Source organism: Artibeus jamaicensis, unplaced genomic scaffold, assembly GCF_021234435.1.
Source record: "Artibeus jamaicensis isolate MK-2021 breed Jamaican fruit bat unplaced genomic scaffold, CSHL_Jam_final contig_484, whole genome shotgun sequence".
NCBI classification, from domain to species: Eukaryota; Metazoa; Chordata; class Mammalia; order Chiroptera; family Phyllostomidae; genus Artibeus; species Artibeus jamaicensis.
In genome coordinates, this window is record NW_026521859.1 from 12,004,889 (window position 1) to 12,284,285 (window position 279,397).

General features: G+C 47.8%; 4 protein-coding genes, 1 non-coding gene and 1 pseudogene across 18 annotated transcripts; 4 read left to right on the forward strand and 2 right to left on the reverse strand.

Annotated features, from left to right (window-relative positions):
• Positions 1-826: 826 nt before the first annotated feature.
• LOC128627925 (ATP synthase subunit ATP5MJ, mitochondrial-like) lies at positions 827-990 on the reverse strand (annotated as a pseudogene).
• Positions 991-32,683: 31,693 nt separating this feature from the next.
• On the forward strand, positions 32,684-235,437 carry TRERF1 (transcriptional regulating factor 1). 12 transcript variants are annotated; one of them, XM_037154756.2, is made up of 18 exons: positions 32,684-32,782; positions 33,642-33,723; positions 115,638-115,720; positions 170,251-170,365; positions 196,704-198,382; positions 199,783-199,829; positions 200,703-200,853; positions 201,879-202,172; positions 205,439-205,826; positions 206,500-206,566; positions 207,770-207,909; positions 208,027-208,130; positions 209,560-209,635; positions 216,978-217,066; positions 218,880-218,993; positions 225,767-225,970; positions 228,422-228,669; positions 231,780-235,437. In XM_037154756.2, exons 5-18 carry the CDS (start codon positions 196,961-196,963, stop codon positions 232,102-232,104), a joined length of 3,669 nt encoding a protein of 1,222 aa, XP_037010651.2. In that variant the 5' UTR covers positions 32,684-32,782; positions 33,642-33,723; positions 115,638-115,720; positions 170,251-170,365; positions 196,704-196,960; the 3' UTR covers positions 232,105-235,437. The 12 variants fall into 12 exon arrangements, with proteins under 12 accessions (XP_037010651.2, XP_037010635.2, XP_053524319.1 ...); XM_037154740.2 differs by lacking the exon at positions 32,684-32,782 and adding an exon at positions 32,925-33,010; XM_037154732.2 differs by lacking the exon at positions 32,684-32,782 and adding an exon at positions 33,017-33,216.
• On the forward strand, positions 220,330-220,463 carry LOC119056838 (small nucleolar RNA SNORA42/SNORA80 family). The gene has a single exon (XR_005083956.2). It is a non-coding gene; the product is annotated as a small nucleolar RNA SNORA42/SNORA80 family (small nucleolar RNA).
• A 4,378-nt stretch (positions 235,438-239,815) lies between the features above and the next one.
• On the forward strand, positions 239,816-249,155 carry MRPS10 (mitochondrial ribosomal protein S10). Of its 3 annotated transcripts, none has more exons than XM_037154844.2 (7): positions 239,816-239,889; positions 243,584-243,648; positions 243,738-243,810; positions 245,659-245,795; positions 246,725-246,833; positions 247,929-248,018; positions 248,877-249,155. In XM_037154844.2, exons 1-7 carry the CDS (start codon positions 239,842-239,844, stop codon positions 248,958-248,960), a joined length of 606 nt encoding a protein of 201 aa, XP_037010739.2. In that variant the 5' UTR covers positions 239,816-239,841; the 3' UTR covers positions 248,961-249,155. The 3 variants fall into 3 exon arrangements, with proteins under 3 accessions (XP_037010739.2, XP_037010748.2, XP_037010755.2); XM_037154853.2 differs by having other exon boundaries at positions 243,741-243,810; XM_037154860.2 differs by lacking the exon at positions 248,877-249,155 and adding an exon at positions 247,233-247,360.
• An 8,800-nt stretch (positions 249,156-257,955) lies between these two features.
• GUCA1B (guanylate cyclase activator 1B) lies at positions 257,956-268,063 on the forward strand. The gene is made up of 4 exons (XM_037154869.2): positions 257,956-258,376; positions 264,797-264,946; positions 266,560-266,680; positions 267,297-268,063. The coding sequence occupies exons 1-4, from the start codon at positions 258,170-258,172 to the stop codon at positions 267,422-267,424; spliced, it is 606 nt and encodes a 201-aa protein (XP_037010764.2). The 5' UTR covers positions 257,956-258,169; the 3' UTR covers positions 267,425-268,063.
• Positions 268,064-269,866: 1,803 nt separating this feature from the next.
• Positions 269,867-276,427, reverse strand: GUCA1A (guanylate cyclase activator 1A). The gene is made up of 5 exons (XM_037154833.2): positions 276,412-276,427; positions 275,829-276,321; positions 271,354-271,503; positions 270,858-270,951; positions 269,867-270,591 (listed from the first exon to the last, which is right to left on the reverse strand). Exons 2-5 carry the CDS (start codon positions 276,027-276,029, stop codon positions 270,428-270,430), a joined length of 609 nt encoding a protein of 202 aa, XP_037010728.1. The 5' UTR covers positions 276,030-276,321; positions 276,412-276,427; the 3' UTR covers positions 269,867-270,427.
• Between the last annotated feature and the right edge of the window lie 2,970 nt (positions 276,428-279,397).

A 279,397-nucleotide genomic window follows, 5' to 3' on the forward strand; every position in this document is an offset into this window, starting at 1 on the left:
TTATTGGCATCACCAGGAAAACAGCCTGTGACTGTCAAACCAAAGGCAATGAAAAAGAAAGCATCCACCATTATCTTTCTTTCCGAAGAAGCCCTAGATCTCAGCTTTCTTTTCTGGAGTGTTTTCATCATCTGGAAAGTGCTTCACATCCTCAGGATTGATCACTTTGAAAATTGTCCTGGGCCCTGGCAGATTATATGGTGTTTCCAAGGCCATGCAGCTAGTAGGTGGCATAACTGGGACTGGAATCTGTAACTTCTGACTCCAAGGCTAGTGACCTTGTGATCTGCTGGCTTCTGATTTCTTGATCAAGCTCCAACTGATACACTGAACCACATGTTTCAAAATCTACTGGAGGACTTCCTCCTGCTAGATGACTGGATTCCATATTATAGGTCACAGATATTGATTCAAGAAGTCAGTACTAGAAGGTCAAGAAAATGAAAGAAGATGTGACTACAGAGAATTGTACAGGCATACAAGCACCTTTTCTCTCCTTTACCTAAAATGGGGCAAAATTAGTCAGATCAAATTAAACCCACCAAGGCACCTCTCATCCTGTGGGCTCTTGTGGATCATAGGGTAACTTTCCTCATTCAACTTGTGGGGGTAGACCTCATAATGACCTTCTCCCTCTTTTTCTTGTTATCTATCCTCTCTCTTTTCTTTCTTTTCTTTTCATCGTATAAATATATCTATTCATGCCATAAAGACAATGGCACATCTACAAGTACACAGAGATGTTCCATGTTCCCACCTGAGACATCTTGCTGAAATTTACAGCCACTCTGACATCACATCTGATGTGCACTCTAAGTAAAGCTGGTTAGTGATGGCCAGGACGAGGTGCAAAGCTTTCAAAGCTTTACTTCTTTTATCAGTACTCTTGATTTTATAAACAGTGGAATCTATCAAGCTCATTCCTACCCAGATTTCCTGGTAAACCTGGGTATTATAGGGCTTCGTGGGGATCCAAACATTTATTTATTTTAATATATTTTATTGATTATGCTATTACAGTTGTCCCATTTTTTTGCCTTTATTCTCCACCACCCTGCACATCCCCTCCCACCTACATTCCCCTCCTTTTGTTCATGTCCATGGGTCATACATAAGTTCTTTGGCTCTTACATTTCCTATACTATTCTTAACCTCCCCCGTCTATTTTCTGCCTATCATTTGTGCTACTTATTCTCTACACCGTTTTCCCCTCCCACTCCCCCACTCATAACCCTCCATGAGATCTCCATTTCTGTGATTCTATTCCTGTTCTAGTTGTTTGCTTAGTTTGTTTTTTTTTAAGGTTCAGTGTTAATAGCTGTGAGTTTGTTGTCATTTTAGTGTTCATATTTTTGTCTTATTTTTCTTAGATAAGTCCCTTTAACAGTTAATATAATAAGGGTTTAGTGATGATGAACTCCTTTAACTTGACCTTATCTGAGAAGCACTTTATCTGCCCTTCCATTCTAAATGATAGCTTTGCTGGATCGAGTAATCTTGGATGTAGGTCCTTGACTTTCATGACTTCAAATACTTCTTTCCAGCCCCTTCTTGCCTGCCAGGTTTCTTTTGAGAAATCAGCTGACAGTCTGATGGGAACTCCTTTGTAGGTAATTGTCTCCTTATCTCTTGCTGCTTCTAGGATTCTCTGCTTCATTTTAATCTTGGCTAATGTAATTATGATGTGCCTTGGTGTGTTCCTCCTTAGGCCCAACTTGTTTGGGACTCTGGCTTCCTGGACTTCCTGAAAGTCTATTTCCTTTGCCAGATTGGGGAAGTTCTTCTTTATTATTTGTTCAAATAACTTTTCCACTTGTTGCTCTTCCTCTTCTCCTTCTGGTACCCCTATAATTTGGATGTTGGAACATTTAAAGATGTTCTGGAAGTTCCTAAGCCTCTACTCATTTTTTTTTTTTTTGAATTCTTGTTTCTTCATTCTGTTTGGGTTGAGTGTTTCTTTCTGCCTTCTGCTCCAAACCATTGATTTGAGTCCTGGTTTCCTTCCTGTCATTGTTGGTTCCCTGTAGATTTTTCTTTATTTCACATAATGCAATCTTCACTGCTGCCTGGGTCTTTTTTATGCTGTTAAAGTACCCAGAGAGTTCCTGGAACATCCTGATAACCAGTGTTTTGAACTGTGTATCTGACAGGTTGGCTATCTCTTCATTGCTTAGTTGTATTTTTTCTGGAGTTTTGAACTGTTCTTTCATTTGGGCCATTTTTGTTTGTCTCAGTGTACCTGTTACATAGTGAGGAGTAGAGCCTTAGGTGTTCACTAGGGCCAGGCAAGTCACTGGTTGTGATGCTGCATGTGGGGGAGGAGTTTAAAAGGGAACAATGCTGCTTGCTCTGCTCTCTGCTGGTTTTCAGTCACTTCTCCTCCTACCCTCAATCAAATTGGGCCCTTCTGGTACTGATTCCTGGGTGGGTAGGCTTGTGTATGTTTTAGGACTCTGTGGGTCTCTCCAACAAACTCTCCTGTAAGGCTGGGAGTTTCTCCCACTGCCATCTCAACCCCCTCAGGTGTTTTCAGTCAGAACTTTGAGGCTTTATTTCCCTGCACTGGAGCCCTGTGTTGCGAGGTCTGTCTTGTTCCCCAGTTGTTCCTCCCAGTTTATCTGCATGTGAATGTTGGACTGCCCAGTCTGCAATCCACTGCCTCACCTTGTCCACCAGCCACAGCCTTGCCCACCCCAGTCCTCTAGCCACGACCTTACTTCAAGTCCTCTCCGCACCTCCTACCAATCTGGGTGAATGCTTCTTCTTGAACTCCTTGGTTGTCAGACTTCCATACAGTTTGATTTTCTGTCAGTTCTGGTTGTTTTTTGCCTTAAAATTGTTGTTGTCCTTCTTTGGTTGTGCAAGGAGGCACAACGTGTTTACCATCTTGGCTTCCATCTGGCTGGAAGTCAGGATCCAAACATTTAAATAAGTCTTTGGAGCATCTAAGCCTAGGATCAATGACCAATGGTTGCCTGTAACCCATGTGACTGACTTAGGAAAGTGTTTCTTAAATAATGACTTTACCTCTAAGGGTAAAAACTATGCAGTGGAAACAATATTAACTTTTGGAATCAGAACAAAAGATCAATGAGCATGATTTTAAAGAGAGCAGTTCTAATATTAATGAGGGTGAGAACTGTTGTGGGTCAGAAGGGAGATATTTTCAAGCTGCAGCAAAGAGCCCATCAGAATTTATCATTGTTGGGTCAAGCACTGCTGGAGGCACAATGGTTCCAAAGCTGATCTGCCTTTAAGAAGCTGGACTGGACCAGAAGTGGATTTGATTAGATAAAACAATAATGGCTTAACCACAAAAGGGTTTATTCTTTTCCAGAAAAGAAGTCCAGGTAAGATAATCCAGGAATGAAATAATGGTTTCAAAAAGTCACTAGACACTGGGCTCCTTCTGTTTTTTCATTCTGTTATCCTGTCCTGGTGGCTTCAATCTTGAAGGTCACTTCAGGAGTCAAGGTGGCTTTTTCAGCGCTCGCCATCCTCTCTTCACCTCAGGCAGCAGGAAAGTGGAAGGAAGAAGTGACAAAAGGCCCAACATTCTACCTGAATCTGTTCTCCTTAAGTAGTCTTCCTGTAAGTTCTGGAAAACATGTGTCCTTACACCTCATGCAACAGAATTTAGGCACGTGCCCATACTTGGCAAGGGAGGCTGGGGAGGGTGATTTCTATGTGGGTTTATTGCCACCCTGATTAATGGGGCCCTGTAGCTAAAAGGTGGGGGAGAATGGATATTGATGGTGACTTATAATTTCTGCCTAGATAAGAAATTTCTACCTGAGGAAACAGGAAACTGTAGGCTGGAAAAGGCAATTCACAGCACATTGGGAAGGGCCACACAATGGGTTGCTGCAATTTGAAGGGCAGAGGGAAGGTGTTAGGCAGTCTGGGGAAGCTTTTTGGAAGAACTTTTTGGATGGGAAGGATTCAGTGGGCACCAAGGACTGAGGAGGGCAGCCCAGCAGGAGGCACCGACCTGAGCAGGGGCCTAGAAGCTGGACAGTGCAGATCAACTTTGGGCAGGAGCGACACAGACCAGACATCAAGCTGGGATGTAAGGGAGTGTTTGGTTGGAAGGGAAGGAATCCTGACTGATTTTTAAAAACCTAGGGCAAAAGTATTCCCAGACCACTTTGTCAGGATAGAATGTGAATACTGGATCTGCTCTCCTGTTACTGGAATTGACACTACTGTATTCTGCACGTGCCTCACACCAGCAGAAATGATCACTTTATTTACCCCAATGAGTCCCCCTAATTTCAAAGAGTGTACTAAGTGGATATATGACACAGTAATCAAAATAAATACACAGGATGCCCGAAGACCATAGCCCAAGGCTACTATTCATTAAATCAGGGAGAAAAAAGCCTACCAATGAGGGTTCTGGACCCTGCCCCTAAATATTAATTGTTTATTTCATGATTCTTTTCTGCTCTAAACAGACCTTAAACTGTCCCTTCCTAATATACTCCCATAAAGGATTATAAACTAGAGACGAGGTTGGTTTAAACAAAGTAATCAGAAAGTAAGCAATCTTCTCTTTCTCTCTGGCTGGAAGTTTGTTTTGTCTGTTAGGGAACTTTTCTCCTCAGTGCACAGACCTCAAGGTCAAACAGAGGTCACTCTTCTGCTTTTTGAGGGATGGGCGCTTTCACGTTATTTGCTCATTTTTATTGCTGAGAATAACCATCCATTTGCCCACATAACTGGAGCCTCCACAGCACAAAGACTTGAGGGTGGGCACTGGCAGGGGAGTTAATCCCATTCCGCACAAAGCAAACAAGTTCAAATCTCATTAAATATTGGACTTTGCAGCAAGAACACAAACATTTCCTATTTAGCAAGGGAAGATAGAAATGTGACAAAAAGTATTCTAATCATTTAGTGGAATAAATCGTACCAACATGGTACTAAAACTGTCAACTTGGTGGAAAGAGGAGGATAAAACTCCATTAATAATACAACAGCGATGCTTAGTTTTTCACACAAGGAAAATTCCATTACAACAAACAGCCCGGGGCTCTCAAATTGCTTTTGTTCTAGATCAGTGGAATATTGTTATAAAGAATATATTTCTAGCCATGATCGTTAGGACCGAAGATGAAGCCGTGCTGGTTTTTCAGATTGCGCCAGCGGAGGTGGCTGCGGCTGTGCGCGGCGTAGGGCAGGCTGCAGTTCAGCTGCCTGGCCCCTGGGCCAGAGCACAGCTGCACGGCCTCTTGCAGAGGCCCTGGTTGCACAAGATTGTTCTTTTAAGTCCTATTTATGAGTTGACTCTGTGAAGTGTTTTTGTTAAGTCTACCCCAGGACAGGCCTCACTCGATGCAGCATTTTTAGTGAGAAGATCCTCTGTGATAGAATTTCCCATTTCGGGATTTGGACAAATTTTTTCCCCAAGTTCAGAAGCACTTTAGATTCATCTCACAAGGGTCTTTTGAGCCTCACCCCTTCCCTCCCCCTCAGAAACAATGCCATGTGGCAAAATAAACTATGGGCCCAGGTCTGCCAGTGGCCTTGCCAATACAACCAGAATTCTCAGCTGACATGTGATCTCCAAGGGTCCTGTCTTGGCTTGAGTTCCCTTAAAAGCAGCTGCTACTGCTGCATGGCAACTGGGGCCCAACCCCACTGGGGACCCTCTGAAAGGCTATAAATTACATCTTAGAATTGTGCCACTGAATGCAAGGACACTGAAGTATTTGTCCACTAACTCCCACCCGGGTTGATTAGGGATTGTTCCAGGAGTGTGGACAACATGGACCTGTGGCCAGAGAAGGGTCAGAGCCAGCAGAATCAGGTGCTTGGGATATGAAGCTGTGGGTGCACACAGGAACTCCCACCCGAGCTGCGCGTGGCCTCCTGGGTGGGATGAAGGGTTATGGAGCATCAGGGAGCACGGACAAAGTCTCCCTCCAAGGCCCTGACTCTCACATCAAATCTCCATAAGGCCCCTGGCAGGGCCCAGGAGTTCTGCCCTCCTTAGATATACTGGGGCAGAAAAAGCTTGAACATCATTTGTATGCTGAGTGGCCTTTTTAGACCTCACTCATACTCTTAAACTATGGTTCTTTCTCCACCTTAATTCTCTAAACCAGTGCCTTCTGATTTTTTAAAAATATTTTTTAAAATTTATTCTTAAAGAGAGGGAAAGGGAGGGAGAAAGAGAGGGAAACATCAATGTGTGGTTGCCTCTTGCACGCCCCCTACTGGCGAACCTGGCCCACAACCCAGGCATGTGCCCTGATGGGAATCAAACCCATGACCCTTTGGTTCACAGGCTGGAGCTCAATCCACTTAATCACACCAGCCAGGGTGTACCTTCTAATTTTTTGCTTGTAATTGAACACATAGAAAAGGTTCTACTTATGTATCATATTGATTTCCTCAAGTTTTGCTTGCAGAGCAATAGAAATTAAGATGCTGCTCCTCTGGAGATGCCAACAGGAGTAAACATGTTTTGTAACCTTGAGGGCAAAGAGACTTTCTACCCCCATCCCTTTGCCTGTCCCTGCACACCAGTGTTGGATTGGGAAGTTCTTTGTCTGCATCCTCTTGCTCATCAAGTCCTGCTGACATTCCTTTAAACCAGCAGTTTCCTTTGAGAATCAAATGAAAACCATGGACTTGGTTCCTAGAAAAATGTGCAAATATACACACAGCGACATAATAATGTGCATATAGTTTCAGGGGCTCCACATAACCCCCAAAGCACATCCTGGGGCATTCTAACAATTGAACTATGGTAATGCTTGCGTGTGTCCATTTCCCTCCATTTCTATAGGCCAGTTGCCTCTGTTGGGTTTGCCTAGCTTCCTGACCCTGTCTTTGACATGATATAGAGAAGTGATAAACAGTCAGAGAGCCAGCTACCATCTTAGCTGTGCTATACATTAGCCCTATCACTTTCAGCAGATCTCTTAACACCTCTGTGCACTGGTTTCCTCATCTGTACAATGAGGACCATGATAGTACCTACTTCGGAGGGCTGTTGTGAATTTGAGGGTCAGAGAGCCAGTAAAGGCAGAACACCTAGGGACAATGTTTGGTGCACAGCATGTGCCATGTCAGTGTCAGCTACTGTTATTATTGTTGATTGATAGAGGCATGGCTTTGGAAGGCAGAGTGACTTAGAGGAAGGAGTCTAGGTTTCATATCCATCAAGAATAAATGTAAATGTTGCTCAACTAACAACTGCATCATCTTAGGGTAAGTGAGGGTTTTTTTCTCTCTCTCATTCTAAATTTTCTTATTAAGAAACTATTAGTGCCCTGGCCAAGTGGCTCAGTTGGTTGGTGCATCATCCCATACACCAAAAGGGTGCAGGTTCGATCTCTGGACAGGGCACATACCTGGGTTTGGGGTTTGATCTCCAGTTGGGGTGCATATGGGAGACAACTGATGTTTCTCTCTCACATAGATGTCTCTCTCTCTCCCTTTTCCTCTCTCTAAAATCAATGAACATATTCTTGGGTGAGGTTTAAAAAAACTATTAGTTCAGTAGTTCTCCATAAACTATTAGTTCAGTAGTTCTCCATTAAAAATCATAAATATTTTATGATTTTTGTACCAGAATGAAAGTCATAGGTAATATGATCATTCCTACATAGAAAATTAAAAAATAATGATAATACCCAAATATAACAGTGAAACAAAAGAAGAGCTGAGGGAAGGGAACAGAACTCCATGACAATTGTCCAGGGCCAGCCCTGGAAATGACCTTAAAGAAGGTAAATGGTATCTCATTGTCATTTTAATTTGCATCTCTCTGATAGCTAGACATTGAGCATCTTTTCAGGTGTGTCTGGATCCTCTGTATGTCCTACTTGGAGAAGTGTCTGTTCAAGTCCTTTGCTCACTTTTTAATTAGGTTGCTTATCTTCTTAGGGTGGAGTCATGTATATTTTGGAGATTAAACCCTTGTCTGACGTATTATTGGTGAATATGTTTTCCCATACAGTCGGTTTCTTTTTATTTTAATACTGTTTTCTTTAGCCGTGCAGAAGCTTTTTATTTTGATGAGATCCCCAGTCAGAATGACCATCATAAACAAAGCAACAAACAATAAGTGTTGGAGAGGTTGTGGAGAAAAGAGGACCCTAGTTCACTGTTGGTGGGGTTGCGGACTGGTACAACCACTATGGATAACAGTATGAAATTTTCTCAGAAAACTACAAATGAAACTGCCTTTTGACCCAGCAATTCCACTACTAGGATTGTATCCTAAGAACACTAAAATACCAATCCAAAAGAATCTATGCACCCCAATATTCATAGCAGCACAATTTACAATAGCCAAGTGTTGGAAGCAACCTAGGTACCCATCAGTAAATGAATGAATCAAAAAACTATGGTACATTTACACAATGGAATTCTACGCAGTAGAAAGAAAGAAGGAGCTCCTACCCTTTGCAACAGCATGGATGGAACTGGAAAGCATTATACTGAATGAAATAAGATAGGTGGTGAAAGACAAATACCATATGATCTCACCTTTAATAGGAACCTAAACAACAAAACAAACAAGCGAGCAAAATATAACCAGAGACATTGAAATAGAGAACAGGCTGACAGGGACCAGAGGGAAGAGGGGAGGAAATTTCAGGGGAAAAGGGGAAGAGTTTACAGGAACAAGTATAAAGGACTCATGGACACAAACTAAGGGGAGTGGAAATGGGAAGGAGATGGGGAGCACTGGGGGGGGGGGGCTGGGATGGGAGTAAAAGACAGAAAACTGTACTTGAACAACAATTAAAATAAAAAAAATCATAAAAAAGAAGGTAAATGGTACTTGTAGCTTCTCACTTCATCTCCTCTCTTCTCGGCAGGACTTTTTCCACTTTCTCCTCCCTCTCAGGCTTTCTCCCTATGAACACTCTCTTTTAGAAGTAGAGATAATCTCAGGCATTTATATCTTGGTGTAAATATGTGTTAATTTTGTATCTCTCAAATCCAAATAGCCTATGAATACATAAAAAGATGCTCAGTCTCACTAGAAATTAAGGTAATGAAAAATTTATAATAATGATGAAGTACTATTTCATACTCACCAAATGGGAAAAATCTAAAAGTTCACCAATACTAAATGTTGGAAAAGACGAAAAGAAATTGGTACAACCATTTTGAGGAATAATTGGATACTATCTGTGCAGATTGGAAATGCTCACATCCCTATATTCCAAGAAATCTACTCTTAGGTCTATATCTTAGATGAACTCCATTTGGTTACCCTAGAAGATATATGTTTGTGACAGCATTACTTTTAACAGTGAAAAATGAAATCAAGTGGAACTATTTAAATATCATTAATAGAAGATCAGATTTGTATATCATCATGTACTCATACAAGGGACTATTATGCGGCAATTACAATGATGGATCACAGCTCTGCGTCTGCACAATGATAAATCTTAAAAACAATGCAGAAAATCTAATTTCAGGGTGTGCAGAGTGTGACACCATTTAAACAGTTTAAAAAACAGCAGAACTGTACCATACTCATACATTGTTTACGGAAACATGAATCTATAGTAAAAGCATAAAATATGTACTAGAATGATTAATGCAAACTTCATGATCATACTTATTTCTGGAGAAAAAGAAAGAAGAATGAGATTGTGAAAAGGATACACAGAAAGCTTTCAGTACTATCGGTAACGTTTTTGTTCTCTAGAAAAAGCAGAAGGTAAGCCCTTGCTGGTGTGGCTCAGTGGGTTGAGCACCAGCTTGTAAACCAAAGGGTTGCTGGTTCAATTCCCAGTCAGGGCACATGCCTGGGTTGCAGGTCAGGTTCGCATGCACAGTTGGGGGGGGGGGGTCACGTCAGAGGCAACCACACATTGGTGTTTCTCTCTCTTCCCCTCTCTCTAAAAATAAATAAATAAAATCTTTTTTAAAAATCTGAAGGAAACATGGCAAACTGTTAAGATTTAATTTGCTCCAGATAGTGCTGGATATACTTGTATTCATTATGTTTTTACATATTTCTATGAGAAATGTGCCATATTAAAAATAATTTTAAAAACTAATGCATCTCTAAGGGGTATTTGCATTCTTTATTTAATGAATTCTTTTCAACCTTCTAGGCACCAGGTGCTGAGACAGAGAACTCAACAGTGAACGAGATACAATCCCAGTTTTTAACAGTGATTCTCAAACTTTATTGTGCATCAGAATCACCTGGAGGAATTCTTAAAACACAGGCCAAAAGAAAGATAACAACTAATTTAAAAACAATAAATAACCAGAACTAGCAAACTGCGTGGAACAACTCCTATGACAACAAAGGAGTTAAACTCATGAAAGGCAAGGACCTACACCCAAGATTACCCTATCCAGCAAAGCTATCATTTAGAATGGGAGGGCAGATAAAATACCTCCCAGATAAGGTTAAGTTAAACGAGTTCATCATCACCAAGCCCTTATCATATGAAATGTTAAAAGGACTTATCTAAGAAATAGAAGAAGATCAAAAACTATGAATAATAAAATGAAAACCAACTCATAACTATCAACAACTGAACCTAATAAACAAAAACAGAAACTAAGCAAACAACTAGAACAGGAACAGAACCACAGAAATGGAGATCACATGGAGGGTTATCAACTGGGGAGTGGGAGAAGGAGAGAGGGGGAGAAGGTACAGAGAAAAAGTAGCATAGATGGTAGGCATGAAATAGACAGGGGGAGGTTAAGAACAGTATAGGAGCTAGAGAAATCGAAGAACTTATATGTACAGCCCATGGACATGAAACAGGGGGAGGGGAATGATGGAGGGTGGGGACAGGTACAGGGCAAGGGGTATAAAAGAGAGAAAAAAATTGGGACAACAGTAATGGCATAATCAATAAAAGATTCTTTAAATATACTGCTAAGCAGAGGTGAATAAACAATGAAAAATGCTTCCATTCTATTTAATTGAACAGTTAATTTCCCCCCTCTTATCACATTTGTTATTACTGTAAAGCACAGGTAGATGTACTGTGAAGCTAATGAAGTTAAAGCTTCTTACCCTCACTTCCAGAGATTTTTCCAAAGTCCTGTACCTAATTTTCCATTTGCAATTGTTTTCTTTTTAAAAGAGAGGCTCCAGAACTTCCGGCCAAGATGGAGGCGTAGGTAGACACACTGTGCTTCCTCACACAACCAAAAGAAGGACAACAACAATTTAGAAACAAAAAACAACCAGTACTGACAGAAAACTGAACTGTACGGGAGTCCAACAACCAAGGAGTTAAAGTAGACACATTCATCCAGACTGGTAGGATGAGTGGAGTCAGGCGGCCAGGCAGAGAGGGGTTGAGGCAAAAAAAAAAAGCGATGGCTGGTGGACCCCAGGCGTGGGGTGGCATCGGGCAAATTCAGCAAGGCTGTGGGTTGTGGACGGGCCTGGCGTGCAAGGTGGCGGACCAGGTGGTCCCACATTCGGCACAGATAAACCAGGTGAAACTGGGGAGAGAGACAGATTGAGCAAACCAGGGTCCCAGCGGGGATATAAAGCCTCAAAACACCGAGGAAGGGCAACAAGTGGAAAAGTTACTTGAACAAATAATAAAGGAGAACTTCCCGAATCTGGCAAAGGAAATAGACTTTCAGGAAGTCCAGGAAGCTCAGAGAGTCCCAAAGAAGTTGGGCCCAAGGAGGAACACACCAAGGCACATCATAATTATATTAGCCAAGATTAAAATGAAAGAGAGAATCCTAGAAGCAGCAAGAGATAAGGAGACAGTTATCTACTTAACTGTAGGAAGTAGGAGTTCCCTACAGTTAAGTAGGGAGTTCCCATCAGACTATCAGCTGATTTCTCAAAAGAGACCTTGCAGGCAAGAAGGGGCTGGAAAGAAGTATTTGAAGTCATGAAAGTCAAGGACCTACATTCAAGATTGCTCTATCCAGCAAAGCTATCATTTAGAATGGAAGGGCAGATAAAGTGTTTCCCAGATAAGGGCAAATTCCAGGATTTCATCATCAACAAGCCCTTACTATATGAACTGTTAAAGGGACTTATCTAAGAAAAAGAAGATAAAAAACATGTATAGTAAAATGACAGCAAACTCACAATTATTAACAACCACACCTAAAACAAAAACAAACTAAGCAAACAACTAGAACAGGAACAGAACCACAGAAATGGAGATCACATGGAGGATTAGCAACAGGGGAGTGGGAGGAGGAGAGAGGGGGGAAAAGGTACAGAGAATAAGTAGCATAGATGGTAGGTAGAAAGTAGACAGGGGAAGGGCAAGAATAGTATGGGAAGTATAGAAGCTAAAGAACTTATAAGTATGACAATGGGAACTAAAGCCAGGGAATGTCAGTGGGAGAGGGTGTGCAGGGTGGAGGGGAGTGAAGGGGGAAAATGGGACAACTGTAATAGCATAATTAATAAAATATATTTTTAAAAGGGCTCCAATTGTATAAGATTTGGGCTCCACGAAACACAGATACAACCCACTGTTAAAAGCAGACAAAGAGTGCTATGTGAGCAAATTGTTCCCATTGCTATTGCAGACAGGACTCAAGAACCCAAGGAACTTTAGGACTATAGTTGCTCTGCTTAGACTTAGAGCATCATTCTTTCCCTGGGTAAGCCTTCGTGGACTTGGCAAAAGCAGGTGAGGAGCTGTGAATAATATTTAAGACTTTCTTGCTTTCTCTGTCAACAACTGCTCTGTCTGTCTGGAGGGACTGGGGCGTGAAGGAGAAAAATGGTCCAATAAGTACAATGCATTTTCAGCAGCTCATGAGTGTTCATTTCCTGCCTCCTTCAACAGCAATCCGGAGTTGAGTGAACGATGTAATATAGGAGAGCTGTGCCTCAGGTGCTCTCTGTGACCAAGCCTTGGCTCTTTCAGTTCCAACACCTTGAGAGAAGGGGTCTTGAAATGATCATGGCAGTGGGGTATTTTACTACATGTGGGCCACATTTCACACTCTTCTGAGTAAAATACTTTAGCTCTTCCTCTGCTTTTCAGATCTCATCAGTCCCTCAGTAGAAGCTCAGAGCCCTCCTCCTGTAAATGCCTTCCCAGTGTTATTCAGTCCAGAGTGAGATCTCCTTCCCTTGACACAGCACTAAGACATGTACCATTCTTCTTTTCTTTTTTTGCAAAATATTTCATTTCATTTTTTAAGTATTTTTATTGATTATGCTATTACAATTTCCCCCCTTTATGCCCCCTCCACTCTACCCCTCAACCTTCCAGCATCCCCCCACCTTAGTTCATGTCCATAGGTTGCACAAGATATGTGCCATTCTTGAAGCTCTTAGGAGTTTAAGCTTCAAGTCCTATAACATGTGGTCTTGAGTAAGTGATAACTTTTCTGAGCCTAGAATTCCCCAATAATAATTCATTTTTCCACACTAATATGTATTAATTTTATAATTAAAATATTTTCTGATGGAAATAATAATTCCTACTGATTCCTAGAGTTGGCGTGAAGCTTAACTAGGACAATATATGTAAACATCTTTGGAAACTATTAAATGCTATACAAATATAAGGTACAGGCAGAGGTGATATTCCAAATATTTAATGACTGGTAAGCAATGGCCTTGACCAATCAGAATAGTATTTAACCACAGTTCTGGAATTGGGTCCAGTAGATTTCCTGCTGGGCTAAACATTAATTCTAGTTGCTGGATTAAAAGAAGGTTTGGGGTTTCCTGAAGAAGAAGCTGAGGTAAGGGTGGGTTGGGGGGGTAGTGGAAAGAGACTGAGGGACTGAGACTCAGATATCAAAAATATTTTAATATTTAACAAGTATTTTAACATGCATATCAGTACACCCTATTATGGCTTTAAAAAGCAATACTCTTACTCATTTGCTAAAAAGCAACAGAGTTCGAAACAAACCTTTATGTACATATTCAGTGTATGTTTTTTCAAAAACCATGCCCAATCCTCTTTTTATTGCACTGGTTTGTAATATTACGGAACTCAGTTAAGCCTGAAAGGCTTAACAAATCCTGATTTTTGAGGCCTCTGTATTTATGCTTGGAAATGTCCAAATACAATCCAACATTGATCAGCAGACAAAGGAGCTGGAAAATCCCAACTAGGAAGGGGAAAAACAGTCAACAGACACCAACCCCAAGAAGACACAAATGTAGTTATGAGATGAAGACATTTAAACAGCCATTAGAGCCATGCTCAAAGAAGTGCCAATGGACACCCTTGCAACAAATGGAAATACAGAAAGTCTCAGTGAGGAAAGAGAAGATACAAAGAACTGAATGGAACATTTTTTTAACTCAAATAAAAAATTCACTGGATGAGCTTAGTAGCAGAATGGAGAAGACAGAAAAAAGACTCTATGAACTTAAAGATACATCAACAGAAATGATTTGAGTTTAACAATAGGGAGAAAAAAGATGGAAAAAATGAGCACATCCTCAGAGACCCATGAAACCACACCTAAAGTTCCAACATACACTTCATCAGATATTTAGATAATCCAAAAGAAATAAGGAAAAAAGAAATACAGGGGAAAAGCCCAGAAAACAAATACTAAAAAGATAAGTATAAGCCAAATAAACCATAAATTACATGCAGTGCAAATGGTGAAACACAACAGTTAACAGACAAGAACTGTTAGAATTGTTTTCTTTAAAAAATAACCCAAAGATATGCTGTCTATAAGAAGCCAAGTTTAATTATAATAGCATAAGTAACATAAATCAGAGAATTTAAAAAGATATGCTATGCAAAAGGTAAGTGAAAGAAAGCTGGAATGGTTATATTAATATCAGACAAAGTAGACTTCAAAGCAAGAAAAATTAACTAGCACAGAGGGACATTACATAAAAATAAATAGGTTAATTCATCAAGACATGATAGTCTTAATGTATATGCACCACACCACTGAGCTTTCAGATATGTGAAGCAAAAAGATAGACAAATTCATAGCTGTAACTGGAGATTTCAATACTCCTCTCATTAATAAATGGAACAGTCAGGCAGAAATTCAGCAAGGATGTAGAAGAGCTGAACAACACCATCAAACAACTGGATTAACATACATTTGTAAAAAATTCCTGCAATAATTCTTTCAAAATACACAGGGACCCTACATCAGTACAGACCACATCCGAGGCAATAGAACAAACTTCAACAAATTTAAAGGAATTGAAATCCTATAAAGTATGTTCTCTGACCATAAAGCAATTGAACTAGAAATCAAAGAAAAAGATAACTGGTAAATCTCCACACCCTTGGAAATTAAACACATATCTAAATAATCTAGGGGCCAAAGAGAAAGTACCAAATATATTTTAAAATATTTCTGAACAAAAATTAAAACAATACATATGGGAAAGCAGTACTTCAAAGGAAATTTACAGTGTTAAAATGCTTATATCTGAAAAGAAGAAAGATCTCAAATCAACAAACAAAGCTTTCATCTTAAGAAACTAAGAACAAAATAAATACAAGGTCAGCAGAAGAAAGGAAATAATAAAAAGCAGAATTCAATGATGCTAAAAACAGAAAAACAATAGAGAAAATCAATGAAATCCAATAGCTGGTTTTATAAATAGATCAATGAAATTAATAAACTCTAGCCATACTGACAAGTAAAAAAAGAGAAAAGACACGAACTGCCAATATTAGTAATGGAGGAGGGAATAATATTACTACAAACCCCACAGTTATTAAAAAAAATACTGTTAACACCTCTACATACATAAATTCAATAACTCAGATGAAATGAATCAGTTCCTTAAAAATCACAAACCTCTAAAACTCACACAAGAAGAAATAGCTAACATACATGTTAAAGAAATTAAATCCCCAGGTAAAAACTTAAAAAAAAAACTTCCCCAAAACTCCAGGCCCAGATGTTTTCACTGGTGATTTCTATCAAACTTTTAAAGAACAAGTAGCACCAATTCCATACAATCTCTTCCAGAAAATATAAGAAAAGGAAACACTTTCTTATTATTCATTTTATGAGGTTTTTGATATAAAAATTAAGCCAAGACAATACAAGAAAGAAAACTGTAGAGCAATATCCCTATAACTAATGCACAAAAATCCTTATCAAAAATTAGGAAATTGAATACAGGAATATATAAAAAAGATAATACTTCACAGCTAAGCAGGGTTTATCTTAGCAATGCAAGACTGGTTTCAAATTAAAAAATCAGTCAATGTAATTCACCATATTAAAAAATACTAAAGAGACAACAAGCTCACAACTATCAACAACCGAGCCTAAAAAACAAAAACAAACTGAGCAAATAACTAGAACAGGAACAGAACCACAGAAATGGAGATCACATGGAGGGTTACCAGTGGGGAGGTGGAGGAGGGAAGAATGGGGGAAAAGGTACAGGGAATAAGAAGCATAAATGGTAGGTACAAAATAGACAGGGAGAGGTTAAGAATAGTCTGGGAAATGGAGAAGCCAGAGAACTTATATGTATGACCCATGGACATGAACTAAGGGGGAGGGTTGCTAGTGGGAGGGGGGTACAGGGTAGAGGGGAATAAAGGTGAGAAAAAATGGGACAACTGTAATAGAATAATCAATTAAATATATTTAAAAAATAAAAAAGTAAATAGGAAAAATGACAAGAGCACATCAAACAACGTAGAAAAAGCATTTGGAAATACGCATTCATTCATGATTTTAAAAAAAACTTCCAGCAATCTAGAAACAGATGGAATTTTCTTAACTTGATAAAAGGCATTTACAAAATACCAATGGTTAACATCATGCTTAACAGTGTTAAGACTAAACGTGTTCCCTTAAGACCGGGCACAAAGCCGAGGCCCTCTCATCATTCCCATTCTGTGTAGCACGAGCAACCCCAATCAGAGCAATAAGGCAGGGAAAGAAAGGAAAAGGAAAACAGTTTAGAATGAAAGAATAGTGTGCCTATTTGCAGGTGACATGGTTTTCTATATAGAAAATCCCAAGGAATCCAAAAAAAACATGTTCTAAATTAATGAGTTTTGCACAACCACAGAATATAAGCTTAACTCACAAAAAAATGCATCATATTTTTATATTCTTATAACAAACAACTTGGGAACCAAAATTAAGAAAATATTTTAAAAATTTAAAATACCCAAGTAAATTCAATAATAAATAAATAAACATTATGTTTTTACAAAAATAGAAATACTTGGGTATAAATCTAAAAAAGGTTCTGTACGCTGTGTATGCCAATAACTATAACATCGAGGAAAGAAATAAAAAAATATGAATAAATGGGGAGATGTACTGTGTTCATGGACTGTGAGACTCAATTTAGTTAGACATGTCAATTTTCTTCAAATAAATCTACAGATTTAACTCAGTTCCAACAGGATTTTTGCTGAGATAGACAAGCCTATTCTAAAATGTATTTGGAAAGGCAAAGGGAACAGAATAGCCTAGATGGTTTTGAAAAAGAAGTATAAAAGTGGGAGGAATCTGTCTAACCAGTTTCAAGACTTCCTATAAAGCAGCATTAATCAAGACGGTGTAGTGTTGGTGGAGGATTGAAAAACTCTCGATTCAATAACAAGAAAACAGACGGCCCAATGAAAAATGAGGGAAACATTTTGTTAAAGCAAAGATACTCATCATAATAGTAAACAATGGCCAATGACTTCTGTTTGTTTATTTCCACTGCTTTTAAAAAATATAGTGCTTCCTGGGTAATTTACATTATGGTAAATGAGAACAAAAGTAATTTAGCTTTAAATTTTAATTCCGCTTAATATTATGGGGAGATACAAGATAAGCACTTTATTCACTGCAGTTTAATTCAAGTGATCGGCTCTTCCAGAAAGCTTTCTTTCACCCGTCAGTCTGATTTCAGTGTTTCTCCGCTGTGCTTCTCCAGGTTCTGTGCGCGCCTTTACCACAACCCCTTCCTTATCTTACAGTTTTAACCTGTCTGTCTTAAAAGTGGTACTTACGTTATTCCTAAACTCTAGCATAGTTACTGTCACATAGTTACCACTCAGTGTGTTTGTTAAACAATTAGAGACTCGTAAAGGTTAAGTGTGAATTATTGATAAAAATAATTATATGGCAACAAAAAAACAATAAGTGCAATGCTTTTAGAATGGTGCCTGACACGTACTCAGTAAATGTCAGTTCATTCATTCAGTAAATAGTTTGATTATGTGAAGTACTATTACAGGTGATAGGGTATTTTAAGTAAGTTACAAGCATTTTAGGTTCTGGCTGTTAAAGTAATGACTGGTACAGACCAAAATCTCTGCTCTGTGGAACTCACATTTTTATAGGGGAGACAGACAATAAGTAAAATAAATAGATGAGCCCTGGCTGGCGTGGCTCACTGCACTGAGTGCCAGCCCCATAACCACAGGGTTCCTGGTTCAATTCCCAGTCAGGGCACATGCCTGGGTTCCAAGCCAGATCCCCAGTAGGGGGCGTGCGAGAGGCAACCACACATTGATGTTTCCCTTCCTCTCTTGTTTCCTCCCTTCCTCTCTCTTTAAAAATAAATAAATAAGATCTTTTTTTTAAAGAAAGAAACCAGTTTTTTTAAAAGGAGAAATGGTCATCATGTTCTTTCCATGGAACCAAAAAATAAAACTTAAAAAAATAAATGAAATAAGTAGGTGATTTTTTTTCAGGTAAGGGGAAAAAACACTTAAATATCTAGACACTTCACTGAAGTGAGAATGTAGGCAGAAAATAAACACATAAAAAGACACTGTACATGATTAGCCATTAGGGAAACAAATTAACACCATGATGAGATACTACTACACAACAACTAAAACTGAGAAAAATAAAGGCACGGCAGTACCTACTTATGACATACTGGAACTCTCTCATTCATCGCTGGTGGAAATATAGAACAGTACTAAGGAAAACAGTTTGCTTGTTTCTTATAAAGTTACACGCATACTTACCATATGACCTAGCCAGCCCCCTCCTATTTATTTTACAGAAACAAATCTTATGTTCACCCCAAAACCTGCATATGAATGTTTATATAAGCTTTATTTGTAATCATCACCAAACACTGGAGACAACCCGAATGTCCTTCAATGGGTGAGTAAAGTGGCTACATTACTGCTATTTAGTGTTAGAATACTATTTAGCAATAAATACTCTTGCTAGTATAATATGAATACTATTCATTCATATGAATGCTAAGTATATAAATACTTAGCAATAAAAAGAAATGGACTATTATTATATGCAGCAATATGAATGTGTCTCAATGCCATTGTATGGAGTGAAGAAGCATCTCAAAAGGTTATATGCTGTATGATTCCATTTAGATGACATTCAGGGAAAAGGCAAAGTAAAGGAGTGATAGAGAACAGACCAGTGGTTGCTAGGCATTAGGGAGAGTGTGACTTTTTAAAGGGCTAGTGCAAGGGATTTGGGGTAGGTGAAAGAGCTGTCTGTATCCTGTTTCTGACGAGGTTCACACATAGGACTACACACACACACACGTGTCAATTTTATTATACATTTATTTTAAAAAGAAAGAAAAGAAAACCTACACCTAGGCAGGGCCTCTGAATCCACCTGAAAGATACCAGTTGCCACAATTTTGTGTTCCCTGCACAATTCCAAAGGAGAAAACAAATATTCTTAAGTCAAAAATGGACTTTTAAAAACCATCAAGAAAAAACAAACCCAAAACGTACTTTCTATACATAGGCTCAGTAACACAGTATCAGAGTTGATTCACTAGGTAAAGATTATTCTACACAACAATACAAACATGCTTCAAATTAGTACAGCCACGGTCTGAAGTAAAAAACCAGGTTGGACGCTTTCTGATGTGAAATTGTTACCATTCAGAGCCTATGTTGGTACAGAGCCCAACTGTGTTGTTTTTCTTCATTGACAATTTTATTTTATATTTCAGGGTGAATCTATTGATAAGGACCCTAGGGCTCTTTTTATTTAAAAAAAAAAAGTACCTGTGAAAGGGTTCACAGTGGTTTATATGTGATCTGTGTTTTCTTTTTGCCTGTATTAATTTTATAAAGAAATAATTAAATAAATGATAGGAACTCAAGTCAATTGCTAACTAGAGTATCTTTCACATAATAACTTTTTTAGGCCCTGGCTGATGTGGCTCAGTGGGTTGAGCACAGGCCTGCAAACCAAAGGGTCGCTGGTTCCTAGTCAGGGCACATGTCTGGGTTGCAGGTCAGGTCCCCAGTAGGGGGCATGCAGGAGACAAACACTCATTGACGTTTCTCTCCCTTCCCCTCTCTCTAAAAATAAATAAATAAAATATTTTAAAAATTTAATTTTTGGACTGTTTTATTTTGTAGGAAAGAATGGACTAAATTATCCTAGCTACGAAACAAGTGATTGTAAATGAGTGCTTCTGAAAGGATTAGAAAGTGTGAGTTCTCTTAAAAAGATTAATGTAAAAAATTTGGCAGTTCCTCAAAAAGTTAAACACAGAATTATCGTATGCCCCAACAATTCTACCTCTATGTGTATATACCCAAAAGAACTGAAAACACGTGTTCCAATAGGTACACGTGCACTCATGTTCACAGCAGCATTATTTCTATGTGCAAAAAGGTGGGAACAACCCAGATATCCATCATCTGGTGAACTGATAAAGAAAACGTGTATCCACACAATGGAATATAACCCAGCCATAAAAAGGAATGAAGGACTGACACACGCTATACAGTATGCATGAACCTTAAAAACATTATGCTAGCCCTGGCTGGTGTGGCTCAGTAGATAGAGTGTCAGCCTTCGAACCAGAGGGTTGCTGGTTCAATTCCCAGTCAGGGCACATGCCTGGGTTGCAGGCCAGGTCCCTGGTGGGGGATGTGTAAGAGGCAACCACACATTGATGTTTCTCTCCCTCTCTTTCTCCCTCCCTTTTCCTCTGTCTAAAAATGAATAAAAAAAAAAACAAACATTATGCTAGCCCTGGACATGTAGCTCAGTTGGTTATTGTTCTAATACACCAAGGATTCAGGTTTCATCCCTGGTCAGGGCACATAAAGGAATCAACCAATGAATATATAAATAAGTGGAACGATAAATTGATTTCTCTTTCTCTCTCTCTTCCCCCCTCTCTCTAAAATTAATAAATAAAAAATTTAAAGGTGTTGTTTAATAAAACAACAACAAAACACCATGTTAAGTGAAAGAAGCCAAACAGAAAAGGTCCCTTATTGTGTGAGTCCATTTATATGAAATATCCAGAAGAGGTAAATCGATAGTCAGAAGGCTGATTAGTGGTTGCCAGGGGTTTGGGGGAGGGGAGAATGGGAAATGACTGCTTAACGGGTATGGGGTTTCCCTTGGGTGCAATAAAAATGTTTTGGAACTAAATAGAGGCAATGGATATACAATGTTGTGAATATATTAAATGTCGCTGAATTGTACACTTTAAAATAATTAGCTTTGATTTCTGGCAAAGAATGGGGGAGCAGGTGGACATGCTTCGCCTCCTTACAGAGCCATAAGAAGAATCACAACTAACCCTAAAACAAAAAATACCCAGAACTGCCAGAAAATAGCAGTCTGACCAGCAAGGATTTAAAGAAGCCACATTTGTCCAGACAGGTAGGAGGGACAGGGACTGAGAGCCAGGGTAGAGAGGATGCTGTGTGGTGGTGGCCAGGCCGTGGTGGCGAGGCAATGGCAGCGGCAGCTGGTGGGATAGGTGGTCCCACATTCACAAGTGGTGGACGAATATCAGGAGGGACACCTTGGGAGCCAGCAATACCAGCCCCAACACAGACGGCACAGCCCAGGGCTCCAACACTGGGAAATAAAGCCTCATAACTTCTGGCTGTAAAAATCAGTGGGGGTTGGGATGGTGGAAGAAATGACCAGTCTCTCTGGAGAGTCCATTTAAAGGTCCCACACATTCTTGGAACATATGCCAACCTACCCACTCTGGGAACCACCACCTGGGCAGCAGGTAGAAGGGTTCCAGTCAAATACGGGAAGGGGGTGAAGTGACTGGAAATGGGGTGAGTGCCGAGCAAGCCTACAGCAGCCAGGCAGCAGCACTGTGTCCTCTCCAACAGCTCCCCCACATAGAGAGGCATAAAGCAGTGAAGTGCGCTGCCCTGCCCTGGAGAATACCTAAGGTTCCACCCCATGCAATTTAACAGGTGTGCTAAGACAGGGAGGTGAAGCAGCTCTACCCAATACGCAAAGACAAATGTAGGGAGGCCGCCCAGTCGAGTAGATAAAGAAATACGGCCCAAATGAAAGAACAGAACAAAACCCTAGAAAAATAACTAAACAAAATTGAGAGCCAATCTATCAGATACAGAGTTCAAGGATGCTCAGAGAACTCACTGAATATGGCAACAACATAAAGGAAGAAGAAAAAGCTACACTAAGTGAAATAAAGAAAAATCCACAGATTTTCCTGTGAACTAACAGTAAAATCGGTTCTGTGAAGCAACCAATGTTGCTTCAGTGAACCAACATTGAGGGGAAGGAAGCCAGGGTTCAAATCAATGATTTGGGACATAAGGAAGAAAAAAGAATTCAATCAAAATAGCAAGAAGAAACAAGAATTTAAACAAACAAAGGTAGTATAAGAAGATTCTGGGACATCTCCAAATGTGCGAACATTCAAATCATAGGGATGCCGGAAGGAGAGGAGGGAGAGCATGAAATTGAAAACTTTTTGAAAAATAATGAAAGAAAACTTCCCTAATTAGATGAAAGAAATAGACGTGCAAGGCCAGGAAGCCCAAACAAGTGGGACCCAAAGAGGACCACACCAAGACACACCATAATTAAAATAGCAAAGGTAAAAGATAAAGAGAGAATCTTAATAGCAGAGTTACCTACAAAGGTGTTCCCTTAGACTATCAGCTGATTTCTCAAAAGAAACTTTGCAGGCAGGAAGGGACTGGCAAGAAATAAAGTGATGAAATGCAAAGACCTACAACCAAGGTTAGTTTAGCGAACACAGTTATCGTTTAGAATTGAAAGGCCGATAAAGTGCTTCCCAGATGAGGTGAAGCCAAAGGAGTTCAGCATCACCAAGCTGTTATTATATGAAATGTTAAAGGGACTTATTCAAGAAAAAGATGATCAAAACTATGAACATTAAAATGACAACAAACTCACAACTATCAACAACTGACTCTAAAAAACAAAAGCAAAAATAAGAACAAACTAAGCAAACAACTAGAACAGGAACAGAATCATAGATACAGAGATCAGGTGGAGGGTTATCAGTAGGGAGGGGGAAGGGGAAGAGAGGGGGGAAAAGGTACAGAGAATAGGAAGCATAAATGGTAGGTACAGAATAGACAGGGGAAGGTTAAGAATAGTGTAGGAAATGGAGAAACCAAGGAACTTATGTGTACGACCCATGGACGTGAACTAAGGGGAGGACCTGCTGGAGGGAAGGGGTGTCCTGAACAGAGTGGGGCAAAGTGGGAATAATGGGGACAACGGTAACAGCATGGTCAATAATACATACCAAAAAAATAAATAAAATGGTTAATTTGTGTTCTGTGACTTTTACGGATGAAGTGTGTCTCTGCAATCTCACTCACATTTGTATTATGTATCCAATTTTTTTTCAAGGAAATTACAAAGGATTCATTTAGTGTAGCTCAAATCTGAGTGAAATGCAAATTAATCAGTGATACGTAAATTTTAAAAGTGATCTGAGTATAGTAGCCCTCGATTATCCAAGAGGGATATTTTAAGACCCCCCAGTGGATGTGTGAAACCGCAGATAGAAGCAAACCACATATATACTGTTTTTTATACGTAGCTATCATAAAATTTAATCTATAAATTAGGTACAATAAGAGAGTAACAACGATAACTAATAATAAAATAGAATAATCACAATATACTATAACAAAAGTTATATGAGTGTGATATGATTAAGTCAAATAAGAATTACTTGAAGAAAGAAAATGAAGAAAAAAGAAAGGTGAATTACTTGAACCCAAGAACTTCGATCCCACGACAGCCAATCCGATAACCCAGCTGCTTACTGAGTGACTGACGGGTGGGCGGTGCCTCAGTGTGGGTGCTCTGGACAAATGGATGATTCATAGCCTCAGTGGAACGGCGCAGCGTGGCACAAAATTTCACCATGCTACTCAGAACAGCACACAATTTAAAACATGAATAATTTATTTCTGGAACCTTCCACTTAATATTTTTGGAACTTTCTTGCCCACAGGCAACTTGAAACCACTGCAAGTGAAACTGCGGATGGAAGAGGACCACTATCAGCTAAAGTGTTCAGAGGAATTGAGAAGCTGGAATGGTTACAAATCGTCGTAGTAAACGCCCTCTGTCAGAGCTTTCCAATGCTCCTACAAAAATTTAATCATCCCAAAAGGTATCTACGAATATTTAATTATACCAAAAACCTCTGTTGGAACATGGTCTATTCAGTGGCCACTGCCCTGGTGGCCCTTGCAATCCCTGGGACACCGTGCCTGTCACACGCCCTTTTTGTGTGATCTTGGCCCGAGAGTGAGAGGAGGAAAATGTGGAGAATGGGGTGTTGTTGTGAAATTTCGCTTTGGGGCCCGGAATGTTTCTAAACTTTCCAAATCTGAGGCTTCTCTCCTCACCAACGATGGCTCTTTCTAATACCCAAGCTTCTTTTCATGGGAATTTTCAGAACATCTTGTTTTTCCTTTGAAAGTGTATAAAGCTTGTGCATGATGCATACTAAATGAACATCCTGTTGTAGCCCTGGCTGGTGTGGCGCAGTGGATTGAGCACTGGCCTTCGAACAGAAGGTCGTGGGTTCCATTCCTGGTCAGTGCACATACCTTAGTTGCAGGCCAGGTCCCCAGCTAGGGGCGAGTAAGAGACAAAACCAACTGATGTTTCTGTAGCACATCCATGTTTCATTTCCCTCTCTTTCTCCTTCCCTTCCCCTCGCTCTATAAATAAATAAATAAATAAATAACCAACCAACCAAATAAATAAATCTTTAAAAAGAAAAAAAATCATCAGGCAGCCCTTTACTGAAATTCATTGTTTGTGATATTTTTATTTTATTTATTCTGAACCCTGCCTGACCCTGACCTTGAAATACAAAATTTCAAGTAAATTTCAAGTGAAAGTCCTGAGCTCAGTATTCTCTGCTCTTTCCAGACTCACTGCACCCTATACCCTGGCAGGCTGATCTCAACTGCTCTCATCAATGGGCTCCCAGATGCTCTAGGTCCTATTTGGGTCATCAGTAGGAGGCGCATGCAGGTCAGAGGGCAGGGGCAGAGAGAAGTTAGGGTATTTATCACCTGCCGCCCTCTCTACAGGCTGTGGGTTGACTATGGCTGTGTTCTACAGGAGGCCACCACTTCTGTTGTGCGACTTGCTTACAGCCAGCTGCAGCCATAGCCGCACTTCAGCAACAGCTTGCTCTCCATTCCAGGTATGTCTCTTCCTAGCTCTTTCTCACGTAGGGGCGAAGTTTTCAGTCTTCACCAATGCTTTTAGTCTTCACAATGCTTAGAGTCTTTTGGTGCTATACCATCCTTTATATAGTACATAACATGGAACATGGGGCCGATGACATAATTTGTGGCACTGAGTGCCAAGTGAAAATGCAGTAACCTTTGTTCAAAAATTACTAAGAATTTCAAGATGGCAACCACCAGGCATTAAGCTGAGTGTGGGACCTGTGTGACGTCACAGGCTGCACATCCACGAAGCCCGCCCTGCTTACCGAACATGCTCCTCAGTTACCCGGTGAGTGTGCCGCCTATTTCCTGCCAGGATCCTTCCTGAGGTTCCATTAGGGGAGGGGCGTCACACTCTTTTTCACTGGGGGCCACATCAGCCTGACATTTGCCTTCCAAAGGCCCAGTGTAATTTCAGCTCCTTAACAGTTAAGGAGTAGTTACACTTATACAGTCCTAAAATTATTTGGAGCCTTTGAAGGCAACTGTGAGGCTGATGTAGCCTCTGTGAAAATGAGTTTGACACCTCTGCAGTAGGGGCTCTAGAAAAGTACTTGTCTACACTTACATTTAAACGTTGTGCAGTGGAAAATTATGAAAAGATTTGCATCTGCAGTAGAAAATTCACTTAATTTCTCTCTTCCTCACCCGCACAGCTGACAAAGCCACTCATTTGGGAGCCACTCTGGGCTGCCACAGCCCTGGAGCACCAGCTACCATGTATTCATCCCACAGCTGGAGAAGTGCGTGAGCTCCAGGCATAACTTCTGGGCAGGTGCAGGAAGTTTTAGCAGTGATTCCAACCAGTTAGTTGCTTTTCATTTTTTGTATTGGCTACAGGATCTACTACATATTCTAGCTTTTTTGTGTCCTGGAAATATGACTTTAACTGAGCACCTTCTCATAGCCTGGAACCTATTTTCTCTCTCTCTCCGGCTAGACACTTGCCTGAGATAGCGATCGCTTAGGATTACTAAACAAACACCAGTTAGACCTCTTGTCTTGAGTAAGGCCTGCTCTCTCAACGCTCCCTTAACAGACTTAAGAGTTGAGGTGACTACCCGGAATGATGCTTATTGGTTTTAAAAGGGGAGTCCTATAAGCCCTTCTGTGCCATTGTGTTTTACTTGCATTGCTTTGGTTGTAACTGATTCAAGGATAGCAAAGAAACTAGAGTTTGAGAAACACCCCGCAACCACATTGTTTCATCGCCTGAACTTGCAGTAGACTCATGTGCTCTGGGTCGCAGAGCCTTCAACAACTGCCTTACGTACATCACTATTCATTTTGGAAACACACACTTGATTTCTTCCATCCTCATGGTCTCTGTTGCCTCTCAGTGCCTTCATCCTGTAGCCTTGGAGGAAGCAAAAAGCACAGGTGGTGTTTTCGTTCCCAATTCCAAGTCTTCAGCTTTGAAAGATCTCTCTTGAAGAGCCACCTTTAATATAAAGGGAAGTATTATACAGAAGTGTTCATTTCTTTGAAGAGTTTCCAAATACACTGTCTTATCTTTTCTCTGAAACACAAATTTTCTCTCCAAGAGGGCAAACTTTCATTTCAAATCAGGGTCATACATAAAAATAATTCCCGCTCTTTAAATCCAGATTATAGAACGATTACTCCTAGAATGATACACGAATGCTCCCTGGGCCTAAAATTTTATGTGGTTATGAATTGGCTACATTTTCATTTCCATTTGGCTCTGACCTGTTCTTGAGATAGGCAAATAACCAGTGTGGCCTCAGGAACAATCCTTCTCTTGTGAAAGCCAACAGCATTTCTTAGACTTCCAGTCTGAAGAGCTGGAAGGGACCGCAGTGGTCTTGCACCCGAATGACAAACGAGGGATCTCAGAGCTACAGTTCTGGACTGGGTGACAGAACCAGTGAGCAGAGTTGAGAATTTTGCTGAGTGCACCTGATCCCCAAGCCGTGCAATTTTGAAGTGACCGTGGAGATGTACATTTTCGGGGACAATGTGCCCCTCAATTTTACGTTGCCTGTTTCTGTCACCCAGTACTCCTGCCACTTGCCCTCCCGTACATTGTCCTCTGTGTGGTTGTAGGAGTCTGCAACAACCAGCTGTCCACCTTGCTCTCTGCAGTGTTCAGTGCCCTCCACGGCCACCCCACCCCCCCGCTTCCCTGCCCGCTGCAGGTGCCGCTCGCAGTGTCTCCCATTTAACGAATTTGCCGTTTTTGCATGCCTACTGATAAGCCAGCAAGTTTACTTAAAAATTTCATAACTATAACAATGTACAATAATTAAATAAACTTGATAGTTAAAATTGTTAATGCTTTAGAATAGTTATTTTATTTTTAAATTATTTCAAATTTATTTGAAACATTTCAAGCATTCAATAGAAGTAGGGAGAACAGTACAATGAACAGCTTCTACAATTAGCCATACTTTGCTAACCTTGTTTTATTTATGTCATGGTTTTCTTGGGAGGGGGCTGAAGTATTTGACGAATAAATCCTAGACATTCTTTCACCTCAGCTTTCTCCTTATGTATCTCTAACAGATAAGAACTGAAGAGAAAAACATAATCCCAATGCTGTTGCCACACCTAATAAAATTAATTTCTTTTTAAAAAAGCTTTTATTTATTTATTTTTAGAGAGAGGGAAAGAAGGAAGAAAGAGATATGTGAGTGAAACATCAATTACATGCACCCAGCTGGGGACCTGGCCCACAACTAGGGCATGTGCTGTGATGGGGAACTGAACCGGCGACCTTTCAGTTCTCAGGCCGGCACTCAGTCCTCTGAGCCACACCAGCTAAGGCAAAAATAATTTTAAAAAACTTTTTTATACTCACCTAGGGACATTTTTCCTTCATCGCTTTGAGAAAGACAGAGAAATACTGATGTGAGAGAGAAGCATCTATTGGTTGCCTCTCCCACGCCCCATGAGCAGGGACTGAACCCACAGCCTAGGTATGTGCGCTGACAGGGAATTGAACTTGCAAGCTTTCGGTGTACGAGATGATGCTCCAACCCACCAAGCCACACTGGCCAGGCAAAAATTAATCATTTAAAAAAGATAATTTTTTAACATGTATATCAAGTCTACATTTATTCCCCAATGTCTTTTAGCACTGGTTTATTTGAACCAGAGCCATGCAATATCTAAACATTACATTTGGTTTACTAGGCATTTTAAAAATCTTTATTTACATGCACTTGACCTTTACATCAAGCCAATGAAAAATGTAGGGTCCCGGTTAACAGGTGGGCGAATTGGAATTTAGAGAGGTTAAGAAATTTCCCCAAGGTCTCCTTGCTGGTCAGGGCCAGGCCCAGAATTTGAATTCAGATCTGTCCAAGTTTAAAGACTCCATTTTACTCCTTCCTTTCAGGTTCCCAGAAATTTTCCTGTGTTGCAGAGGCAAGAGGGCTAATGGTTAAGACAGAGGGTTTGGGTTCAGGTTGGCCTGGATTGAAATTGGAGCAAGTTACATAATCTGTCTGATAGTGTACTTCTGTCTGCCATCTGTAAAATCAGAATACGGTAATAATGATGGTTTGGGGTTAATTATATAGGATAATGCATATCTAGTATTTACTACAGTGATTTGACACATAGAAAGCACTAGATAAACTTTAGCTTAGGAAACAGTTGTACATCCTTGTTAATACAACCTGTTTAGGATTGAGGCTGAAGGGTTAGGGAAGGGCAGGATTAGGGTGATGATTTTGCGTGGGTTGGAGAAGGAGCCCTGGACATAAAGTGTTAAATAGGCTCCAAGGAGTTCCGGAGGCCTCAGCTGGAACAGTTAAGCATGTCTTCAGAAGGCTAACCCTCCTTGCCCCTACAGAAGGAAAACTGGTGGGCAACAGAGAGGATGGGAGGGAGACTTCTCAATGTTTATTTGAATTTGGAATCATGTGGATGCATTAAACCTACTCCGAAAAATGAACTGCATTAAAAAAACCCTTTTATCATGGGGATAAGTGCTGCAAATGGGAAGGCTACGATTGAATAATGATGATGATGATAACAACAATAATAATTCCCTTATATTTTTGCAGCCCTAGGAGGGTTTTGCTCATACAAGGCAGTACATACTTGCACCAGGACTGGGACTATTTCAGCTTGCTTGGGATTTCAAAGACCCAAGGTAATATTTTAATTTCAGCTATCCTCCTTCTGACACTCATTTTAAGAGTTTACAACCAGTAGTCACAGATTTGGGATTGTTCACCCCTTGGATGGTCTTGAAGCATCTGCATTGTCCAGGGCTGAATCTGTTGGCTAAATAAGGTCTTTACATGGATTGCCTGTGCATTTCCCAGGTTTTTCGGGCCATTTTTGATGCTTAAAGCAGTTAAGACTCTGGAGACCTACTTTTCTAGAGTCCCTGGGAAAGGGCAATAACCCCAGTCACAAACAATCAAGAGCTTGCCTAGACACTGTCCTAAGGTCTTTACATTTTTAACACAAACCTCATAGCACCACAATGTAGGTACCATTATACTGACTTTACAATCAAAGAAACAGAACCAAGTAAGATTAAGTATTTTCCCCAAGGTCAGAGGCTGCACAACTAACCATTATGCAAACTACCTCTCTGTTGGCAGTGGACCAATCATGTAGGGGGTCCTATGAAGGCGACACAAGCATCCTTAATTGTGTAGCGGCTATCACTTGAGTCCCAAATCTCAAATCCTTCCTTCACTGCAGCTTCAGGTTTAGGAGCAGGAAAGACCAGGGTGTGAATTTCTGTCTTGACCTCGGGGCACTTTACTTACTCCCTTGCTACTTCAGGTTCTTCATCTGTGCGAGGGAGGAACTTTAGATTAAAAGCTCTCTCCTGGCATTACGGGTGTGGGTGTGTGCTGGGGGTGGGAGGTGGAGGGGTTGAGGTTTCTGGGCGGCGCGCTGCTCTTTCCAGGTCTCTTGAGGAAACAGGGTGTTTTGAGGTTCCATCCCGGCCGATTCCTTCGCAGGAGGTCAGGCCCCCAAGCAGTGATGGCGCTCCAGCTGGGCTATTCCTCCTTTGCTCGGAAAAGGGCTGCCCCTGAGGCCAGCTCCGACCACAGCGGGGAGGTCTAGGGTGGGTTTTTTTCGCTGAGGGAGTTAGAGATGATTGTATCTTGAGGAAGGCTTCTTGGAGGTAATGACAGTTGAGTCGAGTCCAGAAGGTCCAGCAGGAGTTAGTACAATAAAAAGAGGTGGAGGGAGAAGGGTTAGCGTCCCCTACCCCACCCCCAGCCACAGAACAAAGAAGCACGACCGGCTTACAGTAAAGGAGGAGGAGCTGTGAGAGTGGAGAGGTCTGTAGAAGCGAAATCAAACCGGGGCTTCGGGGCTTGGCTTTATTCTAAGAGCAGTTGGGAGGGGTTTGGAGGAATGTAGTTAGGAGTTTTAGAAAGACTCCCGTAGCCACTCTGGAAGAATGGGTCACAGGGGGCCAGGAGGCTATCGCAGAAAGCTGTTCGGTTTAGAAGATGACCGGCGACTGAGTAAAGGGGGGCGGGGATCCAGCATCTGAGACTTTTTCAGTCCCCGAGACACAGTGCACTGTCCCTCGACTTTCTTTGCTTATGTGGAAGGGCCCCAAAGGGGGCTGGGCGCAGGCCAAACTCTCAATTAGCAAAATAGCCCAGAGCCCTCTCCTCTTTCGAGGACTCTCTGGTCCAGGTGCTCCAGAATTGGTAGGGTTACGCAGAAGAACTCATCACTGCTGAAGATGGAGAACGGTTACCCCTCAAAATACACAAAAACCTCCGCCTCTTTTGGCAGCAGCCTCCTCCGTCCATGACCTCATGCTTTAAGCTCCAATATAGCCTTCCCCTGCCCTGTCCACACCCAGCGCCGAGTGGGGGTAGGGTGGGGGACAGTGGTGAAGGTCTGGGTAGCGGCAGCCTCTTATTTATCCTGCGTGACATTTGGTGGAAAGGGCGCAACGATCTTCTCTTACTGCAAAAAAACATGGTTTAACTTTCTCTAGAGCAAAAAAGACTCGCTGTCGTGTGCCCTCGATGGGATTGATATTCGAACCGTCTCGAGGTGGTCTGTAGAGCCGAACCATCTTTGGTTCACATTTCCTCGGACCATGAAAGACGCCTGGAAATGCTGGGGTCCTGGGCTGGACCAACAGGCGGCCGCGCCTTCGCGGGACCTGAGGGCTGCCCTGTTCCCGCCCTCTTGGCGCTGCAGAGGTTTGAACCCCAGGTTCGCTTTTCAGCCCGCGCCCTGCCCCCTGCTCGCAGCTGCTCTCGGTTTGGGTGCAGCGGTTTCCCCCGCAGAGGAGGAGGAGCAGGCAGCGCGAGGAGCGACTCCGGGTTCGGGTTTCTGCACCAATGCCGAGCAGCCCCGGGCGGCCTCCAGCGGCCGTCCCTCCTCCCCGGCACCACGTTCCATAGTTATGGCGCGCGAGGAGGGGCGAGTGCGTTCTGCGACAGCACCCGCGCCCCCTCCCCTCCGCTGCCCAGCCCGGCCCTTCTCCTAGGCAACCACCCTCCTCGGCCTGCTGCGCCGCAGAGGTGGAGACCCCTCCCCTGAGAGCTGCATTTCCAGAGCCGCCTGCTGCACTGGCTCCCCGCCCCCATCGGGGCGGAGAGATGGAGTCGCGCGCTGCGCGAACCTCCAGCCCCTTCCCCGGAGTCCCGGCCTCTCACCCTGCCCCACAGAGGCCGGGGAGGAGGAGGGTGCAGACCGTCTACCCCCAGCCCACCTAGACTTTGGCATCTTTGCAACCGCTTTAACAAATAAACCCCACACCCAAATCGTTAGATTGCAAAGCGCGTTACAATAACCGGGATGGTTACGCAGGAAGCACTCCTGGTCTGGTCCGGGTTTAAGGCGGCAGCTTCCCGGCCACGCTGCCCTCTCCTGGGCCCCGATTTTCCGGCCACGGCGCAGAGTTTGCCACACCTCTGCTAGCTGACAGGTCCTACTCGGGGCTGCAACTCGGTCCGCGCCCCCCGCCCCATCCTCGTCCAGAGTCTCGCCAGCCTACAAAAGGTGAAACATCACGCACATGCAGAGCAAACAAATAAGGCCGGCAGCGCAACGCCGGGAAGACTGCGAACAATGCGTCGGGCGGCCAGCGCCAGCCAAAGCGAGGGGCCCCGTGGGACACCCGGCGCGGGCGGGGGCAGAGGCGTAGCACCCGCCGGCCGCGGCTCTGGACACCTTACTTCCTGCTTCCCCGCCCGCGGCCAGACCCGGCTCTGCGGAGGGATATCTCTCCCCTCTTCTGTCCCCCTCTCTCCCTCCCCCGCCTTCCCCCCTTTTTTGCTTTTGCTCCCCCCCCCCTCCGCCTTTCTCCTTTAGCAAGAAAATTATTTGACAGTCGATTTGCTGACAGGGGAGGAATTTGCATCCTGGATTAAAAAAAAAAAAGACCGAGAGGAGCTTGGGAACGGTTGCTAGGGGTGGGTAAAGGGTGAAAAAAAGGAGGGGGGCGTCGGGGAGCGGATAAGGAGGGTTAAGGGAGGGGCGAGGATGGGGAGCAATGCAAAAGGTAAGGCCAGGTTACCGCGGCTCGGCCCCGAGTGGGCTGCGGCCGGGGGAGGGGCGAGAGATACATATGTATTTCTGTCTCCTTAGCACACCCCCTTCCCTCTAAGCGATGGCTGAGAGGCGGTGCATGCAGATGGGGAGTAAGTTTCCTGAAGGGGAGGGTGGATGCACGCGCGCGGCCCCGCGCTGCAATTTCCACCGGGGAGGGAGAGTGGCTGGATGCGGAGAGTTTGGAGTTGCTTGTGGCGGAGGGCAGGAAGGGTAGCAGGGCCGGGAAGGGGGCTGGCGGGCACTATATCTGGGAGTAAGTTTCCAGGATCGGGAGAGCCTGCACGCTTGTTCGCTAGTAAGTTTCTGACCGGGGAGGGCGCGTGGGGAGGAGGAGAGGGAGGGGTGCATGTATATAGAAGCGGGGGAGGGGGGAGCAGATTTCCTGCGGGGAGGCTGAATGCATATGGAGAGTAGATTTCCTGAACGGAGGGTGGAGGCTAGACGGACGGAGTAAGTTTCTTGCTAGGGTGGTGGCGGAGGTGGTGGGTTAGTGCTCTGGGAGCCCTGAGCTTCCTACTGGCGTTGGGGGAGCACGCTGTTGGGTGGGGGTGGGGTGGGGGGCGAAGGGCCAGCTTCCCTGCTGGGGAGAGGGGCTTGCATCTGGGGAGTATGTTTCCTGGCGGAGCGATATTTGTTTACAGGCTGATGGCAGTACTGTAAGTGAGTAGCGCTTCAAGGAGGCGGCTGTGATATAAATTAATATTGAAATTACTCCATCAGCTCTGCTTGCCCCTCATCTCACCCCCCAAGCGGAGACTGGTCTTGTTGGATTGCCCATGCACTTGTTGCAGAAACAGCCAAGGTAGGCAAAAACCTTATTAAGTTTCATTTTAAAAAAATTAGTTGGGTGATGCTCCGTGAGAAGTCATGGGGTGGGGGGGAGGGGAAGGGACAAAGTGGGGGGGTGCAAAAAGGAAAAATGTTCCTCCACTTCTTTACTTTCACTATATAACTAGGGCCTTCTCTCTGCTTCCCTTCACTCTTCCCTCTTGGAGCTCCACGGCATCCCAGCAAAGGGGGAGGGGTGTGATGGGCGCTAAAATTGTCAGACCCGGCTTAAAGGGTGGTGGTGGGGCTTGCAATTGAAGGTTGCGATGTTATAAAGCCTTCATTCTTCCAGCCAAGAAACCGCAGGACCCTAGGGATGTGCCTTTTGGGGTTTTTGACATGATGCATATGTGTCTGTATATGCGCCTGTAAGGCTCTTTGGGGGGCTGGGTACCCCCCAGAAGTTAAAGTGGCCACCCAGATGGGAGAGTATGTGAGAGGGTATACCTGTTCCTCCAGTCTCAACTTCAGTTTGGAAGAGTGGGAAGTTGCTGGCGGTCTGAAGAAATAGATATTAGAAAACAACACAAAACCACCCATTCACTGGCTGAGGCCGAGAGCACCTGGCGGGCAGCGTCTGGTCAGCACTGGGTTGGAGCATGTGCGCCTGCCATCCTTAGGTTAAAAGAAAATGACTTCTGGTTCCTCCGTGTGCTTTCGACTGGCCTGCTAGAGTCAGCTTTGTGGAAACTCTTCCCAGACTAGACGCGGCTTTGGCAAGTGAACGTTAAGTGTTGAAGTCGGTTGCTAACATGGCTTGGGCTGCCTTGTGAAGTGTATGGAAGTGATGCTTAGGAATGACGGTCCAGGGGTGGCTGAAGAGTTCTTTAAAAAAATGCCTTCTGAAAGCCTACCGGGTACACTTTTTTAGCAGGCCTTGGAGCAGAGCTTTAAAAAAGGAGTTTCCAGTTGTCCCACTTGGTACCAACCTTCTGCATCATTAGCTGTTTCAAGAAAGCAGTCTGGTCACAGATGATGTGGTTTTGTGCCCACTGGAAGGATAACAAGCAGAAGTACTCCGTGGTTAACTAGTTAACCAGCAGTCTTTGCTTCTCCCTGCCTGTTTTCCTGGTCCTCAGCTTGCTGGTTTCTGCAGATGGGTTGTAAGTTTTGGCTGTCAGGTATCTGGATTATGCTGAGTTTTTTAACTTTGCCAGGATAATTTTAGCACTGGAGGTTTAAACCTAGATGTGTTTTAGTATGGGCAGGGAGTAAACACTAGGCAGTGCGGTTCACTGAAGTTGGTTAAGCTTTCTGCAGTTCTGTAGCCAGGCTCAAATCTAGTAAGGAAAAAATGGGTTTAAAAATATTTCTCTACACATTACTGATCTTTCTTTCCTTCCTGTCATCAGATTTCCAGATTGAGAATTTGATATTTGGTAGCTTGAGAGTTGAGTTAGTTGGGAATTAAATATTATTGCCACTTATCAAATGTTCCTACCTAGACATTGGTTAAACAAATTAGCTATTATTTTTTCCCTGCTTGAAATCTGTGCCTGGTTGTGGTATGTGCTGGGAAGGTAAACAGAATCTGTATGCGTGTTTATCCTAGGATAGTGGGATTATTGACATGCTCACCTCGGAGCCAAGAGCAGTCATTCAGGTTTTTTTTTTTCCTTATATTTATGAGATTTATTTTATTGTCTTGCTTTGGCCATTAATCAAGCCAGCAGCTTTTTTTCTCTTCTGCTGGGATGTTCTTGTGGTAATAAAGGTTTGAAGGCCCATGAATCATAATTCATTCTTTTAAACGTGTTGTGGTGACTGCCAGGGTTTGATTTATAGGAATTGATACTGGGAACGACACACCTCTTTGGGCCCCGCCCTTTTGGGCATGTCCATTTTTGCCAAAGATTTGTGGAGAAGCCAGCCTGACTTCTCAAAAAAGAGCATTTCCCGTCTGCTTTATGGGCATGAGAAGATTAATTTTACAGGTTCCATAGTAAACATGAGTCTTTTCACAGCTTGGTAAGCAGGCTTCCACATCGCAGGCATGTGTTAATATCACATAGCATTTATGTGAGCTTGCTGTGAAAACAGTTGTTCTATGAACTGTGTGGAAAGTGCTCAGTTTTGCTTCCTTTAACCTGCTTGGGCCTGTGGTTTTTGTTGGGGTAGGAGCATTAATTATAAATGAGGGGACTGCTGCTTATATAATAAAATGTGTGGTTACAAAAACAAAGCTTATTTATCATATTCATTTTCTCAACCTTTGATCGTTGGGCTGGTCACAGTAATCAAAAGCATTATTTTGGGGGGGGGAAGTATAAGGATTCTCCATAAAGTTGATTAATCAGAAAGTGTAAACATTGTTTTGCATTCAGTAGTTGGCTCAAATTTACAGTATCTGTAAAGTGACAGAACTTTTCAAGGTGGTTTGATGGTCAAACCAAGGGGAAAATGTCACTGAGAAATGGGGAGGGTACCAGTTTCTAGCATTTATGGGCTCTGGATTTTTTTTTTAAATTAAAAACTCATGGTTTGATCCATGAGTTCCATCCATGTCTGATATCCTGTGACTCGGTCTTGTGGAGAGAGGTCTCCAGAGGTCTCCAGAGGTCTCGACAGTGTCTTCCTGGGCCAACGGCCAAATTGCTTCACAGACTTGGGCAAGTTGATTAACTTCTGTTTTTGTCTTCTTACGGAGAGCGTGGATTGGTACCTTGGCATTCCAAAAAAGGCTTTGAATGACCAGGGAATCTTGACCATCACGGCAAGGAGATACTTATGAAAGCCTGCCATAGTCTTGGGGAAAAAAGTGCATGGTTGAAACCCAATTATATGTGCTAACAGAGAGTGGCCCATAATCCCAGGCACCAGAAATAATTTCAGTTCATCTCGGAGTTTCCTCCGCAGCCAGCTGGTTTACCTGTCTAATTATGCTTGGTCAAGTCTAAGGTTCATTGAGCAGTACCAGAAAGCCTAGTGGGGCTTTACCTATTTTCTCTGAAAAAAAAAAAAAAATCACACGTGGGTAATTGGAATTTACTTGTATATTTGCCATTGTGTTAATGGTAATGATATTGTATTATCGTTGTCTCTAGGACATTCCGTATTTCACTGTGGGCATTTTTGGGGAAAAAGCTCTTGGTGTTTGTACTGACTTTGAACCGTGACATGTAAAGTAAGGACCCAGACAAGTGGCCCAGACCCCACGCAGGATAAACCTGTGTTGATTGTCCTGCTCTAAGAGCAGTTGGATTCAGCTCATTTTATTTCTGACTTCATAAAACTGTATAATTTAGGGAAGAGAGAGGATTAGGATCTTGCAGATCAGTAGTTATATTTCTGAATTTGCATGTTTAAGGCGAACCAATAAAATAAAGGGGAAATTAAACAGTTGCTTTCTCTTGTGGGGAGAGGGTGAGGAGAGCCGCTGGCTCTTGTTCTGGGAAGGCTTTTCAATGCGGGTGCCGTGGCTTTTTGAGGAGTAATGTCGGCTCCATAGCATGAATTTGATTCCAGGGCTCTCTTAATCTTTTTTTTCCCCTGGGTTAAATAAAATACACAGGAAAAGCCCTGTGATATTTTATAAGAATTTTCAAGTTCTCTGGGCATCTGTTTATAGGGTCTGCTGGTTAATTTGGGTTTACTGAAGAAGTGGATGGGTTTTGCCTTTTCCTCGTGGAAGACAACAAGCTGAGAACGGGCGGGATGTGCTGAGCTATTGGGCCTTTGGTTTGGCAGTATTAACACTTTTTTTTTAATGGGGGGGGGGAAACTTGTGTGCCTAAATGGCAGTGATAACTCTAACCTCATAGCTGCTAACAGTTACTTTCATGCTGTGACTGGCCCTGGTTTATTCACTTGTGCATTCAGCAGCTGCTTGTCGGTCACCCCCTGTTTGCTAGGCACTGAGGTTGGGCCCTGGGAATATGTTGATAATTCAAACAGACATAATCTCCCTCTTCCTATCCCCCACCCAGACCTAGTTTACAGTCCAGAGGGGAGGTTGACACGTAAAGAAATATATGTTGCAAATTGCGATAAGTGCTCTGATGAAATCCTAGGGAGCAGTGACCTGGACTGACTTAGCTAAATCGGCCTAGAGAATCCTGTCTGGGCTTGGGGCAGGGGAGACAGAGGGCACCAGGCAGAGGAGAGTCGTGATGGAAGCACTTTGGCTTTGGGGGCACCTGAAAAGAGGCAAAGGTGGAGAACAGGGAGGGAGAGGGCACAGGAGATGGTTGATCATGTGGGACTCTGGGGGCCTTGAAAAGGTTTGGGTTTCATTTGAAGTGTAGTGGGAAACCATTGAAACTTGCAGTGAGAAGTGACAGCCTCTAATGTATTAATGGTGGAGAGGGGCAGGTGGAACTGGGGAGCACAGTAATGTGGCAGTGGAACTGGCCAGGTGAGGAGGTGACAGAAGGTGAATGGAGAGAAGCAGGTAGGTGTGAGACCAGCGTTAGAGGTAGAAAGGGTCGGGCTTGGTGATGGATTGGTGGGGGGGTAGGGAGGGGGACTCTAAGATAACAGGTTTCTGGCTTGAGAAGTTGAGTAGGTGCGTAGTGCTCTCTGCTGAGATGGGAGGAGGGAGGGCAGAGGGAGCAGGATTACAGTCACACTTTCAGTTTGGGCTCCTTTGAATTTGGGGTGCCTGTTCGACTCAACCTGGAGATGTTAGGCAAGCAGTCTGATGTAGCATCTGGCATTCGGTGCCAGAGGACTGGTGAGCAATGGATGAAAATGTATGTGGGAATGGTTGGCCAGGGGGTGGCATTTCAATCCAGGAGACTGGAAGGCATGTCCTAAGGAGCCTGGAGGGAAAAGGCAGTGTGTATGTGGGTGCGTGTGATGAGGCCAGGAAAATCACCAATGGATTTGGCAAAATTGAAGCCACTGGCAACTTGGGAAGAAACTGTCTCAGCGGAGCAATCAATGGATGGGGTAGGAGCAGGACTGGAGGGTGTTGGCGGGGGAACAGGACGTAAGGAACCGGTAGTAGCATATGTAGACAGCTTTTGGGCAAAGCCTGGCCGAGAAGGGGGGCTGAGGAATGGAACAGGAGCTGGAAGGACATGTAAAGGGGAGGGTTTGGGAGGAGCTGTGGGTATATCTGTGTGCTGGTGCGAAAGGTCAGTGGAGAGGGAGTGGTTGACAAGAGCGGTGTTGGGCTGCCTGCGTAAAAGCTCTAGAGGTCTGTGGGGGAAGAACTGGCCTTCCCGGAGGAAGGACACGTCTTCCTTGTGTCCAGAGTGCAGGTGCAGGTGAGGGGAAGGTGAGGGAGCCAGGCCTGGGCTCTGAGGTGCTCTGCCTCTGTAGGCTGAGGCCACACACCCTCCTTGGGAAGCACTTTGGACTCAGTATTTGACTCCAACTGGAGCCTGCAAGGGTTAAGACTGCATCAGAAAATTGTACTGCATTTTTTTGAACATTTGACTGCATTACTGAGCAGTACAGAGGAAAGAGCAGATTCTTTTGCTTGGGAAGGAGTCGTCAGATAAAGTCATTTGGGCTTTACATTAGATTTATTTGAAAACTATGATTGGAAAAAGACATCTGTGATTTTCAACCTTGTTCAAAAGTTGGTGGGCACTGTGTCATATGTTTGGAACAAGAACCTCAAAAAAAAAAAGAAGAAGAAGAAGGCAAAGATCTGCCTCTCCTTCGGGCTGCCCTTCACAAAAAGGTGCTGTGGACTGCCAGCCTGCATGGCCAGCCTTGGGGTTTGCATGGGAGGTGGGTGGGTGAGGAGAGAGACAGAAAACCTGGGTTGCGGTCCAGCTCTGTCTTTGGCTCTGGACAGGTCAGCCTCTGAGCCTGTCTTCACATGTGCAAAAAGAGGGTGAAGCCATCTGTTGCCTCTCCTCTCAGGCTTGTGAGGATGGAATCAGATAATGCACGAAAAGTGCTTTGTAAACTGTAAAGGCGGCAGCCAGGTGAATTGATCTTCAGCCAGATCTTATTTTCAGATATAAAAACCTGACAACCAGTGAAACACTTCCCTTAATTTTCCAAAGCTTCTACTAAAAACTGTTCACCGTGTCCATTCCCACTGATGTGCACTCCTTGAAGCCACTTGGGGTTTCCAAGTCCTCTGTGATCCCTTTGGGGAGACTGGTCTTCCTGTTGGAAGGCAGGCATCAGAATGCTGGCTGTGAAATGCTAGGTAGTTGAGGTTCAAGCTCTGATTCCATATTTAGGATTTGAGAACGGTCTACCCAAAGGGCCAAAGTAACTTGATTTGTGAAGTGGGTACAGGAGAACCTTGAACCTACCCAAGATTTGTTGTCAAATCCTGCCCCCCCCCCCCAACTCCCCAGTCATCTTAACAGTCTTCGTTTGCATTTAGCATTTGTTTTGCAAATGAAGACTTGTGTAGAATGGAGTCTATTGAGAGACAGTTCTTTAGCCCTTGGTCTTACTGTGTGTGCTGGCAAGTCATTTCCAGTTTTAAAAAATATCCCATGATTTTCACTAATCGGACCCTGGCATCTGCTGAGTGGAGTGAGGCTCTTTTTCTTTCTTTCTACATTAATTTTTAGGATTAAAAAAAATCTTTAAACATACATTAAAAAGCAGGCAGAACGGTATAACGAACCCCCTTGTACCCCTTGCCTAGATTAATTAAGCGGTTAGTCAGATTTTGCACACCTGTGGATAATGAGGCTTCTTGTATTTGTGGAATAAATACAAGTCGTCAGTTTGAGAGATCGGTGGAACTGATACCAACCTGGTTTCATAGAGAGGGGAAAATAATCAACGAAAAATCAGAGAGGGAGGAAATGGAGGCCGTCATTAAAATAACTAGTGTTTACCTAGCATTTTTTTGGTCCAAAGCCTCTTTGGCTTGTCCTGTTTTATTTGTGTCTTGCAACAACCATAGGAGGTTGGTATTCTCATTTTACAGCTGGGGAAAATGAGGCTCCAGACGTAAAATCGAAGAAAAATACTAATGAGTTATTAACCTGGAGTCACATGACTAGCCAGCACTCAAAGCTCCAGTTTAATGCCAGAATCTGAATGGTCTGCACATTTTGTCGCCCTTTCAAATGGATAATACTGCACAGTATTAGATAAGAACGTGAATGCAAAAGATCATGGAAACCAAGACATGCATCCGGGAATTTCAGGCTTATAATTCCAGTGACCTTAGTTGGAAATACTCAGATGATTTAAGCATGTTTGGGGCATTACATTTGTAAAAACTTGAGTCGTCTGGCTCATTCTGGAGCACACAGCTTTAAGCCTGACTCATAATTAAAGCCAAAACCTGACTTTAACAAATCACAGGGCTGTTCTCCATCAGCCTCCTGCTCTCAACCCCGTCCCTCTGCGGGGCCCCTCGGTGTGGTGGAACCAGGGTAATCTGTGGGCATTTCTGGATAGTGTGGTCCTTCGTGTGCGGACTCAGGCTTGGACAGAACTGGGCTTGGGCATTTGGCTACCTCGGAAAGCTGCCCGAGGGTCCCGGGGGTCTTTGTCAAAACAAAGGCTGCTCTGGGCGCCTCTCCTCATCATTGGGAGATTGCCTGCAACCTAACATCATTGAAAGCTGTTTTAAAAGGAAGAGGGAGAGAAAGATGGATTTGGTGCCAGGGAGTTTTAATTCCCTCTGTTGTCATCACAATGGGAGCTACCAAGCTCCCTTAAAATTTAACTGAAGGATCCTAGGAATTGAGGCCGGTGGTCAAGTACTGGGACTTGTTCACTTCCCTTTTTTAATTGGGCGAACACGTACTAGCCAAGGGGTTTTCACGGGGAGCCACGGTAGGTAGGACGTTGAGGGGCCTCTTGAAGCATCTGAGCTGCTTTAGAAACCAGTGTGGAATTCAAACAGTCTCCCGCGCCCACACTCATCCCCGAAGTCCTTCTTGAATGCGCTGTGTGCCTGGCTGTGGGTCGGGACTGGGGTGGGCTGCAGGGGTGCAGCTGGGCTCCTGCAGCCCACGGTGCTGTTGTCGGAGTTAGCACTGGGCGTGTCTTCCACCCCTTCCAGACTGCCCTGGGGAGAGCAGAACTGGATCATTCATTCTGTGCCCCCAGTCCCCAGAACAAGCCTGGCAGTAGTTAGTACAGTGTAGATGCTTACTTATTTAAGAATCAGCTGTTGTTTGTTTTTGTTTTGCCTTTGGTTTTCTCTCTACCGGGTCTTGTCGGAGGAGAAATCCAGGCCTCTCCGCCACCAGAGTCAGTTCCTGCAGCCGCTGAAGGAGACCAGACGAGAGAAATGTTTCCTTCCTTCTTGCTTTCTTGGCCTCGCTGCCTTTAGCTGGGTTGGTTTAACTGAGCTCTCAAATGCAAATGCAGCCCCATCCCCCATCCCTTTTAATAAGTGACATTTTGTTAAATCAGTTATTCAAGACCTTATCTATATTTCTGTCTGTGCTGGCTTAGTCAAAATAGGAAAGAGAGTGAATATTAGATTTCTTCGCCCGCCCCCTCCTGCCTCCCCTTTGAGCAACTCTACATAAGATTTCTGATAGGGGAGGGGTGCTGTGTCCTTGAAGAAGTAAATGCTGCGTGCAGAAAAAATGTGGAGGGCTTTGACTTGTAGCGAATGCTGTTTTTCAGCAGCTGTGATTTTTCCATTTTTCTTTTTCTTTCTGTTTTGATTAGTGGAACTCATTGTGCTCCAGGGTTGGGAATTGCGTTGGGGGAGGGCGCGGGGAGAACAGCTTTTACTGGGAGAGCTCGAGTTGGGGAGGAGGAAGGGGAGAAGGGATTTATTGAAAATATATGTCTACTTCTGCTATGATAAAGCGGAGGGCATGTAAAAATGCAAGGGGGAAATCATTATTGTGGTAATGTAGGCAGAGCACCGCTTTCTCATTAACGGAGCTTAGCCCACGTGGAGGAGGCGGCTGCCTGGCCGCTTTGAGAGTTGGGGTATTCAATAATGGCAGAAACTCAGGGGATTGTCTCCATCCCCCCTGCTCACCCCCTCCAGCTGCCTCCTCCTTTCTTTCTCCCATCAGTTTGTAGCCTTTTCATAGCTGCTTGTTGGATTTTTATGGACTCCTTCCTCACCCCTTGCCACCCCACAATGCTGGAAGGACTGTTTAATTTTTAAAGTTAGAAGGAAAGAAAATAAATTTTCTCCTGGGAGCTCGAGAAGAATTTTGGCAACACAGGGTGAGTCAGAGATTGGATTATATACCCTGCATCCAGAGAGCACCAAGAAGCGGCTATTTAGGGGCTCAGGAATTTGCATATGCTATACGGGTATCCAAATGAGGGTTTCACATCTCTTACTACTGTTTACAGAGAGCTTGTTGGGTGCCTGGCCCTGTGCAGATGTGTCAGTCATTCAGCCTCCCGACAATTGTTAAGAGGCAGATGTGATGCCCACTTTGCACTGGAGAAAACTGGCTCAGGGCATTTCAGCAGCCAGCTGAAGAACATGCAGGTGCTGAGCTGCGGAGCTGGTCCCCAGACCCAGGACTAACTCTACAGGCTGGCTCCTGATCATGAGCCTACGCTGCCTTTAAAAACTGGCTAGTTACCTCTGCTGTTCACGCCTCTAGATTCTAGGAACCTGAGGAAAACAGAGCAACTAACTGCAAGGCCTGCTGGGGATAGTTATAGGCAGAGTGCTCGGGGTGTTCATGGGGACTCATCCTGAGCTGTTGTTCTAAGGAAGGTCAAGGTTAGGGACTTGCACCTTTGTTAGAAGAGGTGAGTGTCCCGCCCCCATCTCCCCCCAAGTCAGGCTCCTCTGACAAGTTGTTCATCAAGCATTTATTGAGTGCCTCCCATGTGCCAAGATTGTTCAGTGGCTGGAAATACCAGGACAGATAAGACACAGAACTCAGAGGCTAGTGGAAGATGGTTATGAGAACATAGAAATATGATACATGGTGATGTCTGCCTAGAAAAAGACATTTCAGAAGCAGTAAGGGCAAGAGGCTGTGTAGAGCAGCCAGGGGGGTCCTCGCAGTGAGGCCTTCATGGAGAGGTGGGACCCGGTGGCCTTGTGCCGGTACAGGGGAGGCTTGCCAGGTAGACGTGGGGAGGGAGCAGTGGATGGCACGGCGAGTCCAGGAAGCCACGTGCAGCCTGGCCTGACCGAAATGTCACTTTGAAGCTTACCTGTTTAACTTCATTTCCTATCACCTTTGGTTTAATGCTCTAGAACTGTGCTGTCCACTATGGGAGCCGTTAGCTATGCATGGCTATTTAAGTGGAAATTAATTAGAAATTAAATAGCATGGGCAGTTAAGCTCCCCAGTTGCACTCACCACATGTCAAGTGCTCAGTAGCCACATGTGGCTAGTGACTACCCTGTTGTAAAGCACATAAAACATTTCCACTTGTGCAGAAAGTACTGTTAGCTCGTGCTGCCAACAGACTTTGCTCCCGGGGGAGGGGGGACTGGGATGGGAGTAAAAGGCAGAAAACTATACTTAAACAACAATTAAAAAACCAAAAAACAAAAAAACCCACCCAGCCCTGGCTGGTGTAGGTCAGTAGATTGAGCACAGGCCTGCGAACCAAAGAATTGCGGTTCAATTCACAGTCAGGGCACATGCCTGGGTTGCAGGCCAGTTCCCAGCAGGGGACGCACAAGAGGCAACCATACATTGATATTTCTCTCTCTCTCCTTCTCTTCCCCTCTAAAGATAAAACAAACAAACAAACAAAAAACCCCTTTGCTCCTAGGTTTCTTCTGCATGGAGTGTTTCCTCCTTTGCCCCTCACCTGGCTTGCTTCCCCTTCCCCCAGAGCCTTGCCCTAACACCCCAGCCTGGGCTTCCTTCCCACTGTCCATCTGCATTGCAACAGTCCCTGTCTGCATCTGTCTCCCCAACAGGACTTTTAGCTTCTTAAGGGTATAAGTAAGGTCTTGTTCATCCCTGTGCTGTGTCCTCTTTATCACTGTGTCCCCGGTACCCAGCTGGGGCTTGGCACATGGGAAGTTCTCAGTGACAGTTACAGGTGATGGGGCTGGAGAGGTAAGCAGGGGTTGGGCAGGGAGGACCTGGTGCCGCGTTATGGAGCTTGGTCTTGACCCTGCAGGCAGTGGGAGTCGCTGAAGGGTTTTAGTGAGGAAGGGTGTGTGGGGGAATGGGGTCAAGTCAGGTTTATATATTGGCAAGATTACTTCTAGAGGTGTGGAGGGCAGGCTAGAGGGGCTGAGCTTGTAGGTCAGGTTAGGAAAGTGCAAGCAACACAGGGGAAAGAGGGTCTGGATGCTTAGGATGCGGCAGTGATGCTGAAGAGTAATGTGACCGTCTTGCCAGTCAGGAGCTCCTTCCATTTCTCTCCATTTTGGATGCTCTTTGAGGCTTCTAAGGGCAGCTGTGGAAAGAATTCTCTTTCATTTCTTCTGCGTCCTTCAGCCTCTTTGCTCTTTCAGACCCCAGGCCAGTGCTCGGCGACCATCCGTTTCCGCTCTTTGCCAGCACGCAGCCTTCTTGCCCCCACCCTCTGTACGTTCCTGTGCTTTTCCCTTCAGGGTACGTCTCACTCCATGTCGCCCCATCTCTAACCCTTACGATGGAATCAGAGCAGAGGCGGGAGTTCGGCCCTTTGTCTTTGTCACCCTGTGCCAGGTTCTTCTCTGAGGACACTTTCAGGGGCTTAAAGTTAAGAAGCTTGTAGAATCTTGAAGAGGAGTCTGGGAAGTAATGCGATCAGTCTAGACTCTTTGAGATAGCTAAGAGGGAACCAGGATGGCAACGTTTAGAGAAGCCTAAGAGGATGGTCTTCTTCAGGGAGGCGAGGCGGGTGCGCTGGCCCTTGTGCATCTTTGAGGGTAAAACACATTTCAAAATATAACAGCTACTACCAAGTACAGAGAGAGGTGTGCCATCGTTTCACACACAGGGGTAGGTTAATAATAATAAATAGTGCAATAATCAATTAGTAAATAATACAAGAATAAACTCTGTTTTGCATACTCACAACTGTAAACTTACTTTTGCCCACCCCTGTATTTTACCTAATTTAATCCTGAAAGCAAGTCCATGAATAAGGCGATATTGCCCCCATTGTACAGCTGAGGGTGAAGAGGGTTACTCAAGATCTCGTGGCTAGGAAATCGCAGAGCAGGGATTTAAACCCAGGAACTGGCCCTGGGTGACCGTAAAAGCAGGTGCTTTTCCTTCTTTCTTATCCTGCCTCCCATCTAGCCCGGGCAGTCAGCATGGCCTGAATTTTGTTCAGAAATACGACTCTTACAATACGGTTCAAGAGGACCAGACTGACCCTCTGAGGGTGTTACTAGGCAGCGGTCGAATTCTCAGAGCTTCTTCTTCCCTACCCTCAGTTCCTTTGCTTTCTTTACTGGCTAAAAAACTTTTTCTTGAGAGAGGAGATAAAAGATGCAAAAGTGCTTTTGAGAACTTTAAAGCCATATTCTTTACTCTTCTGCATAATTGTTTTCTGAAGGGGCAAAGTTCTGTGAGGGCTGGGTCCCGGTGCTGTATTTGCATTTTGGGCAGGATGTGTGTGCGAGTCATTACAAGAGCCATTGTTCGAGTCCAGAAGTGCTCGGGCCTGAACCTGCTCTCGGCTCCAGCCCAGTTGTTCCGCATGGTTTGGAGGAATGGTTGGAGGCTGGACCGAATGGTGGACAGGCCTCTGGCCAGAGCTGGAGTACCCTGCGTGACCTTGGGAAAGTCACTTCACCTCCCTAAACCTCTCCTTCCTGAAACGGTCACATGTACGAGGATAGGTCATTGGGAAGATTAGTGGCAGAATATCCCTAAGAATCAGCACTTTGTGAGCCAGATGGTGGCATGGGTTTGCGGACTGGAAGTCATGGGCACTCCGTGGTCTGTTGAGCAGACTCTCGGTCCATCCCCTGTCCCTGGTCGGAAGGCATGGCTCAGATTTACAGTCTTCTCTCCTGCTTTTAAGGCCTGGAGGAGATGTGATTCAAGGCTTCATTAGAGCTAAGACTTTTTTCCACTGAAATTATGTAAATGGTAAGTGAGAGTAGTTTATAAGACCTTTTTTGGGGGAGGGAGACTACAAACAGTACACAGTAATTATAGAGAATTTGGAAAATACTGACAGGTATAAGGAAGAAAATAAAAATAGTCTTTCATTCCTTCCTGTTAATATTTTAATAATTTCCTTCCAGAACTTTTTCTAGGCAGTATAGTCTGGGGTCAGGCTGTTGGGGTTCGCATCCAGGAGCCTTCACTCCCTGGAAACCCTGACACTGACCTTTGGTGCTGGGGGGGAGGAGGGCCGAGGCCGGTGAGACAGTTGGGGTGCACCTGTCGGGTAGTAAGAAACATTTGCTATAATATTCTGCTTTAAAATCATATTAGGATTATTCTGAGTGTGCTTTAATATAGTGCTCATGACATGTTCCCTAGAAACTATTTTTCTTAAATAGTTGTTTAACGTCCTCTCAAATAGATTCTGTGTTTAATGAGTATTTGTGGAGCACCTACTATGTACCAGTTACTGCATCCTGTCATATTTTGGAAACTTATTATTGAAATTTAGCTTATCATTTTTGACTATTATAAATAATGCTTTGATGAATGTTCAGGTACATAAATCTTTGGTCATATCTCAGATTATTTTCTTAAGATAAATTCCTGGAAAGGAGGATTGCTATATTAAAGAGAGGAGGCATTTTTAAGGTTCTCGATAATATTTCCTAATTGTTCCTTACACAGTTTAAAAATTAATTTGTGTTTGCACTAGGAGCATTTGAGAGTACTTATTACGTCACTTCATCGGCCCTAATATCATTGTTTCTTTAAAATAGTAATTCTTTCGTCATATGGATTACCTTCTAAACAAGACACATTAGCCCTGGCTGGTGTGGCTCGGTTGGCAAACTGAAGGGTCACAGGTTTGATTCCCATTCGGGGTGTGTGCAAGAGGGGATTGATGAGTATTTCCCTCCCTCTCTCTCCCCTCCTTCCCCTCTCTGGAGAATCAATAAAAATTTTTTTAAAAAGTCACATTACTTCTCTGGGCCTCCATCTTTTCTCACTGCAAGGTGGAGTGCACACACCTCTTGCATGATGACGGTCATTTGTTAATTTAGCAAGGTCTTTGGATTTCTGTTATGGGAAGACTGTGCAGATGGCCAGAATTACTATCAGAAGTGATTCTTTCTGCCGAGTGAGGATTTCCTCCTGTTTATGGACAGAGGACGTCAGGAGAGCCTCGCTCACACCACGCACAGAGTGAGCGAGCCTCCCGTCTTGGCCGGGGCGCACAGGCCGTGCCTGCCGCCCGGCCTGTCTGTGTTGGCCGACAGAAGCATTCTTCTTGCAGGCGAACAAATGTTGCCTATAATTGGCTGCAGAATTAGAGGTTCTCTGTCCAATTTTCTAGGAATTTGTTCATTTTGAAACTTTATAAGAAAATAAAGGCTACTTTTAGGTCCCTCAAGTATAAGAAAACACGGTCATAGATTTTTTTTTTTTAAAGACTTCATGTATTCATTTTCAGAGAGGGACAGGGAGGGGGAAAGAAAGGGAGAGAAACATCAATGCGTGGTTGCCTTTCAAGTGCCCTCCACTGGGTGCATGGCCTGCAAGCCAGGCATGTGCCCTGACTAGGAATCAAACCGGCGACCCTTTGGTTCACAGGCTGGCATTCAATCCACTGAGCCACACCAGCCAGGGCTGGTCATAGTTTTATATGAATTTAAGTACTGAGAAAAAGTTGTTCTACTGAAAATGCTGAGGAGTATAAAGAAAATTAATACCAGTCACCACTTCATCTGCTTTACAAAGTGGTGTGTTTCTTTCTAGTATTTAAAATACATATATATATATATATATATATATATTTGCATAGTTGGATGATTCTATATTTTGTTTTTTAGAGCCTACCTTAAATCAATACTTTAACCATTTCCTGGACAATGCAAGCTTCTCACAACATTTAGACAGATTTTATGTCCTAATGCCTTTTGAAGTCTTGGATTTTAATTCTCTCTCTCTGTACAGGGTGGGGCAAAAGTAGGTTTACAGTTGTGAGTGCATAGTTTATTCTTGTGTTATCGTATTATTTTCCATACAAACAACTGTAAACCCACTTTTGCCCCACCCTGTTTATTAAATCCCACAAGACAGTGCTTTAAAAAATCACTAGTAACTTAGATTAATCCATGTAGTTACTCTCTTTGACGTTCTTTGTTTCTTCCCGAGGAACTGAGCTCAGCTCTTCTGTCAGATGGATTACCTTCTGCCTGGAACTCCATTTGGTTGTGTGTGTGTGTGTGTGTGTGTGTGTCCCCCTGTGTTGTGGAGGCGTCTACTGTGGTCACAGTTCATTCAGCTTTTGTCTGAACACCTTCTATATGCAGGGTATTTTCACTGGGTAGAGAGTTCTAGTTTGTCTTTCTTTTTTATTTAACCCTTTAAAGATATTCCACAGTCTTCTGGCTTCCTTTGTGTCTATTAAAAAGTCACCTGTCAGTTTTGTTGTGGTTCCTTTGGCAGGAATATATTTGTTCTGTTTAGTTTTGTGTTTTAGTAGTTTTACTATGATGTGCCTAAGTGTGGTTCTCTTTGTATGTATTCTCCAGGGACTTCAGAGAGCTTCCAGAATGCATGGCTTGATTTTTTTTGGTTACTTTTAGAAAATTCTGGGGTAATTTTCTTCAAATACCGCTTTTGCCCCATAATTCCCTCCTCTTCTCAGATTCCTACTCATATTGGACTCTTTCATGGTATCCTGCATGTCTCTGAAGCTCATTTTTGTATTTTCTGTGCTTCAGTATGAGTTTTTTCTGCTGACCTGTCTTCTAGTTCACCAGTCATCTCTTCTATTGTTTTTTTGTCAAACTCATGTATTGGGTTCTTTTTATTTTTTATTTGTTTTTATTTTTGAACAGTTTTAAAAAAATATATATTTTATTGATTACGCCATTACAGTTGTCCCATTTCCCCCCTTCACTCCCCTCCACCCTGCACACCCCCTCCCACCCAACATCCCCCCCTTTAGTTCATGTCCATGGGTCATACATATAAATCCTTTGGCTTCTACATTTCCCATACTGTTCTTGCCCTCCCCCCTGTCTATTTTCTGCCCACCATCTATGCTACTTATTCTCTGTACATTTTTCTCTTCTCTTCCCCTCCCAATCCTCTGTTGATAACTGTTTCTGTGATCTCCGTTTCTGTGGTTCTGTTCCTGTTCTAGTTGTTTGCTTAGTTTTTGTTTTTGTTTTAGGTGTGGTTGTTAATAATTGTGAGTTTGCTGTCATTTTACTGTACATACTTTTTATCTTCTTTTTCTTAGATAAGTCCCTTTAACATTTCATATAATAAGGGCTTGGTGATGATGAACTCCTTTAACTTGACCTTATCTGGAAAGCACTCTATCTGTCCTTCCATTCTAAATGATAGAGTTGCTGGATAGAGCAATCTTGAATGTAGGTCCTTGCCTTTCAGGACTTCAAACACTTCCTTCCAGCCCCTTCTTGCCTATAAGGTCTCTTTGGAGAAATCAGCTGATAGACTGATGGGAACTCCTTTGTAGATAACTATCTCCTTTTCTCTTGCTGCTTATAGAATTTTGTCTTTATCTTTAATCTTGGGTAACTTAATGATGATGTGCCTTGGTGTGTTCCTCTTTGGGTCTAACTTTTTTGGGACTCTCTGAGCTTCCTGGATTTCCTGGAAGTCTATTTCCTTTGTCAGAATGGGGAAGTTCTCCTTTATTATTTGTTCAAATAACTTTTCCACTTGTTGCTCTTCCTCTTCCCCTCTGGTACCCCTGTAATTTGGATGTTGGAATGTTCAAAGATGTCCTAGAGGTTCCTAAGCCTCTCCTGATTTTTTTTGAATTCTTGTTTTCATTCTTTTCTGTTTGGTTGTTTCTTTCTTCTGAGCCACACTGTTCATTTGAGTCCCGGTTTCCTTCCCAGCACTAGTGGTTCCCTATACATTTTCCTTTATCTCATTTAGCGTAGCCTTCACTTTTTCATCTAATTTGCAACCAAATTCAACCAATTCTGTGAGCATCCTGATCACCAGTGCTTTGAACTGTGCATCTGATAGGTTTTATTTTTTCTGAAGCTTTGATCTGTTATTTCGTTTGGGCCATTTTTTGGGGGGGTGTCTTTGCCTGTTATGTGGTGAGTGGTGGGGCCTTAGGTGTTACCAGGGTGGGGCAACTCAGTCGGTGGGTTGTGACGCTGTATGTGGGGCAGGGGTCCGAGAGGGAACAGTGGTGCTTGTTGCACTCTCTGCCAGATTTCAGTCACTTCCCCTGCTTCCCACAAGCAAACTGGGCCCTTCTGGTGCTGATTCCCATGTGGGTGGGCTTGTGTAGGTTCTAGGACCCTGTGGGTCTCTCCAATGAACTCTCCTGTGAGGCTGGGAGTTTCTCTTGCTGCTGCCTCAGCCCCCACAGGTGTTTTCAATCAATGGTTTGGGTCTTTATTTTCCCGTGCTAGGACCCTGGGTTGTGTGGTCTGTCCCACTCCCCCTTTGTTTCTCCTGGTTTATCTGCATGCGAATGTGGGACCACCCAGTTCGCCAGCTGCAGCTTTGCTTTGCGCACCCTGTTCCATAATCCGTGGCCTTGCTGGGTCCGCCAGCCACCGTCTTGCTGCAAGTTCTCTCCACCCGGCTGCCCATGTCTGTTCCTCTTACCAGTCTGGGTGAATGTGTCTTCTTTAACTCCTTGGTTCTTGGACTTTCATGCAGTTCGATTTTTCATCAGTTCCAGTTGTTTTTTGTTTTTTAAATGGTTGTTGTCCTTCTTTTGGTTGTGTGAGGAGGCTCAGTGTGAAAAGTTTTAAAAATTAATTTATTTCAGAGAAAGGGGAAGGGAGGGAAAAAGAGAGAGAGGGAAACATCAATTCGTGAGAGTCCATTGGTTGCCACTCACATGCCCCCAACTGGGAACCTGTCTGCAACTCTGGCATGGGCCCTGACAGGGCATCGAACTGGTGACCGTCCAGTTTGCAGGCTGGCACTCAGTCCATTGAGCCATGCCAGCCAGGGCTTACTTTTTAAATTTTTTATAAGAGATTTTATTTATTTTTAGAGAAAAGGAAAAGAAGGGAGAAAAAGAGGGAGAGAAACTTCAATTTGTGAGAGAAACATCAGTTGCTTCTCGCACGCCCCCAGTGGGGGCCCTGGCTTTGTACAACCCAATCGTGTGCCCTGACTGGGAGCCAGACCGGTGACCTTTTGCTTTGAGGGCTGACACCCAACCCACTGAGCCAAGCTGGTGAGGCCTATGTATTCAATTTGTAATTAAAAAATTGTAAATATTTTATTATATAAATAATATGTAATAATGTTTATACATTTAAAACAAAATTTTTATATATTTACATAATAAAATTTTTGAGCGGATGGATTTTTTTGAGTTTTTTTTATTTAACTTAAAAAAATTATTGTGGACATGCAACACTCTATTAGTTTCAGGTGTGCAACATAGTGATTAGACATTTGTGTAACTTACAAAGTGAGCACCGTGATAAGTCTAGCACAGATCTGGCACCTCACACAGTACAGTATTACTGACTATACTCTCTATGTCAAACTTTTCTCCCCCATGACTAATTTTGTAACTGCTGTTTGTATTTAGTCTCCTTTACCATTTTTGCAGTCTTCCCAGCCCTTCCCATCTGGCAGCTATCAATTTGTTCTCTGTATTTACGAGTTTATTATTTTTTCATTTATTTTGTTTTTTTAGATTCCTAAATGAAACAATATGCTATTTGTCTTTCTGCCTGATGAGTTTCACTTAGCGTAATACCCTCTAGGTCCATCCGTATCACAAAGGGTGAGATTTCGTTCGTTCTTATGGCTGAGTAATATTTCATTATATATCTGTACCACGTTTTATTTATCCATCCTTCTATCAAGGGGATTGCTTTTCCTGATTGCGTTTTTCTCAGTGTTCCTTTCTACCCATTTGCTGGTATACTTGCTCATTTTTTTTTTTTAAAGAATGAGGGGATCTGGAGTTTTTTAAAGAGAGAGGGGAAGGAAGGGAGAAAGACAGGGAGAGAAACATCAATGTGCAGGAGGAACACTGATCAGCTGCCTCTTGCATGCCCCCAACTGGGGACCTGGCCTGCAACCCTGGCGTGTGCCCCCACTGGGAATCAAACCTGCCATCTTTCAATTTGTGGGACAACACCCAGCCCACTGATCAACACCAGTCATGGCATATTTGGTCATTTTTGTTTGAATGCTGGGCATTTTACGTGGAAAAAGTAGAGGCTCAAGATGGTGCATCACCTGGATTCAGTGAGGGCTGATCTGTTTCTGATTCACTCTTGTAGAGTGGGTGTTTGTTAGGGCCTTCCTATTTGGTAGGCTGGGATAACCAAGTTTCGTTTCTCTGCTGCTGAAACTCCCATCTCTGCATAACATTTTATTTAGTCTTTTAACAGCCTCTTTCTGCTTGGATGCCAGAGTCCAGCCCTCTGCACATGGCATGTCAGCAAATGCCTGGCGGGGAAACCTCAGGGCACTGGACTCCCCTCAGAGCTGTCCACGTTTCTCTGGTATCGTGGCCTGCCAAATCTTGGATGTTTGTGTAGCCCTGAACCCCAGTTTTTAATTTTCTCAGTCCAGGAAGAAAGCTGCTGCAAGCTTTAATTTGCTCCTATATTCTACCAGATAGGAACATGTCCTGAGGGGAAACACTAGCCTCTGACATTGCCTCTCTGAGCTTCCTTTCCTCACAGGGTGTGAAACTCATTTTCACAGGGGGCCACATCAGCCTTCCGGTTGCCTTCAAAGGGCCGAATGCAGTTTTAGAACTGTGTAAACGTAACCACTCCTTAACTAGGGGCAGGGACCCAGGTGGAGCGGCCTGGGGGCCTTGTGTTTGCCACCTGTGCTCTGGTAGCCTGTCCCTCGCCTCCTAGCTGCCTTGCTGTCCTCCCACACCTTCCCATGGTTGCTGTTTTCATTACTGTTTTGTATTTCTTCGCCTTTTATTGTTGTTCTTTATAGAGGTCCAGTTAGTTTAAAAGCTGTTGTGTCGTAATAGCTGAAAGTCTTTTATTATTTGACTCATAGGCATTTTTCATGTCTTTAAAATTTCTTTATTAGGTGATTTTTAATATCTGCACAAAACCCCTTCTTATGACTTTCATAATCTACTCAACCATTCTTTTATTGTCAGATTTTTAGGTCATTTCCCATAACTTACTTTTATAAATAATGCAGTAAGTGTCTTTGTGCGAAGCATTTTATTAATATTTTAAAAGGATAGAATAGGACTTTCAGAGTTGGAAATATTAATCAGTAGTGATTGTTTCCATGCATATGTCGTGCCCATAAATAAAGCTGTGGACCTTTTCTCAGATGTTTCAGAAAGAAGCTTTCCTTTTTAAAAAGTGTTTTTCTCTCTTTGAAAAATGTGTGTAATGCTTACTATGTCCGACAATCTTTTTTCTCTTTTAAAGATTTTATTTATTTATTGTTAGAGAGAAGGGAAGGGAAGGGAAGGAGAAAGAGAGGGAGAGAAACATCAATGTGTGGTTTCCTCCCAAGTGCCCCCCAATTGGAACCTGGCCTGCAACCCAAGCCCTGACTGGGAATCAAACTGGCGACCCTTTGGTTCACAGGCCCGTGCTCAGTTCACTGGGCCACACCAGCCAGGGCCCAGACATTCTTCTATGTGCTTTAATTCTGCAAACTTTAATTCTCCTAAGAGCCCTGGGACACAGGTACTAATGATGATCCTGGTTTTAAGGATGAAGAATCTGTGGCATAAGAGGGTAGATAACTGGTCCAAAGTCAGATGGGTAATTGTCCAAGGTCACACACTTGTCGTCATGCAGAGAGTGCCTTGCATTCTGGCTGTAGAGCCCAAGGTTTTAGCTACTACAGTGTACCACCTTGAGCTAATTGTTTTAGGTTATGCCAATTTTCTAGTAGTTTATTCCAGGGCTTTCCCGGTCTCTCCTTATTTGGGTGTCATTTTTCTCCTCTGCTGTGTGATTGCTGGGGGGGTGAGTGTGAGTTTGGGGGCAGTTTGGGGTCAGAGGTGCCAGGGACAGAAGTTGCAGTTGGGACTGGGGCTGTGTGGTGGCAGCTTACTTTATAGATTGACCAGGTAAGGTTACCTGGTGGCATGTAGTGAGTCTGTTGGTGATCCCTGATACAGATTTCATGACAAGGGACTTTCTGCTTCCATCGCTGATTTGAGCAGTTAATGTTAGCTGAGCCCCTGACTTTGCAGTTTAGAGAGTAAGAGCAAAGTAATAATTTGCTTCCCATTTCCACTTAACATTAGATATAAAGAGAGAGGACCCAGCTGCCAGTTGGACTGTCAGGCCAGCCACAGGGCAGTGGGGTTGAAGAGATTAAGTGCTGGCACTGCGGACCTAGTAAGTCGTAGGGCGTGGACCAGGGGCCTGCTGTGCCATTCCGTGTGTGTCCATGTGCCTCTCCGTCAGTTTTCCTTGTACCCATTCTTCTCTTCATCTTCCCACCCACCTTCCTTTTTGGGTCCAGCATTTTTCTGGGATGGAATTAGGTGTGAGAATTGGCTGTTTTTCTTTGGGTTGTTTGAGTTTAGAAATTGCAGTGAGTTATCAGAGAGGGCTTTGCAGGAGAGACGGCTTCGAGCTGTATTTATTAAATAATGTCAAAAGAGGTCACCCGGAACAATGACAGTATGGCAGAGAATTGAAGGAGAACCCATCCCTTCCCTGCCTGCAACACTTTAGTGACCCCTCTCAGTAGTCATTGAAAGCCAGAGTCCTTACAGTGGTCTGGGGACACCTTGTCCCCCCACTCCACGTGTCTGTGACACTATCTTCCTTTCCACCGTCTCCACCTTGCTGGCTCTGCTCCAGCCGCACTGGCCTCCTGGCTATTCCTTAAACATACCGGGCATGTTCTTGCCTCAGGGCCTTCATGCAGGCCATCCTCTCTGCGTGGATGGCTCTTCCAGAACCTACATACCCTTGTGCATTGCTCACTCTCTCTCCTTCTTCGAGTCTTTGCTCAGATGTCTCTCTCTAGCTCATTGAGGCTTTTCTCACTGCTGCATTTAATGCTGCGCCCTGCCTTCTGCCCGATGTTCCCATCCCCTTTGTCTGCTCTACCCCTCTCCCCACCCCAAACACTTTAATCTCTCACATTCCGTGTAGTTTACTTGTTCATTATCTTTACTGTCTCCTCCTTCCTCGAATATGGGCCCCAAGAAGCCAGGGATATTTGTGTGCTTGTTCACTGCAGTGTCCTGAGCACCCAGAATCATGACGGGCACCTAGCAGGCGCGCAGTAAATGTATGTTGAATGCTGTGTCCTTGGGGACTCTGTAGGGCCCCCAGCTCAAAAGACTTTTATCACATCTTAAAGTCTGTAAAATCTCTTTGCTGGTCGGAATTTTTCAAATTAAAATTTTTATCATTGTCATCCCCTTCCCCCTTCCAGTTCACTGAAGACTGTTATGAAACAAAACTCATTATGCTTCAAACTCTGACAGAGCTGAGGCCCCGGGGAAGGTGAGAGGAGGTAGCAGCGGCGGGTGCTTCCTGCCATTCCCCCTCCTTGGTTTTCTCATCTGGTTGGTTCACGTAGGAGGGCCTGGACCCCGCTGGGTGGAGCTGAGCAGGACTCCCTGACCTCCCAGGGTACATCTGAGGGAGGGGTCTGCTGTCAGCCGGAGAGCAGAAGGCCACGTCCTGTAGTCCTGCAGTGAAGGGCTTCTCCAGTGACCAGTACTGGCGATGGCAGGAAAAAGGAGGCAGGCTGGAGAGTGGAGAGGAGAGAGGAGATGGGGGCGTTTCCTGTGGCTCCATTGGAGGAATAATGTCTCAAGGAGAAGTTAGGAGTCTGGTCTTCCTTGAGTGTGACTTAGTTTTCACTTAAAGGGAGTGGATTTCATTCATTTTTCCTGTGTGTGTGGTACAGACAGGCTTGCAGGATCTGTGGGCCTGAGACGGAAGCCAGAGCTCCCCTCACTCCTCCTTCTGCTGAAGGAGGAACACTACCAGGGGACCTGGGGTGTAACCCAATGGCTCAGAGCCCGGATGCTGAACTGCTCCTGGATCTCTGGGTTCCTGGGAAGTAGGAAAGCCTGCTGGGAATAATTAATGTGTGTAGAAGGGAGGGAGGAGGCTGTGTCTATGAGGAAGTGGCTTAGACTCCTCCCAGCATTCTTTTCGAAACATTTCCCTAAGTGAGTCCATGCCCAGGCTTTTCAGAGTCAGGGCAGACCTTTCCTCCCACTTCTGACAGGCTAAGGGTTTGTTCCCGGCCTCAGAGCTTCAGCTCTGAGTCTCCTTTGGACTTCTGTTTTTTTCTTATGAACAAAGGAAGAGAGCTTAGAGAATAATATTCTTGGATCATTACAGGAACAGGCCAGGATCCCGAAGTTATTGATAAACTGATAATGTGCAGTGGTGTCAGATGTGGAGGTCTGAGGGTGGAGGCCCGAGGGGAGCCCTGCCTCTCCAGACCTGAGGTTTCACCCTCCACCACCCACTGCACCCCATTCTCGGTTTCTCATCTGCTAGTCAAGTAGCAATACGGACCGATTTGACTTTCACCTTCTTTCATTTCCTTGCTCCTGTCATCTGGTTCTGGGGCCACAGTGAGCTTCAAAAAGCCACCAGCCAAATGATCAGCTTCTGAAAAATCGAATGTGCAGAACTAAAAATATGCAGTTGCATTATAATGCAGATGCACTGATAAATTAAGGGGAAAAATAATTGAGCTTACAGTTGTTTACTGCTGTGTTGTCCTTACCAGAAGTTACATAGGAAGCAAATGGTTTCACCCTGGTTGGTCCTGGGCCTGTAGCTTAGTTGTTTGGAATATGAGGCCAGGGAGGCCAAGATCCTGCTTTGAGCCCCACTTAGGTATTACTACAGCATCTTGATTGTTCAGACTTGACTCCTACCTGCCCAGATGGCCTTCTAAGCCCACACCTGCTGTTTCTCACTGCAGCTCGGGAGCGCACTCGGCTTCGAGCGAGGCCTCTGTGCCGTGGAGGAAGGCAGCGCTCTAGGCGGACCTCCTTCTGAGGACACCAGGAGTCCCGTTTTAGAAAATAGAAAAGAGAGCTTATCTCCTATTTGCTAGGCACTTGTTGTTATAAGGCCTGGGTAAATAAGGTCTTTGTTCTTATGTATTAGCTAGATTTGGGCTCATTTGAAATAATTAATAAATATTGAATTCTCACTATATGCAAAATACTAGGCTAAGCGTTAGATCAAAGTTTGGCAAACTTTAATAAAAGGTTAGAGAGTACATATTGCCAACTTGTGGGCCCTGTTTCCATCATCAATACTTAACTCTGCCATGGTATTGTACAAGCAGCTGTAGATGACCCATGAAGGGATGAGTTCTAATCAAACTACTTTCAAAACCAGGAGGCCAGAATTAGCAGGCAGGCCTCAGTCACTGACTCCTTCAACCCCTGCGCTCCTTAGAGATACAGCTGTGGACAAAACAGGTGGGATCGTGACCCTCAGGGAGCTTTCATTTTCGTTGGGAATATTTCTTTGCTACTATTAGTAGCATTGCTTTGAAAACAGACTTGTTAAAAATAGTGGGCAAGTAGCTGTGTGGGGGGGAGCATTGGAAACCTAAGTCACTTTACTAAAGAAGGTTTTAGCAAACACTCAGTCATAGGTGTGGGGGGCACTGTGTGTACTTATTTTGGCATGTAGATGCTAGTTCTGAGTTGCTGCCCCCTCACTTAACATAATTTCATGTGCATATTTACATGCATTGGCCTAAGGTTGTGTAATTTTAATGGCTACATTGTATTTCTTGCTGAGTGAAGGCATATCATGTGCCCCAAGTATGGTAGGTACTTGTTAGATGTTTGTTTCCAGTTGCAGTAAAAACCCCCTCAAAGTGGAAAGGGAGCTGGTTTCTGCAGAACCTCCACTGGGAGGGACTGTTGACTTGGGAGAACTCTAGAGCCAGGTAGGTGATGTCCTTGTGCCACCCCCCCGGGTGACACGCAACATTTTGCAGCCCGGGATCTGACAGGTAAGTGTGTTGTCAGTGCAAATGTTTAAGAGACAAGCTGAAAAGCATCCATGGGCTGTGGAGCAAAACTTGGAGTGTGAGGAGCTTTGTGGGGGAAAATGGGGAGGAAAGGCAACCCCCTGCAGAGAAGACAACCCCCCCCCCCCCAGGGGATGGAGTTGGTACAGCTGTGTGGGAAAGGCATAGATTCCGGGGAGAGACTGACCTGGATTTGACTGTGACCGTGGGTTTGCCCCTTATGTGCTCTAACTAGGCACTTCCTTAGACTCTCTGAGCCTCAGTTGTTTTTGCTGCAAAATGGGACTATCATACCAATTCCATAGAGATGTGGAGAAGATCGGGTGAATAATCTAGTAACAGTGCTTGGCATGTGTTAAGCACACTCTATAAGTTGGTATGAGATGTGTTGCCCATGCTAGGCTCACAATTCACAACAGTAGTGGTTTTGCAGTTAATTTGTGTTGAGGAGGTGCTTCAAACTGCCCCGGACTAAGGCTGTGTTCTGTGGGCCTTTCGCTTCAGTCCAGGTTTGGAGGTACCACCTCATCACCTCTACATCCCCTCGCCCCTTTAGGACTCAAGCTGGGGAGATCAGACCTGACTCATGAGCCCAGGCTTTTAGTGAAATCGCGTTAGCGCCTGGTAGTCTCTCATTCATTCATTCATTCATTCACTCACTCACTCATTCACTCAGCATGCACACTGAGCCCCTACTTTGTGCCAGTGGTGCAGTGTGCTGTGGTGAAGAAGACAGGTGTGTTGATCATGGGATTAATCAATCCCACAAATGGTTAATTATGGACTCTGATAAGAGCTGTGAAAGAAAAATACAGGGCATTAGGTTGGGAGACATACTCTTTGTATGAGACACAGTTCCATCAGTAATCAGGGAATGCAAGTCATAGCGAGATGCCACTTTGTCCCCACTTGATTGACAGGAGCTGTGTAATGAATGACAGGCATGGGAGAGGACATACAAGGCTTCTCCACGCTGCTGTTTGGAGGGTAAACTGACGTCTGCACTTTGGGAAACAATTATCTTGTAAAGTTATATGTGCACATACTGCATGACCTGGCATTTCCACTCCTAGTTACAAACTGATCATGGAATGCTCACTCATGTGGGCGCCAGGAGCTGTGCACTGAGGACGTCCCTAGTAGCACTGTCGATTATGGCAAAAACCTGGAAGCTTAGATGCTCATCAGCTGGAGGATGAGTTTTATTTTATTTATTTTTTAAAGATTTTACTTATTTACTTTGGACAAAGAGGAGGGGGAGGGAGGAAGAGAGGGAGAGAAACATCAGTGTGTGGTTGCCTCTCATGCACCCCCAACCAGAGACCTGGCTCACAACCCAGGATATGCCCTGACTGGGAATTGAACTGGTGACCTTTTGGTTCATAGGCCAGCACTCAGTCCACTGAGCCACACCAGCCAGGGCTGAAGGTTAAATTTTAAAATCCAAGACTGACTGTTCCATATAGCATAATACCTTATGAGTAAATTTTCAAATCAACAAAAAAATTAAGACCCACTGCTCAGGGATGCAGATATGTGTAATAAAATCACAAATGTTGGGTGGTGGGTGTGCGAAGTGTCCTTCTGCAGGACTTGGGGGTGCGTTCATGAAGAGATCCCCAAGTGTAGCCATCAAGGTTGGAGTGGGGAGGAACCGGCTTGTGTTTTGAAGCCATAGTAGACATTCTTGATTTTGCTTTGGAAACTTTTTCTTTTTAACTCAAATTACAAAATGTCATACATCAAAGTAGTGACACTAGGGGCATGTGTGTGCATCTTTACTTTTTTATGAACACGAATGCATTTTGTGATGACCCCAGATGCAGATAGAATATGGGAAACCGTGGCTGTATTTGATATCTCTTGTTTCCTGCACATGCAAGGTGGTGCTGGGAGATCTCAGCTCTGGAGGGGCTGTGTTTGCAGCCGGGTGTGAGATTCCCTGTCACAGGGCCGCTTTCACAGTGAAGGGACAGATGTGGCTGAGTGATGAGGCCTCTCGGTTTGGTTCCAGGCAGAGCTAGTTGAGAGATGAGTAAGGAGGGAGCACTTTCTGGTGGTAGGTTTGGGCTCAGGCATACATAGTGAAACTCTTCCTTACGTTTGCCCTTCTCACTGTTGGGCCCGAGGCACACCACCTCGCTTGTGGAAGGCCAGAGTAGGAGCCAGAGGGGACACCTGGGAGTGAGAAAACCAGATAGAAATTGGGAGGGGCTAGAAGAAACCAAGATGAGCTGCTCTGGGGATGAAGTGCACCTGATGGGAAGGTTCAAAAACATGCCCGCGTTTGGTTGCTTGACCTGAGGTGACGTAGAAGCCACCAGAGTTGCAGAGCCACCAACCGGTTAGGTGAGCATGGCCCTCTGGGGCAGCAGTGAGTAAAGGAGGAAAGGTTGCAGACTAAGGAAGGAGTCCAGAGGAGGTGATGTGGACAAAGTAAGAGTGGGGAGCCAGGTCACCTACAATGACTGACTGCTGGAGAGAACAAGCAATGCTCCAGACACTAGAGAGTTTAATTAACATGTGGGATGCAGAGCGGAGTTCCGTGTGGCTCCAGAAGGTGAACCTAGAATTGAAAGGTGGAGCATCTTGGTATAAATCACTGTTTTTCAAACTGCAATCCATTTGCAGACCATTCGTGGGTCATACAGTCAACTTAGTGGTCAAGACCAGCAATTTAAAAAAATGAAATAGAAAGGAAACAATAGAATAGGGAAAGAAATCCTGAGTGGGTCAGGTGTGTATGGGTCACCATTGTTTCTTGAAAATACCGTTTAAAGCCCTGCCTGGCTTAGCTCAGTGGATTGAGCGTGGGCTGCGAACCAGAGGGTCGCAGGTTTGATTCCTAATCAGGGCACTTGCCTGGGTTGCAGGCCAGGTCCCCAGTGGGGGCCACACAAGAGGCAACCATACACTGATCGTTCTCTCCCTTTCTACCTCCCTTGCCCTCTCTAAAAATAAATAAATAAAATGTTTTAAAAAATAAAATAAAATATTGTTTGGTTATATATGTACATGTATGTGTGTATATGTATTTATTTATTTTTAGAGAGAGGGGAAGGGAGAAAGAGATACATCAATGTGTGGTTGCCTCTTGCGCGCCCCCTACTGGGGATCTGCCCTGCAACCTGGATATGTGCTCTAACTGGCAATTGAACCAGCCACCCTTTGGTTCTCAGGCCTGTGCTCAATCCACTGAGCCACACCAGTCAGGGCCAGTTTATATATTTGTATGGGTATATATTTTATGTGTTGAGTCACGATATAATTTCTTTGTAGGGGTAAAGTGGAAAAAGTTAGAAAATCATTGTTATGAGCTACCATTTATAATTCTACTTACAACTAAAAATTTTTTTTACTGTAATCTTTTTTAAGTATATTTTATTGATTATGCTATTACGGTTGTTTCTTTTTTTTCTCTCCTTTCTCCCCTTCTGCCCTGCAACCCCTTCCCTCCAGGATTTCCCCCCTGCCTTAGTTCATCTCCATGGGTCATACATATGAGTTCTTTGGCTTCTACATTTCCCATACTATTCTTAACCTCCCCCTGTCTATTTTGTGCCTACCATTTATGCTTCTTATTCCCTGTACCTTTTCCTCTCATCCCCCCCACCCAGTAATCCTCCATGTGATCTCCATTTCTGTGATTCTGTTCCTGTTCTGGTTGTTTGCTTAGGTTGTTTTTTGTTTAGGTTTAGTTGTTGATAGTTGTGTTTGTTGTCATTTTACTGTTCATATTTTGATCTTCCATTTCTTAGCCAAGTCCCATTGAACCCAGGTCCAGGTATCTCATGAGCCTCTGCATATAATGACTATCGTCTACTGGAGGAACAGCTCTGGCTGCCTGCAAAAGGGCTAAACGTAAGAAGAGTTCAAGCAGAGGCAAGTGGCCACCTGTTGGGGAGAGTGGAGATAGGGGAATTGGACTGTATCATTACTGTAGATCCCTGACTATTCCCATTGAAATTATATGCAAAGCCTAGAATGCAACCTGTATGTCTCCAAGGTCAGTTCCAACTCTTGGGTTTCTTTGATTTTCAGTTTAATGGACAAACAAATTAGATTTGTTTACAATTATTTTTAAAAATAATTTCTGATTTTTCTGCAATGCACATTTATTTTATGATTTTGTTTTTTGATAAGTTAATTTTATGATTTAAAAAGTCATTAAAAAGACTATAATACTGCAGTGCAATGAACTTTAATTAAGAATTCTCTCTGGCAAGTTTGCAAAGACAGATGGCAGCTTGCTGTTTCTCCTCTTCTGTGGGCTGGGTCAGCTCTGTGTGGAGCATGGAAGCTGATGGGGGGACAGGTTCTTTGTGTACTGCAGCTTCTTATCAGTTGACTGCACTGGTCCATCCTTGTGCAGAGCAGCGTGGTGCAGGGGCCACGGCTTGGGGAGCCTCTATTTTCTTCTAACTACAAGTTGAAACTTCTATTGATTCTGTTTAAGCTGGAAACGATCTTAGAAGTCATTTTCCCTAACCTCTTCAAGTCCTGAAGAGGGGAAGTGACCGCTTTGTCCTCCATCTATCTCATGGGGAGCAAACTGAACCAACTTTCCAGATGGTTTAGTTAAACTGTGTTGTTTCCCCAAGGGAAAGAGAGCCCTGAAGGCTGATTGAGGTGAGGCGGGGATAAAGAACAAATTGGCCAACTTTCTTATTTAATTAATTTAATTGTTAATTTATTTTTCGAGAGAGGGGAAGGGAAGGAGAAAGAGCGGGAGAGAAATATCAATGTATGGTTGCCTCTCATGCATCCCCTGCTGGGAACTGGCCTGCAACCCAGGCATGTGCCCTGACTGGGAATCGAACCGCGATACTCTGGTTCACAGGCCCACGCTCAATCCACTGAGCTATGCCAGCCAGGGCCCAACTTTCTGATTTCATAGGGGGGTTCCAAAGTGGAGGTAAGGGGAGGGTGATTTAGTTGAAAGAGTCTTGATCTGGGAGTTGAGGAAGTAAACTCTGTTCCCAGCTTTATAACTCACAGTGAATCTTGGGTGAGTCCTTTGCCCATGGCCCTTGGAGGACAGATTAATTCTTGTTCCTCAGATATTGCTTAGTCAACTCACTTCAGCAGAATGTGTCCTCAGGTTTATTTCCTTTCAGAGCCAAGAATCAAATTTTCCAGATTTGGGCTTTTTTTTGATTCTCAGTTGGCATGTGATTTAATTAACAAAAAGAATTAGATTTATTTACAATTGGGATCTTCTTTTAATAAGTTCTGATTTTTCTGCAATGATGTGCATTTATTTTATGGTTTTAAAATTTCTGGCTGGTGCGTACCAGGCATTGGAGAACTTAAAGTAAGGTTGCTGCAAGATGATGGGACACTGTAGCTCTTCAACCAACTCTCAAATTCAGGGATTGTTTCTAAGTCCCCACAGTATACTGCAGGGTGTTGAGGTTCTGCACATGTTAGACACCTGATTCACTGAACTGATGGGTGTGTGTGTGCAGTTTGTGGGTCACAGGGGCATGGGGGCAAGTCTACCCTTGAACAATCTCTATTGCTTGACCACCTGTCTCATTTCCAACCAGGAGAGGCATGTAGCTTGAAACACTGGCCATCTGATTTTAGAAGTGAGCCATATGGAGGAGCTCTGTGGTTTGCGATGAGGTTGATTTGAAGGGTGTCATGCTGTGCCTGAGTAGGTGACCTGAGGGGTGGGGAACTCAGCAGATCATGGGAAGGGAAACAGAAGTTTCTTCCAGGTATCCAAGTTCCCCAAGAGAGGGACAGTAGAGAAGTTGATAGGACTGCCCTGACTTGTGTGGCTCAGTTGGTTGGGCATTGCCTTAGAAAGTGAAACGTCGGTGGTTCTGTTTCCTATCAGGGCACATGCCTGGGTTGTGGGCCAGGCCCCCCGTTGGGGTACATGAGAGACAACCAATCCATGCTTTTCTCCATCTCTTTCTTCCCCCGCTTCCCCTTTTTCTAAAAACAAATAAATAATCTGAAAAAATAAAGAAGTTGCTAGGGTTGTGGAAAATGGTGATCAGTTTCCAGAATCTTCTCAGAGGATCATAGAAGAACTGATAAATTTCTCTTGCCTGGCCCATGGTAGACAGGAGGTTCGCACTGGTTAAATGTGTTTTCCCTTGACCTGGGATGGGAGGAAATGCAAATGTTAGCCTGACTGATGGCTTCAGCTGGGAGGAAAGGCAAAGGGGGTTGTTGTTGAGTTTGTTTTACACTCTGTTATCAAGGCTAATAATATGACACTGTAAGGCTTTATGACTTAATTAGTGGCATCAGCACTTGAAGGAGCTGGCTTCAGGCTGCTGAAAGGTTATAGGGAGAGTAATTAGACCCTAGTTGTGAAATGCTGGGTGGTTACATTTACTAATGGCTTCCAGGGAGCTGGAGGGAGCCGCCTGTTACCGAACCCCTGTGGTGAACTTTTTTAATAGAAAATGAGTTGGTTAGTTTGGGCGCTCTGCTGCAGACCTCAGACAGCCCTGAGCTTCCCTCTGCCTGTAATTAGTGCCTATAATCTGCTGCCTGGGAGCTCACTGGAGGCCCACTGTCATCTAGTCTTTCGCTGCTCAGAGCGTGGTCCCTGGCCCAGTGGCACCCTGCATCACCTGGGAGCTTCTTAGATATGAGTGCAGAACCCACAGTTGAAGAATAAGGGTCTGCATTTTAAACAAGATCCTCAGGTAATTCAGGTACACTATAACGTGAGAAGAGATGTCCCCGGAAGTTAGAGACTTGTGCCAATATTGTTTTTATTGTGCAGTACAATATACTATTTAAACCCTAGTGCTACGGCATGATTTCCAGCTCGGTGTCTTTAATTAGAACTGGCTTTGTGTGTTTGTGTGTGTGTGCGCGCACGCTTGTCACTTGTGGCATCAGCTTAGGGTTGTGGTTTATGGCCTTCCCCCACAGCTCACCGAGTTCTTGGTACAGATAGTCATTTCTTTGAATGCAAGTCTGGCAACATAGAATGTGGGGGGTGTGACCAAAACACCACTTTTTTCCTGTTACTGCCCCACAGGAGCCCATGGTGGCTCCCATTGCCTGCTGTGTCATGACCAAGCATGTCACTGGGGCTCCCAGTGCCATTGGGCCTGGGATTACCTGCCTCCTTCCTTGTGAGGCATCCCCGCCCCCCATACCATCAGCTCACTGGGCTGATCCTCCCTCCTTTGGCCTGGTTATGGGTGGCTTGCTTGAACTGTCTTCTCCATTGCCTTCCTGGTGATAGAGTTCTCTGTCCTCCGCACTCTCGGTTTGTTCTGCTGCACTATTTTGTACTTAGTCATTCTGGGCCTTGTTGTTACTTGTGGGCAGGTCTTCACCTATCACTTAGATAACGTGGTTTTAGAGGGCAGGTGCCCCAGGCCTCTGGCAGGTGCCTGGTGATGAATACCTGTGGATTCCTTGATGATGTGTCTCCATCAGGACGCTGAGGGTTTTGTGTGAGTGAGGTGAGGTGGGCTGTTGACCTCAGAGATGGGTAGGGTTGGGGAGGGCTCTGAAAAGAATCTTGGAGCTGGGATGGACTCCATTGAGGGAGGTGGAGGGAGCTGGGGCTTTTGTGCACAGTCCTTGCCTGATGTGAGTAGCGCTTCTCGGAGGAGGAGCGCTAGTGTGTTTCTGGTTTATTGTAAATTGGTCCATTCTCTTTGTACATGAGTCTGATGGTGAGAAAAGGTGAGGCTTCAAGAGGAGCACGGAGGATGGGTGCAGAGATTAGGAACCAGGCCGTTTGGTGTGGGAGCTATATTTACTTCTTAGGGTGATGCTGGTGGGATCTTTTTTAAAGTTAGAAATATTTTATATAATATGAAAGTATGTGTTCTTTAAAAATTAAAACAAAAACCAAAAAAAACCTGACACCGGAATAGAATAAAATTTAAATAGACCAATTACCATAGAAGAAATTAAGAAAGTTATTAAAGAGCTGTTTCTTAAAATAGCTGTAGGACCAGATGGTTTCACAGTAAATCTTTTCAAATATTGGAGGTACAGGTGATTCTAGTGCTCTTTAGGTTGTTCTAGAGCAAAGAAAGAAGGAACACTTAAATTCTTTTGATGCAGCTAGTATAACAAAATGTGACAAAAGAGCAGTATGTGCACCTACAAAACTACAGAATGATCTCAGTTTTGAATATTGATGCCAAAACTTAATATCATAATTAGAGCAAATAGAATCCAGCAGCCCAATGAAAGAGCTCTATAGGCAGGTGAATTTCAGAACAGGAATGTGAGGATAGGTTGCTTTTAGGATTTCTTTTAATAATATTCACCATGTTAAAAGCTCGAATGAGAAAATAAGATGCTGAAAAGTTTTATGAAAAATTAAACGCATCTGTTTCTAATAAGAACTCATAATGTAGGAATAATTAGATACCTCCTCATTGTGAGAAAATACAATTTCGTCAAGCTAGTAGTCAAATTTGGCTTAGCAGTGGAATGGTGAACATTAGATGCCTTCCCATTGAAATCATGATTAAGCACCATAATTGTAAGACATTGTTATGGAGGGATAAGCTGGCATAATTAGATAACAGAAAGACATACGGGATATAAAAACTAGAAGAGGGCAAAGCTAACAGACAGTTAAAGAATACAGTGAGGTGGTTGGGTACATAAATAATGCACAAAAATCAGTACCATTCCCAAATTAACAGTATCCAACTAGAAAGCATGATGGAAGAAAAATTTCATTTATGTAAACAACACAAGAGATAAAATATCTGGTTATAAGCTTAATAAAAATTATATTTCTATGTAACTTCAGTGCTATAAACGGGCATAAAGGAAACAAAAAGATAATATAGTCCTGGCTAGAAAGAGTTAGTATTATAAAAATATCATTTCTCCTATAAATGTAAAATGTGATTACAATCAAATTACCAGTAAAATACTATTTTCTACTGTTTTCGTAGTAGAAAAGCTGATTCTAGACAAATGGCCTATCTTAACTCATGCTACAGACTTTCCTACAGTCTCTCAAAATTTCACAAACCCCGAACAAGCAGCATCTGGCTTTGGCAAGCCCCGTACCTCTCACGGTAAAGCCCCAAACCCAACATTTGTGGCAGCCAACTTCAGTTTGCAGCTTAGCCTCTCCCAGGCACCTCCAAGCCCAGCAGAAGTGGCAGCTCTATCTGAAGATCACTTTGTAGCTTGTATGAGGTGGCCCTGGGCAGAGCAAAGGCAGCAGTTGACCTTGGCCTGCACTAGAGCTCCTCCCAAGAGTTCCTAGAACCAACATACCTGATGGCCAGTGTCAGACCACACTAGAGCACTATCCAATCACCTCTACAAATTCTGACACATCTCAGGGGTGGACTTGGCAGATGCCAGAGCCCCACTACAGCAAATCCTATTCCATGGGGTCAGCCCAGCACAATAGCTCTTCCACTATAGTCATGGCCAGTCTTCACAGCCAATCAGTCTGAGGGGCAGTCCTTCTCACTGACATGCCAACAGCAATCAAGGCTCAACTACAGTAGGAGAGCATGCACAACCCACACAAGGGACACACACCTGGAGCACAGGCTCAGGTGATCAGGGAGGCTGTTCCACTGGCCCCACCCAAATGGACACCTCCTGCATAAGGCCACTCCCCCAAGTTCAGGAGATGTAGCAGCTCTACCAAGCACATAGAAACAAACACAGGGAGTCAGTCAAAATGAGGAGACAAACATGTCCCATGTAAAAGAACAGGACAAAACTCCAGAAAAGGAAGTAAACAAAGTGGAGACAAGCAATCTACCAGAGTTCAAAGCACTGGTTATAAAGATGCTCAATAAACTCAGTGAAAACTGTAACAGAGAGATAAGAAACATGGAAAAAGGAGACACTAAACATAAAAAAGAACCAGTCAGAAATTGAGAATATTTCTGACAATATTCAGAAGTGAATATTATAGTAACTGAAGTGAAGAATACATTGGAGGGAATCAACAGTAGCTTAGATGAAGCAGAGGATCAAATCAGTGATTTGGAAGATGAGGTAGCAGAAAACATCCAGTTAGGGCAGCAAAAAGAAAAAATAATTTAAAAATAAGTGAGGATAGTTTATGGGGCTTTTGGAACAACATCAAGTATACCAACATTCACATCATAGGGGTACCAGAAGAAGACAGAGAGCAAGGAATTGAACACCTATTTGAAGAAATAATGGTAGAAAACTTCCCTAACCTGGGAAAGGAAATAGACATACAAATCTGGGAAGCTCAGAGAATCACAAACAAGATGAACCCATGGAGACCCACACCAAAACACATCATAATTAAAATGCCAAAGGTTACAAACAAAGAGATGACCTTGAAAGCAGCAAGAGAAAAGCCATGACATTCCTACAAGGGGACTCCCATAAGACTGTCAGCTGACTTCTCAACAGAAACTTTGCAGGCCAGAAGGGATTGGCAAGAAATATTCAAGGCGATGAAAAGCAAGGGCCTTTAATCAAGATTACTCTATTTAGCAAAGACATTATTTAGAATTAAAGGACAGATAAAGATCTTTTCAGGAAAAAAAAAACCACAAAACCTGGCAGTTTGTTATCTCCAGACCAGTATTACAAGCAATGTTAAAATGGCAGTAACTACGTACTTATCAATAGTTACTTTAAATGTAAATGGATGAAGTCCTCCCATCAAAAGGCAGAGTGGCTGAATGGGCGAGAAAACAAACCTGTATATATGCTGCCTACAAGAGACTCACTTCAGATCCAAAGATATTTCATTTTTATCCTTTGGAAAAAGATATTTCATGGAAATGAAAAACAAACAAAAAAAGATGAGGGAGCAGTACGTACACCAGACAGAACAGATTTTAAAACACAGGCTGTAAGAGACAAAGAAGGATCCAGCCACTCCACTTTAGGTATCTGTCCAGAGAAACCCAAAACACTAATTCAAAAAGACATACACATTCATTGCAGCAACTTAAATGTCCACTGACAGACAAATGGATAAAGAAGAGGTGTGTATATTCATAGAATGTTACTCAGTCATAAAAAAGAATGAAATCTTACCATCTGAAGCAACATGGATGGACCTAGAAAGTATTATGCTCAGTGAAATAAGTCAGAGGAAGACAGGTACCTTATGATTTCACTTATATGTGGAATCTGAAAAACAAAATAAATGAACAAACAAAGCAATTTTATAGATACAGAGAACATTTTGATGGTTGCCAGATGGGAGAGGGGTTGGGCAGATGGGTGAAAGGGGGAAGGGATTAAGACATGAAAATTGCCAGTTATGAAAACAGTCACAGAGATGTAAAGTACAGCAGAGGGAATATAGTCAATGGTATTGTAATAACTGTGTATGGATTAACTATGTGTGTAGGTCTGTAATAGCTATAGGCTTACTGGGGCAGTCACTTCATGAGTTACACAAATGTCTAATCACTATATTGTATACTTGAAACTGATATAATAATATAGTATGTCAACTGTAATTGAAAAAAACATAGAAAATCTCATTCTAGGTTCATATGAAAAAGAAATAGGAGAGTCAGACTCTAACAGATGTTAAGTATTTTAAAAGCTACAGTGATTGAGAAAATTTGATACTGAATCTTCAGACTGAACAAGTGATGGGACAGAACAGAGAGCCCCAAATGAATGGGGGGGGGGGTGACGTGTAATTTGTGAAAAAGGCAATATTTCAAATTTATGGGAAAAGATAGTATCTTCACAACTAGACAGCAGGAGTCCTACTTTGTGCCTTAGATCAGAGTAGGTACCAAAGATAGATCAAAGATTTCTTTGAACAAAAGTATTTATTTATCTATTTATAGAGACAGGAGAAGGTGGGAGAAAGAAAGGGAGAGAAACATTGCTGTGTGAAACATAGACTGGTTGCTTCTCCCACGCCCCCAACTGGGGACCTGGTCTGCAACCCAGGCATGTGCCCTGACTGGGAATTGAACTGGCAGCCTTTTGGTTCATAGGCTGACATTCAATCCACTGAGCCACACCAGCCAGGGCAATCCAAGATTTCAATAAAGAATAAAAATGTGAAAGTACTAGAAGAATTGTTCTACAGTCTTGGAGAGACCTTCTTAAGTTTGACACAAATTTCGAAAGACATAAAATAAAAGATTGATAAACCTAACAGTATAAAAAGGAGACCTTCTGCATGAGAAAAACACCATAAACAAAGTGAAAAAGATAGGTGATGATCTGAGGAAAAAGTATTTGCAATATATATGATAAAAGGAGCTAATTTTTGTAATATACAAAGAGCTTAGAAATAAAGGTTCATTGACTTGAAGAATGGGCAAAAGACAGGGACAGAAATTCGCAGGAAAGGAAGGGTAAATGACTCGTAAAAAGAAAAGATGCACAAACACTCTAAAATAAAATATGCAAATCAGAAGCACAGTAAAATGGCGTTTGTAACCTATCAGACTGGAAAAGATCAAAATGTTTGATCACATACTGAGTTGGTGTGGGTGTAAAGCAAACACATTTTTGTACATTTTGCTGGTGAGAGTAAATGGAGGCAGCAGCTTTCGGAGGCAATTTGTGATATTCAAATCATAAATGCCGCATCTTAGGGCCCCGTGGTTCCATTCCTGGGGTCTACCCTAGAGAAGCCTCACACCATGCACAGTGTTCGCTGAACATTGTGTTAATAGTGGGAAACTGAAGTCAACATGTAAATATTCATCAGTAGAATAAATATTTGTTTATTTAGTGAGGGCTAAATAAAACTTGGACTGTTAAGACCATTAGTGGGTCAGTAGATCAACTTAGTGGTCTGTGACACAGTGTGAAACAAAGAATAGAAAATAACACAGTGCATTGTACACAGTGATGGTAAATATTGGGTGAGGTTTTTGTTTCATTTTTGCACATTGTAAGTGTGAACTGGGTCACAATATAAAATGTATTTCTTGCTGCAGGACCCAGTCAAAAAAGTTGGAAGAACACTGCCATCGTGGCTAAAAGGAATATATTAATTAGACTGATACATTGTGATAAGAAACGGTCTCAGAAATGTCATGTTGAGTGATAAAAGCAAATTGCAGAATGACATGTATAACGTGATGCCATTTTTGAAAAAGAAAATGGTGTCATATTTTTGGCGGAATCCTGCGTTCGTACAAAACAGCCCTGAAATATGTGCCCCAGACTCAGCGGAGGTGCCTTTGGGGACTGGAGTGGTGTTTAGAGAGGCCTCTGCCTCAAATTGCATGTTTTAATTTGTAAAAAGGAAACTACCAGTGCTTTACAGAAATGTTTCAGTGATGAAAAAATGTGTGCACGTTACAGGAAGATTTTCCAGGGAACGCGCTAAACACAGGTGTGCTTTTCCCTCGGTTGTTTCTGCCTTTTTAAAATTCATCGTCTGTTACTGATCAGTTCAAGTCTTTCCTTTTGCTTTGAGTATCTTGTAAGTTTTTAAGTATCATCTTAAGTTTGTTTTTTCAGTTATGAGTTTAAGGCGGCACACGAAATCCCTTGATCAGTTGATCAGTGGCTCACTTGTTGAGTCTTGTCGTTGTTTCCTTTCTGTCTTTTCTTGTTTATTCTTTTGAAATTAATTGGGCTCATGATTTAGTAATTTCATTCTTTTTTCTAAAAGGGAACTTTAGGCTTTTGTTCTCCTCTGGGCATTTGCTCACGTTCTTATTTATTAACTGTTTTTCCTCTTAACTTTTCTTTTATCCTTAATTTTTCAATATCATGAATGTACATCTGCAGAAGTCCAGCAGTGCTTCTTAAACTTGAAGGTGCCTGCAAATCACCTGGATCTGGAACCATTGGGTGGGGCCCATCCTGATCCAGTGGGGGGCGGGGGGAGGCCCCAGACTGTGCGTTTCCAACTGGCTCTGTGTTAAGATGATGCTTCTATCTAGTGCTATGAAATCCATACTGTTCTCCTTCGAAGTCGTGAAGATGGGATGCCCTGACCCACCCAGTCTCTTTCTGTGGCTTCATTAATGACCGCACACTTTCCAGATGATCTGAGGGTAGAAAGAAGTTCACGGCTAAGGAATGTCTTTGGGCACATTTGGTTGGTTGAGCTGACTGCCTGGGCTCAGCACCACTCTCCAGCCGCCTCCGTTGGTTTAGCTGACTTTTTCAGTACACTGGGGTTTGTTGCTTTGCACCTTTTTATCCATGGAGCCCCTTGGGAATATGCTGGAAGCTATGACTGCCTCTCCAGAAATACATCCACCCCCATCCATGCACACTGAAAACCCCTATTTTTTTTTTTTTGCTTTTATGAGCTTCAAGTGTCATAGAGTCTGTGTATAGATTGTAGGACCCCTGACTTAAAGGGTGCTGCCAAGGCAAAGACTCCCAAGATGGGCACCGGAATTCCTAGGCCCTGCAGAGGTCATCTGGTCCAGCTCTGTCAACTTGGCAGAGAAGGAAGCCGAAGGCCAGGATTTTTCAAGCATTTATTCAAAGTCCAGTTCTCCACATTCCACTAGCTCCCATTCTCAGCGCAGGCGGTGTTGCCCGAGGCAGTGGCAGGGGTGCTGGGCTGTGCGCTGGTTTTGTGGGGCCGAGAAGAGCATACCCACCCAGACGCAGCCTGCATCCTCCCGGGAGGCCAACACCACCAGTTGCTTCCTGCAGCTCAGCCCTGCCCTCAGCTTTTAGAATCACGTCTGGTCTGAGGAAGCGGAGACTCAGATCCCTTCCTGCCGGGATTCTGGGCTCAGACACTTATCTGGCTTTGACATTGCAGGGCCTCCTGCCTTGTTCCTGTGTCCTGTTTCCTTCTCAAAGTCTCAGTTCTTCTAAGAGGCTTCTCAGTTGGTTCCTGTTCTGCTAACGTGACTGATACTAGGTCTTGTGTGGGGACCAAGCCCCTTGCCCAGCCATTTGCTAGACACAGCAAGTTGTGGTGGGAAGACATGAATCCAAATCCCAGTTCACCCACGTACTGACCGTGGGACTCTGGGTAAATTGTATATATAACCTAAATGGTTGTAGTTTCTCAAGGTGTGTGATGGCAACTATAGCATATGCCTTAAACAGGGTGTTTGGGAAGATAATTGTGTAAGGCGTCTGTGGATAACCAGTGATTAGCCTGACTAGTCCTCCTCCCAGGAGTTGGAGTCTTGCCTCATCTAGCTGGCTGGGGCCTTGGTAACCTTTTGCGAGTGTCCCACTGCCTGTGTTACAGAGCCTCACGTGTCCTGCCTCCCCCATCGTGCGGGGCTTTGCCCCTTTTCTGGGACTGTTCATAACTTCGCCTCATGCTCTCTGTCCCCTTTCCTGAAGTCACTGTGAGCCCAACCTCTAACTAGGGAGCTTCAGTGTCTCCTCGGGCCAGGGTCTGCCCAAAGGACCACAGAGGAGCTATGTGTACGGAATCAGCTGGCTTGTCCGTGTCCTGCTGATCCCAAGGATTGTACAGATCAATTTCACTTAAAAATACAGCCATAAAAGCCATCAGTGAAATAAATTAATAGATGAATAACCTAACTACTTTGGTAAGTATTTAATGAGCAACTCCATCCACCAGTCGTGGAGCCGGGCACTGCTGGTCCACCGCACGTCTGTCTGCAGGGCAGTGGTGGGGTCCGGGGCTGGGGCCTGGACACGTGGCCATGGATTGGGGTGCGGTCCCTGAGATAAATGTGGTGATGGGGCAGGGGAGGACTGTGGGAGCCAGAGGAAGGAGCTGAGAACTCTGCTTCAGGAAAGTGAGGGCTGGGAAGGCTTCTTGGAGCAGGCGACGTTTGAACTGGTTCTTGGAGGTTGTTAGCACAATATTCTTGTCTATTAGTGTTTCCAGATACATTTTATAGTCACTGAGGCTCATGAAAAATGAGTCTTGAAAAATTACCAAGCAGGGTTCCTTTCAGGAAAATATGTCTAGTTCAATACAAAGAGACTAATCTGAGCAGAAATAAACCATCAAAAATAGAACAGTCAGTATTCAGCACAGTGCCTGGAATATAAATTAATGCTCAACAAATATTTGATGAAGGAAGGAAGTTGGCCTCAGCCGATGTGGAAGAATGATGGAAATAGTTAAACATGTCTTATAAAGCATCATAAAACTAAAAGTAGGGTGTGTGGGGGGTTGACAGAGCCTGCTTCTGTGCAGTCCTGTACCCCGCCTTCCCCGGGCCGGCAGGCACCGACTGCAGAATGCTAGCAGCCTGCCCCCCAAAACAGGAACTAAAACAAAATGTCCCTTATCGCGACTCTTATTTAACATAGTCTAACAGACGCTTGCCATAACAATATAGGAGCAAAAAGAAACTAAACAGATTGGTATAGGGAAGGAAGAGATGAAAATACACTGTTTGCAGATGACACAATTTCTATTCAAAGAAAATCCTCCATATCCGCTTCTGATCAGAAGTTAGAGCATTGAGGATCAGTATCTTGAGGTTTCTGCCTGGATTTCATGCCTGGCAGTTAAAATGCCAAGGAAATATTTTATAAAACATGAAAAATGATAATCATAATCGGGGAACATTGGTAGACAAACCTACTGAAAAGATCTGAGGATCTTTCAGCAGCAGCTCCTCTAAGCAAACTAGGCAGGTAAATGGTAATTATTAACACTGTGTAGTATTAGTACAAAAGGGAGACTTGGGAGATATTGGTGCAATAAAATAGATCTAAATAAATGGCAGGCATTCATATATGGCAGATTGGGAAAGGCAAACTGTAGTGAAAGAAATGTTTTTAAAGTAAATGCCTCTTTGGAAAAACTAGATACGAATATGGAGAAAATGAACTTAGATTTATGCCTCATGTTATAAATTCTAGATGTATTAAAAACTTAGTTTTAAAACTCAGAGAAGACAGATGAATATTTCTCTTTGCTGCAGAGAGCAAATGTGTTGGTGAAAAATCTGTCAAAATGATCACTGATGAAATGATGTGTGTTCAATTATAAGGGACTAAAATCTGTAACATAAAAATGCTGTAATACCATGTACTTAGTGATGTCCTCATGGACTCTGTGGCCTGGGGGTGGGGCTCCCGCAGTGACATGTTCACAGCTGGGTGTGAATCAGTAAAGTGGCTTTTAAATAGTAATAATAATAATTGTACTAAAGGTGAAGTAGTAGAAGAGGGAAACATTTGTGATAAATCGATGGCTAAGAACATGTCAGAACTGATAAAGAACTTCAAGGCAAATGAATATTCAGACCATTGGTAAAAACAACAAGCCATAGGAAAAGATCATTTCTTCTGCACGAAGCGGAGATAATAAACTGACACGTGCACGAGTGTTCAGGTGCCTGCACACGGAAGACGCGCACGTTAGAGCAGCCCTGAGGCGGGGCTTCGGCCGGCCGGTGTTGTTGGCGGCAGGGATGGCCTGTACAAAGCCCGCTGTGAGGCCCTGGGAAGGAGAACAGGTGCCACTTGTGTCACTGAAAAGTGGAGCCGTGTTTCTGGAGAGCTGGTGGTGTGGGGCAGCGGCGGCGGAATGCATGCTTTCTGATCAGCCTTCTCGCTTCTGGGAGTCCCGCAGGAATAGCCCTGCAGAGGCAGAAAACCAGTTTGTCCACAGAGGAGGGAAAATGAGAAATAATCCAAATGTAGGCAGTTAGGGAACGGTTAGGTAAGCCCTGCGGCAACCATACCCACATATCGCTACAGGGAGGGCAGCTCAGTGGAGCAGAAGGGACGCGGGTGGCCTCCCTGGACCGACGGCGAGCGGGCACAAATCCACGCACACATGCCTATAGCAATCTGGAAAGGTGCAGCGCTTATTTGATGAGTTGTTTTTTTTGTTTTTTTTTTTCAAATTAAATTTATCGTGGTGATAAGGGTTCGTAGGGGATCATTCTATGTGTTTTTGTTCGGGTTATTTTCCCCCCTGTCAAATTGTTAATATGTAATGCAGGTTTTTAAAAGAAGAAAGGAAGGGGGAAATTCTGGTAGTAAAAAGAGGAAACGTGGGCAGCGTGTTGTGGTGGAGAGACGGCAGTGGGCAAGGCATCCACAGGGGCTGGGTTTGAGTCACCACGTTGCCCTGTGGTTTGGGGCAAGTCACGTATCTTTCCCATCTCCCTTGTCTCCACCCAAGAAGGAGGTAATGGTGACGCCCACAAATTAGGCTCCGGGAGTTCTTGGCTTCTGAGCAGTTACTCTTTTCATTAACTGCTTGGCACGGTGCTGGGGGCCCTGTCCTGCTCTCCCCTATTGCTTCCCCATCTCTGCAGAATTCTAGTCTGGTGGCAGGTCTGCTTTGAGTGGGGCAGCAGAGAAGGGGAGGCAGACAAACGTACCCCCAGATAAGCAGCCTACAGAGCTGTTGGAGATAATCCCGAGAAGGCACTGCAGCCCCCAGGAATCATGAAACAAAGAGACATTTGCCCCTTCCTTTCGGAACAGGAGATGCGGCCCGAGAGGGAAGGACAGACTTAAAGAGACCATTTGGTGATCAGATTCGCTTATACCATGCTGTTGAACTTTTTATGAAAACTTGCCTGTGGACAAGGCAGGCAGAGAAGGAGGCTGGCTGCTTCTCTGGTGTGCTTCGGGCACTTTGGGGCCCAACTAGTAAGTTCTCGCTGGGTTCTCTTCAGAGGAGCTGGGTGACCTTGGACTTCATAACCCGAGTCCCAGTTTCCTCATTGTGAGGAAATTCACCATCTCCGTAGCTTGTTGGGAGAATGACTTTGTGCTTAAACATTCTCTGCTTTCAGTTACTGCTTGTTAAGGTGTTCCTTGAATGCCTGGCAAAGAAGGCACAGGCTGGGTCCTGTAGGGAATATGGGACCATCTGGATTGTGTCCCTGCCTGTGGGGAACTGGCACAGCCCAGAGGGAGTGGTTACCCAAATCCCTACAAAGGTAAATCACAAGGAGGCAGCAAGGTCAGTGATGGTGTTTTTTAGGATGAGGGAAATTGGGGCCATTCAAGGCAAGGTGATAGTGACCAGTGAAGAGGTCAAGTGTGAGGGTGCTTGAGAAAGAGGCGGTATTTGCGGGGGAAGGTTCCAGAAGGCGTCAGGTCGGTTTGCATAGCCCTTTAGGGTGTACTGAACACATCCGTGTCTGTTACCTCATGGGAGCCTTCTAGCAACCTGGGAGGGGAAGGCACTAAGCTTTGCAGGGATTGATGGAAGGGCTCTGAGCTCCGTCCCGGGCTGACTCGGGCCCTGCACAGACCTCTTGTTTCTTCCCCGGTGTGCCTCCTTCTCTACCGCACACCCTCTCCAGGAGATGAGTCGTGGACATGGGTGAGACTTGAGCTTCTCCCTCCCAGTGAGGAGCGGGGTGGGGGAGAAGAGGATGAAGGAGGGCAGGAAATACTTTGAGGTGGAGAAGAAGGAAGGTGAAGGTCATCGGAGGGCCTGACTGGTTTCCCTGGGGCAGTGATTAGGATATGGGGTTGGGAGTCGGTCACCTGTGGGTGGGCCTCAGCTTTACAGCCACCAGCCTCCGTGACCGTGACCGAGAGCAGGCTGATCAACCTTTCTGAGCTTGTTTCCCCCTCTGAATGAGAAGAAACTGACCTTCTCTGGGTGCGGGAGGACTAACTCATTCAGAATTGTATACAGAAAGTGTTTGGCACTTAGTAAGTCTCCCCTGCAGTTTAAAGCAACTAACCTTTACTAAGCACCTGTATCTGTCATCTTCTGTAACTTTAAAGATTTTATTTATTTAGTTTTAGAAAGAAGGGAAGAGAAGGAGAAAGGGAGGCAGGGAAACAGTGATGTGTGATGTTGATTGTTTGCCCCTGGCACGCCCCACAACTGGGGACCTGGCCCGCAGTCCAGGCGTGTGCCCTGACCGGGAATTGAACCAGCGAACTTTCAGTTTCTCAGGCTGGCACTCAATCCACTGGGCCATGCCAGCCAGGACTTGTTCTCTCATTTTACATATGTTATCTCATTTAAATCCTCCCAATGAAGCCCTGGCTGGTGTAGCTCAGTGGATTGAGCACAGGCCTGCAAACCAGAGGATCCTGGTTCGATTCCCAGTCAGGGCATATTCCTGGGTTGCAGACTGGTTCCCTGCAGGCCAGTTCCCAGCAGGGGATGCACGAAAGGCAACCATACATTGATGTTTCTCTCCCTCTCTCCTTCCCCTCTAAAGATAAATAAATAAATAAAATCTAAAAAAAAAAAAAATCCTCCCAATGATTCTTTGAGGTGAGGCTAATTGTTTTTGTTTTTGAGACAGAAATGGACATTGAGGCTTAGAGAGACCCACAGGAGCTCCGCACCTGGTCTGGACCCTGAGCAAACACGGGGTGAGCTCCGTGTGCAGGGCCTGGTCTCGTGGGGCCGGGGAGCCTGATCTCTTGCCCCTTGCCCCTCAGTGAACTGGGACATCTGGGGTAGTTCTTTATTGCTGCCTTTTTCCTTTGAAACTGTGAGACCTTGAGTCAAGGTCCTTAACCCCTGGAAGCCTCAGTGCGCTGTCTGAGAAGTGGCAGAGATAACGGCACTTAACTAACTGGTAGGGTCCTTGTGAAGCTCAAGAGCACAGCTGTGAGTGGCAGCTACAATCTCAGGCACTTATGCATCCTCGGGAAAGAGGCCTCTAGCCTGGGGAATGGGTATATTGGCCCGACTAAATGCAAACGCTTTAGTGACCCTCTGCACCTCCTGTTTGTGCCCGCAGGCAAGGGGAGTTCTCTGAACGCTGTAGGTGTGAGCTCAGCTCCACTTTTGATGAATACAAAGGAGACACAGTGTGAGAGTGCCTAGTAAGAGCAAGCCGGCAGTCTTAACGTGGGACTGACTTCTCCAGGCGGTGTTGCTGAGCTAGGACAGGAAGGGGGAATTAGCCCACAGAAGTTAGAGGGGAGGATCCAGAGGCCCGCGGGAGGATCTGGCGGGGCGGGGAGGATAGGGAAATGAGGTTGGGTGGGGCTTCTGACTGAGAAAAGGCCTGGGAATCCGCCGGAGGCCTTCAGGCTGGGTGTCCTGGGGCCAGGTTTTCTAAGCGCTGTGCTTGACTGTGCTATCCAGGGCGGCCAGATTGGGGTGGGAGTGGAGAAGATAGGGGAGCCCTCCTAGTGGAATGAAAACCTGTGACCCAGCCCCAGAGAAATCCAGTGGGAAAGTGGGCGTGGAATGGGCCCAGGCCCGACTCCCTGGATGTAGAGGTGTGCACAAGGTCTTGACCGGGGCAGCCCCAGTTTCAGGGCGATGACTGGGTGTCTACAGTACCACCAACAGAGGTGGGAAGGAACCCAGCAGAAACAAGGTGGAGGGGAAGATGTGGAGCTGAGCTCACATGGGGATGTGTTGAGTTTCAGAAGTCTGTGAGCACTGCACGTGGAGCTGTCTGGTCCAAAGAGTGTCTTGGCTAAAGTTGGGGGCTATCTGCGAACAAACTCTGGTACTTAGAGTTGCAGGTGTGGCTGAGGCCAGCAGGCAGTGTCGTGGGCAGAAGCAGGTGGCTGGGGGAGTCCTAGGGGGCACTAGAGGTATGGGTCTGGAGGCCACATGTTTGAAGGGCATAAGCTCCAGAGTAATTTTCATAAAACATCTCATCCTGAACATGCCTCACTCTGTGGCTGAAAAATCTGCCTCGCAGGCTGCAGGGTGGCGTCCAAATGCCTTAATCCAATGTATCAGGTCTGACCAGGGTAGGCCTTGTATTAGCCTCCTAGGTTGCGTAACAAAGTCCCGCAAGCCGGGTGACTTAAAACAACAGAAATGTGTTTTCTCATAGTTCTGGAGGCTAGAAGTTCAAACTCAAGGTGTTGACAGAGTTGGTTCCCTCCAGAGATTCTGAGGGAGGGTCTGTTCCAGGCCTCTCTCCTGGCGTTTGGCGGCTGCAGGCAGTCCAGCAATCCCTGGGGTTCCTTGGCTTGTGGACACATCACTCCGATAGGCCTCTGATGTCACATGGCCTCCCCCCCCCCACCCCCGTGTGCGTCTGTGTCTGTTTTCTCTCCTCGTAAGTGATTGGGTTTGGGTGGGCTTGAGAAAAGTATGGCCTTATCTTAACTAATTATATCTGCAAAGATCCTGTTTCTTTTCTTTTTTTCATTTAATTGAAAGTATTCTTCTTTTACATTTAGTATTGTTTTATATTCATTCTAGGTGCACAGTATTGTGGTTAAATAATCACCTGCATGCGTTACAGAGTGTCCCTCCGACGGGTCCAGTGCCCGCCAGGCACCACACGCAGTTGTTATAGTGTTACTGACTGCTGCTGTTTTGTAGCTGCCCATCTGTACTTCCCCACCCCTTTGCCTTTTTCACCCAGGCCCCCAAGCCCCTCCCCTCTGGCAACCAACCATCAGTCTGTTCTCTGTATCCGTGAGTCTTTCTATTTTGTTTGTTTATATTGTTCTTTATTTCACTTAGCATTAATACCCTGTAGGTCCATTCGTGCTGTCTAAAGTGCCAAGATTGCATTCTTTTTATGGCCAAGTAGTATTTTATTGTATATATGTGCCACAGCTTTTTTTAATTCACCCACAAAGACCCTATTGTTTAAAATAACTTTTTTAATCCTCACCTGAGGATATGTTTATTGATTTGAGACAGAGAGAGAGACACACACACACACACACAGACACCGATCACTTGCCTCCGCGCATGCCCCGACTGGGAATTGGACCCGGAACCCTTCAGAAATACAGGACAACGTTCCAACCAACCGAGCCACCTGGCCAGGGCACGACCCTGTATCTTAATGAGATCCTATTCTGAGGTTCCTGGTGGTCATGAATTTGGGGGGAATGCCACTCAACCTCAGTATAGGTAGGCCTCCCTTCTGTCTGCACTTTTAGCCTTATTCCCGCCTCCCCCACCGCGGCTCCGTTAGGAAGATACTCAGAATATACTCCAGCCGAGGTTCCATGTCTGAGTGTGAGCCACTCCCTCTGTGAGCACGGCAGCACCCTCTTGAGTGCGTGTGTCCCCACAAGGCTCGAGCCCCTCCAGACGCAGCCAGACCTTGCCTGCTTTTCCTTCCTGCAGGGTGACGCTGGGTTCGAGAGCCCAGCCCCGGAGCACCGCGGAAGAGGATTGGAGTCCTAGCTCTCCGCCCAACCTACCACACGGCCCTGCTCCAACCTCTCAGCCTCAGTTTCCCCATCTGTTAATGAGCTATTAAATGGGGATTTTACCAGTTAAATGAGAAACAGTGTGTAAAGCAGCCAGTGCAGGACTCAGGACGTCGGAGAGGGCCCTTGCCGTGTTTGCATGTTAGCCATGGTGCGTCAGGCGGGCCCTGGGTGGGTGCCCCGTGAGTGTTCTTTGAATAAGTGGTGGCATCAGGAGACTTCACTTTTTGAGCAGTGGCATGTCTGTGTTTATGGATGTGACCCTTCCTTAGAAACCCCCCTTCTTCCTGCCCTCAAGAGGCTGGGTAATTGCAGTTTGAGTTTCAGCCGAGTTCTGACGGTGAGTGGTGGTGAGCAGGGGTCGCAGTTTGAGTCAGGCTTGCAGCCCTGCACCCGGCATTTCTCTTTCATGTGGATGGAACAAACTCGGGCCTGTTACATTCGCGGTGCCTATGGTGGCTGCAGTAGATGAGTCACCATTTACTGTAAAGCTTTCAGATGCCCGGCAGACACATGCCAGTCGGTAGAGAACGGCCTTCTGCGATCTGGCAACCCAGCCACGAGTGTCTAAAAGGGACATACATACTTGTGGTTCCGGCAGTGGGAAGGCCTTGGGTGAGAGTCCACGGCCTTAGGCTTCCTCCTTCTCGTGTTTCCTCCAGGAGTTTTATTTTGATCTATAAAACAGTGGCAGGCATATTTTGAAGTCAGGGAAATGTCTGTGCAAATTTTGTTTGCTTATTTCTGAACTAGAGGTTTATGCTTGTCTGGTTTTGGTTTTTTTGCGGAATATTTAAAAAAATGCTTAAGGGACCTATATTGTTTCTTGATGATCACCACTGAGAACAGTGCTTCAAAGCCTGAGACCTTTTTTGTTTTGAAGTAGAAACGTCTTCATCTTCTCTGCCTGCAGGTGATGGGGTTTTTTTTTTTCCTTTCAAGAGGTGACCCTGAGAAATTCCATTTGGTGGCCAATGGCAGATAGGGCTTGGGGCATTTCAGTCTTTGAGGATGAACTCGGTGATGAAGAAGTGAACAGTCTGTTGAAAAGACTGGCAGGTGTGCTCTTTCTTGCAGGGGGGGCTGGGTTGGGCAGGCTGTGGGGAGTGTGAGTGACTAGAGGGCCCCCCCCCACCTCCCACCCAATCCCCTGTTCATGTCCTGCACCATTCCAAGAATCCGGTTCCCTGCAGTTGGGCTGTGAGGCAGAGCCTGGGCTATCGTGGAATTTAAAATCTGATTGGATGGATAAAATGTTTTTGTCCTTATCTGTGCCATGGGGACTTGGCAAATCATGTAACTTCTCAGCCTCAGTTTTTCATCTGTGAAATGGGTCTGCTGACACGTTAATCAGATGGTTTGAAGAATTTGATGAGACACTTAAGGCACCCAGTCCAGGACTGGTCCATAGTAAAGCTCAGAAAGTGGTAGTTGTAATTACGATAAGTGCTCTGAATCTTTTGTTTTGAGAGCGGGGATAGTAGAGGGAGACCTTTGGTGGGAAGAGGAGAGTTAAGTTGTTCCTTCTAGGTAATTAGTGGTCAACATCCTGGTTGTTTATGGAAATTAAGTTGGCCTCTGTGTTCATTTGACTGGTGTCCCCTCCTCCTGGGCCCATCTGCTCCTCTTGGGCCTCTCTCACGACTGGCAGGACCGTGCTCTGTGCTGTGTTTAGACGATGGCCGTGAGGCCCGCAGTGTGGTTCACACCTTCCCACGGTGCTCTGGCCAGTCAGGCAGAGGAGCTGATCCCAGGCCCCAGGCAGGCCCTGGGTCTCCCAGAGATTTTTGTGCCTCCCCTGGAAACAAGAGGCTGACGAGGACGTCTGTTTGGGATTCTGAAATTTGGGGCTGTCTGGGACACAGCCAAGGTATCTGGGGGCCGTGGTGACGGGCTATTTGCGGTTGGAACTTTGGGGCCCTTCGGAACAGTGGTCGCCATAGTTGGATGTTACATCCAGTGAAGGGTGGTGGAGTTAAAGGGCCGTCCTCCCTTCTCCCAACCCCCGGGCATCCCCTCCATAAGGCAGCTTTTGGAGGTGGAAGTTATTTACCTAGAGCAGAGCACCCTGGCTTCTTGAATTTGCCAGTCTCGCAGTGACATTGCTGCTGCTCCACACTGATGTTGAGCACCTCCAGAAGGTACAGTCCTGGGTGGGGGGCCTCTGAGTCTTGTTTGCCGCAGCACCCCCAGGGCACTCCCTTGGGCAGCCGGTGTTGAGAGAGGGAGTGAATGAATGAAGGGCCAAGAGCAAGCTCCTCGCAATGACAAAAAATTCAGACATGGTGAAATCGCTGCTCCCCACCGCACAAGAAGGGGGAGTTACAAAACGTTATTCTCTCTTCTTCGTAGATATTGGTGTGCTGGGCTGTGGAGCTGTCATTTCAGTTGCACCACACTGAGCCCTAGAGATCCCTTTGCTTGGTTTCCCTAGGGCAGGAGTGGTGTGGCCTTAGGGTGTGGCTGGCTGGGGTGACGGGGATTGTCTGTGCCTGGGACCAGGAGTATTGTCCTTGCACGGCAGACGTGGTTCCTGTGACCTCTGTTTCATGAAGGCTGCCCCAACGGGGGAAGAAAGCCCACCGTGTTGGGTGGGCAAGGGAGGTTGAGAGGCCCCTTGCGTGTAATAATCAGAATTCTAACGTGGTTCTGACTCCAAAGATAGTGTTCCTTCTGCAGCGTCACACTGACGCCTGGAGTACCAGAATGCTTGACTGTTGGGATTCAGCACACCCCGGGGCCCGCGGATCCTGCTTGGAGAACAGAAAAAACGTGAATAGTCGTCACCACACTGATTGTCCCTGTTCACTGCCACGTGACCGAGGATCTGACCTCGTGAGAGGTGGGGCTCAGAGAAGCCGGCCTCCATTCCCAGAGCCCGCAGTGCCTGGGGAATGGACCTCTGGCCCCTTTGTGGATTTCTGGTTCCTTCGCATCAGCGTTGGGCCTGGCACTGTCTACAGCAGCGATTTTCATCCTTTTTCATCTCACGGCACACATAAACTAATTACTAAAATTCTACAGCACGGCAAAAAAATATGTTTTCGGTCAATCTGTCAAAAAAAAAAGTATAATTTTGACTCGTTCACACCAGACTGCTTTTGTGTTGGCTGTTTTTTATTTGACAGTCTAAAGGAAAGAGGTCAGTGTGACTAAATGGTCAGGTATAGCATGTTTTAAAAATTCTTGCGACACGCTGGTTGAAACATTGCTGGTCTACGGCAGTGCTCATTCCCTTTCTGAAGACTCCTGTGTGCAAAAAGTGTCCCGTCCTAGTGTTTTTGATGTAAAGCAACACCACGAACGCATTTGCCGGCGCCGGGGCCCCTCAGAAGGTGTGGGTCCGTTTCCGGCTGAACGTTGGCCCTTGAGCATCAGCTCCCTCTCAGCAGCCTCTTTTCGTGCAAGCAGGTACCTGCGGAGTCCCAGGGCCCCAGGTGGGAATTAGGGGAGAGAAGAGCTCACTGTCTAAGGACCTCTGGGGGCGGGACCTAGCTGCAGTGGGGCCTCTGCTTTCTCTTTGATCGTCACAGGTTTAATATGCTCTCATCTGTAATGGAAACCATAACACAAACTGATTACTAAAACTCGACTATTGGTTTAATGAGAAACCTGTGAGAGGGACCCACTTCCTCTTGATTTTTGCTTTATTTTTAAAAATTCTCTGCAGTCTGTTTCATCTCTCTTCCTCCGGACTTTTCTTTTAGAAGAGTCACAAACAACATACTGTAAAAACCAAAACCATTTAGAAATAACACTAAACCCTGGGGAATACACAGCACTTTTCCTCTAGGGCACCTTCCTTCCTGCCATCTGGTTGTGGCTCTGCGTGTACGTAACGGGGTAGCAGGTAGACGCGGACATAGAGAAACCGAGGCCCACAGCGGGGTCGGGGGTTGACTGAAGTCCGCCCAGAGTAAGACTGGAGTCAGGTGTGTGCTGCTGAGGTTTCCGGCCCGGGCTTCTGCTTCTCCCTGGGGTGCTGGTGTTGCCCGTGGGACATTCTCCCTGTTGGTGTGTATCAGCCTTTCCCTGCTGTGGTTCCATTGGCTCACTTCACCTGAGCTCTCTCCAGAGTGTTGTTATGTTGTTACAATGGTGCATTTTACGTGGTATAGGGCAGTCTTAATGGAGTTCTCCCTCAGTCACCCATTCATGGGAAATAGTTCTTGACCTGCGCCCACAAGGCAGTGTGTGTGCCGGGCCCAGGCGGGTGAGGGTGACAGAGACACAGCCCAGCTTTGGAAGAACCTTTCCTATGGACTTGGGGGACAGGACCATAATACCACTCTGGTATGAAACAGAACAAAATCAGTACTATAATAAGCATACATGCAAAGTGGAACAGTGAAAGGAGAGAGAGAGGGGCATGCCCTTCCAAATTTTTGTAGAGAGACACGCTGGAGCTGTGTTTTGAAGGATGAATGGGATTTTTGTGTATAAAAGGCACCCGTGGGGATGAGGACCAAGGGCATGCCATGGCCGCACTCCCTTCCTTAATATCACAGATTCCCAGGTGATCTGGTCTTCGGTGCAAGTGGTACTTGCCCCATGGTGGTTTTGCACAATGCTTAGGCCTTCTTTACTTTGGGGTTATGGCTGGAGATGGAAGTTAGCACAGGGCTCGTATTTATTGAGTGTTACTTACATTTATCAAATTGGCATACATCATCCACTCGAGAGCACACAGATAGCAAGTGCTGGAGCAGGGACTGAACTCGGAGCTCGGACTGCAGGCCCCCAGATCTTCCCTTACTGGTGCCTCATCACCTGGGAAGTGGCTGGTGCTCACCAGTTTCCCAAAGAGGAGGATTCGGGTTGCAAAGCAGAGTGGCTTCTGACTGGTGGGAATGCTTGTGAAAATATTTTGCTGACTCAGCTCACTTCATTCAGACTCTCTGTTGTTAGCGGAAGGAATGTTCTTGGTGTGGTCATGCTTCTCAGAGGCCCGCCCGCGGCCACCCTTGGCATGTGCTGTTTGACTGGTGTATCGGATGATTGCCACGTGTGTGATTTTTTTGAGGAGCAGGTATTTTCTGACCCATGACCTGCCCAGACAAGCAAGGCACGTTCTGTGCTTGAATGGGTTGTTAATGCATTCCTCATGGGGACAAGCTTTTGAGCTGGCAAAATAGGCTCGATATCCTTCTGTTTGGTGTGGTGAAGTTTTATTGGACAAACGGATGCTGTCCCACGAAATTTAAAAAGAGGAACAAAAGTGAGTGCGTGAGGAACAGTGGCTGGGTGGGGGTGGCAGTTCCTGGGGCAGTGGCAGCAGCCTGGGTGCTGGGGAGTTCAGACCCGTTCTCTGCAGCCATGTCTTGAGCCATGAGGGGCGTGTCAGGTGGGCGGTTCTCTTTCTGGAAGAAGGGTGGATGTTTGCATCTCAGTAAATATTTGGCCACAAGGAAATAATGCCGTAACTCTGGAGTGTATCTCAGTGGTGCCTCTGCTTGTCATTTTGGGCCCCTTCGAGGGGTTGCTGCAGGGGTTTGTGTAGCCAGTGGTGCCTGAGGAAGGCGCCTGAGGCTTGTGGGTCTTGTCACAGCGAGGGGCCGTCCCCACTGCAGGTCCCAGTTGTGTTGCACAGCTAATTTCTGGTGTCCTCTCTGTTGCCTCCTTCTGCCGCCTTCCTCTCCTTCCTTCCCTTCTTTCTCCATTACACTACACTTTTAGTTTGCAAGATTTTTCCCGGGCTGCAGGTCAGTTAATCTTAGAATCTGCTTCTCCAAGAACATCTTGCCCTTTATCTTTATTCTCTGTATTGGCATCTGGGATTCTGCTGCTGATACAATTTGGAAAGCCAGGTGTCTAGAGCATTTCTGCCACGCTCATTGTCTGCAAGGGTGGCCCAGGGGGTTTGCGTGTGAGGGCCACGCCTCCTGCTGCAGGTACCTGTACTGAGGGGTGGGGGCGTCTGGTCAGGGCCTGACCCAGGTACCTGCCCTGTTGCTCTTACTCTGCTTCCAGAATTTGAGTCTTTCTAGTTCTTGGGGGACTCATCATAACTCTCCTTCTTTCATTTCAGCCTGCCGAGGAGAACAACTTGTGTGTTAATAAGTTCCAAGTTATATATACTTCTCTCTCCTACGATACTCATTTCATAGACCAGGGAGCTCAGAGGGGTTGAGTGAAAAGGCCTAGATTTGATTCCAGATCTGATTCTGAAATTCATGATTTTTACTACTACAGTCAAAAATATTTTATTATTCTCCATCATTCCCCCCCCCCTCGTGGGCTGGATACGTTTAGCACTGTGTGAAGTAGTGTAATGTGCATACCTCACTGTTATTCACCTTGAAAGTCCTGCTTTTGGGTGGTCAGGCATCCTGGGCTTTGATGACCGGTCGAACGAGGAGGGTTGAGGGCTCAGACTTGGGTTCCTCATTGCAGTGAAAGTCGGGGTGTGGGGAGCAGCCCCCAGGGGCTTATCTCCCACATCCTGAAGCAGGAGAGGAAAGTCACACATCAGGGCTTCAAAGCACCGAGGCCATTGGTTGTCCTCTTCTTTCTCTTAATCTTTCTTTTTACCCTTCTACTGGGTTTCTGACGGAGTCCTTAGAGGGTGGCTCAGCAGATGAGGACCTGGGCAGTCTGCTTGGGCGGGTCCAGAGCGAGGGGGCTGGGCCTGCGGAGGACTGGACTCGAGCGTGTGTGGGATGGAGAGCTGGATGGCTTGGCCATTGACTGCAGAGGCTGGGGGCTCAGTTGGGTTAGTCCGTGTGTTCAACCCACAGGTTTCAAAGAGAGCACGGGGCTGATTACTGGTGCCTCCAAAGGGGAGCCGTGAGTTACGCTCTGGTAAGGCAGTACATCTCCTTGAGTTGGGAAAATTAATTTGATTCCCCTTTTTCCAGGGTGCCCCATACCTCTGAGAGAGTGGGTACAGGCCTACACATACATTTAATGAAACTCCGGAAGCAACCTTGAAAAGAAATCCAGTGCATTAGGTTGTTGGAAGGAGAGTCCTGCTAGCCTGTCGGTCCCCAAAGCCTCGGAATCACACAGTAAACCCAGAGAGAGTGTTTCATTAGTAACTCCCTTGCTCTGGCCAGATCTCGTTTAAAAAGTCAGGTGTGGCCCCGGCTGGTGGCTCAGTTAGTTGAAGGATTGTCCCATGTACCAAAAGGTCGCAGGTTGGTTTCCCCATCAGGGCACATACCTAGGTCACAGGTTTGATCCCCGGTCAGGGCCCATCCCTGAGTTGTGGGTTCAATCCCTGGTCAGAGCATGTATGGGAGGCAATCAACTAACTGATCAGTGTTTCTTTCTCTCCCTACCCCCCCTTCCTCTCTCTGAAATCAATAAACATATCCACAAGTGAGGAATGAAGAAAAAAAGGTCAAGCGTGAGGAGAAGGGATCAAGGACTCTTGAGTTTGTTGAGACCCAGTGGGCGGAATCCTTGCTGGCATTACCTAGGTGGGGCCAGAGGGTGACTGGCCACACAGCCCTCCGAACTGAAGCCTTTCTTGTAGCTCAGCCGTCTGTCTCCAAACTTGAGAACTTACTACTCCGAAGCTGGTGCTGAAGAACTCCAGCTCCAGGTCCGGCCAACTCATTTAGCCCCAGTCACCCACATCTTGGGTCCCTGGTCATTCATTCTCTGGCTGTCGGGAGGTGGGATGAGATGTTCAGGCTTTGCCTGGCGGGCTGCCCTGTGCAGGGCCGGGTCCTGGGAGTCATACTGTACATTGGGGTAGGCTTTTCGGATCCCTTTGGTCAGCCCACCCCTGATTTTGTGAAGTGGTGGCTGAAGCCCAGAGAGGGGGAGCCACAAGGTCACACAACGCCAGGCAGAGAGCCAGCTCACAGAACCAGCTCTTCGCAGAGGGGTCTTCTGAGGCGCGGCCAGAGACCCCACCACGATGCCAGCCCCACCTGCCCCGCCCATTTTCCGTGAAACCTGTGAGAACTTCATGACTTCATATCAGATAATGCAGTCGGGTACAGTTTGGCTGGTGGTTGCCTAAATTTAAACGGAGTGGGCTGGGGTGGGTGGTAGTGAGGATTGGTTTGGTGCTTTCATTAAAGCACAGTGTGTTGGGGGAAGTTTCGATTTTTATTTTTACTTCACTGAATGAGGGATGAGCACAGAGCTGAGGTTCCCTCCCCACTTTTCTTCCTTTTTTAAATTATTAATTACCTGTACAGTCTCAAGTCGGGACTGGTGGTACATTCATTCCACTTTCAGCCTCAGTATAGACTTAATGTAGGTTGAACTTCGATATTTTGCATTTCCTGATTAAGTACAGTTGCTGGGCAAGCTGCTTAAACATCTATAGACCAATTCTGGTTAGACTTGGGTTTCATTTCCATTTCTGGGTGCTCGTGGGCTGTGTGACCCTGGATATCATTTGTGAACTAAACTTTCCTCCTCCGTAAAATGTTGGTAGGAATACCGACGTTCTAGAATTGCTGCGTATTGGAATTCACCTGTGTGAGGCTCTTGGCATGCTGCGTGGCGCGTGGAGGGCGCTCACGAGCGATTACTGGTTGTCCATCCCCCAGTGTGCCTTCCACGGCTTGCCCCCCACCAGGTTGCAAATGGGTCAGGGGATGAGGTTGAGAGGAGGGGCAAGGGGGTGGCATGGAGGCTTGTGCGCTTGTGCTCGGGGTGTCTGTGCATGAGGGGGCGGGGTTTGTGGGGGGGTCTGGCTTGACTCTTTGAGGGGTGTGAGGAAAGTGTCAGGGGCCTGAGCCCCTGGACTTCCGCCGCAGCAGAATGTCTTCCTGGGGGTTTACCTCACTGATTTTTTGCAGTTTGGCTTTGCAGCCTGTGAAAATCCCAATTTAAAAATATGGTCCATTTATTGTTTTTCTGATTATTATAAGAGCAACATGCGAGAGAAAACTTGAAGCATACAGAGAAGAAAATAAAAGTCATCCATAATCCCACTCTTCTGGAAGAAACCAATGTGAGGATTTTGAAGTCTTTTTTTTTTGCATGTATACATAGGATGTGCTTGCCTGCTTGTTCATTTTCATAAAACTGGAATCATACTGCACATATTATTATGTAAAGTGCTTTCAAAACAATATTCTGCTAGAATCTCCTAGTTGTAAGCTGTTCTTTACATGGCTTTGGGCGGTGGCACAACATTCTGTTAGTGCGGATGTTCCCGAGCTCATTCAGCCAGCCCCCTGTTTTTCATCATCGACATTGCTTGCTGTTTCGTTTGTCCCTTCATCCCTGCTGCAGTGAAGTCTGGAGTGCAGGCTGAATAGTTGCATCACCGTTTTAGGAAAGCAGTTCCCTGGTGAGGCATGCTGAACCAAGCGGTTTCATCAGTTTCAAGTTTCTTCGTGCCTTGCACGCTCCCTAGGTCTTTGGGCTGTAAGTGTATTTCCCATCCGGGTGAGCACTGGGCCTCTCCTGCATTCATTTCCTCCTCGTTCTTCCCCCTGCAACCACCCGTCCCCCAGGAAGTCTTAGTTGTCAGGGGTGACAGTACCCTGAGAATTTGTGGCTACCACGGAGACTCTGGTTGGAGCCTTGACAGTGTCATTCCCTAGCAGAATGGTCCTGAAAAAAGTTTGTGCTTTTTGACACTGTTTCCTTATACGGAAAACAAGGGGAACATCTTTCTGACCAGATGGGTGAGGGCGAAGTACAATCACGGCCTCTGGTGTGCTTCGTAACCTGAAATACCGTGAAAATGTTAGTTGTTAGCGCCCATGGCCCTCAACCTGGAGGAGCAGAACCTTGAGGTCCTGTGCTGTAGCTGGCTCACGGCAGCTCATGGGAGTTGACTGTGCACGTCTCCTCCCAGCTCCCCGTCCACTGGCCCTCACGTTGGTAGCTTGAGCTTGGCTCTAGAGAGTATTTACACCCTGGAAAGTGACGTGCGCTGAAATCAAGACTTTTTTTTTGAGAGCTGGTCGTTCAGCATTTACCAGCACTTGGCAGCCCTGGTCTCCAGTGTGCTTATTTGACATTTGATATTTGTTGTTTGAATTTGAGTTTGTAGTTCTTCTTTCGCATAGAGACATGCCTCAGAGACACTGTGGGTTCGGTTCCAGACCACGGCAGTGAAGTGAGTATCACAATAAAGTGAGCCATAATCCTTTTGCTGGTGGAGGATCTTGTCCTCAGTTTATAAAAAATACAGCGTCTGTTAAGTGCAGCAAAGCAAAGCACAATGAAATGAGGTATGCCTGTATTAAGGTCTCATTTTCCCCAGCGGAACTTATAAGCTCTTGAGGGCAGGAATTAGATATTTTAAGACTCTAAATTGCTTGGATGATGGCTGTGATAGGGACTCGCACAGCAGCATTTACACACACAAGCTCATGGCTTTAAACTACGGGAAAACGTTTTTCATTGGGACTTTAGCTGTGAAGGATCCATAGCATCTGCTTGGGACCATGGCCCAGTCCTCTCTTAATGATCCTTTATAGATGGGTATTTCATACACAGAATCTTAGTTATTTAGCCTAAAAACTGCCCAGGGTACAATAAAGAGTCTTTATTTCCCTGCATTCCCATCAGTGACTATAATAATCATGGTTAACAAGTAATAGCCAACGTTTATTGATTGTTTGCTGTGTGCCAGGTATATTCTAAATGCTGTTACAATAATTTTCTTGTTTAATCCTCACTCCTGTCACATAAAGAACACATTAATATTACCCTTGTTTTAGAAATGAGGAAAATGTAAAACTTAAGCGACGTTAAATAACCTGGCAATAGTTGAGGAAGATTCGGCCCTTCATCCACTCACTCGGCATCTGACTCCTGCACTGGCTGCCAGGATGAGCAAAACCAGCCCCTGCCCTCGTGGGACATTTCTGCTAATGAGCAGGGCAGACAACAAAGAAACATATACACATATGCCGCCGTGCAGGGTGTCGCCAGGGCCTGGGGAGAAAATCGGTCAGGAAGGAGGTAGAGACTGACAGGCAGGGCTGGGGTTTGGCCCCGTACGCTCCAACCCTGGCTGAGCACCCTGTGCACGGTAGCCCCTCGCCACATTTTTATTGGCTGGATGATTGGGAACAAAGTCTTAGTTGTGGGGATGACACAGGAAGGCACAGTGAGAACTGGAAAGCTCAAATTGGGTCAGTGCACACAGGACCCTCCAGTGTACTGCTGTGCGTGCTGAGGGTCCCCTAGTGTGCTGGGCAGGTGGGGCGGGAGGAAGGGCTGAGCAGAGAAGGTGGGAAAAGAGAAGGAGCTCTTTGGCGGTCTGGGGGCTGGAACGGTTCCACAGCTTTAGAATTAGAGCACCCCAGGGTGTAGCACCTCAGAGGTCAAGGTTTTCATGCCACACAGGGACAGAGGGAGACCCCAAGAGCAGGATGACCCCTAGGCCATCCTGTGTTCACTGGGGGTGGAGCCCAGTTTTCCACGCCTAGTCCTGTGCCTTGCACAGCACCGTCTCCCAGATTTTATATTTTAATCCCCAGCTGGGGAATAGTGGCAGATGGGTGCAGTGAGTCAGTTTAGGGATCTGTGGAAGGGCAACTCCTAACTTATGGTATTCAGGGGCCAGAGTGGGTTATGAGGACAGGCTATTCTACCCCCAACCCCCACAAATGTACTTCTAGAAGTTGGGACCTTCTCCTGTAAAGTATTTCAAGGTCACCCTCCACACCCCCACACATTATGACCAGCCAGCATCCAGTACAGCTGGGCCCATGGGCTGAGTGTCCCAGCTGTGTTCATTTGATGTGCGTTACTTCCTCCGCCGTAACCCCAGGTGGGGGGGGGTCGGGGGGAGAGCCAAATGGCCTCTGGTGTCCCTTTTTGTCTGACCTTTATTCTAAGCTGGCGATTAGACAAGGTCCCACGCACAAAGCATTTAGGTCTTTCAGTTTCTGTTCCCAGTGGCCATTGCTCCCTGGAGCGCAGCGTTTGGGGAAGGGCTCAGGGCTGGAAGGTGTGTCTCCTTCTGGGAATTTCTTGGTCTGTGGGTGCTGAGTATTTTCCGGCCTGGTTCCCAGTTCTAAGCCACCTGGTATTCGCTAGTGGTTAGGTGGCCATTGCCCACACAGGACGTCCCCGCAAAGAGAAGCTCGCCCACAAACGTTTTCCTAGCACACCCACTGTCGACCGGAGGGGTAAAATTTTGGGTGTACTTTCCTGATGGTCGGGCGGGTGTGATTTCGTGTCTCGGAACGGTGTGGTCTTCGTCCCAGTGCCCCACGGCCTCCCACTGAAACCTTACAGTGATACCAGAGCAGACGCCTGGGCTGCAGAACTGAACAGTGATGCGGCGCCGAGGCAACAGGAAGTGGGGAAGCGAGCAGAACAAAGCTGAGACGTGTGCTCAGAACGCCGTTGACCTTTTTTGTCTTTTTTAAAATCATATAGTTCTCTTAAATGGTTGAGGTAGAAGTTCATGTTTGTTTTAAAAGGTTCAGCCCCTTAAGAGGCCTGTGGAGAGAGCCTGCGTGGTGGCTGCGACCAGTTTAGGGAAGAGGCAGACCCCCCTCCCCCGTGCTTGGCGGAGGTATGCAAATTCATGTCTGCGAGTGTTCTCGCCGCGTTCGAGCCTTTCTCTCCACTTTTCTTTGCTAAGAGCTGGGGAAAGTTATTTAAATTGCTCCTCTTTTAGGTCTTGCTTTGAAGGACTCCATTTAGCTCTTGTACTGAGTCGTGGGGAAAGTGGAATTCTGCCCCCACACTTTCTCTGCCTCTGCCGTCGCTTCTCATTTCCTACCAGTGACTTACAAAGGAGAGAGGGCAGATTCAGTCATTAGTGTCTGGCATTTCGAGTGCCAACGTATGTGGACTTCAACGAACCCCCGGCACAGCCTTGCAAGGACTGTCACTCTAAGATGCCTCCCTCCCCCAGGGACAGCACAGGCGCATGTCACACATTCAGGGTCATATTTCACATGGAATGGGGGTTGGGGGTCGATGGCTAGCAGGAAGGTGAGAGGGATTGTTAGTTTAGACAAACAGCTCTTCATGTGAAGAACAAATATGGTCCTGAGGATCGAAGCTGCCAGTCGTGGTCCCTGTTTGTATATTGTAAGCAGATGAAGTTGGAAGGGAAGATATTATAATTGGTGATGGCGGGATAATAGTAATAATGAAATGATGGAAGCAGGAATGGTAAGCCGGCACTTACTGGATACACTCTTGGAGTCCAAAGGCTGGGTGCTAGGTCACAGGTGTGATCTTATTGAATACTGAGGGGACTCCATTGACCAGACGGGCAGCAGAGGCCTGCCACAATAAGCTCAGTGACCCGGAATGATGGTGCAGGTGTCTTGGCTGTTAGTGCACTTGTGCCACAACTTGAGTCCCTTCGTCACCTTCTGTGTTCACTGGCACTTGTTTCTGAGATGGCTGGGTTTGGGGTGTGGTCTGTGGCCTAGCAATAGAATGTCTCTCTGGGGGAAGCTCACTGGACCAGGGGACGTCCCGACCTTGACTCCACTAGCTTTGCTGATGTACAGGCAGCCTCATCACTGAGACACAGGTGCACCTCGCCACCTGCCGCAGCCTTGCAGATCTGTGACGACTGTATTCCACTGGAAATGCACCAGGACGGACTATTTCAAGGAAAAGCTAGTTTTGTTTTGCTTTTAGAGACACTTTCCTCATTTCTGTTTTATGTCTGTGGCATTTTGGCTTTGCCATGATCAGATCATACGCAAGGCCTGCTCTGAGTGTTTGAGTTCAAGTCTTTTCTCCTATGAGGCTGGCACGCATGACTTGGGCACTTTCCTACCTTCTTGCGGTTAATGTCCATTTTGTTTGTTTCTTTAATCTTGTTAGGCTACAGGGATGGAGAGTACAGTGAGCTGGATGGTCAGCCAATTTAGCAAACTTGTACACAGTGAGCAGAATGAATAGGGCATGAGACTTAAACAGTTTTAAATAAACCTGAGCAGGTTGGTCTCCAAGGGGAATTTGGCATTTGTGGGGCAACTTGGGGCATTCTAAACACCTTGCTAGTGGAGTCCTACCTTCTGAAGAGCCCAAGCACAGGCATCTCTTACTCTGGCGATGCCACCAAGCTATCGATGGTCGATGGTGGTGACAGCGGGCATTTTTCAAGTGGATGTAAGACAGAGCTTCCAGGCAAATCTCTCGGCAGGCTGGTTTTCAGCTCTTTATGGCTCACACTTGCAGAAAGGTGGTTTTGCATGATTGGAACCCGTCCCACTTGAATGTGGTCAGTGGCCACAGTGCAGCCCTGATGGGAGGCCACCTGGCCCCAAGCCCGAGGCCACATCGGTGGACCCAGCCCCCGTGGCTCCCGTTCCTCCGCCCTCACATCAGGGTTGGGCACCTTCTAACTGATGGATGCAGATGAAAAACCATTCTAAACTTACGGTCCAGTTTCATTTTAATATTTCCCATCCTGTTCCAATACAACCTTCATAAAGTTGCCTTTTAAAAAAACTCCAAAATGGAATCAAAGACGAGATGGTTGACAGCATTTTTCTGAGTTCGGCCCAGGTGCCGTCATCTACCAGTTGCTTTTCGAGCCCCGAGAGCAAGACGGCTCCCTGGGGGAAGCCTGCAAGCTGCAGTGTGCCGTCTTGGTCTGTTGATTATAAAATTCTTGTGGGAAATGTGGCCTGGAATATGGACATATGAACGGGCCTTTTTTTTTTTTTTTTTTTAACTAAAAGGTGGTTCTCTATCTTTGTTTGATTATTTAAGTTCTGTGAGGGGTTCAGTGTTCAGCGCTGGGGAGGGATTGCCTCCTCCTCTTGCCCGTGAATAGGGAGAGTGAATTTGAAAAGTTTTCAAATTAATAGTGTTTGCGGCTTAGAAACCCACCTTGTCATTAACCACAGTGAATGCCAGCCTGAAACGTGTTCTTGTGCCAGAGTAAACCACAAGGTTGTGGAAAAACGTAGAGGAAATAGAGGGTAAGTTAGAAGTAAAAGGTGAAGACGGGTGGGTGGGGGGCGTGTGGAAGTGGGGTGCAGGGAGGGAGGGGAAGGACGGCAGAACCGGGTTAGGTGCTCTCCGCCTGTAGGCGGGTTTGGACCTTGCTGGTGAGAGAAGGTTAACAGTGTGCTAACTAAATATTGGTGTTCTGATTTTTGCATTTCCTCAGATTTGTATTTTGAAATTCAGAGGAAAAGTACCGTGAAGGAAAATTACGTTTGTCAGAGTGGATTTGTCTCCTTCCACCCACCTTCATCAAGTTAGACCTGATTTCATCCAGGACAGTGGTTCTCAGCTGGGGGTGGTTTTGTCCCCCGGGGACATTGGCAATGTCTGGGGACAGTGCAGGTTGTCACCACTGTTTGGGGGCCGTGTTACTGGCAACTGATGGGTAGAGGCCTAGGCCATTGCTAAATATCCTCCCCTGCACAGGACAAGCCCACCACAGAGAATTACTGGCCCAGAGTGTCCTCAGTGCCGAGGCTGAGAAGCCTTGGTCTCCGGGCGTGGTTGCTGTTCCTTGCCGACCGGGCGGAACGCTGTCCTTCCCGCCCTGCTGTGGGAAGTACATACTTCTGCTGAAGTGGGACCTCTAGGTCCGGAAAGCTTACTGCTCCAGAGATCCGAGAAGGCCCTGGAGCTGGCACCCTGGCCCAGCTGTCGCAGTTGTGCAGCTCAGAGTCGCAGCTCACCCGTTCCTGCTGCTCCATGGACCCGCCTGTGCCCAGTGTGAATCCTCTAACTTGGTGTGTTTTGCCTCCGCCCGTACAGAATGCTGTACTTTTCATTTTTCTTGCTTTTCTATTCAAACCAACCGTCTTAAGGCTGTTTGGACGAGACATTGGTCCTCTTTGGGGAATCTGCTTTTTGCTGCCCTCAAACAGGTTAGTGATCAGGATGATGGGTTCTACCACTTGGGATGTATGTCCATGGTGCCTCCCTTCCCCAGGAGTTAAAAACATGAACTATTTAATAAACCGTGGACTTACCACCAGTCAGCTATAAAACACAGGCCTCTTTCAGGCCACTTTTTGACAAGTTTCAGGTAAGAGTGATAGCATATTAAATTATTAGGCAGTTTTATGTCTTTGCATGGATGATTTACCCTTTGATGAATAAATATTGCTGTAGCCCAATTTAGAACTTGACAAATGCTGATTTACAACTTAAAGTGTACATAAGGGCTACTTTGTGATGAAGTGGAGTGGGAGTGGGGTAGGTTTAAAAGTGATGGCAGTGGCACCTTTGGGTCACATGCCATTAAAATACTGCTGCGGGCAGAGCTGCAGGGAAGGCTCTCCATGCCGCTGGGAGTGCCAGCCACTCCCAATGGGAATGAGTGTCTGGGTCGCTTTGTCACGCACGGTCCCACCTGACAGTGCTTTGAGGCCCTGTTAACAGCAGGGGTGCCTGAGCCCCAGCAGCTGATCTGCTGTGCATGTTTAGGGGACCCCGCTTGCCTGCATTTGGGACTTCAGGGTGGCGGTGGTCCAGGGTTAGTGATTGCATGTTTTTCAGATAAGGCGGGCAGTTTTGAGGATGAATACTTTCAAAATCTAACTGAGGAGGGAAAGCTTGGTGAGTTTCTTTTGTGTTCTGGGTGTGGTGTGGTGATCATCCTACTTTTGCATCAGAAAAAAAAAAGACTAAAAAACCTGGGGGTTTGAACTGAGAATCATGGATACTTATAGAAGCAGAGAATGTATAATGGAAAGTGACCTGTCACACCTGGTTCACGCACACAGGCAGAGCGGTGGAGAGCCAGATCAGCCGCAGTCTTTCCTACTGATTGGTTGAATAGTTAACGTGTGCGTGTGGTGTAGAAGTTGGGAGTTAACAAAGAGTCTAAAGTGGTGTATAGTAACTCTCCCTCCCCTTCCCGCCCCTGGTCTCCCAGCTGCCTTCCCTAAGGGTAACCAGTTATTAGCTTTTTGGTTATCTTTTCCAAAGGAAATCTGTGCGTCTAAATGCACATATGAACACACACCATTTCGACACCTGCCAGCACACCGTTCAGGTTGTGCTGCGCCTCACGCGCACCGCCTAACGGTGTCCAGGGAAAATGCTTCCGTACTGTGACGTGGAGGACACCCGCACTGCCCTCCGCAGCTGCATGGCGTTCCGCCGTATGGGTGAACCGTGACTTCTTAAAGCGGTGCCTTCACACTGGCTGTGGAGGCTGGCTCCAGTTTTCTGTCATCACAAATCGCACTGCCGTGAGTGTCACTGTATACATGCCATTTGGCACATGTGGGAGTGTGTCTGCAGAGTAAATTCCTAGAAGGGGAATTGCTGGTACAGCAGATACACAGCTGTGATCCTTTAAGGAGGTTGTAGCGACTCTCGCCGACACCCGCAGTGACTGAGACGGCTTCGCCGACACAGCGAGTCGTCAGGCTTCTTGGTCTTTGCCAGCCTGATAGATGAAAGTTGGTATCTCAGTTAGTTTTCATTTGCATTTCTTTCATGAGTGCGGTTGAGCATTTTTTCCACAAGATCCACTTGTATTAACTTTCCTTTCGGCTCATATTCTGTGCCCGTGTTTCTGTCAGGTTGTCTCTTTCACGGTCCTCTCAGTCCGGGTCTCTGGGGCCCGTTTCCAGGTTTGGTGTCGCTCACTCCTGGGGACAGACTGTGTACCGAGGCCCCGGAGAGTGTGGTGAGTGGACAGTGCTGTTCGGGAGAGTGGTCCATTTCCTTGGGTGGCCGTCGCTGCCTCTGAGGCTGTGGAGCCCCCAAGCCTGGTGGTCTCTCTCTGGTCTCTCCCCTGCAGGTTCCTCCAGAGGTGGCAGCACTTGGAGCGAGTGCCCACTGGTGTGTCGAGCACATGGGGATGGATTGGTTTGGGGGGGACATGAATGAGACTGAGGAAGCCAAGGTCGGGAGGAGGGGCTGACCGTGGACACCCGCGGTGCCGAGTATTTGCATTTAGGCAGATTCTCGGGACAGAGGCATGGCAGCTACACTGGGAAATTTGAAATACCCGATGACTGCGAAGTCAGGCAGAATAGGGTGGTTGTTTTTAAGCAGCGTGTCAGTTACGTTTTCAGTGTTGTGTAGGATGTGTTTTCCCCCGTCCCTTGGACACCTCTCCACAGAAGGCTGTCCCGCCACACGGCAGGGCCTCGCAACCGAGATCAAGCCCCTCATCTTGCCCTGCCTCCGCGGTGTGTCTGCAGACCCGTTTTTTGCTTGTCACACTCGGGGTGGAAAGGGAGGGGAGGACCCCTGGCATGGAGGGGGTAGAGGCCAGATGCTGCCAGACACGCTGCGTCGTCCAGTGCTGCCCACAGCGGAGAATGTGAGCCCGAAATGCCCGCAGTGTCAGGACATGAAACACCCTCACACGAAGGAGGGGGTCCGCTGTTCACCTGCAAACGAAACACAGCGGACCTGCTCTTCCCTTCCGGTTCCAGACGGTTCGGACCCTCCGTAGTGGCACGTTGGGACTCCCTGCCTCATGACGTTGAGACAGACCTGACCTGCAAAGGTGTGGAGGTTGAGGAACCACACTTTGGAAATATACCTAGCGCACTGTTTAAAAATCAGTCTGTCCCATGTCCTCTGAGTTTTCAGACAGCCCGCGGGCTTCGCTGGGAGCTGAGTCCTGGTGGCACTGCCACTTGGCCCTCCTTGCCGCTTTCACTCTCTCCGTGGATACGCCAGGTACAGACAGGGTAGAGGTTTTTAACCCGAGACTCTGAAAGGAGTGAGTCATCAGTGCCAGCAGGGTGACATTTTCAGGCCATCAGGCTCTCAGCACAGTGGGGGAGCAGCGCTCTGACCCTACTGGGCTCTGTCTGAGCTGGCACTCCAGTTTCCTCAGCCCTCAGGATGCTTGTTGCCAGGTGGCCTTCAGCCCCAGAAGTTCAGAGGAACCGACAGAAATGCCCTAGGATTTTCCCCTTTGTTTTCAGGGGAGGTGGCTAGAGTGCGTGTTGGGGACCCAGACTGCCCACTTGAAACCTGTATCCCTTACGTAAACATGGCTTTGGGTGGGCCTCAGTTGCCTCAGCTGTAAGCAGGGTGTGCTAGTAGTCTCATGATGAAGATTAACTGAGTTAGTGTATGGAAAGGACTTAGCACAGTACCTGTAAAGGTTAGCTATTATTATTATTATTATTATTAAAACAACACCACTACTACTACTGCTGTTACTGTTATTGGCATCAGCCTTTGGAAGTCCTTGCCCCTCTGCGGCAATTCTGTGGGAACCCTTTGCCGAGGTGAGCCGGCGCACCCGATTCCGGGGGCCTGTGGTGGCTTCCCTAAGTCTGAGTGCACACAGGTGCCCTCCCTAGGCCTGGGGTGGGCTCTACTTCTCCCGGAGGCTCCAGGGGCCGGTGCTGAGCCGCAGTGCGCTCTGCCCCATCTCCGCCCACCACGCCGACCTCCTCCATTCTAACCAGGCCGGTGCGGGCCTGCCTCTCTGAGATGGGGCTCCTCCTCATTCCTCTCCTCTGAATTTCGTTCCCACAGCCACTTGTCCATTTCCCACCACATCACTTGGTGTGACTGCCTTGGAAAAGCTCAAGTTGGAAACTGGGGGGCTGTGTCTGGGCTGTGGCCACCCTCCCTTGTAGGAGGTCAGGCCAGGCCAGCGGGCTCCCTGCTGTTCGTCTTCAAGGTGCTTTCAGCCACAGTCACCAACAATGTACCAAAAAGTCATTCGGTGAAGACAACTTTTAATTTTATTTTCATTCACCTTGGAGGTTCATATTCAGATAGTTTTGGGTTATTTAATGGCTGGGGATCACAGGGTTTTGTGCCTGGGTGGGTGGTTCAGTGTGAGTGCTTCACTCAGCGCCCTGTTTTACGAAGTCACTAAATACACAGAAGTCTGTAGGATGGGCTGAGGTGATGGAGGGAAAGGGGCAGATGAACGCTGTCCGAGGTGGGAAGCATAGCCTTGACATCTGGTGCTTTCTCTCGGTGTGAAGAGATGCAGCCCCAGCCCTCATAGAGCCCCCAGTCTGATGGAGGAGGCATAGGATCCGTTCCCAGTCTGATGGGGAGAGACAAACTCTGCCCATTCACTCTGACGGAGGAGACCTGAGTCTTGCTTTCTGACCCAGTTTGATGATGTGTGTGCAGACAGAACCCTCAGGGATGTGATGGGATGGAGCAGTTCTGAACACCATCACTTTCTTTCTCCTCCGTGTTGGAAGGAGGGGAGGTAGGAGATACGGGTGGCCCGGCAGGAGCCGATTCAGCAGTGCCCTTTGATTCCCTGGTAGCCGCAGCTTTGGGTGGCCGAGCCCCACCCTGCAACAGTGTGGAGGTTGTGCTATCTTTAGTGGCTACCCTGCGTAATCTTCAGAGGACGTTGGTGACGTGGCTGCTTCCTGGGCTGGACCTTTCTCCCTAGAGAGCTGTGCCTTGGCAGGGGAGAATTTGGTGTGGGGCAGAGCAGGCAGTGGGGAGGGGTTGGGGCTGCTGACTTTTGGCTGCTGTTCCTTGACTTTTCCCAAATCAACGGGTGAGACTCTTAGACCCTTTGGGCAGTTTGTCTCAGGGTCAGAAAATAAGAATATCGTAGAAAAGGACCTTAGACATCATCTAGTCTTATCTTCCCATTTTGCAGAGGAGGCTGTGGAGACCCACAGAAGGGAAGTGTTTTTCTCACTGCTCCTTAGAGGTTGTGCTGGGTCTGGCTTCTGGATGTGGTCCCCTAGCGCAGGTGGCCTGGTAACAACGGGATCAGGGTGGTTCTGGTAAATCCTGTGTCCCAATAGCTACTCCCTGGCTCAGAGCCCACAGGCTGCCACCCCACTGGGAGTTCCACCAAAGGCCTTGCCCTCAGGGCTGGCATGACTTGGCGCCCACCTCCCCCGCCTGCACCTCTCTAGCCCAGCACTCTCCTTGTCGTTCCTTGAATGCACCAGGGCATTCCCACCTCGGGGCCTTTGCACTTGCTCATCCCATTGCTTGGCATATCCTCCCCAGGTCCCTGTGTGGCTCAGTCCTTCTCCTTCAGAGAGCTCCCACCTGGCCATTCTAGATAAAATGCCTTTCTTCCTGGCCATTTTTTATTCTTATCCTGCTATGTTTCTTTCCAGGGAATTTTTACCATCTTACATGGTGTGTATTCATTTATTAACTCCCTTCCTCCCTTCCTTCCTTCCTTCCTTCCTTCCTTCCTTCCTTCCTTCCTTCCTTCCTTTCCTCCTTCCCTCCCTCCCTCCCTCCCTCCCTTGTTTTGTTTACAGCTATATCCCCAGCAACCAAAACATTCCTGGCACACAGGAAGTGCTCAGTATCTTTTTGTTCATAGAGGGGGAGGAAGAAAGTAGAGAGGAAGGAAAGGAAGAATAAAAGAGGGAGGGAGGGAGGATGAAACACAGATTGAAATCGGAGGAATCCGGGTGCTCGGTGGTAGGGACGGCTCAGTTTGCTTTGCCCGCGCTGTAGAACAGCACAGGCTTGGTGGGGTGGCCGAGTCCCACCCCTGTCCAGTGGCCACCTGGACCCATCTCTGTGGTGCGGTGGTCTGGGAGTACTTCCGGTGGGCCCCTGAGCTCTGTCCACCCTGCGTTCCCCTTGTACCTGCGACTGGGAAAAACTCAGACTTCACTCTTCCCAGAAAAACTGTTTAATAAATGCCCTGGATATAGGAAAGCTCTGAACGTGGAGCTCTCTGGCCCTTCGCCAAATGATGGGATAAAGATCCTACTGTGAAAAGAAGCTGCATCTTCTTCGTTCAGGTTTATGTATCTTCACAGTCTGACTCTCTCTTCCCAGGGACAAGTACTAGAAGATGCGGGTTGAGGATCCAGGAGAAAATTGGTGGTGGTGGTGGGGACATGCACCAAGTGTGTGGATTTTGGTTGGACTCACGAACTTGGGAGGTGGGAAGGGGAAGCTGCAAGCCCCCAGGTTCTGGTCCTGCCCCTTTTTGTGGCGGCCAAGCGGGTTACTTCCCCTCTCACAGCAGAGCTTCCGCATCTGCAAAATGAAAATTGGACTGAACCTGGGCAGGGCTGTGTAGTGGGATTGAGGTTCTGGGGGTCCTTGTCCGTGGGTTGTTCCTAAGGACCCTTCTAGAACTGGCATCAGCATAGACAACCGCATTTTAAGCTCACCCCTCTCTTTCGATCAAATACCAGATTTTTGGAGACAACCATGACTTCCTTGATATGCTGGAAACAAAGGCGACAGTTTAAAAAAATAAATATTTAAAAAGTTTTCTCAGTGCCAGTTACTTCAGTAAGTTTTTTTTTTTTTTTTTTTTAAATTTTCTTTCTTCTTCTTGGTCTTAACCTGTAAGCCATTACAAGATCAAACAAGTTTCAGTTTGAGTCCCCCCTGCTTTACAGTCTGAGCCTATTGACTTACCATGTTTACTTTCAACTACTCTGGCTGTTCCTGGGAGGCCTTATCAGCCAACTGTTAGCCCTCGGGGTAGGAAGCCGGGGTCTGGGCCACGTGGAAGCTGGGTCCTCAGCATCACTGTGGACCTGGCCCCTCTCCTGCACCTGGGCCTCACCTGGTCAGGAACAGTGTCAAGTTCCCACCCTTTCCCAAACCCTTGCCTCTTGCTCAGGACCAGCTACACTATTTGCTGGGCCTAGTACAAAATGAAAATGCAGGGCCCCTTGTTTGAAAATTAATAAGACTTTCAGGACGGCAGCAGCAGTGCATGAAACCAAGCGCGGGGCCCTGTGAGCCCCAACAGGCTGCATCCCTGTGACACCGGCCTGCTTTTTCATCTGTCATTACCAAGACCATGGAGGTTGATAAAGCACGTTTTAAGAATCATTACAACTTCCCTCAGAAGAAATTTGAGTTGTTTCGGTCATGGCCTGGTGACTCGGGGCTGCCCACCTGAGCCACTGTATGCTGGGAAAATCTCGCCAAGCCCACAGGGAGGGTTTGGATGGTGTCTGTCGAGCTGGTGGGAGGAGCAGAGAAGGAAATTTGCAAATGGTTGCACTGTCCAAGCAGCCGCTTGGATATTGGAGGCTCCTCTCTGCGGGAGTATCATGTGTTTTGTACTTTAAAATGTGGTCTGTCCATACTGTGGAACATTGTCCAGCTGTAAGAAAGGAATGAAGTACTGATGCATGCATGTTCTGACATGGGCGAGCCTTGCAAACATGCCAGGTGAAAGGAGCCAGGCACAAAGGCCACATACTGTATTGTATGTTTCCATTTCTTTGAAATGTCCAGAATGGGCAAGGTCATAGAGAGAACGTGGTTGCCAGGGAAAGATGGGGATGGAGAGCAACTGCTGAGGGGTGTTGAGTTTCTCTGGGGACTACGAAAATAATCCGAAATTAGACAGTAGTGAAATTAGATTGGATAGTAGTCGTACAACCTTGTGAACATGTTAAAAACCACTAGATTGTGCAGTTTAAAGGGTAAACTTCATGGGTTGTGCCTTACATCTCAATTTAAAAACAACCAGTGAGAAAGTTTTTTGAAGGCTCAGCATTTAACTCTCTACCCCTGTGCCCTTGGTGGGTGTTGCTGGTTTACTGCAACACCCCCTTCTCTCCTTCCTGCCTCCCCCTCAGTCACAGATAATCTCCTGAGCATCCTTTATGCAAAGCTTGTTTTCCAGGGAGGATCTGGAAGCATTCATGCTAAGCTGATGTGTGGCTGCTAAGACTTAGCCTCTCCCAGGACATTTGCATATTAGCTTATAAAGGGAGAGAGCTTTTAGGTGAGAGGAATGAATGCTTAATTTTTAATTTTAGAATTTCAAGTAAGAGCAAGCATGTGTGAAAGTTTTCTATTTTTCGTGGGGTTGGTGTGCTCTCACTGGCTCTGGATCGAGGGGTGGCCAGGCAGGGCCAGGCAGGTGGTGAGTGACAGGCTGAGAAAAAGCCGTCAGGACGAGCACCTTTGCCCCAGACTTCTTTAGCCAGGCTTCCTTCAACATTTTCCAGAGGGGACGTTTTGACTTTGGAGGCTGCTGGAAGGAAATATCTTTCTGGTTAGGTGTCATTTCTGCTGTTAATGTGCTTGGTTTTTGAATCAGTCCCAATTTAAGACAGACCCCCCTCCTGGGCTCTTTTCTGCCCTGGTCTCTGTGCATTCAGTCCGTCTGGTCGTTGTCCCTGTTCTTCCACCTCCCCCCTGCCTCTTCACCTCTCCTGCTGCCTTCCCTCCCTCCTCACTGTCACAGCCCCTCCCTTCGACACCTACTGGGAATCCACTTGGCCAGTAGCCAGCCTTTGTTGGTGGTGGTGTCGTTCTTCTTGTTCTTTACTTCTCCTCCTCCTCCTTCTCCTTGTTCCTCCTTCTTTCTCATTCTTATTCTCCTTCCTTCTCCTTCCTTCTCCTCCTTCTTCTTCCTCTTAGATCCTGATACCTTTATCTTAATCATCTTTGGATCTCCAGGGTGTGGCCTGCTACTTGTGCACAGTAAACATTTATTAAATGCTTTTGAATTGCACTGAGCCAGGGATGAGTTTGGCCCTTGTGAGGGACTAGGAGTAGTAAAGGCAGCAAGAGAGAAGTAGTGAAACTGTAACCTTTAGGAATTACTTGATAAGAGACAAGGAAATAGCATTTGTGACTGAAGGCCTGGAATCTGAACTGCTGATTTGGACATAAAGGACGGCATCTTGGTGCTTTGTGTCCTGGGAGAGGTTGGGCACTGGGCGTGTCAGAGTAGCTATTTTAATGGAGCACCTTTTCCTGACGGGTTTCTTGGAGTTCAGCTCCCACCCTTAGCCAGAAGGACTGCATCAGCCAGTCCTTACTGAGTACTTCCCACGTACCCAGCACTGATCTAGGTTCTGTTGGTTTGCAGGAACTCCATTAGGTGATGGACTCGAAGGAGCACAGGGCCTTTGAATGTGCCCTGCCTGGGCTGGGAGAGTTATGTCCAGATTCCTTAAGGATGTTAAATTCCCACGTAATTGATTGCTGTTGGGTAAAACGCATTGGTGTTCATATCTTAAACACTACCATTCGCGCCACCTCTGAGGGGAGGAAGACAGGGCTGCCCTTCATTCAGTCCTGTGCATCTGATGGGCATGTGCTAGGGTTTAACTGGAGAGGTGTTAGTGAAGGAGAGTATTTATAGAAGTGTGGGCAGGTTGGAGAAACCAAAGGATAGCCAGGCACCCCGGGGCTGGCAACACTGGGACACTGGTACCTGCCCTAGGCCAGGAGGAGGGAGCTCCGGAGTTGGGAGAAGGGACCCACAGCAGTGGTCATGATGCAGAGAGGACACAACCATTGCCACACTGTGGAGAGGTGAGAGGAAGGGGAAATAAACGTAACTACAAGGAAGTCGGTGGTCCAAGGAGAGCCGTGTGTGTGTGTGCGCGTGCGTGCGTGTGTGTGTGTGTGTGTGTGTGTGTGCGCAGTGGAGAACACCCACACTGGCTGCCTGGCATTCTGATGTTCAGTTGTCTCTTACACTTCTTAGGTTCCTCGGCGTGTGAGCAGTCAGCCAGAGTTCCCATCTTCCCAGCACCTCGGTTGTTGTAAAGAACACAGGGTCTGGTCTGCATCCGCGGGTGGGCACTGGGTAGTTACGACTGTAACGTTCACTATGGCAGGCCCTGACCGTCCTTTATGTGCATCTGCTCATCAGGTTTCCAATAACCCCAGCAGGTAGGCACCCTTATTAAACTCACCTTCCTCATGTTGCTGATGAAGAAGGTGGGACTGGGGTAAGTTGCCCAGACATATAGAGAACAGGAGGCAGAGCTGGGATGGAAGCGAGTCTGCCTGACTTTTAATGCAAACTCATAACCTCCCACTGCCTCATGGTCTCGTTCCCCTGCAGTGGGGCCCTCCTCACCATGAGGTCAGCCCCACGTGGGGGCTGGTCCACTGCCTGGGATGGTCTTCCCACTTCCTCTCCACTTGACCCAATTGAACCCTTTTGTCAAGACCCAACTCAGATCTCACTTCCTCTCTGAGACCTTCTCCAACCATTCCAGCCCCTTCCTCCCCCCACACATACCTTTCCTTTAGCAGGAGGAGACACATAACTGGCCGCCGTACCCAGCGGGTGTTACCGGCTGTTTTGAGTGTGTACATCACCTCAGTCTCTAAGACTCCCAACTTAATAAGAGCCAATGAATTTAATGATTGGGTTTCTCCTTGGTTAGTAAATGCCTGCTGAAAACCAACAAGGAATATTTTTTTAAAAGAGAAGCAGCCAGAGCTGAGCCCAGTAGGAGCTCACAGTGTGGCTGAGTGTTAGGGGGAGAGACGATGGGCACATGCCGCTACCTAAACAGCACGACACTGTTCCTGAATAGCATTTCCCTGGACAGGTGAAACGGGCCATTAACCGAGCAGTCGGGCCCAATGGAGGTGGACAGCTGAGGAGCTGACCTGGTCGACGCCTTACGCCTTACAGGACAGGAGGTGATGCTGGTCTAGTGCCCTCCAGTGGGGTTACCTCAAAGCCCCACAGGACACAGAGGCTTCTGGGTGGAACATGGCCAGTCAGTTTTGGCAGTTTAGAAGTTCCACAGTTCTTTAGAAATGTCTCTTGAGGGACCTGGAAGTTTGGATTATTGACAGACATCCTTCCTGTTTGGGGCTGGCATCAAGGGGAGAGCTGAGCACCTGTGCCCCACACCCCCTGAGTAGCCACCCAAGGTCACTTTGGTTGCACTGGGAGGACCTCAGCCTGCCTCAGTTTGGTGTTGCTTAATCTCATTTCTTTTTTCTCTGTTCCTATTTTTCCACCCACTCTCATTAGCCTTGACCCAGCTAGGGACTGAGAAGGGTAGAGTGAACGGTGGGGAAGCAGTTGGAAGGATGAGTATTAGGTGAAAGGTTGAGAACCCTTTGCTCGGGCCTCTCTCTGTTGGCCCCTGTAAATATTGCTGTTGAGTTACTTTGGATTTTTCTCTCTGCTGGGCCTTGGGCATGGCAAACATCTTTTTGTTCTGAACACATTACATACCCTCTGACCTCCAGGCCTTTGAGTCTGTGGCTCTTAATGCCAGGAAGACTATTAACCCCTCTTCATTGCCCTGTTAGACATTAGGGAGTAGTGAGGACTGTGGAGAATTCCATAGTTTACACTCCACAGAAAGCGTTTCTTGGCTTCTGGTCTACAGGTTGTAGGTTTGAATGTTACTTGGAGTAGGGGTGGCTCTTTGCCTTGGTGAAGACCTAGGAAGGAAACAAGTAGGGGAGGGTGACATGTGACACAGCCTGGGTAGGGACTGAGAGACAGGAACCAGAGGAGATACTTGGGAGAGGACAGCTGACATGTGCAGCAGAAACTCAGGGGGCATGGGGAGGTGAGGCTGAGGAGGTGTGGCAGCCGTCCTAGGGCATCTGTTCTGCATCCATTCTTGGGGACTGTTGGGGCCTGGAGGTGGCTTGGGTCAGTCTTAGAGGTAGACTTGTCCCTACGCAGAGTGTAGAAGCCAGGGCTGGGCTGAGTAGAAATCTTTCACTTTTATGAAAAGGAGATGTTCCCATACGCCAGAGTGGGACCTGCTGTGACACCTTTTCTTCTCAATACTAGGTAGGTGTCAGAGATTAGATAATGGTTTGGTTCAGGTTTTTAATGACCATTGTTTCTTTATTATGTAAGTAAAACGTAATAAAGATAAAGAGGAAAGGGAAGTGAAATGAATGTTACCCATAATCCCTCCACTCAGATATCATTTACATACAGAACTTGGGTATGAATACCTCCCAGATGATTTTCCGGATCTACAAAGTGGAAGCAAACCATAGACGTACTTTGTGACCTGCTCTGTGTGTGTGTTTGTGGGTTTGTCCCATTGAAAAAGTGCATGTTCCCCAAATTCAAACTGAAGGAAGGGTGGAAGGGGAGCCTCCTTGGCCTCCTCCCTCCCTTACCCCCAATTTTATTCCTCAGAGGTAGCCCTCCTTAAAAACGTCCAGTGGATCCTTGATTCTTGAGAAATTTAGATGGGATCATGCGTGTGGAGTGGCAGACCATAACTACCCGTGGTTGTGACTGGTGCAGATATTAGCTGTCACATGTCAGTCAGGAGGGAGGTGCGGGGTGGACTTGGCAGGACCAGGAAGTAGTTTGTGGTTGGTGCAGGGACTTTCAGAAATAGATACTGTGTAGTTGGGGAAAGGATTAGATGGTGAATGTTTGAGGAGCAGGGTGGGTAGAGGTGAGTGAGACTGTGGACCGGGGCCTGGATTGTCAGACCTTACCTCCTGGGCTTGGGGTGGAGAGCATGGCGGCCATGCAAATGAGCAAGAGACCAATTAGGAAGCAGTGATGGTAATTGGTGGGTATTTATAACAATACCTTGCTTGACAAAACAAAATGTCAGCCACTCTGTGTTAGTCTCCCCACTTTAAAACGGAAAGATCTGAACAAACCGGTGGACACTAGAGCCGTGAATGGTGCTGCAGAACTGCCCAGGGGCTGCAAATGTTGGGTTTGGTTCTGGTTTTGCAACTGGCTGAGCAGTTTGGGACTGAACCTTAATTTCTTCAGATCCTAATTTTCTTAACTGCACTATATCAGTAGTTCTCAACCCTGGGTGCCCATTAAAAAGTACTGGGAAAACTTAAAAAACCAAAAACCAAAACCAACCCAATGCCAGAGCCCCACTCTGGTCTTCATGTTCCCAAATCTCTGGGAGTAAGGCCTGAGAATTGTATTTAATGCAGCCAACATTGAGAACCCTTAGATTATCTTGACTGCTCATTGGACCCCTAAAATGTTAGGATTGTATGTATTATACAATTTTTCCCCTTTCAAATACTGTGCACAAATGTAAACTTCTTACATAGCTAGATGTCTTGCTATGTATGAAAAATCCTATAATCCTCATTATGCCAGTGAGGTGATGCCAACATTTTTTTCTCTAATATGTTAGAAGCGTACATGTAATGGTAAGTCATTAAACAAGTAATTTTTAACCCAGGGGTTTAGCACAGACTTTAATTTCTTGTTCCTTCACTTTGAAAAAGCGACTGACCGGAGGCCAGAGGCCACCTGTGTTTGTAAAGAAGACCCTGAAAAGTTCAGAGAAGACATTACTGGAAATGTTTTTGCTAGGAGAATTGTGTACATTGTAAGTTCCAATGAGGAGGTCCAGTCTGGGGAGGCTTTATCAGATCTAAATTCTGCATGGAGTAGGAGGTGTTAAAAGAGACGGTGCTGTTTTATCTTCACCATTGAAGTTTTGGGTTTTGTCTTCCTAAATGAGTCATTTTTTTTTTTTCAAAGCAACCTAACTCGGGGAGGTGGGGAGACCACTGAGAGAGCTGCAGAGAGCTGGGGGCGGGGTGGGAGAGCAGAAATGACACTGATGTTGTTTATTCATTTACCAGTTATTTTCTGGTGCACAGCCACCAAAGATCTGGCCTAGTAGCCAGCTCGATCCACAGGTGCTGACAGATTGTGACAAGGGACAAGGAACCACCTAGTTTTTACTCTGGCGGTGGAGATGGCACACAGATCGTGGAGGTCAGGTGTGTCCATCTCTGCCTGCCCCTACCAATAAATGAACTGAAATTACCGTGCCCCACACCCGTGTGAAGAGCACACATGCAAATAGTGGCGTCAGACAGGGTTTTGGAGGAGGGAAACCTGGCAGCCTGAAGACCCCCGGCAGGGCGCTAGGGGGCCTGCAAACACGCACTGGCCAGGCGACCAGGTGGAGAGCCAAGAGCTCTGTGGGACCCCAGCACCCACTTCCTCTTTCTGTGCCGTGTTCTTCCAGCCAAAAACTGGTCGTGCACACCTAAGTCCCCCAGGTCCCGATCACTGTTCTGAGGGCTCACTGTACCCGATGCAGTGAGGTGCAGTGAGCCCAGGGGCGGGGAACCCTGGCTTGAAAAATCAAGAGCAGCTCCATGTGATTCAGCCAGTGCTCAGAGTGAGGAGCTCCATAGCACCCAGGAAAAGATTCGTGCATTTGACCCATCAGCCAGGCACACGCCTTTTATTCCACGCAGACGCCCCGCCCCGTACCCACCCACCCACCAAGTGCCGGTTTTCATCTTTTCTGAGTGGTGTGCAAGCTCCTGCATTTGTGTGTGCACATTTGCTAAGTTTGTCACAAACTTCCTGTTTGGTTTCGGTCTGAAGCGTGAAGCTTTGTGTGTTCTGAAACCGGGCGTTCACAGAAGTCCAGTGCTTCTCTTCTGGAGGCCATGGGGCGGCCTGTTTGTTGTCCTTCCTTTTGCTGCCTTTTGCCGTCCTCGGCAGTCCTTCTGCCTGCGAAATGCTCGGTAGCTCCTGTACCTGTTCCTGTTCATGAGGGTTGAGAGCTTTGAGATCTGGGAGCTGGAAGGAAAGAGGGAAACAACATCTGTTGGGCTCCTTACATAGTGCCAGGCACTATGCTAGATGTTTTATGTATTTCTTACTTTACGTAGGCCCTGCATTAGCGTGCACAGAGCCAGGTGCAGAGAGATGAAGTGGCCGGCCCAAAGGTGGACAGCCACTGGGTGACATGGTCAGGATTTGGTCCCGGCCTGACCCGGAGCTCCTGCTGTTTCAGCCCTGTTGTGAGGCCCACCTGCGCCTTTGGTCCCCCTGACTGGGGGTCTTGCAAGACAGCACCGCTGTGATGCCCAGACTCTTATTGTTCAGGCTTTGCCCATTCTGTCTGTGTGGGGTGTGATTTGACAGCCCCTGAGGGCTTTCCTGACTTCCATTTAGCCCAACCACCCTCCTCTGGTGCGGTCTGTGCTGTTGATCAAAGTGGGTTAAGGCCAACTCCCAATTCCCCAGAGATAGTGTATGGAAAAAGGCTCCCAGCACTGACCATTCTGCTGGTCTCCATGAGCTCCCCTTAGCCAGCTTTCTGGCATTTCAAGCTCTTTCCTTAAAGAGGGAAAAAGACAGGATCTCTGTCTATGAAAGTATATGAAGCGGCAGAGAAGGAAGAATACCAAGACCTGGAGTGTGCAGAGGCAGGAAGAGGAGCGAAGACCTAAATCCAGGCACCCTCCTCCTTACTAGAACTGCTGTTCCAGGGCGCCAGACTCCGGGTGCCCCTGCGGAGGAAGAACAGCTGCGCTTCTGCTCCGAGAAGACCATGTGCCCCTCCCCTTGCTTATCTCAGTCAGATCTCTTATACTTCCTGGAAGACTTCTGGAAGTACAATTCTGAACTTCATCAGAATTGTTCTGTGGGTCAAGTGGCATTTACCCTGGTTGAGCAATGGGCAATTCCAAGCGTTTTCAACATAAAATGTTACCTTCCAGGGGTTCGTGGTCTATGCGGGCAAACAGGACACTTGGCAAGAGAGACTAAAAACACTGAGCACAGAAGAGCAGGAAGAGCTTGGTGGGCTGAGATGCTGCTGCCTGCTCCAGGGACCACAGGAGAGCAGGGCAGTCAGAGGCCTGGGGCTGCAGGGGAGGAGCGTGCATACCGGGTGGGGTGGAGCAGGGGGTGCTTGAGATCGAAGAAGGGGCTGTACCTCGTCTTCTGAAGGACCCTAAGGGATGGCTACAGAGTTTGTAGTTCTTCCTGCACTGGGGAGCGACCAAAGCCAGTCGGATAGGACAGGGACGAGTAAACAGAGCACTGGCAAAGGTCCACCTGGATTTGTGCACTGTGAATGGGGGCGCTGGGAGGCGAGTTAGGTGACATGTATCGTGTTGAATTTTAGGAATGAAACGTGGAGGGCTTGGACTCGGGTGGTGACGTGGATATGGAAAAGGAGATGGACGGATGGAAGGTTGCAAACCGCAGCGTCGTCACTTGCTGCCCGTGGGGCCTTGAGCACATCGCTTCATCTCTTGAATCTCGGTTTCTTCTGTAAATAGAAGCGGAAAGCACTTCACGGAACTGTTGTGTGGGGATCCTAACCTCTGTTGCACCCTGCACATAGGAGGTGCTCAACCAGAAAGGGTTCCTCTCTGTGCAGGAGGCAGTTTGTGATTGGTTGGGGGGAGAGTGGAGGAGTGGAGAGGGAGGACTCCAAGGGGCCTCCGCAGGCTGGACGGGGGAGCCTGGGAGAATGAGGCAAGCCTGACCGGAACAGACAGATCTATTTGGGATCCCCCACTTTAGTCTTAGGAAGTCTGTCCTCCTAAATGCAGGCTGCTGAGGGCCTGTCCCGAGACCCCACAGTCTGGGGATACTGCCTCTAGGAAACCATGGCCTCTCGTTCAGCTGGTCGTTCAGTGGCTGGCTGCTGGCCAGCTCACTCTCCAGTCAGGTGTCTGGGTCTGCACCGGGTGAGGTCAGTGAGGCACCCAGGGCACAGAATGGAAGGGGCACTCATTTTCAGGGCCCACCCTGCACTTGCACACTTCTCCCACCTCAGTGAGCCCACTCAGCTTATTGCCACCCCTTCCAGGTGGTTATTGGCATCTGGGCTCATCCCAACCTGCTTTCCTTCCACTCAGAGAAGGACATGCTCCCTCCCACTAGCCAGAGAACCTTCTTCCAGTAGGTTTTGTGGGTCCCTCTGTATCCTGTAGCTCCTGAGGCCTCAGTGCCTTCGGTCATTCAGCAATAAATTCTTTCCTCAAACTCTTAGCCCCCCTCTATTTTGCCTTTCCTCTTTTTTTCCTCCCCTCATGGACAGAAACTCGGAAAAGGTCTGCCCTCGTGTTTTGCTCCTTGGCTGACACAGCCGTCTCAGGCTGGCTTCTGCCAGTGGGAGGGGTGCCTAGCACAGGGCAGGGGCCCCGTGGATTTGCTGCAGAGAGCTCCCGTCTTCCACAGGAACTGTCCTCTCTTAGGTCACCTGTGGCTCCCATGTGACCACAGCCAACGGACAGTTCAGTCCTTATCTTTTTGGACTCTGCTACTTTTGACATTGTGGACAGCTTCCTCTTTTCAGTAACTCTCTTTTCTCTTGTTTTCTTTCATTCCACAAATCTTCCAACAACTATTTCTTGAGCAACTACTGTGTGCTGGGCTCTGGAGCATACCATAAGACGATACCCTGACTCTCAGGGAGTTTGTAGTTTAGTGTGTGAGAAGAGGGATAAAAATATACACAAATGCCAGGTAGTGATAAAGCTACAAAGAAAAATTTTACAGAGCATGGGATAGAAAGAGTGCAATAGTGGTGGTTTCTCAGTGAAAGCCTCACTGAGACAGTGACATTTGAGCAGAAACACAGAGGAATTAAAAGATACTCAGTGGAGGAGTGTTCTGGGCAGAGGGAGAAGCAAGTGCAAAGGCCCTGAGGCAGAAGCCTGGCTGGGATGTTTGAGGAAGCCACGTGGCTGGAGGAAACTGAGAAAGAACAGAGTAGGAGAAGAAGAGGTCAGGGAAGAGGCTGGGCCAGGACACGTGGGCCTTGTATGTCATTTCAAGGACTTTGTCTTTTACTTTGAGAGAGATGAAACACTATAGAAGTGCTCTGAGTAGGAGAGTGATTTTTAAGTGATCCCTCAGGTTGCTGTGGGGAGTGTGGTGTAACTGTTTGCTAGTGCCGTAATAACGAAGCACCACAAAGTGGATGGCTTGAACATCAGACACGTGCTGGCTTACACTTCCAGGGGTTAGCAGTCTGAGATCAAGGTGCTGGCAAGGCCACGCTCCCTCGGAAGGTGCTGAGGAAGGATCTGGCCTCTCTCCTAGCTTCTGGTAGCTTGTTGGCTTTTGGCAGTATAACACTAATCTCGTGATGCTCTCCCTGTGTGGGTGTTGATGTCCAAATTTCCCCTTTTTGTAAGAACACCAGTCATAATAAAGGACCCACCCAATTCCAGGATGACCTCATCTTAGTAGCTAATTACATCCACAACGCCCCTATTTTCAAATAAGGTCATATTCTGAGATACCGGGCATTAGGACTTCAACATAGGGGTTTGTGGGGAGACACAATTTAATCTAGAACAGTGCAACCCACATTACACATGGACTGTAGAAGGGTGGGGGCGGATGCAGGGAGGCCTGTTAGGAGGTCACTCCAGTGACCTAGTGAGGGAAGCGGCTGCCTTGGACCAAAATGGTAGCAGTGGAGGCGGTGAGAGTCTGCATCTATCTTGAAGATAAAGTTGACATTATTTGCTGATGGCTTGGATGTGGGGTTTGGGAGAAAGACGGGAGAAACACTTGACTCTTGGGTTTTGGGCATAAGGATGGAGTTGTGAATCTTTGTCTCCTAAATCCCCTCCTCCCTCAGGGACCCGCTCAGCAGGTCTTGCTCTTTGGACAGGTCCATCACCTGCTGGGGTTTTCAGGGCTCCATCCTTGGCTGCTTCTGCCTCTCCCTGGTGGACATGACCTGCTCCCGTGTTAAAGCCATGTAACCTGAATGTGCTGTTTGCGTCGCTCCTACAGGCCCTGGCTCCAGAGGATGCTGAAGGAGGAAGACACGAAAGCAGGACAGCCCTGAAAGATTAAGCCTCTTAATCCTGAAACAGGTAGCTTCTCTGAAAATCTTGGTGTCTGAATGATTTGTGAGGGGGTCATAAGATCATTTCTTGGACCCCTGTGGTGTGAAAAATGGCTCTAAGAAAGAGAGGAGGGCTGCTCTGGACCTGGATAACCACAGATTTCTGGAAAACTCTGCCCAGGAAATGATCAGTGATCAGGGAGTCATGTATTAGAATTTAGTGGCCCTTGGAATGGGGCCAAGGGTGTCCTGTCTTGCCTCTCTTCACTTTGCAGATTTGTGAATGGTAAAGGATCTAAGGCTGTTCCTGAATGGTAACTCTAGAAGTGTTAAGAGGGAACTAGACATTTCTGGAGAAGGGTATTACAGAAGGCCACTCTGAGAAACTCCACAGAGCCTGTCCAAAGCAGATTCCTGGACCAATGAGCCTTTGAGCTGGCCCTGGGCATTTCTAGTGTCCCCCCCCCCCGCACCAGCTCTGGCCCTGTGGTCTCTTCCAGGCTCAGTTTGTCCATCTAGAAAATGGACACAGAGCTGTAATTCCTCTGCCAGGTTCCACACAGAAGCTGTCTGAAGGGTCAGTACACTTGTGTATAAACAGATTGGTTTTTTTGAGGTTAAAACCCTGGTCTAGCAAGAGATGGCTATTTTCCGAAAAAGCTCAGTGACAGAGGGAAAGGAGGGTACTGGTGTCTGATTTGATTCTCTTGGTGTGTGGGTTTTTTTTTTTTATCTCAGTAAGTGCCAAACTTTCCTTCTCTCTGATGTGAAACTGAGTGGATTGTTCCTGTTTCTTTTTTGTTGTGGCTGATTTTGATTTCACTTTTAAGCCATTGTGTTTTGGGGTTGCAATAGGAGACAGATGATTCACTCAAGTGGAGTACTCTGGGACCCCACTGATGGGACTCCGAGACCCCACTGATGGGACCATTCCTAGCGCCTTAGGCAGGATAAGGGAAACCAGCGTGGGATAGTGAAGCATCTCAGGGCTGGGATGTCAGGGAGCTGTTGCCATGCCTAGGCCTGAAAGGAAGAGGTGGGGAGGCGGGGGGATTGGTTATTGGAACTGGAAAGAGAAGCCGGATAGAAAGGCTATCTCTGGTGGGAGGATGCAGTCAACCTACACCAACATGGTTGGGGCAGAGCCCAGAGAATGAATATCCTCACCGAACTCTCCTTGGTTGTCTGTCCCCTGGTGGTGCCTTCCATTAGGCACACGAAGCCAGAAGTCAGAAGGCAGGGAGCCATGTTGATGCTGTCCGTGGAGATCAGGGCCTCCGGGGTCACAGAGCTGAGTGGAGAAGGGCGGAGGGATGGATGTGGAGGTGCAAATGGAAAATAGCTGACCCAGCAAGAGAGGCTGATTGCTTGGATTATATATTTCAGAAGTAAAACCATCGGCTGTGAGGGCTATAAGGAACAATAGAGATCCTGAATCAAACTTAGATTTTTTTTTATAGTTGAAAAAACCCAGGGAAGTCAAGTGACTTGCCCAAGGCCGTTCAGTAGTTTGTGAAAGTGTTTCTTGAAAGCTCATTACCTTTTCTTGAGAAGAACACTTAAAGCAGTTAAGAAACAGTGTAAAGCAAAATCTGAACAAGTACTAGGAAAAAGCTGTTGTGCATTAGTGCTCATTTCTCATTTATCAGTTTAGATTCTTTGGGGTTGTAAATATCAGAAAACCAAAAGCAGAGGGGCTCCCACAGCACAGGGGACTAATTAATAGGCTCATGGCTGGACTGCAGGGTGGGTGTGAAATAGCAGCTCAGAGGCCATCCAGTTTCTTTCCCTATCTCGACTCACTCTTTCATGGCACCATTTCATCCTCAGGTTGGCTTATCTCCTGGAGGTGGAATGGCTGCAAAGGTCTTGGACTCATTGATACACATCCCTGTGGCTGGAAATACAGAAACATTCTTTCTTATAAGTACTCTTAATTACTCTTTGAAAAATCTGAGAAAGTATCTTTTCCAGAAGTCCCTCCTCAGCAAACCAACTCTGGCATTTCATTGGCCTGAGTCAAGTCATGTGCTTATTCCTTAGCCAATCCCAAGGGCTAGGTGAATGCCCTCTTTTGATTGGTGGGGATGGGAGGTTTTTTTTTTTTTTTCTTCTTCTGATTTTTCTACCCCACTACCTAAGAAAGTATGTCCGCTTTCTCCAAAGCACCACTAGGGGATGGGGAGCCCCCAAGTAAGCAGATCTCTGGGCACTGTTCACAGAGGAAAATGGATCCTGGGAGAGTGGCAAGCTAACATCCACCATGTTTTATTGTCTATAGAAATCTTACTAATTTGGACTAATTGTTGGGGGTAGTAAAATTCTGAATTTTAAAGTCTTTTAACACAGTGTAGTTTCAGGAGGAATCTTCCCAAGCAGTTTCTGCTGGAGTGCTTGTAATTAGCATCTGCTTTTCAGTATTTCTTAAAACCTAGGACTTTGTAGTAGGTTAAATATGCCTTCTACAATTCTGTTTAATTTCTAATTAAACACTGTTTATTCGGTCTATTTATAGCCAGAGTAAACACTGAACTCAGATTTCGGGTCAGTGAAGATTAAGTTACAGTAATGAGGTTCCTCATTTATAACCTCATCTGTAAAGTGGGAATAAGAATAGCACCTACTTTTATAAGCTTGTTGTGAGGATTAACTGAGGTAATTTAAGTAATGTGCCCAGTGGCCCAGTGGCTGGCCCAATAAATGTTACCTTTATTACTGTCATATATCTCAAAATATTGTCACATTTACATGTTTAATGCATATTTAATCTAGGAAATTAACTCTCTTCACAATACATATATTATCTGTTACTGGTTAGCTCTCTGTTAGAGACGAAGTAAATAAAGGTATTAAAAATGTATTGTTTATGGCTGTTTAAAACTGAAGTGGGGTTGTTTTTAGAATATATTTTGGAGGAAACTTAAATAAAGAAAAGTGTAGGTAGCATACAGTTAAGTTACAGACAGGTGTAAAATCCCTGGGAAAATAGGGATTTTTAATTTTACTCTAAAGTATCAGTGTATTGTTAGTTGAAAAATCTTTTAAATAGTTGATGGCCTGTCATGACCTATCCTCGCTGATTTTCTTGCCTCTGTTCTCAGTTTGGAGGTCTGGAGGGGCACGTACCCTCCTGGGCTTTGGTTTCCTACAGCAGTGGCACCATCGGGCTTTGCCGAGTGGGTGGACTTTAGCATCCCCTTGGACTGGTGAGATCGCCGGAAGCTGTCTTGAGCATTATGTCAGTGGAATTTCAGCTGACAAAACACCGTGACTCATTCTCTAGAAGCTTTGACACCATAAGGCTGACCTCTCAGAATCCTGGGAGACTGTAGTGTCTTGATTTGGGGTTTCCAGATTAGTGGTGTGTTCTTACAGAACCCCCAAACTCTCAGAGATGGCTTTGAGATGGGCTACAGAGATGGGTCATGGGTGGATAGGGTGCAGCAAGGGGCCCGTGGATAGAGGGAAAAGTTCTAGAGCAACCATTTTTCATCCCCCCTGTTTCCCAAGTATTGATTAAATTAGCCTTAAATTTTCTGTGGGTTGTTTGTTGCCCTTCAGGCCGGTCACCACTATGAGAACTAGATGAGACCTAGTGATAACTACATGATCGACCCGAAATTCCACGGTTCGGAGGGTACTGTAGACAAGTGGTTCTGCACGCAGATCACCTGGGCCAAGAAACTACCAAAATAAAAAGATCTGGAGGGTTTTTCCAAGGGATGATGTTTTTAAAAACCTAACAGCCACCACCACAGTTTCGTAATGGAAAGGACTGTCTTGATGCTAAAATATAAGGAAGGAAATAATTTAAGAATAAAACATGAATCTTTACATGGAAAACAATCAGCTCTAGGAGGAATTTATTACATTGTTCTTCTTTGGCTGACATCACCTGTGAAAATTCCATCAAGGATGGATATGCTCTGCCATCCGTCTGGCGAGTACTGGGGACACGAGGGGTCATCTACCTAAGGTGCAACTATAGGCGGAGAAGACATGCTTTTCGAAGCCTCTAAAGTCATGTCTTTATTTGATTTAAAGGGATGGGAGAAACTCACTTGAACACAAGTCTCGATGAATCCAATTCATTTTATAAGGAAGGAACTGTTTACTCTGAAGACATTAACTTAGAATTGCTAGTTTACTCTATTTTGCTGTGTATAATGGGCATTGTTTTTGGCCTAAACTTTCAGGAAAAATGTCTTTCGTTTTAATTTTTAATTCAATTATTTATTTATATTTAGAAACAAAACCAATTATTGTATTCCAGTGCATTTTGCATACCGATATCGTCATTGCTTTCTCAAGTTAGACTTTTAACACATAAGCATAACTAAAATAATTAAAACCATTTATATAGATACAGGATTAGCACTCTCCATGTATAATGCGCATCCTTATTTTTTCCTCAAAAATTTGGGCAAAAAAGTGTGCATTATACACAGCAAAATATGGTAATTTTCCATCAATAGGAAGAAAATCTTGTAATACCTACGTTGTTCGAATTAAGGGTATGTCAACAGGGTTTTTTTGTTGTGGGTTTTTTTGTTTTCTGTGTGTGGGTTGTTTTTTTTAATTTAACTCTAAGAAACAAAATATCTGTTCAGCTTGATTTGGCGTTCAGCTGTGGCAGGCCTCTGTGCATGGGAACGTGCGGTTGTGTGCGTGCACACACACAAACTCAGTTTGGTCTGAAAAGTCCCTGAGAGAAAAGGGTGTTTTTGAGAAAAGCAGTGTGTACATCAGCCAGTCACTGGTAAGTGTTAGTACATGTCGCAACAATGGCATCTTGGAGCTGCCAAAAAAGTATGACTTTTTAAGAGGTCTTTTGGAGTCATTAAAAAGCCCCAAACATCCGAAACAGTAATAAAAATGTTCCTCACTCTCTTTCACTTCGCATGCCTGCTTGGCTTTGCCACGAACATTTTGCCTTGCGGCCAGGGATTAAGCTTCTGTGTGAGGCCATGACAGATGTGAAAGCAACTTCCCTGCCCTGGTAGAGGGGGGGAGAGAGACTGCTTGCGTGCCTGTGTGAAATCCTAGATGGAATCGTGGAATCCTTGAGCCTAAGAGGGTTTTGAGGTTCCTGCCCTCCCTCTAGGTTATCCTAATGCTCATCACCTCAACGGTCCTCATCCTGACTTTTCACTGAGCTCTAATGTTTTATGGTTTCCCCGTGAACTAAGCTGTGTCTTTCTCATGCTATGGCACACTCATCTGCAGTCATTACCCTGCTCACAGCTTCATTCCTGGGCATGGCGTCCTGCTTATTTTCTCCCGGGTGCTCACTCATATGGCACAGTCCTTGCATGTTCTAGTGGACACTCCATCTTAATTTGTTGAGACTCCTCGCTGCTTGTTTCTCCCAAGGAGCCTCTCACTCTACAGCGGGCTCTGTGATCTGCAGAGCGATGGCTCAGAGTTCCTTCGGACAGGCATTATCACAACCCTCTTGTCTTAGTCAGCTTGGGCTGCCATAACACATACCTTAGACTGGGTGGCGTAGACAGTATAATTTATTTCTCACAGTTCTGGAGACCAGGAAGTCTAACATCATGGTGCTAGCAAAGTACGTTTCATTCTGAGACCTCTACTCATGGCCACCATCTTGCTGGGTGTCCATGTGACCACTGCTCTGTGTGCTGGGGAGAGAGGAAGCACTGCGTCTCCTCCCCCTCTTCCTAGGGCACTAACCCATTGTGGGGGCCCACCCTCATGACTCATCTTAACCCAACTCCCCAAGACTCCCATCCTAATAGCATCAGATTGGGGCCTAGGACCTCAACCTATGAATTTGGGGGTGCAGGGGCAACATCAACATTCAGTTGGTAACATCCTCAGTCTTCTCGTGTGGCTCTTCGAAGTGCTCACGATGTCATCAGCCCAGGAGCCCTGCAGCAAGTACAGAAAGCCTTAGAGTTTCAAACTTTTTTTGCTGTGGGAAAAGTATAGTGTCCTACATCTGGAGAAGAAGGTCTGGTGGGCCAAAATTTACCCAGACCTTTACCCAGAACTAGAGGTGACCTTCAGTGGACTGATCTGTTTGTCCTTGCAGATTGAAGGGTTCCTAGTTCCATGGTCAGTGACGAGGTGTGGCTGCTAAGCTCAGTCAGCCTCGATGACATTTGGATGGTCCAGTATTCACGACGTCCTTACCACCTTCTGCAGGCTCCTTCATGGGCCTCTGAAAAGGAGGCTCTTTGGAACCCGTGCCTGGGAAAACGCTTTTTCTTTTTAAGCGCTTCCTTATCTTTGACATTGACTCCCTTTTCATGGAGGAAGAAAGGCATTAAATTATGATAAAACTGTCTCCTGTTCCGTTAGAGATCAGTATCTTAGAGTGTCATTTTAAATGTGTACCAACACGGTGATGCACACACACATACACACACCTGTGCCAGGTGGAATATTTTAAACTATAAAAAGGCCTTTGAAAATCCTTTTAAACTTTAAAGGAATGGATAATTCCTGTGCTACATAAACTGCTCCAGGATTTATAAAAATGATGGAAAACTTCCAGGTCCTCTGCTGAGCAAACATGGCCCTGTCAACACGTTTGGCCAACCCCACAGGGAGGCTCTACACCAGTCTTGTTTCAGAATGTACAGATTGTAGATAAAATTCTAGTGAGTAGATTTCAACAATAGAGCATGTGACTATTTCATCCACCCAAACAGGTATTCCTGGAACGCCGAATTGGCTTTGCATGCGTACATGTTCACAGGGTTCACTGTGTAATAATCTCATTCATCCAAAAGCACATTCAGTCAATTCAGCCTTTAATTTTTACAAACTACTTACAAAGAAATATATAAAATGACCATTTGTTAACATGGTAAGGAAGACGGAAGTCATACATTCACTGGTATCGTACTTATTGGGCCCTCAAAAAAGGTATCAAGTTATAAAATAGAAATTTAAAGAATAAATGGTATAAAGAAGGGGTTAAGTTATCACTCACTACAGAGTGCTTGGTTGTAGGCCAATGAGGTTTAAAGAGTTTAACTAAAAACCCTATTTCTAGATGGTGAGATTAAAAGGAAAGGGTTGGATATTTCTGAGATTAGTTCATGAGTCTGATGCCATTCCTCTCAAAGTCCCATCAGGACTTTTTAAATTTCACCGACTGGTTTGAAGACCATTTGGAAAACTTAGTAGATGAGAAGAACCGTAGAGGGAATTCTGAAAATGGTTTCAGGGGAAGGGAGTTAGATTTATTGGCCGTTAAAATATATAGCACTACCGGATAGTAAAATGCATTGTGGAGCCTTTGTAGTAAAACACCGTGGGACTGGCACCAGAGGAGGACGCAGGGAAGAGAACTAGGATGGTTCAGGAATAAACCCTCGCATAAATAATTTAATAAAAGAGAAAGAAGTCATCACCAGTCATTGGGGGAGGGAAATTATACAATACATAATTTTGATATCCGGTTAGCAACTTAAAAAAATCATTTTGACTTCCCCAAAGTGCATTACAGATGGATTAAACAATTAAGTACAAAATGTAGATGTGTAAGGAATCTACAGAATTGAATATTGCTTAGGGACAAAATAAAAACATTCAAGAAGGAAAAGAAGAGTCAATCAAACAATGGAAACAATAGATGGGAAGATTTGCAGTAATATGGCAGAATTAATGTTTTTATTATGTGAAATGCTCAAGCAAATTAAAAAGAAAGGTACTAAAACCACGGTAGAGCACTTGCATAGATGACTAAATATAACACTAAACAAATACATGGAAAATGTTTGATTTTGTAATGAGATATGTAAAATAAAATAGCAGTAGAGTACTATTTTAATATATTAGCCAGAAAAAATATTTTCATGATTATTCCCAGTTCTGGTGCTATTACAATATTGTGAAACAATTTTACAGTGTATTAAAGAGCCACATTAATTCATACATTTTGACCCAGTGATGCCACTTCTGTGGTCCGTCTTCCCACATTCTCCCGTGAAGGAATTAATACAAAATATTTAATAAGCTATTTAGACAAAGATGCTCCCTGATGCATTTTTCAAAGCAAACACACACACACACATAATTATGTCAGTTGGGTAACTATAAAATAAAATAGTTTTCTCTCAGCATAATACTCTATAATTAATAATTACTTTGAAGATATGTAGTAATGTGACAAGATATTTACAATACAATATAATTTTATGTGCAGAAATTGCAGTATGAATTGTGGCATAGTTCCACGGTGGAATAGAGTTGTATCTGTGCTGCTGCAGTGAATGAACCAGGGCTGCATACGTGACAGCCCAGGAGAACCGCAGGAGTCATGCATCGAATAAAAAAGTAAATTGCAGACTAGCTACTGCACGATTCCAATGGAATAAAGTTCAGGTGCATGCAAAACTAACGATACAATGTTTGACATCTGTGTGCGTGTAGCAAGACTTACAAGACCAAATGAACACAGACAAAATTTCAGGATGGTGGTGAGAGCAGAGGATAAGATGAGGGAGGGGCACATGGGGGCTACCCAGGGGATTGGTCAAGTTCCCTGCCTCAAGCTGAGGTGTGGGGTATATTATTGCTATTTTTCATATCCTTCACATAAGCTGCAGGAATTTTAAATGTTTTTGATGGTAACTAAAGGAATATGAAAACCTATTATTCACAGATTACAATTAGGCACAAAATGCATGTCCCTAATAGAGATGCTAAGGAAGTATGTAGGCAGGTAACAAACAGTGATTGTTCCCAAGGAGTGACCTTATGGGTGACTTGTTCTTTCATTTTCTCTCATTTCCAAAATTTCAATTATGTGCTCACCTTACATCTTTTTTAAAAGAAAAGAATGTTAAAGACAACTACAGTCATGGGGGGGACCTTGGCGGCTAGTGGAGGGAGTGCCGTGGCTGCAGTGGGAGTGTGTTGGGGAAACCAGCCCGTCCCTGAGTGGGTCACTGAGCATCTTTGTGGTGTGAGGGAGCACTGGCCTAACCTGTGTTCAGAAAAAAGCTTGTGGGCCCTGAGTTTTCATGAATTGCTGAAATGGATCACCTGGCAAGGTCGGCATGTTTTGGGGTTTCCTTAAACTTTTTTTTAGCTTTATTGTTTTGTCTCCTTATAAAAATAATGTAATTGATTTGAAATATTCTTATAGAAAAATAATAGACCCTGAAGTTGACTAGGCAATCGAAGTTAAACTTAGCTGAAAGGAAATCCAGGGAATATAGGAACATGTTAAAAGACACCAATAGGATGCAGTCAGGAAGTCCTTGGGACATATGTCCAACAGATCAAGTGGTGTGGGAAAGTGGGGAGGTCACTATGTAATGTGTCCGAAAACCTCGAGAGAGAGCCAAATGCGAATGTAAATCTTTTTTGAATCCTGATTTAAACAAACCAACTATAAAAAGGCATTAAGGGGTAATTGAGGGAATTGGGGAACTAGATTATTTGATACTGAGACATTGTTAATTTTTAGGTGTGATGTTGTTACTATGGTTATATTGTAAAGATACATGCTAAAGTAGAGAGTTTGAGTATTTAAACATAAAAAGTCCTTAACGGAGTGGACGAATGATAATTCCGAATTTATGTTAAAATAATGCGGGGGAGGGGGGAGGGCAGAGAGGAGAGCAGACGAACCAAGGTCAGCCGGGAATGGCAGGTAGAGCTGGGCAGTGGGTACGGTACTTTTGCTGCTGTTGTGTATGATTGTAATTTCCACAATAAAACAAAAAAATAAGTAGTATGTTCATAGTTGAAAATGTATAAAATATAGAAAAGTATAAAGAAGGAAAAGAGTCATGCATAATACCATCCCATTGGACATAACTACGATCAACATTTTGATAAAACTCTATCCTTTTCTTATGCATTTACAATACATATTCTTTACATATACACAATCAAGAATTACTATCTGTATTGTTTTGTACCCTGCCTTTTAACACTGTGAGCACCGTTTTGCTTTAGTGCATTTAGATCATCACAATTTAAAATTATGGCTGTATATTATCCTAGTAGGTGAACACACACACATAGGCCATACTTCATTTTTCTTACCATCCCTTACAGATGAGTATCTGAGTTGTTGCCTTTTTTTTTCTGTTCATTTTGTCTGCATACTTGTTTATTTCTTTTGACAAAGATGTGGGACGTCAAATGGTTTTTCAGGCTTTTTTTCCTGCTATGCCAAACCGCTTGTTGGAAGTGTGACAGCGTGCTGACCTCCCTCCTCTAGTGTTTACGTATTACCCAGTTTTTCATAATCTTAGCAACGCTGGATGCCATCGTCACTGTGTTTTAAATGTTTGCCAGTCTGATGGGAAGATAAAGGATATCTTATTTTAATTTGCATTTTTATTAGTAGTGAGCTTAAAAAATCTTTTCATAAGTGTATAAATATAGTATTTCTTATTAGGTATTTATTTCCTTCCCCCAGTTTTTGTATTTGTCCCTCACTGATGCATTAGGGCTCTTTACATAGTAAAGGCTACCCATATTGCACCCAGTGCATAAATTGCAACTTCCCCCCTACTCTGTTATTTGGTGTTTAATCTTAGGTCATTTTTGAACAATGTCTTGTCTGAAATTGTATTAGATTTTTAAAGGTAGTAAAACTGCACCCCCCTCATTTAAACCTTTGTAATTCCCTACATTTTTATTTTGTAACCTTATTCAGTATTTTACCAAGACATTTCATTATAGCCCTGACCAGTGTGGCTCAGTTGGTTGGACATTATCCTGCAAAATGAAAGGTCGCCAGTTTGATTCCTGGTCTAGGCACGTGCCTGGGTTGCAGGTTTGGTCTCGGTCAGGGCACAAGTGAGAGGCAAGTGATAGATGTTTCTTTTCATGTTGATGTTTCTCTCCCTCTTTCCCCCTCCCTTCCTCTCTCTCTCTAAAAATAAATAAATAAATAAATAAATAAATAAATAAATAAATAAATTTTAAAGATTTTGCTTATTTATCTTTAGAGGGGGAGAGGAGAGAGAGAGAGAGAAATATCAATGTATGGTTGCCTCTTGTGCGTCCCCTGCTGGGAACTGGCCTGCAACCCAGGCATGTGCCCTGACTGGGAATCGAACTGCAATCGTCTGGTTTGCAGGCCCGCACTCAATCCACTGAGCTATACCAGCCAGGGCTAAAATATTTTTTTAATTAAAAAAATTTTCATTATATAGCATTGCCCTCTTAAAATTTACTTTTTTATTTCAAAAATTGTACTGGTTATCAAATAAGACATGTTTGTGGTAGGAAAGAATACATTTTAAAAATTTGCCAATATCCCAGACTGGCATGGCTCAGTTGGGTGGACATCATCCCACAAAGCAAAAGGTTGTTGGTTCAATTCCCGGTCAGGGCACATGCCTGGGTTGTGGGTTCATTCAGTCCCCAGGTAGGGGCCCATGCGAGAGGCAACTTATCAATGTTTGTCTCCCTCCCCTTCCCCCACCCTTAAAACATTTTTTGACTATCCTATACTGTATTGGATAAAATTTGGTAGTTTACCCAAACAATTTTTCTGTATGTATATATTAGTAAGTGTAACACTTGCTGAAGAAACAACTAAAACCCCAAATTACAACTTCAGAGATTTATTTCGTTCTTACTCAGTCCCCCATTGGTGCTCCTGCTTGAGAGTTCCCTAATGAATGATTTGAGTGACCCAGTCTTCAATTTTCTGTTCCCTCAGTCTTCAGGGTCCTCTGCATCTATATGCAGATGGAGGAAGACAGCCTGGAGAAGACATGCCACTTTCTAACCACATCAGCCTAAAGTGCCTCACATCACTTCCTTCTGTATTCCACGGGTGGGAATGGTCACATGGTACCACCTGGACACATGGAATGCTGGGAAATGTAGTCCGGGCAGCTGCCTCCCAGTGAAAATTACATTCTGGAAAGGGCATGAATATTTCTTGTACTTTTAGCTAAATCTGCCACCAGTTATTAGTTATAACATATATGATATATATTTTCTTTACAAAATGCAAACATCCTATTAAGAGTTTTGGATTTTAGCATCATTTTGTGAGCATTCCCTGTGTCTTTAAATCTTTTTCAGAAACGTGAGATTTGACGTCTACATATTATTCCTTGCATTGATATATCACCATTCATTTTTCTGTTAGGGTTTTCTGGATTTTTATTATTATGAATAGTGCTGCTATAAATGTGCTTGTACATAAATCTTTTGAGTATTACTCTGATTATTTCCTCAGGGGAAATTCTTGGGAATGGACTTGCTCAGAATTAAGGCTGATACATGTCACTAAATGGCCCATCCCAAGTGTGGACTAATTTACGGTTTCCTCAGTAGCATCTGAGGATTCTTATTTCCGAGTATCCTTGACTGTCCTAGGCATTACAGTTGTTTTGGGTTTTGCCAATTTGTTGAAAACCATATTGCATTGTTTTTATTTGTAAGCTTTCCTTAGTAATAGTTTCAACATTATTTCATGAGGCCATCAGTAATCTTTATTGTGTGTGTGAATCGCCTCATTGGGTCGTTTCTCATTTTTATTTTTTAGTGCTCCACCTTTTTTCATTTATAAGAGGTTTTTATGCAGTATATGGTATTAACATGTCATATGTTGTAACTATTTTTGTCTAGCTGTTTTGGATTAAACTCTACGGTTGGAACTTTAATGTGTGATATCACACCCCTGGATCTGCCTGGTTAGCAGGACTCCTGAGATTAGTACCATTTTAAAAAGCAAAGTAGATTCTTTTTTCTGACCCATTATGTGGTTTGAATGTTCTTAATGTGAATTTGGGTTATCTAGGGGTGAGGAAGTTTCAAAGCAGTCATCAAGAAAATGGGCTTGGCAAGAATTTGGGGCACTTGTCTGAGTTGCTCATGGAGACGGTGAAATTGACTCTGCCTTCCCAGGATGTGGAAGGAGATAGGACGTAGACGTGTCTGAGGACTTCATGGCTTTAACTAAGTGAGTAGCAGCAGGGACTCAGAGGCCCTCTGGCTGTTTTTCTTGTTAGATCTCATTAAAAACATAATGTGGTGGAGTGGCTGGGACCCAAACCAGGGGTCAGGGAGCTGAGTCAGGGGTCTCAGCTGTGCCACTGACTGTGACCCTGAGCAAGTTACTCGGCCACTTGATTCCTCAGTTTACTCATCAACAAAACTCAGGGGCTGCTGTAGGTGTTGTGCTGAATGCGTGAATTCCAGGGCTGTGCGGTGGTGTTCTCCACGAGGCCTCTTTTACACGGGCCTCTGACCTGTGTCAGGCAGTTGAGCAGGGGGGGGAGCAGGGGGTACGGCGGGGGTTAGTCCCTTTGGTCTTCCAAGTGATGCATGAAAGAAATCAATCCAGTATATATCTGTTGTAGATATAATGTGATCTAAATGTGATATTCACCTAATAAGATTAGATGAATCTAATATGGTTTTCCTCTAAAACACAAATACTACACCACTTTGAATTGTAGTAGCCAAATTAAATTACTCATCCCAAATTAGATTTCCAGCAAACTTAATTTGAACATGAGCTCAGCGCTGCAGGCCCTGAGTAATTTTTTAAGATATAAAAATAAATCGGTGGAATACTGGTATGGTTCCTGCAGGCCCTTCACTGGTTACTGTAAAAGAGAACAGGTGGACATCTGGTTGAAACATGTGGAAGTTGAGCCGAGGCAAGAAACTCGGATTCTTCAGCTTATCGTTTAGGGTTGTTTTTCCCCCTTTCATTACTTACGTCTTACTGCTTATGATTGCCTTTCCTCTCTTTGTCCTTGATTGAGCTCCATAAGGTCTCTTCCGCCTCAGTGGGGCACTAGGTATGAAACGGCTCCCCAGGTAGTTCATGGAGCCACAGGGATTGGGTGAGGGACTGGAGAGGTTTCTAGCATTGTATTAGCTTTGTTTTCTCTCATTTTATATTAGGTAACAGATGAACTGAAAACCAACCCTAACTGGTGTGAGCAAAACCAGAAAACATATTGGCTTATGTGACCAAGCAACCCAGGAGTAGGTCCTGGCATCAGGTGTAACTGTCCACGGCCCAAGTGACATGCCCAGGACCCAGTTTTTCTCCCTCAATGTCGGTTCCATTCTCAGGGATGGTCTCCCCTTCTGGCCCCAAGGTGGCAGCCCATGGCTCCTGGGTTGGCTTCTTTTTCTTTTTTCTTCTCTTCTCTTTTCTTCTTTCTTTTTTTCTTTCTTTCTTGGTTTTACTTATTTACTTTTAGAGAGAGAGGAAGGGAGGGAGAAAGAGAGGGAAAGAAACATTGATACAAGAGAGAAACATCCATCAGCTGCCTCCTGCATGGGCCCTGACCCAACTAGGGACCTAACCCGCAACCCAGGCATGTGCCCTGACCAGGAATCCAACTGGTGACCTTTTGATTTGCATGATAACACCAACCAACTGAGCCACACTGGCCAGGGCTGGCCTGTTTCTTTATTCTCATCCTGTGAGAGAAAAGATGTGTCCTTGGTGGGCCAGCCAAAGATTTGAAATTCAATCTAGTTGCCGCTGGTTGGCTTGACTTGGACCTTGTGCTGTGTGGAGCGGGTGGGGCAGTCTGGGAGATTCAGGGACTGTTGGAAAAGCAGGGCAGTGAATGAAGCTGGGTTGGTACCTTCGAACCTCCACAATGCATTATGCAGAGCCTTCTGGTTTTCTAAGCACTTAGGCTAACACTGTCTCATTTGAACTGCAGATGATGCTGAGTTGGGTAGGACCTGTTCATTGACAGGAAGTGAAGTTCCGAGTGGGATCAGCTTACCCAGGGCCTTGTTGATGGTGGAGCTAGGACCAGAGTCAGTGCCTTATGAATCCCCCATTTCTTTTCTCCGTATCCTGCTTTCCTTCCGCCCATCTTTTCCCACAGCCCCTTCTTACTCCCCCAGCACCATCTTAGAGCTCGTCATTAAATACACAGTCAGTCAGTAGCTGTTCACCTGTTACTGACTGACCGGTGTGCCGTCAGACCAGATTCGGCCTCTCTGTCCCTGCTCTGTGAATACCATTACAACAAAAGTTAATGTGGTTGGTCCCCAGTTACTAATTTGTAGATTGCCCCTGGTAATTCAGTTTCTCTTTCTTAGAATTTGGGGGGTTTTCCAACAGAAGGACAGCATTTGGATTGCTTGAGGACAGACATACAGAAAGGTGTGTGTGTGCCTGCATTACAAAATATGTATGTTTCAATGCCCTGCCTCCTTAGCATGGAAAGCTGAAAATAGTTTTGATGCCTGTTTTTCCATTTAAATGTAACTTACATTTGTGAAAGTCACTATTGGCAAGGTCCCTTTTTGCTCAAACCAAAGACCTGTGAAGAGGTGTGCTGTTTGGAAACATTTTGAGTGATAATTATATACTTGCTTTTCATGTTTTGAGAAAAATCATAGGTACCTGTTGTCTTCTCCCTGCTTGCAAAGCTCTCCCTTGTCAATATTTTTTCTCGAAGTGGTTTTACTTCTACTTCCCCTGGGAAGAGCTGGGACTTTCTCCAGCTCTGCTTCTCTGTCGCTGAAGGTCTGCATTCCTTTGCCTGCGTCCTGTGATACACCGATTGCTTCATTTGTGTGGGTCTTACTTACCTCCTTCAGCATGGTTAGCTCTGTGAGGTCAGTGTTTGGTTTGACCGCTGTTCTTTAGTCTTCTGTAGCATTTATCCCCATGTTAAAGTGAAGTGCATGATGAGCCGGCATGTGGTTCGCTCACTGGGGTGGGTGCTCCTCCCGAGTGCTCCCATTTCACCCTCTTAACTGATAGTGGCTTCAGTTGTCCAGGTACCTACGCACATTTCTCCAGTACAGTTCTTGGCACATTTTAAGGACGAAGTACATATCTGTTGACCAATTGGTCATTTTCACCCTACTCCACCCCCTTCCACGGAACCATAAGACTTTGGAGGCAGAGACCGTCTCACTGTCCTTCATACTCTCCACCGCACCTTACGGGGTCCGTCGTACAGTGCGTGTGCGGGAAATCCTTGCTGACTGGATAGACTTTGTGGGTGGTGGGAAGCTATCAGTTCCCTCTGGGGACCCACCCTGGAAAGAAGCAGATGGGAACTGGAGCTCTGAGGGGGAAGAGGGTGATCGAGACTGGGTGGGATGGGTTCAAGAGCCGAGCACGCCAACCCTCCTGCTGCTTTTGATTTCCGAGTACGGATAAGGCATGTCTCTTAAGGGCAGAGGGCTGTGTCGGCGCCCAGCTGGGCTGCCAGGGAGCTCGGCACCTCAGAAATAGTGGAGGAAGGTACTGCTATGATCTGGGCTTTTATTTTAACAACAACAATATTTTCTATCTGAACCGTTAGAAATATGCATGTTTGCGATGAGAGGATGCGAGCCAGGAGGGGCGTGTGGTGACCTTCTTGTGTTGACCTCTTTTCTCCTGCTGCCCTGGGGGTGCTCGGAGGAAGGGGGAAAGAAGAGGTCAGCAACCCCTTAGCATCCTTGAGTGGCATGGTGCCGCCAGGTTGACCAGTTCATCTGGTTTCCCCGGACTGTCCCGGATTTAGTCCTGAAAGTCCTCAGTCCCTGGAAAACCAGAACCGATGGTCACTGTGGATGCCGCGTGCTCCCTTCCCTGCCCTGGTCAGCCCTCTTTCTCCATTCCTCTTCCCTTTGCAAGGTCCTTGATTCGGCCTTTTTCCTCTTTTCTTTTTGCTTCCACCTGAGCTCTTTCCAGCGAACCCATGAGCCTTGCCTGCATTTCTCTCCTAGAGGCCTCTGCAAACCAGTGCTCTGAACCCCTGTGGGTTGACCAGAGTTCTTGGAACCAGACGTAGTTGTAGGTGCTGCAGGTGCTGCCTTCTCATCTGGCTTCCCTTGGCTCCTGAAGTCAACGGAGCTGTGAAAGCTTCTGTCACCGAGCAGAGCTCGTCTGCACTCAGGGAGAGTCTGCCCTGTCTTCTAGAGGCTCTTAGTGCGCACGAGGCGCTCAGTCAGCGGGCACAGCAACCCTCCACCTGCAAGGTCGGCTCTGCCAGCCGTGCCATGTGGCAGGTGTTGCGGGCCACCCCCGGCCGGGCCCAGCCCTCAGCACATCTCCTCCCCTGCACTGCGGCCACCAGCGCTCAGCGAGGCCTGCCTGCCCGCTTCCCTGAAGCTTCCTTGCCCCCACTTACCTCTTCTCAGAACTCTAATTATACATACAGTGGGTGCTGCTCCATGAAACGAGTGTAAGTGCTCTTTTCCGCCTCTGTCATGTGTTCGTCCCTCTTTGAAGGCAGCTTCTTACGTTTCCTTCCACCTCTCTGCACCTGGCCCTGTGCTGGTACCACAGTTGGCCCTCACTCGATACATATTGTTGATTAACGGGCCCCTCAGTGATCTGTAGGTGACAGTGGGTTGGTCTGGTGTGCGCACCTGCACACATTAAGCGTTGCCGTCCGCAGCATGAGGAGGAGGGGCAGGAATTGAGGCTACCCCGAGCCGGGAGGGATCTGGGGTGTTCTGACTTCTTCTTTAGTACAGGCACTGTGGAATGAGGCTTTCAGAGTCCAGAGTGAGTTTTTAGTTGCAGAATACCTCATTTTAAGTATTAGGTTAGCTTTACATTTTCTGGACCATTCAAATGTAATTTTCAAATAATCACAGAGGACTAAACAATTCTGAGACTGCTCTAGAGAGGCAGGAAAGTAGGTTTTGATTTCTGTAGAATTTTTCATTTTTGATTCATTTCCTTTTTGGAGGAGTTCTGAAGGAGGAGCCCCTGAGGCCCAGACCCTGCAGACCCGATTCTGTTCTTCCTCCCAGGGTTGCTCTGGCCCACTGCTGGGAAGAAGGGGGTTTTGAGCAGGGGGTGGGGGGCGGTGTCGCCACCCTGACCTTGTCTGGGTCTCTGTGACAGCTGCATGCTTCTGCTGCGTGTGCATGTGTGCGTGCACGTGTGCGTGCACAAGTGTGTCTACTATCGAATGTGAATAGCTTTAAAAACTTACAGAAATAACATGGGGTCTCTGTAAAACATTTAGAAGGAAGTCAAAGCTGTCTGCTCCTATATCATAGAGTAACTACAGTGAGAACCTTTTGCACGTGTATCTTTCCAGATTTTTTCTGTGCACCCATACATGCACTCAGACACACAGACGCACACTCACACGCAATCCTACATTTACACAGATGGAATCATTTTCTATAAAATTCAGGGGCCTGCTTTGTTTTGCTTCACAGTACATTATAGACATTTTTTTCTGTGCCAATAAACATTAATTTGTCATCCATTTAGCAAATCCTCACTGTATGTCTACCACGTGCTCAGCACTGTTGTGGGTGCTAGGGATGTACCACTGAAAAAAAGAGAGAAAACGCTTTACTCTCATAGAAACTGTAGTCTAGTTAGAGCAACCGGCAATGAAAATACAGTATGTAGTGACTTAGAAAGTAATAAACGCTACAGGGGGAACGAGATGAGCAGGTGAGTGGGAGTGAGCAGGGTGGTCAGGTGCGGGGAGGCCGTGGAGCACGCGCTGGGGCGGTGGTGTTTGGCGAGAGCAGTGTGCATTACCGAGGTGACTGCTGGGTGAGGTCTGTAGTTGCAGCTGCGGGAGACACACCAGCTGGGCCTCAGGGCTGCTGGCGGGAGCCACTCGCATCCCCTGTGGTAGCAAATGCAAACTGGAGCATCCACGCGTTGCCTTGTGTTGGTCATTAACAATGACAACACACCCCACTTAACGTAACAAGCTGGTTTCCGAAGCAGCCTTTTAATCTGTTACCCTGGCCTTGCTGCTTACTAGTTGCAGGACTTTAGGCAAATAACTCCCCACCCTGCATCTTTTCTGGGTCTCAGTTTCCTCATTTGTGAAGTACTAGGATTCTTGTACAGTTTAAATGAGTTAATCCAAGTGCACCGAACAGTGCCGGTAAGCGGTATTTCCACGTAGCACAGCCATCATTATCATTGCCTTTCCTTGGTCACTCGGGGCAGTCCTACAGGGAAGATGCCATGCTCAGTTCAGAGATGAGGAAACTGAGGCTCAACGAGGTTAACAGCACTAGTTCACAGGTTCGGAGCACTAGTGGGTGCTGGGGGGTCTCAAACCCCAGGCTTCAGACCCTGGGTCCCGCACGGTCCCTGCGAGCAGCTGCCTTCCTGCAGGTGGCCCAGGAGACGTGGTCACCTGTCCAATTAGTACCTCCTGATTGCTCTGCAGACTCCTCAGGAGGGACGCAGCCCCTGGGGGTGGTGGTCCAGGCTGGGGCAGGAGGGAAGGGGAAGGCTACAGATCTTGCACGGGGAAGAGCTGAGGCTCGGCAGTCTGAGTGGCATCCCCGCTGCCGTCAGTTCAGTGCTGATGCATCTTCCCCTCTCCTGTCCAGTCGCCTTAGGCACCAGCTTGTAGAGCCATCTTAAGGACTGGGAGAGGAACGTGATAATCAGTGACTTTCTAGTTTTAAGTGTCTGGTGTGAAGAGAGGTACCCCCGTGCTTGTGTCTGCAGTAGATTGTTGAAAAACACCATCACCATCAACACAACCAAACCCTGCAACCATTACCACTTGGCTCCTTCCAGAAGGTGTCCTGGCAGTACCCTCACAGATCGGCCAGCCCCAACATGCCTCACGTGCGCGGGTTGTGCCCTTATGACAAGGCACTTTAAAGGACCCGTGGGTCTGAACGGAGTGTGGGGGACTTGTGTCCAGAGTCATGTCATCTCTCCTCTGATGTCAACACGCCCTGTGTCCCCCACCCCCAAGCACATTGGCAACCTGAAGCAATGCAGCACCACGTATACCTCGTGTCTAGTTCTCTGAAATGGAATGCGGGGTGTGCGTTACCTTGGAAACCGTAATCTATATGGTGGCTACGTGTAGTTAAAATAGCACTCTTAGTTTTGTGCTGCAGGTACCCTCTGAGTTCAGAAGGCTTTTGTGGGCTGGCCTGGGAGTCTAACCATCATTTTAAATATGGTTTCTGCGGCCACATGCTGGCAGGATTCTAAAGAAATTACTTTGAAGCAAACCCTGCAGAAAGCTGTTTGTAACAGGGAAATTGGCAGTTAGTAATTTATAGGCTATTTCCTTGACTATCTCGCGGGGTTTTGCGGTGTGCTCAGCAACGGCGTCAGGGTGCGGGTCCGAGTCAATGTGTAGTGGGGCTTTCGAATGCCTGGAGGCAGCAGAAAACCCACCACGAGCAAGGGAACTGGCATGGGGGGTGGCGCACCAGGGCACCGGACCTCAAGAGGGGCTTAGACGGATGTTATAAGATAGACGGGACTCCATCTTTAAACCAAGCCATGTGAGTGACAGATGAAGACATCAGGCCTGAGAGAGGGTTTAATAGCAGTGTTTCATTATTTGAAGCATCCTGTGGCCCCCCCCCAAAAGAGACTGATAAAAGAGAGGTTTTAGTAATTACAGGAAGGAGTTCAACAGCCCAAATTATTGAAGACAGGAAGAGCTGCTTTAAGAGACAGTGAGCTCCTCATCATTAAAAGTATGCAAGGAGACTGGCTGGCTGCTTGTAGAGGATACTAGAGAGGGAATTTAAGCTCTGGATGAGTGATTATACCAGACTTCAAAGATCTTTCCTAACCTAGAGGTTCTGTAATTCTAGGGCATAGATGGAAAATAAATTTAATTTTCTGGGCCTCCTGTTCAGGGAGATTAACTGTGGCTGCCTGGAGCAAGGGTGAGAAGGGCCAGGGGCCGGCTCAGCCCGGGCTAGGGGCTCCCTGATCAGTTAGCAGTGTCTGCCCCGGCCCTGGGCCAGGCTTCGGGACGCCCAGGGTCAGCCATCTCCTTCCCAGTGGTGATCGTCTGTTGGTGAACTTTGACTCAGGTCGAGCAGACGTTGGGTGACAGACCATCCTGTTTTGCTGGGGACCTGGACTTTTAAAACTGATAATCCAGGACAACCAGGATGAATTGGTCACCCTAAGCCCAAGGGATGGTCACCGGCGATGGCATGCTGGGCTTCTGCTTCTACTCACGGCACACCACGGCCTTCTTTTCTCCTCAGAACAGGAGCGTGGGGCTCTGCCCCCAGCAGACACATGCAGAATAAATGAGTTGAATGCAGAACCTGGGAAATGGTTGCACTATCCTTGCAATTAATTAATTTGTTTAATTAATTAAAATGACTTCTCTAATTATATATACAGGAGATTGCACATTTCATTAGGCTGAGCAGATGGCTCCACTAATAATTACCAAAGCCTGGGGTTGCAGGAGTGGGGGGTGGGGGGATGTCGGCACATGAATTGATATTGAACATTTAAATGCTGTCCTTCCTGCAAATAACATTGAAACTCCTGCCCCCACTGAGTCCAAGATGGATTGAGGAGCAGATACTTAGTTTTCTTCCGGTAGTGCCAGTAGGTTGCGGTTATTCGGTCTTTGGGGACTGGTGATCACTTTCTTCCTGTAGCAGCTGGCCATGGAAGGGCATGCACTCCGTGGCTCTGGGGGAGGGAGCCACGTCAGGGTCAGACCTGGGGCCCCAGCACCACCTCGGCAGCTAGCTAACCACTGAACTGTGATAGTAAACCGGATCTCCCAGAAAAATAACAAGCGCCTCATCTCTTTTCTCTGCTGTGTTGTCTAAACCCACCCTGCTCTTGCACCCTCTCCCACCCCTGGTGCCTTAAGAATCTAAGGCAGACCCCTAGACGCACCACAGAATGAAAACTCTGACCAGAGGTGCACACAGACCAGGCAGTGCCTGTACTTAAGTGATCCAGCGTCACATAGGTGAATGGGTTTCTGGAGTGATCTCACTATGGTGGTAAGGATATCGATTATTGGTAATTGACCAGTACTGAGCATCTCATCCCCTCTGGTCCTGAAACATCACTACTTGTAATCTTTGCAACAAACCTGCAGAGCAGGTGTTCATTTACAGATGGGAAAACCCAGGCTTGGAGAAGTGAGGTAGTATGGGGCCACCGAAAGCTGGCTTCAGACCCAGAGTTTTGTGTGTATAAAGCCCCTTGTGCTTTCCATGTCTGCTCTACTGGTAAGTGATTTGGGGTCATGAAAGTCCCAAACCCAAGTCGGGAAGGACATGAAGGGAAGCCACCGGCTGGGCTCGCTGCTGCATGTGACACCTGCCTGGGAGCCTGTCACCACCAATGGGCTCTCAGCACCTCACCTGGCAGGGGGCCCTGGCGTGACTGGTTCTGAACATTTCCCAGCACCCACAGCCAAGTGCTGGGTGCGTGAAGACCACCCTTTAGAACCAGTCAGCTGGGTGTTTTATGGAGGAGTGAGGTCCTCATCAGAGAAAAGTTCCAGAAAGAGAGACGATTACAAGAGAAGCTTCAGAATGTTAATTTAATGTGATCTGATAAGAGAGTTTTCTTTTCTTGCTCATTTTCATGGTTGGAGAAAGGTGACCCTTCTGAAGCTTCATGTGTGTTGTGTGAAGAAGAAACAGAGCTAAGAAAGGGGAAACTACCACTTGTAAGAGAATGATGATCAGTCCCCTTGCCGATGCATCGATGGCGAACGTGGCAGCCGTATTCCTGTTGGGACAAATGGAGCGTTGCAGTGGGAGAGACCACCCCACCTCGCATGACAGACCTGGTGAACTCCCGCCCCTCGTGGCTGGCCCACCTGCCCCAAGGGCGTCTTGGGCTACTTGTCCATCCCTTGAAGCTCTCACTCCACTCTCCTTATGAGCTAGAGCAGGAATGGGGTGGTGTGTCTGAGTCACAAAAAATTGTGAATCATTCTTGAAATGAGGGAGCCCTGAAAATGTGACTAATTTCCGTAGCAGGTACAGGTAAGAAATGGCGGTTTGGTTGTGACTGGCAACTGCCATTAATTTCTGATTTTGACTGGTTGCTGGGGATGGGACCAGACTTGGCCCTGGGCGGGTGCAGTGTGGAAGAGCGCCGTGCTGCTTGGACACGGTTCCTACCTGTGAGCACTTTGCAGCCTGAAGGGGACTGAGGCATGTCGATAGCTGCAGAAAACACGTTGGCCCGGGCATATGTTGAGTGGTAAACTGAAAGATGGAAACCTTAAGCTTAACAAAGATTAAAATATGTTTTCCCAGTTATATACCCAGTGAGATGCTGAAGGGAGGGGGGCCCTGGGGCTCAGCCAGGTAGGTTGGGAAGAGCCTGGGGCTAGTTCATGGATTGTGTTTTTGTTGACACATCTGTCCTTATGAGTAGTTGCTTATTCAAGGCCTTCTGTCTCTGTTGATGTGTCAGCCTGGATGGATTGGCTGAGTCTTGGTACCTGCTATGGAACTCCAGGTTTGTTAAATATAAATGCACTTGAGAAATAGCCTCATGTACTTTTAGTAGCTCATAATGGTAATTCAAGAAATAAATGCGGTAGTGGAATTTGCTCATTGTTCTCACAGCTTTGGGTAAAATTTGTATCTATGCCAAACTTTCTAGAAGTCAGAAGAGGTTGCCGTGTGAGGACCAAAGACTGGATGTTCAAACTCAGTATTTCAGAAATGGGGTTCACGCGTCTGGCTCTGCTGTTAGTTGGGAATTGAAGCAAAAGGAGGGAGAGGAGTGAGGGTAGGAAGAGACCACAGGCATGCTTTTTTGGCGTTAAGTAACAGAAAAACCAATGAATGGTGGCCCAAGGAGTACATCTTCTCATCCCACGAGGGGTTTGGGTGGAAGCAGCAGTCATCCCTCTGCTGGCGGTCTGGCAGTTCAGCAGTGACGCCAAGAGTGGGAGTTTTTTTTCCTTCTGCTTTGCCATCCTTAATGTTCCAGCTGTTTGTCTTTGTCCTTCTTATCTCATCAAATTCGAGGAGTATAATGTGCTTACCCGTAGCTGCAAGGGAAGCTGGAGAAGGGATTATTTAGCTTTGCCAGCCTCCTAGTGGAGGTGGGCAAGTTGGGTTACAAATGGGTGGTGGGTTATCCAGCCAACTCTTGGGCACAGACCAGTTGTTGAAAGGGGAAAAAAAGCAAAACAAGTATTTTTTGACTCATCACCACAACAAAACCAGACGGTGCTGGGGTTTTCCATGTGGGCTATGAATGGAGTCCCAGATAGGAGCCCTGGTGTTAGGGAGTGCAAGGGCCTCTTCAGGTCCCATGCCAGCAACGTGGCAGATTACTGCGGGGTTTGTGTATGCAAACGCAGACTAGATTCAGGTCATGGGACATGCCTTTAAATCTTGCTGGGCGGTCATGGCAATCAGAGGCAGCACTTCTGTGGATAAAGTACCACATTTGTGGATCTGCCTTTGCTCCAGGTCTCAGCCCATAATTCTCAGAAGCAAGACTGCTGCTTTCAGAAGTCAATATGGAACACTTGTTAATGTCTTCTTAAATTCCATTTTAATAAACGGATGCATTTAATTTAGGATATTTGGCTTCTGGTAGCAGCTCAAAGACTGATACATCTTTAGTGCCGTTTCGCATTTCACACCTGTGTGTGCCTGTGTGTGCGCGTGCATAAAAACGTGCCCCTCTGTTCACATCCCTGTGACCCCAGTCCCCTTTTCCTCTCATCTCCTCACGGAATCCCAGCCTCGCAGAGCACTGGTTCCCTGCCGCCCAGTGTCTTCTCTTTGCGCTCCTTGTGCCATATGGGGACCCGCCTTCCCCTTGGTGCTCAGTAGAGGCCAGCCCTCTGACACACAGACCTTGCTGCTGTTGGTCATTTGGTTGTCGTTTTGGGGGGTCCTGCCACTTTCCCACAGCAGCGAGCCAGATGCCTTCGATCAAGATTTGTAAGCCAGCTGTTGTGAATGCAGGTTCTCTCTCTTCCTCCAATACTCTGGAGCAGGGCTTCTCAAACCTAACTGTGCACACCAGTGCACAGCTCTGCACATCCTGGTGGAATTGTGAAAATCTAGATTCTGATTCAGGAGGTCTGGGGTGGAGCCTGAGACTCTGCATTTCTAAGAAGCTCCCAGGCGGTGCTGATGCTGCTGGCCCAGGTGGCAATAGTCGTAACCATCCACCCTGAGGAGCTTTCGGTAAGTACTGATGCTGGGACTCAGGAGGAAGTCAAGGTGTTTCTAGGCCCAGAGACTACCCACGGGAGCCTTGGACCTTTCACAGCTAATTTCCCCTAAGTCTCCTTGAGGAACAGGACCAGAACAAGAACTTGAAACCCAGTTTTGCCAACTGGGGAAAAGGCCAAATGGGAAGGGATGCTCCAAATGTTGGTGGAGGTTAAGAATGTTACAGTTCTGGCTCCACTGCCCTTGGACTGCACACAGCTGGCCCAGCTCAGCTCTGAGGTGGGTCCCTTGGCCACCTGCCCATTCCTCTGCCCAGCTGCCTCCCTGCAGGGCCTGGGGCAGCACCTCTGCAGAAAGCCTGTCCCAGGCTCCTGAGGTTCACGCTTGCACTGAACTCAGGGTGCCCAAAGGACGCATCGCTACCTGGAGTTTCTCTGGCATCCTCCTGCTTCCCTTACTTCTCTCCCCTCTCCAGATATCCACTCTCCCACAACCCCTGGGACTCCATTGCCCACAGCTGCCCTCCTTAAAGAAAGAAAACCGTCATGTATTTTCCTTCTTTTGGCAATTTCCAGGGCCTGCAAAAACCATGCCACCCCATCCTCCACCATACCCACAGTGCTTCACACACAGTCTCAGTGCAGACGCTGTGTAATGAATGTGAGCTGAACAAACACGGAGCGCCAGCCGCTGCAACGGGCCTGCGGGCTTCACCAGGCTATGTATGTGTCAGTGGCAGAACTGGAGTTTGACCCTGCTGCTGACCGCCCACTCTGGGTGCTGTGCTTTTGCCCCGAGACGTGCAAACCACTGCTTCCTCTGGTCATGCTTCTCAGCCAGGGGTTGGAGGTGAGGGTCTGATAGGATAATTTCCACTTGCTCTGCTCAGTTCTGTGGGGGTGGGATGAGAACCCCCAAAGGGCATGGGAGGTGCAGAGTATCTCGGGGAAGGGAGAGGTGATGACCCTTCCCTTGGGATAATCTTTCCTGCAGAGGCTAGCTCGTTGACTCTGGTGCATCTCCAGTAGGTGGAATAAAGGCAGCCTGTAGAAGGCACACTTTCTGGGAAAAGTGATGAGGGATAGAAAGGGACCTTTATGGCCCCCTGACTCCATTGGACATTGGAGGATGTGGAAGGTGAAACTGGAAGCTGCCCCCAGGAGCCAGGGATAGAGCGTGATGGTCAGGGATGGCGGCGTGTGGTTAGCACCGCAACACAGAGAGACTGGGAAAGAAGAATGTGGTGCCTCCTTCATCCTGCTTCTTTCTTCTTCATCCGCTGCCCTGCTGTGTGCATTCATTTTGCATTCATTCATTTCTTCACCCCTCGTTCATCCATTTAAATGTTTATTGCATCCCTGTCAGTGTCTGGGGAAATTGCAGTGCAAAACAAGCCCTTATGGGGATTAGATTTGCACCATCCAATATACTAGCCACCAAGTAACATGTAGATATATTTTTTTAAGATTTTATTTACTTGTTTTTAGAGAGAGGGGAAGGGAGGGAGAAAGAGAGGGAGAAAAAATCAATGTGTGGTTGCCTCTTGCACATACCCCACTGGGGACTTGGCTTACAACCCAGGCATGTGCCCTGACTGGGAATCGAACCTGCGACTGTTTGGTTTGCAGGCTGGTACTCAATCCACTGAGCCACACCAGCCAGGGCCCTAGATATTTAAACTTAATTGAAATTAAGTGAAATCTAAAATTCAGCCCCCCTCTAGCCAAATTAGTCACATTGGCCAGATTCTAAGTGCTCAACAGCCACTTGTGACTGGCTGTGGCGACCACATTGGACAGTGTAAATATAAAATATTTCCACTGTGGCAGAAAGTTCTGTTGGACGGCACTGGCTCGGAGTCTAGACAGGGAGAGAAGCACTTATTAAGTAAGCAGAAAAGCAAATAAAGTGGACCCACGGAAAATGATGGGAAGATGAAATAGAGGGCCATATCAGCAAATTACAGGAGTCAGACCAAGTTAGGGGAGCCAGCGTCTCCTGAGGAAGACGTAGGTGGTTGAGCCGAAGTTGGAGCAGGTGGTGAGCAGGTTGGCAGGGAAGCTGGGAAGGAGAGCAGGGGGAGAGAGTGCCCCAGTGAGTGCAGGAGGGAGTGCCCAGAGTGCAGGCCCTGTGCAGGCACATCTGGTCCAGGACGTGTGGAAGCACAGGCACGGGTGCCCTGGGTCCACGTTGCCTGGGCTCGAGTCTCTTCACCTAAACGCCTAGTGCCTCAGTCTCCTCCACTGTAAAACAGGCAAAATAATAAGTACACAATAGGGTTGTTGTGAGGATAGAATGAGGGAATGCATGCGAGGCACCCAAAGCACCTGGGACGGCTGTAAGTGATGGCTGTCATTACTGTTATCGTTGTTCTCAGTGGCCCTGACTCGTCACCCACTGCCTGGTGAGCTGAGAGTCCTGGCTCCGTTGCCCCTCCCCACCCTGCCCAATTCCCTCCTGTCTGCTTTTAGTCCTGATCCCATAAATGCTTGGTTTGGCTACACAGAAATATAGCAGTTTAGTCATTTCTGCAGCCCCTTGTACCTCCCTACGGACCTCCCAGCAAGGTCTGCATGTCCCTCAGGCGCTCACAGCTCTGAAGCATCAGAGGGAGCATCCCACCTGCCCCCCCCCCACTTCTCCTTGTCCATTCCAAGGCCCCTGGGCCTGTGGTCTGGGGGCCCTTGCCTGGGTGGGGGTCTCAGAGTTCAATTCCCTTTCCCATTAGGGAGTTGAGGCCACAAGCAGAGCCATGGCCTCCTGCCAGCTCAGAACTAGCTACGTTCTTTGTAGAGAGTGAGCCCTGTAAAGGGTCAGACCTAGACAGAGGACTTGCTGTACAGATTCCCAAAGAGGCTGTTTTCTAACCAAATCAAAACATCACCGTGACTTGGACCATCCAAGCAATTCTTTCTTATGGTGAGTTCTGATACTTGAGATTGACCTGTGTCATATTGTTAGGTAATATGATTGCTGAGAATATTAGAGTTGGGACTTCGGTTGCTTTAAAATTTGAAAGAGGGTGATAATGGCAGGAGTTGCGGAGGAGCCAGAGATGGCAGCTGTTCTGGAAGGAGTGTCTGTGGCCGTGGCTGGTGCAGGCGGGTCTCCGGAGGTCCCCGCCTTCAGTTTGGCATAACCCCTCACTGCTCTGCCACCTTCAATATTGGGTTCCATTTGCCTTTCCGAAATTCGTTTTGTTTTATTTTTAGGTTTGCTCATTTATTCCTCCAGGGCTTCTGGTTTATATATAAAATAGGGGCACACTCATATGTATGTGTGCATATTTTATGTTAACCGCTATGCCTATGTTTGTGTATAGACATTATAGTTTGTATTATATATAATACAATATGTATCATATTAATGTCCACATATATGTGTTTATTATATTAACCTCCATATATATATGTGGCTCCAGCCTAAAAAAGGTATCTTTGCTGCATCCTTGAAAGTTCCCATGTCTTTGTGGAGGGAGGTGGTCAGATGTGGCCGTTGGGATCATCACGGCCCTTGGCCTCCGCGTCTCTGCGTCCGTTGGTGGGTGTGTGTGGGGCAATTTCCTCTTCATGTTAAGTAAGCGCACGAGGGGCCCGTGCGGCCCTAGGAGGTGCCAGTATTTTCCTCCCATGGAGGATGAAGTCAGTAATGGGGCCCCTTTGGATCTTGTGGTTACTGTCCGCCTCTTGTGCCAGTTGGATCGGGGGAGGAGGGACCTTTGCCTAATGGTGGCCGGAACTCCACATTCCGGGTCAGGGACCAAGATCAGTTCTCAGTCCATGTGAGCTCCAGCAGGGAAGTAGCTTAAGTGGCCCACCAGTTGGGCACCTGATAGAAACACACTGTAGGCTCTTCAGAAAACATCCCCTCGGATGCCTGATCCACTTCAGGCCTTAGGCTGTGGCTCCGGCTGTGAGCCCCCCCACAAGGTTGCCTGAACCCAGCTCTCCCATTTACAGGCAAGAAGTGAAACAAGCTTGTGAAAATTAAGGCACATTTTCACTTACTGATGACTTTAATCTGGAACCATCGGAGCAAACCCCAGGCAACACAGGGTTGGTTGCTGTTTGGGAACAAGCAAGCCCTTGGCTGACGGGCGGGGCTGTGGGAGGCCTGGTCATCCTGTGACTTGTGTGCTGACCTCCAACCCCGCCACTTGCTGGGATCTCCTCAAAGGCAGGATTGGTTCTTCTGCCTCCCAGCACAGCCCCTGGGATGTCACAGATGATCTCTCTGTGTGCATGTTTGTCGGAGACAGGACAGCAGGCTGATGTCCTGTCCTTTGCTCTCTGCTCAGCAGAAGAAAGGCCTGGCATTACTGAGTGAGTGGCTCCTCAGGAGACCCTCACTGTACCCAACAGGAAACATTGTAGCTTCTTGACCTACGTCTTAATGGCTAGACATAGCTCCCTGGAAGTCTTAGTAAGGAGGGACACTATGACAAGGAAGTAAATCTTGACTGTCTTTTAACAAGCCAGTGGAGTCCTAACTGATGTGGCTCAGTGGATTGAGTGCTGGCCTGTGACCCAAAGGGTCACTTGTTCGATTCCCAGTCAGGGCACATGCCTGGGTTGTGAGCCAGGTCCCCAGTAGGGGGCGTGTGAGAGGAAACCACACATCGATGTTTTTCTCCCTCTTTCCCTCTAAAACTAAATAAATAAAATCTTAAAAGAAGAAGAAGAAGAAGCCAGTGGGAGCAGGCCTTAAGTACCATAGTCGGGAGAGCGCTTTGAGCACAAGAGGTCAGGTTCGTGGTGGTGGGGAGGGAGTCTAGAAAACGAGCAAGACTCGTCCTTGCCTTGGAGGGGACTGTCCCATCGTTGGGGAGCTGAGACTGCCACCTGCCCAAATGGCTGAGGAGAGATGCTCCTGCCCTCAGCCCCACCCACGTGAAGTGTCTGTCTCTCCTTTTCAGTTTTGCCTGCAGCTCAAGGAGGTAGAGTGGCTTTGTCATGAACTTTAACTCTGGGAGAGCCTTGACAGTCCAAATGAGTCCTGTAGTGCAGCAGTCCCCAACCTTTTTGGCACCCAGGTCCAGTTTCATGGAAGACAGAGGAGGAAGGGGGATGGTTCCCAGGCAGTAACAGGAGTGATGGGGAGCTAGAGAGCCGGATGAAGCTTTGCTCACCTGCTGCTCACTTCCTGCTGTGTGGATTCCTAACAGGTCCCCAGCCCCAAAGGTTGGGAACCCCTGCTATGATGAGTAGTCTGTTTTCAGAGCCATATTCTCTTTATGCCGAGATGTAAGAAAAAGCTGGAGTGGGCAAGGCTTCCTTGGGCTCATACACACACACACACACACACACACACACACACACACACTCTCTCTCTCTCTCTCTCTCTCTCTCTCTCTCTCACACACTGGGCCTCTTCTTTGCAAAGACACCATGCCTGGTTTTAGAACACTTCCCGACTTTTCAGGGAAGAATGGCTAGTGACATATTTTACTCCCCCAGGAAGTCCCCCATTTCCAACTCTGGCAGAGCCCAAGAGAAGGAGGGACACTGAAGGCAGAAGGGACAGTCCACGTGTGTAGTGGCCTGGGGGTGCACATGCCCCCAGCAGCATTATTAGTCCAGCATTACCTGGCCTTCAGAGTGGCCCAGGATGTCTGCGCTAGGAGGAATGGCAGCCAGCATTAGCCCCCCGGCCCCACAGAGGTACCCTCCTCCCACCCGAGGTCAGACCCTGCCCTGGGCTCCCAGTGCCTTCCTCTCCCCCCTGCTCAGGGATCTGCAACACCCAGGAGCCCCACACTCTCCCACGTCTCTGCCTTTGCACCCCCCCCCCCCCAATTAGTGGTTAGCAAATGCGGAACTTATTTAGGTGACCCATGGGGAACTGGCCACTACTTGGGATGACATGTTTGACATTAACCCGGAAAAGAAACCTCCAGTCTCCTACCTGCAAGGTGCGTGATGGGGCAGGCTGGGGGCGGGGGGATGCAGCATGAATGAGAGCATGTGTGCGTCAGTCCTGGTCTCCCACCTACCGGCAGGCCCGTTTTAGTCTTGTTCCGCTCTCTGCCCTTCACCACTCCTGGCCCTGCTCTCTCACTCTCTGGACTTTACGGAGGGACGCACCCTTCTCTGAGCGTCTTGTCTTGCTGTCTCAGTGACTCCGCCTGTTCACTTGCTCTCTCCCTGCAGTGCGTTGCTAATTGCCTCTTCTCTGTTCTTTTCAATGCTGTAAGTTTATTCAGGTAAAAATTCCTTTACTGTCATTTTTGTGGAGTCTTAGAAGGAAAAGGAGATAAACCCATGTTTCCCACCCACTGGTTTTTTAACCAGAAGGGCTACAGCATAATTTGGAATAGCTTCGTAGCATTCCAGTCTCTGCCTGTACCTTCCACTTACCCCATCTCAACATTTTGCACATTTGTATTGTCACTGCCACCGCCCCTCCCCCACTGAAACAGTGCCTGAGCAAAGCATATTCATGATTTCCTCAGGGTGAGCTTCCATAAATGGAATTTCTGAGTCAAAGCACATGTAAAACTTTAAGGTGTTTCTCGTGCCTGTTGCTAAATTTCTTTTCATGAATGTGATTTGCATTCCCACCAGCAGCCCATGGATGTGCCTGGGACTCCACACTCTTATCGGGGCTGGGTCTCTTTGAATGGGCATCTCTGTGCACACGATGTGCACATTCTGTGGAATGGGTCCCTGGGTCAGAGTGCACGCACACCTCGCTTCTGACGGACAGTGGCTAATTCATCATCCGTGTATGAACATGCCCATTTCCTCCACATTCTGCCAGTGCTGCACTATGGTTTGAAAAGCTTTTCCAATTTGATAGGTTATTTCCATGTACGTGTTATTGATTTCTCCTGAGGCGGACAATTTTTCATGTGTTTATGTCATTTCTCCTTCTCCTTTCATGCTTGCCTGGAACCCATTTTTTTCTTTGTGTACTTATCATTTCCTTATTGATTTTCAAGCTTTCTTTATATATTAAGGGTATTAGTAATGTATATAGCAAATTTTTCATTTGACATTTAATTTTGTTTACTTTTTCTTTCTTTGTTTTTACATACAGCTGATAAGACTTTTTCCCAAGATTTTTAAAATTTATTTTTAGAGAGGGGGAAGGGAGGGAGAAAGAGTGAGAGAGAAACATCTATGTGTGGTTGCCTCTCTCTCACGCCCCCCACTGGGGGCCTGGCCTGCAACCCGGGCATGTACTCTGACTGGGAATTGAATCAGCGACCCTTTGGTTCTCAGGCTGGCTGGCACTCAATCCACTGAGCCATGCCAGCCAGGGCACAGCTGATAAGTTTTAAGCAATAAAATGTATCAGGCTTTTGCCTTTGTGGTGTGCTTCCCAGAAGTACCTGAATCTCGGGCTTCCTAGGTTTCCTTTGCTTCATTTGCTGGGGCCTGAGTGTTGCGAATGTGTCTGCACCTGAGCTCTAGGTTGTGGTCCAGAGTTCTTTCAGAAGGGCAAGCTCACCATGTACAGTTCCCCCTCCAGAGGCTGCTGAACCAGGGTGGGGTGAGGGTTGGAGGGCAGGACAGTGGTCCTGGGGTGCTGCTGGCTGGAGTGTTCCAGGACCCACCTCCCACTGGGGTGATCCCGAGGCAGAGGGTGAATGTCACTGAGGTGTGGACACAATGTAAGCCCCTCATGCCACCAGTAGCTGGCCTTGGGGCAGTGTGGACCACTGGGGCTGGGGACAGAGCAGGGACTGTCCCTGACCAAATCTGTTCCCACTGATTGAGCCTGAAAGGAAGTAAGGACCAGACAAGCGGGACCAGCGCTTTAAAGGGCCCACATGAGTTGGCTCAACTCAGGGTTCCTGTGATAATAGCATAGGGCAGCCTCAAATGACACAGGACAGTGTTTCAGGGCAGGCCTTCCCTTCCAGTGGGTTTCTGCCCCCCCTCCCCCCAGCCTGTGCACACTGCGCTGACTCGCCTCCTTCCTTAGCATTTACCAGCTTCGCTCCTGGTAAGACCTGCTCAGCAGGAGGCCACTGGGGGTGGATGCCGGTAAATTGCTGCTGCTGAGTGTGAGCGGGGACTTCCAGGATGGAGGTGCCTTGGAGGCATGTTCTCACCAGCTGTGGCGTCCGTAGGCTAGAAAGTAAGGTCAGTTTTAGAAATATGTGAACAGCGCTGAAAGAATTTTCTTTTTTTTTTTTTACCTTCCAGCAAAGCAGGTCCTTCAGACTTATTTGAGATACTTTGGCCAAACCTTCCAAGTGGCCTGTGAGACTCTGCCTAGTGTAGGGTGGCTGGCTCTGCAGATGGGTAATTCCACATTTCCCCCTCAAACTTGGGGCTAGGGGTGGGACATTAAACCATAATAAGGCAGCTTGTGGTAGACAAAGCTGCCTCTTCATTCTGCTCCTCAGACCCTCCAAGTTTCTTCCCATCGCCAAGCCTTTGCTCTTGTCATGCCTTCTGCCTGTCTGACCCTCCCCCCAGTCCAGATCCGGGGGGGCTGAGCCTTCTGCTCACACAGGTCTTGCTCCAAGGCCGCATCCTCAGGAAGGCCTTCCCTGCGACCCGGGTTAAGGTAGCACCACCCTGCATTCATGCCACTTGCCCTCGTATAAAACCTTACTCTCTTTTCTTCATAGTAGTTGTAACATCAACAGTAATGGTGGTGGCTAATATTAGAGTACCAAGCACGTGCTGGGCAGTGTGGTAAAAACTTTACTTGCATGGATGCATTTGATCCTTACGTTAACCCTGTGAGAAGAATATTTTTATCCCATTTGAGAGATAAAGAAATCTAGTCCTGAGATAGGTTAATGCAGCAGTTTGGCACCAGGAGTCCTCTATTTCATGAACGTTTATTGAGCAATTACTATGGAGCAGGACCAGGCTCTGTGCCAGGATTCTGGGGATACAGAAATGAGTTGCTGTCTCTACATCCACGTCCACGTCATCGGGAGACCAGTGTTCCCCACCAGGCGGGGCCAGTGTCTCCTTTCTGAGCCCCTGGACCAGGTTGCTTATCACACAGATGTACGTGCTTTCATTTTCCCATCTGTGAGGTGGGAATCAAGGAACCCGCCCCAGCGACTCCTTGCAGTTCTCGGGAGGTTGGTTGGTAAAATCTCTTTGAGACGGGCACAAGGTGGCACAGAAGCAGGGAGTCCCTGGGCATCCATGCACTGAGGCTGGGAGTGGGGAAATATATTCCCTGGATGAGGAAAAGGTCAAGAATTAGCTGCTACTCATCTCTGTCTTGGTGGTTGGTACTAAGTTCTTTTCAGATTCCACCTCTGCCCTTATTTGTTGGCATTTTATAGTATCAGGGGATTCTTAAATGTCTCAAAGATTCAAGCGAGGATCTGAAAGTCATTTTTTGGTCCACCGATGGCAGGGTGCTAGAGCTCTGTAACTGGTCAGTAGGGTTACAATATTTAGGGCAGCAGTCCCGTCTGATCGAAGTGGTGGGATTTATTGTCCAGGGGAGTGAAAGTCCCTTCCTTGCCTACTAATGGCACTTTTTGAAGGAAACTGTTCTTAGTCATTGGGCTGTGAGCCTGGCCATTTTATTCCAACAGCTGCTGTTATTCTGGAACCTAATGCAGGAGCACTGTTTTGCTTTCTATGATTTTTGCCAAAACCGTTAGTTAAAAACAAGCCCATAGTAATAGAGGAGATGCTGGTGTGTGGTGGGGAAACAGCCCTGTGGAAAGGGAGTCTCACTCCTTGTCAGCCTCTCAAAACAGACTAGAAAGAATGGAATGATTAAACCTTTAAAGAAAGCAAGCCAGCATGCCTGACCCCATCCTCCTAAATAGTATGAAAGAGGGCACTTTGCTCTCGGGTTCTTGCTGGGCCCCACCTGCTTTTCTATCAATTCATGATTTGTTTCCTGTGTCTAATTTTTTGCACAGTCTGTTAATAACCAAACATGCCCTCACAAGCTGGGCATGTTTGTTGAGTGATAAAGCAATTATGTCATAATCTCCCACTTTCCAAAAGAGACAGGCATTGGGCCTGCACACTCTGGGAAGCACCCAGGTGTCAGATCGCGCTGATCTTGCCGTTTCATTCATTCGTGGTGTTACCGCCCTAATGCAGGCTCCTGTCAGCCCATCACCTCCCATCCATCCATCCATCCATCCACCCAGTTTTCCATCCCGTCATTCATCCTGAGCTAGGATCTGAGGACACAAAGCTGAGTAAGTCACCGTCATTGCACTCGGATTCATACATTAATAGCAGGAAACATGAGTTCAGTGAAACATTCCAACCTCAGATATTTGGGGTCTAATATTTACACTATCAAGGAAAGGCAGGATTTGGTTAAGAAAAATTTAATAGAGGAAATGACCCTGTAACTGAGTTTTGAAAGACAAGCTAGCCCTGCCTGGTGTGGCTCACTTGGTCATCGTTCTGCAGGGAGAAAGGCCACCGGTTCGATTCCCAGTCAGGCAGGGGACATGCCTGGGTTGTGGGCCAGGTCCCCAGTAGGGGGTGTGTGAGAGGCAACCACACATCGATGTTTCTCTCCCTCTCTTTCTCTCCCTTCCCCTCTCTCTAAAAATAAATAAATAAAATATTTATTTAAAAAAAAAAAAAAAGACAAGCTAGATGCTTACCTATATCCATCCTCCTGCCCTCCTGCACATCTCATCCTTTCCTAGGTACTAAACACCCACTAGGAGCAGGTCTCCTTCCTTATATCCCCACCTTCTCTCTCAGTGACATTGGGTTCAGGCCCCGCCCATGGCATTTCCCTACTGTTTCAGGCATGTCACTGGATCCAAAAACCTTGGCAATACCCCTGTTCCAAAAAATAAAGTCCCAGCCTCTGAGACTGACATTTGGATATCTCTATTACGCTGCCCGGCCTGTTTTGTATTCCTTTCATGATCAGAGAGACCTGCTCAAAACCTCCCCTAACATGTCTAACACGCTGCCTCTCCTCTCATTCCACCCACCCTGCAAGGGCGGGACAAGGCTCCCCTGTTCAGAAGAGCAGGGGAGACATGTTGCCTTCTGGTCTGGGGCTTGGAGCCGTGCAGTTGTGCTTTTCATTGGTTGCTCATCACGCTACGTTGTATCATCATCTTTCTGTGCCAGTCTGTCTCTCCTGTTTGCAGTTGATGGAATTGTGGCTCCATATACCTTGTTTCTCCTCTGTGACTAAACGTAGGGCCCACATATACAAATGAAAGTCATCCATCTATAGTCACTGGTGGAAATTGGGGGAAATTACATGTCTTCTATCACTTCTTCTTGGCAGTCCTTTTGTTCTGCTGCTGAACTAGAGAGGGCCAAAATTACCACCCTGGGCAAATGTGTGTTTTTTCTGATCCACCTTTTCACTGGTAGGTGATGGAGTGAGAATAGGCCGGTTGTTCTCCACCCGCCCCCTCCTCCCAGTCCCACTCGCTGCTCTCCTGTGCGCTGGGAGCCTGGGCCCTGCGGGCCACATCAGCTGGCTCCTTTACCTGCTGGGTTTTGGGCGTGGCCAGTAGGAGACACCAGCAGAAGAGGCAAGAACAGCAGGAGAGAGAGGGTGGAGTATAAATACCCCCTGCTCCACTGGGCTCCAGGAACACCGTTCCCTCCCCTTGCCCTTCACACTTGGGAATAGCAAGTGTCTGGGTGCTGCACCATCTCTGATGGTTCCCTTTACCCTCCCCGCACACAGCTCTGTAACTGGTCCATTTATCAAATTATTTTCATTTAAACCTCACCGAGTGTCATCTATAGTATCCTACTGAGAGTCAGCCTTGCAGGCTTAGTTATGTGGCCCAATAATCAGCCCCATGAATTGATCTGCTTCATTTTCTTGCAAAAGGTATTTGGGGTTTTTTTTGTCCCTGAAGTGGGAGGGGGGAACACACATTCCGAAGAATTTATAATAAAAATAATTCTCCTGGCCCCTTCTCTGTCTAACCCTGCCCCACACTCTTGGGGCAACCACTTTGAACTCTTTCAATTATTTTTCTGGCTCCATATGCTAAAATAATGTGCTTTTATTTTACTCCCATTTTAGAAATTATCCTCTTCCGGTCGTGATAGATGACCATTTAGCTCAGGTAAACTCCCTTCTGCCCCTCCTCACACCCTCACAATGCAGTTGTAGCACTATTGATAGTTCCTCTGCTTGGCCAGCCTGGTAAGGGAGACTCTTCCTGTCATATTTCTGGTTCATTGACAACAGTGTCTCTTGATTCCCTGCTCAGCGAGATGAAGATGCTAGTGACCTCACCCCAACGACCTTCCACTTCCCAATTTCTGACGTCTCTGTCTTTACCTGTGCACCGTGATGGGCGATAACGTTTCTTTAGCTGCCATTAAGTCATCTGTGCTTTGTCTGTAGGTTGGTCCTGAAGACTGAAAAATCACTGTGAACGTGTACAGGCTGTGCGTTGACAGTTCACCCTCAGACCTACGTGTGTGGTTGGCCTAGTGATTTAAAAATTTTTTCAGCCAACGTTCTAAAAAAGGGAGTTTTCACCAGGTCAAGAGTTGGGGTATTGTTCTAAAAGTCTGGAGTTCTGGCACATGGGGTCTCGCTTCCTGTGCAGTGACACACTGGAGGCCACCTGCTGCACCACGGCCAGGCCACCCCGTCTGCAGTCCCCACGCCCGCAGTGTCTGCGTGTGCCCGAGTGTGCCCGAGTGTGCCCGCAGACCTAGCCTGCTGGCTTCACTCACTCATTTGCCTGACCCTGAAGGCTTTCAAATGTGTAACGCGGATGCCTGATTTCTTATCTTCTTTGGAGCCAAGTCGTACATCATGAATCTCCTTTTTTTGTTTGTAAATAGCTTTTTATTTTTCCAAGAGTATCTCATTGCCTTTTTTTTTTAACCAAAAACAAACAAAAAACGCTTGCCATTAGCATTCTTGTTTTTCCCCTTGAACTGTCAACCAGTTGGGACCGTGATGTGGTCTCCCTTCCCTCCAGGCCGACCCCGTCGCTCTCCAGGTCCCCACACAATGTTGGCCAGGGTTTTCCCGCACTGTTTTACCGGCTGGGTTCTACTGCTTCCTGGATCTCCTGTCTGTCCTTTGGGTCCATTCAGCCCCTTCAGGGAAGGATATCCCTGTCGTTTGTTTGGGAGAATACAGACCTGTGGAGGAGGGCTCAGCTGTGTCACTCAGGCTCCGTGTCATCTCCCTGTCCGGCCTCACACCTGATCCCTGCCTTCCACTGCCCTGGTGTCTCGGTCAGGGGCCTCTTGGCCCTGGTGTCAGGCCGAGGGTTGCCCAGAGTCTCCGAGCCCAGTCCAGGCCCCAGCTTCCCAAGCAGCACCTGCAGTTGTAATCTTCCGTAGCCTGTCTCTCTTCCATTAAGTTGTTTCAGCCTTTTCCTCAGTAGTCCTCACCCGCTTCCTCTGATAGTTGGAATTATGTCTTTATAAAAATTCTCTCACTCTCATCTTGGTGATGCTATGTCCAGATATAGAGGATATCAATGAATGCAGTTGATGCGTTGTCCATCTTTAATAGGTTGCTCTCATGAATTGGTCTCAAACTTCTTGACTCTGTTTAGATTTTTGCCTGCATCACTTCAGGAGCTAACAGGTTAAACTTTCTCCCATCTAAAAGTAGGGGCTTCGAATCCTAGATTTACCTTCTTTAGGATTTAGGAGAAGTTCCTTGTTGTTTATTATATTACATGCCTGTCCAATCCTATCCAATTCATACTTTTTAAAAAATGATCAAATTTAGATCATTTTTGTGTTACCATTGTGAAGGCAACGTTAGCTTCCATAACCGTCACTTAGAATTGGGGGGTTAAACGTGACAGAAGCCATGTCTAGCTCTCCTCACCAATGCAGGTGCCAGTCAGATGTGCCCGTCATGCCCCCTCAGGCTGACTGAGGGGCCCAGGCACCTTCCGTCTGGGACTCTGCTTTGCCCTGGAGGACACGTTCTCAATGGGGCAATATTGCACTCAAGGGGGGGGGTCTCATCACACATAAGGCATCAACGTGTGTACTGCACCTGAACAGGTAGACGGTGTACCTTTGCTGTTACCGTTTCATGGAGCAAGGCGACAGGGAAAAGGCGTCTAAGAAGGCTCCTTTCAGGGAGAATAATGAAAAAGGGACGAGAAGCACGACTGTAGAGCCTCAGCGTCCCTTAGGTTCAGGTTGAAGGAATAAAGGGGGATGGTGGAGGTTCGCCCACATTTCATTGTTGAGAACTGGTCATGGGGGACCAGCTTGCTGCAGGAGGGACTGGAAGATGGAGTTCCTGGCTTCTAAGTGACAACTCTCAGCTAAATAAGGGGGAAGCACAGATACTGGAGGATGGTGGGCCCCCAGACCCAGGGGTCGGCAAGCTTTGTCCTAAAGAGTCAGGTACTGGCCCTGGCCAGGTAAGCTCTGTTGGTAGAGCATCACCTGAATATGCCAAGGTGGCAGGTCACCGGCAAGAATCAACCAATGGATGCAGAAGTAAATGAAACTACAAATCAGTGTTTCTCTCTCTCTCTCATTAATTAAAAAATTAAAAACAGCCAAGTAGTAAATACTTTAGGCTTTCAGGCCGTGTGGCCTGTATCACAATTGCTCTGCTCATTGTGGCTGAAAGCAGTCACGGCCAATATTTGAACGGATGGGTGTGGCTGTGTTCCAGTAAGGCTCAACTTACATCAGCAGTTGGCTGATTGGCCTGCAGGCTGTGGTGGACCCGCCTCTTCCTCCCCCTGTCCTGATGGCCATTCGGACTCTCCTGTTGTCCACTTTGCCTCTGTGTCTCAGGACCCAGCCCGCGTGTTCTCCATTCCCCACACCTCCCTGGGATCTGGAGCCCCTTCTCAGCTAAACGAGGAGGGCAAGACCCTGCTTTTCCTGCAAGAAGAGTGGACTGGGGTATGACCCTCACCGAGTGAAGTGCGGAGGTCCCGAGTCGAGAAAGGGACAGTATTCTGCATATGACAATATGATATTAAGTTACCCCCACATCTGAGGCCTACAGCCACCCGACATGGTAGGAGAGCACCAGGCACACAGTAGTATGTACCGGAAAACGGTGACAATTCCTGTATTCGTGCTTGGGGATCATTTAAAAGCACCTGCATTAGGTGGAATAAGTCCTTGGAGGGTATGCTTCTCATAACATGAAGGAATATACCGTAATTTTCAGTGGGTTATTATTCAATGGTCAAAGCTAGTATTTACAAAGAACACAACTAAATGGTTATGTTATAAACCGGTTGCAAAATTATATTTACATTATGACCTCAATCATAGTGTCTTAAAAGTTTAGCCAAAAAAAAGGAAAGAAATAGTCTCACAAAGTGCCGGGATTATGAGTGGTTTTCCTTTTTATTTTGTGTGTGTTACTAAAATTTTTACAGTGAACATGTTTTTTAGGGGGAGAAGAATAAGCATGATTGAAAGCTAGGGGAGGGAGTCAGCGCCGAGTGAGTGTCAGTGCAGGCGGCCTCCTCCTGGTGCCCACACAGACTCACAGACTCAGACTGGGACTGAGAACACCTCCAGGACTCCTGCCGGGACAGGTCACCATGAGGCCGCCCCCACCCCCACCCCCCCACCCCCTGCCCGAATTAGGAAGGCTTCTGAGGAATTTTTCTCATTTCATTTCTATGTGATGAAAAACCTCATGTAGATTCTCTTTGCACTGGGGTGGGACCGGCTTCTCCAGATGACTCATCAAGATTGTCAGCAGGGCCCTGGCCAGTGTGGCCCAGTGGGTTGGAGTGTCCTCCCATAAACCGAAGGGTCTCCGTTCCGTCCCAGTCAGGGCACATGCCTGGGTTTGGGGTTCGGCCCCAGCCAGGGAGCGTACAAGAGACAACTGATTGATGTTTCTCTCTCTCTCCCCGCTCCACTCCCCTTTCCTCTCTCTGAAAGAGATGAAAAATGTCTGTGGATGAGGATGAATAAATAGGAGCATGTCCTGTGGTAAGGATCAGTAGGCTGAGGAGGAGGGCCATGCTCGCGGTTAACTGCGTGTCAAAGTCACTGGTCATCTGGGCCACTTCCCTGGATCAGTGGACTTGACTTTGGGGAGAAGGGAAATCTCTTGTCCGTTGACCAGCAGTGAGAGGCCCGACACCCAGGGGCCTTCATTCCCAGTGGGGCATTCTGTATGGTACCCACATTCAAGATCGTCCTGAAATGCCCCTCATTTTCCGGGCCCCTCTTGGTTCCTTGTTTGCCTCTTCCGGGTGTCTCTGGGTTTGGTGGTCCTCTCCCAATGTCACCCCCTCCTGAGCCCCTTCTCTTCAACTCAAGGCTATTTCTTCTGGTCATTACATTCATGAGTCCTGGGCTGTCTACACACCAACCGTGCATACCTGTAGCACCTGTGTCACTCTCCACCCACTGTGGCAGAGTGGCTCCTGCCCCGTCACCCAGGGCCCTGCTTTGACTCTTCAGGGACATCAGCTGCCTGCGAACAGCCCTCAGTGTCACCTGACTGCTCACACACAGTGTCCATGGCCTCCCCACATTCACCCTCCTGTGTCTCTGCCCCTGAAGCTCCATCTTAGCTCCAAGTGAGGCTGCAGTGGGCTTATCACAGCATTTCTGTCCCCACCCTGACTGCTGTGTTCTGAGAACTGCTCCCCGCATCCTCCTCTTTCCTCTCCACATGCACACCTGGACCCGGATGGGGTGGAAGCAAGGTTGCCAGGTGCGGGCGTTAGTTATCCTTGGTCTGCTCCTGTGCACACACAGGCTTCGCCTCGTGACCTGTAGGGCCCGACGCCAGGGTTTCTTGTCCCTGGCACTATTAGCGTTTTGAGCCAGATCTTTCTGTGTTGGGGGGCTGTCCTGTGCATTCTAATGTGTTCTGCAGCATCCCTGCCCTCTGCCCCATGTGCCAATGGCACCTCCCCAGTTGTGACCTTGTGTGTGCTGACATTGTCAAATGCACTCTGGAGAGCAGACTCATCCAGGTTGGGAGCCACTGCCCTACATAACGGGGACACCCCCCTCCCACCACCGCTCTGCCTCTGTCCCCGCACTGCCATGCACGGCACTCGTCCTGGCCTCAAGGCCCTGTTCTTGCTGCTTTCTCTGCCTGGGACGCCCTTCCCCCAGACCTGTCCCTGGTTCCCTCACCTTCAGGGCATTTTGGGGGTGTCACCTCCTCAGAGAGGTCTGCTCCGACTACTACCCATTTCATTCTTTATTTTTGTGCATAGTTTCTGTAACTGTCTAACATACTATGAAATTTCACCTAGAACATGTATAATTTTGTTAACCAGTTCACCCCAATAAATTAAGCAAAAATAAAAATACTAACCCTGGCTGGTGTGGTTCAGTGAATTGAGCACCAGCCTGTGAACCAGAGGGCACAGGTTCAGTTCCTGGTCAGGGCACATGCCTGGGTTGTGGGCCAGGTCCCTGGTTGGGGGCATGTGAGAGGGTGGCACACACTGATGTTTCTCTCCCTCTCTTTCTTTCTCCCTTCACCTCTGTACAAATAAGTAAATAAAATCTTTAAAAAATAATAACACCAAAAAACATGCTGTGAATTTTAATTATTTACTTTCTTTTCTGTTCCCTCCTGTTAAAATGAAAGCTCCAGGAGGGCAGGGAGTTTTGTCTTCCTTGTTCACCATGCCTGACCCCTGGCGGACACTCAGCAAAGGTTTGTGGGTGCATGGGCTCTATTCTGCATGCTTACAGTGTGTGCGCCCTGACCCAGCTGTGGACCTTTGCAACCTGGGGTGAGGCTGGCTTCTTGTTGTGAAGCCAGAAACTCATTGTTCTTGTGAAGAGGGGTATTTACAGAGCCCAAAGTGATGAATTTGCTAATAGCTCTTTTACTGGCATTGAGTAGAGTTCTGACTTTAGCTGTGACTTACGTTTACCACGTATTGGTTGGGGATTTTATTTCCTTATAGTATGTGCGCCTGTCTAAAAGTAGGTAGTTCGTTTTTAATTATGAGCCACAGGAGGTTGGGACCACCACTACCACGGCTTCCCATAAAGGGCCATGTTTTTTGTTCTTTTGTTTTTCAAAGATTTTATTTATTTTTAGAGAGAGGCGAAGGGAAGGAGAAAAAGGAGAGAAATATCAACGTGTGAGAGATACGTCGATTGATTGCCTCTCGCACACTCCTAACTGGGGACCTGGCCTGCAACCAGGCATGTGCCCTGACTGGGAATAGAACCAGCGCACTTTTGGCTCTCAGGCTGGCACTCAATCCACTGAGCCACACCAGCCAGGGCAAGGGCCATGTTTAATGAATGCTAAATAAAAGCTTTATGGCCACAGTTCTGCCTGTCCACTACCACCCAGGGTCTTTTTATTTCTCACCTTTGCCTACTCCCATCTGGCTCCTTGGCTTTTCCTTGTACTCGGCTCTCTTCCTCATCCACAGTCTCCATCCTTACCTCCATGACCCCTAAAGGCTCACACCTTCCACAAAGCTGAGTGGAAGTAAGTCAGCAGCACCTCCCCCCTTGGGACGGGAGCTGTGAATATGACCAGGTCAGCAGCTCCCAAGGCCACACAACTGGACATCCTAACATTTTGAAATCCCTGGTCTTCCGAGGAAGCCCCACCACATGTGCCTTCAGGGGTCTGGCCACCCCTGTCACCTCCCCTCAAAGATTCTCCCCACACAGTCACGGTGCGAGAAATCCACCCCGGGCGGGGGCTGGTGGAGGCTCTCGGCACTTGCAGGAAACTCCCTACTTGAGGGAAGCCATGTAGGTGAGGGCGCAGGGGAGCCTTCTGCATCCTGGCAGGGGCTAGGGGGAGTCTCAGACTCAGAGGCAGCAGGCGAAGAGGGGTGGGTGGGGCGCCATGGTTGCCGAGAAGACCCTCTCCCCAGCTTATGTAATCACTCCGGGGAGCGCCAGAGCAGCGCGGCTCGGCAAGTGTGTTTCTGGCTGCTTGTCATGTGAAGAAAACTGATGTGAACGACACTTTCCTCCTCTGCTTCCTGCCCTGCTTTTAAATTCTTTGTATTTTGAATGATGTGAATACAGGAGCCTCACACTCAGAGTTATTTTTGCAAGGACTCCTCTCTGCTTCGGATGACTCAGAGCTGGAGCCTTGTCTTAAACGTGTTCCTTGGGAAGCATTGGGGAGGTGCTGAGCCCTCGGTGAGCAGGGGGTCAGGAGTGGGTGTCCTGGTCCCTAAACCGTCCCAGCTGCCTTTTTCTCTTGGTGTCATGTCCACTGGACGGAGGAAGTGGGGCTGGAAGGAAGCTTGCTGAAGGCAGACGTGCCTCCAGTGTTCCTCTGCCCAGCCAGCCCTTTTCCAGTCCAGCAGAAAGGACCAGGCCCGCTTGCCAGTGTGGAGGAGGGCAGAGGTCACTGTCTGCAGGGTGGATGCTGCAGGCTACTAGTAGTTAAGTGGGGTGGGCGGGCCCCAGAGGCTAGTGGCTGTAGTCTAAAGTGATAAAATCTATTTGGTCAGTGGTCACCACCCACCATCCCCACTGCCCATATGTTCTTGGGGAGTAGGGGCTGCCTCTTACTCTCTGTTCCTTCCAAACACCACACCGGGCACTGACACCCAATAAATGAATGCATGGTGAGCAGGTGAATTAATGATGGGTAAAGCCAAACTACCTGGCCAGGAGGACACACAGACCCAGGTGTCTGTGGGCAACAGTGTGTTCTGCGCCCGTTCCAGAAGATGTGTGTGCCCAGCTTCGGTGCGTGCACCGGAAGCTGTCTCCTGTCGGCACAGGCACCATCTCTGATTTGACCCCTCACGAGCCCTCTGGAGACGGGGGTCTTGTTTCCATTTTACGAGGATCACAGAGATAGCGTTCATGCCCAGAGCTGTGCAGTTAGGAGGAGGCATAGCTGGTTTTCTCCGCCCTGAATCTGCCGACTCCATGGCTGTTGCCCTGAAACCTGAGAGACCACAGAAGTGGAGAGTTTCCTGCTTTTGGAAAAGCCTCCACACCTTCCTCCATTTACAGCTGCAGTGCTGTTCTGAGAGAACAAGTCCTTTCCCTCCCCTTCTGCCTGCAGTGGCAGAGCTGCGTCTCAGCCCTCCACCGCCCGCAGCCCTCGGGAGAGTTATGCTGGGAAGGCTCCTCTCGGACTTTGCTGGCTTTGGAGGAGGTGGGCGGCAATGAGGTGATGCTTCCTTTTCCCTCCTGCACATCCGCCTTAGCCCCCACCGCCCCTTCCCTCTGTCTTCTCCCAGATCACAGTCCCCATCTTAAAATTCAGGTTGATCATTTGGCAGCCAGAATGCATTTTTCCACAGAAGTAGCTTGAACTGAATGCTTGGTCTACCCATAATATATCTGAGATAGCATATTAATAGCATTTGCCAAGTGAAGAACTAGTATTAATATTAATGGTTTTGTTAATGAATTTATTCTTGATAAATAATCTCCATCTCTTGCTTAGAAGATCGTAGCAGCCTTTTCCACTCTTGTCGCCCTATGGTGTGTTTTCCATGTAAGAAGTTAAGCCACCTCTCCTCTGCCCAGAGCCCACCGTGGTTTCCTGTCCCGCCGCCTGGCCCCTGACTGCCTCACCGACCTCACTGCCCCTCCACCAATCGTCCTTCACCAAAGACCAGGCACTTCCTGTTCTCTTTGCCTAGAATCTTCTCACCACCTTGAATTACCTGGTTCGATCTCAGTTCATTCACATCTCTTCCTAGATGTCACCTCTTCAAGTGACCTCCCCTGGTCACTCTTCAGATAGATGACCTCAGAGACTGTCCCCCACCACTCAACCGTCCCCTTACTCTGGTTTCTTTTCCTTCGTAATGCTTACCACACCCACCGTCACACTGCAGGTGTATCTGTTTACCTGTGTGTTGTCAGTCGCCTCCACTCGAATGTCAGCTCCACGGGGGTAGGGACCCGGCGTCTTTTATTTTCTGCCCTGTTTCCAATATAAAAGAGTACCGGGCACATAGTAGGTGCTCAATAAATACTTTTATTAAAGATTTTATTTATTTATTTTTAGAGAGAGGGGAAGAGAAGGAGAAAGAGAGGGAGAGAAACATCAATGCGTGGTTGCCTCTTGCGCACCTCATCCTGGTCCCGCAACCCAGGCATGTGCCCTGACTGGGAATTAAACCAGTGACCCAGTGGTTTGCAGGCCGGCACTCAGTCCACTGAGCTGCACCAGCCAGCACTCGATAAATACTTTTAAATAAACAGATGAATGAATGATATCTACACTACCTAACAGGCAGACTGGTTTCCTGTGGAATTGATTACTCATTCCAAACAGCAGCGCCAAAAATGAATGTTTGCCTCCCTCAGCTCTTGGGATTTGAAGTGTAGGGACTTCATGTTCATTACGAGTTTATAGATTATTTTGGAAACCAGAAGTTCATACTCCGTATTCTTGGCAAAAATAGATACCTGTTTGCTTAGGGGTTCTGAAAAGGTCAAAGGAGGGATATAGGGCACTTTGGTCTCATGAGTCTCCTGCCTCAGTTTTACTGAGAATGACTGTTTTATTGATTACAGCAGGGTTTCTCCTTTACGGACATTCTGGATCACGTAATTCTTTGTTGTGGGGTGTCCTGTGCATTGCAGGATGTTTAGCAGCCTTCCTGGCCACTACCCACTAGATGCCAACAGAATCTTCCAGCTATGACAGCCAAAAAGTGTCCCAGCATTGCTGAGTGTCCCTTGAGGGGCACAGTCGCCCCACGTCGGGGCAGGAAGCCCCTCTGCAGACGGAGAGCTGTCCCGCTCAGAATGGGGGCGGCGCTGAGACAGCCCTAGGACAGAGCTGTCAGCAGAACTCCGGGCCGTTGTGGCAACGTTCTGTTCCACACCGTCCAGTGTGGGAGCCACTGGCCCATGTGGCTAGTACAGCTGAAGAACAGGGTTTTTAAGTTTATTCCATTTTAATTAGCTTTAATTTCAATAGTTCCTCAGGGCCAGTGGCTACCCTGTTGGACCACACAGCTCTCAAGAGATGGTGCTACTTGCACTGCAGTGTGCACACCCGTGTCTGGGGGCCGGGGGTCAGAGTCAGCAGACCCCGGGTGGGGACCAGAGTCTGCCTCCTAGTCAATTCCCAGGGGAACTGAGGACCACACCCCCGAGTAAGATGATCTAAGTCTCCAACAAAGAGCATTTGCACATATAAACATAACAATGACACTTCTGCCACCTGGAAGACCTTGATAAAGGACATGGTGGTGTTAGTGTAGTGTAAGGGGGGGGGCAGGAAACAGGGTCTGTGGGATTAGACCGATACTGGTTCAAATCTATTTTAAACAGCTGTGTGCCCTGGGCAACTTACTTTCCCTCTCTGAGCCTCAGTCTCCTCATCTCTGAAACAAAACCACAGTCATTCCTACCCTGCAGTGTGATTCTGAGATACTCTACTTGCAAGCCCTAAGCCCAGTGCCTGGCTCATACTTGGCACTCAGGAAGTAGCATCAATTCACCTAAAGTAAAGGCATCGTTTACACAAATCAGCCCTGCCCTGCAGTTGTGCTGCAGACCCCCCATGTCAGAATCACCCAGCCCTGGCCTACTGTGTCAGACTCTCTCGTGGGGGTCTCAGGGAGCTTTTTTTAAAAAAAAATTTGAGGTAAAACTCATATAACAAAATAAACCAGTGACCTTTTTAAAGTAGGCACGCCCGTGGCATTTAGTCCATTCATGTGGGACCATCACCTCTGCCTACCTGCAGGGCATTTCCATCACCCCAGTAGGACATTGGCACCTGTTAAACAGCTACTGCCTTCCCCATAGCCCCTGGCAACACTGCTCTGCTTTCTGTCTCAATGCACTCACCTAGCTGGGGTGTCTCAGATAAAAAGGGTCCTACCCTAGGGGACCTTCTGTGCCTGGCTTCTTTAACAGTGTGTCGGGGCCATCCACGTGGCAGCCGGTGCCAGTACCGCCTTCCTTTTCGTGGCTGAGTACTATTCCACTGTCAGACACTTTGGGTTTGGTTATCTGTTAGTTGATGGACGTTTAGGTCATTTCTACTTTGGCTATTATGAATAAAGCTGTTTTGAACATTCGTGAACAAGTTTTTGTTTTTTGTCCAAAGCAAAAACTTCAAAGTACCTGTTTCCCATTATTTTGGCCGTGTACTTAGGAGTAGAATTATTGAGCCACATGGTCATTCTGTGTTTAAGGTTCTGAGGACCCTCCACGCTGTTTTCTAAAGCAACCGCACTGTTTTCCATGTCTACCAGCCATTCGTATGGGTTCCAACTCATCCACACCCTCACCAACACTTGTTTCGTTTTGTTTTTTCATTATTATCGCCAATCTAGTGGGTGCGAAGGGAAGCTTTATTCTTAAGTTCGCTGGGTGCTCCCCACGGTCACAGAAGTCGCTGTTTGAAGGCGAGCTCACCCTACAGTTAGTTAAATGACAGGGTGGGGGGACCCACTGAGCAGTGCTTTGGTGGGGCTTGTGAAACCACCAGGAATTAGAGCTGTTACTTCATGTGCATTTAAGAGGTTAGGTTTTTTTTCACACATCTTATTTAGTCCAGTTGAGCTGCCATAACGAAATACCACAGACCAGGTGGCTTATAAGCAACAGAAATTCGAAATTTATTTCTCGAAGTTCTGGAGGCTGAGAAGTCCAAGATCAAGGTGCCAGCATGGCTGTGTTCTGGTGAGGCCTCTCTTCCCAGTTCACAGCCAGCACGCCTTCTGGCTGTCCTGCCATGCGGGAGGGGCGTGGGAGGGGCCAGGGAGCTGGAGGGGTTCTTTTATAAGAATGTTAATTTTACTCGTGAGTGTTACACCCTCATGATGTACGCACCTCCCAGTGGGCCGACCTCCTAACACATCACTTGGGGTGTTAAGATTTCAGTGTGTGGATTGTGGGCACAGAGACATCCAGACCACAGCACTTACTCCTCCCTCCCGCTTAGTAAGGGCAGCTGAGCAGGTAGAGGCAATTTGCTCTCCCCTTGCCCTGGAAAGGCCGGGTCAGCTCAGATGAAGTACCCCCACGAATGACCCACCTGTCCCCATGAGTGACCTCCCCCACCCAGTGCCCCAAGTGCAAGTTTCTACGAAGCACCTACCTGTGCTTGAGGGCTGCCCTGGAGGGCTTTTTCCCAGCAGGAACTGGCTTTGAACTCTTCGGGTCTAATAAAATATAATGTGAAGTTTTGCATGCTGCTGCATAGTATGGCTGGGCCTGGTTTAATTTTTTAATAAGGGATTTCACCCCAAATGTTTAAGTGTATTTCAGGACCACATCGGGTTAATCCTGTGGCGCTGAGGACAAAGGTGGTAAATGAGGGCCAGTGGACAGAGGCGCGTCGGGGGAGGGGCTGCAGGAGGAGCCCCTGCTGAAAGGAGTAGGGTTTCTCTCCAACAATGAGGAGTTTGTTTTCCTCTTTGGAATTTCCTCAAATTTAATCTCTGGGGTGGAAGAGAACATGTAAATTAAACATTGTATCCACATAAGCAAAGGGAGCAACGTCCTACGGAGGCTCGGTGGGCCACTGAAGATGGCCTGGGACCGGGACCCGGTGGCACCCATGGCCTCCTTGAGTTGGTGGTTCTCAGCCTTGGCCACATGTTACAACCACCTGGCAGGCTTTGAACACTCATTTAATAGGTTTGTGGTGGAACCCAGACCTCTGGGTTTTTTCAATCTCTAGGTGATTTTGATACGCAGTGGGATTGAGAACCGCTGTGCTAAACCATGGCACATAATGGTGAAAAAATCAGACATTGCTCCTCCCTGGTAGTATAGGGACACCAGTCTGGCATACAGTCTGGGACACCAGCTTGTTCAGCATATAACTAATTAATTGCAATTGTGATAAGTGCTGCTTCACACTTAAATTTCCAGAGGGCTAGAGAAGTCTCACTGATGCCGTAACCTGAAAGCTGAGGAGACATAGATGGTGGGGGGTGGGGGGAGGAGCTAGGAGAACAGCATCCTAGTCAGAGGGACCAGCATGTGCAAAGGCCCTGGAGTAGGAAAGAGCTTAGAGTGTGTGAAGGCCTGAAAGACCAGCTGTTTGGAGGGTCGAGCAAGGGGATGAGAGGCCCGAGGAGGTTGCCAAGTGGGTGGCGGCCTGCCATCCGTGATTGGTCGACTGCAGTGAGTCCATCTGCTTTTGGTAAGCTGCACTGATACTGATGTGAGTGACCCAGCGTCCGTGCTCTGCAATAACGAGCTGCCAAAAGGCCTGATTCAGTGGTCTGCCTCTCTCTCCTAATGGTCTGGGCAGGAGCCCCCTTCTCCAGTACATGAAAATTATTCTTTGCCCAACCTCTCTGAAGTGGGAATGGGGCGGCAGAAGAAGAGGAGAGATGTTTGGAGAGGAGATGGGAGTCTTCCCTACATCTGAAAAGATTCCAGGCCTGCCTGGCTGTTGGGAGATATGTCTCCCTTGAAAATTGGGTCTCTTTCTTTGTCACCATCATCTCTACCGGAGAGGACTCACTGGACAGAATGGCTGGCCCCCAAGGGACTAGAGTCTCAGATTCCTCATCAGATTGGTTGCTCTCCCCACAGTTTCTTGGTGATCTTAAATTAAATCTATAGGTCTAACTCCTCCTCCTCATTCTCCTTCTCTTCCCCCTCCCTTTTCCTGCTTTTAAAAATCTGTGCCAACTTCTGATGTATTGCGGGTGGCATGGAGAATTCTTCACACTTCATTTGGTCCTGCTTCCCATTTCAGAAGCTTCACAGTTTACATCCGGTGTTCCCCGCCCTGCCCCCCCCCCCCCCCCCCCCCCAGCTGTCCCCGTCCTCTGGCCTGGTGACCTGTGAGCTGTTCTTTTCATTTCAACTGCCCTGTGGCTGAGTAAAGCCCTTCCTCTTTGCTTTGGGCCTCTCTATAGCCATTTAAAGTGTTCCTTTCTGTATATTAGTTTTTTCCCTCCCCAAGACTCTTAAATCTCCATTCCCCCTAAACTCTAACAACAGTGTGGTATGTAAGGCAGCACTGGTCACCGCCATGTGCAGAAGGGAAACTGAGGCCCGGGCAGTGGCCTTCCCTGGTGGCGTGCTGGCTGCGGGCACGTGGAAAGGTGCATAGCCTTCCAGGGCTGTGTCCTCACTGGTCCTGTGGGAAGGAGGTGAGGAAGACCTCCGTCTCGAAAGCCTTCTGGGCTTCCCATCCTGGCTCTACCCCTCGGGTTTGTGGTCTTGGATGAGTCAGCGGGCCTCAGTTTCCTCACTTGTACAACGGTGACACCAGCAGTGACTCCGAGGATTGTTCTGTCTCTGCGTCAGGGCTGAGAGCTGCTCTGCTGGCCCGTGGGACACAGTGGTAAGAGAAGCAGATACTGCCCATGCCCCAGTGGGCTTGTCACTGCCCGGGAAGTCCCAGCGCCGCGAGTGCGGCCAGTGTCAGGCCTTCGGGTGGCGCAGCTGTTCTGTCTCCTCTACCGCCTGGGAATCAGCTCTTTGTCCGAGGGAACCTCAGCCATTCATGGCGGAGCCTGAACAACGACCCAGCTGTGCTGGCTGCCTGTCCAGCTCCTGGGGGACGTGTCCATAAGTCCCCCGGGGGGGTGACATCTGGGTTCCTCTGGGAAGGTTGAGCCTGGGGACTGTGAAGTGTGACCCAGTGAGGGACAGCCCTGGTATAGAGTGGGGCTTCTGGCTGGGGACCCTCAAGGGCACACCAAGAAATGGCGAGTCTTCAGGCCCCTTAGTCAGCGCTGGCTGACCCCCGCAAATCTGCCCTGCAGCCCTGGTACTGGCTTGGACATCACTTCAGGGGTTCCCATGGATGGTCACATCAAGAGAGGGGCACAGTCGTCTCCACTCGCTGCTGTGAGGTGAGAGTGCTGCGGCCCCTTATCCAAGGCCTGCTGGGAGCCAGGCAGTGCGCTCCGTGTGGGCCCTGCCATCTTGCTGGGTCCCCAGGACCCCTGCAGGGAAGGCACTAACAGAGGATGGCCAGCGAGGGGCGGGGCCATATTTGAACCCAGGTCTGCTTTGCCCCAAAGCTCACATTCTTTGCATTAAATTGTATGACCTTCTGTCAAGTAACCCCCACCGTGAGTCTTCAACAGTAATTTTGACAGAATGCTTGTCCACTTCCCCAGCCCCGCCTGCTGTCAGTCTTAGGTCAGCACTGGCCAGCCAATTTTTACCACTGGCCAAACTGGACTTCGCCAAGTTACCATTGCTGAAGAGAGCATAGATGAATCCCAAAGCATGTGGTAAAGTAGGGGGGAGGGCAAAGTGGCCCCTATTTCGATGCCTCGTGCCAGTCTAGGATGTACAGTCTTAGGCGCTTTTTGGAAAAGCCTGCACCTTGTTAATACTGGCCCTGAGTACGACAGAGGTGGAAGCGTGGTGTCAGGTCAAGGCCTGTTTGTTCCTGCCAGAGCTTCCTTTCGGAGCTGGGGCAGGCCGTGCTTCTTGCCTCGGGACCGTTGCTCAGGTTCCTCACTATGCCGGCAACACCTTCTCTGTCCCTCCTCTACTGCTCTTCCTATTTTGTTTCACTAATTTATCCTTGGGGCTCAGAAAGCATATAACTATTACAGTTATTGTTAATCTGTTGCTTGGTTTCCCCCATTAGATTATAAGCTCCATAAAGGCAGGGGCTACCTTGGCCTTGACTGTTGTATTCCTAGCGCCTTGCACTTGCCTGGTACATACTAGGCACCCAGTCACCATTGGATGGATGGATGGTTGCTTGGATTGGTGGACTGAGCTAGTTATCTTCCTTCCTTTCCCTGAACTCCAGCCAGTAGTCTCTTCTTAGCAGGGGTGGGGAAATGTAATGATCTGTTTTTAATACTCTCTTGGGTCTTTTTGAAGAAGAACCCATCTTCAGAACCCTAAGGTGTAGCCCAGCTTCTAACATACGGTAGTCACTGAAAGGTGACCGAGTGGTTGTCTAAGCTTAATGCTTGCCCTTGAGACTAGTTCCAAGGACTTATGCTGCTGTAGGGACCTTGGAGAGGTACCTTCCCGGGATGAGAGTAGGGGCAGCACATCTGTTCCTGGAAGCTGAGGGAACTACATTCCTGCTTCCCACCCCACGCGTGGCCTGCTGTTCAGGTTGCCATTTACTCCATTGACTTATTTGTGCATAAATAGTTGTTTCTATAACCTTCCCTTCGCCAACATTCAGAGATAATGATATACAATCTTTGTAACATTACAGACATGGCTTCAAAAGCATTCCATTGCTATAGGAATGTTTACGCTGTGCTTATCGCTAGAATTTCATGAGCATTGCAGATGACTTAGCATCTGAAGCAGGGAGTGAGTGTGTGTTTGCATTTTTTTAAAAAAGACTTTGAAAAGAATTTTCTTGTGCAGAGTTATCTTTTTGTAAAGTTTAAAATAAGAACTACTTAAAAGCTGAGAGGTTAGAGGAATGAGCACTTTCTCTTAAACATTCAAATGGGTGAAAATGACTTGTAATCTCTCCCTCAAGTATTAAGGCAATAAGCACTTAAAGGGTTTTTTTTGGAGCTGACTGTCACAGACAAAGGATTTCTCAATTTTAAAAAAATCATTTGTATAGCATTAAATAGTAGGAATGAACACCGGCAGCCCTCCTGACATTTTAGAAATGATTTATTTTCAGAAACGTCCCCATCCATTTTAATAGATGACGCTTTGTTCTTCCTGTTCAGGGCTGGGCTGTCACAGGTAGGATTGGGAGTCCAGGATGGAGCAGGACAGGGCTCTGAGCACAACTGGAACCAGGTTCCGTGAGCCCCCTGCCCACGGAGCCTCTGTCCAGTCACCCCAAAAACACGCTTTCCCAAAGTCCTCGCCTCAGCTCTCCTTCCTGGAAAGAGACCCGCTGAACTCTGAATGGTAGTCCAGAATTAGTCACAACGGTAGCAAACTTGATGTCATTTCTGTTTCCAGCCACCCTCTCTGAACCAGGAGATCAGCAGGGCACCTTAGGGACGTTGCGCTCTGTAACCTTTTACTGCAGCCATGCCCCTGCAGTGTGGTCTGCGGAGCGGTGCTGGGCTGCAGGCCTTTCCGAGCTGCAGCGTGAGGACGGGAGTTCAGACTGAGACCTTGAAACTTTCTTTTTTTTTAAAAAAAAGATTTTATTCATTCATCTTTAGAGGGGGAAGGGAAGGAAAGGAGAGAGGGAGAGAAACATCAGTGTATGGTTGCCTCTCGTGCACTCCCTGCTGGGAACTGGCCCGCAACCCAGGCACGTGCCCTGACTGGGAATCGAACTGCAATCCCTTGGTTTAAAGGTCCGTGCTCAATCCACTGAGCTACGCCATCCAGGGCTTGGAACTTTTATATTGATATGGCAGAATATCCTCAGTGGAATCAAATAATGAAAAAGTGGGCTTTTATTTTGTATGAGTCCTTTTTCATTTTATTTTCCTAGCGGTTCTTTCCCATTTTACATTTTATAAAAGTATTCATTTGTGATGGATGGGAAAGTAAAGACCACTGGCCCTATATCACAAATGCAGCAGTTGGAGAAGCCTTGTGCTGTGCACCTGTAACCGCCTCTGCTTGCCTGTGGGGCAGGTAGGCTGTTGAATGAATTGGGGGGAATCACAGCACTTACCACATTATGTTGCAGTGAAACACCCCTCTCTCTCTCTCTCTCTCTCTCTCTCTCTCTCTCACACACACACACACACACACACACACACGACTTTCTCCAGACCAGAGACTGCATTCTAGTTCACCTTCGTAAGCTTGTGCCTTAGAGCCCTTCCTGGCACAGTGGAGGGCGTGGGAAGCATGTGTCCATGCAGGCCGGCCTGCTCCCCAGTGACATGGGAGTGGGTGAGGCAGCCTTGGGAACTGCCAGGGCTTCTGGATAGTGTCCTCGCAGGCTGGTGAACGAAAACTAGGAGGCAATGATGAAGAGGTGACCTTTCCTTCTCTTTTCCCACAGAACCAGGTCTCCTCTTCCCACCTGCCCAGCAGCATGAGAGCAGCATGACCGGCCGGCCGCAGGAGAAGCCCCCAGAGCCAGGCCCCCAACTCAACCATCCACTGCGGAGGTCAAGGTGAGCTTGCTTTTTTTCTCCTAGAAGGTTTAGGAATGTGCATTTTAACTTATTCTATATGCTTTGGTAATCCCTTACAAAAAAATTTTTTTTTCTGCTGGAAAAATGGAGTTTCCTGGGACAGGGATTGACTTAGAAAGCGGAGCCCTGACCGGTGTGGCTCAGTGGTTGAGCGTGTCCTGCACTTTGAAAGGACGCTGATTGATCCTTGGGCAGGGCCCCTGCCTGGGCTGTGGGCCAGGTTCCCACACCCCCACCACGTGGGGGCGTGTGGGGGGCAGTCAATCCACGTTTCTCTCGCACGTTGATGTTTCTGTTCCTCTCATTCTCCCTCCCTTCCCCTCTCTCTAAAAATAAATAATTAAAAATCTTAAAGAAAAAAGGAAGGGAGGGAGGGAGGAAGGAAAGAAGGGGGTGTCAGCCTAAAGGGGCAAACAAAACGTGCTTGTTTTGGTTCAAGGAGAGGTCCATGGGAGAGCAGGTAGGACCCTAAATCAAGTTTCTGGGGACTGAAGCTCTTGTTATTCCTCTCCCACTGCCCAAACTGGGATCTTGGGCAGGTCTTTCAGGGACTGGGGACCTGGGGGATTTGGGGTGCAGGAATCCCTGGGATAGGATGGCATTGGAAGGGCAGTCCGTCTGTGGTCTGGGACTTCCAGGACACTCTGGCAGAAACTCCTGTCCCGCAGTGGGTGGTAAGGGGCCTTAGAAGACCAGCCGGGCCAACTCGCAGCCAATGCTGAGCGGCGCGTTGTTATAAAATTCTTCCTAACACTGGACCAGTTCTTTCCCTCAGTAATTTCTGTCCTTCCCTGCTCTGCCATGTGGCACCACGAAGACTGGCTCTCAAAGGCTCTTCCACATGACTCTCTTGGGTTTGAAGGTGGCCGTCATGACTCCACTGTCCTTTTTTGTATAAATTCTCCCTAGAGATGGGCGCCACTCACCTTGTCCCCTTGGTCCCCTCCACGTGGAAAGGTCTTTATCACCTGCAGCCCCTCAGTGACGGGTGCTTCCCCCCACAGAGAGCCCTCACTCCCCGGGCACTGCTGCAGCCAGTCCTCACAGAACCTCGTTTCCTTCACCTCCGTTTCACGGACCCTTGAGGGGGTGCCGCAGGGGCTTAACTCGAGTCTCCATCAGTGAGCCTGTGGCAACACTGGTTTCATTTTACATCAATTCGCTTAAGTCACAGAACCTGTCAACAACACCAAGGACTCGCTGGGCATGTTTCGAGACCCCTCTGTGGCCGTCGCTGTGCGAGACTCTACAAATCCGCCCCTGAACAGGAAAGACAGAGTCTCTGTCTTTTGTAAGACAAAATAGGTTTCAAACTTTAGAGTTTGAAATACCCATAAAACCACTTCTGCAGTTTCATATTTTATTTCTTTCCAGTTTTTTTCTTAAATGTTCCGTGAGTGAAAAAAATGTATATTCTCTAATTATCGGATATAGTTCTCTATATATGAGCATTGAAAAAAGTTAGTTAACTCTACTGTTCAAATCGCCTGTAGTGTGTTTTTTTGTTTTCGTCTTATTATTACTCTATCAGTTGTTAAGAGCCATGTGGTAAAAAGGCTTCCAGTGGATTTGTGACTCCCGCTCGGCGCTGGAGTTTTTTTGCTTTGTGGGTTTGGAGGCAGTGCCCTTGGGTGCGCAGATGGTTAAGATGAGGTGTATCTTATCGATGAATTGGAATTCATTCCTCCCGTCTTTATCTGCTCTCCACTTTTTGTGCTTTTTCTTTTAGGTTGAGGTATCCTCACTTCTCGTTCTATTTTCCATCGTCTTCTTTGGAGGTCGCGGGCTCTGCATCTGTTCTGTCAGTGGGTACCAGCTATTTTAACAGGCGCACTTTAAAAAGTCTATAACTCCTCGGTGCCTTTATCTTCCTCCCAGACCATGTAAGACCCATAGACTGGTTTAATTCTAACCACTGCCTCTCCCAGTGTATATCAAGTTTTTGGTCCTGGGTTTTCTTTCTATCCCGTTTTCCCCTGCAAGTTAGCACCATTGTTTTATAAGGTGTTTCTATAGATTTACCCACATACTTATCACTGTCTTTTCTCACCATTTTTTTTAATACTCACTTGAGAATATATTTATTGATTTTTGGAGAGAAAGGAAGCAGGAAAGAGAGAGAAACACTGATGTGAGAGAGCGACATCAACTGGTTGCTTCCCATACGCACCCCGACCAGGACCCGACCGCAACCTTTCACTGTGCGGGACGGCGCTCCAACCACCCGAGCCACCGGGTCCGTCAGGGCTTCTCTTACCGTTTTTTCGTGAATCCCAGATCACTTTCCTTCCTCCTAAATAAAAATCTTTAGCATTGTCCTTTCATGAAAGGCTCTTGGTAGTGAAGTCTCATTTTTTTCTCTTTCGGTTTGGTTCGGTTTTCGGTTTTTGTTGGCTTGAAAACATCTTATTTTGCTCTCAGTTTTGAGGAGCAGCTTTACTGCATAGTTTCTCTTAGGTCATTGGAGCCACTAGTCCGCTGCCTCTGACCCTGAATGTTGCTGTTGAAAAATCGCTGTCAGTCTGATTGCTGTCCCTTCATGCATGAGCTGGCATGTCCCTCTGGTTACGTGGAAGGTATTGTTGTTTTCTTGGAGTTCCGCAGCTTCATTGTCATGTAACGAGGTGTAAAGGTCTCTATCTTTTCACTGCTTGGGATCTGTTTGGATTCTTAGAGCCAAACGTGGGTGTCTTTCAACAATTAGGAAAAGTTCTTGCCCTTTGTTTCTTTGAACGTCACCTCTTCCCCCTTTCCAATATCCCCTTCTGGAACGCCAGTGAGGCTGACAGAAGCCTTCCCCTTCTGTTCTCTGTCCCTCCTAACCTCTGCTTCACATGTTTAGTCTCTGCCTCTCTGTGAACTCTGAGTAACTTCTTCAGGTCTGTCTTCCACTCAACTAATTTATTCTGTGCCTCCAATGCTATCTAATCCATCCATGGATGTTTTTCCTTTCAGTTCTTTTATTTATTGTTTCTAGAAGTTCTAGTCCATTATTTTTCGAATCTGTTGGCTGATTTTTCTGGTCTCATTTCTTGTTCATATTGCACATTTCTTTTTCAATGTCTTTAATACATTGAAGTAGTTGTTTCAAAATGGTAAGATTTCCTGCCCGGCCATCCCAGAATCTGCAGCCTCCAGAGGCCTGCTTCTCCTGCCTGTCGTTTCTCCCGCTGTGCTCCCTGCTGCTGTCTTCGCGAGCTGCTGTTTTCCCTGCAGCTTGATCTCTGAGAAGTGTGTGAGGCAGGGGTTGACACCGAGTTCTCCAGAGAGGATTTGCAGCAACTTCTGTGAGGTGTCTGGGGGCACCACCGACCAAAAAATCACTTTAATTTTCTACCTAAAGCTTTTCTGGCTACGGAAGTAGCCTGCATTCCAATTGCAAACCTGCGTGAGGTCCGGCTTTTGATGACACATTTTCAGGAAAGACCCCCACCCCCACCCCCACCCCCACCCCCACCCCCACCCCCGCTGCCCTCCCGGATCCTGCCTGCCCAAAGCCACTGTCCTTGCAGGGCCCAGCGTTCGTTCTTCTGTCTCTCACTCACGGAGGGTGGAGCCTTTTGGAGTCCCAGCTTCCTGGAGGGAGTAGGCTTTTTCTCCTGTTCGCGGAGCCCTGTGAAGCTCCCATGGGAAACAGAACACCTAGGGTTCAGCAGGGACCCTCAAGGCAAAAGCCAGCACTGCTGCTAGGCTACTTCCCAAGGGTCCTGCTTGTGGCTTGATTTTGGTCTTTGAAGAATCCTCCCATTTGTATCAGCTCAGTAATGTGCATATGTTTTCTATATTTTAAGTTTTATCCCACATCGTCGTTGCTTCCGTTGGAAAGGTCAAGAAAAGTACGTGTGTGGCCGGAACGCGTGCCTTCTTTTTTCTCCACCACGGCCCTGTGGGGCAGGCGTGACTGCTCCTGTCCCCTCGGAAGAGTGAACCCAGCCTCGCAGAGGGCACGTAGCTGCCCCCCGGCGTCCCAGGGCCAGCAGGCGACAGGCTGGGGAGGAGTGAGTCCCTTTCCTACCCGCTTTGCCCTCCTTCCCCTCCCCCAGGATAACTTGACCGGTTTAGGAGGCGGGCAGGCCTTATGCTCACAACGGATATGGGTTCCTACCAGAACGCTTTAAATAGTTGGGCAGCTTTGTGAAATTTGTTTATGAATCTATTGTTTATCTTCCTTGAGAGAGGAAATGGCTCCTGTGTATTTTGTGGCTGGTTTCTCAGGCGCTCACCAGCTCCCTCCTGCTTCACTGCCGCTCTGCGCAGGCTCCCCGTGCGCCTCCTCTAGACGTCGCCAGCTTCTTCTCTTCTTTTTTTAATTAATTAATTATTTTATTTATTTATTTTTAGAGAGAGGAAGGGAGGGAGAAAGAGAGGGAGAGAAACATCAATGTGTGTTTGCCTCCCATGTACCCCCTACAGGGGACCTGGCCCGCAACCCAGGCATGTGCCCTGACTGGGATGGAACTGGACACCCTTCGGTTCACAGGCCGGCACTCGGTCCACTGAGCCACACCAGCCAGGGCACCTCTCCAGCTTCTTGCCCTCATGAAACTCCTTCTTTCTCTTCTCTATGTCCCTCCCCCACGCAGTCCTTCCTGCACCTCGAGGAGGCTTTGGGACTCTGGGTCAGGGAATAAGAGTTGAATTTGAACTCACTAGCTTAGTCTCTCTAAGCTTCGGTGTCTTCGTCTATAACATGGGGACAACAGACGGAGCTCTTCAAGGACTGAATGAGACCCAGGTACGCAAAGCTCGTACCATGAGCTGGGAGCAGTGAAGGCACTCAGTCCGCGTGGTCAGTGTTACTGTGGCTGAGAACAGACCCCTGCACGGCACGTGCTCTTGTTCAGAGATGCTGTCGCTTCACAGAGCTGGTTTAGGAAATGTGGCGAAAACGGAGGCAGGAGTCTAGTGTCTCACTGTCCGGTCCTGCAGACGGGATCTTCTTGAAAACAACATGAGGGAAACAGAGCACGCAGGCCGCAGTTCACATGGGCTCCGGAAGCGGGGCGCCCGGCGTCTCGGCCTCACCACACCGCTCACTGGGGAGTCTCCCTCGTGGAGCCTGCAGGCCCGGGGAGGGCACAGGCTCTGCCGCAGACAGGCCTGGCAGGGGTGGGAGGGGTGGTCTTCACTGTCCATGTTGCTTTCACTTTGACAACTGATGTGGCGCTTTGTTTCACACACTCCCTTCTAGTAAGTGGCTTTATGTCACTCAGATTTGCATCACTTCCTGATTTGATATCTATCAGGCAACAACGTCTTTCGGCACCTGCTATTTGTAGCACTCTGGCTTTGTACAGTGGGTAAGTGCTATAAAAAACTCAGAGTTGCCGTGACCCTAAAACTGCTCTAGAAAATAAACTCTATTAATTTAAAACGACTTTATGACCCAAAAAATGCACACAGGATAAACCATCTTCATAAGATTACGTGTTGGTTATTCAGAGTAGGTTTCCAAGGGGGGCTGCACTGTACCCTTGAATGGTCAGGGAGGCCGGGGGGAGGTAGATTAGAGCTGGCCCTATGGGGCAGGCAGGGTGAGGCACCCGAAAAGGAACCTGGCACCTTCTGGGTGTGGAAGTGGTGTGAACTGAGGTGTGGAGACAGGCGGGCCCTCAAATGAGCCAGTGAGACTCACTGGGAGGCTTCCACTGACTTAAGAGCCCTCCTGGGACAGCCCTGAGAAGGCCTATAGTTACTACTTGACTCTGTTTCACCAGGTTTCCCCAGTGTTTTGAGCCACTCGTGGCCCATGAACATGGTGGTCTTGAATGCACTTGACTTCCGACAAATGCTTCAGTTCTTTCCAGGCCACCCACCGGCTTCTTTAAAACGGATTGGCAACTTTCTTCTCTCTCTCTCTCTCCCTTTTTATTCCTCACCCAAGGTTATGTTTGTTGATTTCAGAGAGAGAGGAAGGAACGGGAGAGAGAGAGACATCCATATAAGAGAGACATATCAATCGGGTTGCTTCCCGTATGCACCCCAAATAGAGACTCAACCCACAACCTAAGTATGTGGGAACCGAACCTGCAACCTTTTGGTGTACCAGACAATACTCCAGCCAACCAAGCCACCAGCCAGGGCTTGGCAACTTTCTTTAAAAATTCAGTCTGTGAGTACCAAAAAATTATTTCGAGTCCACTACTTGCCTTCTTTTTCTAAGAGCTGCTCAGATATCTAGAAGGGTGGGGGCTCCTAGAGCCTGAGTGTTGATGCTGCTGGAATTAGGGAGAGGCTTATTCCTTCTCCACAAGTCCCAAGACCATGTCCTGGGTCTTCTGGACCCAGTCTCGGGGCTGGTCACACCCCGCCTGCAAACCTCAGAGTCTATTAACAACTTCTCTCCCAGTGATGATTCATGCTTCCTGTCCCTCCTCCATTTTAGTTACTCAGAGCTGTGAGCCAAATTGATTACTTGCACCATCCAACCTGCCCTGCCCGTGAGGAACTCAACTCTGGTGATGCCCAGGCTGAGGTCTCTTTGTTGACTGAGCCCTGCAAAGGGGAACAAGAGGCTGCCCGAGACACAGACGTGGAGAGCATTTCCAGAGCCAGGAAGCTGGGACGCTGCGTGTCAGGCGCTATCTGGGGAGTTTAGGGCCAGGGTTGTGGTGGGCGTGGAGACAGGAGGCCCCCAGGCAGAGGCCCCAGACGCATGCTTGGCCACGTAAAAGCCAGTGGAGTACGTTATAAACCGAGTCTTTACGTGCTGCTTGAAGATTGATCAGCAGCTCCTTCTCACTGTTGGGCAGTTTCCCTTCTAAAAATATTTTTGAGTTATTATTCTAATTATATACATTATTCTTTTATTTTTTTTTTTTAATGAAAATACCATAGCTGGAGCTGAAGGGTGCTCTGATAGGCTCTTCCACTCACTCCCCATCTTTTTCCAAAAGATGGTAGAACTGAGACCAGAATCCAGATCTCCCGACTCCCGGCACTCCTTCCCCACACGAGGCTGCCTCAGTCTCCTGTGTCAGGATGGTTGGCTGCCCCTGAGACAGGCAGGGTCTGGGAAGGTTCATCCAGCTGAGCCTTCCCGGGTCAGAGACAGAGGTCCCTCCTGGCAGCCCACCGGGTCCACGCTCCTCGTTCCGCAGAAGCTGAGTGTGCGGTGTAGGGAGGGGAAGTCATTTGCCCATCAAGGTCACAGGGCTGGTCTCCTTTTCTGTTTGGTCCGGGTTATCTCTATATTGGGTTTGCATTTCCTGAATACACAGCAACAGGGTGGGGGTGGGGTGGAGGGCAGGGGAAGTGGGCTTACAAGAACCCCATCTGAGAATGTTTAAATTTCCTGTGAGTGTCCCATGAAGAGGGAGATAATCTGTGTGCACACAGTGAAGAGGAGGGGGGAGACTTGGTTCAGGTCCAGAGACCAAGAAAGGAGGGAACGAGGAGGATAAAACAAGAGCTATTCAGAGAAGTCTGTGACATTTTTATCGAAGAATAATATAAATAGGAGTTTGTTTCTTTGCACTTCCACGATGCCTTCTTGCTTGTATTTTTTGGAGAACACTTAAGCCTCACGGAGGCCCTGGTCTCATTTCCGTGGCGGTGGTTTTGTGGTTTCTGGGGGCTCTTTGGCCTGGGACCAGAGGCTGTCTTCTCCTTCAGGCTGCTTCTCGAGCAGCTCATATGAACCTTTGGAAATAAATCCCTTTCTCTCTTGGAGCTTCTGTAACAGCTCAGATGGGAATACAGCCTCCTGATCGGTCTGCCTCATGGAAAAATAATGGGTGTGAGAGTGTCCCCGAAATGTTAAGGGTTACGTTGGCCTCATTTTTTCTCCTGTAACGTCTGCGAGGCTGACATGAGCTTTGAGGGAGTTAGGAGCTTCCACCGAGAAGGCTCTCGTTGGCCTGTCAGATCAGGCAGCAGATGCAGGCCACCGAGACAGGGTGTCCTATGTCCCTTAACGGGGGCCGTTTTTTAAGCAGAGAGGCAGATATGAAATGGACAGAGTTACCGCCAGTTTCCTGGAATCTGAGAGCTGGGGGCCTCCTCGAACAGGAAAGGAAGTAGACTGTCTCCTTATCTGGTGTCGTGGAGGGAATGTAATGACTCGACGGATGACTGCCCCCCTTTGAACTTTTTTTCGTTGGCGATAACTGCAGATGTTCTTAAGCTTTAGATGGCCACTGAATAGTGACTTCTCTTTTCCTCTCCTGGGGTCTTGGCCTGCTTGAAGCTAGGCCCAGAGAGCAGAACACCTTCATTACTGGTACCACGTTCGACGACTGGGCCTGGCCCGGCACACTCAGAGTTCCCTGTAGGCACCCCCGACTTGCACTGATACCTGGAGAACCGTGAGCCTCTCTTGCAGAGGCTGACCTGCCCCGGAAACTCCCTCCAACAGTGAGCGAGTCACATGAGCATCTACATCTGCACTCCTGTGTCGATTCCTCTGCCCAGTGGACAACACACTAAGTGCCCGGTGGTCTTTCTCTGACGTTTCTGCATCTTCACGGTGGGTACCAGTGCATGTGCCCTGATGCAGTGGTGCTTTCAGAGGGTGTCGGGGCTGGTGCAGTGGTTGGTCCCTACCCCAGAGGGCCAGACCACTGAGGTTTTTCCAGCGGACAGATTTTTCTCTCTTCCTTCCTGGGTCCACTTCTGTCAGTTCCTGCCCCCAAGCACCATTCTGCTCATTGCAGCAAACGGAGGGCTGGAGGTTGCCCAGGAAACAAATAACCAAACTAATTCGATCACAGCTGAGTCACTGAGCCTGATCTGCACTGCACCGAGTCAAACAAAACAGCAGAAGCCCCGCCCAGGGCAGCGAGCTCTGTGCATCCTCACTGGGTGCCGCACGGTTCCAGGAGTTCTCTTGTTTAACCTTTTCAAAACACCTGGACCAGTAGGTAGTGTTATTCCTCTTTTACAGGTGTCAAAACTGAGACTCAAAATAAAAAGAAAAAGATTAGATCAGCCTGCTGGGTCCTCACTGTGCCAGTGGAAGAATGGGATTTGAACTGTGGTCTTCTGACTCCAGAGCCAGTGACCTTGGTGCTTCTGTGAGGAAAATGCCTGCCACACAGCCCCTGTGTTTCTCTCCAGTGAAAAAGTCCTGATGAGCAAAAGAAACCATTTACCAGATAGCCGGAGCTTAGTCCTTGAAGCCCAGAAAATGTTCTCGGTGTAAAATACACCAGGTTTTTTTTTCTTCATACTTCCAAGTTCATGGGTAGATACTGGAGGTTGAAGGTCGCTAGGATCTGATGGCCAGATTCCCGGGGCTTGTCTATACTGTGGTAAAAACTAGCTCTCTCCCACCCCTCAGAAGTCAAGGATAGAGCTGGGAGGGTCTAACAAGAGGAAGTAGCTTCATGCTAATCAGATCTGCAGGGGGTATACCTGGGCCCCTGCGGAATATCAGAGGAAGCCTCATCTTGGCATCAGAGGGCTGGGGGCCCAGCCCTTGTCACTGATTCTGTGACCTTGGGCAGATCATCCCCTGCATGTGAATATCCTCATCTTTCAAATAGAGAAAATAATTCTGACCTCACCCATTTGCAGTGGGGACAAAATAAAATAGTGTACGTCTGTGCTTTGTACACTGCTTTCCAGAATGTCCCTATTGGCCGTGAGGACAGGCGCAGCCTCCCTTGGTGGCCTTTTCAGAGACTGCACATTGGGCCCGAGGGCCCCTGGCTGTGGGGGGGGGGGGGGGGGTTGGCCTGCCGAGCGCAGGTCACGCTGCATCTCAGGGTTGACTTCCTCGTCCCATGGTGTCTTCAACAGAAGGAACCGTTAGCTTTTTACTCTTCTATTCAAAAAAGGAAAGAGAAAGGTAGAAAAGAGGGGGGATTGATTTTCTTTAACCTGTATTTTTCTTTCTCCCCTCCTTGCTGGGAGTGGGATTGTCACTTAACTTTTGTTTTTTTAATTAAAAAATGATGTTCTGGGCGACGGAACGTAATATTTAGACATGTTGAACTGACAGCTGATGGGTTTGTTGTCAATACAGCGTCACCACAAATCGAGTTCCACAGTGTGTGGGGAGGAGATTTGCATGTGAACGTGTGTGCGCCTGAGCACACCTGGGTCATTTAAAGTGACTGGGGAGGGTCCAGGGACCTTTATCAGAAGCAGCTCCCGTGGAAGCTCAGCGGCGGGAGATGGTCAGCCCTTCAGAGCAGGCGTGGCGGCAGTCAGCCTCCCCTGGGAAGTCAGGGGACCGTCTCCTTCCGCTCTTGTGTCCTCGGCACCCAGTGGGTGCCCCGTTTTTGCCAGCCCCCGAAGACAGTTGATGCTGCCCGTCTCAGAAGAGGCCCCAGTCTGATGGTGGAGGCAGATCAGCCAGTTGACAGTGTGCTAGGTGGTGTAATAGAGACACGCAGGCTGAGTCTTGGGACCATTCTCCCTTACTCTCTGGGTCTTCTTCCTCGCATTTCTGCCTCCATGTACTTTTTACTCCCTGTTGTCAGGGGCTCACAACCTTTCTGAGCCTTGGCAAGGACAGCTCCCGTTGTAGGTCTCAAAGCAAAACTGAGCGTCCCCAGAGCTCCCTCCCACTGGTGCAGACCGGACATCTAGGCAGTGTCGTCTTGACTCCCTGCTCCTGCACCGCGGTGCCTGTTCCATCACTAAGTTCCGTCACAGTCACCTTGAAACATCCCTCCATTACCGCCCTCATCCAAGCGGCCTGGCCTGCACCACAGCAGAAAGCTAAGGCTCCCCTATCCTTGTTCACCCTCCTCCAGTCATTGTCTGCACCAGGCTTCACAGACTACGCTCCCCAGACCACACCCAGCTGCTGCCAGGTTTTGTACGGCCTGTGGGCTAAAAGTGGTTTGGCGTGTGCACGGTTGACATTATGAGAACACTGACTATGAACACCGGTGAAGCAAAAAAAATCCCTCCAAAAAATATTTCCATCCTTCTCATTAGTAGATCTGTATTACAAAAAATTATACTCAATTACTATTACATTATGAGTTATCTCAAAACTATCATAGAAGATCATTTTTTCTTTTAATTATGTGTCTACAACATGGCCTCTACATTGCCTCTTGACTGTGAAGTCTAGAATATATACTCTTCTGGGCTACCCTGTGGCCTCTTCAAAATGGAAATCCGATCAGTCACACGTACTTATACAAGCACACAGACACGCACACACTCTGCTCAAACACTTTCATGGTTCCTCATTGTTGGTAGGATAAACATAAAACTCAGGAGTTTTTTTGTTCCTACCCTCAGGAACCTTGGGTGTTCTGGCCCGGCCCCTTCACCAAGCTCCCTGACCCACCTCCAGCCTTCTTTGAGTTCCTGGTGTCCACCATATGCCCTCCTGCCACAGGGCCTTGACTCTGGAATGCAGCGTTCCACACTGATTCCCTGCTTCGTCTTTCTCACCCTTCAGATTACATCACCTTGACTTAGATGATTCCCCCCTGACCTTTTGGCTGCAGCCACGGCCTTGATGATAGCCACTCACTGTAGTCATGGAGTTGCATCCACCCATGTCCGGCACTCCCTGCAGCCCAGCCTGTAGACTGACATCATGTCACGTACCCACCCCTGTTACATCCACCGTACCTGGTACAGAGTGGACACACAAATATTTTGTCCCTGTGGATGGCTGAGAGTCAGGGAAAGCTTTGTGAAAGATCTAAGTTTGAACAGGATTTGCAGGCTGAGAAGGTGGAGAATGGGAGAGAGGTTTCGGGCACAGAGGTCAGCATTCTGGAAACTAGCTCCACAGGGCAGGAGGTCAGTGTGCATGTGGGTGAACAGTTGGGTGAATGGTTGGGAAGGTAGGCGAGGCCATCTCCTGAGGGACCTCGTAAGCCCGGCCGAGCCGTTTGGATGCTTCTTCTGTTAGTAGAGGGAGCGTTGGCGGCTTTAAGCAGAGGGGTGAGAGGGCTGGAGGCATCGAAGCTGCTTGTGAAGAGCCTGTCCCACACATGAGGCAGCAGGAATGAGAGAAGATGGTCAGGGAAGTGCTGAGGAGGAGAGGCCAATGGGAACTGAGAACCTGTCAGAAGAGGCGGGCTCTCGGGGTCCCAGGTTTCTGGTTCGGGCTCCCCCTGTAGTAGAGGATGAAAATTTGTTTGGGGGCAGGGGTGAATGCCCATAGCCTCCATTTTCTCTGTGAGGTGGCATCAGGGTCATTTGCTGAGACAAAGGCCTTTTGGGTTCAGGTCATGCGTGGACTTTGGCCTCTTCCCTCTTTTGCAAGCAGAGGAAGCCACGTGGTGCCTGAACTCTTGGAGGATTTGCATCAGCCAAGAGCAGCTGGGGACTCAGGCAGGGGATTTATATCTCCAATAGCTCCACTGGGGGCTAGCAGGGCAATTAAGGACATGTTACAGCCCTGCCTTTCCTCATGCTTCTCCCAAAATTTGACGTCTAAATGTCAGCTTTGTCAGAAATCCCGCTATGAGGGCCTTGGGGACGGCGGTAGTTTCTCTCACTTCAGAAAATGTTCGCCGAGGGCCCGCCCCACCCCGGTCTGCCCTGAGCACCACAGGGAACCCAGCTTTCTGCCCCCTGGGAGTCTGATCCACAGACACAGCTAGGACGTGGAGCGCAGGCAGAACCGCGCAGGAAGGCGTAATTCAGGCCCACCGTGCGCTGTGTAGTGCACAGGCCCACCTCAGAGATGCTGCAGGTTTGGTTCCAGAGGCTGTGGTAAAGTGAGCATCACAGTAAAGCGAGTCGCACGAACATTTTGGTTTCCTGGTGCATAGAAAAGCTATGTTTACACTCTACTGTAGTCTGTTGAGTGTGCAGTAGCATCATGTCTGAAAAATTTACATACTATAATTTTTTAAATGCTTTAGTGCTAAAAAATGCTAAACATCATCTGAGCCTTCAGCAAACCGTCATCTTTTTGCTGGTGGCTGATGACAAATGAGGTGTGCTTGGATTAAGGTTCACAGTCACACCCCAGTGAGGCTGTCTTAACCAGCCTCTGCCTAAGGATGGCAGCTGACCTCCCCACAGCCCCCAGACTCCCACCCACCAGAACCTGCTTATGCCCCTCATACTTGCTCTTGTAACTCCCTACATCCAGTAACTGTCATGTAAGCTGATGACCTATGGATGCAAAAAAGAAAGATAAATGCTGTTTCTGTGTAAAGTAAACTGAATGCTCTGGAAAGGACTTGCAAAAACTAAAGCACTAAAAGGGAATTGGTACCAAGTTTTGGGTGAGCGGGGCAGTCGTTGAGGACTGGTCCTGGGGCGGAGAGAACCTGAGCCTGTGGGAGGAGTCTGTGCCCACGTTCCCCTCACGGTGTCCTGACTTCTGGCTCCTTGTTACAGAAACTGGAAAATTGTAGACTATGCATTATGGTGTGCTTTATGCATAAAAGAGAGATGCAGAGCTCTGTTCCACAGATCAAAGGCCTGGACCATTTATTTTCTTTTTAGAGAGGGGAAGGGGTGGAGAAAGAGGAGAGAAACATCCACATGTAGCTGCCGTTTGAGCACCCCCTGCTGGGGACCTAGCCCACAACCCATGCCTGTGCCCTGACTGGGGATTGAACCAGTGAGCCTTTGTTTCATAGGCCAGCATTCAATCCACTGAGCTACACCAATCAGGCAGGGCTGTATATATATTTTTTTCAAGAAGCAATAGATTCCCATGGTTTAGTAATTTAGAAAAATATAAAAAGCTATAAAATGACGTTTCCTTCCTATTCCTTCCCATTCAGCCCTGAGACACCCCTTCTCCAGAGACAGCTATTACTAGTTTCTTGTTCTTTCCAGGTTTCGTTATGCATAACAAGCAACTATAAATATATAGTCCATCCTCATTATTCACTGATTCCATATTTGCAAATTCTCCTGCTCTCTGCAATTCATCTGTGACCTCAAAATCAATACCCGGGGCGCTTTCGCAGCCACTGGTGGGCGTGCACCGAGCAGTGAGAAATCGGGGTCCAGGCTCCCAACCTGCCGCCTTGTCTCAGCTTCTACGCCATAAGCGAGTGTCCTCCTCACGGTCTGTTTAGTGCCTGGGTTTTTTTTTTCTGTTTGTTTGTTTGTTTTCATATTTTTCTGCTTTTTGTTGATGATTTTGCTGTTTCCAATGGCCCCAAGGCAGAGTGCTGACGTGCTGTCTAGAATTTCAGGGCAGGAAGGCTGTGATGAGCCTCGGAGAGAAAATAGGTGTTAGATAAGCCTCGGTCAGACGGGAGTTACAGTGCTGTCAGCCACAGCTCAGTGTTAATGAATCAACAATGTGTATCTGATAAGGTGTCTTTAAACAGAAACACACATGAAGAAGATTATGTATTGATTGGTTGATGGAAGTGTGATGACCAGCCCTGGCTGGAGTGGCTCAGTGGATTGAGTACCAGCCTCTGAACCAAAGGGTCACTGGTTTGATTCCCAGTCAAGGTACATGCCTGGGTTTCAGGCCAGGTCCCCACTGAGGGGGCACGTGAGAGACAACCACACATTGATGTTTCTCTTCCTCTCTTTCTCTCTCCTCCGTCTAAAAATAAATAAATAAAATCTTAAAAAAAAAAAAAAGAAAATGTTACGACCAGAGGCATATAGGAACCTAACCCTGTATTTCCCTAGAAGCAGAGGTACAGCGCTTGCTAATTCAGTGTTCATGACAACTTGGTAGAACATAAGTACCATGAATAATGAGAATCAACTATTTACATATGTATATACTATTTTTAATTTTTTAAAAATATTTTATTTATCTATTTTTAGAGAGAGGGGAAGGGAAGGAGAAAGAGTGGGAGAGAAACATCAATGTGTGGTTGCCTCTCACGCGTCCCCCACTGGGGACCTGGCCTGCAACCCAGGCGTGTGCCCCAACTGAGAATCAAACCAACGACCCTTTGCTTCACAGGCCCATGCTCCATCCACTGAGCTACACCAGCCAGGGCTATATATTCTATTTTAACCTTGGTACTCTTTCTATACCAGCTCATAGTTTCTGTGTTCTTTTTAACAGCTGTATACTACTCTATCATGTGTATATTCCATGACTCTTCCACCAGTCTCTTATTGATTGACATTTGGGATGTCTTCAACCTTTGGCTATTCAAATAATACTGCAGTGTACACATTTGTCTATAAACCAGTGATATGTGTCATATGTTATGGATCTCTGCTGTAACCAACTTGTTAGAAAGGGAATTCTGAACTCCTGGATGTATATCCTAAAGACATTTTCCCAGGGGTTCCTAAGGGGACACTTGTTCATCACAAGTCGGCAAGGCAGTAAGGCACGATGCTTGCACATTCCCACCTGCCGTGAAGGCCTTGGCGCCGAGCCTGCCCTGAGGTTAGTGCCCGTGGCAGAGGGGTCATTATCCCTCTTCCTTCCCACTTGCTCAGCAGCGTCTTAGTCCAGCTCCTCAGCAGAGTGCTCATGCCTCTCCCGCTGCCCCCGACCCCGACGGCAGGCCGCCCCCCTGGGTTCCATCTGCACCCAGGGCTGGAGGACGCCTGCTCAGCGTCAGGACATCCTGGCCTTGGCGCTGGACCGTGTCAGCTCCCTGCGAAGGGCCGTGGCTCCTTCAGTTCCTGCTCTTCAGCCATGTGCCCAGCGTTGATGTTTGACAAACTGGTTTGATGCATCTCATAAACATCGAGTGAATCTGCTTGGACTTAAACTCTGCTGTGGCGCAGTGGAAAAGGGTGGCAGAGTCATTAAAACAGATGTATTGAGACACAAGTCTTTTCCTGTAGAGCTTTAAGCCCAGTGCTGGTTGAATATACAGCACCCAGGCTGACCGGCCTGGCAGAGTAGTGCTTCCAGCAAATAGAAGAGTGCATGTGTGGGCAGCCTTCCCCGAGGGTTTGGTCCGCACGGTGTCTCCACAGTCTCTCTGCAGGGGCTCCTGGTGGGTGCATCGCCTCAACCCTCTGGTTTTATAGCAGCAAAAGGAAGCCGTTTGGGTAAAAATTTGGGACAGTGAGATCATAGAGGCTAATGACCAACAGGATATGTACCTGGACCAAGTCCAGCCAGGTTTGGGGGCTTCCCAGGGGCGTTGTAAAGGATAGCAGAGGAGGGAGCAAACCCAGAAAAGGGCAAGATACCCTCTTGCTTTCCTAGGTCCTCTTGTGCCGTTTGGTGGGCGGAAGCCACCCCTTGATCCTCCCACCGTACACGCCCAAAACTCCTGTCAGTAGGGACGTCAGGTGAGAGGGTTTGGAGGGAATGTTCACTTCCACCTTCATTCTAAACTGCTTGGCTTCTCTGTCACATCTGTAAATTAAAGCACACCGTCTTCCTTAGCCTTGGCACGCTGTGATCGGGAGCGAGGCCCTCCTGACGAAGCAGCAGCTCCACTGGCTTGTCTCTTGCAGGATGTCTTCCCCATTGGCTCCCTTGGTCTGTCCACTCCTTGTTCCCCTCCCTCTGCAGCTTCGTGGGGTCCCTGGGAGCCTGCTCAAGGTGCTCCTGGGGTGGGTGAGGTCCCTCAGGGCCCTTGAACGAGGAGGAGCTCCTCCGTATGATTGGAAAGGCTGCCCTCAGAGAGGTCACGCCCTCAGGGAAGTGCTCCTGGAGGCCCTCCAGCCCCAGACAGTGGGCGTCCCTCTGGTCTGTTTTTTGACTCCCAAGATTCCCCCAAAAGTCTCAGAGCTGTGAGCTAGAGGCCTTGGGGGGGTGCTCGTCTAAGCGTCCTCATCTTTGAAGAGCTCGGGTCTGCGGCATTGCCAGAGGATGAGGCCTGTGTTGCTGCTGCTCTTTACGGGGTCTGACGTCATAACCTGGGGTACCCCCCGTCTGAAGCACAGGCAGGAGAACAACGTGAGACCAAAGATACCCCAAGCAGGAAAACACCAGTGTGCAGTTATTTCACACACAGGGCGGCATCGCAGACTGTGGCCCAGTGAACTGTGAGCTGTTTTTCAGAAAGAAGGGGCATTGGTTTCTCTGAGACTCTGAGGCCTTGGGTGTCCAGGGGTTTTTGATTTTTACTTAGTCTGATGTCTCTGAAGGCCACAAGCCCAAGCCAAGCCTGCTGCCCCATTTGGGAACTGAATCCCTACCGTCTGGGGTGTCCCTGTGACATGCTGGCCACTGCTGTCCTCATGCACCTGCAGTGGAAGCCAGTGGGCTGTAGGCCCTCTCAGCAAATCAGCAACCAAGCGTGGGCTTGAGTGATAGAAACATAGCTCTCCGGTGCTCGACTTGTGTCTTCTTGTTTATAATTCACTCTGATGGCAGGGGTGGAGCCACGGGGTCCAGATCTGCCCACCAACCAGCGCCCCTTCCCCTGTGTCTTCGCCCCCCAACACACACACTCCCCAGAGCTTCGTCAGAGCAACTAGAGGGAAATCTCCCGTTCCTTCAGCCCAGCCCAGCCCTGCCTTGCCCTGCCCTGCCCTGCCCTGCCCTGCCCTACCCAGCCTTGCCCTGCCCAGGTCAGCTTCAGGGATAGGCATCCTTTCTTTGGCCAGAGTCCCGAGGGCTGATTCATAAGGCCTGAGTCTCAATCCTTGGGGACAGGAGTGGAGAATCCTCCCTGCAGGCCCAGGCCTAGACCCTCCCAGAGTCCCAGACAACAAGGGTCTGCCCCCTGTGCATCCTGGTCCCTGGCTGGAGGGACCCCAGCCCCTTTCAAGGCCCTCCTCTACCTCTTCTTTGTGAAATGTCTTAGAATCTTTAGGAAGCCCCACCTCCACCCCCCAGACTGGGAGCTTAAAGACACAAGCTTGCGGGTCTCCACCCTGGCAGAGCCTTGCACAGTAGGTCCTCAGTGTGTCTGTATGAAAGACGGGAGAGGGCACAGATGCTGGTCTCTGGACTGTGAGGACAGAGGCCATGACCCAGTCAAATCTGGCACAAATGAGGGCTTCAGGATGGTTGCAGATTGATCCTGAAATTCTCTTAGCAGTTCCTCCTTAGCAGAAACATGATTATGAAGTAGCCGAGGTTTGGGTCGCTCAGGAACTCACGTGTGAATTGTTCAGGTGTCTCCCTGCCTTGGCTTCTCTCTGCAGGCCTCTTGTCAACCTCCAGCGCCCCGCTCACCAACCGTGGTTACATAGTCCGTTCCGATATCCCTGATCTCCCTACCAACCACTTGTAGAAGAGGGTAGCTTGGAAAACTATCCAGGAATATATCAATGAGGCCTACTCATACCATGGTTGCCTCCTCCAGGAAGCCACCCAAGATCCTACAGTCCCGTCTTCTCTCCCCACATCTTCAGCTTCCATATCCTCCATGCCAGCCAGGGAGGGAGAGAAGGAGCGGCGTGTGGCAGTTACCCAGGAAGACGATGTTAATTCCTGGGTAGAGAATTACTGCTAGCCAGAGGAGAACACAGTGACAGTGAGGACCAGGAACTTGCTCCATTCTTCAGTCCACAGGAAGAAAAGTCCAACCCCCTATTTGCAGGTTCTCGCTGACTGTGAGTCAGTCTCCCTCTTGATCCATAGGGCTTGGAGGGAACAGTTGATGCCACAGGGTGAGACTGAAGGTTGCAGAGACAAATGTCCCTTGCTGCCCAAAGGAAGCCTTGAAGGTGCCCCCACAGCTGAGAATAGGCATGAAAGCCGAAACAGACAGCTTGGGGCCATGAGGAACAAGAGTCAGCCCGTCTCTGCCGGACGAAGGCCTCAGGCCCATTGCAACCATTGGCAGAACTCCAGCATGGTAATCGGGTTACTGGATTGTAAAATACCCACTGGCTTTATTCAGAAGACCAATCACAAAGCATTTAAAACAGCATCACTGCTCTATAGGAGACCCTGAACTATGAGTCCATGTCTTGGAGAAGTGCCTTGGCTTCTCCCTTCTTTTGGGTATTGGGGAGAAAACTGGAGTAGAAAGACTCCCAGGGAAATCCAAGTTCAGGTCCTTTGACAGACGTGGGAGGAAGGCTGGACTAAAACCTAAGCTGAGTCATTTGGGGAATTATGTATACAGTCTCGGAACGATGGCCCAGTGTCGGAAAAAGGGAAATCATTTTGTTTTTCTTCCTTAAACAAGTGGTGGCGGTCTGTCCGGAGGAGGGTGTTACCCCTTATGAATTGTAAGCAAACAAGTCCTGCTGAGACCTCAACCAAAGTCAACATCCTCTCTCTCTTTCTGATTCAAAGGACGGTTCTCTTGGACGGTCTCCTCCTATAGCAGCAGCCTATGCTCTGTCCCCCGGCGCCTCTGGGTGTGTGGAGAGAGGGGAGAGGGACTGCAAGCTGGCTGTGGCCAAATCCACCCCATGCCTGCTCTTGTACAGCCTGTGAGCTAAGAAGTGTTTTTACATTTTTTTAATGGATGAAGAAAAATCAAGAGAAGAAACAATATTTCTTGACATGTGAAAATGACATAAAATTCAAATTTCTGTGTCCATAAGTCAAGCTGTGCTGGAACACAGCCACACCCATTTCTTTATACTTTGTGGCTGCTTTCCCGCTACCAGCGCAGTCAGGACAGAGACCAGGTGGCCTGCGAAGCTGGAACTACTTAGCAGCTGGCCCTGCGCAGACAGCCTCTCTCTGTGCTGGAGGTCTGTGCGCTTTAGTGCACTGCCCACAACAGACCGTGGTAAATTCTAGGCCTTGGTCACGTCAGACCCTGGGGGTGAAGTGCCTGCTCTGGGTCTCTTTTGCCCGTCTCAGCATTTCCATTCAGCGAGTGTTTATTGAGCATCTGCTGTGACCTAGTCACTGGGAACACAAGATGGGCAGGATGCTGCCCCAGCCTTGGAATGACTGGACGGCCAGAGGGCAGGTGGGCACGGAAGCAGGTCGTATGACTGTCAGGCTTCAGGGGCAGCGCAGAGGGCCCCTCGGCTTGTAGAGGCATTTATTTTTCGAAACTACTCCAGAATCCTGGAGTCTTGCTCTAAGGGAGGAGTTGACCAAAGAATTGTGAAAGTAGTAGTTCTGTTACTTACTTCATGAATGATAAAGCTCCTGGTGCCACTTTCCCAATGGCAAACGTACATAATGAGCATAACACTTACTTTATTAGAAAAGTAATAAAGAAGTGAATCCTGAGTGGGTATAATAGTAGTTCTCTGAGATTGACTAATTCGCCAGGAAGGCTCCAGGTTTTAAATTGCTGTGTTTGAAGTAGCCGTTTGACAAGATGCTGAATTGTGTAGAAGGAGCGGGAACAGGGGGTTTGCACAAGCATTCTTGTACGAACATAAAGTGTCCCTGGAATAGACAAGAGCCTGAGTGATTGTCCCAGAGGGTGCTGGGAGTCTGGGGGTGGGTGGGAGGAAGACTTCTCGCATATACCCTTATTTTAAAAATTTGCTCTAAACTTTTCACTTTATTTTTAAGCATTTATCTGGGCTAACTTTCACTCTTTTGTATATTCCTTTATGCTTTTTGAATTTTGAGTGAATATAGTACCTATTCAAAAAATGGATAAATTTAATGTAAAATAAATAGCATACAGCTTTGCCATTACGTCCTTATGTCTTTCTAGGGGGGTTCTTTTCCCGTTTTCATTTAACATATGGTTCTTGATTGCCCACTACTGTGAGCCAGGCACTGTTCTAGGTTCAGCAGTTCCATCTCTGGCCTCAGTTTCTTCATCTGTAATGTGGGGAGACTAGGGGACTTCTAAGGCTATCTTCAGCTTGGGAGGGCATCAGACTCGACAGGAGGGCTCATTAAAGCACAGACTGCTGGGCCCCACCCTGCAAGTTTCCCATTCCACACGTCTGCTTGGGGCCCAAGAATTAGCGTGGGTGACTAGTTCCCAAGTGATGCTGCGTCTGCTGGCCCAGGAACCACACTGTGGGAACCCGCCTCTCTCTCTTTCTGATGCTCTCTGCATGAAAATAAAGCACCTTTCCAGTTCTAAACATATCGATGAATGAAGAATGGTTCCTGTAGCTCAGAACACAAAGTAATCCCTCTTGCCCCGCAATTTGGGAGCACTTAGCAAAGCAGACATGTCGACAGAAGTAAAGTTACTGAGCTTCCCTTTGACCCACCGGCACAGAAGGAACCCAAAGTCCAGTGTGGTCAGAGTCTGGTGAATTTCAACAAGTTACTCTGCCTGGAGGAGGTGACTTTGTGACAAGGTTTTCAAGAAAGGTTAAGTGGCAAGGTTTAAGCCTGGCAGGGCATTCTGAAGTCACTGGGCCTAATGCCCACCAGATAACCCTGCCGGACATCATTATAAGGCTCCCACAATTTATCCCTCCTTTACGAATTCAGTCTGGACGTTGGTGAGTTCCTGACAAGGACTAGGGCCTCAGCATGACCCCTGCACCTGACTCCATGCCTCATGCACACTGCTCCCTCTTCTGGCGTACCCTTCCCGGCCCTCTCACCTCTGCAAGCCCCGTTTGTCCATCAGGACCAAGATGAACTCTTAACACTCTCCAGGGGAACTTAACATCTGCTCAACCACACTGTCTTTTCCTTCTACCTATATCAATTCACTGGGACACTTGATCACCATCTTATTTTTTCATTCATTGATTTATTCATTTAATAAATATGACACCACCACCCCCCCCATTGGAGGGGCTACAGTGTGCTGGGCTCAGGAACAGGATCACAGGACGGAAACATCCATTAGTCACACATTTGCCCTGGTGGGGGCACAATTACAAACCAGAAGAGTGGTCAAAGGGAAGGAGGGTGGTTTTATGAAAACACACAAGAAAGGCCCTTGGTGCAGACTTGGGGTTGGGGGGTCAGGGTAGACTTTCTGAGAAAGTATAGTTTAAGCTGAGATTTGAAGGATGCCCAGGACTTGGAGAGATGAAGCGGGGAGAAGGGAAAGCTCTCAAAATTGGGGGGACCAGTTTGTACAAACTTCCTATAGTGGGAGGATCAGGGAAATGAGAGAAGACCAGAATGGCTCCGGGCAAGGGATGGGAAGTCAGTAAAGAACGGAAGAGGAATTTGTCTCAAGGCTGGGGACGAACTTCGCGAAGCCCTGTCAGCCTTGTTCATGATCTTGATTTTTGACCTGGGAGAGCTAGGATGTCATGAATGGTGTTAAACAGTGGCGTGAGGGGATCAGAGTCGTGTTTTGATCAAAAGTTCATTCTGCTGCGGCTCTCTGGAGACTGGATGAGACTGAAAACAGGGAAACAGGCTGGAAGGCTGTTGAAATAGTCCAGGAGACAGATTCGGTGTCTCGGACTAGGGTGATAGCAGTGGAACGGAGGGAAATGACTGGAGTTAAGGAAATCTGGGCCCTGACCGGTGTGGCTCAGTGGGGTGGGCATCGTCCTGCAAATGGAAAGGTCGCCAGTTTGATTCCTGGTCAGGACACATGCCTGGGCTGCAGGCCAGGTCCCCAACTGGGGGTGTGTGAGAGGCAACCAATTGATGTTTCTCTCACATGGCAGTGTTTCTCTCACTTTGTCCCTCCCGTCCCTGTTTTCTCTCTGAAAATAAATAACTTTTAAAAATACATTTTTTAATAAAAAGGAAATATGGGGAGGTGCATTGATAGGTCATGGTGGTCAGTTAAGGAGGACAAAGGAGTCCAGGGTGAGACTTCAGACGACCATCCATTTTGGAGGAGATGTTGTCAAGTTTGCTTACAACCAGGAAAGTGGGAGTGTGGAGTAGGCAGCTGATCAGGACCTCAGCCCCTCTGAGCTGGGGTTAGTCATTGGATGTCAGCAAGTTATATGGGGTGTGTAAGGATGTCAAGGGAGAGAACATGTGTGTGGAAAGGAGGGATGTCCCCTCAGACTGAGTCGTCAGCCCCTGAAGGGCAGGGCGCTTGGAGGGTGGACAGTCACTTCCCACGGGCCACACAGGGGATGTTTATTTCATTTCTCTGTTATCCAAGTTCATCTCTTAATTATGTCTGACTTGGATGCAGCAAGAGCCTGCTAACACATCACTACTCAAATTTTGATGCACACACGAGACTTGGGTGGTCTGGATAAAATGCAGCTTCTGATGAGCAGATCTGGGCTGAAGCTCCCAAGCCCAAGTGCTACGGACCACATTGTGAGCACGAGGGGACTTGGCCTCCCTGCTCCTGAAGCTCAGCACCCTCACGCCTGGAATCCTCAGGCCTCTGCTCAGAAGCCTGCAGTGGCCACTCACAGCTCACGTGTAACTTCCTGCTACTTCCCTTCATCCACCCTTCATTCCACCAAAGCAAACCCCTCACTCAAAATTTGTCTATCTCCTCTTTGCTGTTCAGAAAGGTCAGAGACCAGCTCTGGCTAGCCTTCAGCTAGCTGGAGGGGGACTACTGTCGTGCTCCCCAAAGTTTGTTGCCTAAAAGCCCCCACAAAAGGGCTGGTGTATCTCTCCATACCATGCCCCTCTCCTTTCTTGGAGAGTGAATGAAAACTTTATTCTCTACCCAAAAAAGCCCACCAAAAATGATTTTTGAAAACTATGTGCCCCTCATACATTTTTAAGTTTACATCTACACTTTTAATCATACATTTGTAGAATATGCAATTCCCGGTATATTATAAACATTGATATCTTTATGTAAAACTATTACATCATTGTTTTAAGTGTATCCAGGAGACTCTAAACACCATAGCAATCTGATGCCTACCATCACCCATTTTAAAAATGCACAAACATGCTCTTCATTAATGCTCAGTGTTGCTTTTTCTCCTTGAAATTTTATTTGTCTCACTCCCCCCATGGAATTTTATCTGAATGTAATATGTGCAATATAGTTTCATGCTTAAAACTTTCATTTGTTTCCCTATCATATTTCTCTGTAACAATTTTATATGAAGTTAAAACTTTTTTAATTTCCTGAAATCATAAAGCTCTAAGTATTAAAATTGTGTTCTGGTTTGAGTTATCATTACAATTATTAATAGTGTGCCATTGATCAAAACAACACGATTGTATTACTAGTTTGGGATAAATAGTTAATAAGCATAAAAACTAAAATTATATTGAAAATGCATCTGAGTGAGATGGTGATGCTGGATGGTCTTTTTAAATAATTTTTTTATTCCACAAATAGTTTGAATTTAATTGTGTTGAAAGCTAACAGAAGTACGGGGAACAGGTAATGCCGCAGATTCTGGGGGCAGGAACGTTTTTGGGAAGGGATGGGGTCACACTTGAAGAATGTGCAGCACTTGGCCAAGTGAGGAGAGAGCAAGGGGGTGTTGCAGGCAGAGGCGGCAGCGTGACGGAAGAAGGGCCTCAGCTGGACAAGGCAGTAGTGGGGTAGACCGCGGTGGCATAGGGTGCATTTTTAAATTTTATTTATTTTGGGGAGAGGGAGAAAAAGAGGAGAGAAATATCAATGTTGCCTCTCACCTGGCCCCCACTGGGGACCTGGCCTGCAACCCAGGCATGTGCCCTGACTGGGAATCAAACTGGTGACCCTTTGGTTCACAGCCCGCGCTCAGTCCGCTGAGCTACACCAGCCAGGGCTAAAGTACATTTTTATTGGCGTGCAGTACACACACCTGTGTGTGGCCAGGCCGGGGTGTCCAGGCTGGGTTACCCCCTAGTGAGCCACTCCTGCAGCTGTCAGCCAGGTCCAGAAACAGAATGTTGCTGCTCCCGGGCTATTTCTTCCATGTGTTCACTTATCCAAGAAAGAATATTATTTATCGCATGAGACACAAGACAAGGATCAGCATCGACTGCACTTCCATTTTTCATTTATATCCACTGAAAACCCCCACTCACGTGAACTCATACCTAGAAATAAATGTTTTATTAGAGCAGGGTCACTCAGTTCTTCATCTGCTTCTGAGTTATGAGCCAAAAATCACATAGTGATCACTAGCAGTTTTCTTTTAATTACTTCTGTTTGACCTTCCTAATTAAAAAAAAGGAAGAAAGAAAGAACTGGAGCCCTGGTCCAGCGGTTCATTTGGCTGGAGTGTCATGCCATGCACTGAAAGGCTGCGGGTTTGATTCCCAATCCAGGTGTGTACGGGAGGCTGCTGATCCGTGTTTTTCTCTCACATCAGTATTTCTCTCTCTCCTTTCCCCTCTCCCTTCCTCTCTCTCTAAAAGCTATGAAAACACAGTCCTTGGATAAGGATAAAGAAAAAAGATTGGAACCCCCCCCACCAGGCAATAAAAGATTTACTACACATTTATTAGAGTTGCTTGCTTTCTCAATTTTCTAAGTGTCCTCCTGTGTGATGGCCAGGAGCTTAATCCCTGGGGCAGTAAACACAGGTAAGATTTGGACCACAGTGGGTAAGAGGCTTGCCTTTCTTTTGAGAAGGAGGAGGGCTGTTGTGAAGCAGCAGGTACAGAAGGACAGCTCACACCCCAATCGTCCATCAGTTCTAGAAAAGAGTTTCTGTGGAAGTTGAGAGTCTAGAAATTGCGAGTGTAGTGCTCGGACCGTCTATGTGTGCTCCCAGGGCATTGCATACCCATTTGAAGTCCACAAAAGACTCTATTTGGGCCCTGGCTGGTGTGGCTCAGTGGATTGGGTGCTAGCCTGAGAACTAAGGGGTCGCCAGTTCAATTCCCAGTCAGGGCACAATCCTGGATTGTGGGCCAGGTCCCCAGCAGGCAACCACACACTGATGTTTCTCTCCCTCCCTTTCTCCCCTTGTGTCTAAAAATAATAATTTTTTTAATCTTAAAAAAAAAAAAGATTCTATTTGGGCTCAAAGCAGACTAGATCAGTCTCTCCAAATTTCCTAGTTCATCTTTCTAAGAGAGGGAATCTGGCCCAGCCTGTGTGTGTGTGTGTGTGTGTGTGTGTGTGTGTGTGTGTGTGTGTGTGTGTGTCAGTGTCAGCCAGGCCACATCATAGTCCTCTGGCCAGGTGGTCAACCCTGTGCACAGATGTTTCACTGAGCAGGTACCACAAGGAAGCGGGTAACCATGTTGACCTAACAGGCAGACTAACGAGAACAGTACTCCTTGTTGAAACTGTCTCCAATTCTGTTCTGCTGGAAACATGCTCTGCACACTCTGAGATCCCACATTGTGACTTTTATCTTTTTAGTACATGCATCTTTCCTCCTTGTATTGTCCTATTCATGGACCCATTACCTTTTCCAATGGTTAGCTCCTCAAGAGCTGGCCCATGCCTTCATCATTTCCTAGCATTGTGCCTTACACAGAGTAGGTGTCTAATAAGTATTTGTAGAGCAGATAAATTGATTAATGAAAGTCTTAAACTTCTTCGTATCTCCCACAGGTCCTAGAGTAGTGCCGGGCCTTCAATAGCAGGGTCCCAGAAGAATGTGTGGGATTAATCAGTGAGCAAAACAGCGAATTAACAAATCAGTGTACTCGTGCGCCACTGGGTAATGAATGCCTTGAAAGCAAGGGTCAGGGTGTGCAGAAACAGTGCAGAGGGTGTCATGTGAATGACACTGTCTCTGATCGAGTCTCCTCTTTCTATTTATTTCTGTACCTGGTTGTGGCAGGTGTAATTGCTCATTGGTAAATCCTTTCCCCTTCTCTGCATCTGTCCTGCAGGTGTGAGCGGCATCGTTGCACCACGGTGGTGTTTGGTCCACACCTCAACCCGGGTGGGGCTGGAATATCGCCCGCTCTGCGCATGAGTGGTACAGGCCAACAGGGACGCTTGGCTCCAGCCACCTTCACAGACATGTCAGCCGTGGAATAGTGTGGACGCCTTCTCTCACCTTCTCAGGGTTTCAGTCCTTTTGGGCTTGTTTCACTGACCTTTTTTATGATTTTGTGGCTGGACATTCACGACCGAGGCCAGCGCCATGGGGGATCAGCAGCTGTACAAGACCAACCACGTGGCCCACAGTGGTGAGAACCTTTTCTACCAACAACCACCACTTGGCGTCCATGGTGGGCTAAACCACAACTATGGGAATACAGTCACAGGGGCTGGAATGGAAGCCACTCAGGCCTCACCCATTTCCCCTCACTTCCCTCAAGATACTCGGGATGGTCTAGGCTTGCCTGTTGGCTCCAAAAACCTTGGCCAAGTGGATACCTCGAGGCAGGGAGGGTGGGGTGGTCACACGGGGCCTGGAAACCACGTCCAGCTACGTGGCAACCTGACCAACTCAAACATGATGTGGGGGGCACCAGCCCAGCCTGAACCTGCCGACGGCTATCAGTACACCTACTCCCAGGCCAGCGAGATCCGGACCCAGAAGCTTACCAGCGGTGTCCTGCACAAGCTAGACTCTTTCACCCAGGTGTTTGCCAACCAAAACCTGCGGATTCAGGTCAACAATATGGCCCAGGTGCTGCACACCCAGTCGGCAGTGATGGATGGAGCCCCTGACAGTGCCCTCCGCCAGCTGCTGTCCCAGAAACCCATGGAGCCCCCAGCACCATCTGTCCCTCCCCGCTACCAGCAGGTGCCCCAGCAACCTCACCCTGGTTTCACTGGTGGGCTGTCCAAACCAGCTCTTCAGGTCGGGCAGCACCCTAGCCAGGGGCACCTGTATTATGACTACCAGCAGCCACTGGCTCAGATGCCAGTGCAGGGAGGACAGCCGCTGCAGGGCCCACAGATGCTGTCCCAGCACATGCAACAGATGCAGCAACACCAGTATTACTCACCACAGCAGCAGCAGCAAGGTGGGCAGCAGCGCATATCCACTCAAGAAATGCAGCCGCAGCTGCAGATTCGCCCACCGCAGCTTCAGCAGCAGCAGCAGCAGCAACAGCAGCTGCAACAGCGGCAGAGTTCGATGCAGATACCTCAGTATTATCAGTCCCCACCCATGATGCAACACTTGCAAGAGCAGCAGCAGCAACAGATGCACCTGCAGCCCCCTTCTTATCACAGGGACCCCCACCAGTACACCCCGGAGCAGGCACACGCTGTGCAGCTGATTCAGCTGGGCTCCATGCCCCAGTACTACTACCAGGAGCCTCAGCAGCCCTACAGCCACCCCCTCTACCAGCAGAGCCACCTGTCCCAGCACCAGCAGCGTGAGGACAGTCAGCCCAAGACGTATTCAAGTGAAAGACCAGTCCAGGCTATGCAGAGCTCCCACGGGGACCTGGGGCCTTCCGATACAGGAATGGGAGACCCAGCAAGCTTGGACCTGAACCGGGTCAGCAGTGCCCTTCCCCATCGGCCGCTCCTGTCCCCCAGTGGGATCCACCTCAACAACATGGGACCTCAGCACCAGCAGCTGTCTCCCAGTGCCATGTGGCCCCAGGTATTGTCTCAATGGAAGTTCCTCCTGGTATCTCAGCCACAGGGCCAGGAAGGGCTTAGTCAGTACAGTGCCTAGTCCTCTCTCCGACCCCTTCAACCTCTTAGTTCTTTATTCATTCCCAAACCTTAACCTACATGTGCCAGACACTGTCAATGTCAGGCACCTGGAATACAGATTCGGTTTTGACTCAGTCCTCTGCCCATAGAGCTTCTAATCTCACTAAGAAAATGGCCATAATGCTGTGTCAGGTCATGAATGATGATGCATGTACTGCTAAGGCCTTGAGTCAAGTTTCCTGGGGACCACACAGGTCTGTATACTCGGGCTATGCCCTGTGAAAGTGTTCCTCATTTGAGAGGAAGACCACAGCATTTACTGAGGTCTATCACTAAGAACCACAGTTCCACAGAATGTTTATAATAGATATCCTGGGAGGTGGGTTGGTTCTGTGGGTAAATAAATTTGGGATTTCTTAAAACATGTTGCAATGTTACAGGGCATCTCAGTGCCTTTAAAATGTGTGTGCTCTGTGACTCTCCCAAAGGGGTGCAGACGTATGCTAGTAATTGCAGAGGTGAAAACTTTAGTTGCCCACAGGGTCTAGGAAGGTAACGTGAGTAAGTACAATGTCCTGGGATGAGACAATAGGGAGTGGTGGTGACTGTGGTAGCCTGGAGAGCAGATGCGCCACCTAATGGCATTCGTAAGATTTTTAAAAACAGTTTAGCCAAACAAAACATGTCCGTTGGCCAGACTTAATCTGCAGGCCAAGTTATTAAACCTCGCTTGTTTGTTAAATGTATTTTGATGAAAGAAGAGCCTACTGTGTGCTGGATACTGATTATGCATTGGCATATTCCAATGACACTCATATGACAGCCCAGTCAGGGGAGGAGAGGACCTTGAATAGGACCAGGTTAGATGGAAAGAAGCCTCTGATGGAGGTTGAAGGCCAGAGATGCCCTTCTCTCAATTCTGTTTGTTAGGGGGTCAGATCCAGTGGTAACTGAGAGCCTTTGTGATAGAAAATGACATGGTCAAGGCTAGAAAAGAATTTCAGCAGGAGGTCTCCTGGCATGATGCTGTTTCATACAGCAATCTACTCTGTGTCTCTCACGGGAATGGGACCTGTCTATACAGAGGGGGTGGACTGGGAGAATGGGAAAGAGCCAGTGGGGGATTGAGTCTTGCCGGACTTGTGGCTGGTCCCAGGTGAGGGAGCCATCAAGGGAGAGCGGTCTCAGGTGTCTAAGAGCATGAGTGGCTGTGAGCACAGCTGGTGTCAGGCTGCAGGCGGGAAGTGCAGTCCCAGTGTTCCCCAGCTCAAGGACTCCTCCCCTCAAAAACACACTGTTCTCTCTTTCTTCTTTCTTTTGGTGTCCTGCGTGGTTCAAAATTAGATGCATCTACCTGATGGCAGAGCCCAGCCAGGGTCCCCTGAGTCAAGGTAGGAGGCTGGTTGGCATTATGGGAGACGGGGAGGTATTCCTGTGTTGTCTGTCATGATCCACTTCCAAATTCAAAGTCAGTTCCTCAAAGAAGTTGATAGGAATAATAGTAATAGTAGCTTTTGTGTTTGAGCACTTACAGAGTGCTAGGCACCCTGAATTATGTGTAATAAAGTAACCCAGTGGGGGTGGGTATGACCACCACATGCCTAGATATAGTGAGCACTCAACCACTGTTAGCTATTATTATTTTACAAATGCAAAAACTGAGGCTCACGGAGCTTAAAGTTTCACTTCAAGTGAACAGCGAAGCCTCTGTTCTGCCCACTGTCCATACATTCAGTATTTATTGAATACCTACTGGGTGCCAGGCATATAACTAAGCTTTGAGAATGCCACAGTGAATAGTTCAGACTTGTTTCCTCCCCTTGTGGGCATGGTAAATAATTAAAAACTTAGCCAGAATCTGATGAAGTTCCAAAACGTGCAGTCTGGAAGCTGAACCAGAGGCCATAGACAGATATCTCTAAGGGAAGGTTCTGGAAGAAGTGTGCCCAAGTTGACCTTAGAAAGTTAATACACCACAGGTGGGAAAAACCTAGCACCTGAAGGCCTAGAATGAAGAAAGATGTTTTGTTCAACTGTTGCATAACTTTGAATAACCCCTTTCCTGCCCTTAAGCCTCAGTTTTCCATCTGTACATTGGGCTTAGTTCTCTGGAGGGTATTAGGGGGATACCATTTTGGGACCATGGACAGTGGAGCACCGGATGAATAAACTGGGTTCATTGTAGGGCGTGAGGTCTTGAGATAAATCAGTGTTCCCCTTCTTCAACTTACCTGCCTTCTCCATTTGGCCCTACCCTGGAGCAGCGGCCAACCGAAAGGAGTGTTTGGAGAGCAGATTGATGCCAAGAACAAGCTGACATGCTCCATCTGCCTAAAGGAGTTCAAGAGCCTGCCCGCCCTGAATGGCCACATGCGGTCCCATGGGGGAATGAGGGCCTCCCCCAGCCTCAAACAGGTTAGTCGGAGCCAGCCCTCCCCCACCCCCACCCCCTTCTCCCCAGGCCTTGTGCTGCTTGCTTTGCTTTGCTGCCATCTGACATAGTGTGAGGTGAACCCCATGCGGGCTCCTGGGGAGGCACTGTCCTTTCCTGACGGAATGCTTCAGCTTTGACGCTGGGAGCCGGTCAGGTCAAACAGTCCCCACTTCCACTGGCCTCGTGAACAACAGTCAGAAATGGAAGTGCCGGAAATCCTTTTAGGCAGTACCAGCCTCCCCACGTCCTGGATCAGACAGCCAAGAAAACATGTAGGTGTAATATTACTTTTCATTTCTGCTGCTTGAAGCAGCCAAGACCAAGGCCACTTGGACCTTCCGTATCAGTAGGTGAAGGCCAGCATGTGACCATCAGGCTGTCAGCCAGCATCTTCTGCTCACCAGAGCTCTAGTGTTAGACTCTAGCATCCAAAGATCTTCGAATATCCTCAGGATTATCCGTGTAGGCTATCCACGTTGGGAACTATGTCCATGTGCTTTTAGAGTTAGATTAAAATTCAAAAAACTTTCTCAATTCTCTGAGTATCACTGATAATAGTTTAAGTCTGTGGGATTAACTCTCTCTTCACAAAAATTTGGATTACCCGGTCACTTCATCTCCTGACCATGCCAGACAAAAGCTTTGTCTTCCATTTAACAGATGTAAACATAGAATTAAAAGGTCCTACACAAGAGCTTTTTTTTTCACCTGATTACAAGACCACATCCTTTTCTTCAAATGACAGCCACAAAAAATTCTTTTCATATGTGTTTTAATATACAGGTGATACATGGTCATGATTTTTTAAATGTTAACTAGAGAGAATGCATGGCCCTTTTCACGGCCAACTTACATCAGTTGAGCCGAGGCACGCGGGGCTGCAGGAAGGAAACCGCCCTGCAGGGGTCCTCTATCTCCCGTGCATGATGTCCTGGAACCTCTCAGAGTGCATCCCCCTGTGAGAGCTGCTCTCAGCCCAGGATCAAAGCCTTTATTGTCTGTGTAGGAGGAAGGAGAGAAGGCCCCACCACCGCAGCCCCAGCCACTGCCGCCTCCACTGCCACCGCAGCTCCCTCCTGAGGCAGAAAGCCTCACGCCTATGGTCATGCCCGTGTCTGTCCCTGTCAAGCTTCTCGTGCCCAAGCCCAGCTCTAAGAGCTTCGCCAACAGCGTCGTTGCCGCCCCCTCTGCCAGAGACAAGCCAGCCAGCTCGATGTCGGACGACGAGATGCCCGTACTCGTGAGGATGACCCTCTCTCCCCCACACTCACCCCAAGGGGCTGTCCCCTGCACGCCTGCTGTGAGTTGCTGCTCTGCCCCTCGTGTCTGGGGTGGGAACATCCCTTTCCTTTCTTGGAGATGGGGAATGATCTTCCAGGATCACTGGCCTGAGCTCAGACATGGGTAGGTCTCTCAGGACTGAGCCCCCAAGGCCTTGGGAATCCCATCCTTGCCCACCCTGCCCGATACCCGGGAACACCTGTTATTCCACCAGGCTGATGGTCTGGGTTAGAGCTTAAGAGACCTGAGGTGTTCCCGGATTGAAACACGAGATAACTCAGCTGGTAACCACAGTATTAAAATATGCAAGTACTGTCTCAGATAACGGATAGCTATTGCCCAGGGCCCTGGCCCCTCCTCCAGGAGCTCCAGACCTCCCCCAAACCTTCAGTTAAAGATGGCACAGCAGGGCCTTCAGGCAGCAGGCCTGGCATCTGTTTGGATAGTCAGTCTTACCAGATGCTTAACATTTGCAGTATCATACCTGTATGAATGCCTTTGGAGGGCCTAATTTGCTATGGTCCCCAAAGTAATTCCACCGAGAGGCAGCCATCACCCCCACCCCCACTCCACCCCCACCCCCCAGCATTGGGAAAGCAAAGAGATTTGTTTTTTCCCACTCACTGTGAAGTTCTCTTTTTCAAATTTCAAGTGCTTCATCCAAGCAGTTCAGCATGGTTCTGGGGCAGAGATTTCTCTGCCTCTCAATTTGTCTCTCTCCCCAGAGTCTGTAAGCCATGTGACTGACCACATCAGATTTGTCCCCTCCTGACAAATGGTTGCTGGGTCATATTTGTCCTTAGGGAACAGAGTTTCTGGGATTCCAGTAGACATGAGGCTGGGGTTGGCCAGGATAAGGGTAGGGAGGATAAGGAAGAGAACTAGAAAAGTCCAGAAAGAGCCTTTTGGGTTCTCTGTAATATCAAAGCCTCAGAAAAGGAGATTGACAGAGAATGCTGGGATGGAGAGTCTCGTAGCTGGCAGGACTCAAGGCCAGCAACAGGCAGGGAGATGACGTGACAGAGCCAGGCTCCCTCTTTGCCCAGGGAAGTTCCTGATTTGGTGGGAGAGGCACTATTTCTACCCTTGTAGAACTCTCAGCCTGAGGTGCAGACAGTAGGGTTCCTAGTCACACAGGAGTCAGAGCCCCAGGCGGCACACCTGCCCCAGCTCAAGACTGGGATAAAGTCCCGGGCAGATGAGAAACAGGGCAGCCCTGGGTGTGGCTGGCGGTGAATATACCTAGGTAGCTGGAGTGATTGGGGACTAGGCAGAGGCGAGGGGGTGTGGTGGGAGTTTGCTCAGATCATCTCAAGGGGAGTTCTGAACAGGGTTTTGAAGGCAGAGATGAACTTGGCTTTGTGGAAAAGGGAAGAAAGACATTGTAAGTGGGGAGATAAGCATGTAGGTGGGACTGAGTAAATGTGAGCAAGGCCCTGACATTTTACATAAAGAAATTAAAATGTCCAGGGAAGAGCCCTGAGTTCTAGTCCCAACTCTGCTCCGAGCCATCTGCAATGCGGGCAGCTGAGACCCTCCCCCTCTCAGAGGCTCCGTTTCTCCCCTGACCTTCAGGGGTTGGACTCACTGGAGAGCTTTTGAAACTTCTCAGTGGGTGACCCTGCTTCCAGAGTCCAAATAACTTGGTGGGGTGGAACCTCGTAAATGCTTCCTCTCAAGTACCATCAAGGTCTTACATTCTCAGTGGCTTCTCTGACTCAGGGTCTCAAGGCCTTGCCAGGAGAACGGGACCAAAGGCTCAAGTAAAGGAGCCCAAAAGGGGCCTTTGGTTCTGTGATCAGAGAGAGGTCTGGATTCTGGAGCAGGATTGAAGTCACATGCGAGGGTCTGCATGTGCCCAGATGATCTCGTTAGTTACCAGGAACCGGGTGTAAAGTTTTAGGGTTGCTCACCCATAGTCATCCTCTCCGCATTCTACTCAATGGCCTCTCTCAGCCTCCACCGGAGGCCTCGAAGAGCTCTCGGTTGGGAAGAGGAGGCAGGTTGGGGTGCTCTGGCCTAAGGGGAGCCCCCAGAGGCTCCTTTTCCCACCGCCCTACTTCCCTAGACTGCCCCCCCACCCACCCAGTGGCCGGAAGGGCACCAGAAGGCAATGGAGCCCAGAGAGACAAGGAGGGTGAAGCTTAAAGTGCTAAAGTCAGCACCAGAGCCCCTGAGGGCGAGCAGCCAGAACTAGGGCACTGGGGCAGGTCACATGACCTGGAGGCAGTTGGTCACATGACCAAGGCCAGCCCTTCCCATCATCCCTTGCTGCCTTCTACTCAGGCACCACCCTGGGCTCAGGAATTGGCAGGGGTTGCAGCTGGGACAGGCACTGGCCTGCAGGGCCTGGGAGGGTGCCACAGACAGCCCCAACCTTTCTGCAGGTATCTCCACCGTCTCTCCCAACCTTCACCGCTGCCAGTCCAGCCACACCCAGCTCTTGGTTTTTCTGGGCTGAGGCTGGCACACAACCCCAGTCTGTTTGTTCAGCGTTGGCATGCCCTGCTAATCTACTTATGTGCATATGTTTACTTATTACTATATATGTATCCATGCGGCAGACCTTCCAGACTAGGCCTCGTTCCGCTGCCACAAAATAAACTTCCCCTGCTGACAGGAAGCCCGTGGAGGAGGCGGGCTTGCTACAGATGAGCGCCCCGTGCTGGGAGCAGTAGTGAGGGGTGCTGAGGGGGCGGTGAACCGCGGACATTCTTGGGGCAGTACACGAAATGGGCCTTAAAGATCACAGATGGCGCTCCCTCGGCCCCAAAGTTACCTGGAAGGAGAGCCCGGGGCGGGTCCCTGGCCCTGGGAGCCTTGGCTGTTCCTGCCCCCGCTTCCTGCCCCACAGCCCCTGCCCGGCTCCTGTCAGTGGATCACTGTGTCCCCTTCTCAGAGCCCGCGTTAACTGTCCCCCGTGTCTGCCCTCAGGGAGCAGCGGGGAAGTGAAGGGCCCGCTCAGCCGGATTCCACACGTTAGATAGGAATGCCGCGATAAGCAATAAAGAATGTGAATTTATTCTTTCTTGCCCACTCACTCTTCCTACCGCCCCTCTCTCTCTCTCCAAACATCAGGGATTTTCTTCAAAACCAAAGGTTGCTCCTTGTCAAGCCACCAGAACTTGCCTTGTCTGAAAGGGAACGAGGCTGTTTTTTTACGAGAGGATGCTGGGGTCAGACACATGGACGGGGGTCCCCGTCTGAGCAGAAGCTCCTCTCCCCTCAGCCCGTGGACTCGGTCTGTGGGGCAGGCGTTTGAACCGGGTCGCTCTCCCGTTCCAGGAAACTCCCCGGAAGCACCAGCCCGGCGTGGCCAAAGCTGAGGAGCCGCTCAGGCCCGCACCGGAGAAGGAGAGGAAGAAGTTCCGGCACCGGCCCGAGCCGCTCTTCATCCCGCCCCCGCCCTCCTACACCCCCAGCCCCGCCCCCTACTCGGGCGCCACCCTGTACCAGAGCCAGCTGCGCTCCCCGCGAGTGCTGGGGGACCACCTGCTGCTGGACCCCGCCCACGAGCTGCCCGCCTACACGCCCCCGCCCATGCTGAGCCCGGTGCGCCAGGGTTCCGGGCTCTTCAGCAATGTCCTCCTCGCGGGCCAGGGCCCCGGCGCGCACCCCCAGCTGCCCCTCACGCCCCTGACGCCCACGCCGCGCGTGCTGCTGTGTCGCTCCAGTGAGTCACCCCCTGCCCCTCCTCAGGGACCCCGGGGGTCTCACCCCGTGTCTGCCGGGCGTTGCCCTGGGAAGGCTCGCGTTTATGCCGCAGACTTGGCGAGTCTGCTGTGCGGCACGTTTGCTCTCTGTGTCAGGCACGGTGCTAGGTGCAGAAGTCCTCACAGGGCATAAAATACTTGTCCTCGGGGAATCGCAGCCTAGCGGGGGTGGGCCGGGAGAGGTCGGTCATTACGACCGCTCTGGGATGAGGAGACAGCTGAGGTGTGCAAAGGAGACTGCGTTCGGGATCATCGCGGAAGGAGGTGTCTAAGTCAGGACCAGGGATGATGGGCGAGACCAGGCCTCCACATTTAGCAGGCTGTGTAAAGATCAGGGCTGGCGAGGCCTGCGGCCAGGATCTCTTTCTGGGAACAGTTTCGTGGAAACAGCACAACTCCGCAGACCAGAGCCGGGCAGCTGCCTGCGCTTACCCTGCGTGAGAAGGAGTAGCCCCCTAAGCCAGGCGGCACTGCGCCCCGTCCAGCTCCTTGGAGACTGTTGGGAGTGACTCCCGCATCGGTTGGTTGCGTGGGAGAGGGCCCTGTTGTGACCGTGTGGGTAACTGTTCTTTGCTTTAGTGTCTTCAGTGCCCTTTCCTTGTTGACAAGTGACCTCTGGTTTTTGTGCTTCAGACAGCATCGATGGCAGCAATGTGACTGTCACCCCCGGGCCTGGAGAGCAGACCATTGATGTTGAACCGTAAGGAAAAGCTAATTATTATTTACAACAGAAGCTTCAACTGAGGGAAGGGATGTGGAGCTTTGAAAAGTGGAGTTAGTACTCCTGGGGCCAGTGAGGGGAAAGTTGGAGGATCATGACTTTTCTTGAGTGTTGCTCTTTCTCTGTAATTACCAGTGTTTCGAGGCCTTTGCCAAAGACTAAATGCATACATAGTAAAGCATGAAGCCCTGGACTCAGAGAACCTACATCCCCGGCTTCCACGTCCCCAGTGACTCCGAGGCATCTCTCATGGTGCCCAGTTCTCCACAAAGCTGCTTCCAAATGTCCTTGCCTCCTCCATCCCCCCTCTAAGATTCTTGGCCGGTCCTCCAAATGGGCTTGTTGAGTAGTGAGTGGGTGGTGGAGGTATAATGGAAGAGAAAGGGGGCTATTTTCATGGATAAGCGCAGAAGGAGGCCCTGTGGTAGAGCAGTGAGTAGATCAAGTCGGGACTCAGAAAACCTGAGTTCCAGCACCATTGTGCTGCTTGATCTTAACCTTTTTAGGCTTGAGCTAATTTACCTTTGTTTTTTAATCCTCATCCAAGGATGTTTTTTTCATTGCTTTTATAGAGATAAAGAGAGAGGAACAGAAACATTGATGTGACAGAGAAACATCAATTAGTTGCTGCCTTGTACGCTGCCCAGGCAGAAATTGAACCCATTACCTTTCTATTCAGTCTATGGGACGACACTAACCAATGGAGCCTTACCAGCCAGGGCTAGTGAATTCATCTATTAAATGGAAATAATTATCACTTCCTTGATTACATCACAGGTGCTTGATAGGTTCAGATGAGATGATTTATGTGAAAGTAGTCTAAAGAGATAAATGAAATAAGCACTGTGTATTTGTCCCATTTTTCTTGGTTAAATGGCATCACCAGCTATGCTCTGGGCAGCTGTACCCTTGGAAGTAGTGCTCTCCCTCTCTGAGTTGGAGAGAGCGATGGAGCCCCAGGCTGACTTCTCCCTTGCTCCCCACAGCATCTCTCCCCAGTCTTAAAGCTGTTCCTTATCCCAGTGAAAGGCCATGCTTGGAATCTTAGGATCACTCTGCGAGGAAATGCCCCTGCATTCTTCTTGCAGAAGGAACTGGTTTTCTTCTGTTTTAAGTTCTTGACAGTTGCCCTTGGCTTCGATTGAAGATCACACTGTTGTTTTTTTTCTCTTGTCATTAAAGGCGCATCAACATTGGCTTGAGATTCCAAGCTGAGATCCCAGAACTCCAGGATGTCTCTGCCGTGGCCCAGGACGCACACAAGGCCACACTAGTCTGGAAGCCCTGGCCAGAGTTGGAAAACCATGACCTACAACAAAGAGGTATTGGCATATGGGCAGGGAAGGCTTGATTCTCCCACAGGGATCTCTGGCTTTTGGATCTGGGTGTTTTTCCATGATGCTGAGCTCTCTGATGCAGTGGCTTCTTGTTCCCCTCAGTGGAGCATCTCCTGAATTTGTGCTGTTCAAGTGCATTGCCAGGTGGAGGGACCAATTCTGAATTTGCTTTGCACTGTCTCTTCGAGGCCAAAGGTGATGTGATGGTAAGGAATCCTAAAAGGTAGTCTTCACAGTTCATGTTTTTCATGTCAGAATTCTGAAAAGTATTTTCCCAAGATTCTGTGTTGTCCCATGTACCATGCAACTAATTCATAAGATGATGTCCAGTCCACAAATCTCAGTAAGTCAGGATTTAAACACTTGCAGGAAAACCTCCAGTGGGACTTCTGTTTATGCATCTGAGTAATAATTATGGGCACCTCTGTTGTAGAAAACCAGAGTTTTTTTCAACACTCTTGTATTTCATATCATAAAACCTCTCCAGTGAAGGAGGTAGGTCTTACTGAGACAAGTCTCAGCCTAAACTAACCTCTCGTACTCTGCTGATTACTCTTCCCCATTTTGGAGATCAGCCAGAGTCGATGTTCACAAAACCATCTTCTCCCTTAACCGAAATGAAGCGTTTGCTTCATTCTTCCACCTTCGACACAGTTCTTTGGTTAAACTTTGGTGCCATCTTCCCAGAATCAGAGCTAACCATTTGTTTGCCCAATCTGGGCCCCAGGCAAGGTCACTCAAGCACTAACCTCAGTTTCCCCTTTAGTAAACATATGATTCTTGTACCAGATCTAGCATCCTTGCTTTTTGCTTTCATGGAAATGTGAAAGTAAGCAAACGTGCCAGTACTACCTTCAGGAGGTTATTGATGTCCTTTTCTAGAAAGTTGGAGAACTCCCCTTAACCCTTTCAGATTAGTGTTGAAGGGCAGGAGGTCTCAAACTTTTAAATGTGCACAAATCACTCAGGGAATCTTGTTAAAATGCGGGGTCTTATTCAGCAGTTCTGGGGGTGAGGCCCAAGGTTCTGCCTTTCCAACCATCTCCCAGGGATGCTTGTGTGCTGGCCTGTGGACCACACTTGGAGTAGCAAGATTCTCTGCCCATAAACCACCCACTGCTCAATTCTACCTGCAGCATTTTCTTTCAAAGGTCAACAGGGCTGAAGAAGGCAGATTTGAAAGAGTGTATTTAGCCAGGCTCTCTGTGAGGGCAGTGTCTAGTACAGTTACCACTGATACAGCTGTTCTTGATCAGTTGTAATGAAAGAGCTGATTTTCCTGCAAAAACAGTTATAGATCACCCACTCACTTCCTCACAATCCTTCCCCAGAGACTCAGCCTCCTTTTGGAGGCGGTCCCACCATCTCTGTGAGGCTGGGGCCTCACGGAGCGGGAAGTGAGGTCTTGGGCATGACCAGCTGGCTGCAAGCATGGGCTGAGGGAAGGTTAGAGCCCTGCTGGGTGCTGACTGGAAAAGAACCCCTAACTGGGGGACTCTCCCTCTGGTTTTCATTGTAGTGCCCTGATCCCCACATTCTGTAGTGCCAACCCCCTTGCCCCATTGGGTAGATGGTCGCCCATGGACACACAGACCCATTACTGACTCTCGCCTTTTCTCTCCCATGGGTCTACAGGCTGCTCTGGAAATGCTGCTGCTGCGGAAGCCAGTCAGGTTAAAATGTCATCCTTTAGCAAATTACCACTATGCCGGTAGGTCCCAGCAGCTCCGTGCCCTGTTGCTTCCTGAGAGTGGGCTGTTTGCATGTTTGGTCGTGTTGCATTTTAATAATAGTGCTGATTTGGTCCTAATCATCGCTTTTGATCTCCAGGTTTCCTGGGCGTGGCTGATGGGGCCACTCTGTCTGTTGACTGGGCACTGTTAGGCGTTTGTCTTTATGGGCTGCCCCACATGGGTATGCCAGGAGCTGGGCAGTACTGGACCGCACCTGCCCATGTAGCAGTGAGAGCTGTGCATCTGGGGAAAGCCACAGAGGGTACAGTGCAGAGGCAACAATGCTCAGCAGCCCCTCGGCTTCAGAACCAGTAGTGTGGATTCAGATCTAACTTGTGCCCTTGGCCTTCAGCAACCTGCATTTTCTCTCCTGTAGAATGGGGCTTGCGCTTCATCCTTTGCAGTGTTTTTGTGAAGATTCAAGATAGTATACGTAGGCAAATGCCCGGCACGCCCTAGAGGCTGTTATTATTCACTTATCTAACATTTATTGAGCACTTACTGTGTACAAGGACTATGCCAAGCACTAAGATGAAACAGTGACCATGACACATAGACAGAGTCTTGCCCCCTGCTGTGTGGGGTCTGAGGTGGAGGCAGTTACTGAACAAAGGACCACACAGAGCAGGGAGACTGGTAGATACATGTATACATGTACACAGACACAAGTGTGTCTCCTGAGGATGCAGATTAGTGACAGCTTCTCCAGTGAAAGGGAGGGAGAAAACGCCTTTGAGGGGTGAATGGACTGAGAATCATGAGAGAGAAGGAAACAGGTCGGGGAGCCTAAGAGATGACAAATGAAAGTGAAGTAGGTGTTTTTATTTCCATTAACTTGCAACCCTGTCCATTCTGAGAGTCTCGATGAATCTGCCTGGTTCTCCCTTTCAGAGGTGGCCCCTTGATTATTAATCATTGGTATATGTCCTTGGTGCTGTGAGCAGACACTGCATAGGTAGGTCCTAAGTATGTGAGTGGGTTTGGGGACCTGGTAATACCTTTTGCAGTCCATGGGCATCCTGGCCCCACCATCGTTTGCCTGGCTCACCCTGCCCCTTCATGCACTGGCCTCCCGGATGTCATCTCAGTGCAGAGGCCTCAGAAGCCACTCATCTGAGCACAGCAAGCCCAGGAAGTTTGCCTGTGCATTGCTCTCAGCACACAGGCCACCATGGAACTGGGCAGAAACAAAATAGACACAAAGGGGAAGAAATCCATCATTTAACCAGTGGCCTAATGGAGCAGTTTCTTCATCTTGTCTTCATCATTTCCTGCTGGGTGTCTGCACCAAGTGTGGATAGAAAGATGTGGGAGTTCTCCCTAATCTGCCATGGAAACCATTCAATCCTCTCCTAATTCCGAGTATCATCTGCCGCCCATTAAACCCTGACAGGCTGTCCCGCCTCCTGGAGCCTGTCTCCAGCTTCTTTGCATAGTGGGTAAGACAGTTGGCTGACGAGGAGCTTCCGAGCCTTCCGAGCCATCTGCTGTGAAATGCGGCTGCTCTGGGCCCTGGGGTGACTGGGGTGGCCACGCCTCTCGGCTGATAAGCTCCAGCTGTGAGCAGCCTTATCCCAGACCCTAATCCCCTCCAGTTCTTCCCAGTGAGCCTAGCAAATACTGTTATTTTTTTATGCGAGATAACTTCAAAAAGGCTAGAAGTCTGGGCACTACAAACCACCCATTACCCCAAATAAAACAAAAACACTAAAATAATACCAAGAACTTTGAAATTAGAGGGCCCTAAACTCTGCTAAAATTAATCAGTCCATTGGGGTTGGGTGCCTAGCTAGTCCTTTGCCCACACCCTGCCCCTTCCCCCACGGGAAGGCCTGTTGCTTCCCGGAATCGTTTCCGCCCTTGAAGACAAGAGAGATGGAGCTGAGCTGTGAAGGGTTGGCACATTGCCAGGTGTGTGTCCCCAACCAAAAAAATGCTCACCTACATCTGCCAGTCATTGGCCTTCTCCAGGGAGCGATCGCAGACTGGGCCCCAGAGGGTCTTCTATAATTGTGAGCAAAAAATGCAGTGGTCACTGGTCTCTTAAAGTCTGACCTGACTCCATCCCCTTAACATTTCCCTTCCAAGCCACATGGGAGGCCACAGCATTCTCCCCCATCACCTGCCCCAGCTCCCAGCCACTACCTCCTTCTCATGCTGTCTGTTTGGTCCCTGGGTGTTGATTAACCCATCCCAGTGGCCCCATTCTGCCTTGGCCTCTGCGCCAACCCCCGTTGGGCTGCTCTCCACTAGGACTGCTTGTCGGCTCAGCTTCTCACCGAGAATATCTTCTAGAAGTCCTTTGGCTTCGGTCTCTGTGGCCAGTGTCACCCTACCCTGACTCCTGGCCCTAGAACTGTACTCCCAGTTGTCTTGAGAGAGAGGTCCAATCTCCCAGGCTGTCTGTGCACCAGAGGGAAGGTAGAAAGACAGCTCAGGGAGGGAGGCTGCAACTTCGGGGGATACAGAGAGAGACATGAGCCTGTGAAAATTGTGTCTCCTACTTTAATCATGACCTTTCCTTTCCCACCTCATCTCAAGAAATTCAGTAAGAAAAGGATGCAGATACTGATGCAGGGGCCCAAGAGAGACATCAGTGTAGGTGGGCAGCTTGCCCAGATCTGGGGGTGCCTGCCGAGACCAGAGGAAGCCTGTTGAGATCCTCAGAGGAGAGTTCCATCACAGTGGCTCCTTGCGCTCTTGGATCCGCACAAGGCGCCCAGTCCAGCCTCTCAGTGCCCTCCACCCAGGTGTGGGCAGCAGTTGTTGGCAGTGGCTCCCCAGTGGCAGATGGATGGGGCAGGGAGGGCATGGGCGTGGGGATTCGGGGAGAGAGGATGGCCAGTGCAACTACGGGCCGGCAGTGGCCTCAGTTTTCTGTTGAACTGGTCACTCCTGCAGACCTGCAGACAGGTGCGGAGTGGAGGGGTGTCAGAACCGGCCCTGGATTCCTTGGCTAAAGAAGCCACGGTGGCTCCCACCACAGCCCGCATGAGCACTGAGTCCTGAAGCCCCACCTGGCTCCGGAGAGGAGCAAGACCTGGAGGAAACAAACATGCAGTCGGTGGGGGAAGCCTGCGCTTTCTTGGAAGCTGCCCCAGTTTAATGAGGAGCCAGAATGACTCAACTCAAGAGAATAGTTTTGAAGAAACAGCTGTGATGTCATTTTCCGGGCATTTTTAGTCCATGTCTAATGGAGAGTGGTCCCCTGAAGGGCAGGAAGTGGCGGTGCTACTCTCTTGCTTTGCCTTACACAGTGCTTGTAAAGAACTGGGTTAGCGGACAAGCTCAGGTTCTGGATTCAGATCAAGGCCTTAGGCTTCTGGAGGGAACTTTGGTAGCAGCCTGCATCACCCTGCATGCCTAAAAATTATTCAGCTTTCACCCACTACAGAAAACCATCCATAGAAAGGAAGATCTGGAAGACAGAAAGGCCCTCTTGGAAAGGTGCCGCACCCAGACTTCTCTCCCCTCCGTGTCCCTTCACTTGCTTAGACCCGCTATAGATCGCCTCAAATTTAGCCACAGTCCAGAGCCCGTTTCCCAGCAACGGATGCTCGGAACATTTTTCGTCTGGATACTGTTCCAGCACCAGTTTCCTCCAGTTAATTAGGCTCTTTATAATTAGCCTTAATCGTCTTGTTAGGGGCCCCTGCTGGTAAGAGCCCGACAGCCAGGAATCCCCAGGTAGAACAAATGGGAGCTGGGGGCCTGTCAGCTCACTCGCCCCGTGCGCCTGCTGAGCGGACAGCGGGTGTCTTTGAGAGGAAGGCCACCAGAGGATCTGAGGGAGCCCCCTGCCTCGGTTTTGCATTTTCTCCTGGACTTTGTCCAAGATGCACAGTCCAAGAAGGACCGGCTTAGAAAACCTCATCTGGGAACGCAGGAAGTGCTCCTGTCAGAACAGAAACCGTGGGGATGAGAGATGCCCAGACCTGTCCTAGACTGGATCACAGAAGGATTCGGGGGCAGGAAGTACAAGACTGGAAATTACAAGCAGCCAGGAGTAAAGCTATGATTTTATTCGTGCACAGACCAGGGAACACTGGCAAAGCCCCACCGTCATCGTGAGTGCCAGGAACGCATCGGTTTGGGGACAGCATGTGTCCCACAGCTGCAGGCCACTTAAGATCCGAAATAGGCGCTGTGCACCCACTCAGGACCAAATGCTGTCAGTCACAGAGGGACCATCATGATCCCTGTGTCACAGAAGAGGAAACAGACTCAGAAGTTGAGTAACTTGGCGGGGCCACTGAAGGAGCCAGTGGCAGAACCAGGTTCACAGCCTATGGTCTCCTGATTAAAGTCACCCCTTTGTATCACAGCTCAGTGACATTATTTGGGGAGCACACATTCAGGTCTTATTTCCATTTACCAACTCTGAACCTGGACATTCAGTCCAGTTCACTGGGTGGGTTCTCAGCCCAGTGGAAACCGGTGAACGGGGTGCAGTGGAGGTGAAGCCCTGTTTCTGCCTTTGACTGTTGATGCGAGGGCACCCTTGTGGGGCTGACACGTGCACTCAGCGCTGTCATTTGCACTAAAGTGCATGGGCCTTCAGACGATGAAGAGAAGCCATCTCCCTCCCTGCCACAGCCGCTGCAGCCCTGGGAAAGGGAGGGTAGCGGCAAGGACAGCAGGAGAGTGCAGCCCACTTCCAATCCAGGACCAGTGGTACAGAATGAACCGGCTGAGGTGGGGAAGACCAAAGACCCCATCACAAAGCTGCAGCCCTAAAAACCACCGAGGAGTCGGCGGGGAATAGGTCTCCCTCCCCCACGAGGCTTGGGGATCCTCCGAAACAGATGGTCCAGGAGGTCACTTTACCTCTGTAGGCTTGAGCTGGCGAGCTATTTGGAGACATAAAGGAACATGCTTCTCAAAAGTGGACAGACCTGGGGATTTAACATGGCTGTGGAGGCAGTAACCTCCACAGGGCAGTGAGCCTGGCGTGAGGTGGAAGAAAGTACCTACCAGAGAGGTGGTGCTGACCTGAGAAGGCTGAGTGACCCTGCTTGTGTCTCACCGGATCTTGGCTGTACTCAAACTGGGAAGCACGCGGTCTGGCTGAGGGTAGAAAGGATCCTCATTGACCTAGTTGGGGTCAATGAGGTCAATGAGGTTGGGGTCAAGCACCTCATTTTGCAGATTTTCATCAGCAAAATGTCCCCTGACCCCTCACGTGAGGTTGGACCTGGAGCTCCGGACCCCCAGCGGGGCAGCACGTCGCCCTCTTCATGAACTTGCCCAGGGACTTGGCCAGTGTGGCACGTCACCGCCATCGTCTTCTTCCACTGTCCCCTCTCTGATCTCTCTCTGCTGTTTGGATGGATACCTGAAAGGAGCCCTAACTCCTCTTGGTTGTTCAACCTGATTGTTGTTTCATCCCATCTTTGCCCCTGGGTAAGGGAGTATCTGGGAGCTGGGGCCCCAAGGCCTTGACTGTTGGGCAGAATTTGAGGAACGGTGATGGACCTGCTCCAGAGCCCCAGCTCCCACCACCCTCCTCTGCTCGTGTCCACTCCTGCAGACCTCCTCCCAACGCCTGACCCCCACTTCTCTCTGTTTTGGTGGTTTAGACTAGAGATGTCCTGGCCCCCAGATCCGGGGGCAGATGCTTCCTTCTGCTGAGGATTAATCAGAATCCCGCTTTCCTCCTAGAAGTAAAGAGATCAATGAAATCAGGTGATGGCCCTGATTTTTTGGAGGTTTGAAGGAGCCCAGCTGTGGAAGGCTCATTCTGAATCTGGGTTCAGAATTCTTGGCTTTAGGACCCATCAGACAGCAACACGGAAAAGGGGTTTATTTCGGAAATCTGAATCACACATTCCAGAACCTCCACCCCCCTACCCCCCACCTGCCCAGAGTGGTTTCACCTGACTCACTAATTTTGGCTGACTCTTCCAAGGGAAGAAGCAAATCAAGTTTCCTGAACTTCAGCTCCATCAGTCCACCACAGCAAAATGTAAACCTTAGGCTTGTCCTGAGTGGGAGGGAAAAATATTATGGTTTTAGGAATTACAGCTGTGAAAAGTGGAGGAATGTCAAAAGCCCTGCCACGTACCATACAAAGAGTGAGAGAGAGAGATAGGAGAATTCAAAAAACCAGAAGAACGGGGCTGACTCTTCTGCAAATCAGCCACAGCAATGGAGCCCCCAGAAACAGGACTCCCCTTAGAAATAGGCCTTATTTCTTGGCCAGACAGCCCAGTGCTGTTGTCTGTGATCATCTGCATATCCTGCTTTCTCTTCTATAGAGGAAATAGTCATGAATGTCAAGGTTAGCCAGCAAAGCAGGTGCACCAGCCTAGCGTCACGGGGCCCCTTGCTCATCGGTCTGCAGATCTGTCAGGAGCCGGCCCCACTCACCTCTCAGCTGCCTCTGCTGTCCCCCTGCTGCAGCCCTGTCGTTGAGCCACCCTGGGTTCCTTGAACACCTGCACTTCCTCAACTGTGACGTGGGTAACAGTGACACCAGTCTGGGTGGTTGGGGGAACCAAGTGACTACTGTCTGGAGTTCTTAGAACCTGACACATCGTAAACACTTAGAAACGTTAGCTTTTCCCCAGAACAGCTTCTTACATGCAGTACCCACCTAATAAATATTTGTTGAATAGATGAAGGAAGGAAGTCAGTCACTGCTTGCCTCTTGGCACACATACTTCCTCTCCTTAGAATTTCTTTCCATCCCTTGCCCGAGTTCCTTCTATGTCCTTAACTCAGGCGTCTACTTTACCTAGAGGCCTTCTGGCTGCCCTGGCCCCAGCCCGAGGGTGGTGTTCCTCCTTCGTGCCCCAAGGGCACCTGACCTCTATCTTCATCATTAGGGTCATAATTGCTGGGAGCACAGCGGCCTGCTGGTTTGTCTCCCGCCAGACTGTGGCCTGTGTCTGGAGGAGCACTTGCCCTCATGAGCATCGTGACCGTGTGAAAACTGTAGCTGCAGTGTGTGAAGCACTCTGGGACTAAGCGGGACACTTTGTGCATTATCTTTAACCTTTACAAAAATCCTAAAAGGAGGGGCAATTAGAATCATTCCCATTTGTTGGTAACAAAATTGAGTTTCAGGTTCAATAACGAGCCACGGTCAAGGTCATAGCTGAGATGAACCCAGGTGTCAGGGCTGCTAACCATTACACTGCACTGGCTTTTTTAGTCAAAAAGGAGTTTGATGGGTGTTATGTTATTTGTCATTGAACAGTTGTATTTTGTAACTTAACTAAGTGAACCAGCCACTAAGGTGGGGAGACCTGCGAAGCTGGAAGCAGCCAAGTGGAGAGAACTGTGAGCCGTTGTCATGGAGTTTGTGTTTTGTCGTAGGCTCGGACAAGTGGACCTCCCTGGAAAGAAAGCTGTTTAATAAAGCACTAGCCACTTACAGCAAAGACTTTATTTTTGTACAGAAGATGGTAAGCATGCTTTGGCCCATTGCTTGCTTAAAACTGGATTTGGGAGATATGTAGAAGTATTTGGTTACTGGTTTACTGCTCTAACAAAAAGGGCGTCTTCCCCCACTTGCTGGTGACGAGTGCCATCTGTTCAGGGCAGCATGGCCCCAATGTCAGGGATACGGGGGGAAGGAGGACAGATTATTTGGACATGACAGTGGTGGTGGGGTATTTCTATCTTAATAAAAATGTGTAATTTATACATTCTGTTAGAATAAAATAGAACTCGGGCTTCTAGTTCACAATTTGCATAATTTATTTCATGTATATTTGACAGGTCTATCGTATCTCCCAACAGAATATTTTTTGGGGAAATTGAAGAAGTGATGACGGGTGCCCTCCCCCTAGCCAGTAGCAGGGTTTCTGGTGTTGGGCCCCTAATTATAATGACAGTAAGGGTAAAAATCATACTTTACATAGACAGCATTTCACAGCAGAATAGAACTGTTTCACGTAGATGAAAAAGCACTTTATACAGCAGACAATAAACCCAATAGGCCGTAATTGGCTAAGAGGGATTTAGGCTAAAAGTTAAAATGATTTAAAGTGTGTTTCAGCAGACCGATGAATGATGGGGCCACATTGTATCACTAAGGTTATTGAGGTGTTCAGGTCCACGGAAAACAGGGTCATGAGTGACAAGCAGCTCCCATCAGCTCTGAGCTAGGCCAGTGGTGCCCTAGGTACCTGTCCTTAACTGAGGGCCTTGGTAATGGAGAATCAGAGTAGGAGGTCCTTTTCTCCAGCTTATCTCCTCCAGAGCTGAGTTCACCCTCGCTTTCCCCTCCTCGGAGGCCAGCACGTTCCCTGCCCAGCCGCTCCCATGCTCTGAGCTTTCTGGAGTCACCATCCCCAGGACTAACCTGTCGTAGGCTTCACGCCTTGTTGACTGACAATAGCTTCATGTGTTGTGCTTGTCAGGTGACACAGGTGTCTAAGCAAGGGCTCTCTGGAACACTGTGCGCACTTCCTGGGCCAATCCATAGTAGAAGTGCAAGGTATCAGGTGGATGTGAAGGGGGCAGCTTTAAGGAGACGAGATCCTTGCCTCACTGTGCTGGTGGCCGTGTCCCCAACCCTAAGGGCACTGTCCACCATTTACCTGCCTCCAGAAAACCCATGCCAGTGAACTGCACTTGGAGCTTAGAGATACATGCACAAAACAAAGGAATTTTTTCTTTTTAAAACACACTTTTCTTTTGACGGAAAACAGAGCAAGGCTGATTTTCTGCAAAAACTAAGCTCGTCATTACAGCTTTGCCTTATGGTCCTGTTTTCCTCACTAAGGAGCATTTTTTTGTAAGTAGATTTTGAAGGGCAATAAGTCGGTTAACAAATCAGACAACCAAACACATTCAAGCATGTTTAATGAAAGCGTGCTGCTTTACAGGTTAATAAAAGGAATGAGTTTGCTATGGAGTGATGTGGAAAATCTCCAGGCCAGGCTATATTGTGGAAAAAAATCAAGTTGCAAAATATACATGTGCTACCTTTTGCGAGAATAGTAGGGAAGGATTGTGTTTGTTGGTGTACACATAAAGAAATTCTGGAATGATATCCAAGAAATTAATAAGAGGGGGGTTAGCTGCATTAGACAGGGGTGGGGGGTCAGCTGGATGGAGGAGAAGAGGCGTGGAAAGGAGACTTTTCTCTGTATACATTTTTTATTAAACTGCATAAGCCTACCACCTATTATAAAACTAAATTTTAAAAAAAGCTTGCTCTGTGCACCCTGCCCACTGCTCGGACTGACCTTGCGATGGCTTTCCCCAAAGGTCAAGTCTAAGACGGTGGCTCAGTGTGTGGAGTACTACTACACATGGAAGAAAATCATGCGGTTAGGACGGAAGCACCGGACACGCCTCACGGAGCTCATCGATGACAGTGTGGTAAGTGAGCTGCCGAGTGGCTGCTCATGCTGGCCCCACTCCCACCCGCACCCACCTTAGTCAGTGGCTGGTGTTTGGTTTGGCTTTGCCACCAAGGTAGCCACAGTGAGTGGCTGAAGAGCCTGTTCCCTGGCAGGATTCAGGCTTTGATGTCTTGGTGTAAAGGCAGAGAGAAGGCTGCTTGGGGTTGACCTGTGGCTCAGTGTTCAGTGAAGGAGGTGGGAGCTGGCCTGCATCTCAATGCAGGTGGGAGCCAGGGAGTTCAGCCAGGGTGGTCCCAAGCCATGGGTGGTTGGTTTTTAATAAGAAGGTGACCCCCTGGCACACCCTTTTCTGATCCTTCCATGTCAGAGATGCCACTGACCAGAGAACATAGTGTGCTTTCACATGATGAAGGAGGCCTCAGCTTTACCACAGCTTCCATAAAGCATGAGCCAGGAGGAGCTTTGACCTGTGGATCATGCCAGGGCAGCTCAGCTGAGGCACTGGTTAGCAGGGTGTAATCATTCTAACCCTCTCACTTCATCCCTGTATTGACTTCCTTCATTGTCAGAGCATCGAAATGATCTGCATATTAAGATTAAGTACATTCTAAAGAGATAAGATCAAAATCCTCTCAGAACCCTGTGTGTGTGGCTTTGGTCATTACTACCATGTTCGTCCTTGTAGTGGGCTCTCCTCTCTGTGTCCACGGCTTAGGGGGATCTCCATCTCACCTGTTGTGGCAAACGTTACCTACTGTGTACGTATGTCAGAGTTCATGACTGGGGTGAAGGTCTGTGATCAACATTCATTCCCAGTAGTGCCCCAGCGTAAGTGTTAGCACATAGGTGGGCTGTTTCCTTAAAAAGGCACTTTCTGTGTGCCAGGCATTATGCAAGGCACTTTACAAAGGTTGCCTCATTTAGTCCTCACACCAGTTCTGCATGGTATAAAACTGAGGCACAGAGTTATTTAGCTGTGGTCAGTGGCTGGTCACTGTGTTGTCTGAGCCTGATGCCCTCATGTTGTATTTAGGTCAAATGCAAATTCTCTTCAGGAAGTGTAAAAACACTTGGACGCATTAATACTTCAAAGCCCAAGTTCCTGACTATGTATTAAGCCTAGCTAGAAAATATGCACACATATGTTAATTTATATTTGGACCTAAATGAGACAAAATAGACATATGCGGAATCGAATGGATTTCCCATTCTTTTGATCCAAGTCGACCATATTCTGTATTGAGGGTTTCCTGTGACCAGGATTTTTTGTCTGACTGGTTTAAGTAGTAATGTCTTGTATCAGAGTAGCCTTTTGCACATCTGTTGCCTAATGTTTTAAAAAGCAGTGTGATGCATAGGTTTGAATTTACGGCAGGCCCCTCCCCCTGGGTCTGCCATAGTGCCTCATGCCCGAGCAAGCTGTGGCCTCGAACCATTGCCTGGCCTCTGCCCTTAGGCTGCAGGCATTGAAGCAGGTTGCATGGGGGGGGGGGGGGGGAATAAGCAAGTAAATAAAAAAGCAGTGTGGCTTCATCTGCTTCAATGAACTAAAGCCCCTTGAGCTCCTGCAGTATAAACAGCAACATGTATATTCGCAGTGGGTGAGTCAGGAACGTTGACGGGCCTCTGCCTCTACTTCCCCCAGGTGCGCTAGTCTGGAAGGTGTGGCATACACAGTGGAAAGTTTACTGGGAGCTCCGAGAGTGTTTAAAAGCGATATGGAGTGAGAAGCGGAGTTCTCAGCTATAGCCTCAGGCTCTCTTTCTCATTTGGCTCCACCAGTCCACAGCCAGATCGCACGGAGCATCCTCGCTTTCCAAGTGGGTCAGGTAGACAGTAAACAAGAAAGCAGGATGGACCCTGGCCTTGAAGACCTGGGACCTGACTCCTGGGCCATAAAATGAAGCAGATGACTTAGGTGATTCGGAAAGTCCCTTCCAGTTCTGGAACATTTGGGGCTCTGTGAGAGCCATGTGCGGGAGAGGACAGAATCAGAGGATAGGGTTTCCTGGGGCAAATTAGTGTCTCTCTGGCTTTGCTGTTATCAGGTGCCTAGGATAGTGTCTGCATAATAAGTCACTTAACAGATATTTACAGAGTGAAGGAATAAACGTTCTTCTGAGGTGTGTAGTAACAAGCCCTCTATGGAGGGAGGGAGGAGAACTCGCTGGAGGGAGACAGGAACAGGTGCTTCTGAGCAGAGGAGTGCTGCCGAGGAAGACGTTACCACACGAGGCAGAGGCACCGTCTTGGGCCAGCAGGACTTTGAAGGTGGGTAGAAAAAGCAAGCCACACGTAACTTCAGGAGGAAGAGTGGCTAAGACGGTGCAAAGGGGCCACATCTTCTTGGGTTAATCACCAGGAGCCAGTATTAGGCTGCCTCAGGAGCATCCACACCCTTGTGACCTCTGAGCTTAGGGAGAACAGGAAGTGAGGTGCAGGGATGACTCAGGCCCACAAAAACGAGAAAACCCTGATCTCAAGGCCCAGCTGTCTGACAGTAGTTTGCAGGTGACAGATTGGGACTGTGCAAGGACTGGGGAGGGTGCAGAAGGCACTGTCCTATGACCATGGTCTGGGACTTTGGCTTAGGTCTCCGGATCCTGTGTCCTCAGTGTTTTATTAAAGGAACAGGTGACCACTCCCTGCCCAGACGGGATATGCGAGGGTGGCTTGGGGACTTGTGTTGGGGGAGAGGGAAGAAGGAGAGTTTGTGAGGAACCAGCAGGGTAGTGGTGTGCCTTCTGGCCTGAAGCCGCTGCGGGCCCTTCCACCCTTGCAGGCAGAAGGGGCCAAGGTGGGCTCTGTTAAGGAGGTGGCAGTAGGCTGTGCTGACCACCCCTTCCTGCAGCCGGTCCATCCCTGTGACCCCACTCCCAACAAAACAGTGCATCTGGCTGTGACCAGACCGAACACAAGTCCAGAAACAAACTGCCACAGTTGACTACCTGGGAAAGACAGCGGTCAGGGCTCCAGGGGTCAAGTTCACCCAAGGTCTGAGTACCTCGGGTTTTAAATCTCAGTTTATCTTCCGTACCAGCCACATGACATTGGAAAAATCAGTTCTCTGACCAACTTCCTCATTTGTTTAAAAAAGAAAAATTTGGCGCCCTGGCTGGTGTAGCTCAATGGATTGAGCACAGGCCTGCGAACCAGAGGATCGCGGTTCAATTCCCAGTCACGGCACTTGCCTGGGTTGCAGGCCAGTTCCCTGCAGGCAAATTCCCAGCAGGGGATGCACTAAAGGCAACCATACATTGATGTTTCTCTCCCCTTCTCCTTCCCCTCTAAAGATAAATAAATAAAAATCTTAGTTAGGATTATATCCTAAGAATCCTAAGACATCAATATCAAAGAACCTGTGTACCACAATGTTCATAGCAGCACAATTTACAATAGCCAAGAGTTGGAAGCAACCTAGGTGCCCATCAGTAAATGAATGGATCAAAAAATTGTGGTACATATACACAGTGGAATTCTATGCTGCAGAGAGAAAGAGGGAGATACTACCTTTTGCAACAACATGGATGGAACTGGAAAGCATTATGCTGAGTGAAATAAGCCAGGTGTTGAAAGACAAATACCATATGATCTCACCTTTAACAGGAAGCTAAACAGCAAAATAAACAAGCAAGCAGAAAAAAAAAAAAAAAACAAAGACACTGAAACAGAGAACAAGGGGACAGTGACCAGAGGGGAGAAGGAAGGGAAGTTAAGGGGAAAAAGGGGGAGGGATTTGGAGGAACAAATAGGAAGGACACAGGGAAGAGAACTAAGGGGGGTGGAAATGGGAGGGAGGTGGGGAGCAAGGGGTGGGGGAGGCTGGGATGGGAGAAGTAGACAAAAAACTGTACTTGAAAAATAATAAAATTAATTTTAAAAAATCTTTAAAAAATTTTCATCTAAAAAAGAAAAATTTGTACAGGGTTGTTGTGAGAACTAGAAATGTGTGCGTGTGATGCCTGACTCATTTCAGTCATTCAGAATTACATCATCAGTGCTGGTAACACTGCAGTTTGTCTTGGAGTAAATATGACTTGTTGAACATTTGTATTTTAACTTACAAATTTCTCATAATATGAATTTCATTTGCATGCCAGAAAAGTAAAAACATCCTCCACCTCAAGTAACTCTTGAAATTTATATAATGTTATTAACCATTGTTACCCCGATAAATTTAATTATTTTTTAAAAAGATACTCTTGCCCTGGCTGGTGTGGCTCAGTGGATTGAGTGCAGGCCTGCAAACCAAAGGGTTGCAGGTTTGATTCCCAGTCAGGGCACATGCCTGGGTCGCAGGCCAGGTCCCCAGTAGGAGGCGTGTGAAAGGCAACCACACATTAATGTTTCTCTCCTCTTTCTCCCTGCTTTCCCCTCTTTCTAAAAATAAAATAGAAACTCTTACCGTGGATGCTCAAGGTTTTAAGCACCACATTAAATGTAGAACCACCTCTCTGCCCTGTATTTGCCCACCTGCTACTGATTTTGGAGTATCACTAAAGGTTTGTTTCATAGTGCGTGCCCAAATGGCCAACTTGTCCGTAGGAAGGTCTGTATGTTAGGGCTTTCCTCCTCTTATCTTCATGTCTGCTAGTCCCTTTGGGGATCCATTTGGCTTTAGAGTAAGTCCTTTTGTGAACATGTGTAGATCACCAGTTAAAATAACACCTACCTGAATTCCTGAGACATACACAGTCATAGTACAGTATGATCAAATCTGTAATGTTGTGGCTGTATGGAATGTTTCTTCTCAGAGCTCTTAAGCCAGAAAGCAGCACTGTGAGAAAATTGTCACCACTGAACCCGTGAGGGGTGTGCTAAGTGCCCCGTACTGCACTGGTGTCGCCTCTCCCCAGCCCCAATCCAGACTGGAGAGCGGAAGCCTGTGGTTTCTGGGCTCTAACAATCACAGACTCGCCCAGAGCCGCGTTGCAGTCTGGGATAAAGCAGGAGGGATCCCTCCGCTGTGAGCAGTGGGAATGCAGAGAGAGCGTGACAGCGCCAAATACCTGGCAATGGAAGAAGACCTGCCTCTGGGTGCACAGCACAGCGCAGTGTGCAGATGACGTATCACGGAATTGTATACTTGAAGCCTATTGTATTTAACTAGCCAGTGTCAGCCCAATAAATTTAATTTAAAAAGATAAAAGTTAATATAAAAGAGAGCAAGAGCATGCACGCGGCAGAGACAATGCCTGTTCAGTTGGGTATACCTTTTTTTTTTTACAATTTTATTTATTTTTAGACAGAGGGGAATGGAGGGAGAAAGAAAGGGAGAGAAACATCAGTGTGTGGTTGCCTGTTGTGTGCCCCACACTGGGGAACCAGGCCTACAACCCAGGCATGTGCCCTAACTGGGAATCAAACCAGTGACCCTTTGGTTCACAGGCTAGTGCTCAATCCACTGAGCCTTACCAGCCAGGGCTAGGTATGCCTTTCATTTCCTCATTTATAAATTGAGGGTCTGTTTACAGACTATGCAGTGATACGGCAACTATGAAAGCACTTTGTGAACTGTAAGGTGCTGTAAAGAGGAAGCTGAAATGAAGCTGATGTAACATGGAACTCCCTTTCCGTGGTCCCCAGGCCTTTCTCGGCCTGCAGGAGCCAGTGTTCCCCACTCTACCCCTGCCTCCATGAGGACAGAGAGTAGAATAAGGTCATCAGTGAAACCGGAGGCCGGATGAGGGGCTCATAGACCCCTGCATCCCCAACCCACCCAGGGCACCTACTCCAGCTGCTCCGTTAACTCACCATCTTGTTAACCTTGAGGAGGGTGTGGACCTCCTGCTTAATTCTGCACCTGGGTGCTATTCTGAAGTAGAGGGAGGGGACACAATAGCAAAGAGGGCAGTTAGTCATAGAGAATATTCTGCTTGTTCTTTTTCACAGGCTGCCTCTGGAAGGCATTTCTACAAGCCTACTGTCAGAGGCCAGGATCAAAACACAGGCTAGCCCTGGTTGGTGTGGCTCACTGGGCTAAGCGCCGCAAACCGAAGGATTGCTGGTTCGGTTCCCAGTCAGGGCACCTACCTGGGTTGCAGACCAGGCCCTTACTTGGCAGCTGTGGAAGAAACAACTGATAGATATTTCTCTCCCTCCCTTGTTCTCTCATAAATAAAATCTTTTAAAAAAAAAAAGCACATGATAAGTAAAAGGGAATATCCTCTTCCATTTTCTCTCCTTTTTAAAGTTATTATGGTTCACTCTTTGGGTTTTTTTTTTTTTTTTTTTTTTCTGGCAAGATCAGAACAGGGCTCCCAGTGTCATGAGTTTTCCACAGGCCAAATCAGCGTCTCGGGAATCTTGCACAGAAGTGGGTTACGAGCCTATAAAACAATCCAGGCAGGTCTTTAGTGTCTCTCCAAAGGGTCCCCCAGTACTGTTATTGCTTGAAAACCCTGCACACAGCACTGGGGGAACAGAACAGGGCAGACAGACACAAGTGGGTCCGCCTGCCTGGATTTTAGTCCATTTCAAGGTCTGCTGGTCTTGAACAAGGGGGAGAAACTCTCCATACAGAAATCTCTCTTCCCTCCTTAAAACATTTTTATGTGAGTAATGAGAGCACCCAGAGTGGGACAGGGGAGGGACTCCAAAGCACCTGCTGACCAACCTCCTAGAGACTGCGGTCCCCACCCCAGGGTTCTGTCAGCTGCCCCTTACACGGAAAGCAACCAGGGCCCCAGCATCCAGCCCCTCGCCCTCTCCCGGCCCGTGGGTTCTGTTCATCACTAAAAATGCCATTTGGGGGCTCTCCCCCTTCTGCTTTTGTTGCCCGAACACTAGACGAGTGAAGAAGAAGACGAGTTGGAGGAAGAAGAGGAGGACCAGGAAGAAGATAGGAAATCCACACGAGAAGAGGAGAGTGAAGTGCCCAAGTCCCCAGAGCCACAGCCGGGCCCTGTCCTTGCTCCTGCAGAGGGGCCGCCCCTGCAGGCCCTCAGCCAGCCCTCAGGCTCCTTCATCTGTGAAATGCCCAACTGTGGGGCTGTAAGTGTCTCTGCGTCCTCCCGGGAGCTGGGGCTGGGAGGGCAGACAGCTGGCTGTGCCTGGCTTTAAGAGACGGTGCATTTTAGCGAGCACCCACTTTATGCAGTGGCAGTTGGGCAGAGTGGATTCCTAGCTGCCGTGGTTTTCTGTCTTATATCTGTTTATTTACTCATTCAGCCAGCAGATATTTGCAGAGCGTATTTTCTGTGTTAAGCACTGAGTGACATGCTCAGGGGACATGAAGTAGGTCCCTGCCCTCAGGAGGCACAGACTCAGAGCTCCTCGGTGCCAGTGTCCGGGGCTCAGCGGTGAGCCTTGGGCTCCAGAACTTGCTTTCTCCCTGTCTTGGTGCCTCCTCCTTCCTCCAGGCTGTGTTGCACCAGGTCGTGTCTAATGCATCTCATTGCACTGGGAGAGCCACGGAGGATTGTCCTTACGCAACATGATTACAAAGACTAATAAGCTAAGGTTTATCTTTATTCTTTGGGGGTGGGGGAACAGATTTACTAAAGCAAGTTAATCATGTAAATACTGAAAGGGAGTCTGTAATTACTTAACCTAGATGCATCACTTAGCTAAAATAAAACCAATTCACCATTTGATCATTCTTGGCACCGAAAGAAGGCCTTACAGTGTCTGTACTGGGCTGGCCTGAGGCTCCCTGTGGATTTCAAAGGATAGTTCTTAAAAATTGTTTACTTTGGACTCTCAGCCCCTCACTCAGGACCCACACTGGCCTAAGTTATTGAGCTTTTCCCCAAATCAGTGTCTTAAAGCCAGGCACACCTGTACGGGCAAGTTCTAGAGGTGTTACTCGAAAATAATGTCGCTGCTTTCACAGGAAAGCCCTGTTTTCCTCAAGTTAGCACTTACCTTTGCTTGCCCGCTGTGTGGGGCGGCACTGTTTTCCAGAGCACACTGAGTGCTGCTCGTTGAGTCTGTCACTTAGATGAAGAAAGCAATGGTCTTTAAAACATTAGATCCTAAAGCATCCTAAAGCAGAAATGCACTTGGTTTACATTTAAGAGAAAATGAAAAGGTAAAAGAAGAAAGTGTGTGTGTGCCTACATGCACGCAGGTTTTACATTAGCTCCAAAGAGTGTGCGAGAAATCACTAGCTGGTCTTCGTGTTTGATGTCTGGTCACCTGGACGCGTCAGTCAGCCATGGCCATTTTGCGCAGAGCGCTTCCGTTCAGGTGCGATTAAGGTGTGACGTCCAGTGACAGTATTTCTGTGTAAATTGTTAGAAATTGGATGCTCCCTCAAGTCATAGTTTTGATGTAAATTCTTTACCAGGTGGGATGTCACCTTTTATGTTTCTCAATCGACAAGGCTCAGCATACCTTTAAGTGGCTTTGAAACATCACAGAGGAAAGTGTGTTAGTGCTCATCCTTGCCAAGCCATGGAGGTTTGTGTGGCTAAATCAGCAACAGCCCTCTTGTCCCTGAGATCACAAACGGGGCTCATGAGTGTAACTCAGAATAGTCACCCACCGAGGGGCAGCCTGGGGGTGCTCCCATTAGCTGATGTTGAGCTCTTAGAATTTAGGGGTGTGGATTCTGTCCCTTTACAGCAGTGGTTCTCAACTGACGACTTTACTCCCCCCGAACATTTGACAGTGTCACAAACTGTCACGACCGAGAAGGCGCCCAGTGGGTAGAGGCTAGGGATGCTGCTAAGCACCTGCACAGCACAGCCCCCCACGGCAGCCGTGACACCCGGCCAGGCGTCAGTGGTGTTGAGGTGGGGAAACCCTGCTTTAGGGCAGGCTTCAAAAGATTTTCCAGGTCCTTCCCCTTCTTATCACCCCATAGTAAAATTCGGGGGTGGAAAGCCCTTGTTTCGATAATGGGCTGCTGATTGCAGCTTGGCCGAATCACCCAGAGGGCGTCAGAGCAGCCAGGCCCGAGTCCTTCAGATCGAGGTTCATAGGGCTCTGGGCTTCCTGCAGGGAGCTGAGCAAACACCTCGATGCTGGGCTCCTGTCTCTGTTCCTGCCAGAGCACCCCTGCTTTTGAACTTTGAGCTTTTAAGGAAGACCTGATTTGTCTTTGTCTTTTTTAAGTGAAGGAAGAAAGGAAAGGGGAAAAGAAAAAGAAGGAAGTTAGTTACTGGCTTTTAAAAAAAGTTTGAAAGCTGGAGCAACCCCCTCGTTTTACAGACGGGAAAAACATAAGGTGGACAGAGGGGGAACGGCCCCACGGCCGCCCTGGCAGGCACGGGGTCTCGCCTCCAGGCTCCCATGTCTAGATAGCAGCTTCGCGCATCACCTGGCCTCGTCGCCTCTCATCCTCTGGTTCTGGAGGTGTGTTTTAGCAGCAGGCATTTGCGGCTGTGCTGTAGGCCCAGAGGTTGCTTGTGTGAAACCCCTGTGCCCTGTCGATAGACACTGTTTGAAGTATCACATGTTTCACCACTGAGTAACTAATAACCCTAATTTCCTTTTCAGGACTGTAGATGTCATGTCACTCCCTTTCTTCCCCAGGTGTTCAGCTCCCGACAGGCCCTGAACGGCCACGCCCGCATCCACGGTGGCACCAATCAGGTGACCAAAGCTCGGGGCGCTGTTCCCTCTGGGAAGCAGAAGCCTGGCAGTGCCCAGAGTGGGTACTGCTCGGTGAAGAGCTCGCCCTCTCACAGCACCACCAGCGGCGAGACAGACCCCACCACCGTCTTCCCCTGCAAGGAGTGTGGCAAGTAGGTGGAACGGACCGGGGACCGAATCTAAGTTTGCAACAGATTATCCCTCTGTGGGGGGCAGGCCAAGGTGGGCTGAGGTTTCTCCAGCTAGAAAAAGAATCTGGACTTTCTAAATTCTCCCCGATACCATCCATGGGTCTGCATGGTACCTCAGGGTGAGTGGACTTTGTCTCTTACTCAGAACGTGGTCATTCTGAGGTCTTAAAGCTTCATGAGGATGGACATCATCGGAGAGCAAACCTCTAGTGACAAAACTTAATTCTTTTCCAAAAACGGTGGATGGGTTGCCGTTCCCACGTCTGCCCGCCCCACCCAGACCACAGTCACTAGTGCTGCTCTCTCGTCATTCCTGTTAAGTTTGAGGGTGGCTCTAAGACACGCTGTGCCCAGGGCAGACATCACTAATCGACTACTGCACTTTTGCTACCACATTAAGACAAGACTTCAGATCCTTTCCACTGTGATGCTCTAGGCTGGCCCAACCCATTGATCAGAGGTGACTCATGAAATAAAACCTGTTTGGCATTCTGCCCTTTTAAGTGTAATTTAAAATAACAACTAAGAGGAGAAAACTGACAGTGGGTGGTAATAATAACAGCTAACACTTACTGAGCACTTACTTTGTTACATACTATTTGTGCATGAGCTCATTTAATCCTCACCCAGAAACAGATCCAGCTTTTAAACTTGTTTTACAAATAAGGATTGGAAGTTAGGTAAAATGACTTGCCACAGACCAGAACCACCGGAAGAGCAGAGTGGAGGTTCCAACGCAGCTGTGTTCAAATGCGGAGCCCGGGTTCCTGAGCACGGCCTCACCCTGTTGGATTGCACTGTTTATTTACGTTAATGGAAAATGTCACTGATGGTCAGGTGCACACAGTCCCTTCCACAACATCCAGGAAGAATTCCAGCTTCCTTAGTGCGTCTGCCTGACTTGGGGGAGATTACGTTGTCCTGAGTGACATCCGTAGGACCCCTGTTCTCCAGCACCCCAAATGTGAAGAGTAATACTACCCAGGGAGATGCTGGCAAAGCCACTGCTGACATTCTACCAGGAAAACATCCCCTAATTGTATGACGGAAGCCAGCTGGGATCTTTACTTACAATATACATCCTCATGGAATATTTCAGGCAACTTAATAGTAGCTGCCATTTACCAGGTACTCACTGTTTGCCTGGCACTTCTTTTAAGGATTTTTACCTGTATTGGTTAATTTAATCTTTACAGTAGCCCTATCAAGTAGGTATTTTGAGTAGCTTCTTTTTTACAAGCAGAGACATTAAGGCACAGAAAGGTTAAGCCACTTGTCACGGTGCATGGCTGAGTGTGGATTGGCACCATGCTGGCTGGCCGGGCCCAGGCTCAAGCTCCTGGCCTCTGAGGAAGCCGACTCATTCAGCGCCCCTGCCAGAGCGAATGCGAGCTAGCGGCCCTCTTCCCTCTGCAGCACGGGGCTGGGGGAGGTGGGCGTCAGCGTCGGTCTCCTCCGAGGCGGTGCCGTGATGTCCGATAGATCCAGGACATGAATCTTCATGTCGCTGTGGAAGAAATGACCCCTATGTTGATCGTTAGGTTTATTAACTTAAACTCCGCAAGCTGACTCCTGTTACCTCCTACCTGCTTGCTGTGGGGCAGGGGCCGGTGGGGGGTCCGGGTGAGAGGGGCCTGCTCCTTCCACTCGGCTGCCCCAGCAGCCCACGACTCCTTATTCTGCAGGTGGAGACAAAGGGCATTTTAACGAAAACTAGTATTTTTTTACTTTTCTGGCTCTTTCGGCGACATCCATTAAGTGTCTTGTTGTTATGTTACTGGAGACCTTTTTCTGCCGGAAGCCCAGCTGAGAGTTTATGGAGAACAGGGCTGCTTCCTGTGGTTCCCGTCAGGAGCGGCGCTGGGCCGTGTTCGCAGAGCGCCTCTGCTGGCCACCGGGGTTCGGTTCTCGGTGTGTCCCAGTGTGATTCAGCAGCTCCGACTCTGGGCCTTGGAATTAGGTTTTGGTTTTTTTGTCTTTGTTTTTGATTTTCTTTTATGAGCTCGGGAATGAGTATCAAGCATTCACACCACCCCCTCTCTGGAAGCAGGCAGTCTCACATCTCGGCAAACTTTTTCTGAAAAAGGTTCAGGTAGACTATTTTACCATGCAGGCCAGACCTGCCTGTATCGTAGTAAAACTTTATTCATGACAGCAGGCCATGGGCTGGATTTGACCCACCGACCACAGTTTGCCGACCTCTGACCCCAGGGTTCCTCAACCTCTACACTGACCCTGGGGTCTGGTGATTTCCTGTTGGGGGAGAGAGGCTGCCGTCTGCATTGTAGGCTGTTTAGCGGCATCCCTAGCCTCCACCCACTAGATGCCAGAAGTACCACCCCCCATGGTTGTGATGGTAGAAATGTCACCAGACTCGACCAGATGTTCCGTTGGGAGCAAAATCGCCCCCAGCTGAGAACCACTACTTCATTCTAAAGCAAACTGCAGAAAATGATGGTAATGGGGCAGCCTACAAGAAGAGGTCACTTGGTAGAAAGGAATGGTGGGCGCAGCTGAGAGGGTAGGTGTGGTAAAGACAGAAGAGGAGCCACTGGGTTTGGCCACACAGAGAGTATCAGTGACCTTGAGAGGAGCACTTGGGCTGAAGTGGAGAGGACAGCAGTTTTGTTGGAGAGGGTGGAGGAGAGAGGAACTGAACCAAGTGTGTGCAGACTCTAAAGAACTCTGATCGTGGGAGAACAGGGACAGAGGCCGGATGTGGGTGGGAGCTGTCTGAGCTCAGGGATTCTCAGGTTGGTCAAGAAGGCTCAGTTAGTGATAGAGAGAGAAAGGCACGTGTCCCAGACCACAAATGACAGGAGGCCTTTGAGGATCTTCCTGCACTGCCATAGGAAGGAAGCCTGACACAGTAAATGGGTTTCTGTCCTCATGACCTTTGCTTGTAATGCTTGGAGAAGACAGAGATGGTGACAGGTCACCGGGAGAGGCTGTCCTAGGAACTAAAGAGCCAAGGACCCCGTCAGCCCGCCCTGATGATGTGTCCGACTATGGGTCCCCTCTTCTCAGATCTCCTTCTCTATGTCACGTGCCTCTTTTTCTTCATTTTTTAGAGTCTTCTTCAAGATCAAAAGCCGGAATGCACACATGAAAACTCACAGGCAGCAGGAGGAGCAGCAGAGGCAGAAGGCTCAGAAAGCGGCCTTTGCGGCAGAAATGGCAGCCACCATCGAGAGGACTACGGGGCCGGTGGGGGCCCCGGGGCTGCTGCCCCTGGACCAGCTGAGTCTAATCAAACCCATGAAGGACGTGGACATCCTCGATGACGACGTTGTCCAGCAGTTGGGAGGCGTCATGGAAGAGGCCGAGGTTGTGGACGCCGATCTCCTCTTGGATGATCAGGATTCAGTTTTGCTTCAGGGCGACACAGAACTGTAGAGGCCGTTCATCACGTGGAGACCGCGAGAACTCGCACCTGCGTCTTCACTGATGCGGAGGGCTGGACTGCCTGCTTGTTTTGTAACCATTTTAAACTACCTGTTTAAAAAGTGGTTGTTTTATTCAGGTTTAGAAGAAAAAATCCAGTTTCTTTTCCTTTTATTTAAAGAAGTTTGTTTTTCTGTGGGAGGTTAGGGGGAATAAATAATTGGCACAACTCTATTTAAGAGATGTTTCATCTGGGCTGCGTTCCCGCGAGCTCCTTCCTGGTGGGAGTGAGCCCGATGCTCGTGCTCGTCCGCTCTCAGACGTCCGCCGTCCTGATCGCCCTCTGCCCCAGAGCTTGCCGGGTGCGCGCGTGTGTGGCTGTGTGCAGCAGGCTGCCCCCTTCTTGCAAGGGCCTTGGGCCATCCTTTCCCACCAAGAGTTATTTGTTGTTGTTGTTGTTCTGTTCTGACCTCATTCTGTGCTGTGCAGTGACCCTGGCGACTCTGCCAGGAGGCCACGCTAGCAGGTCGCTCTCCAGAGAGCCAAGTAAGTGCTCATGTGCCACGCTTTCCTCTGCACACACGTCATTCGAAGAGTTGGCCAGATGGGAGAATGAGTTTTCTCCTTGCCTTGCCTGTCACTTGGCCTGTCCTAGGAACTGAATGCTGTATAATTTCGGGCTTGCACTCCCTGGCAGTGATTCGAGAAGACCCGCTTCGTAGGACAAGTGCAGTGTCCTCTTCCCTGTTCCCTGGGGCAGGCTGGCTCGTCACAGGTTGGCAGAGCTGTGTCTCAGTGAGAGGCCCCCTGCAAGCCCATCTGGAAGAAAATAACCCCGATTATTAAATTGCCAGGGTAGTGTTTAGGGAGGGTGATTGAGAGGCACATATTGAAGTACCTGGAATGCCAAGAAATGTTCTTTGCCCAAAAACAAGGTCAGGAGAGCCCGTTCTGCAGCACTGTCCATGGTCAGCGGGGCTCTGAAGCAACTGTGCCGTTTGGAAGTACTGTGAAACTTCACTCACCTGGGATTTGCTGTAATTCGTTTATGTTGGACTGAAGTTTACCTTGTTAACTATGAAGAGAAGCAGTTTCTAAGAAATTCGATAGCAAACACAGGAAATAGCATTAAAGGCCAACAAAAAATGGTTTCATATACCACTTTAGCTACAATGTTTGCATTCAAACAATGAATGTATTCATTAAAGTCATTTACCAAAGCACTTCTAGAATCCTCCAAGCTGCATAACTCTGCCTCCTCCCGTCCCTGTCATTAGGGTTGCTGTTTGTACTTGAAGGTAATAACCTGTAATTCCTCAAAAACGTCATTCGGCTCAGGCTTTCGAGCTGAGTCAGACTGACCTGTCCCACTTCAGCCTGGGGTGAGGCCTCAGCACAGGGAGGGCCACTCCGGTGGAGAGGACCCCCGCCGCTGTAATGCGAGACTCCTGAGACCAGGCCTGGCCCGCCCCAGGTAGGCTGGCTCCCCAGCTCCTATAGGCGTGGCAACCGTGCCAGACCACCTTGCGGGCAGGTAGTAGCTTGCCATGAGAGAAGACATCAGCAGGAGCATGAGGACAGGGCCCGGCGCCCTTTCCAGTTTGACTCTGCAGAAGCACTCAGCACGCGCTTGGGGCCGCGGCCCCGCACACAGGCCCCAAGCACAGGCAGCGCTGTCTCAATCTCAGGAAAGCTGAGGGCAGAAGATAAATACAAAGGTTCTCTTCATTTTAATCATTCCGTTTTCAGAAAAGAGGTCTTGGAGGTTTCCTTCATCTTTTCTTTAGGGGGGAGAAAAGGTGTTTTATTTGCTGCCATTTCAGCCAGGTTATTCTCTCGTATGTTTTGAGCTCAGCCCTGTCCTGGGCACTGTGCATCAGCTTCGTGGCAGAACTTCCAGAACCTTCCCAGCTGTGATACTTACTGGCTGACGGCGTCTGTCCCAGTGACTACTTCCCTCTGCTTGCGGATGTCTGAGGGTGATTCTGGAGAGGTTCTGCTGTCGGGTGTATGAAAGCTTATCTATCAAAGGAGCCAACGCCCATAACAATGTTTATAAAGCACATGTATTCATTCTGTTTGGAGCCTTGCCCAGCTGTTCCAGTTTTAAACGTTAAAAATAAACTTGAGTTGCCAAGGCAAAAATATAATGCACAATTTAATTTCGATTTTCCATGCAGTATAGTGTAAGCATTTTTGACTTGAAATAACCAAAGAACTCCTCCTTAATGAGACAGTTCAAATTCCTGAATTAGTATTTTTTGACAATATCGACTTAAAAGAATTGACTTCATAGTGACACATTGTACTTACTTTTTGTCTGAAATTATTCTGCCTGCATGGGTGTGTTGTTCGAGCTTTCCCCACCCTGAAGAACTTCCGCTTCCGAAAGATCAATCAATGTCTTCAACACGGTTACTGTTTACTATCAGATGGTTTTTCATTAGTGAATTTAGATCTCTTTGAGAAAGCTTGTATATAAAAAGTTAACAGATATATTTTATGGAAAACCCATCTTATTTTCAAATATATTTAACTGCTGTTATATTTTATTAGAGGAAGGCTGTAAATATTTTCTAGGAGTTCTATTGTAAAGAAAAGTATTTTTGAAAAAATTAATGTAATAAAAACGAAAACATTTTTAAATAGTGGCTGTGATTGCTTCCTGTTCTGGCTGTTCTGTTCTGTTCTCCGCAGCTGATTGCATGCCTTCCCGTTGCAGGATGCAGTTTACCCAGGTTTGCACTGTGCATTGGCATCATAGTATCTCGTGTGCTTCACTGTATTTTCCTGGAATGCAGGTCCCTTGGTCCATATCAAGAGCACTGTGTATAGCATATTCATAATTTTTCTTTTGTAATGTGTGTATTTTTAATAAGGATTTTATGTATCATTTTGGCAAAGAGAGGACAGTATTTTCTAGTGAATTTTATAATACATTTTGCTAAAAATGTTTCTTCCTAGGTCAGTTTTTGTTAAGGTGAACCAAAAGTCTTATTTTACCAGGGGTTTAAAAAAAAAGTTTGAAGCTTGAAAGCAAAGTTATATTTAAACATCATATGTAACAAATAAATAAAAATGTTTTATAGACTTGTCAAAAAAGGGTGCATTCCTTCAAAACAAAAACATTTGGGGCATTCTAGGTTGTTTTCCCCTCCTGAGTGATGAGCATTTTTTTCCAATTCTCACAATATATTTTTCAGAAAGAGAGCCAGGAGAACTTAAAAGGTTCCCGTCATTTGCCTCAGAAATTTATGACAGTTCCGGTAGAGAGACATTCTTCAAACAGAGATGTAACCAGACAGACACTGTCCTTTTATTTGTGAAAGCCTGACTCAATATTGCATCAGCTGCTCTGAAAATAAAATGTTATCTTTTTGAGTTTCATTTTGGTTTAAACATTCCTTATTTCTAACCACTGAAATGACTTCTCAATGCTGGATAAATACTAATTTGCCTGTTAGTTGGTTTCCCTAGAGGGGTTTAGAGGTCTGCTGGTCGGAGTTAATGCTCATTAAAGGGCCCCCTCCCCACCCTGCAGGCCAGGACATCAATCTCTGCTGTGCAGGCGGGGAGGTGGGGGTGAGCCCCTTGAAGGGCTGGTGGTCTCTAGCCGTAGCAAGCCTAACTGGTCTAGGGGGGCTGGTAATCACACAGCTGTCGCACAGTGAACCCTCCCCAAAGTCCAGTCCACCCTGGTTTGCATGCAAAGCTAATCTGGATTTCTAAATTCTAAAGAATGTGTTCACTTTTTAATGGTCAACAGTCAACTTCAAGAGAATCTGAAATTCTGGATTGTATACAGAATTTGCTTTAAATGGGGCACACCTGTTAAGACCTCCATCTCCTAGGCTCTTTAGTTGTTGTTTTACTTTAATTTTAGGTATCTATGTTAAGATAGTCCTCCATCAAACAAAGCAGCCATTCCTCCAGAAGCACTGAGCATTATTAGCCAGTGTTGTAAATGTAAATTCTGCTTCCAGCCCAGGTGTCCAACATGAAGAACTTCTACTGCCAGAGCCCTTCGCTCAATACTCCCGAGCCCCATGTACCAGGTGCCGTTCCACACTGTATTTATTATACATGGGGGAGTTGAGTGTACAGAAAAGACTGACATCATTCCTTCCTGCCATGGAATTTAATACTTAGAAAGAGCATACGAGCCCTGGGAACTGATCCAATTTCACCACTGGGAAAAGCAAAGGTCATGCTTTATTAATATTGTGAACCGCCTCACTATTACCCACACTCACACAGTGATTTAAAATAGATGCTCAGCAGCTATTAGTTAAATTATCTCTAATCTTTCAGGTATGCTTGTCTGTGTGTGTGTGTCTGTGTGTGTGTACGAAACCTCTCCTGGAGTTACCTGAAGTCCATTCTGAATCCCAGACTCTTCAGCCGCAGTCTGTCAGCTGAACTTTGCACTAGGAATGAGGATGGGTTTTAATGTTGACACAGCAAAACATAATTAGGAAGGCACGTTAAGAAATTTAATAATATATTCCTAAGTGAACCTCAGTGATCTTTGGATCACAGACATCCCTGTATAAAAGAGCCAAAGGGCTGATCATTTCCTCATTGTATAAGAGATACAATCTTTTTTGGAAAGGGCTGTCCTCCCCCCACCAACCTCAAGGGACGTGTTCATATCTGTCTGAGTTAAAAAGGCCCGAGCGCCTGCATGCTTGTTGGGCATTCCAACGTACGTATTGTTACACGCAATGCCGATCTCTTCTTTGTTTGGGTCATGACTTCCTCTGCTTGTGCAGTTTTATTTTTGGCAGTATTGCCGTGTTTAACCACTTTATTGACACATGATTGACATAAAAAGCTATACATATTTATTGTGTACAACTTGATGAGTTTGTGGAGAAGTATATAACCATGAAACCATGGCAACCAAGAGAAAGGGCTATCAGTTAAAATAGAACCACTGGTACAATCAAAATATGTAACTTAGAAATATTCAATGCACATACTTTTATTTTTCCTGGATATAAAGCCAAGTGAACTTGCATCAACTCCCCAGAATTACTTGACCTCCTACTTACCTGCATCAGGTCAAAGGTTTGAAAGTCAAGGTGGTAGGGAAGGGGCCAAGCTTTAGAACAGTCCTTGCTCTCCCACCATACCAAAGAGCACTGTCCGCAGCCCCACTGGTGGCAGACCTGCATCTGCCTCTCCCCATGGCTCCCACCTTGTCCCCAGCTAATTGGTCCAGGGTTGGCACCTGACTCCGAGCTATTGGGCCCGTAGGCCATTAGGTGACACATGGCTTGGCTCAGCCCAGGAAAACGAGGGGACCAAATCAAATTACCACATTTGACAGTATGAATGGAGAAACTTGGTGAGCTGAAGGCAATAAGTGGTGGCCACATGCAAGGCACAGTTCTGAGGGAGCAGAAACTATTAGAAAGCAGAGAGAGCCCATCAATAAAGAGACTGTGTTTGGCCTCAGGAATGGAGAGGGCATCCAGTCCTAAGGATGCTTTGAGTCCACTTATCCAGTTGCAAGAGCAGTCCAGGCCACACATCTTTTTAAAATAAGAAAACAAACGCTTTTTTTGGCAGAAGGGTGCAAAAGTGGAAATCTCTAATCCTCACATCCAAAAGAGACTTAAGTAGAACTAGAACTGGTCATACGGTCAGCACCAGCCCACTGCAGGGGTGGAAAGGCATTGAACTAGGATCTTGAAAATGGATACTAGTTCAGCTGTAACTAACTGACCATATGACTGTGTCAGTCAGTTCATCTCTGAGCCTCAGTTTCCTCACTTACAAAGTTAGGGTAAAATGTATGTCTTCTCCTGGGGATCAGATTAGGTAACATAGGTGGAAGTCGTTTGCAAGCTGTAATGTCGCCATCATTGTGGTGGAGGACCCCTCACCCAGCTGAGGCTACTCAAAGCCGGCAGAGGCAGGCTGAGGAGCCCTCACAGAATTTGCAAATTGAGAAACTGTTGCAAACTTCAGAAGCAGCAAGAGGGTTGGAGGGCTGCTCAGCCCCCTGGCTGAGAGAGAGCCCAGCCAACTCTGAATGTCACAATTCAGAGAGGGAGCCTGAAAAGGGCTCTGGGCGCCCGTCAGGGTGCGGCCGGTCAGGGTGCGGCACCGCGGAGCGCAGCAGGGGTGCACGCAGGCAAAGGGGTTTCCACACTCTGGTGCGGGACCACACTGGGCTCTCTGCCACCTCTCCACACGGACGGAGTTCTAAGACACAAAAGCCAGTCTAAGGGGCAGGAAAAATGGTTTTGGGTTCTAGGTCTGTCATCAGTTTGTGTGATATTAGGCAAAACAGTCTACCCCTTCCTTGGTTCTCTAGCCTGATAATTAGGGTAAGCATTATCTACTCGTGGAAAGGAAAAAAAAACAAACAAGTTTACATTTGCACAATGCTTTAATTACATGCCACAAAAGATTCCCATCAACTTCATTTTTTTTTAAGATTTTTTAAAATTTATCTTTAGAGGGGAAGAGAAGGAGAGAAATATCAATGTATGGTTGCCTCTCATAAGTCCCCTGCTAGGAACTGGCCTGCAACCCAGGCATGTGCCCTGACTGGGAAATGAACCGCAATCCTCTGGTTTGCAGGCCTGTGCTCAACCCACTGAGCTACACCAGCCAGGGATTCACTTGACTTTTTAAATCTTCTCAACAGTCTTGCAATGCAGGTGAGGTAGAAGCAATTTTATTGTACAAATACTGGGTGACATTTATTTGCATTATTATGTGCCAGGCTTCATACTGAACATCATACATCAGTATCTCATTTAATCCTCATAACAACTATTTGAAGTAGGAACTATTATCATCTCTAGTTGATATGAGAAAATTGAGGCTCAGAGTGGGGAAGTAACTTGCCCAAAGTCACTCAACTAAATGGTAAACCTAGGTTTACTCCCGATCATAAGCCCAGGGTTTTCCATTATACTAAATTACCTATGTGGAAGCACTTGAAGTAAATAAAGTTTAGAGCATTACACAAATGGAAGAAAATTTTGTAACAGCAAAATTTTAGTTGGAGCTGAATTATGATGAACATTAATAAAAGGACATTTTTTTGGTTGTAACATTTTTTGGCTTGTGGTACTAGGTGAAGGCAGCCCCTGTAATTCTGAAATACTACAGTAACATAAGGAAATGAAGACTTAGGAAGATCCTGGGACAGCGGTGTACAGGATGGCTGGAGCACAAAAATGCCAATTGGGGTGGGGGAGGAAGGCAGGGTTTAAGGAACAGAACTACAAGGTTATTGCAGTGAGGAAAAGGATGGAACCGGGGTTTAATGGAGTGGTAAACTTTCCTTTTTATTCTAATGAAGTACGGATTTTGTAATATTTTGAAAAATACATAAATAGAAAAACAAATTGACCATTATTCATAAGCCAGAGATAACTGTTGTCACGATTATTTTTTTTTTTTCCAAGCACGTATTTGTCTCGGAGAAAAAAGGAACCACACACGACAAACACGGTCTGTTGAGGAAAACATTTGCTGTGTTTGCTATTACCTAGAGATGGGCTGCAGGAACTTGATCAAGACACGGTACCTGGCCGGTACACGACCCAAGGGATGCCAACCTGAGTCTTGGTCCCAACCTTAGAAAAAAAAAAAAAAAGCCCAGAATCTCATCTCCATGGTTGTTCCTTGCCGGAACACAAGAATATACTCTCTCCTTTAGCGGAACTCTATGGTCTGAGGACGCACTGTGACCCCGGAAGTGATCCTGAGAGGCTGGGCGGCAAGATGGCGGCGCGAGTAACGCTTGGGGCCCTGTGCCGGAGTCTCTGGCAGGCAGGTACCGGGCAGGCTGGGTGAACTGGGCGAGCCAACAGGGGCAACTGCCTCCAAATCTGGGTGCCAGCCGTCGTTCTAACTGTACGGAGCCTTCCCCGATTTTAGTCCGCATCTCTGCTCGCTCGCAGGATGGTGGCAAGAAAGGGGCAGGTTTTATCTCGAATTCTCTCACGATATAAAATGTAAGTCAGGGCAAAGACAGGAACAAAAAGAATGACAGCTGGAAAGGATATTGAACATCATATATTCCAACCCCTCTCCCGCAGCACCTCTCCCCGATCCGCATCACCTTTGCAAAGTAAACGCAAGCTCAGAAGACAGGAAACTGCCTCGAGCAAATTAGGGGCTGAGCTGGCACAAGATCTCGATTCTTTCTACGGAACTGAATCTAGACATGCTTCTCCTGTCTAGGGTTTCTGAGATTTAGATGAGAGTCTCTGAAGTCGGAGGAGTGGGTGAAAGGCCCCCTGCACGGGTCTTTGGAGAAGCAAAAACTTCTCAAGTGTTTTGGCCTCAACACCCGTTTTACACTCTAAAAATAGTGGAGGACGCCAAAAAACGTTTATTTTTGTGGACTTTAGTTATCGATACTTAGCTCATTAGAAAATAAACTTGAGAATATGAAAAATCCTTATTCCTTTTAAAATAACATTAGTAAACTCATTACATGTCAACATAAGTAACATTGTATGGAAAATAAGTTTTCAAAGCAACTTTAATAGGACTGGCAGTGTTTTATGTTTTTGCGAATCTCTTTAATGTCTGGCTTAAGACTGCTGGATTTTCATATCTGCTTCTGTGTTCATATGACACAGTATGCAACCTCTGGAAAACTTCACTGTACACTATGTAAGACAATGAGAGTGAAAAAGTTGGAAATAAAGCCTTAGTGTTATTGTGAAAGTAGTTTTAATTTTCTGGTCCTGTGAAATCATTTCAGAGCACAATTTGAGAATCCCCAGAGGGCCTCAGAGCACAATTTGAGAATCACTGTGCTTAAGAAAAGTCAGGTGGTGGTAGAGGTGAAATTTTGGACTAAGACAAACTAAGCCCGGATACCCTTCAACCCCCTCAGAAAGAAACTTCTTGCCCTGGCCCTATAGCTCAGTTGGTTAGAGCATCATCTTGACACACCAAGATTGCTGGTTAGATCCCTGGTCAGGGGTCAAGGCACATACAAAAATCAGTCAGTGAATGTATAAATAAGTGGAACAACAAATTGATGTTTCTCTCTCCCTGCCCTGCCCCCTTCCTCTCTCTCAAATTAGTAATTTAAAAAAAAAGTTTATTAAAGAATGAATTACGGTTGATTTGTGGCTGTAACAGCACTTAGTCTACAACTTGTACAAGCAAGAGGTTTACACTGGGAGAGTATGATTGGCAAGTCTCATATCAGGCCTTAGACCTGTGGTTCTTCGTCACAACCGAATTGTTGGGGAAACTGGCAGAAATGTGAGGAGGGAGGTTTCTGTGTGATTATGCCTGAAGAATGGCACTGACCTCTTCCAACCTTGTATTGTACCTGATTTTCTCCTCTTTTTGTTTTTCCCCTGATCCAAGAGAGAATATGAACGTTTTAATTTGCCACCATCTTAGATAGGGGAAGGACAGTAAGTTAACAGTAGGCTTTTTAAACATATTTAGGTGATCCTCAGTTGTTTTAATTAAGCTTTGCTTGTGCCAAAAGTTATTCTCATTTTCAAAGTATTTTTAAGGATCCTATGATGCTCGGGTACACATTTATGAAGTCTGTCCAGAAAAAGTCCAGCTATTGTTAATATAACTGGTTTGTACAACATCAGTGTACCCTGACATCCAAGGAGAGTGGACTGGAATGTGTGTGTGCAAACGATGACAACCTCACTGTACTAGTCAGTGGTGGTGGTAGACTGTTTAGTGAACATGTATACTGTGGTGGTTTTATTCAAAATGACTGAACAAGTAGAGCAACAGATCTGCATCATATTTTGTGTTAACTTGAGCACTCCTCTGTGGAAACTATTCAGATGATTCAGAAGGCCACAGCCATGGTGATTGTCGGCTTCATCATGACCGTGTACCCACCCATGCATCACATCTCCTGCAGAGTTTTTTGGTGAAATATCAAATCACCCAGGTGGCTCAGCCCTCTTAAAGTCCAGGTTTGGTGCCCTGCAACATCTGGCTTTTCCCAAAGCTAAAGTCACCTTTGAAAGGGAGGAGATTCCAGACCATCCATGAGATTCAGGAAAATACTGTGGGCCACTGATGGCAATTGGGAGAACTGTGTGAGGTTCCAAGGTGCCTACTTTGTAGGGGACTGAGGCGTCATTGTCCTATATGCAATTTATTTTTTCTTTAAGATTTTATGAGAGGGGGAAAGAGAGGGAGAGAAACGTGCCAGAGAAACAGCAATCAGCAATCAGTTGTCTCTCTTACCAGCCCAACTGGAGACTTGACCCACAACTCAGGCATGTGCCCTGACTGGGAATCAAACTGGCAACCTTTTGGTCTGCAGGCCAGGACTCAATGTAGTGGGTCACATCAGCCAGGGCTACAGTGTTTCTTGTATCTTGTAATGTCTCTGTTTTTCCTATAATATGGCTGGATACCTTCTGGACAGAGATATCTCAAGAAAGCTTAAAGGAAAAACAGGTGGCAAATTCCATCTACATTGGACTGTAAGTTTCCTGCAACCATAAGTTCCGATCCACTAGGGGGAGCCAACAGTAAAGGATTTGGAAAGGCTGGATTGTTGCATTATGAGCACAGTAGTGGTGTAAAGTGGGTGTAAGTTTCAGTGTGTATTTCAGTTTATTTGTAAGCTAGTTATCGCAGCCAAGCTAAATAATACATGCTGGAAAAGATGTATGAAAGCTTCAAAAGAAGGTTACTTTAGAATTCTTATCAGCCCTGGCTGGTATAGCTCAGTGGATTGGTGCCAGCCTGCGAACCAAGGGGTCACCAGTTTGATTCCCAGTCAGGGCACATGCCTGGGTTGCGGGCAGATCCCCAGGCAGGTGTGCAAGAGGCAACCAACCACACAGTGATCTTTCTTCTCGCCCTCTCTCCCTCCCCCTCTCTAAAACTAGATAAATAAGTAAAATCCTTTTCTAAAAAAGGAATTCTTATTTCAACTCTTAATAAATTGTAAAGACTTATTGCTCAGAAATATTGAGGCAAATTACTATTATATTGAAGTACATTTAATTTAAAAATAATGGGTAAATTAAACCACATTTTTTTTTGTTGTCCTTCATAGCCATTATTTCAATGTGAGAATTGTTTTTGAAAAATTCTTCTAAGCTTTAAAATATATAGATTCTCTAGTACTTTGAAAGTCCTTTTTATCAACTCTTCCATCGTCTACTTTTTAAAAAAAAAATCTAATTTGGTGTTTAGTTACCCCAATATCTTTATTTGAAGTAATGAGATAGCCTTTTATTTTTTAAAATATGCTTATTAATTTTAGAGAGAGACAGAGAGTAGCATTGATGTGAGAGAGAAACACTGACTGGTTGCCTCCCTTAAGTGCCCCAACTGCAGACCACACCCGCAGCCCTTTGGGGTACAGGAGGAGCCCCAACAGCTAAGGGTGAGACAGCCCTTTATTTGAAGCATTGTACGTCTTTTGATTTTTTTTTTAAATGGAAACTATGAATGGTTTGGGGATTGGCTTTAATTCTAACATGTTCCTTTTTTTTCTTCTAAGGCTTCAAGGGATTTTTCTATAAATGGCTCTAAGAGCAGTACATCCAAACACGGTGGCTTTCTTCTGTAAGTATGTAATTTGATGCACTAAATTGAACAAGAAAATGGGCTCTTGTGCTGTTTTACTTAGGTTTCTCCTCCTTCTCCCCACACAGCAGTACCAGTATGAAGTGGGTACAGTTTTCAAACCTACACGTTGATGTTCCCAAGGATTTGACCAAGCCTGCAGTATGTACTCCTATTTCTTGGCATAAGGAGCTCTGTTAGTAATAAATTTTCCTTACTATTTTATTCAGGGTTGTTTCCCAAATACTTTATAACTAAAACAAATTTGTTCTGGAGTACTGGCAAGTGCACAGTGTGCCCAAGTAGAGTATTCTGTGGTCCCTGGTGCTCGTGTTCTCTTTCAGGGGATCTGGGTAAGTTCTAAAGGAATAAATTATTTGCCCCAAATAACTGTGGGAGTGAGTAGTCTTTGGCTTTTAACACAGCATGAGGTGAAGACTTGTCATGATTAATGATGCAGAATACTTGATATGTTCCTAGAGAAAATTTTTTCTTGTAGCTGTCAAGTCTTTGTTCTCATTTTAAGACATCACCCCTGGGCCTGGGCAATGCCATATTGTTCCCAGCGAGAAAGAGAATTGGCACAAGTAAAATCTGGAAGCAGCACATAGCCTTGTTTCATTTAAGTAAAAGCTGGGATTTCTTCAACCTGGTTTTTGTGTTTGTAATTTTTTTGAAATCCTTATAGATTTTAATTTTTTTCACTTCTACCCCTCAAAAATAACCCTTTTTAACAGCTCAGGATGAATCATTTTAGATATCTATGTGCACATACTCATTATATCTGTGCACACACACCAAAATGGAATTGTGTCACAAACTACATGCTGCTGCTTCGCTTTTTGCACTTAGCGGATACTGGATGTATTTCCATGACAACACATGGACACCCTGGGTCTTCAGCGTAGATGCCTGCATGGGCCAGGCCTGTACGGAGAGGTGACAGGGTGGTCACGATAGCAGGCTGTGCCTGTGATGGGTGAGATAGTTGCTACTTACTTTAACCATTGTTGCCATGTGGGAACTCAGACCAAGGCATGCCAGGTTGTCTAAATTTCCCAACCTGAATGGAAATCCACATTTTTACATGAAATCTCCTGATAATCTTTGTAACAGATTCAGAATTTCTTTAAAACCCTTTTGGAACCCATCAGAATGTATCTTCAGGATGTATTCCCCCTTCCCTCATCCTCCAACTTTTGCCATAGGATATCAGTATGTTCTGTTCCTCCAACAGCCCTATTTGGGGTAATTGAGAGCTTCCTGGTTGGGTAACTGATCTCCTTTCAGGTGCAATGTAATTAGCCCTGAATCATTGGATCAGTATGTATAAATTACTGGTTTAATGGATGAATGAAGTGAAGGTAATTCACCTCTTGGAAGAAAGTCAGAAATGTCAGACCCATTATTTCTAAGATTTTAAATGTTAGGATAGAAGAGGTGGAAGGTACGTGTATAGTCAGTGTCACAACGTTTTAATTAGAAGTTAGAAGTGAGTAATTTTTCTATTATGGCAGGCAAAACACATGAATAAAGCCTAGTAAACAAAATGAATTGTAATTGCTCACTTTTATAGAACAGCGTTTAATCATTTATAAACACTTTAATTTGTGTTTTCGTACTCCCTAAAGAAATGCTGTGTGCTGTCACACCAGTGTTCTGTCTCTTAGGTGCTGGAGGAGACCGCGGGGTGGTGGGGGGTGTGGTTTGCCTGTGGCCACTCAGCCAGAAGTAGCAGAGTAAGTTAGAAGGCTCCGTCAGTGATTTTGTAGGTGCCTTGAAAGTTGCTTTGATGTGCACTGCGTTTTACTAACACATCAGAGGGTTAGTGTGCAGGTCTGAATGTGATGGTGTCTAGAGACTTTAAGCTGATAGTGTTAAAATTTTAGCATTTTTCTCCGCATTTATTACTAAACTCTGAAGTTGCTCATTTGAGGTTAATATGTTAAATATTTTAGTTGTAAATATTAGAGGAACCACAAATGAAACTTTTTTATTTCAAAATTGTAGATAACCATTTCTGATGAGCCAGACACATTATATAAGCGCCTGTCAATTTTAGTAAAAGGCCACGATAAGGCTGTGTTGGACAGCTATGAATATTTTGCCGTGCTTGCTGCTAAAGAACTTGGTATCTCTATTGAAGTGTAAGTATGGTCTTTCCTAATCTGATCTGTCAACTGCTGTAATATGATCAACCAGATAAATGGTTGACCAACCTGCTTCCAACTAGGTCTGAGCTCTTAAAGTGGGGTGGAGCTCATGATTGGTAGGGGTAACTTTGCCGTTTTCTCCTAAGCAGGATTGCCCCTTCCTGTCTCCTGGAATGTTTAAATACCAATGAGTGAACCAGGAAAATCAAGGAAATCCTTTCTCTACCAATTTTATAGACATATGGAGACCCAAGAATCCCTAGATACTTTGATTCGATGATCTTTGTCTGATGTGTTCATTGTTTCAAAACTGCCCTGAGAAACACCGCCCGCCCAGTACCTCAGTGCCTGCGCAAGGTGACTTCACACGGCCCTGAAGTCACTGCAGGGCAAGTGTAACCACCCCGGTTGTCTCGTCACCTGCTCCTGAGGTAGAACGAGGCCCAGTGGGAGCTTTGCCAGTCTTGCCTTTTCACAAATCAGAAGGACCCACATTTTCCATATCAGACGATAGTTTTGTGGTTACTGATGCGTCTGTGGATTTTCCTAAGGTCACACACAGCGGACAGTACAGCTGTGTCCCACACACTGGTGTTGTCATCACAGTCTGTGTATTGGTCAGTAAGGGACTTCAGGACGGTGGCATCTGGAGGCACATGTGTGCATATGCCGCATGCTAGGGCTCAGTTTGGGGTCAGAGCAGATGATCGTGTTGCTGAGGTGTTTATTTTGGCCTGAACTTTATGACCGTGGCTGTTACAGCACCGATGACAGTCCCGACAAATGAAGTCCGTAAGTGGTAGTCCATGCCTGTAATTGAGCATGAGCCTGCCTGCAAAGGTGTGGGATCATGCTTTGACCTCGGTGACTGAGGTTGTGACGTCACTTAGCCTGAGTATGTTGTTTTGCCCACTAATTTTCAGACATGAACCTCCAAGGAAAATAGAGCGATTTACTCTTCTCAAATCAGTGCATATTTTCAAGAAGCACAGAGTTCAGTATGAAATGAGAACACTGTACAGGTGTTTCCAGGTGAGTTTGTTTCAGGCGTCGAGGCATTTTTGAAACACCCAAATTTCACAGCGGCATAACTTTCCGTTAACATTGACTGGGTTGACTTTCAGTCAGCTCGTGTCTAACAGTTGTAGAGAGGATAAATTTCCTTTTGTGTTTATGGAAGCAGCAGATAGGAAAATCAGACTCAAAGCCACCTTTTAGAATAGTTCATGCTTTAACTCAGTAATGCAGATTATGCTAGTTTTCGCATAATAATAAGATAGCATTGGAATAATTTTGTTTGCTTTTCAACAATTGTAGTTAAGTTTTCACACAGTTCTAGTAATCCCTTTCATGTGCTATCTGGATTTCCCATGTCTGTTATGGGCAGCATTAAGATTTTTCATTCGTCTCATTCATTTGTGCATCCACTAGGGCCGGCATAGTGCTCGGGTCCTGAAGCCTGGCAGCGAGGTCCTGGTCTCGGCACCTACTGGCTGTAAGGCCTGTGCCTCAATTCCTTCACCTACAGAATGTGAAGAATAAGGGTACTTGTCTCCTAGGTTAGTGTGAGGGTTAAATGAGATATTTACCTGAAGCACTGAGAATACTTCCATCACATAGTAAGTAATTGATAAATGTTATTAAAACAAGTGCTTGTGCAACTTTTACATTGGAATCACTGTACTAGGCATTCTGGGTACAGATATGATTAAAACATAGTCCCAAATTTAAATGGAAAAAAAAACCCCAAATATTGCGTACCCATGTCCAACAGAAACACCTCCCCGCGGAGCACGCAGAGAATGTCTCACTAACTCTGTCTTACAGTCCAGTCGTTTCCTTTTGTCTTAAACTGTTTCAGGAAACTCTGGTCCACGTGCCGCTCGGATACCATGCTTGCCAGCTGGGCTCCGAAGAGCCCCGGCTTCCAGGCACTTGGGAGGGAGGGTGCTTCCGGGCCCTGCTCCCTGCGTTCAGTTCGACCAGAGGATCTATCCTTTTTTTTAAATTGGACTTCTGTGTAAGATTTCATAGAGAAAGAAAAGGCTCTACCACTTTTACTAATAAAATTTAAAAGTTTCTGCTCTAACAGCATAGCATGAACCAATTTCATGTTTGACATTTTAGTTAAAACATTTAACTGGAAGTACAGCAGATGTCTACTTGGAATACATTCAGCGAAACTTACCTGAAGGAGTTGCCATGGAAGTTACAAAGGTATGACTTTAGTTTCTTCCTCCATTGGAGAGGAGCTCCCTCGTAGGTCACGACCTTCTCGGGAGCTTCCCAGGTGGAATCTGAAACCAGCCCTGGATGTGGAGGGCAAGGGGAGACCGAAGACAGAGCAGACCACTCCAAGCTGTAGGTGGTGGGTTTAATAAGCAAGGGAACCTAACAGGTGTGTTTTGGGCGGCCACAAGATGATTAGATTTCTGCATCAACCTGCCAAACTTTTTAAAGTTTCTCTAGAGGCCCAAACTGGGATCATTTGCATACCTAGAAGGCCTTGACTGGAGTCAGTCATGTACCCAGTCTAGGTGGTCTCAGTACCACATTTCTATCCCAAGCCTGTATCCTTGGAGCGGGTTTTAAGAGCAGGAGGAGACAGGCAGCCTGCAATTGCCTGGATTCAGAATACAGACCAAGCTGGCCATTACGTCTGTTTGATGACCAGGCCCACTGGGTGGAGGGGAGGGCCTGCGGCGGACCTGGAGCCAGGGTTACCGCAGTGGCTGGGGTCTCTACCTCCCCGTGCAGCGGTGGCAGCTCAGCCGAGCCCTGCCTCTGCAGCCCCATCCTCTTCAAGCTGCCTCTGAAGTCTCCCTCCCTCTCAGGAGTTGTCGAGACCCCGGGGGCCATGTGAGGTGGTGTTCCCAGCCATCACCGAGGGTCAAACAGGTTGTGTATGTCAGCATTTTATATACCATCAAGTTGTATTCTCTTTCAAAGCCCTACAGGAAGATAAGAGGGGTAAAAGAGAAAAATAAGAGGATTTACGGGAACAAAATTAATCTGTTTCGTGGCAAAAGAGTTCAATGAAGTTCACATATTACAGTTTTATTTTTCTCTTTTTAGACAAAATTAGAACAGTTACCAGAACACATCAAGGAGCCAATCTGGGAAACCATACCAGAGGGAAGAGAAGAAAGCAAGTCCTGAAGCCTCAGGGAGACTAGTGGTGCAGACTCCTGGAATGAGGGCGGGCGAGCCACGTCGGCTGGAATAAGAGAGCTTCCGGTGAGACGGTTTTGAGTCCGTGTAACTGCTCTGTTGAGCCCACGTGTCCTGTTCAGTGGGCAGCAGGGGGAACGTTAAGGATACAATGGACTATAGTAAAAGAACCTCTTTATCTAATCTCTTACACGTGTCATCGTTTCGGTTCTGATTTTAACAAATGGGAGTAAACCATTCTGACTATGCAACAAGAGTCTATTTGTATTTTATTTTTCTCCTCTTCAGGTATTAGTTTGTACTGATATTTTTTTTTTAAAGAGGGAGAGAAACATCAATGTTGTCTCCTGAGCACCCCCTACTGGGCACCTGGCCTGCAACCCAGGCATGTGCCCTGACTGGGAATCCCACCAGGGACCCTTATGTTCGCAGGTCAGCACTCAGTCCATTGAGGCACACCAGCAAGGGCTATACTGATCTTAATTTATATCATATTCCTCTAAAAGTGAATATTTGAACTATTGCTCACACACAGTTTTTTCTTTTGAGGTTCCTAGAAGAAACCTTTGATTAATTTCACACTGAGCAATTAAGGTTTTTGATCCTCACCTTAGTGCAGGCTGGCATATGTTCATTTTGGGGGTGATGACCTCCAAATTGTACTTCATTTCAGCATTACATTCTTGAAAAAAATACATACTCTGCAGCAGACCAAGCACATTTGTAGCATGCACTGACTTCTTAATGCCCTGGAGCCCTCGCAGGGCTGCCAGAGAGGGTCACTGCAGTGGGATTCCAGCTCTCAAGAAATCACCGCCTGTGGGAGTCATTCATTCAGCAGGCTTTCATTGTGTTAACTCTGTGCCCAGCACTGGAGTAAATACCAAAACTGAATAGAAATAACGGCTTTTGAAAATTGTGCAAGGCACAGAAAATATTTTCCTTATTAAGTTCCTCACTGATAAGAAGGCCTCTTTCTTTTGGTCAGTGGTACTCTTTTTGTTTGGAGAAGTCTACTTTTCCATGAAATTAAATAGTAGTTAAAGCCCTGAAAGAGGCAGGACTACAATAGGCCGAACCATTGATGTATCAGCCTCCAGGGAGTGATTGGTTTCCTTTTTCAGTAGAATCAGGGCCTCGTCTTTTGTGGTTTTCTTCGCATCTTTGGAGTAGTTATGCCTTTTCAGTCTTTCCCCCCTTATCCTGGAATTCCTATTCTCTTTCCAACCTGCTCTCAGGTGTCGGTGTTCTGAATGCATACTGCTTATGTATCAGACTTATATTACTGTCATTAACATGAAAAGAATTACAGCCTTGTGCCCCATGACCTCACTCTCTTCACAGGTCAGCTTTTGACTGTGTCATTCACAAATGCCTAAAGCCTGCTTATCTCAGGTATGAGCTTCAGGATTAAGAACTAGTCAATAAAAAAAGAGCAATATAGTGGTAATTACATCTAGCAAGGTAGCAATTTGTGACCCATTTTTACTTTCAAAGAAATCATTCCTTCAAAATAAATACAGCTTTTAGTGGGTGTGTTAGACATGAATCACTACAGTGTAGGAGGGTGACGATGTGCACTCAGCCCCGGTGACCCCTGTGAGCTCCTCTGAAGGTGCGCATCCACTTCCAGCTGTGTTCGTATTAAGTTAACCCATAAGCCAGATTACTTGGTTTAACACTTCCAGTTATGTATTAAAATGTTGTTTTAAGATACACTCAAAAACAAACTACACATGTGACAAAAACTAGTGCTATTTCTTTGACAAAAGAATTTGGCATATTTGAAGCTTACTTTTTAAAAATCTTTACCTGATGACATGCTTCTTGATTTTAGAGAGAGGGGAAGGGAGAAAGAGACAGAGGGAGAGAAACATTGATGCAAGAGAGAAACATCGATTGCTTTTTATATGCATCTCAACCAGGGACCTAACCCACAACCCAGACATGTACCCTGACAGGGAATCAAACCTGTGACCTTTTGTCACGGGACAACGCTGCAACCAACTGAGGCACACCAGCCAGGATGAAGCCTATTCCTTGTTTCTTTGTCATGATAGGTTGAGAAATTTGTTTTTTTTTAATTTGATCTCCCAGGTAAATGCACGTTCTGAAAGTTAGAAATAATACCTAAGTCACACTTACTGTGGCAGGGATGGAAGGTGGAGAGAGAAAAGGGGACCTGATGGCAGAATGAACCAGAGGGCAGGTAGCAAGTGAGCTGATTTCCTTACTGAGTGTAGCCCCGAGTGCATCGTTCCTTTCTCTGATCTGAGAATATGGGTGGGACTCTGGATTACACTTGTTCAGTGCCTACTTTCAGTGCTTTCAAAGAGAATTGCTTGTGTGTCCCTTTGGCCATGTCGTACATGCCGCAGTGAATACATAAAGTGATTGTTTTAAACCAGTAGTCTAATTTTGTAACATTTCCGTTTATCAGTTACCATTCCTCCTTCCCTGCACTATGTTGTTGAGGTAGTTTTACTGCAGCATTAATAAGTAGCAGACGGACAAAGAAACACGGACTTTGGAGTCAGGGCTGAGTCAGATAAGGGTTCAAGCTCGTCAACTGCAGTAAACTTGGGCGAGATATTCAACCCTTTCAGACCCTCAATTTACTTACTAGTAAAATGTAGGAAACGATGCCTACTCATTGGGGTATTAAATACATGAAACACTTCACAGTACCAAGTAGTTAAATACACATTCAACAAATAAAAGTTATCACTAGGTGGAGCACAAATTTGATGGTTCTCTAGATGCTTCTGTGGTGCACCGTTTAAAGACCAGCTGGAGAGGACTGACTGCAGAGTATCTGCAAGGTGAGAATAGTCCTACCCTTAGAGTGGCCATGAAGTTCAATTTCAACGAGGAAACACATAATGTGTATTCAGTGAAGTAGTGGCTGTTATTACCCCCACTTCCCAGGACAGAAAACCAAGTTATGACTTCCCCATTCATCATCTTTCAGTTTCCAGATGAAGCTGATTTGTGTGAGTTCAGATTAGTGACAGGGACAGCCCCAGAACCTAAATTTTAAAGAGCGGGAAGTACTCTGGATATTCAGAGCTAAAAATCCAGATTTATTTCCCCTTTCATATTGACCAAATGTACTTATTTCCCCTAAAGCTCAGAAGAAAAATGATCTCCTGGTGGGGGGAGGGGGTTGTCTAAGGGCTAAAAGTTGCAGTGATGGTCTGAATAAGAGGTACCACAATGCGATCCCTGTGGTGTCGAGGTCCCTGTGGGAGGGGGCAGCACGAGTTTGGGCTGCGTCATGGGGGCGTCCTGCTGGGTCGAAGAACACGTGCACGGGGGTTACGTAGAGCAGGGCTTTGGGGCTCAGCAGGTGCGGATCTGGAGCCAGGCTTATGACTGACTGCCTGAGATCTCCGGGGTCCTCTGCAAATCCCCGCTCACTTCCTAACCCTGCCCTCCTGAAATCCTTACTGTTGTTACTCGCTTCAAGCTATCGTTTCTCTCTGTGGAGTCCTAATCCTCTTTAAAACGATATATTTATACTTCAACAGCTCAGCAGTGTTTGTGGGTCAGGTCACGGGCAACTGACCCACATCAAAAGCCAATTGAATTTTAGATTCCTTAGCCAGAGGCTAAATCAGGTTACATTTCATTCATCCTCAATGCTGTTGAAATACCGATAAATATGAAGAGATGGACTGGGTGACACCATCTTCGCACGGAGCCAGCTGAGTCACCAGGTTTGGAGCCACAGCAACTGGTGGGCACATCTTCAGGTGTGATGAGACAGGGAAAAGGCCTTGAAAATCACGGATCTTCAAGGCCTCTTCTATGTCTAAAATCCCATAATCTTTCACATCAATAAATATCTACTAACCCATGCTCTCTCAAAGGAGTCAAGAAGAGCCATCTTGCAAAATTAAAGAATAATAGCTCCTATTACCTCATCAGTGACTGAGTGTCATGCACTTTGCTCAGTACACATATTTGAGTTGCCTGTATGCGCTAAGCACTGGGAGTTCTGCAGTGCATCTGTGGGGAAGTCCCTCCCCTCAAGGATCTTAAACTTTGTGGGGAAGACGATAGGGGAAAAGTAAGGTAGTTTCAGCTGCAGTTAAGCATGATGAAGAAAATAGGATCATGTCAAAATTAATTGAGTGGCTTTTAAGACAGGATTGGGAAAGTGCTCTCTGAGGAGGGGAGAAGGGCAAAAAGGAGGCGCCATGTGCAGACCTGGGGGAGAGCAATCCAAGCAGCAGGACCAATCAGTGCTAAGACCCAGTGAGCTCGGCATGTCTGTCCACAAGGACGGAGGAACATGAAGACAGAGCAGGTGGCCCTGACTAGGGGGCTCAGTAGGTTGAAGTGTCATCCCATAAATCAAAAGTTCACAGTTTTGATTCCTGGTCAGGGCACGTGCCTAGGTTGTGGGTTAGCTCCCCAGTCAGGGGTGTGGGAGAGGCAACCAGTGGGTGTTTCTTTCTCACATCAACGTTCCTCTCTCCCTCTCTTCTCTCTAAAAATAAGTAAACATGCCCTCAGATGAAGATTAAAAAGAAAAAAAGCGGGGGGGGGGGCTGGATCATGTAATGCATCATGGCTGTGGGAAGGAGTGTGGATTCCTGAGTGTAAACAGGAAGTCATAGGAGAGTTTGGAGCAGAAGAGTGATAGGATCTGATTTGTACCTTAGAACATGCTACTCTGGCTCCTGGGTGTGGACTGTAAGGAGGGGATGGCAACTGGGGGCAGGAAGACCAGTGGGGACCTGTGGTGGGGCAGGTGAGAGGATATGGCCCAGACTAGGGCTGCAGTAGTGGAGGTGATGAGAAGTGGTTGAATTCAGAGTGTAGTTTGGACATGGAGCTGATGGATTGATCTACTAATGGCTTGAAATGAGGTCTGAGAGAGAGGATTCAAGGATGACTCCTAGTTTTTGGCCTACGAAACTGGATAAATGGTGGTGCCATTACTGAGGTGGAAGAGGGTTGAGAATGGATTTGGGAAGGAAATCAGTAGTTTGGCGTAGGCTTTGGCCTTGGCCTTAACTAAGTTTGCGATCTGAGTATCGATGTCCAATAGGCAGCTGGGTTCATGAATCTGGAGTTCTGGAGAGTGGTCCAGGCTGAAGATGTAAATTTGGAAGCTGTCAGCTTACAAATGTTATGTAATATTGGAAGTTAAGTACGTTCATCTAGGGATGATGTAGGTATATAAGAGAAGAGTACCACGGACAAGACTGGGAAGCCCCTGAACATGCAGAGATTTGGTAAAATGGAGGAGGTTCCAGCAAAGGAGATGAGCAGTCATTGAGGTTAGAGTGAAATCAGAGGAGTGTGGGTCCTTGAAGCCTGGAGTATTTGGAGGCGGAATGCGATTGGTGAACTGTGAGGACCGCTGGCCAGTTGAGTAAGAAAAGTAGGTCATGGATGACGGCTGTGCAAGCCTTTTTATGGAGTGAGCATCCAGTTGGAGTAAATTAAGGAGAGAATGGGGAAGAAAGGTGAGGACACAATAGGTTTGAGAGAGCTCAGTTATTTATTTCTACCTTAAAAAAACACCTGAGATTTCATGGCTTAAAATGGAGACATTTGCTTTGCACACTATCTGCAATTTGGTCAGGGCCCTGTGGGGACATTGGCTGCTCCATTTGGTATCACTTGGGGTGGCTGGAAGGCCGGGGCCTGAGTCACTCCCCCACGTGTCCGATGGTTGGGGCTGGCTGTCATCCAGAACCTGTACGTGCACCCGGGCTTCCTCACAACGTGGCGTCTGGGTGCCCGGGGCAGGTCCTGAGAGAGCCAGCAGAAACCCTGTCGCCTCGACGACCCAGCCTTGGAAGGTGCACGATGGCGCTCCTGCCTGTCCTCCTCAGTGACATAGCTGCAAGGTCCCATCCAGGTCGAAGAGAAGGAGAAACAGACCCCCCACCTTGACGAGAGGGACGCACGAGACCAGGCCCATCGCTGTGCTGTTTTTGGAAGCTACACCTGCCACAGAGGGTTTGTTGTAAGAGAAACCAAAGTGAGGACAGCGGGTGGAGGTGACGCGGCAGGGCCAGGGGTCTGGGGACCCAGAGGGCCTAAGGCCCCCACGAGCTCTAATTTCTTTTAAGTATTTTAATACCTTTCAAAATCGGAGCAGTAGGTTTAGTTCAGTCTGGACTAACTGGATTCTATTCATTTTTATACCAATGAATGCTAAAATATTTTAAATATTTTGTAGTATTTATTTTTCCATATTTATCTTATGACCTATGAAGGTAAAGAGTGTAGGCCCATGCACGTGGTAATGGGGACCCTGAATGTGGGGTCAAGGCAGGATTTTTGTTGTTTTACTTTGCTTTAATAAAGGTGGTATTAAAGCATGTCTTCAGAGGGGAATGACCCATTATCGAAGGAAAAATGGGATTCGGAAGAGAAAAGAATCGCTGTGGAAAGCAAGTACCTGAGTGGGCAGAGAGCCGAGCCCTAGAAAACAAGGGGAGGACCTGACAGGTGAGAAGTGGGGAAGGGACACCACTTTGGCTGGACCAGGAAGAGGCAGACACGAGGCACAGATGCAGAGAAGTGTCTGGTGGGAAGACAAGGTGGTCGTGTGGTGTGTCTATTTCCCTGAAGTGAAGCCGTGACAAGGTCATCAGCTGAGCGCGGGGTGAGGGGAAGGTCTGAGGTCGGAAGGGCCGTGGAGTGGTCATCTCAGGGCGGGGACAGTGAAGTCGATGGGGAAGGAGTAGTTATGTGACATGTGTGCCACCAGTGTGATTTTATGATTTTCTCTTACTGTGTTCAGCCTCCTGGGTGCAAGTGAGGTGTTAGCCCATAGTGGTTAGGTTCAGCCAGGGTCAGGTTTTTCCAAGTGAGTAGTTAAAGGGACAGGGGTGCAAAAGTCAGGGTCACAGCAAGGAAATGGCAAGAGTGCTGGGCCGTGGATAAGGAGGACAGTGGAGATGTAATTGAGGTGGCACATGTTTTGTTAGGAGATCCACAGGTTGCAAGTCTCAGTAAGGCTGGTGACTAACTGGAGTGCAGATGTCAGCATAACAGCTGGAAGGAGAGGTGGTGAGCTTGAAATGTTTCAGAGGGAGTACAGAAATGCCCACAGCGGAGCCCAGGGCAGGTTCTCAGACTGTGCGCAAGGGAAGGGCCCAGAGGGCTGCGAAAGCACACGCTGCTGGGCCCACCCTCTGGTGCCGACTCTGGCCTGCAGGGTCCATGTGTTGTGGATGCGGCAAACAAATTCACACGGACTACAGAAGTCCTGTAGAGAAAAGGGACAGTGTGGCCACACTCTGAGTGAGAGAGCGCCCCAACCCTTCTCTGGACAGGCTTTTATTGCTTTTCTTGGCATGTTACATCGAGGATGGTCCTCATTTACTACGCACAGGTTTGCTTTAGGTGATTATTTCTTACAGATAACAAAGAAAAGAATGTTGCAAATGCAAGGGAATGATAAAAGTGATAGATCTAGTTACACTCTGTCCTTGGAATGGTTTAGCACAGACTTGAGGAAGTTACTTCAAAGATATGCATTAAACATTCTCTGCCTTAACTCAGGGTGAGGGATTCTTAGCAAAAGCAAGCCTCAAAGCAGCCTAGGTACAATGCAGGCCTGGTCCCCCATGGGAAAGCCGATCTGTGGGCCTGGCTCCTGTGCACTGCCTCAGCCTGTCAGTTTTCTGAACCAGAGCTGAGCTACATTCACCATTGCCACACAGACTGATTCTCTATAACCCTCCAAATTTCTGATTCAGTAGGAGGGGAGGGGCCAGAGAATTTGCATTTCTAACAAGATCCCAGAGGCTGCAGCTGCCGGCCCAGGGCCCATGGAGGCCCGTGTGGGATGGGAGGAAAAACCTTTGGAACTGGGGAGATCAAGGACCTTTGAGGCCAGAGTGCAGGATGGGTCAGGTCTCCACCTGGGTGTGGGTGTCTCTAAGATGATGCTTTGAGACACATGGTAAAGTCACTGGTCAGTAATGGCAACAAGGATGAGTACAAGGAGGGGTCAATTTGGACATGGCTTTGAAGGGACTGGCATTTTTGAGGGAGAAAAGAGAAAAGGCGGAAGCAACAATTAAGAGGAAGGAGGACACTAGCCTTATCCTCCACACCCTGGGGGCTGTGGGATGTGGGAGAAAAGTCCACCAGCACTTGAAAGGATGACAGAGGAAGGGGGTTCCTACTTCGGGAACAGTGAGGAAGTGACAGCGACTCTAAGAGGTCAGGGCAGAGAGCCCCGAGAGCGGATCAGCCTCCGCACCAACAGTTGGGCACCAACACTCCATGCGGCACAGGCAGTGCGGCCCCAGGGACGGACTCTCACTGGCATGACCACCTCTGAAATCTGGAAGAACCAGCGCTCCAGGTTTTCTGGTGTCATTTTTGTATTACATTAAAAGAAGCATAAATATGTAATTGATTCAAAAACAAATTGGCATGAACATTTAATATAAAAATAAGAGACTTCTGAGATATTCTAAGCTATGCTCCCTCATGTGGAGAGAAAGTAGGAAGAGCCTCCAGGTCTTGGGTGAAGGGCGTTGGAGGGAAGCATTTGTACTTTAAATTGGAAAATGGGAAACTTCCGAGACTTAGGGGTGTGATTTATAATGGAGCTAAGGATACTGCGCTGGGGGCTGAGTTAGCCTGGGGACAGAGCTGCTCCCCTGGAACCCTTCACAGAGATTCCGTGTGGAGGAGCTGAGCCCAGATCCCGGGCAGCTTTTATTTTAAGGCCTAGGAGTTGGCCGCGCTCCCTCTATGGACGTCAGAGTCTCCTGTGTCTCCAAGACGGTCCTCTCCAGAGCAGTGTGGTGCTCATTTATGACATGGGAGGGTCTCAGCTTATCTTCCCAACTCATCTCTAGTCTACCCTCCCCTCCGTTTCCTCCCCTTCTCACTCCTCGGAATCTTCTGTGTGGCTTAGTTGAGTGGTTGAGAAGATGAAGGGGAGGGGTGAGGCTGGGGGAGCTTAGCAGGCTGGAGGTCAGGCCTTCCGGGGGAATCTTCTAATGATCTTAGGGTGCTTAGCCGGCCTGGTCCTGCCCACCTTGTCGCCAGCCTCCTACACTGCCCGTCACATTCTGTTGCCCAAGAGATGATGAAGAGGCTGGCTGAGCTAAGGAAAGGGAGGAAGAGCACACTAGCCTAAGGAATCAGTCAGCAGAGGCCCAGGAGGAGACGCAGACCCTTGCTCTCTGGCGTTCCTGGGGGCCAGGATGGGGCAGCAGTTCAGCTGGGAGGAGGCAGAGGCGGCGGGCGAGATCGATGTGGCGGAGCTCCAGGAGTGGTACAAGAAGTTCGTGGTGGAGTGCCCCAGCGGCACACTCTTCATGCATGAGTTCAAGCGCTTCTTCAAGGTCACAGGCAATGAGGAGGCCACCCAGTATGTAGAAGGCATGTTTCGAGCTTTCGACACGAATGGGGTAAGGGACCCTGAAGGGGAGGACTGGTGGCCAGGCCACTTGGCACGTTTCTCAACCTTGAGCTGAAGGAGCATCCTCGGGGTGGGGCGGGGGGGCGGTGCTCCCAGTCCCCAGTTCTCCTGCTCTTCTGTTCTCCCCACTACGCTCTCATCTTTCCTGTCCGTCTCTTCAAACTCCTCTCTCCCGTGACCTGCCCCTTCCCCTCGTCCCTTCCCTCCTCCCCACCTCTCCACTTCCATCTGCTCTCCCTCCCTTCACTTCCTGAGCACCACAGGTAGGTCGGGCAGAAGGGCACACAGTCCATTCCTCTCTGTATTTTTGGCCAAGGCTTTTCAGACCAGGGACCTGGTTTTTCACCCTCCTCCAGAGCTCCTGTCACTCTAAAGATAAGGGGCAAAAGAGCTGACAAAATGGGATGAGCCTTCTTGGCCTAGACCGTGAGCCCCCCCTCATTGGGGTCCTTCAAATTGAGACTGCTCAGGTCCTCCCCACCAGGAATGCTGGAGAAGGTTCCTTCACAGACTGGGAGATCGGATGGATTATTGTAAAGGTCCCTGCAACTCTTCAAGTCTTGGGAGATTCATGATCTCATTCAGCCACAGGGTTTCTTTAAACCTTCCATTGACACCAGCTGCTGGGAAGCTAAGTTGTGTAAATGCACACCGGCCAGAAACAGAATTTAAAAATTGAAACTCCTGCCCTGGACAGTGTGGTTCAGTAGGTTGAATCATTGTCCCATAGGCCAAAGTCACGGGTTTGATTCCCGGTCAGGGCACATACCCAGGTTGTGAGTTCGATCCTGGTCGGAGCATATACAAGCAGGCGATCAATAGATGTTTCTCTCTCTCACACTGATGTCTCTCTCTCTCTCTCTCTCCCTTCCTGTCTCTCTAAAAGTAATGACAAAGTGTCCTCCAGTAAAGATTTAAAAAATTGAAAGTCCTTCGTTATTTCAGGTCATCCAGTCCAGCACCTCTGCAATCCTTTAAACCGTTCAGGTTGCCTCAAATACTGATTTCGGCTTTCGAAATTGATGGGGGCAGGTGCCTGGAAAGTTAGCTTAAGGAAGTCCCGGTGCCCCTCGTCTCTGTGCGTGGAGAACTTGACTTTCTAGGCTGACCCACAGGGTGGCTGTTCAGGTCTGCCATGGTCCCGGTGCCGGGCGGCCCGTCTCCGCGCCTGTCGGGGGAGGGAGGGCGGCGGCAGCTTCGGGGCAGCGTGAGCCTCCTTGGAGGTGAGCCCTGTGACCCGCTCAGGGCACAGAGTGAGCAGACTTCCCAAAGCCCCTCCTGGCCCCAGTTTCCGAGTCAGTAGCAGTCGGGGGGGGGGGGGCAGTTTGTTGTTTCAGATTAAATGTTGGGAGGGCCACGGCGAGAGGAGTGGATTTGTTTGCCCCAGATCACACACTCCGGGGTGCAGACTCCCAGGCAGGTGCACCGGCCTAGGAGGCAGGTAGTTTTTTAAAAGAGAGGAAGTGATTTTTTTAAATGTAGGTCATGTATCACAAAACTTACTATCATACATATAACAATGTTATGCATACTTATCTAAAAATTCAATATAACAATTCAAGAACCAAAAGAGCCCTTGCCAGGCAACTCATGTGGTGGAGCACTGTCCCGACACACCAAGGTCGCAGGTTCGATCCCCAGTCAGGGCACATACAAGGAAATGTATGAATGGGTGGAACACAAACTCTCTCTCTACAAATTAATAAATAAAAAACTTTAAAGAACCAAAAGACATTATTTAGCTCTGGGCATAATATAGTTGGACCCCTTATGCCCCATTCTACCTTACAAGTTAGCATATATATTCATAAGTTGCTTTTTTCTCTTTATCTTTTATTTGATAGGATTTCAAATTTACACAAGTCGCAAGAATAGTACAAGTAATTCCCATCTATACTTTAGACAATTGTTTCCATTTTGCCTCATTTGCTATATTATTCTTTCTGTATATAAATACACGTGTATTTTTAAGAGAAAGTCGGAGACATCACTCTCTCTTAGAGCCTTTTCATCTCTAAGCTTTTCAGTCTGCTTCTCTGAGGAACAAGGCCATTCTTTTAAATAATCTAATGCAGTTATCAAAATCAGGAAATCTAACATTGATGCTTTTTTTGGGGGGGGGTCTAATCACTCATTGTGTTTACTTGTCCTGTCACCTTTAAATTTGAAAACTTTTTCTAAAAATATTTTTATTAATTTTTTTGAGAAAGAGAAGAAGAGAAAGGAAAGAGGAAGAAAGAGAGAAACATCAGTTTGTTGCTCTACTTATTTCTGTATCCATTGGTTCTTGTAAGTGCCCTGACTGGGGATTGAACCCACAACCTTGGCATATTGGAACAACACTAACCAACTGAGCTACCCAACCAGGGCTAATTTGGAGCCTCTAATCTTAGCTTTCCTTTCTCTTATTTGACCCTGATAGTTTTGAAGATTGCAGGCCAATTGTCTGGGTTTGTGCAGTATTGCTTGGGCTTTATAGTTCTGGCAGAAATGCCACAGAAGTAACATTTGTCCTTCTCAGTGCATGATGTCAAGGGACATGTGACGTTGATCTGTTCCATTACTGAGATTGTTAACTTCATCACTCGGTTACTCAGTGTCTCCTGAGTTTCTCCACTGCAAGGTACTGTTTTTCCTCTGTCATCAATAAGCATTTTACGGGGTACTTTGAAACAAAGTATCCTGATCCTGTCGCTCATCAAAATTTCATCTGCTATGTTTGCATTCCAGTGTTGATTTCTAACCGGTGTCTTGATACACCAGTTGCGTTCCACTGCAAGGAAAGGCTTTCCTGGCAGGTGTGTGAAGTTCCTCTGTCAGGGACTGGCCTTCTTTCTTTACGTTCCTGCTTAGTCTCCGAGGACACACCCAGCTCCACTTCCCACCTTGGCACAATCTTTTTATCAGCAAGTCTCACTTCTGGGTGATTGGTCTGAGATTTCTGGTGCAAATAAAATGAAAGGAGCTCATAGATCTAGCTCACATGTCAAAATCTGGGTGACAGAGGAATTTGGTGGAGATGAGGAGGGAGGGGCACCGCCCTCGGGGTTCCTCCCCAGTGACACACCTGTCTTCTCTGCCTGTTGCCCTGTGACACACCAGAATGGAAGAAAAGGAATGAAGCTCAAATGTCATTTGGGATCCTTACATAACATGCATTGAGGTCAGCGCTGGTGCACAAGTTCAGGTAGAAAGGAGCAGATCACACATGCCTGCCACTTCCTGCTTCTACCTCTTGACTGGACAGCGGTGTCTCTCCATCATCTTGGGCTTCCGTGGCTAATGAAGGCTGATGAGGGCCGGTGCTCAGCAGATGAGCTTAGTCCCAGCTGGAAGCCTCCCGGAAGTGGTCCTGGGTTTGCAGTAACCTCCTGGGGGGATCGTTCGTCTGGAAGTGGCTACTCCAGAACATGCCTCTTGCGGAGCAAGGGGTTGTGGGAAGAAATTTCCTCTGCCCTCAAGTTTCTTTCAGCTGGTCTAATCAAATAGATATGAGACAGAGTAGCAAAAGGAAATAAGTAAATTTAACACATACCTATGTATGGGAACCTCGCATATGAGAGAGTCGGAGACCCCATATGCAGGAGAGATTCGGAGACAGACAGGAAATGTGGGAATGTAAGACGTCTGAGCTGGGGATCAGCTAAGATGCCTTCAAAGGGTCATTGCAGGGTGGTAAGGAGAGTGATGTTCAGGAAGTCGAAATTTGTCCTGCAATATATACAGATAGCTAAACAGAGGTTGTCTCTGATAATCTATCATGGACAAGGCCCCTTATTCAAGTTCTCCTAGGTAGTTAAGGGAGCAGCAGACATTTCTTCTGAACCCAGTAGATACCACTCAGCAATTACAAGTTGCCTTCAGTTCAACAGTCCGTCTGCCACCAGAGCACCATAGGGTGACTTGTTCTGCAGCCCACAGGGTTGTTGTGGAAAGCCTGTCACGTAGAGAGATGGTATTGTGAGAAGGTTCTAGAGGAAGAATGCAGGAGAACCCAGAGATCTAGAGAATAGGGATTGACTGGTAGTTTCAGTTTTTCGGTTTTTGTCCTTGGTGCTAGCCACCAGGCTCAGTTTCCAGACAGTACCAAAGCTGGAATGGAGTGAGAAGGCTCTCCCCACTTGACGAACTGAAAAGACATGTATCAGGAAAGGCTCTGCCTTAGCAACCTATTCCATTTCCGAGTCTCAGACTCCTCACCCACCACATGAGGGTCCCAGACTGGAGGGAGATGAGGTATGTAAAACAAATGGTCCCTACCAGACATTTGCATACATTTTCCTATTCAACTCATTGCAAAAGAAATGTAAGGTCAGTTTTTAGTAAGCTTAATAAAGCACGGTCACTAATAAAAATAGCCTTATAAAGAACAACCAGTCATTACATCATACACCTTACACTTACACTATGTTCTTTACAAGGCTATTTTTCAATTGTATTTTTATAAAGCTGGGGGGAAATTGGAAACAAGTCAAATAACCTTCAATGAGTAGAGAACAGACCAGGGACCATGTGCGCAGGGGAACCCTACTCGGCAGTAAAAAGGAGGGAAGGAACTTTTGTGGCCTGAAGCAACTTGGATGATCTCCAGGGCGTTATGTTGCATTAAAAAAAAAAAAGCACCAATCCTGAAGGTATGGAATATGATTCTAATTCCATACCATTCTCAATGTGACACTATTGTGGTTTTGGGGAGCAGGACAGTGGTTGCCAGAGGGCTCGGCCGGGAGAAGGATGTGACTATTAAGTGGGAGCGAGCAAGTTTGTGTTGAGAGTTACCCACACCTACGCGTGGGGTACGATGTCGTAAACAATACACCTGCGGCAGCCATGCACTGAAGCCCAGGGGGGGGGGAAGGGAACGACCACTGCTAAGAATCTGTCCCCTGATTACCAGATGTAAGAAAAGTATGTATTCACAAGGATGTTCATGTGTTATGTAAAATATTAACCATGTTCAGAAACAGGAACTGCTCAGTGCACCTCAAAAAAATAAAACATATGATTTTAAAGTATTTTAAAGACATGGGACATTTTAAAATAAAAATCTAGGAAATGAAACTATAGCTAGTCTCATCTCAATTATGTAAATACGTGGTGGGGGTGGAGGAACAGAGGAATTATTTAAAAATACAGAATAAAGCATTTCGAGTGTCCAGGTAGGCTCGTTTTATTTTCTGCTTCGGCGGGCGTCCTTGCTGTCCCCCTCATTTTCTGCCGTGTCCCCCTGTCGCCTGAGCCTTGCTTGCCCTGGCTCCCCTTATCCGGGGCGGGGCTCCAAGTGGCCTGACCCAGTGAGACAAAGGTGTTCTGTGGGCCAGCGATGTCATTTCTTATTACAAAGTCACTGGAATAACAGGCGCTCCTGGGGAGCTGATGAGTCAGGTCTTTGATTTGCAGAGCTGAGGTCCCCACCCTGAAATAGGTGAGGAGGCAGGTGTGAGCTTCATCCCGTGGAGCTCAGACGGAGACTTTGGCCCGACCAACCACGGCAGCCAGGGCCCCAGCCTCTTACGTCAGACTCCTCTGGAGTCAAAGCGTCTTCTCTCCGTACTCCTGGTTTACTGCTTTTGGAGTAATTGCTGCTGCCCCATTTCCGCTGAAGGAAAGAAAGCAAATTCAGTTTCCTGGTTAGAGGCACTTCAGAAGTGACCTGTGCACCCTGCTTCTTCCTCTGGCCAGTTAGCACTTGAGCTCTCCCTCACCCCCCGCCCCTTCCTGGGTGGGGACGGGGGAGCAGGCCTGTCCTTCAGTGCGATGTCCAGCTGCACCTGGAGGGGAGCACGGCTGCACCGCCTGTCCATTTTCCCTCCGCCTCCGAGTGAAGGAAAGGGCAAAAGAAACTCAATGTGAGCACAGCTTCCTAATCTTTCAAAACTACCGTGGTCTCAAATTCAGGTTAAGTTGATTATTTATTCATTGATTCATCAATATTTATGAGACCCACAGGGCAGAAGTGGCACTGTGCTAGGTGTGGAAGAGAAACAAAGGCAATGTAACCCCTCTTTTTGCTCCAGAGCAGATGATGTAGCTAGCGAATGAGACACACTCTCAGGACAGTTAGGTGACAGTGCCAGAGTAAGACCCAAATGGCACAGAATAGGTGGTGGGTGCTGTGAATGTTAGAAGAGGGAGAGGTCACTGTGGCTGAGTGGTCTGAGAAGGAAGGCTTCCTGGAGGAGGGGATTATTGGGCTGAGCGTTGAAGAACTGGTAGAATCAGGTGATCATAGAGGCCGAGAAAGGATGCCAGAGTGGAGAACAGCCTGAGCAAAGGTGCAGAAGCCACACAGATTGCGAGGAAGAGGCAGGGCCCTGCGTTTGTGGTGGTGGATGGCGCAGAACAGAGTGCACGCTGGTGCTCTGGAGGCGGGGCCAGCAGGGCCTCACCGACCCCACTCCCGATGCAGGACAACACCATCGACTTCCTGGAGTACGTGGCCGCCCTGAACCTGGTATTGAGGGGCACCCTGGAGCACAAGCTGAAGTGGACCTTCAAGATCTATGACAAAGACCGCAATGGCTGCATCGACCGCCTGGAGCTGCTGGACATTGTAGAGGTCAGTGTCTGTCCGTGGGGCTGGGTACCTGGACGCGGGCACACCCTGGGCTCTGAGGGTGGCCCACTGAAGTGGGTCCCGGGGGCTGGAGTTCAGGAAGAGGCACCGAAATCATCCAATTCAGAAAGTGTGCTCTCTGACCACAGTGGAATTAAGCCAGAGATAAATTACAAAAAACTGAAAAATCCCCATGTGTTTGGAAATCAGGCAGTACACTTCCAAACACTCCATGAATTATCAAAGACAAAACCACAGACATACACACACAGTGTTGTGAACTGAAGAATGATGCAAAAATAACCTAGCAAAACTTGTGGAATGCAGCCAAAGCTGGGCTTTGGAAACATGGAGCCTTAAAATGTATGTATCAGAAAGTAAGAGTTTGAAAATCAATGAGCTAAGAAGTCACCTCAAGAAATTAGGAAGAAGCTGCTTGGGCTGGTGTGGCTCTGTGGATTGAGCACCAGCCTGTGAACCAAAGGGTCACTGGTTCGATTCCCAGTCAGAGCACATGCCTGGGTTGCAGGCCCAATAGGGGGCGCTTGATGTTTCTCTCCCTCTCTTTCTTTTTCCCTTCCCCTAACTCTAAAAATAAATAAATAAAATCTTTGAAAAAGAATAGAAAAAGATATTTAAAAAAATTGGAAAAAAGAGTAAATTAAAACCAAAGAAAGCAGGAGAAAGGGAAAATACTGTAAAGAGCAGAAATTAATGACAGAGGAAAAATTTACAAAGGAAAAGTCAATAAAACCTAAAGTTGGTTCTTGAAAGACTAATACAGCTGACGAACCACCACGGGGAGGGGATGATCAGCAAGGAAAAACACTACCTACTAGATGCAGACTCGGACCTACTAGATGCAGACTCGGACCTACTAGATGCAGACTCGGAGGTGGGGTCGGTGTCAACTCCACCCCGAGTTGCCGATGGACCTGCCAGCCCATTTTACAGACAAGGAAATTGCCCCTCAGAGGTTCTCTGTGTGCCCACATGCATCCACCCGGGAGGTGCTGGAGCTGGCTGTGACACCCACGGCTCCCAGACAGCACCGTGCTGGGCGGCAAGGCCCTGGGGATTGGCCACACACGTGCCCTCAGAGAGCGCCCAGCCCAAGAGCCAAGGGTAATCCCCTTGTTGGTCCATCTCTCTTCCATCTCACCTCACAAGCATTGCCTCACTGGGAAAGAAACAGTGCAAAGGAGAAGCCTGTTCTTTCCCCTCCAGTTTAAACACCTGTATCTCCCATCATCCTATTTCATACACATAGACACACATCCATAAACACACCACATTCTCTTTTCCTCTCTGGATCTCCATTTTTCCTCTGTAAAGCAGCATTGAGACCATCCCAGTGCCATATACGACCCGCATCATCAGGTTAGGGTTTTGGCTTTGGTGGCTGTGGGGTGGGGCAGCTCGAGAGCTCAGGAGCTCCTCAGCTGCAACCAGGCCAGTGGGACCCTGGGACACATCAGTTTTGTTTGGGTTGGGTCCCGTGGTCCTCAGATGCACAGCCTGGGGGGCAGCGCTGGGGGAAATGGTGCTGAGGAGCATGGGTTGGGGGGGGCGGAGTTTGCAGAGTCCCCTCAACGTCCCTGGGGTTTCCTCCGCAGTCAATTTACAAGCTGAAGAAAGCCTGCAGGGTGGAGATGGAGGCCGGGCAGCAGGGCCAGCTGCTCACGCCCGAGGAGGTCGTGGACCGGATCTTCCTTCTGGTGGATGAGAACGGAGACGGTAACCAGGGGAGACCGCGGCCCACTCCACGGCAGCCCCTCTGCCTGGCCCTGTGACCTGGGGAGAGCCCTCCACCCCCTCAACCACCAGCGTCTTCATCTGGGAAATGACAAAGGGTGTCACCAGTGCATGACATTTGTAAGAGTGATTAGAGCTCCTACTGGAGTTGCTGGTGGAGGCCAGGCGAGCAAGCAAGCAGCGGGAGTTTTGGGGTCAGGCAGACAGGATGACACGCCAACCTGTCACCCTGGCCTCAGTGTCCTCATCTGGAAATGGGGATGACGATGGCTGAGAGGACTGAGTAGGGTGATTAAGCCCCAGGGCTGCGCAGGGAGGGAGCTGGTTGGGAGCACACGCAGAAGAACCCTCGAGAACATTTTGAGGGCACTGGGGACAAAAGTAAAACTTCAGTTCATTTGCGAAGAAAGTCCCTTGCGGAAGCCCTTGCAGGTTCCAGGAGATTCCTGGAGAATCAGCGGGCCCCAGGCTTAGGCCCTGCGTCTGCGGGCTCCTTCGTGCGGGAGCTGCAGGCGCACCCTGGGAGGGGAGGCCTCTGCTCTTGCCCCGACCCCTTGTCTCCGTTCTTCCACAAGACCCTCTCTCCCACCCTGCTCAGGCCAGCTGTCTCTGAGTGAGTTCATCGAAGGCGCCCGTCGTGACAAGTGGGTGATGAAGATGCTGCAGATGGATGTGAATCCCAGCGGCTGGATCTCTCAGCAGAGGCGGAGAAGTGCCATGTTCTGAGTGTCCGGGGCCCTGGGGAACCTGCAGGAGTCCACAGGCCCCTCCAACACTCCAGGCTCACAGGTCTCCCGAGTGGTGGGAGGGCCGCTGGTTCAGCCCCCTGATGCCCACTCATCCTGGCAGGCCGGGGAGGGAAAGGGACTGGGGAGGGAGGGGCCGTTGGTCCGAAGCCACCAACTGGGCACAGTCAGTTGAAAGAGTTTACTGGGCTGGTGAGGGGAGTGGCCTACTCACTCCCTCGAGCTGCCCCTGGGGCACCTCTGCCTGGGCTGGGTAGTTGTGGGGCCCCCACAAATTCCTGCATGGTTCTCAGCTGGAAGCAGGGGCAAACTGAGAGGCAGGGTCCCGTAGGCCAAATTGAAAATGACAGTGCCCCGTACTGTGGGAAACAGACTGGTAGGAGGCAGGGACTGGCAGGTGCTGAGTTGGAACAGGCAGCAGCTGGCAGGGCGGGGGGATGTAATGCCCCCCCGCCAGGGTCCTGAGGAGTGCTCGTGGGGGGTGGCTTGCCTCCTCCCCCAAGTTGTCCCCACCTGAGGAGCCGAGGGGGAAAACTGCAGCCAGTCAGGCCGGGGTCTCCTGCCCTTGGAGGGCCCAGCTGCCCTCAGGGGGGCCGCCCCGGCTCTGCGCTGCCGCTGCTCCCCCGCCCTCCACCCCCCGCCCCCCGCCCCTGGCCCTCATCCTGCCCTTGCCTCTCCCACTTGCCTCTCCGATGCCCTCGCCAGCATGGCCCTGCCACAATCCCAGCCACAGACTAAATATGTCTCCTTAGCGAATGGAGAAACTGTCCCGCTTTCTCAGGGGAGAACTGGGCCTGAGGACCTGGGTTCTAGGCCAGGCTCTGCCTCCAACAGGTACGAGACCCAAGATGGTCACTTTTCTTGCTGACCACAGTTAGTGGGCTGGGCTGGGCTGGGCTGGACCAGCAGTTTCCAGATGATTATTTTTTCAGTTGTGGAATTATTTTTGTTACACAAACTCTGTGCGCACCCCCAGTGTAGACACTGGATTAAAGGGGAGCTGCTTGGTTGAAGAGGGGCCTGAGCCCTCAGACCCTCCCGCCACTGGGGCCAGAGGTTCCTCCCAGAACCCGGCCCTGGGCCAGTGTCACTCCTGGACTCGGGAAAATGCTTGCTTTACCTCGAATAGGTATGTCTTTATGTTGATGTATGAAAAATAAAACTAATCTGTTGGGCCTGTGATTTCTTAGGTATGATGTTCATACAAAGCTTCCTTTAGAAGTGAATTTTAGGTAAAAATGGTTGACTAAAAAACAGCGGTCCAGGTGGAACATAGACACGCCCCAAATCATGAAGGTGGTGTGTGAGTGACTCTGGGAAAACGTCGCCGTTCCCTCCAGATACCCCCAACCCTGACCTTCAGGATTTCCCGAGGGGCGGCCGCCAGGAAAGGGGCAGGAGTGTCAGCTCCGTGTTCCCAGGCTGCCCGGCACTGACCTGCACCGGCCCTCCGTGCCTGCGCTCAGCCTGGCTGGCTTCCCAGGCAGCTGGTCCAAGGGCCGGACGGGACGGGTACGAGCCAAACACTCCTCTCACCCCTCGGGGCTCTCTGCAAACAGAGGGTTCGCCCCCTTTTTCTCCCTCCTGCCCTGGATTTTTACTAACTTCCCACACTAAAGACTTAAAGCCCAGAAGAAAGAGCGGCTTGAAAAATCGGGTACAGCTGCTTCAGCCTGTCTCTCCCCAGGTTCTTGGACAGGTATTTCTAAAGTTGGGGTGTGCAAAGAATGAGGGCCCACCTGTAACAGACTGCCCCACTTCCCAAATGACGTCAGGTGTCACTGCAGCCAGAGAGACTTAGGTGAGACCAGGGAGGGTCAGGTCACCCGCAGGGACTCTCAGAGTCGTAGGGAACTATGGGGCAGGCACCAGAGGCCACCCGGTAGCCAGCAGGGGGAGTGTGAGGGGTGGTGCAGTCACTTCTGAAAGAACACGGATTTCCTCTGGACGAACAAGGACTGTCTGTGGCCTTTTGGCCGGTGTCTGACTCCAGCACGCCTCCCCAGAGTGTGTGAGTGCGCGCACACCGTGGCCGGTCATCCGTCGCGATTCTGATCTGTATGGTTATCTAAACATTCCGTCCTCTTCTCCTTCGAGACCCTGTAGCTTCTCGGAGGAATTTGCTGGGTTTTTTTCTCCTATTACTGAGGCTCTTGGAGGTGTTCCCTAAAAATGGGTTCGATGACCCCTTACTGGTAACCTGTGAATCCTGAGAGATACCCCCAATTTACACCTAAGAAAACTCCTTCCCACATCCCACAGCCCCCACACAACCCCCACACATCACCCAGCGTGCACCGCACACACCATCTTCTCCACACGCACCCTCCAACTCCTCTGTCATGGTCCGAGTCCAGGGTCGCCTCTGTGAGGCTGCCCCTGAGTCACCTTCACTCACGTTCCCCGTGCTTCTGCAGGAATCTCACGGCTTCCCTTAGCATGTTTTATTATAATGACGTTTAGCCTGGCAGTTCACTGATGATGAGAAGGGTCCTTTCCTCTGCACATCTAACATCTGGCGTTAGTACATAGTAGGCGTTAGATAAATGCTTGTTCAATGAATGAGGGAGGAATCAGTGCAAACCATACAGGCAGGCCGCAGGTCCTGGGCTCCTTGAGGCACCAGGACGGAGACTTGGGGGGTTCCATCAGAGTCCCAGGAAAGCTCAGCTCTGCCTCAGAGCTTCCACCTCTAGAAGAGGGTGGGGCTGGGGGAGCCTCCAGAGGGGCCAGGAGAAGCCCGAGGGCGCAGGGGTGTTGAGGGGCTGCTGCTGGCAGGAAGCAGTCACCACCAGCTGAGTCACACTGAGATTCAGAAGCAGCTTCACCGTCCCCACCTCTGGACTCCCACCACTGCTCCTGTGCCACCGCCTCGCAGCCCGGAGAGGCGGCCTGGGCCTCTGAGTGCAGTAGACGCTATCTAGTATAACAGCCAGCACCACCGCACGCCCGCTCCCCAGCACGGAAGCTTCCCGGCGGTGGCTCAGCCGGCGGCCTCAGCCGCCCCACCGCCAGCCCCCTCCTGGTCCTGTTCTCCGTTCTGCAGCCGGCGCACAATGCTGGTGAGGTCCAGGCTTCTTGTCAGCGTGTCCAGGAGCATCTGGTCCTTCTGGACGCCCTCCATGAACTCCTCCAGGGACAGCTCCCCTAGTGGAGAGAAAGGGGGTCACGGGGAGGGGGGTGCTCGGGGAGGGGGTGTCCCTGTCTCCTGGCAGCACTGTGTCAGGCCAGGCCCAGAGCTGGAGTCTCGTGACAGGGACACGGCCAATGCTGGGGGAGGTGGCTGTGAGGGGGACAGGCCAAGGAGCCCGAGACCAAAGTCTGGTCCAGGAATCTCTAAACTCCAGGTCTGGGGCTGGGCCCCTACCCCCTGGTGACGCCCCTCCCCGGGCGGCCCCACCCAGCCCGCTCACCATCCCCGTTGACATCGATCTTGGAGAACACAGTATCGGTGAACTCCTCTGCACTCATGGCGGAGTCGCTGCAGGGGTTGATGGCTCGGATGGCCTGGAGGGAAGACGAGGTGAGAGGGGCCTCCAAGACTAACTCAGTCTCCGTGGGGGGGGGGGGGGGCAGGCCGTGAGAGCCCCTGGCTCCCACAACAGCTGGGAGTGGAGCTGAGGGTGCCAAGCAGCAGAGTGGGCAGTAGCAACAGAGCTGGGACTTACGAGCTTCTACAGTCTCTTGGTGCACACAAGGAAACTAAGGCCCAGAGAGGGGAAGGAGAGTGGCTCAGGTCACACATCTGGTGAGGGCCAGAGCTGCCACCAGGACCCTCGATCCCACCCTGCCCGCTTCTGAGAATACAACTCTGCCTGCTGAAGACCCAGCGCCAGCGCGGCTGGCTCCCTGCCCAGCTCCAGGTCCACCAGCCACTGCCCCGGCCCGGCCCTCTGCACCTGGAGTTACCTGGATGATGGTGAGCAGCTCGTCGCGGTCAATGCATCCGTTGCCGTCCACGTCGTAGAGCTTGAAGTACCAGCGCAACTTCTGTTCCACCTTCCCCTTGAGGACCAGGCTGAGCGCCGCCACGTACTCCATGAAGTCGATGTAGCCGTCCTGGACGGGCGAGCGGCCTTGAGCCCACTCCGCCCCGCCCCCCCGCGCAGCGGCCCGCCCCGCAGAGCCCACCCTGCCTGCCCCAGGGGCAGCGATCAGATGGACGAACTGGCCCCCACCCGGCGGGCTGTGTGGGCTGCAGCTGTCGCTGGCTGCTGCTCCGTGCTTCTCAAACTTCCAGTTGCTTGTAGGTGGGAGAAGAGAAAGGCATTCCCCTGGGGGCGGGCGTGGGGGGTGGAGTGTGGACTGGGTGCGTTTCCTGCGCTGGGGTAGGCGAGGAGAGCCTTTCTCATTCTTTCCTTTACTCTCCTAACTTTCCTGGCACTCACTGTGCGCTGTGACAGACTGGGAATCAACGCAGAGAGATGGGGGCTGCCTCCTGAAGGGAATGCAGTGTGGAAAACGCAGGTGGGAACCCCGGCTTTGCCCCTCAGAGCCGTGGGATTTGGGACAGAGGATGCAGTGTCTCTCTGGCCCTTGGCTTTTTTCATTTATAATAATTATAACGGTACCTACCCCTGTGGGATTATCGTGGGATCACACGAGCTCATGCGTGTAAAGCACTCAGCACTGCCTGGCATACAGTAAGCATTCAGTAAATGTCATCTAGGATCTCACTGTCCCTGACAGCATGTCACTGTGCTGTCATGATGTGTATTCAGCAGCAACAGATCCAGACGGGCCATTATGGAATTGCAAGATAGGAGCATCCACTCCACTGGGGCTCAGGGTGGCTTCTGAGGGGAGGTGGCGCCCTCACTGAGTCTTGGAGGGGTTGGCCATTGGGGAGAGTGGCCCAAGACATTCCTGCAGGACATTTATCCAGGGCTCCCCGAATGTTCACCAGCTGACCACGTGCCCAGCCCTGCCAGTCCTACTAAGAGGGTCTCTGCCCACCTCCTCTCAGACCGAGTGAGGCTGGGAGAGGGCGGCCCGTGCCTGACAGACAGGCTGGGCCCTGTAAGGAAAGGCGCACTGGCCCAGAGCACAGGGACTTGGGGTCCAGCCCATATTCCCGCTCTTACTCACAGCCACGACTCTGGGCCCGGGAAGTTACTGCGAAGCAGATTTGGGGTCAGTATGACGAACTCTTTAACAGGCAAAGCTGCCCACGGGGGAAGGGCCAGCCTCATTCGGTAATGAGCTTGCTGTCACTGAAAGTGTTCAAGCAAAAGTCAGAGCACTGTTACCAGGGGCGTAGCTGACACTGGGCACGGTGGCCTCCGAGACCTCTTGGCTCGGTGCTGGCCTTTGGCCTACGGTGAGGCCTTAACCTCTGTGGGCCCCGCAGGGAGTAGCGTGATCATAGTGAACAATGTGTGCTTCCCATGGTCAAGGGCTTTCACACGGGCGTTAGCTCATTCGGTCCAGCCCTGCCCAGCTCCCAGGGCTGCTGTGGGAACAGGCGAGGCCCCTGTGCAGCCCGGCTCGGCCCCGGAGAAGCCCGCAAACAGCTAAGGAGCTGCTTCCTGGGGTGGGGGGAGGGCAGGACTCAGGGTGAGGGTGCTTTTGCTTTTCATTTCCCATCTTCCTGTGTTGTTGGAAATTTCACAATGTGCTGTATTACCTTTATAACTTAAAAATGGCTTAACAGGAACAAGGGAAAGTATGGGGTTCTGTCCCGGAAAGACCTAAACCTTGTCTTCGGAGCGGGGTAGCCTCAGACAAGGCACACGGGCTCTTGGAGACGCAGCTTCCTCAGAACTAGGATGAGAACAACATGTGCTTTTCAAGATTGTGGGATGGATTAGATCCAGTAAAATTACTACAACGACACTGACTTCTTTTTAGTGCTTCCTGTACTGTTTCATTCGTTGTACTCATTAAATCTCAGGACCCCTCCCAGGGGGGAGATGTCTCCGCCCCCTCCTCAGCTGAGGACGCAGGGCTGAAGCTCGCTGTCTGGTTCAGGAGCACCCGTGTGGCCGCTGGCACAGCCAAGGGTGTAAAACTTTGAAGTGATCAAAGCGCATGCTTGTGCCCCAGTTCACACTCCCACTCACACCACTGCACCCCCCAGCTCTACCCACCCAGCACAGAACCCTGGGCCTCAGCCCTCTTCTTACTCAGGGGCTGGCGGATATTTTCCGTACAGGGTGAGTAGGCAAATATTTCAGTTTTGACAAAACGCAAACGCATGGGTGTGGTGTGTTCACTTAGACCCACGGCCGTTGTTGGCGCACCCCAGCTTTGACTCCCTCTGTATCAAATTTCCTAGCCCGTCTGCTGAGCTGCTCGGTGCTCCTGGCGACGGAGGGAGGCACTGGTGCCCAGGGGTGACTGAGCTGCTGGTGTGCAGGAGGCACGTTCGACGTTACAAAGAGGCTCTTCATTTAAACGAATATGTGTTTAAATTAATGTTGTTATGAAATGCAAAACTAGCCCATGAACTCATGATTTCTCATCTGTTGATTCACTCATATAACAAATTCCTATTAAGCACCTATTGCGTTGCAGGCACTGCTTTGGGTGCTGAGGACACGGCAGTGCACAGGACAGAAAAGAGGCCCGTCCCCACGGAGCTCTCCCTGCAGCAGGAAAGAGAGCCGTAAACAGTCATGCGTGCGTGCGTTAGACGATAAGACTGGATCTGGGAAGCCGTGGGGGGCGGAACTAGGAAATGCAGGGGTGAGGGCTAGTCCCAGTTAAATAGGGTTTAAACCCGGAGGTCAGGGCAGCTGTCGGTGGGAAGGAGACATCTGAGCAGAGACTCGTAGCTAGGGAAGGTGTGAGCCAAAGAGAATTCTGGGGGAACAGGGTCCCAGGCAGCACCAAAGCCCTTAAAGCAGGGGTGTGTGTGGCATAATCGAGGAAGACAGGTTTGGGACAGTACAGGTAGGTGGTGCTTGCATGTGACAAAAATTGAAGAGATGGCATATGAATGACTCCAATTAGGTAAACACATGGTTGGGTGGGTTGCCCCTCCCAGTGTTATGCATGTGATTTTAGAGGGTCCTTTGGAAACATGTCTTGACCCAAAGGGTTACCTTAGTAGGTGAGAAGCTGAGCTATTTTGGTGCCTCCTGTTCGGGAAGTATTGCTGCTTCTGGAGAACTGGGAGGTCTGGCATCCTGACGCCATCCCTCCAGGTCTCCAAGCCCTGGGCTCCGGTGGTCTGCTTCCTTGCGCCCCCTTCAGGAAAGCCCTCGGGCACAACGATGCTGCCCTTGAGGCTGGGACTCAAAGCCCATAATCTGCTTTGGCTCCTTAACTCCAAAATTAGCAAGATTTAAATAGCCTCTGAGCCCCAGCTCTCCCCAGAAGCCCTGCCCACAGTGGTGATTGGCTCTCTGGGCAGCCCCTCCTGGCTGCGGTGGGCACGTGGCGGTGTATCGACAAGTCTGCCTTCCCCATGAGCACCAGCCGGGTGGGGACCAGCCAGGGCAGGGAGACGGGTGTGTGGGCCTGGGCTCTCCCACCACGGCGTCTTGACTGAACTGCTCCAGACAGAGAACTTGCTACTGAAAACCACCAAACGCCCTAACTAATGTTCCCAACAGGTACAGGTGAATAAGCTGAAGCTGATGGGGAAAGCACAAGGTCAAGGTCACCCAGCTGACGAAAATCAGGGGCCCAAACTCAGAGTGTCCAGCTCCTTTTCCAGTGTTCCCTCTAGCTTATCTGGAAGTCTTCACCCAGTGTGCCTAGGTAATTACTTGGGGACACACACTTTGACCCCTGCGAAGACCTTTGACCTACCTGAAGAAAGGTGAACTGAGGTCATCAGGTATTTTAGAGCTGAAGTAGCCTGGATTCCCCAGAGGCCAGGCAACCCTGCCTGTCCCCAGGTCTAGTGTCCAGAGAGCATCCCTGGTGACCCAAGTGACGTGGGCCTGCCCATCCCAGACCAGCCAGGGCCGGAGCCTCCTCACCCTGCTCTCTGCTCTCTGCCCCTCCTTTTGCACCCCTGTGAGCATCCAGGGCCTGTGCTAAAAGCACCACACACAGCAGCAACCACTTAGTAGGTGCCCAGTGCTGTCTTGTAAGTGTGCACACTTGTTTGAATTACTCAGAATGCATGTGCGGGAGAGGCAGGGGAGCCATTCGGTCCAGCCTGTGAGCACACTAACTGCACACCTCTCCGTCCCCCCTCAGAGTCAGGGCAGGGGTGTTTGAGTCATTTCAACCTCAGTGCCTGACTCACAGTAGGTGCTCAGTGAATGTGAGAGCGGCTGAATCCCTAACATGCACGTTCCACCTTCCAGGTAAACTGTGAACTGTACAAATGAAGCCACTCCTCCAACGGACCCCGTTGGCTCCCCCGCTCTGCTGGCTGGGATCCCCCGGGCGTCCCTCCAATGCCCCACACCCAGGCCCCTGCTCACTTTGTTGAAGTCAAAGGTCTCGAACATCTGCTCCACATACTGGCTGGTCGATGGGCTCAGGTTCTTGAGGCCAAAGATCTGACGGAACTCGTAGAGGGTGAGCTGGCCGGAGGGGCACTCGGTCATGAACTTCTTGTACCACTGGTGGCACTCAGTGCTGCTCAGCTCTTCCACCGACTTGCCTTCCATCACGTTGCCCATTGTCCAGGCCTGTGGGGGGCTGACGCCCAAGATGGACAAGTCCTGTGACCCTCTGCTCCCTGCACGACAGTGGCTTGGCTTTTTGGAACTGGGCCCTCCTGGCTCACAGGCCTGAGTTCTCCAGATCTGAGCAAGGAAGGACCTGAGCAAGCAAGTGCAGGGAAATGTCGGGAGGAGGTGAGCAGGAGGAACAAGGTGTGGGGTCGAGCGAGCCTACACCCAAATCCAGGGGCTGCCAGAGAAGCAGTGCACAAGTCCCCGGGAGATCCTTACAGCCAATGGGAACTGCTGCCTGGAGAAGAGGAGTGAAAATAGAACAAGGCTTAGAGGACCAGAGGCCGAGGATTACAGCCTTGAGCTGATGGTGAGAGGATTGTCTTACCCAGTTTGCTGTCTCCTTATCCCTTCTCACCAAGACAGAGTGGGTGGCCAGCCAGCAGCTGTCCTGATCCTGTGAGTGCCACTCCCTTCTTGTCCTGTTTTGAGGGGGCTCCTCCCTCAGACACAGAAGGGAGGTGCATCTGAACCAGAGCTGGGCCAGCCGTGGGCTCTCGCCAGGCCCGCTGCGTACGGCTGTCAGGCCATGCACTGCACTTGGCCACCGCCGCTGAGGGGCTCCAATCGACCACGCATAGCTAACGTAAGAGAGCATTTGAGTGACGCAGTGTGTGGGCTTCCAAAGAGTCCTAAGCAGCCGGTGGGAGCCCCTCCTGCAATAGCCTGCACAAGCTCATCTAGCCATGCATACACCCACCCACTGGTCCTGTTCTGACCACACTCTCAGATTCCGGAGGTTGCACCTTTCCCGTCCTAGGAGGCTTTGAATTCAGCCCTCCATCTGACCCTGAACCTGACACCATCGCCTTCCAGAGGCATGGGAATAGCGAACATTGAGCGTGTGCCTATGAGTGTTTGCCTAGTGGCTGTGAGTGTGAGTGTGTGTGTGTGCACGTGTGAGGGAGAGGGCTGGCACACATGTGCATGGGTGAGCTGCTACCTGCTGGCTCAGAAAGCTCCCAGAACACGCCTAGGGGCCCATCTCTGCAGCAAAAGCTTTCTCCGGCCCCTTGTGGGACGTTCTCTGACCATAGACTTTACCGGTGGTTCATTTATGGAGCCAACACCCAGATGGGCTTAAGCCGGATGCTCCTGGGAAAGTACGGAGCCGGCACCCCCTCCACCCTGCCCCCTCCCTGATTGATTTCCCTCCCTCCTTTACAGGTGGACCATGCCTGTCGCCTACCTCGGCCGGAGGAAACCACCACCCATGTTTCTGCTTTCCCAGCAGGCTCTTGGGTACTCATTCAGGTTGCGCTAGCACAAAACTGTCTTTTATACTTGAGAAGGGGTATCTTTGGGGGGCGGTTTATTATCGCAGCTAACCTACCCTGTCTGATACAAAGGCCGCAGTTTAAATACTGCACAAAGTGCTGTGAGTTTTCCAGCACCACCAAGCCGCCGGGCCCCTCTCAGGAACCCCAGCTGCGTGCCCGGGCCCTCCCACACTGCAAGGCTGCAAGGAAAGGATTCTTTTCTTAAAAAAATATTTGTATTGATATTTGAGAAAGAGAGGAAAGGAGAGAGGGAGAGAAAAACATCAGTTTGTTGTTCCATTTATTTATGCATTTGTTGGCTGATTCCCACGGGTGCCCTGACTGGGGATCAAGCCCTCGACCTTGACGTATCGGGACGACGCTCTCGCCGCCTGAGCTACCCAGCCAGCACCAGGGAAGGACTTTTTCTCCAGGCTGCAAAGCAATGTGTCTTCAGAGTGAAGACTAAGGAAGACTTTCCTATATATGTGTATGTAGGTAAATATATAACATATATTAGATGTCGGAGTACGTACATGTATATTCAGAATTGGCCGAGTATGCCGTAGTAAAAAAACACTCTCAAATCTCGGCGCTTTAAGCATCACAAGTTACTTCCCTGCGCACCCTCCTTGCTTTAGCTCCTCGGGGCCTCGGCGTCATTCCTGACATGGAGGTGACGGCACCCACCTCGAGGGGCTGTTAAGAGGATTAAGTGCATTAAAATTAGTATATGGAGAGCATTTAGCCCTGGCTGGTGTGGCTCAGTGGATTGAGTTCTGGCCTGCGAACCAAAGGGTCATCAGTTCAATTCCCAGTCAGGGCCCATGCCTGGGTTGCAGGCTCAGTCTCCCGTAGGGGGCACACGAGAGGCAAACACACATTGATGTTTCTCTCCCTCTCTTTCTCCCTCCCTTCCCCTCTAAAACTAAATAGATAAAGTCTTTAAAAAATTTAAAACTTACTATATCCAACCCCATTCCCAACTCTTCGCCCCTCTGCCTGCCTCTCCCCACCCCCCTAAAAAAAGCTGTAAAAGAGAATTGTTCTCTTAGCCTCCTTGCAGCTAAGAGTGGCCACATGACATGGTTCTGGCCAAAGAAATGTTAAGTGAAGGTCTGCTGCGTTTTCCAGGGGAAACCTTGCTTTCCTGATAAAAAGTGATACAAGATGAAGCTGGCACTGCCCTTCTCCTGCTTTTGGCTTTGAATGTGAATGTGATGTCCAGAATGTAGCAGCTATCTTGGGATCATGAGGTTACAAGGGAGGGAAAGGTCAAGAAACCAGAAATGTCAGCCATCACCTTGAATTGCTGAATCCATGGCAATGACCAATGTCTCTCCCCATAGTTCTGATTATGTTTGAAAAAGAATCCCTTCTTTATTTAAACAAAAATAAAATAGGACCCTCAGAGGCAGTTTGAGGATGGAAGCATCAGGAAAATGATGGTTATCACAAAATTTTGTGTGAAGAATGCCAGGCTGTTGCTCCTACGAGGATCCATGAGAACCGGACAGAGGGGAGGACCAGCATCCGGGAGGTCAGCTCCGGGACATGGCCCAGCTCTGCAAGGAAGGACGGTCACCACCTCCCGACCACCAGGAACAACCTGCATCCCCAGGCTGTGCCCGCTGCCTGGGCGAAGAACGGAGTCCAGAGTGCGAGGGTCTGTGCCCCTCGCACTGCTCAGCCTGCAGCCCTTCCTTGGGTGGCGACCCCCTCAACAGCTCAGGACACGTGTGACCCACCAGAGGAAAGGCCCTGGACACCTAGAGAGGGATCGTTCTTCTCTTTTCCTGACCAAGATGCTTCAGTTGAGATGAGCTCAAGGGGTCCCTGTGAACCGGAGGAGGGTGGCAGTGCGGCGTGGGACAGGTGCTCTGGGCCGGGTCTGCTTCTCAGATCTGCGCGCCCCCGGGGGCCAATTTCTTCCTTTCCGTCATAAAGACCGCTGCCTGGTCTCCTTTCTGATTCTACAACTCTTCTTGTCCATCATCCCGAGCAAATTAGTTCAAAGAGCCCAGTGCTCAGAGCACTCCCCAGAAGATCCGAAAG

What these genes read in the sequence shown, in the direction of transcription:
- GUCA1B (XM_037154869.2), top strand. Translation starts at nt 258,170, where the DNA reads ATGGGGCAGCAGTTCAGCTGGGAGGAGGCAGAGGCGGCGGGCGAGATC. An exon ending in AGCTGCTGGACATTGTAGAG is followed by an intron (nt 264,947 to 266,559) that starts GTCAGTGTCTGT and finishes TTTCCTCCGCAG; the next exon opens with TCAATTTACAAGCTGAAGAA. An exon ending in GGTGGATGAGAACGGAGACG is followed by an intron (nt 266,681 to 267,296) that starts GTAACCAGGGGA and finishes CACCCTGCTCAG; the next exon opens with GCCAGCTGTCTCTGAGTGAG.
- GUCA1A (XM_037154833.2), bottom strand. Translation starts at nt 276,029, where the DNA reads ATGGGCAACGTGATGGAAGGCAAGTCGGTGGAAGAGCTGAGCAGCACT. An exon ending in AGCTGCTCACCATCATCCAG is followed by an intron (nt 270,952 to 271,353) that starts GTAACTCCAGGT and finishes TCTTCCCTCCAG; the next exon opens with GCCATCCGAGCCATCAACCC. An exon ending in GATCGATGTCAACGGGGATG is followed by an intron (nt 270,592 to 270,857) that starts GTGAGCGGGCTG and finishes TCTCTCCACTAG; the next exon opens with GGGAGCTGTCCCTGGAGGAG.
- MRPS10 (XM_037154844.2), top strand. Translation starts at nt 239,842, where the DNA reads ATGGCGGCGCGAGTAACGCTTGGGGCCCTGTGCCGGAGTCTCTGGCAG. An exon ending in TGTGCCGGAGTCTCTGGCAG is followed by an intron (nt 239,890 to 243,583) that starts GCAGGTACCGGG and finishes TTTTCTTCTAAG; the next exon opens with GCTTCAAGGGATTTTTCTAT. An exon ending in CTTGGTATCTCTATTGAAGT is followed by an intron (nt 245,796 to 246,724) that starts GTAAGTATGGTC and finishes ACTAATTTTCAG; the next exon opens with ACATGAACCTCCAAGGAAAA.
- TRERF1 (XM_037154756.2), top strand. Translation starts at nt 196,961, where the DNA reads ATGGGGGATCAGCAGCTGTACAAGACCAACCACGTGGCCCACAGTGGT. An exon ending in CTGTCCCCTGCACGCCTGCT is followed by an intron (nt 202,173 to 205,438) that starts GTGAGTTGCTGC and finishes CTCCCGTTCCAG; the next exon opens with GAAACTCCCCGGAAGCACCA. An exon ending in CCCTGCAAGGAGTGTGGCAA is followed by an intron (nt 228,670 to 231,779) that starts GTAGGTGGAACG and finishes TTCATTTTTTAG; the next exon opens with AGTCTTCTTCAAGATCAAAA.